Source organism: Apus apus, chromosome 20 (genome assembly GCF_020740795.1).
Source record: "Apus apus isolate bApuApu2 chromosome 20, bApuApu2.pri.cur, whole genome shotgun sequence".
In the NCBI taxonomy this organism is placed as follows: Eukaryota; Metazoa; Chordata; class Aves; order Apodiformes; family Apodidae; genus Apus; species Apus apus.
Window position 1 is genome coordinate 5,878,672 of NC_067301.1, and position 209,591 is coordinate 6,088,262.

A 209,591-nucleotide genomic window follows, 5' to 3' on the forward strand; every position below is an offset into this window, starting at 1 on the left:
GGAATTTCTCAGCCACGGGAGGAGGACTGAGCCAAAAAGTCACCTTGGGATTTGCTGGTAACCAAAATGGCAAAGGGGAGATGGGCTTGGCTGGGGGCAACATTCATCTGTTGGCTGAGGTTGCAAGGTCTGCCTGTGCAAGGTGTTAAGTAACAAAATAAGTAATAAAGGGGATTAAAAAAAAGAAAAAGAAGTTCAGCAGCAGCTTGCACGGGCCCCCCCCGAGTTTTTTGGTGGGTGGGGAAATGTCCCCACGTGTGTCACCTGCTGGCAAGGAGCCACCGTGGCCAGCTGGGAGCTGTGTTGTGCTGCCGGTTGCTTGGAAAAAGGAGAAGGGGGAAAGCAAAAAACAAACCCCGCCGCAAAAACAAAGAGAAATCCACAGCCAGGAGGGCAGCAGCAGGCTCTGGTGGTTTCCTAGGGGATCAGCAGGCTGGCAGGGACAGAGCAGCTCGGGGTGGGGGGGATTCTGTGCCATTCCTGGTGCAGAACGTCGCTCGGGAATTTCTTGGCTCGGTTGCATCTGTTGGACGGGGGGATTATTCAAGGAATATCTGGGTGGTTGGTTGGTTGTTTCACTGCAAGCCCCGCGGGTGAGGGGGGATGAGAGCGTTTCTGAAGAGCCCGGGGGGGTGTTTCCAGCTGAAGCCCCGCACAGTGATCGGCAGGCACGGAGGGTGCGACGTGGTCCTGCAGGTAGGGGGGCTGAGGTGGGTGGTGGGGAGGAGATGTTGGGGGTCCCCTCATGCCAAGTGTCAGGGCCGGCGAGGAGAGGGGGGGCTGGGCAGAGCAGTAGCCAAACCTGGGGGCTTTGGGGCAGGTTGCCCAGTTCTCCCAGTTTGCCCAGTTTGCCCGGTGATGCCCGTTCCAGTCCGCAGGGGCAGCAGAGCGACACGCAGCCCTGGAGTTCAGCCCCTCCGACGGCTGCTGCGTCCTTCAGGACTTCGGGTCCCTCCAGGGCACCTTTGTCAACGGCTGCCAGGTCCAGAACGCGGCTGTCGGGGTGAGCCCGGGTGACATCCTGCGCTTCGGAGCTGGGGGAGCGGCGTTCCAGCTGCTGGTGGATGGGGCTGCCCGGGTAAGGGGGCTGCTCCCCTGGGAAGGGTGGATGGGGATGCCCGGGGAAGGGTGGGAATGCCCAGGGAAGGAGGGATTGGGATGCCCGGGGAAGGGGGGGGCTGCTCCCCTGGGAAGGGTGGATGGGAATGCCCGGGGAAGGGGGACTGCTCCTCAGGGAAGGGTGGATGGGAATGCCCAGGGAAGGGTGGATGGGGATGCCGAGGGAAGGGTGGATGGGAATGCCCAGGGAAGGACGGATGGGGATGCCCAGGGAAGGAGGGGCTGCTCCTCAGGGAAGGATGGATGGGGATGCCCAGGGAAGGGTGGATGGGAATGCCCAGCGAAGGGTGGATAGGAATGCCCAGGGAAGGATGGGACCGCCCAGGGAAGGGTGGGAATGTCCAGGAAAAGAGGGATGGGGATGCCCAGGGAAGGGTGGATAGGGATGCCCAGAGGAGGTGGGGGCTGCTCCTCAGGGAAGGGTGGATGGGAATGCCCAGGGAAGGGGGGGGCTGCTCCCCTGGGAAGGGTGGATGGGACCACCCAGGGAAGGGTGGGAATGCCCAGGGAAGGAGGGATGGGGATGCCCGGGGAAGGGGGGGCTGCTCCCCTGGGAAGGGTGGATGGGAATGGCCGGGGAAGGGGGACTGCTCCTCAGGGGAGGGTGGATGGGAATGCCCAGGGAAGGGTGGATGGGGATGCTCAGGGAAGGACGGATGAGGATGCCCAGGGAAGGGGGGGGCTGCTCCTCAGGGAACGATGGATGGGGATGCCCAGGGAAGGGTGGATGGGAATGCCCAGGGAAGGATGGGACCGCCCAGGGAAGGGTGGGAATGTCCAGGAAAAGAGGGATGGGGATGCCCAGGGAAGGGTGGATGGGAATGCCCAGAGGAGGTGGGGGCTGCTCCTCAGGGAAGGGTGGATGGGAATGCCCAGGGAATGGGGGGCTGCTCCTCAGGGAAGGATGGATGGGAATGCCCAGGGAAGGATGGATGGGACCTCCCAGGGACGGGTGGGAATGCCCAGGAAAGGGTGGATGGGAATGCCCAGGGGACGGGGGGCTGCTCCCCTGGGAAGGGTGGATGGGGATGCCCGGGGAAGAATGGATGGGAATGCCCAAGGAAGGGGGGGCTGCTCCTCAGGGAAGGATGGATGGGGATGCCCAGGGAAGGGGGGCTGCTCCTCAGGGAAGGTTGGATGGGAATGCCCAGGGAAGAGTGCCTAGGGAAGGGTGGGCGCTGCTTGGCAGGAAAAGGCGCCCAGGGATGGGCAGGTAAGGGTGAGTGCTGGTGCCCACGTTCGGTCCCGGGAGCGGCTGAATCCCGGGAAAGGCTTTGGGAAGGGAAGGGGAAGCTGGAGCTCCCTCTGCTGCAGAAATTCGGGCAGGTCAATAGGGAAAAGGCAGCCCGGGACGGGTTCCCAGCAGCGAGTTGGACGTGAGCAAAAGTAGGTCTGGAAAAATGTCCTTTTTTTCTCCCCCTTCTCTTTGCATTTGATGTCTCCTCAAAAGCCCCTCACTGAGTGCTCGGGGGTTGGGATCCAAGCTAGAGCCACCTGCAGGGTGCAGCCCTGGTGGGTGCTCTGCTTGAAAGCAGCTTTTGTGGCTGGAGGAACTGGGGAGTTGTCCAGACCAGTTGTGAACTGGGGAAGAAGGTGGTTGAACAGAGTTTCAATCTCCTTTGGCTGGGGGGAAATAATCCCAAACCTGTGTAGGGCTGTTTGTGGAGGCCACTGAGATGTAGAGGTGTTTTAGGCTTAAGGATTGATAAGATCTGGTGTTATTTGGAGTGTTTTGGTTCTTGAGGAATCCTAGAAAGTAGATCCTGAGACAAAGTCCTGGAAATGTGTGGATTGTGTGCCTGGGAGTGGGAGTCACTGAGCCTGGGCTCCTGCAGCAGAGCCTGGGCACAAGGAAAGCCTACCTGGAGTCTCAAGCCAGTTCATGCACCCAGGACCTGGCTCTGGAGGTCTCACCAAGGCTCCTGGTGTAGGAATCTAACTGACCTTCTGAATCCAAGCTTGGGTTCCAGATTTTTTAAAAGGGCTCAGTGTCAGTATGAAGAGGGAGCAGTTGGGTCCCCGTGCTGCTTGGGGACAGCCAGTTCCTGCTGGAGCAGAGAGTGTTGGACTGTCCCAAAGTGCCTGTGAAGGAGGATGCAGACAGAAACCAGAAGGAAGAGCTCAAAAAGCCACAAGCCCAAATCATTTGTTTGGATTCCAGCAAATCTTTGGGGCTTCCTGGCTTCAATCGGATAACTTGGCCAAGGGGAAAGGACTCCAGTTGTGCTTTTCCACTCAGATTGGTGCCAGAGCTGTGTAATAATAATGTAAAAATAGTGTATGTGTATCAGGGGCTAAAAAAGAACCCAACCCCTAAACACCTCTCTGAGCTTCTGGTCTTTTCCCACCACAGGTGCCTTGTCCCCCCGGGAAACGTTGCTCCACGTGGACGGGGCAGCTCCAGGAGGTTGCAGAGCCCAAACCTTCAGCTCCTGCCTCTCCTCCCCACCTGCCCAAGCTGCAGTGGCAGCTTTTCCCTGGCTCTCCTGGCACCCGTGCTCCTGGAGCCACCAGCCACCTGCCCCGTCCGCCGCTGCCGAAGCCGCCCGGGAGCGCTGGGGTCACCCCCGTCCCACCAGCCACCTGCAGCAGGACCTCTGCAGGGAGGGCAGGTGCTCCCCAGTGCCCAGCTGGGGGTTGGTAACCTCCTGTGTCCCCTCTGGGCAACCAGGTGTTGAACAGAGTTGGTTGCAGCAGAGGGAGGTTGGAGGAGTGAGGAGCAGTGGGCGAGGTTCTCATCCAGAGGGGCTGATCAGAGCTCCTTGGGGGGCTTTGGTGGCCTGTAGGACAGCAGAATCACAGGGTCAAGGACTGGTTTGGGTTGGAAGGGACCTTCAAGATCATCTAGATCCAACCCCCTGCACGGGCAGGGACACCTCCCACCAGCCCAGGCTGCTCCAAGCCCCATCCAACCTGCCCTTCAACACTGCCAGGGATGGGGCAGCCACAGCTTCCCTGGGCAACCTGGGCCAGGCTCTCACCACCCTCACAGGAAAGAATTTCCTCCTCATGTCCAACCTCAATCTCCCCTCTCCCAGTTTCAATCCCTTCCCCCTCATCCCATCCCTCCCTGCCCTTGTCCCAAGCCCCTCCCCAACTTTCCTGGAGCCCCTTCAGGCACTGGAAGCTGCTCTAAGGTCTCCCTGGAGCCTTCTCTTCTCCAGGCTGAACACCCCAGCTCTCCCAGCCTGGCTCCAGAGCAGAGCTGCTCCAGCCCTCCCATCATCTCTGTGGCCTCCTCTGGAGCAATGGGCTGTGACACAGGGAATGCCATTGCCCTGGCAGCTGAGTGTGACATTTCCTCTTCCTTTTCCCCCTGTGCCATTGGGAAGGGCAAGGACTGATTTATCTGCAGACGTGACTCCTGGACCTGATCTCTCTCCTTCTGGGAGACTTTTTTTTTCCTCCTTTGAAGTGCAGTCACTGGCTGCCTCGAGTGCAGGGCCTGTGCTCTAGGTTCACAGCTGAGCTGAAGCTGAGAGCAAAGCTTGCAGGAGGAGCAGAGGTGAGGCTGGGGGGGAGCAGCACAGCTGGAGAACCAGGCTTTGCCAGGAATGGAGCTTGTCGTGGCCTGACACACCAGCTGGAGGTCTGAGCAGCCCTGAGCAGTGCAGAGCAAACAGCCCCAAAGTGCAGCTGGTGAAGAGCAGAGGCAGCATCACCCAGGAACCTCTGGATGGGCAGAACTGAGATGGCAGGGAAGGAACAGGGAGGGGAGCACCTACTCATCTGATTTTTGGGCAACAGAGCTGAGAGGTCCCCTTGCACTAATCACAGTGAAGGTGGCTCTTCAGATCTGCTATAAAGTAGCTTTCTGCAGGGCTGGGCAGTCAGAGGAGCCTTTGTCTGCTGGGCCTGCTGCCCTTCAGGCTTTTCTGGGTCCTGGAGGTGGGTTATTCCTCTGCTGTGCAGGCTGGTTGTGCTGGGAAGGGTCTTCTTAGTGCCAAAGAGTTGGTTTCTCTCCTGGTTGTGAACCAAGCTCCTGTAAAGTAGTTGCTGCTTTGGGATGGTCCTGAGAGAGCAGGAGGGACCCTGCCTGCCACCACTTCTCATGCTGGCATTTGCTGCTGTGGTCTTTGCTTTCTTCTAGTCCCAACCAGTGCCTCGGGTGGTGCAAGTGGTGTGGAGACCCCTCCCCTGGGGACAAACCCTGCCCTGGAGACCCATGACATGGAGTTCCTCCCACAGAAGGTGATGCTGGGGCTGGGGATCCCTGTTCTGGTCTGAGCAGCCAAACCCTGGCTGTGTGTCCAACCAGGTGTCCCAGCAGGGTGTCACCAGGCTCCCACGGATGGGCACTGCTGGGGGACAGAGGACACAGGCATGGGGGGAGGTGGGGAGCCAGGGCAAGCAGATTCATGGGGGCTGATGGCCACAAGTTGGAGCAGACAGCCCCATGTCTCTGTAGCCAGAGAATGACAAACAGCACCAGTGATCTGCCCACAGGGTGAAAAGCTGCTGCAGATGGAGAAGGAAATGGAAAGAGAATCCAAGCAGAAAGATGCAGTGGTCCAGGCTCTGCAGGAGGAGGTTGCAGCCATGGCCAAGACACTGGCTCAGGTGGCAGCAAGGAATGAGGTGGAGCTGACCCAGAAGCTGCTCAGCTTCAACAGAGAGCTGGGAGCCAAACAGGAGGAGATCAGGGCCTTGAGGAAACAGGTATGGAACACTTGGAGAGGCACCAAGCAGGGAAAACACCTCTGAGACAGGTGGTTGTCAGGCTAAGACCCAGGTTATAGGAGGAGCTGGTCACACGTCTGAAACCCAGGGAAATGAGGGAGGGTTTGAGGGAGCTGGGGGTGTCCAGCCTGGAGACAAGGAGGTGAGGGGAGACCTGCTGGCTCTGCAGCTGCCTGAGAGGAGGTTGGAGCCAGGGGGGTCGGGCTCTGCTCCCCAGGAACAAGGGATGGGACAAGAGGAAACGGCCTCAAGTTGTGCCAGGGGAGGTTGAGGTTGGATCTGGGGAACAATTCCTTCCTGGCAAGGGTTGTCAGGCCCTGGCCCAGGCTGCCCAGGGCACGGGGGGGAGTCCCCATCCCTGGAGGGGTTTCAAAGCCCTGGAGATGGTGCTGAGGGACATGGGTTAGTGGTGGCCTTGGCAGGGCTGGGCTAAGGGCTGGACTCAGTGATGGCCCAGTTAGCAGCTTCATCCAGCCCAGCTGCAGAGCCCAGGCATGGCAGAGAGGGCTTCTCCCAGCCTCTTCTGTTGGGATTTGAGCATGAATGGCCCAAACAACTTGAAGAAGTTCCCATCTGGAACAAAGACCTGCTGAGAGTCAAGGACTCTGAAGAGTGCCCTGGGAGAGCTCAGGTTCCCTCTCCAAAGGGGCTTTTGTGCAGCTCTTCCCTGGTGTCCTAGGACCATGGGGGGGGGTTTCTGATTTGCAGATCAGCCACCTGCAGGAGGGCTCAAGCCAGATCTTCAGCCATCCCCTCTACAAAAAAGACCTGGAAATTGGGAGGCTGCAGAAGGAAAGTGAGGAGCTGAGGAGGGATCAGGTTGTGGCTGCAGGTATTTGTGTCCCTGGAGCTCCGTGTTGGGGCATGAAGCAGTTTGGGGCTGGTTCTTGATAAAGACTGAGCTTTGCCAAACCTGGCCAGGCACCAGAGGATTTGTAGCAGCACGTAGACATTGTCCTGCCTCTGGTTCTGTGTCCCAAAGCTCTGTGGGAGCTGCAGGCAGAGTGTGACGTGACGAGTGCCCCTGGGGTGGGGACAGTGTGGGGACTGAAGGCAGAGAGGGGTGGGAGGGGGAAGTTTCTTAGGAAAAAAGCCTCAAGCACCAGTTCCAGGGCAGGCTCTGAGCTGCTGCACAAGTTACCACGGGGGGGACCTGCCATTCAAAGGCCACCTCTGACCACAAACCTCTTCCAGTGGCCTTTACCAGGCCTGGGAATGCAGCTTGTACCCAAAACACTGGCCTTTGTCACACATTTGGGGCAGCAAAAATGTTCTGCTTGACTTCATTGCCCCAGGTAAGGGAGCAGGTGCTGGGCAGGGAGGAAGCACCAGGGCCCTGACCTGGCAAGGCAGCAAAACTGGATCTGGAGGAGCTGCTCATCTCCAAGGATCCTGGGCTGTAGATCCTGAGGAACTTGTTAGTCATGCTGGCAAGAAGTGTCCAGCACAGCATGTTCAAAGCTGGACCTGCTCACCAAGGGTGATGGGTGTCCAAGAGGGAGGATGGGCTGGAGCAGGGATGCCCGTGGGCAGCCCCTCACCCCAGGTGTTTGTCTCAGGGCTGGTGAGCAGCCTGCAAAGGGAGGTTGCCAGCAAGGGGCAGAAGATCCAGCAACTCAAGCAGGATGTTGAAAAAATGAAGAAGGAAACCAGAGAAAAGGATGACCAGCTGGTGATGGTGTCTGCCAAGGTTAATGGTCTGGATGAGGGGCTCAGGAACTTATGGTCTCATGCAGGGATTAAGGTGGGAGATGAGGATGAGAAGGGCCATGTTCCTTTGCTGAGGATGGCAGCAGCTGTTGGTGTGGCTGGTTCTCTGGGAAGCTGTAACCCAAGGGTCCTGGCTGCACCCAGAGGCTGCAGAGCTGTGCTGGAGCTGCCATCGTGTCCAGGTGCCATGAGCTGCCTGTGACACCACGTCCCTGTCCCCAGCCCAGTCCCCATCCCTGTCCTGCATTCAAGGCCTGGCTGCCCTGGATGTCCAGCAGCACAACTGCTGAGTGTCAAGATCCTCCTGAGGAGCCATGGAAGCCCTCTCTGTCCCCAGCTCCCTGCAGCCCTGCCAGGTTTCTGCCTTCCCTTGCAGCAGGTTGTTCCTCTGGAATTGCAGCTCCCTCCTGGGTGGGCAGGTCACCATCCCTGGATGTGTTTCAAAAATGTAATAGATGTGGTGCTTTGGGATATGGTTTGTTGGGGTGAACCTGTACAGTGTGGTCTTGGTGGTCTTGGAGGTCTTTTCCAACCTAAATGATTCTATGGACTCAACGTTGGGCTTCACGGCAGGATTGTGGTGAAGGTGCCAGGGCTGGAGCAGCTCTGCTCTGGAGACAGGTTGAGAAAGTTGGGGTTGCTCAGCCTGGAGAAGAGCAGGCTCCATGATTGATGAGTTTTGTGTTCCTGTGCCCCTCTCTGCTGCAGCTGGAGTCCTTCAAAGCCCAAGTGATGGGAGCCTGTGGTCCAGCAGCAGCCGGAGGTGCTGGGAAGGTTGTGAAGGAGCAGGAGGTGAGTCTGGACAGCAGCTCTTGGAGAAGCTCAGTGCCTCCAAAGCCCAGACGAGCTGGTGTTGGGTGCTGCAGAATGGCCATGGCACCCTGCACGGAGGAAGCTTGGAGACTTGCAGCACCCAAGCTTCTCCAAGTCATAATCTGGCAGCCACCCCAGGGTGATGACTCTGCTCCGTGAGGTGTCGCAGACACGATTCTCCTTGTCCCTCAGAGTTTGGATGGAGTCAATGACCTGCAACAAGGAGGAGTCCAACATGCCTACCAGCTTCAAGTCCCAACCCTTGCTTGCTGAGACAACCTGTGGTCCCCCAGCAGAGAAAAGGTGTTAACCTAATACTTTTGTTTCTCCTTCATGTGCTTTGGCCAGGTGATAGAGAAGGTCAAGCAGGTCTTTGAGGAAAACCAGCAAAGCAATGAGAGAGAGAAGTATCTGCAGGAGGAACTGAGCTCCAGGCTCTCCAAGGAACAGGAAGTGTCTGCAAGTGTTGAGGTGTTGGAGAAATCCCTGCGGGAGCTCCAGGTCAGTCCCTTAAACACAGAGTTTGAGCCAGTGTTGCCCCGTGGCAGGAGATGAGGGCATTGCTTTGGTCTGAGGGTGGGTCAGACAAAAGATGCTCCTGTGCACCCAGACAAGCAAGAGTGTGGCTCCCCAGCTCAGCCAGGGGGGAGTGTAGCCCCCCAAAGTACAACTGATGGAGGTTGGGAAGAAATGGGATGTGTCCCAGAGGTGTCCTCCCCTGGGCCTACCTAAAATACTGGTGCATGCAGTGAAGGGTTCTACCAAAGTGCTGCTGGGGTTGAACCCAGGACTGTCTCAGAGATGTGGGGTTGTGTGCCAAGCCCCACCAGCCCACTGCCCGTGGGAAGCAGCGTGTTGACTGGCTGTGTCTTCTCCAGGTGTTCCTGAGCAGCTCCTGCAGCAGCACCAGCCTGCGAGGGGCCCTGGGGAGGCTGGAGGCAGTGAGCCTGGACCCCTCCATCTCAGCCATCAGGGACGTGGTGGTGGAAGTGGCAGATGTTCCCCTGGCCTGGCTGGAGGGCTTGGAGAAGCTCCTGGCCAGTGCTGGGAGGGACCCACACGCCTCTGGCAAAGGTTCGTGTCCCTCTGGGTGTCCCCGAGAACAAACCTGCTCCAGGCAGGATGTCCCAGCATAGAGGAGAAAGCCCAGCATGGAGGCACTGCCTGGGGACATCAGGGCCCCACGTTGGTGCAAATTTGGGGCAGTTTGGGCAACTAAGGAGCCTTAGAGGAGAGAGAACCTCCAGGAGCCAGGCTTGCACGTCACAGCCCCTGCCCAGACTAAACACAGCAGGCAAGGAGCAAGAGGTCCTTGGTGTGGGACCCCTCTCTGGGCTGGGCTGGGCTGGTCCCTCCTCCTCCCTGCTGCCTGTGGAGGAACATGGACCATCACCACCAGGGGAGGGGGGTGGGGGGGCCAGGGATCCAATTCCCAAACTCAGTCTTGCCAGAAGGCCAGAGGAACATCTAAGGATGCTCCGGGGGTATCCTGAGCATCCTGTAGAGCAGAAGCCTGTTGGCTTTTCAGGGATGTTGGCTTCTCTGGGGACCTTGTTGGAAGACAATCAGGAAACCACTCAGAGGAATCAGATGTTGCAGGTACAGGGGTGGGTGGGTGTGAACTGGGAATGTTTCAACTGGAAAACACCACGGGGGAGCTGGTGTGGGACCTGGTCAGGGAACATGCACAGGATGTTTGTGTCTTGCTCCTTTAACCCCTCAGCAGCTTCTGTGTCCCCGTAGGACCAATTGCAGAGGGTCCAGGAGTCTCAGGAGGCTTTGCTGCAGGAGCAGATGAGGGAGCTGGAAGCAAAACACGAGCGAGACCTGCGGGTGAAACTCCAGGAAATTGTCTTGGAAAAGGACAAGGAGCACAAAGAGGTGTGGTGGTGTGGTTGCTCTTAGGGAAAGTGACAATCCCCTGTCAGTCCCCTCCTTCCCTGGGGTGTCTGCCAAGGTCTTCTCCCCAGCAGTCCCCCTCCCAGGTGTTCTCCTCACTGGAGCCCAGCTCCTCTGCCAAATGCTTTGGTTTTGTCTGCACGGAAACTCTGGGCTGTCAATTCCCAGGTTCTGGAGAGCACTGTTGCCAAGGAGAAGGACAAGTGCAAGCAGTCCCTGGAGGAGGAACAAAAGAAGGTCCAAGACCTGGAGAGCCACCTGAGAAGCATGACTGAGGTCGGTGGCCTGCACGGGAGGTGAAGCAGAGCAACTCACACTTGGAATAATTAAATCTGGCAGCTCTGGAGATGGATTCTCCCTCAGAAGGGTTGTCAGGCCCTGGCCCAGGCTGCCCAGGGCAGTGGTGGAGTCCCCATCCCAGGAGGGAATTCAAAGCCACGTAGATGTGGTGCTGAGGGACACGGTTTAATGGAGGCCTTGGCAGGGCTGGGTTAATGGTTGGACTTTGTGATCTCAGAGGTCTTTTCCAACCAAAGCACTTCTCTGGTGGCCCATTTGGCCCGGGGCTGTCAGGGGACCATGGGTGGGCTTGTCCCCCACCCCCCCCCCAGCAAACACACAGAGTTGCCTCCCTGCAAAGAGAAAGGTGGGTTGTTGGAAGCTTGGTCGCTTCTCAGGTACTGCTGGGTTCCTTCTGTAGGTGGTGGAAAGGAAGTCAAAGGAGCAGGAGGCTGCAGACTGGAAGCTGGAAGAAGCCCTGCACAAGCTGGAAGAAGCCACCAGGCGAGAGGTAGCTCCAACAACCCCCTCGTGCCTGCAGGGAATATGGTGTAGATGTGGTTTTGGTGAAAAAGGCTTCCCAGGTCCCTGCTGAGGAGGGGTCAGAACTGTGGCCTCCTCTAGAACATTCCCCTGCCCTCCATCCTTCTGTCTTCAAGCCAGGAGAGATGATGCTGGTCATGATCCCCCAGGAAAACACCTGCATCCAGCTGGGAGCACACGTCTTGTTTCCTAGATCACCTTAGAGCAGAAGGTTCTTGTGGGACAGGAGCAGCTCAAGACCATCCAGGAGCAGAAAGAGCTACAGAGGCAGGAGCTGCAGGAAGAAATAGTGGGATACAAGGAGCAAAGCAAGCAGCATTCTCTGACAATTGTGGCTTTAGAGGACAAGCTGCTGGAGGCCAAGCAGCAGCTGAAGGTGCTGGAGGAGGAAAAGGCAGAGCTGGTGGAGAAAATGGAAGGTAGTTATGGGTTATGTGGGGTGAGTCTGGGTGGGAACCTCCCTGGTCAACGTGACATTTCTGCTGAGCTGGAGTAGTGTCCTTGCTGCCATGGGAAGCACTGTGCCAAGTGTGAGTCTGGGGTTTTCCTGGATGCAGGATGAGCTCTGTGGGTCCCTGGAGAAGGCATTTCATGGGCAGCTGCTCTAGATTGTTTGGTGGCTTTGGGGCCATGGTCATAGGCAGGGCTGGCCCGTTGGTGAAGGGCTCGTTGCCCTCTAAGAGCAGGAGGGGCTGCACCTGGGGTAAGAGGTGCTGAGCAAAGGAGGATGCAAGGAACTCCCTGAACACTTGGAACTGAAGACATGGGTTTCCAGAAAAGATGGTCCTCAGGTGTCATGAAGGACAGGAGATATGTAGCAGAAGGAAGTAGGCCCAATGTGGATCATAGAATCATAGAATGGTTTGGGTGGGAAGGCACCTTAAAGATCATCTAGTCCCAACCCCTGCATGGGCAGGGACACCTCCCACCAGCCCAGGCTGCTCCAAGCCCCATCCAACCTGCCCTTCAACACTGCCAGGGATGGGGCAGCCACAGCTTCCCTGGGCAACCTGGGCCAGGCTCTCCCCACCCTCACAGCCAAGAATTTCCTCCTCATGTTTTAACCCGTTCCCCCTTGTCCTCACACCCCCTTCCCAAGCCCCTCCCCAGCTTTTCTGGAGCCCCTTCAGGCACTGGAAGGTGCTCTAAGGTCTCCCTGGAGCCTTCTCTTCTCCAGGCTGAACACCCCAACTGTCTCAGCCTGTCTCCAGAGCAGAGCTGCTCCAGCCCTCCCATCATCTCCGTGGCCTCCTCTGGACTCTCTCTTTGAACTCTTTCTTTGGACTTTGCATGACAATCTGCCCACGTTGTTGTGTCCTCTAGGTTTTGGGGATGATGCCATCAAGTCAACATCAGGAACTCAGCTGGAGGATTGTCCTGTCACAGAGTCACACAGTTGTCTGAGGTGAGCAGCACTGGCTGGTGGTCTTGGTCAGAGGGGCTGGGAGAAGGGCAGTGATCCCTTGGAGAGCTTAAGGGAGACCAAAGGGCTGATGGCAACTTGTCCTGAGATTAGTTTTGTCTGTGATGGTGAGAAGAGGCCTTTGGCTTGGCTGAGATGGTGTGAGGGGCATGTGGTGCCCAAGGGATGCCAAACAGTGTGTGAGTGATCTGCTGCCCCATCTGGATGGCTCCAGGTAGGAGACAGCAAAGTGATAAGTCCCAAAGCCACAGGCATGAACCTAGGGGATGGAAAAGCAGTGACAAACATGACCATGGGTAGGAACGGTGAGATGCAGCTCCAGAAGGTGCTGGCTCCATGCAAAGGCTCTTCCAAAGGAGCTGTGAGATTTGCTGTTATCCCTCTCAGGGAATTCCAGGAGGAGCTGGCAGCAGCACAGAACATGCTCCTGTCCAAGGAGGCCATCATTGCTGCAATGACCAGGGAGCTCATGGAAACCAGAGCCAGGATGTCAGACATGAGAGGTGGGTGAAGGGTCCCCTGTGGTGTCCATCTCTCTTCCCAGCAGTAGCCAGAGGAGATGGTGGTGGGCCCAGGCAGGCAGGGGGAAATAGATGTCACCATCCTGGAGCAGCGGGGTTGTCCTGCTCAGGGCAAAGCCAGGGATCCCTTCCCTTTGGGTAGGGGAATTTCTCCCTGTTCTGGGCTAAGGTGGGAGATTCCCATCCCAGGATTGCTGGGATGGGGGGTGAGGGTAACCAGATGTCCCAGGGGACCTCAGGTGGACAAAACTGAGCCCAGATCTCTCAGAATTCCACTGGTGGGCTCCTCTGGGCAGGTGTCTGAAGCTGCTGTCAAGGGCAGGACCAGGGTCTGGGGGAAAAACTGGTTTTGGTGACAATCCCTGGTAGGGTGTGGTGGGAAAAGGGGATGTATCCCTGAAGATGGTGTCACTGAGAGCTGGAGGTCCCCCCAGGGCTGGGTGATGAGACATCTGGACACCCATGGAGGTGTTTTGTGCCCAGGGGAGCTGAGTGAGGAGCAGAAGGTGGAACTGGAGAGGAGCCAGAGGCAGGTGAAATGCCAGGAGCAGGAACTGAACCTGCTGAGGGGGAAGCTGGCCCAGATGTCCAGCCTGGTGGAGAAGAAGGATGGAGCCCTGCAAGCAGCAGCAGAAGAGTTGAGGTACCACCGTGACCTGATGGTTTGCATCAGGTGCTGTAGATGCCCAGCAGCATGTAGGGATCTCCCTGGGAGCCAAAGTCGTGGGTGAGAGCACCAGAACCCACTGCCATGGTTGTCTCCATGGAACTGGAAGCGGGGGTGTGGTGGAGCTCATGCCAGTAGCTAAGTCACTTGTATCTAAGTGAATGTTCCCACCCACGCCGTGACAGTCATGGGCAGGTGCCCGGGGTGCTGCTCCCCACAAGCTGTTGGGTGGCCTCCATCCATCAGGGTGTCCCTCAATGCTCTTGTCTCTTGGCACAGGCAGGCCCAAGCCCGCTGCCAGGCGCTGAAGGATGCTGCCCAGGAGAGGGTGGAGAAGCCAGAAGATGTTCCTGGGATGCTGGTGCAGGAGGGTGAAGTCTCTGAGAGGGTGAGTCTGCAGGGAGGCCACCAAGACCTGGGTGTGCTCAGTGCTGATCGTGCTCGTGGTGTTTCTCAGCATCGTGGTGGGACCCCAAAAGGCAGGAGTGTGGGGTCACTGGCTGCCCTGTCCCTGGCAGAGGGACCTGGGATGGCCGTGCTGGAAGTGCTCCTGAGCTGGTGCTGTACAGCACTGGGGAACCACGAAAGGATGGGGGGGGGGGGGGTGCTAATGGCTGTGATAATTGCCAATTAGAGGGGACAGGAGTGGCAAGAGGGACAAGCCTGCCTTCCTCTGCCCTGCCTTGCCAGCTCTGATGGTGCCACAAAAGCAGTTCCAGGTTTCAGTGTGCAGGGCAGGGGTAGCTTGTTGTGACCTGCAGGGCCAGGGAGGGGATTCTCCCCTTCCACTCTGCCCTGTGAGACCCCCTGCAGGGCTGGGGCCACTTCTGGAGTTCCCAAAGCAAGAAGGACAAGGAGCTGAGGCCAGAGGAGGCCACGGAGATGATGGGAGGGCTGGAGCAGCTCTGCTCTGGAGACAGGCTGGGACAGTTGGGGTGTTCAGCCTGGAGAAGAGAAGGCTCCAGGGAGACCTGAGAGCAGCTTCCAGTGCCTGAAGGGGCTCCAGGAAAGCTGGGGAGGGACTTGGGACAAGGGCAGGGAGGGATGGGATGAGGGGGATGGATGAAAACTGGAAGAGGGGAGATTTAGGTTGGACATGAGGAGGAAATTCTTTGCTGTGAGGGTGGTGAGAGCCTGGCCCAGGTTGCCCAGGGAAGCTGTGGCTGCCCCATCCCTGGCAGTGTTGAAGGGCAGGTTGGATGGGGCTTGGAGCAACCTGGGCTGGTGGGAGGTGTCCCTGCCCATGCAGGGGGGTTGGAACGAGATGGTCCCTTCCAACCCAAACCAGTCCGTGACAGGAAGGTTGTTTTTCCTCCTGTACCAAAGCCCCTGCCGGTGTCCCTGGCGCCAGCCACGGGAAGAGCTGGCAGGTGGCTGCGGCAGCAGATGGAGGGAGGGTGGAGATGGAACCTCCTGTGCCAGGAGGTGGCAGGGAACGGGGGGATGTGAGGGGCCGGGAGGAGGGTCCGTCCTCCCTGCTCAGGGCAGGGGACACGGGGAGATGCAGCCCAGCCAAAGCCACCACCCAGGAGCAGAGCGTGTCCCCCCGCGGGCGTTTTGCAGCCCCCGTTTGTGCGCGGGGTGGTGAGGCTGGGCTGGCTCTGCCCCAGGTCTGGGGACACGTGTCCTGATGCAGCAAAGCTGGCTGGGGCTGGGGCAAGGCAAGACACGTGTCTGTGTGCAGGGCTGCAAGGGAAGGGTTGATGAGCTGGTGCAGGAATTCATACCCCACGTGCAGCAGAATTCTTGGGGAGAAAGGAGTGGACGTTCTGCAGGAGCACAAAGTGCCAGAGAAAAGGGCTGACGTGGCTGTCCAGGGCCAGGCTCTGTCCCTCTGCCAGCTCTCAGGAGCATGTTTCCTCACCTCAGCACAGCTGGTGGAGCGTGAAGGTGGCCTCTGGTGCTGCTTTTCCACCCCAGAAATGCATGGAGAGGGTGCAGGGTGAGACACACCGTGGGCCTTGCTCTCGGTGTCTTCCAGCAAGGCCGTGCTTCAGGCAGGTTGTTTAGGCTGAGCTGGTGTGAAGTCTGGGTGAGAACCAGCTGGGCTGCTTCTTCCAGGAGCCAGAGTTGGGGTTGGCCAAGCTCGGGGCCAAGTGCCGGGGGCTCAGGCATGAGGAAACCATCCAGCACCAGAGAGAAGGTCTGGCCGAGCTCCGGGAGAGAGTCAAGGTGCTGGAGAAGAGGCAGTGCTCAGGTGAGGGTGGTTGTGCTCCACAGCCTGTCTGTGTGTCTCCATCCATGGTCTCCCTGAGGGGGGGGGAAACCTGGTGAGCCTCAAGGTGGCTGGGGTAGGAAGCCCGGGCGTGTGGTTTGGGGTGTGGAATGATCTGTGTTTGCCTCCAGCTGCTGTGAAGAAGGGTTCAGAGCCCCTGGTGCTCCTGGTGAAAGGCTTAGCAGAGAAAACAGGCCAGGAAACAGGTCTTGGGAAGGAGCCTGCACCCGTGTTGGGAGCAGAACTGAAGGCTGGCAAGGTGAGACATCAGGCAGTGGGGTGGTTGGTGCCTTCAGTGAAATTATTCCCTGGAATGGGGAGAAATAGGTTTTCAGATAGAATAATATCTGAGGGGAGAGAGAGGGAGGGGTGAAACCTGGCCAGAGTGGTTACCCATGCAGCAGGAGGCTGGAGGCAGCTCATCCCACAGCCAGGAGATCTGTGGGCTTCGTTGGTCCATCCTTATCTGTGCAGGTCTCTGGACACGTTCCTGATGGGGGCTCACACTGGACAGGGAGCTCAGAGGTGGCTGGTGGGCTGGACCCTGGTGAGAAGATGGTAGGTCAGTGCCAGATGTGTTGAGGTGGTACCCAGCACTTCTAGAATCACAGAAGGGTTTGGGTGGGAAGGGGAATGGAAGCAGAAGGCTGGGATGTGGCAGAGGACTTGGCAGGCCTGGTAAATAATTCATCTCCTCCTCTTCCTGCAGTACCTTGACATCCTTGGTGCTCTGGGAAGGCTGATGGAGGTGAAGGAGCTGTCAGGGATGCAGTCTCTGAAGCAGCTGCCTCAGGAGGAGAGGGAAAAAGTGGGGCTGCAGAGATGGAAGGACCTGGAGTTGCTGTACGAGAAGATCAGGAACCTCAAGAGTCGCCTGGAGAGAAAAGAAGCAATGCTGGAGGGTCACAAGGCCAGGGTGGAGCAGCTCAGGTACCCAGAGCCCAAGTGGCTGTGACTGGCCAGGGCTCCCAGCGGGGCCAACTCCTGGGGTGCCAAGTGGTGGGGAACACGGGGAGAAGACCCTCAGCAGCTGGTGTTTCTGTCTGGGACCTGTCAGGTTTTGGCCAAGGTGTACAAACTGTGAAGAGAAACAGGGAAACGTCCTCTCGGTTCTCTGCACAAATGCAGAAGTTGTGGGGGTTGTTTTTTTTTTGCCCACAGCACAGGAAAAAGCCACGGAGGAAGAGATTTCTGGGCTGGTGTAAAGATGTCACCATCTTCAAAGTAAGGAAGAGGTTTGATGGTGACCTCCAAGCCAGCAGTGCTGCCACAGGCACCCCCAGAGTCCCCCTCCAGGCTGGTGTGCTGAGCAGAGGAGGTGGCACCATCACCGTGTGTGAAGGAGATGCCTCCACGAGGTGGCACTTCAGTCTTGGCAAGGGCAGGATGAGAGGGTTTGTTGTTTTTTTTTCCATGGGGTAAGGAATTGGAGAAGGAAAAATGCTTGTTGGAACATGTGCAGGTCCTCACGGGGTGTTAGGCACTCTGATGTCCTTTTGTGTCACCCCGTGGTGTAAAGAGTCCTAGGAGGGACACAAGGGTGTTCCTCACAAGCCACCTCTCCCAGGCTGAGCTTAGCTGGGGGGTTGATGAGGTGACAGACCCCCCCTCCTGTTCCACACAGGCTGAGCCAAGAGTCCCTGCGAAGGTGCCAGGAGGAGATGTCCAGACTTGAAGATGAAGCCTACAGGGAGGCAGAAGAGAAGGCTCTGCTGAAGGAGGCCCTGGAGAGGACACAGCTCCAGCTGAGGCAGGAGAAGAGGCTGCTGAAAGCGGCCAGAATGCACAAGGTGAGGACGTGGGAGCTCATGAGGAGCCTCAGGAGCCAGATGTCCCTGTGCCTGAGTGTTCAAAGGCAGGTCATGGTGGTCAGCAGGTACCTCCAAGTTCAGGGAGGTGTTTCAAGCTGTGTCCACCCCAATGACATGGGAAGGCACAGGAGAGGTGGTGCACAGCCTGTGTTAAGATGCTGAAGGCAAGTCCTGCAAGTAGAAGGAAGATGACTCCAGGTGTTACCCAGAGCCTTGCAGAGGACAAGGTGAAGGTTCTCTGGCTCTTGGGTACCATGAGTGCTTGTGCCCTTCTGCACGTGGGGCAGATGCCAGGCCAAGTGCTGGAGCTCCATGCCATTCCCAGCTCCTGGACTTCACACAGCAGGCAGGTCCATCCATCATGGACATGGGATGGTGTGGTCTGTCTGACCCTCCCAAGAGGCTGAGCATCCCCAGGGTCCTGCTGCTCAGCTGGGCTCAGCTGCACAGCAGCATCCCTGCTGCCAAAATGGGGTGGCAATAGGTGTGTAGAGAGCTGAATGGGTTGGCTTGAGCCTTGTGGTGAAGGAGAAGGGAAGGTCCCACATGTCCCACAGGCAAGGTGAAGCCCATGGTGAGCTCTCACAGGTGAACATGGTGTTTGATCTCTCTGTTTTGCAGCCTGGAGCCAAGAAGCCTTTCTGCTCGGGGAAGCTGAAGACCAAGGAGTGCCCAGCAGAAGCTGCCAAGATGGGAAGCATGTAGGAGAAGCTCCACCAGGGCCTTCAGTAGGCCATGGTAGGAACACCACATCTCCCTGTGGACTCTGTAATGTTGAATGGGGTACAAGGTGTGGGTAGGTTTTGAGGAGCCCCTCTTGGCATCCTGTCACTCCTGGTGTGACTGTGGGGTGTGCAGGACCTTGTTTTCCTGCAGCACGTGTCCCATACTGCACGGTGGGGTTGGTGGCACGAGGAGAGGTCGTGTGGGTACAGCTCAGTGTCTCCAGAGATGTACAGAGACAGATTTGTGTGTGAATACAGCCCAGTGTGTCCAGTCAAGATGTGACGTCAGTGGTGTGGGGACTGTCCTGTCCTTGTCCTCAAGCTCATGAAGGCTGCTGGGGTTGAACTGTCCCTTGCAACTCCCGTGTCCTTCCAGTCCCCGTGGTGTCCTGGGGGAGCTGGAGCAGCAGGCAGGGATGCAGGGTGCAAAACGTGGCAGCCCAGGAATGCTGGGGCACGGTGAGCTGCCATGGGGTCATGGGAAGGGAAGAAGAGGATCCATCCTGGCCATGCTGGGATGTTGGAGAAGCAGCGTGAGAACCAGCCCAGGAGACCAACGTCCTGGTTGGCAGAGATGGGGCAATGACATGGGCTTGGCCTCTGTTGCCATCAGATGCTCTCCTGCTGCCACTGCTCCTGTTAGCCAGGGAGGGAGCAGAGCCTGGGGGGTGGCAGCAGTGACATTTTGGGGAGGGGGGGTCTCTGTGGGGCAGGGACAGCTCCAGCACACGTTGCCCCTGCAGCCACTCTGCACCAGGCTGGGCTGAGTCCTCTGCAGGTCAGCTGGGATGTTTTGTGGGGGCTCTTTCACATGATCTTTGAGGTCCCTTCCAACCCAAACCGTTCTGCTGGATCTCTCTTGGGCCAAGGCATGACCTCGTGTGCCTGTGTGGGTTGCACGTGCTGAGGTCAGCCTGTCCCCCCGTGCTGTGGGCATCTTCTGAGGGCTCACCTGGTGATCCCAGGCTGGTCTGTGGAATGTTGAGGCTGCCCCATCCCTGGCAGTGTTGAAGGGCAGGTTGGATGGGGCTTGGAGCAACCTGGGCTGGTGGGACGTGTCCCTGCCCATGCAGGGGGGTTGGATCTAGATGATCCTTAAGGTCCCTTCCACCCCAACCAGGCTGGGACTCGATGTGATGTTCATCCACCCCCACCCAAGCCCCGGTAGCTGCTGGATGGAGCTGGAAGGGCAGTGCAGGTGTCCGGGGGTTGATCCAGAATCCCCTTCCCATCCCTTCCTCCTCAGGAATAACACCTGCATCCCGGGAGGGGGGGGCGGGGAGAGATCCCACCAGCCGCTGACCTCGGGGAGGGGCTGATGGGGGGGGGGGCTGCACCAGAACCCCCCCCCCTGTGCCCCGCAGCCCCCTGGGGGGGGTGGGTGGGCGCATGGGGGGCGGCTCTGGGGTGGCACCAAACCCCCCCCGTGCCCCGCAGCCCCCTCGGGGGGTGGGTGGGCACATGGGGGGCAGCTCTGGGGTCGCACCAAACCCCCACCTTGCCCCGCAGCCCCCTCGGGGGGTGGGTGGGCACACGGGGGGCGGCTCTGGGGTGGCACCAGAACCCCCCCGTGCCCTGCAGCCCCCTCGGGGCTGGGGCGGGTGGGCACATGGGGGACGGCTCTGGGGTGGCACCAAACCCCCCCCCCCCACACCCGGTGCCCTGCAGCCCCCTCGGGGGGTGGGTGGGCACATGGGGGGTGGCTCTGGGGTGGCACCAAACCCCCCCACACACACCCCGTGCCCCGCAGCCCCCTCGGGGAGTGGGTGGGCACATGGGGGGCGGCTCTGGGGTGGCACCAAACCCCCCCCGTGCCCCGCAGCCCCCTCGGGGGGTGGGTGGGCACACGGGGGGCGTCTCTGGGGTGGCACCAAACCCCCCCACACACACCCCGTGCCCCGCAGCCCCCTCGGGGCTGGGGCGGGTGGGCACATCGGGGGCGGCTCCGGGCGGTCCCGGGGCAGGGCCAGCCCGGTCGGGGGGCTTCGTGCCGCCCACCCCCCGGCTCCCGCGGCTGCGGGGCGGAGCGGAGCGGGGCGGAGCGGCCATCCGGGCGCCATGGCGGCTGCGGAGGAGCTGGCGGGGCGGCGGGGCCGGGGGGCTGAGCCGGGACCGGCACCGGGCAGCCCGGCGGGGGTCCGGGCTGGGCTGGAAGGTTCTCCCGGAGGTGGTCGCCGCGTCTTTAGCCCCGCCGGGGAGTTCCGCGAGTTTTCTCGCCGACAGCTCCGCGATATGGAAAGGCTCTTCCGACAGTGAGTGACGGAGGGGAGAGGGGTTTGGGGATGGGGGGGAAACCTGGGGGGGATCGTCGGGGCCCGGCTGGGGGAACCCGCCGGCATCGCCGCTGTTGCTGGGGTCCGCTCCGGTCCCTGTGCCCCCGGGTTGGCAGGAGGGACCCCCGGCTTCTTCCAGGAGGGACCCCCGGCTCCTTGCAGGAGGGACCCCCGGCTTCTTCCAGGAGGGACCCCCAGCTCCTTGCAGTTGGGACCCTCAGGACCCCCGGCTTCTTGCAGGAAAGACCCCCAGGACCTCCTTGCAGGAGGTTTTCCCTCTCTCCACCCCCAGCTCTTTCCAGGAGGGATGGCTGGGACGTCTCCCCTGCCCCTTGCAGGAGGGATCCCAGGGACTCCCCACCCCCCGTCTCCCCAGCACCTCGCAGGAGGGATGCCAAGGACCCCTTCCCCCTGCTCCTTCCGCACCCCCAAACCCTTGCGGAAGGGACCCCGTGTCCCCCCTCCCCTGGGAAGGAAGGACCGCGGCACCTTGTGCGGAGGCCGGGGAAGGGGGGGGGGGGGTGGAAGGTACCGCAAGGGACCCCTGCGTTCCCCCTGCCGCAGCACCCAGGGACCCCCGCTCCTCTGCCAGCGTGGGCAGGCAGCGTGTCCCCAGCATCCCTGGCCACGCTGCGTGTCCCCAGCATCCCTGGCCACCCTGCGTGTCCCCAGCATCCCTGGCCACCCTGCGTGTCCCCAGCATCCCTGGCCACCCTGCGTGCCACCACAGGCGGTGGAGCGTGACTCTGGGAGTTCAGCCCCCGGCCCTGGGGATGAGATGGGGGGGGGAAGAAGGCTGGCAGCGAGCCCCGAGCCCTGGAAATTTCCAGGGGGAGACAGAAATCAGGATGATTCCGACCGTGGTCACGCCAGGATGCGCGTGAGTAGCCGGGGGGCGAGTGGGATGGCCCGGAGCGTCCCCGCAGAGCCCGCTGCGGGCTGGGCGTTTTGTGCAGGAAGGGCTGGAGGTGGCAAAGGCAGGGCTGGGGGGCCGGGGTGGCCCCTCGGCACGGCCGGGGGGCCGGGATGGTCCCTGGGCACAGCCAGCTCCGGAGGGGAATCATCTGCGTCACGGGGCTGTGTGGTCCCTCTTGGGTATGGCTCAAATAGAAGGGGATGGAGGCAGCAAGCCCTGAAGTGCAGGTTGAGGGGGGCTGTTTGTGGTGCAGGTATTCCCTCCTGGTACCCCCGGCAGTGCCAGGAGCCCCCCACTGTTCCGTGTGTGTTCCCCAAGGACTGTCGCTCCATCCTCCTGGACTGCAGTAGAAGGGAGCTGCAGCGGGGGGGGGGGGGGGGCTATTCTTGGGGTCCCCAGGGGAAGAACTGCAGCTGGAGGATCATGATGGGCACCCAGGGGTGCTCCAGGGATGGTGGTGGCAGGGGGGTGGCCGTGGTGGGTGAAGCAGATGGGTTGGCTGTGCCACCTGCAGTGTCTGGAGCTGCAGCAAAAGGAGCAGTGATGGGGCTGCTGGGCAGCCCTGGGGGGCTGGGAGCTGTTGGGGGGGGGTCTCCCGAGGGTTGGGTGCTGTCACACCAAGCCCTGCCACTGCTGATGTCCTCGTGATGTGACAACACGTCTGCAGAGGGGAAAGCAAGGGGGGGAAGGGGTTTTGCTCTGGAGGATGTTGCCTTTTGGGAGCAGAGGGAGGGCAGCGTCCCTGGCCGTCAGAGGGGAGCTGGGGGGTGGCTCACACAGGATGAGGTTGCAGGGACGTGCTAGGAAACGTGCCACCTCACTGAGAAACCCTTGGAGTGATGCTCCAGGGTGGGTCTTGGAGGCAGAAAGTGTGGTGGGGTCTGCTCCTCCAGCCCCTGCTCCTGGTGCAGCAGCAGGCAGGGGGGAGCAGGGCCAGCCCTGCCTTGGGGTTTGGGGGCCAGCCCTGCTTTGGGGCCCCCAGCAGCACAGAAGAGCAGGAAGGCACCTCTTGTGACACAGGCAGAGCAGACCACAGCAGAGAGAGGAACCAGTGAGTCATGGACCTGCAGCACAGTGCTGGGGAGCGTGGGGCTCTGCAGGGCTGCAGCCGCTCAGGCAGGCCAGGGAAGAGATGCAAACTGGGTCTGGGGGGGTTGCACTGGGTCTGGGGGGGTTGCACTGGGTCTGGGGGGTTGCAGCTGGGTCTGGGGGGTTGCACTGGGTCTGGGGGGTTGCAGCTGGATCTGGGGGGTTGCAGCTGGGTCTGGGGGGTTGCACTGGGTCTCACCTACATCTGCTCTGCTCCGGGACATGTCACAGAGGCTGCTTCTTGCTCCCACAGCCATGGCTGGGAAGGGTGAGGTGGGAGCAGGGAACCATGCAGGGATCATAGATGGGTTTGGGTGGAAGGGACCTTAAAGATCATCTAGATCCAACCCCCTGCACGGGCAGGGACACCTCCCACCAGCCCAGGCTGCTCCAAGCCCCATCCAACCTGCCCTTCAACACTGCCAGGGATGGGGCAGCCACAGCTTCCCTGGGCAACCTGGGCCAGGGTCTCACCAGGGATGTGCCCACATCTCTTGGCCAAGCCCAGGTGTCTGGCCAGGGCTGGAGCTTGGACACCGAGGGGCTCTGGACAGGTGGGATCTGTCACCTTGGGGTGACACGGGGGGAGGTGGCTGCACCAGGTGGGCTCTTGATCACCACGGTCAAATGGGTGAGGGCTACTAGGAGCACCTGTGTGGTTGCCAAAGCCCTGGGAGCTGGATGAGGTGCTGGCTCTGCCAAGAGAAAGATGGTTGTGGCCAAGAGGTGCTGGAGGGAGCAGCACCTGGTGGGCTCTGCACCTTGGTCCCGTGTAGCAGCCGAGGGCAGCGTGTGCCCAGGCTCCTGGCACAGGGAGCCAGCAGCAGGGTTGGCAGCTCCTGGGGCTTCTGCTGCCAAGTGCTGTAGGAAGCAGAAGTGATCCAGGATGATGCTCTGGGGGCTGTTAGTGGTTCACCAGCAGCTTCCCGTGGTCTGGCAAGTGGCCCGAGATGGTTGGTGATGATCCTTGTCATTCCCTCCTCCCTCCACCAGCCTGCGTGGGCACAGGGTGGGGGGCTCACAGAGGGGCTGGTGTGGGGGTCCGTGCCCTCTGTGCCCCACGAGGATGTGACAGGATTATCCCTCCATCCCTCAGGTACGACGCAGGAAAGGATGGTTTCATTGACCTGATGGAGCTGAAGCTGATGATGGAGAAGCTGGGGGCACCACAGACACACCTGGGCCTGAAGAACATGATCAAGGAAGTGGATGAAGACCTGGACAGCAAGCTCAGCTTTCGGGAGGTGAGGAGATAGGTGGGTCCTTGGTGGCAGCAGGGGGTGATGGCAGCAGCACGGTCCTGCTGTGTCACCCTGGGCTGGAGTTAAGAAGGTCGGGAGGGAGCCATGGTGGCTTTGAGGTCCCAGAGGAGCTGATGCCAATGTCTGTCCTCACAGTTCCTGCTGATTTTCCGGAAGGCAGCAGCAGGTGAGCTGCAGGAGGACAGTGGGCTGCACGCCCTGGCCCGGCTCTCCGAGATTGATGTCTCCACGGAGGGGGTGAAAGGTGCCAAGAACTTCTTTGAGGCCAAGGTGAGCCAAGTGCTAGGACAGGAGAGGTCCCAACGCAGGACAGTGATGCAAGGAGGGTGGCTTGGTGGGGACGATGGGTGGGCAGGAGGTGGAGATGGGGTGGGCAGGAGATGTTGGGGTGGGCAAGAGATGTTGGGTTGGGGAAGAGATGTTGGGGTGGGCAGGAGGTGGAGATGGGGTGGGCAGGAGGTGGAGATGGGGTGGGCAGGAGGTGGAGATGGGGTGGGCAGGAGGTGGAGATGGGGTGGGCAGGAGATGTTGGGGTGGGCAGGAGGTGGAGATGGGGTGGGCAGGAGATGTTGGGGTGGGGAAGAGATGTTGGGGTGGGGAAGAGATGTTGGGGTGGGCAGGAGGTGGAGATGGGGTGGGCAGGAGATGTTGGGGTGGGCAGGAGGTGGAGATGGGGTGGGCAGGAGATGTTGGGGTGGGGAAGAGATGTTGGGGTGGGCAGGAGGTGGAGATGGGGTGGGCAGGAGGTGGTGGGGTGGGCAGGAGGTGGAGATGGGGTGGGGAGGAGATGTTGGGGTGGGGAGGAGATGTTGGGGTGGGGAAGAGATGTTGGGGTGGGCAGGAGGTGGAGATGGGGTGGGCAGGAGGTGGTGGGGTGGGGAAGAGATGTTGTGGTGGGGAAGAGATGTTGGGGTGGGCAGAAGGTGGAGATGGGGTGGGCAGGAGGTGGAGATGTTGGGGTGGGCAGGAGGTGGAGGTGTTGGAGTGGGCAGCAGGGCTTGGTGGAGGTCTCGGGGGGCCCAGCCAGCCGTGCCACCACCCGCAGGCTCAGGCCATCCACGAATCCAGCCGCTTTGAGGAGGAGATCAAGGCAGAGCAGGAGGAGAAGAAGAAGCAGGCTGAGGAGCTGAAGCAGAGGAAGGCAGCCTTCAAGGAGCTGCAATCCACCTTCAAGCAGTGACCGGGCTGGGCAGGACTGGAACGTGGTGCCCGGGGGCCGGGAATACCGGGAATGCTGTGTGTGCCGGGTGGTGTGGGAGCACTGCCCGGGGCTCCCCGAAGAGGAGAGGGCTCCGGGCACAGCCTGGTCAGCCCCAGCTCCCCCCCCTGCTCTGCTGTCTGTAGGTGTTATTCGTGCCCCCCCCCCAGCATCTCCCCACCCTTCCCCGAGGGGCAGCAGCGCCCTGACCCCTGCCCACGGCTGCCCCGGGGGTTGTTGCCACCAAGGGGGCCATGCCTGGATGACTGTCCCCCGCCCCGGGACAGCTGTTCCCCAGGATGACTGTTCCCCAGGATGACTGTTCCCCAGGATGACTGTCCCCACGTCGCTGCCAGGGTTGCAGGGCAGGGGGTGGCCCGGGTGGGGGTCAGGGTGGCCGTGGTGCCTGTGGGTGCTGCCACCTGTGGCTGATTCACACCTCGAGGCTCATGCCAAAAAAACCTGTGTGTGTGTCTGTGTGTGTGTCTGTGTGTGTGCAGGGGGTACAACCCCCCCAGCCCCCCCTTACCTGCATCTATTTTGGTCCAAGAGGCAGGGACAGGCTCCCCAAGTCATTCCATGGTTTGGCAGTGGGTGGAGGCTCCCGTGGCTGTGGGTGCTGTAAGAGGTGTCTCTGTCCTGCCCCCCAACACCGTGTCCCACCCCCCCCCTTGTGGTTCCCAGGGATTGTGGTTTGGTTTTGGTGGTTCGTTTGGTTTTTTTAATTTGGATCCCAAATAAATATTATCTTTCGTAAGGGTGCTGGGTGCCTGGGGGGGGCTGAGGTGGGGAAGGGGCTTGGGTGGGGGGGAGGGAGCCTGCTGGGGGTCAGGGTCTGGCTGGGGGTAGCTGGATGTGGCTGCTGGAGCTGGAATTTTCCAGGTAGGTGGTGGGGAAGAGGGAGGAGCTGCAGCTGGGACAGCAGCATGGGAGGTGACAGGGCTGGGTCCAGGTGTGTTATCACAGGGCTTGGAAGGGACCTTAAAGATCATCTAGATCCAACCCCTCTGCCATAGGCAGGGACACCTCCCACCAGCCCAGGCTGCTCCAAGCCCCATCCAACCTGCCCTTCAACACTGCCAGGGATGGGGCAGCCACAGCTTCCCTGGGCAACCTGGGCCAGGGTCTCACCACCCTCACAGCCAAGAATTTCCTCCTCATGTCCAACCTCCATCTCCCCTCTCCCAGTTTTAATCCATCCCCCTCATCCCATCCCTCCCTGCCCTTGTCCAAACTCCCTCCCCAGCTTATCAGAGGTGTTTGTCATCCTGCTGGCACCTGCCAAGGGGCTGGCACCTCTGGCCCCTGGTCACCTGAAGGGTTTTGGCCGGGACTTGGCCACTTGGAACTTGAGATAAGGGGACCTTGGCCCTGTGGGGGTGGGGGTCTGGGGAGGGGGCACATCCTGGGGGGCCCAGCGCTGGAGGTTGAGGTGCAGTGGGGCTGCTGAGCATCCTATGTAGAGGAGCTGCCCACCAGCTGCCTCAAGAAGGACCCTTCCTGTCCCCCAAGAGGGACCCTTCCTGCCCCGCAGTGTCCCCACCGTGTCACATCACGGTGCCAACACCTGAGGGGCAGATGTGACCGTTCCCAGGCAGGATGGGTGAGGTTTCCCCCCCCACCCCAGACCCCCCAGCGTGGGACGATCACCAGGTGCTGGTGGCAGAAGAGGTGCCACCAAGGTCCCCCTGATGGCGATGGGTGCTATAAGAAGGGGGTGACAGCCTCACCACAGCACCCCGAGACTGCCAACCATGCTGGGAGCTGTGTGTCTTGCCCTGCTGCTGGGCTACGGTGGGTTGAGGGGAGGGGACTGGGGGGGGGACAGGAGGGGACCCCAGCTCCTGCAGTGTCCCCAGGCACTGGCAAGTGGCTGATGTCCCTTTGCCTGGTGTCCCACAGCCTACGGATGCGGCCAGCCGGCCGTGCCACCACAGTTGGACACCCGGGTGGTGGGTGGTGAAGATGCCAAGCCCCACAGCTGGCCGTGGCAGGTAATGAGGGGCTGGGGGGTGGGACAGGGAGGGGGGCAGGGAACACCCCTGCTGTGACACTGTGTGTGTCCCCCCCCACCCCGGGCAGATCTCCCTGCAGTACAGCCGCTCCGGGGAATGGCGCCACACCTGCGGGGGGACCCTCATTGCCCCCCAGTGGGTGCTGACAGCTGCCCACTGCATCAGGTGGGTGCTGGGGGGTCTGGGGTGGGGAGGTGGGGGGAGAAGGAGTTCCTGGGGGCTGATATCCCTGCTCTTCCCCCCCCCCCACCCCGGCAGCTCTGGCAGGACGTACCGCGTGATGCTGGGCAAGCAGGACCTGTCGGTGGAGGACGAGCCCGGCTCGCTGGCCGTGGGCGTGGAGAAGACCATCGTGCATGAGAAGTGGAACTCCCTGCTGGTCATGTAAGGGGTGGGAAGGTGGCAGGGGTGGGCAGGAGGGCATCATGGCTCTGGGTCCTCCGTCCCCGTAGATCCAGGTGGGCGTCCCCCCCCTCCCCATGGCTCAGGGTCTCTGGGATCCTCCATCCCCACGGCTCAAGGTTCTCTGTCCTCACAGCTTGAGGTCTCCCATCCCCACAGCTCGGGATCCTCAGAGCCCATGGCTCGAGGTCCCCTGTCCCCACGACTTGGGATCACCTGTCCTCACAGACCAAGGTCTCCCATCCCCATGACTTGGGATGGGATCCTCAGTCCCAAAGGCTGGAGGTCCCCCATTCCCATGACCCGTGGTTCTCACTGCCCACAGCTTGAGATCCCCCATCCCCATAGCTCCAAGTCCCCCATGCCCATGGCTTGGAGGACTCCTGTCCCCATGGCTTGGAGGTCCCCCATCCCCATGACTTGAAGTCCCCATGGCTCCAAGTCCCCCAGCCCCATGGCTTGGAGGTCCCCCATCCCCATGACTTGAAGTCCCCCATCCCCATGGCTTGAAGGACCATGGCTCCAAGTCCCCCAGCCCCATGGCTTGGATGTCCCCCATCCCCATGGCTCGAAGGACCCCTATCCCCACGGCTCCAAGTCTCCCATTCCCATGTCTTGGAGGACCCCTGTCCCATGGCTTGGAGGAACCCTGTCCCCATGGTTTCAAGTCCCCCACTCCCATGGCTTGTAGGACCCCCATTCCCATGGCTTGGATATGCCCCATCCCTGTGGCTCCAAGTCCTCCATCCCCATGGCTTGGAAGTCCCCCATTCCCATGTCTTGGAAGACCCCTGTCCCATGGCTTGGAGGAACCCTGTCCCCATGGCTCCAAGTCCCCCACTCCCATGGCTCGTAGGACCCCCATCCCCATGGCTTGGAAGTCCCCCATCCCCATGGCTCCAAGTCCCCCATCCCCATGGCTTGGAGGACCCCCATCCCCATGGCTCCAAGTCCCCTATCCCCATGGCTTGGAGGACCCCCATCCCCATGGCTCCAAGTCCCCCACTCCCATGTCTTGGAGGACCCCTGTCCCCATGACTTGGAGGAACCTTGTCCCATGGCTTGGAAGTCCCCCATCCCCGTGGCTCCAATCCCCCACTCCCATGGCTCCACTCTCCCCACAGCAACGACATCGCCCTGATCAAGCTGGAGGAGGAGGTGGAAGAGACTGAGACCATCCAGGCCGCCTGCCTGCCCCCCGCGGGGCTGATCCTGGAGAACGACTATCCCTGCTACGTCACCGGCTGGGGACGCCTCAAGAGTGAGCAGGAGCTCCCCAGGGGAGTCCCCGGGGTGGGGGGGTTGCTGTGGGCACGGGGAGTGAGGTGTGTCTGTCTTTGCAGCCAACGGGCCCCTGCCCGACGTCCTGCAGCAGGCTCTGCTGCCCGTGGTGGACCATGAGACCTGCACCCAGCGCGACTGGTGGGGCAGCCTGGTGAGGGCCACCATGGTGTGTGCTGGGGGCGACGGCGTCCGCTCCGGCTGCAACGTGAGTGCTGGGGCAGGGGCTGGGGAGGGGTGGGTTAGACTCACAGAATCGTGGAGTGGTTTGGCTTGGAAGGGTCCTTAAAGATCACCTAGATCCAACCCCCTGCATGAGCAGGGACACCTCCCACCAGCCCAGGTTGCTCCAAGCCCCATCCAACCTGCCCTTCAACACTGCCAGGGATGGGGCAGCCACAGCTTCCCTGGGCAACCTGGGCCAGGGTCTCACCACCCTCACAGCCAAGACCTTCCTCCTCATGTCCAACCTAAGCCTCCCCTCTCCCAGTTTCAATCCATTCCCCCTCATCCCCCTGCCCTTGTCCCAAGCCCCTCCCCAGCTTTCCTGGAGCCCCTTCAGGCACTGGAAGCTGCTCTAAGGTCTCCCTGGAGCCTTCTCTTCTCCAGGCTGAACACCCCAACTCTCCCAGCCTGGCTCCAGAGCAGAGCTGCTCCAGCCCTCCCATCATCTCTGTGGCTTCCCCTGGATTTGCTCCCAGCTTTGGCAGGGGTGGGCAGTGCGGGGCTGAGGGAAGGGCAGGAGGAATAGGAGCTGGAGCCAGGCTGGTGGGGGGCAGGGCAGTGGGGTGGCCAGGAGCAGGTGTTGAGCTGGGCAGGGGGAATTGATTTGGTGTGTCTGGGCAGGGGGACTCGGGTGGCCCCCTGAACTGCCAGCGGGAGGGGCTCTGGGAGGTCAACGGCATCGTCAGCTTCGGCTCCGGCTGGAGCTGCAACATGGCCAAGAAACCAACCGTCTTCACCCGGGTGTCTGCCTACATCGACTGGATCAACGAGGTGAGAACCCACTCCTTTCCCTTCCCGTGGAGGGGCTGGCCATGTTGTCCCCTTGTGTCCCCCTCCCAAGCCCCACCGTGTCTTCTTCTTGGCAGAAAATGAGCGAGAACTGAGGAGACGGCAACACGTCCTGAGGGTGATAAAGGCTGAAGTGCTGAGCTGGTCTCTGTGTCCTGCTGGTTATTTGGGGGGGATCTGGGGGCAGAATTGTGGGGAGGAAATGCCTGGGGCTGTGTCTGGGGATGTTCAGCCCTTGTGCTTGGGAAAGAAGCTCAAGTTGTGGTGTGGGAGTGGTTGGGGTCCCAGGGAGGTGGAGGTGGAACCATCCCCCCCCCCCATGTGCCCCCACTTGTGGGAAGGGAGAGGTGGGAGCCAGGTCTGTGGCACCAGGGGGCTGGAGGTTTGGCTGGGGTTCAGCTTGGGGGGGTGGTCCTGGCTGGTCCCTGGGGGGCTGTTAAGGAAGCTGGTTGAACCTGGGTAGGTCTCAGGATGCTTCTTTAGGTGGACTTGGCTGGTTCTGGGATGTCTCAAGGGATCGTGCTGGTACTTGAGGCTTCTTAAGGACAACCAGTTTGGTTAACTGGGGGGGCTTGAGAGGGGGTTGCTTGGTCCTGGGGGGCTTGAGAGAGCCTGGTTGGAGCTGGGGTGCTCAGGAACTGCACAGGGTTGCCAGCCCCAGCACCTGCACTGCAGCCCAGAACCCAAATGTCTCACCATGGATCTTCCACCATCCCTGAGGGGGGTTCAGTGGCTGCAGGTCCCTGGGATGGGGGTGATGGGGGGAGATGTGGGGTTTATCAGGGAAAGGGGTGGCCATGATGATGGGAGGGAGAGGTGAAGAGGCTGCCTTGGAGTTGCAGAGCAGCCCACCCTGGTTGTTCTGTGGTGGCTGCTGGAGGATGATGAGCAGAGATGGACAGTGATGGATGGAGACACCTCGAGCTCAACAGGGGACATGACAGAGGGTGAAGCTGCCACCAGCCCCAGCAGGGACTCCAGCACCAGACCATGGAGCCACATCAGCACCAGGCCTGGGGAGGCCACCAGGAGCACCTGAATCCCAGCTTGATTAGCTCTGTCACCTGCCTCAGTGTCACCCATGGCAGTGACACGCCCCTCCCAAGAGATGAAGGGTTAGAGGCAGGTGACACTGGTGCAGTTAAAACAAGATGTCTCCTGACAGAAGGTCATCTCCTTGAGAGAGGGAGTGGCCCGAGGTGTCAGGGCCTGTGCAGATGACAGGGGAGCACCTCAAGGCCAGCAGGACAGTGACAGGTCCTGAGGATCATCCCTGCAGCTTTAGCACCTGATCAATGTCACTGACTGGCTTAGAGAGAGACCTGTAGCTTCTTTGAAACTCACCCAAGCAGGTTCAACCCAACTGATCACCCAAACCTTACACCTGGTACCCTGTGTTGTCAAGAAAAAGTTGTTAATTCCTAATACATTTGGGTTAAAAACTAGTATTGATGTTTGGTAACTCCTACCTGCAAGTTTTTAGACACAACCTCCTTTGACTGAGCTCTGAGTGTCACCAGGACACAAGTTTCTTGTCACCTTTAACAACTGCAAGGACCTGCAGCAGGAACAGTGAGAATGTCACTTCCAAGCTGTGTCCCACTCCAACCAACCACACCCCCAAAGTGCCCCCCCAGCCCTGACCTGCCCCCCCTGTCCCAAGCCCTCAGAATTCCTGACCCAAACCCATCACCACAGCAGCTGAGCAGGGCAAGTGCTTTAACTCAGCTCTGATATTCCAAGGAATTCTCCCAGTTTCCTGCTGTAAATCCTTGTTTCCAGGCTGGGTGCTCAGCCAGTGGTGGAGCATTCCCAAGGTTAGGAATGCTACCAGGGACAGCAGGGAGCTAAAACATGACTGAAGCAAGACTTTCCCTGCTCTTCCCACCTGAGAGAAGCCTTCAGGAGGCAAGGGCAGGCACCAGAGGAACACACAAGGAAACCCAACAAAGAAGATCATCTTTTCTTTCTTCTTCTTTTTTTTCATGGCATTTTATTGAAAAAGAGAAAGAATCAATTGCAAAAATCCTTCTGTTCCATTTAAAGGCCAGAACTGGATTCCACCAATAGGTTATCCCAGCACTAAAGGACACAAACATCACCAACATGGTCACTGGAGGTTGAGCACAGTGTGTCCTGGCAACCTGAAGGTGCTTCTTCCAGGAGCACAGTGGATCTGGGCCAGCAAAGGAGCTTCCTGAACCATCCCTGCTCCACCCCAACCCTTCCCTGGGGACACAGCACCAACCTCCATCTCCTCTTGCTTTCACACATCACATTTCTCAAGGCAGAACATCTCACCAAGACAGACAAAGGCCACCAGGAGCATCAAGGCCGAGTCGTGATGGGCGCTGGTGCCACCCAGACGTGATTGTCCCACCTGGTGGGACCTGGGAACCCAGGGTCATTTACACCTGAAGAAGAACTTTTTCCGGAGGAAGTTGAAACATCCTGGGATCTGCTTGTACTTGCCCTTGGCAGAGACAGCATGTGCCACCTGAGAAGAGAGGGAGAGCAAGTGAAGAGCTTTTCCAGGGCACAGCTTCTTGTGGGAAGCAAGGCAGGAGAGGGAACATGGGATGGAAGAGCTGGGAGGTCTCCTAAAAGGAGACCTTTTTCCCAGCAAAACCAAAGGGGACTTGAGGGGCCTTTCAAGAAACTCTATGGATACCACTGCTGCTTCCAGCAGGTACTTCTCAGAGTGAGCCACAAACTCCCTCTTTCCCTTTGGGTGTTTATTTGGAAGCAAATTCCCTTTCCACCCGTTTTCCTCCAGATACACCCCTCATTTCTCCAGGATCATACCCTCAGTAACATGTTCAGCAGGTCCTCTGAAGGGGCATACTGCTCCAGCACACTGTCCAGAGTTTCCACATACCACGAGCCACTTGAGGCCTCCCTCCAGGAGACAAAACCTTCAGAGAAAGGATGAGAATGTCACTGCTGAAGGTTCTCACCTCACCACGTAACTGCCACCCCTAGGCTGACATCTCCAAAGGAGCCTGCTGTCCCTCGCTGCCCCACCCTTTGGCTGTGAAGCTCCCAAGTTTTTTGATCATTGCCCTGTACCCAGGAAAGGATTGGCATGGGTTGTCTCACCTGGAAAAGTTGAGTAGGAGACCAAGATGTCACTGGGTGTGGGCAAACTGGCTACAGCATCAGGCTCGTCCACGTTACCTGCTGGAGGCTGAAAAGGAGTCGCGTCCGACTCCGAAGAACCTCCAGGAGCTTCATCTCCAGGGGGATCAGAGTCCACCACAAAGCCTCGATCCCTTTGTTCTGCAAAAAAGCAGGAAGAAACAGGCCCTGAAATCCACCTTTCCCGTGTCCCCAGCACCTCTCAACACCCTCCAGAAAGAACAGATGGAAAAAGTAACGTCAAATAAAAACCAGACCAAGATTTTCGGCCCTTTCAGCTGCGCTGCTGGAGGTGGAGCCTTGGTCTGTGCTTCCCCACCAACCTTGTGGCTGAAGGCCTGGAGCAGCCAGTTGGTGTGCTGGTAATTCTCTCCTTTTCCCACATCCCTACCAAGCAGAAGGACCATTCCAGCAGACCCAAATCACTCCAAGATGTGGCCAAGAGTAAGAGAAGATAGATGGAGAAACAGGCAATGAACAAACAAAAGAACCAAATCCCAAGCTAAACCATCTCCAAAGCCTCCTGAGACCCACTGGCTGATCTGCTTTGGGAGCTAAAACAAAGAGTCACCTCCACCACAGGCCTGGATGAAGAAGAGTTTGGGTTTTCCTCTCAAACTCGGGCAATGGGACCCAGTGAAATAGTTCACAATCTTTTCGATTGGAATGGGTTTTCCATCCGTTCCGAAAACGCCTCCAGGAAACTGAATATGGCTGGTCTGCAAGAGGAAAATCCAGGAGCTAGTGATGTGGCAGGAGAGACCAGCTCCAAGGAAGCCTTCTTCTGCCCAGGTCCTCTCCCTTCTGCCTCTTTGTGACCTGAAGTCACCAGAACAAATCTGACTTTGCCGTGTCTGTGCGGATGCACACGCTGGGCCAGGGGACACCCAGGAGAGATTTCCAACACTGAACCCCAACAATCCAACTCTTCCTGTTGCCCAACTCCTGTCTCACCTCTTCCAGCAACTGGGTTCTTCATCCTTTGGGACAACAGGCACACAACACACACCCTTTCCCTGCTAACCATAGAATTATGGAATGGGTTGGGTTGGAAGGGACCTTAAAGATCATCTAGATCCAACCCCCTGCATGGGCAGGGACACCTCCCACCAGCCCAGGCTGCTCCAAGCCCCATCCAACCTGCCCTTCAACACTGCCAGGGATGGGGCAGCCACAGCTTCCCTGGGCAACCTGGGCCAGGCTCTCACCACCCTCACAGGGAAGAATTTCCTCCTCATGTCCAACCTAAATCTCCCCTCTCCCAGTTTTAATCCCTTCCCCCTCATCCCATCCCTCCACACGCTGGTAAAGAGCTTTCCTGGAGCCCCTTCAGGTGCTCTAAGGTCTCCTTGGAGCCTTCTCTTCTCCAGGCTCTCCTCTCTTCATCCTTTGAGTCCTCTGACTTGGACAGAGGTTTTACAGCTCTCACAAGCACTGACACTACCTCTCCTCAGAAGACTTGTCCAATAGCAGCACTGGATGGGACCACATGGGAGCAGCTCCCACCTCCTTGAAGACTGCAACTCTCTGCAGAGGGCACAGCCAGCAGGTCCATCAGGACCCTGTTCTAGCAGGGGGCGCTTGGACTAGATGATCTTCAGAGGTCCCTTCCAACCCTGACCACCTTTGACTGTGACAGACCCCTGCCCTCCCAGAATGAGCCCCCTCCCTCAGGGGCAGCCCAGCTAAGGAGCCAAGGGAGCAGCAGGAGGAACCCACCTGGCACCCATGGGACAGAATGACCACGATGCAGCAGTCCAAGGTGGAGTGGTCCTGCCGTGCCAGCTTCTGCAGCTCTGAAACCATTTCCTGGGTGGAAAACCTCTGGGTCAGAGTCTTTCAAATCTACCTGGGTCACACAGCAGTGCTGGGCCCTGCTCTTGTCACTCTGTCACAGCTCAGAAGGATCCCAGCCATCCCTCTGCTGCTTCCTGCTTTCCCTCTGCACAGTAACACCCACCCCACCTCCAGCCAGGAAAAGCCACCAGCAGAGAGTGACTATTTCTGTGGTCCTGCCCTTATTTAACACTGATTGTGTTAATTACACAGGTCACAGAATCCTTCTGATTGGAAAAAGACCTTTCAGATCATCAAGTCCAACCATTAACCCAACTCTACCAAGTTCAGTGCTAACCCATGACCCTCAGCACCACATCTACAAGGCTTTGAAACACCTCCAGGAATGGGATCCAACCACCTCCCTGGGCAGTTCCAGTATTTAATTACCCTCTCAGTGAAGAAGTTTCTCCTAATATCTAATCTAAACCTGCCCTGGTGCAACTTGAGGCCATTTTCTCTTGTAGCTTGTTCCTTAATTTCTCTCCTGGCTGCCTTCTTTACCACACAGCAAAACATCTGGCACATCCCAGCCCTGGCTGTACCCAACCCACCAGAGAGCCACCAGAGAGCCACCAGAGAGCCACCAGAGAGCTACAGCCCCAGCCCTTTCCCTACAAATCACCACCAGGAATCAAAGTTCTGGTAAAAGGGTAAAAATGAGCAAGGGCCTTTCTGCTTCTGCAGTTGTGGCATGGAGATAAAATCATAAACAATCATTGAAACCCAGACTGGTTTGGGTTGGAAGGGACCTTAAAGACCATCCAGATCCAACCCCCCTGCATGGGCAGGGACACCTCCCACCAGCCCAGGTTGCTCCAAGCCCCATCCAACCTGCCCTTCAACACTGCCAGGGATGGGGCAGCCACAGCTTCCCTGGGCAACCTGGGCCAGGGTCTCACCACCCTCACAGGGAAGAATTTCTTCCCAATGTCCAACCTCAATCTCCCCTCTCCCAGTCTGAAGCCATCACCCCTTGTCCTCTCACAACAAGCCCATGTCCCAAGCCCCTCCCTTTATAAGAACCTGATTGCCTCTTCACTTCCAGCGTGCTGCTGCCATGGGGAGGAGCAACCACGGCCTCCAGAGGTTCACCTCCCACCTCTCCCAGCAGCTGGGTGTGGCTGGTCTCACCTCAGCTGTCAGGTCCCTCCGAGGCAGGAGGTGGAAGCCCAAGGACTTGAAGCGCTTCTCCAGCTTCTGGGCGTCCAGGTCGGAGCCGTCGCGCCTGGAGAGCCCCGAGGCCCTGCTGAAGGTGACGTTGTTGAGGATCAGGCAGTAGCCACAGGGGTTGGCTCGAAGCTGGTACACCTGGCAGGGACACAGCCCAGTTAAACACCCTCTTCTCTAAGAGATCTTCCACTGCCCCAGGTGTAGGGAGGGGGAGGAGGACCCGTCCTCCACACAGGCTGGTAGCAGCAGGCGAGGAACACCAAACCTCCTCCCTGGAGGACTTTACCTGCAGTGGTTGGTGGCAACTGGAAGATTCCAGGAGGTTTCCTGGGCTCTCCCCATGAGAACCCAGACAAGGAACCAGGAGAATGGGCAGACAAACCTTCCAGAAACTCAGCCCCACAGGAATTCTTACAAGGGCTTCCCAAACACCCGCAGGACGGGCCACCAGCCTCACACCTACGTGGCCAAACAGGCCACGTCCCACCCATGGGCTGCAGCTACCACAGGGCACCTCCAGACATATCCACAACATTCCCCCTTCCCTGTGCCTTTCCCAACATGCCCAACCTTCCAGTGCCTGAAGGGGCTCCAGGAAAGCTGGGGAGGGACTTTGGGAGTGATGGGATGAGGGGGAACAGATTGAAACTGGAAGAGGGGAGGTTGGACATGGGGAGGAAATTCTTTGCTGTGAGGGTGGTGAGAGCCTGGCCCAGGTTGCCCAGGGAAGCTGTGGCTGCCCCATCCCTGGCAGTGTTGAAGGGCAGGTTGGATGGGGCTTGGAGCAACCTGGGCTGGTGGGAGGTGTCCCTGCCCATGCAGGGGGTTGGATCTGGGTGATCTTTAAGGTCCCTTCCAACCCCAACCAGTCTGGGATTCCATGATTATCATTTTCCTGGTGTCTGTACCAGCTGCTTTTGCTGGGTAGGGAAAACATCTGGTCTAACCCAATACTGACCAGATCCTGGTTCCTCTTGTCAACAGCCAGACCTACAACACAGAAAGAGATGTGGTATTTAACTCTCCACACTCCACAAGACTTTATACACCTTCCTCCTAGGATTCATGTCACCCCTGATGTGTCAGTGACACGTGTGAATTCCCCCTTCCCACCCCACCACCCACATTCCATCCCTCTGGAAGAGCCTGCTCCATGGCTTACCCTGGGTCTTGGGAGGCCTGTCACTCTCAGCTTGGACAGGGATGGACAAAGGTTCAGGGAAGTTCCCACCTGTCACAACATGGGAAAGTCAGATCCCACCTTCTCCCCACTCCAATTTCACACTCTGTCCCAGTGACCCTGCTGCCCAGGGCATGACACAAAACTGTGTATCTTTGCCCCTTCCTGGAGGTTGGCAGAGTAAAAGTTTCTCCTCATGGCCACACCAGCTGGATCTGCACAGACTCAGCAGAGCACCAGATGCTGAGGACAAAGTCACTTCTCACCAAGGGACCACTGAGGTTGTCTGCAAAAATAGGGAGAATGAAGCTCCCAACACCCCAGAGCTGGAGCTTCCACCTCCCACTACTGGGAAGAAGGACATGGTCCCAGCAGCTCTTTACAGCCACCTCCACAAGCCACATTCCAGGATAATAAAAATCAGGATTTCACTGACTAGTATCCATGGCCAGAATCATAATCACAGGATCCCAGACTGGTTTGGATTGGAGGGACCTTCAAGATGATCTAGATCCAACCCCCTGCATGGACAGGGACACCTCCCACCAGCCCAGGCTGCTCCAAGCCCCATCCAACCTGCCCTTCAACACTTCCAGGGATGGAGCTGCCACAAATTTCCCCCTCTCCCAGCTGCTGTGTGCCCAGAAAACATCCATCCCCCCTCCCAACACTCACTTTCATTGTGCTTTTCTCCAGGCAGGTCCAGCGGGACAGGCTGCAGGTCCCGCAGCTGTGGTGGCACCAGAGGGAGCTCACCCTCCCCCAGCAGCAGGTCTGCCAGCTCTCCCTGCCCCGTGTCCCGCAGGATCGAGAGGAAGATGGGAAAAGCCTGTTTCCCTCGGGTCTCCAGGTCGATGAGCAGCTGCCGGGCCTGCTCTCCTCGGCTGCCGGCGCTCTGCAGGGCAGGGACACCCAGGACAAAACGTGTTCACCCCCTGCCGAGGGGTACGACCCTTCCAACCACTGCCCAGGAAGGGGAAACACGGGGATCCCCAGCCTGACCCCCCCTCCAGCCATGAGGCCCCACTGAGACAGGCAGACGTGGCCCAGCATGGGGCTGGAGGGAGGAGGGCCCCTGTCCCTAGGGGAGCACCAGGCAGCCCCCCAGCCTGTCCCCTGAGCGGGGGGCAAGGTAAGAAAGGGGTGACACCCCCGGGCCTGTCAGCAGGACACGGGGGCTCCTTCAGCCTGGCACCAGCGCGGGATGGGGACCCGAGCAGAAACCCTGGAGCCGGCTGGGGGTCGGGGACAAGAAGGGACAAGGTGAGGAGGGGGGATCTTCCACCTCGTCCCTGCGGGGGCCGAGGGCCGCTCCTGGGCCTGTCGCTGAGGGGACACCGGGGCCACCCCCCCGCGCCAGCCACCGCGGCGAGGGAACACGGGTCGGTCCCTCAGGCCGGGACACAGGGACCCTCCCCCAGGCCCCTCAGAGAGGCCACCAGGGCCGCCCCCCAGCAGGGCTGAGCAGGCCCGGGGCCTCCCTCGGGCCTATCCCCGCGACGGAGGGAAACCCGGGGCCGGCGGGTTCCCGGGCCTCACCTGGATGTCCTCGATCATGGTGCGGGTGAAGACCCCCCTGTCCCGCAGCAGGTCCCAGAGCGGCTCCACCCGCAGCGCCGCCACCAGCCGCGCCCGGCCCCGCCGCAGCGCCCGCCGCCGCCGCTCCTCCATGGCGCCGCTCTAGCCCCGCCTCGCCTCTCCCCGGCCGCCTAAAGGCAGGGCCCGTTTCCACGGCGACCGTGCCGCTCTAGCCTGCTTCGTCTCGCCGTGCCGGAAGGGAAGCCCGTCTCCATGGTGACGGCGGGGCGGGCGCGCCGGAAGCGGCGGGTGGGTGAGGGGAGGGCGGCCCGTCCGTCCGTCCGCGGCCCCGGCCGGTCCCCGCTCCCCGCTGCCGGGCCATGGAGCCGGGCCGGGCCGGGCTGGGCTGGGCCGCCGCTCTGCTGCTGCTGCTGCTGGCGGCGCTGGGAGCGCAGGCGGCGGCGGGAGACTTCGACCCGTACCGCGTCCTGGGGGTGGGCCGGAGCTGCCGCCAGGCCGACATCAAGAAGGCCTACAAGCGTCTGGCCCGGGAGTGGTAGGTGCCTGCCCGCCGCGCCGGGCTCTCGGCGTCCCGCCGGCACCGGGGGGGGGGGGGTCGGACAGGGCGGCGCGGGGACACAGGGACACGGGGGAGGACGCAGGGACGGTGTGGATCGGCCTCCCTTGGGGTGTCACTGCGCTCTGAGCAGCGGTGCCGCTGCTGGGTGGTGGCATCGGCCGCCTTACCTGGCTGTCCCTGCCAGAGCCACCTCGTCTGGCAGCCGGAGCCGAGCACTGGGTCTTCTCCTGGCCCAGGACACCCAGCAGGCACCTTCACGCCGGCGATCCAGGTGATAAAACCCTCGGGGCGGGGGGGTGGGGGGGGTGAAGTTCTCCCTGACTCGACCGGGAACATTTCATGCCTCAGCATCCAGGTCTCAGGTTGCTACAGGGGTGTCTGAGGGCAACCCAGGCCCTGTGCTGAAGGGAAAGGTGTTGGATCCATGAGTGTTGTGCTGGGGAGCCTCAGAAAACAGCCTCAGGCAGAGCTGCTGGAACCTGAGACACCCCCCAGGGGCTGTGCTGGGAGGGAGGGCAGGAGGGATGCAGCATGTAGGGGAGATGCACATCCCCTGACCCCATGCTTGGGCTGTTGGCAGTTGGGTCAGATGGGATCAGGTGGAGGGACAGAGTCTTCTCAGGGGTGTCCAGGGACAGGACAAGGGGCAATGGGCACAAACTGGAGCACAGGAGGTTTAACCTGAATGTAAGGAAATACTTCTGGACTCTGAGGGTCCCAGAGCCCTGGGACAGGCTGCCCAGGGAGGCTGTGGAGTCTCCATCCCTGGAGACATTCCAACCCCACCTGGATGTGTTCCTGTGGGATCTGCTCTAGGGGATCCTGCTCTAGCAGGGGGTTGGACTGGTTGATCTCCAGAGGTTCCATCCAACCCCACCACTCTGGGATCCTGTGACAGGTCTGCAGGGGCATTGGCACATCTCCTGGGCTTTTGGGATGGGGTTTGGGCAGGGAGAGCACGTGCCAGGAGTAAAATCTTATCTCAGCCCGAGGGAGTGTGGCTGCAGGACTTTCCCCATCCCTCTGGGATCTGCAGGGAGGGCGACAGCTTGCCTGTCACCTCCCCCTCCCCCAACCCCCTTTTTCCTGGTGGAAAAGATGGGATTGTTCAGCCTGGAGAAGGGAAGGATCCGGGGAGACCTTAGAGCACCTTCCAGTGCCTGAAGGGGCTCCAGGAAAGCTGAGGAGGGACTTTGGGAGTGATGGGATGAGGGGGAATGGATTGAAACTGGAAGAGGGGAGATTTAGGTTGGACATGAGGAGGAAGGTCTTGGCTGTGAGGGTGGTGAGAGCCTGGCCCAGGGTGCCCAGGGAAGCTGTGGCTGCCCCATCCCTGGCAGTGTTGAAGGGCAGGTTGGATGGGGCTTGGAGCAGCCTGGGCTGGTGGGAGGTGTCCCTGCCCATGCAGGGGGTTGGATCTAGATGATCTTGAAGGTCCCTCCAACCCAAACCATTCCATAATTCCACGATTCCTCCTGTTCTGCCTCACAGGCACCCTGACAAAAACAAGGACCCAGGAGCAGAGGACAAATTCATCCAGATCAGCAAGGCCTACGAGGTAACGTGCTCTTCTTCCTAAATTCCTGCTGTCACTGGGAGTCAAGTGACCTTATTTCTCCAGACTGGATGACACCAGCTTGGCCTTGGCCACAAATATTTTCCTCCAGGTTTACCCTTTTCACCCTAAAATGCCTCAAAAGGAAGGGGATGCAGGGGGGGGGGTGTTGCCTGAGCCCCACATAACTGGGTGCCATTTAAGGGGGTGACAGAAGCAGCATTAATCACCACAGGGTGATTAGTCACTTCTAATTATTCTTCCCAGAAGTCGTTCTTTCCACATGGCTCCTCCTCTTGGAATCAGCTGCCCCAGTTTGCAGCAGCTGACCCAAAACTTCCCTAAAGGAGCTGAAATCAAGCAAATCCTCATCTCCCAGCTGGAAAAACACAGTCCCCCTGTGGGGATCTGGCTGCTGGGTAAAAATTTTGGAGCTGGGAAAACCCTGGATGCTCCAAAGCTGCTCTAGGAATTGATGTTCAGGCTGAGTAAGCTTGGAAGCAACGTGATAGTTCCCTTTTCCAGAGGATTTATCCCTCTCAATGTGATAGTTCCTTTTTCCAGAGGGTTTATCCCTCCCAACATGCTGTTGGTTCCCTCTTCCAGAGGGTTTATCCCTCCCAACATGCTGATGGTTCCCTTTTCCAGAGGATTTATCCCTCCCAACGTGCTGATGGTTCCCTTTCCCAGAGGATTTATCCCTCCCAACGTGCTGATGGTTCCCTTTTCCAGAGGATTTATCCCTCCCAACGTGCTGTTGGTTCCCTTTTCCAGAGGATTTATCCCTCCCAATGTGATAGTTCCTTTTCCCAGAGGGTTTATCCCTCCCAACGTGCTGATGGTTCCCTTTTCCAGAGGGTTTATCCCTCACAACATGCTGATGGTTCCCTTTTCCAGAGGATTTATCCCTCTCACACAGTGTTGGGAGGGATAAATCCTCTGGAAAAGGGAACCATCACTTTGTGTTCCCCCCTCACCCACCCCTGTGCAGCTGCACTTAATTCCTCAGGGATTCTTCTCAGGGCACTTCCCCTCCACAGCTTCAGGCAGTGATTCCTCTCTCATCCCTTTCCCAGATTCTCTCCAACGAGGAAAAAAGGGCCAACTTTGACCGTTATGGAGCTGCTGGGGAAGGTCAAGGCTACTCCCAGCAACGCCAGTTCCACCACTTCCATGAAGGCTTCTACTTTGATGAGTCCTTCTTCCATTTCCCTTTCAATTCCGAGAGGCGGGACACGTCCGACGAGAAGTATTTGCTCCATTATTCCCACTACATCCATGAAATCGTGCCAGACAGTTTCAAGAAGCCTTACCTGATTAAAATCACCTCTGACTGGTGTTTCAGCTGCATCCACATCGAGCCAGTGTGGAAGGAAGTGGCTCAGGAGTTGGAGGTGCTGGGTAAGGATGGGATTGTTCAGCCTGGAGAGGAGAAAGCTCCAGGGAGAGCTTAGAGCACCTTCCAGTGCCTGAAGGGGCTCCAGGAAAGCTGGGGAGGGGCTTGGGACAAGGGCAGGGAGGGAGAGGACAAGGGGGGAGGGATTAAAACTGGCAGAGGGGAGATTGAGTTTGGACATGAGGAGGAAATTCTTGGCTGTGAGGGTGGTGAGACCCTGGCCCAGGTTGCCCAGGGAAGCTGTGGCTGCCCCATCCCTGGGGGTGTTGAAGGGCAGGTTTAGGTTGGACATGAGGAGGAAATTCTTCCCTGTGAGGGTGGTGAGACCCTGGCCCAGGTTGCCCAGGGAAGCTGTGGCTGCCCCATCCCTGGCAGTGTTGAAGGGCAGGTTGGATGGGGCTTGGAGCAACCTGGGCTGGTGGGAGGTGTCCCTGCCCGTGCAGGGGGGTTGGATGATCTTTAAGCTTCCTTCCAACCCAAACTATTCCATGAAGCTGAGCAAGGGAACAACTCTGCAGCCTCCTTTATTTCCCCCGAGGTCTTTTGGGGTGCTGGGATGTCCCCCCTGAGCCCTCTCTCCCTCCTGCAGGGGTGGGGATCGGGGTGGTGCACGCAGGCTACGAGAGGCGCCTGGCCCATCACCTGGGGGCTCACAGCACCCCCTCCCTGCTGGGGCTCATCAATGGGAAAATCACCTTCTTCCACAACGCTGTCCTTCGGGAAAACCTGCGGCAGTTTGTGGAGAACCTTCTGCCAGGGAATCTCGTGGAGAAGGTAGGATCGGGTGCTCCTGCTGGTGGCTGGGCCGGGTACTGCTCCCTCCTCAGAGCTTTTGTGGCTCATCTCTTTCATTCAGCCCATGAGCTGAGCTGATGGAGCAAGGCATTTGGAGCTGTCATCACAGCTCCAAACCCTGGAGTTGGGGGAAACCATCACCCAGCAGCTCCAGAATTCTTCTCCTTCCACAAGGTGCTACTATACCATGACACCAGCTCTGTGCTGGCTGCTCTCCCTGCTCTAACACCCCAGGGCTGCCAGCACTGCAGGAAACCTGCCCCTGGGTTAGGAACCTGTCATCATCATGCCCTGCCTGCTGCTGGATTTCACTTCCCTTCTCCTTTCTTGGACCTTCACTTAAGGACCTTCACTTAAGAACCTTCACTTCAGGCCCACTCACTAATTTCAGTCTAAAACTCACTGCCACAGAGACCCCCTGTTGTTTCTTTTCCTCCAGTTTTCATTCTGACCTTTGAAACTGGAGCTGGCAGCTTTGAGTCCTTTCAAAGTCAGAGGTAAAACCTCCTGCCAGATACAAAAAAAATCCTGCCTTGGAGCCTCTCTGGGTTGTTTTTGGCAGAGCCCTTGCAGGGCCCTGTGGCTGGGCCACCCCTACCTGCCTGTCCTCTCCCTGGAGCCTTGCTCACCTCACCTGGTTTTCCCTTGGGGTCTTCAGCGAGGACAGAAGACCTTGTTCCCTTCCAACAGCCCCTTTGACTTGCTGCCCTCCAGGTATTTGTGTTCTCACCCCAAAAGCAGGGTCTCCTGGCCCTTGCCAGGGCTCAAGCAGCCATTTTGCTTCCTGCAGAGGTTCCTCACAGAGTTCAGTCTGTTCCCCTCCCCGGGGGCTCCTAAAGGGGCTGTCAACTCCCTTTTATCTCCTTCCTTAGGTCAAAGAGATAGTGAAGCTGACCCAGGGCAGGTATGATGGGGCTCCCAGAAGCCTGAGAACTCCTGGCTTACACTGTAGATAAAGCAAATGGCCCCAGTGAACAGTGATGAGAAGGAAAATGACCTCAACGTTGGCTTGAAACAAGCCAGCAAGCAGAGGGTGCAGTAACTAGAGGGGCTGGTGGGGGTTAAGCCTGATGGTTTCAGCTCATCTCCTGCATCAGAGAAGCCCAGCTCAGGCACAGCTGTTGGAGGAGAAACCCACAGGCTGCTCTCTAATGCCCAGACAGCTTTTCCAGGCTCTGTTGTCCACTCAGACATCTCATCCTGCAGCACATGTGTCTAATGGCTCTGAGGTTCAACTGCCTGTGCTGCTCCTGTTCACAGGTCACAGATAAAAACTACATCCAGTTTCTCTCCAACTGGAAGAAGGAAAACAAGCCCCACGTCCTTCTGTTTGACCACATGCCAGTTGTGCCACTGTTATATAAGGTAAGGAGATTCTACCCCTGTGTTGTTGACTAGAAACCCAGCTGTTCCAGCTGAAAGGTGGTATCATGGAATCATAATGGAATCCTGGAATGGTTTGGAGGGACTTTAAAGATCATCTAAATCCAACCCCCCTGCATGGGCAGGGACACCTCCCACTAGGCCAGGTTGCTCCAAGCCCCATCCTGCATCTGCTGTGAAGTCCTGCATCTGGGGGGGAACAAACCCATGGATCAGCAGAGGCTGGGGGCTGTCCTGCTGGAGGGCAGCTCTGGGGAGAAGGACCTGAGGGTCCTGGTGGACAACTGGCTGCCCACAAGCCAGCAGTGTGCCCTTGTGGCCAAGAAGGCCAATGGCCTCCAGGGGTGCATTAAGAAGAGCGTGGCCAGCAGGTTGAAGGAGGTTCTCCTGCTCCTCTACTCTGCCCTCTGGAGAACTGGGTCCAGTTCTGAGCTCCCCAGCTCATGAGGACAAGGAACTACTGGAATGAGTCCAGCACAGGGCACTGAGATGCTGAGGGGGCTGGAGCATCTGCCTGTGAGGAAAGGCTGGGAGAGCTGGGGCTGCTCAGCTGGAGAGGAGGAGCCTGAGGGGGGATCTCATCAACGCTTATAAATATCTCCAGGAGGGTGTCAGGAGGATGGGGCCAGACTCTTCTCAGGGGTGCCCAGTGACAGGACAAGGGGCACTGGGGGGAGAACATGTTTGCTGTCTCCTGTCAGCCCACCCTGGTGCTCCCTCCCCCAGCTGACTGCCTTTGCCTACCGCGATTACCTGTCCTTCGGTTACGTCTACGTGGGACTCCGAGGCACTGAGGAGCTGTCCCGGCAGTACAACATCAACGTCTACACTCCCACCATGATGATCTTCAAGGAGCACATCGACAGGCCTGCTGACGTGGTGCAGGTATTGCAGAACCTCTCTGGGAGCTTCTGTGGCCACGTTGAGGGCTTTCTGACCGAGCTCGTGCTGAGGGGTTGGTCAGCAGCGCGTTTCAGAGTAACCAGCGTTTGTGCTCAGCAGAAACCAGGGCTTCAGCAGAGGCAGAGAGGTACTCTTAGGAGGGAGGGAGCTCAGTAGGCTTCAGCTATGGCATCTGACCATTTGAGAAGGTTGGCTGCGTGTATCTTCTTGGTCTCAGGGCCTCAAAATATCTCAGATGATTTCACCGAGGACTGTGGTGGCTGGCAACCTTCCCAGGCCCCAGACAAGAATGTCACAGCAGCTCTACTCTCCTCATCCTGCTTAGTTCTCTGCTTTCTTTTTCTTCACCAGGCACGAGACATGAAGAAGCAGCTCATTGATGACTTCCTTTCCCAGAATAAGTTCCTCATGGTGGCCAGGCTCACCAACCAGAGGCTGTTCCAGGAGCTGTGTCCTGTGAAGAAGTCACACCGCCAGCGCAAGTAAGGCTCCATGGGTGACACATCCCCATGTTTTGTTCCCTCAGGCTCTGGGGCTGCTCCTAAAGCCACCCTGTCTAGTTCTGAGGGAGAAGGGAAACATTGGATCACACTGAGTATCCACACTGTTTGATGAGCTTCTGGCTCTTGGGGATCATCCTGGCTTGTGGAAGGGGATGATTGTTTTCCTTTCATGTCCAGAAATGGCTCCTTATCCCCCATCTCGTTGTGTTGCCCAGGCACTGTGTGGTCTTGCTTACTGGAGAAGGTGACAAGTTTGCTGAGGCATACGAGGCGTTTTTGAGTTTTGCTGTGGCCAACACCAAAGACACCCTGAGGTTTGTGCACATCTACAGCGACCGGCAGCCGGAGTTTGCAGACACCTTGTTGATGGACGAGGAGAAGTATCGGGGAAAACCAGCCGTGAGGGTTTCCCTTTGGTTTTTCTGTCCCCCTTCTTTTCACCTGTCATCCTAACTGGCACCACTTTCTCTAGGGTGTTGTGCCTTGACCTGACCCCAAATTCTGGGCAGTGATTTGAAGTGTAATGTCTGTCTAGTACAAAGAACCTCTCTGACATCTTGCCCAGGTGGTCATCTTGGAGAGACGCAACGATGCCGGGAAGGTCGCCTATAAAACCTTGGAGGAGGCCTGGCAAGGCAGCAATGAGGACAACTTCATCCTCCTGGATCTCGTGGACCAGCTGAGGACAGACCCTGGCCTGCTCTCTGCAGAGACTGTCCTGGCAGACCTGAATGATGAGCTGGCTCCTGTAAGTGCACGGCCCTTCCAGCTGCCCAACAGCTGCCTTAGCTTTTGGGACATTATGGTTGCTCATGAGCATGAGGTGTATTTTAAAAGACCAAGACAAGATTCTCAAAGGGTTTCTCACTCATGGAAGGAAGCTCATGGCATGCTTCAAAGCTGATTTGGCCCAAGGTTCTGTTTCAGGGGTGGGAGTCCTACCAGGGCTCTGAAGAGGGGGTTTCTCATTTGCTTTTGTTTCTTTTTAAACAGATGTTCCTTATCCGATGGCTCTACTCCACCCTGGAATATATCACAGACTGCTGGGACAGTTTGTTTCACAGCAACTGGTATGGCTTGGGTGTTAACTGGTCTGGGGAGGGAGGAGGATTTGCTGTCACCTTGTTCAGATGCACAGCAGAACCAGGTTCTTATTACCAGGAACCCAGAACATATCCTAGCACACTGGTGCCTGGACTCCCTGGAGGTTTAACTGAAGCATGCTGACACAGAGGTGTTAGCTTCTGCCTCCAGTACCTTGAGGCTGAGGGTGGACACTGAGCTCCTGAAAACAACGATCAGTTGTTTTTCAGCACTTCCTTCTTGCCTTATTTTCAAATTGGTTTTCTTCCCCTCCTTGTGGTGGGAGCAGGACAATGCTCAAAGTCTCGATCGCCTTTTAAGACCCCAGAAAAGGAGCTGAGTTTCTGGGGACACTTCACTGGTGTTCCCTGAGGTGGAGAGGAACTGGAATTTGAGTGGGAACTGCACGACTCAGGGACCTAATTGGTGTTTGCAAATGTCCCCTCAGGCGAGAAATGATGCCACTGCTGTCCCTGCTCTTCTCTGCCCTCTTCATTCTCTTTGGCACTGTTATTGTCCAGGCTTTCAGGTGAGTGCCAGGACCTCCAAGAAGATCTTATGGCCCAACCAATGCACCTCAGGCCAATCTGGCACCTTAACCACACACAAAACAATCTTCCCTTGCAGTGATTCGAGTGACACGAGGGACTCTCTTCCTTCTGAGAAAGAAGAAACTGCCACAAAGACTGAGAAGAATGACACGAGCTTCAGCAAAGAGAGTAACAGGTTCCTCCTCCAGTTTCTCCAGAAATGTCTTCTGCTGAATGACTGCTCAGGGAGCATCTGTGCAGTGAGAGCACAGAGAGAAGTGTCTGAGCTGGGCCCAGCCAGAACAGGGGTGGTCAAACTTCATTATTGATTCCCACTGTCTGTCCCAGACAAAATCCTCAGGGAAAGGTCAAAAGGTCTGAGTTGTTGAGGAAGAGCCAAGTCTGGCTGTTACACTGATTAACCTGCCTTTAGCTCCAGGGCAGAGGGACAGTTTGGTGTGAGGGGACAGGGAATGAGCTCAAGGTTTCTCCATCTTCAGCTGCTCCTGTTCCCTCCATCCCTTCTCACTCTCTCACTGTTCTTGTTGCAGCAGGATTCCCAAGAAGGGCTTTGTTGAGGTGACTGAGCTCACAGACATCAACTACAACAGTAACTTGGTGCGCCTGAGGCCGGGTCACATGAACGTGGTCTTGATCCTGTCCAACTCCACCAAAACTGCCCTCCTCCAGAAGTTTGCCCTGGAAGTCTACACCTTCACAGGGTAGGCAGGGGCCCTCTCCTGGGTTTCTGTTACTGGTTGCACAACTTGGGTAACGCTGCTGTGGTGACAAGTTAGGAGGGGACACTTCTGGTGAGCCTCCACGCTCATTAGTGGCAACCAGTGGCCTTTCAAAGCCCTGCTTGATGAAGGTCTGGCACTGTGGCCACTTTGGCTGGACCCACATTCCAGCAGCACTGCACATGAGGTCATTGTCACCTGTGCTGAACTGGGAGCTGTGGTGACACAGCACCGTGCCTGCCCTTGTCTGTAAACGTGTACCTGTCTGGTGGGAATCGGGCCTGACATAGGAGATCTTCTAACCCTGCTTCTCTGCTCTTCCCCCAGGAGCAGCTCTCTCCATTTCTCCTTCCTCAGCCTGGACAAGCACCGAGGATGGCTGGAGTACCTGTTGGAGTTTGCCCAGGATGCAGCCCCCATCCCAAACCAGTACGACAAGCATTTCCTCGAGCGCGACTACACGGGCTACGTCCTGGCTCTGAACGGCCACAAGAAATACTTCTGCCTCTTCAAGCCCCACAGATCAGGGGATGAGGGGGGGACCCTGGGATCAGGTGAGGATTATGATTCCTCACTACACACAGAAGCCAGAGGGAAATCCTCCTGCAGCCCGGGATCTAGATCCATTAAAAACAAATTACACAAATTGTCCTTCTGGATGGAACGGCTCCTGGAGGGCTCCTTACAGAGGTTCTATATCCCCTCGTGGCCCACACTAGACTGAGGGATCTTAAAGAGATTCTAACAGACAAACTTTTTATGAAGATGACAAGGGCCAGCCCTTTCCAGGAACACACACACTGAAGTGTGACAAATGGACCTTAGGTTTTAGATGAACTCTCCTCGGGCCAGCAACTAGAAAATATCTCCCCGTGTCCGGAGCCCGGGAGCGCAACCGAGCGTGCCGGAATTCCCTCCACCAACTCCTTTGTGCATTTGGACATCCTACTACTGAAGAGCCAAGAAGTCTGGTTTTCCCTTCTTGTCCTGCCACATCTGCTTCCTGAGTCACCCCCATGTTCCATCTCGTTTTGCCTCAGTTGAAGAACAACCTGTGACTTCTCTGCCGCGGTGACTCGGCCTGGGACGAACGCGGCCGGTGATGCAGGTCGGGTCGTGGTTCTCTCTCCCCTTCCCCATCTGCTTGGCCTATGGTGCATGGTGCAAGACCCTGCAGACCCTCCCAGGCCCTGCCCTCCCCAGAGGGCCTCCTCCCACCAGGCAGTCCTGCTCTGTCAGCGTTCCCCATGGTAAGTGATTTAGAGTTGGGAGCTTCTCCCTCGTAGCAAACCTGTAGCTGGGACTCACCCGTGGTGTGGGCTCGTAGGTGATCTGCATGGTTCATGCTCCTCCTGTTCCACATGCAGCTTCACCAGCCAGATCATAACCAGGGAGGGAAGGGCTTTTGCACGGCCATAACTACTGTAAAGGTGTTGAGCCATTTAAATGTCACATTGGTTTTTTCAGATGCCTTTCTGCTTCTGTCGAGTTTAGATGATGTCTCCTAGAGCCATAACTTTGTGTCCTCAGATTGTAGGTGTGAGCTGCTATGAGCCAGTAGATGTGTAAAAACCAAACCTCTACCTAGATGCTAGGAGGCTCAGTCTGGGCTCCTTTCCAACACCCTGACATTTGTAGTACAAACCAACCTTTCTTTGTATCAAGGAACCCAATTCTTTGTCACTTGTATTCTTAAAACGTTGCCCCAGCAGGGCTGTTGCCATCCAACCATCGCTTCCCTGTGGGTGAGACATGGGGCTCAGACACTTGGTTTCAGCCTCTCACTTGTCCCCTTCTTGCCACAAGACTTGGTTTCTCAACACAGAGGTTGCTGCTGCCTTGTGTTTTTCTTTGTTGCAGTTGAGGGTTGTGGGGTTTTTTTCCCCTTTTTTAGAAGTCTGTGTGAAGCTAGCAGAGCCTTCAGGCCCAGGGTTTGGTTCCTCCTCTGCTCTAGCAGTGCTCCCAGCTCTGAGCCTGCTGCCCATCCCCTACAAAATCCAGGAATGCTCAAGTCATGTTACTGCCTACATCAGGTAGCTGCTCACAAACCCTTGGCTTGCTGCATTCCCCCTGCCCTGGGAGCAGATGGGCACGATGCCACCACCACCACAACTCTCCGTGTAAATGTACTTCCAAATAAAGGCTGCCATGCTTCCACCCCGCCCTACCTGAGGTTGCTTCCTTTGAGCTCAGCAGCTTGCACGAATGAGGCACTGAAGCAGAGGGAAGGAAGACAAGGTCTTTTCCTTGCCCAGGAGCTCTGAGGTGCATCTGTACTGCTGAAATAGAGCAGTAGGGGGAATGAAAGCCCAGCCTGGTGCTGCTAGATTTCATTTTCATTGGGCCGTCGCACTCTTGTGCTTCCCCCCTCGTGCAGGACATGGTTAGAATAAGGTTGTAGCCCTGTGGAAGGCTCCACATCACTTTTTTTTTAAATGCTTGCAGAAGCAAAAAATAATACTCTCTGGGTCTCTGATGTCTCTTCAGCCAGTCAGTAACCAGAAGAACAACCCTTGACAAGTTGGAAGAAGTGCCTAGCTGTGCTACAGCCCTGCCCCAAGTAGGAAGATAGGGCCTTCAAAATACACTTGTGTGCTGCACAACTGCTGCAATCCTTGTTTAAATTTTCTTTTTAGCACAGATGACCTCCCCTGTTAGCCTGAACCTTGTTTAAGGAGTGCTTGGAGCAGTCCACCCTGGCCAGCAGTAGTTGAGATGGTTCCTGTTGAGCTTTAACTCTGCCCTTCCCCTCCTTTAACCAGGTCAGACTCAGCTTGTGTCGCTCTTTTATGGAAAAAACTTCTCTCATGGGCTGAAGCAGCTGTTGTCACCCCCTCATTCAGCTACCTTTGGTGTCCCTCATGGAGCACTGGGTGCTCACCTCCTTGTAGGAGAGCCCAAAGTCCATCTGTCCTCTCCCAGCAGTCACCATTCCCCAATAATCCCCTACCCTGCCACCTCCAGCGGTCCCGCACCACGGCCCGCCTGACCCTTCTGCTGCTTTGCATCCCAAGACTGAGGCAATCCAGCCCCAGTGCACTGTTCCAGTGAGATCCCAGCACTCACACACCAATCCCAAGCTGATCCAGGCCCTCACTGAAGGGTTGTACCAAAACTTCTCCCTGCAGCCAGCGTGCAGGGGCTGCCTCCCCTCTGCAGAGCACCCAGAGAGCCAGGGCACCAACAGCCTGAGAAGCAGGACTGCAAACTAGGTACATATTTTGCACTTTTGATACTGGGGAGGGGAAATTAACTTATTTGGCAAACATGTCTTTTTTTCTTTTAATTTCGGGTGTGTTTTTTTGGTCTCTTTTTCTTTTTTTGATTTGTATCTGTGAACAGGCACTGATGTCATTTTGTTTTAAGACAACTACAGATTCGCAACCAAAATAAACTATTTTAATGTGGGGAGGAGGTGGCTCTGTTTTTTCCATGGACCCTCAGCTTGGGAATTCCAGGAGTATAACCAAACCACTCCTGTCACAGGAGATGCCTGGTTATCCCCAGCAGGAAATACCTGATCTCCCCCTACTCTCTGTATCAGGAAATACCTGATATCCCCCTACTCTCTCTGTATCAGGAAATGTCTGATATTCCCCTACTCTCCCAACAAGCCCCAGGCCACCCTGGGCTGCCCCTCCTTCATTGTCCTCCTGCTGGAGGACAAAACCTTTTCCCCATGACAGTTTTGCCCCAAGTCCCTGTGAGCCAGGCTAGTGATTCCAGCTGTGGAAGCAAAGCACCCTCAGCCTCATCTTTTCCTTTCCCAGGAAAACTCAAAAGCCACAGACACTGGATAAATGAGCTTTCTAAACTCATCTGCTACCCACAGTTTAGCAGCTTCAAATTACTTCTTCTAGGGGTAAATGGCCTTTATTCCTTACTGCAAAGCTTGTGGTTGCTCCAACTGCTCAAGGGGAAGAGGAGAGGGAAAGCCTGGGCTGGGGTGGGAGGTGCCCTCACATTGTCTTCACTCCAGGGAGGACACACAGCATCTCAAACAGCAGGTTTGCCCCCAGGAGGGCTGTGTTACCTAAGAAAAGGCAAAAAGGTGGGGGGAAAAAGAAACAAGCCATGGTTGCCCAACAGCCTTCACCCCCTGGCACTCAGCTGGCACACCAGGGACACGTCCTGCTCTCAACTGCCTTTAGACTCACCAGAGACATCGTACATTGGTGCCACTTCTACCAGGTCACACCCCACTATGTTCAGTCCTTGGCAGCCACGGATAATCTCCAAGCCCTAGGGAAGAAAAGAGCAGGTTTGGGATGGAGGAATGCATCTGATGGAGGAATGCATCTGATGGAGGAATGCATCTGATGGAGGAATGGCCAGACCTAGTGGACTGGTCAGGGCTCTGCTTTCCCCTTGTGCAGCCAAGGAAAGCCAGCCTAGACGGCCCAGATCACATCAGTTCAATGTTTCCCTTCCTCATTATCACCACGAAATGCTCCCTAACCCCTAAGCTGGTGGCACGAACTCTTAACAGGAGCAAAAACATGCCTTTCCCACTGGGACAAGAAGCTGTGTCCCCCCTCACCTGTGCAGGTGTCAGCCCGGCGACCTCTGGCGTCCCGGTGCCCGGCGCGTATGCGGGGTCCAGGCCGTCAATATCAAAGGAGATGTAGACGGGCTTGTCACCCATCTGCCTCCTCACCTCCTCCATCAGGGGCACCAGGGACTTCCCCCAGCACTCTTCAGCTGGGACCACCCGGAAACCCTGCAGCACAGAGAGACGGAGGAGGAGGGAAAGGTGGGCAAAACCAAGAGAACAGTAATCACGGAACGGTTTGGGTTGGAAGGGACATTAAAGACCACCTAGTCTCACCCCCCCTGCATGGGCAGGGGCACCTCCCACCAGCCCAGGTTGCTCCAAGCCCCATCCAACCTGCCCTTCAACACTGCCAGGGATGGGGCAGTGGAGTGTTAATGGCAGGGACAGCCAGCAGTGCTGGGCACAGGCCTGGGGCTGTGGGTACCTGTTCCCGGCTGTACTGGTACGGGTCGGGGTCGTAGGAGGAGCCTCGGAGGCCAACCTGGAGCACCCTGCTGCAGTCCAGCAGCCCCTCCTCCACGCAGCGCCGGAAGGGGGTCCCGTGGTAGATCTTCTCCCCCAGGGCTGTGTCTCCAGTGTCAGTGTGAGCATCCACATGCACCAGTCCCACGGGACCGTGCCTAGTCGAGACAGGGCGGCTTTCGTTAGTTCCTACCTAACCCTGTGGGCAACAAACCAGGCTCTTTCCCAGGTCTTTTACTCCACATCTTCAGCTCAGAAACTTACTTTCCAGCCATGGCCTGGAGGATGGGGTATGTTATGGTGTGATCTCCACCTACAACAGGACAGGGAAGGGGGTGTAACACACTGCAAGAAGAGCTCAGCACTCATCAAGTCGTGCCCAGGTGAATTTTACCCCCCCTTCCACCTTGCATTTATCCTGTGCTTGTTTATACACCCCAGGGCTTCCCTCCCCCAGGAAAACCTGAGGCTCCTGGGTGCAGGTTGCTTCCTCTCTCCCCTCTGCAGGAAAAATGGGAGGACAAGAGATACATGATTCTGCTGACAAGGGCAGCTCACGGAGCAGAAGCCTTGCCCAGGGTTATAAACAGGTGCTCAAGTCACTTCTGAGGTGGCTGTACCTGGTAATTTGCCCCTTGTTACTCTATGCACTCTCCTCATCTAGTGATGCCAAGCTGTGACAGCTGTGAGACTGGAACACATGCCCAAATCACCCAACCTCCATGCAAAGCAGCACCCTGCTGGGTGCTCACTCAAGCTCCAGGCTTTTCAGAGGGGCACAAACTGCTCTTCCTTCAGGTCCTGCTCAACAGGACACCCAAAGCACCATCCCCACGGGATCTGCACTTGAGCTTCAGGCCGTGCACCGGAACAGCCTCTCGGCTGCCCCGTTCTCCCCACTTCTGACACAAAAGGCATCACTGACAGCAGGAACCTCAGCAGACAGGGTGTAAATTTACCCATTCAGCCCACCAACTAGCACAACACCCCACAAATTCATCGCTCACCTTCCACTGAGGTGGGGCAGAGCAGGGGCAGGAGGAGAGGGGGGATCTGGAGGAGCAGGGGGACGCGGTGGCACGGCTGGGAGTGTTGGGGCCCTTACCCAGGGTGAGGGGCACACAGCCAGAGGCCAGGATCTGCTGGTAGGCCTGTCGGATGAGGCGGCAGCTGTCGGGGAGGTTGTAGAGGTTGACATTGACATCCCCCAGGTCAGCCACCCGCAGGGAGTCGAAGGGCGCGGCGCCACTGCTGCCGTTGTACCTCCTGAGCATCGCCGACTCCGCGCGCAGCTGGCGCGGGCCAAACCTGGGCAGAGGAGCAGCCAGGCAGAATTCCTGATGCCAGCAATTGCACACCCAGGGCTGGGGGGGGGGGGAAGAAGGGCCACGGAGTGGAGGGCTGGTTTCCCCAGCTAGTCCTCACCTGGCTCCTGGCCGGTTGGACGTGCCCGTGTCCAAGGGGACGCCGATGAAAGCCGCGTCCAGCCCCTCCGCGGATGCCTGGATGGGCAGTTTCATCATGGAGCAGATCCCTGCTGGCCGGGCCACCATGAGGGCACTGGGGGGCACGTTGAGCTGGGAGGCCCAGCGTTGAGGGGCTGGGGAACCAAGGAGCCCCACAGACACACTGGGCGAGGAGCCAGAGGCAGGCAGAAGAGCTGGGGACCACGGGCTGCGATGTGCGGTGGTCACGGCAGAGATCCTGGGAGCACGGATCCCGGCTCCCCGGGGCAGCAGCCAGCTGCAGCCAGCCCAGAACAGGCTCCTCATCCTGCCCCACAGGCTCCAAGCCTCTGCCCCACACAGAGGGGTGTCCCTGCTCGGCTGGGAAGCTGCAGCTGGGCAGAGAGCCAGACACCACCATGCTTCTCTCCACCCCCTCCAGGGTTCAAAGTGCAGCCAGACAAGGCTCTGCTCTGGGAAGGGCAGGGATTTGGCTCCAGCCTCACCTTCCCAGCTGCCTCCTCTCCCCAGAGCACAGTCTGCTTCCTGGCAAACATCAGGAACAAACACAGCAGCACGAGGCTTGAGGGTCTCCAAGAGCCTGCCAAGGGACGAGCGCGACAGGGACGGGCGCTGGGAAACGCTCCAGTTTTGTTTCCCTGGGGCATTTGCAGAAAACAAGGCAGCACTGGAGGCATTCACAGCAACTGCTTTTAACCTGCACTTTGCAAAAGCAAAGCACCCAGAATGCTGCAGAATCAGAAAAAGTCTCATTAATGAAAGGCAGGCAGGGAAAGAAAAGAAACCAGAAGCCTAACCTCAGCAGAACTGCAGGCTGACAAAATGCAAGCCAACAAGAATCAATAATAGGGATTTAAGAACCAGAGGCTGTGCTGCAGGACAAGCATTTCAGGCCATTTTTGAGGCCAGAGATGAAACAAGATGATTTTCCAGAGGAAGCAAGTTTCCAGTGTCTGGAGTTAACCAGCACAGATCAAACCCTGGTTGGCCTAATAATAACACGCTTGAAATCCCATGCCTCTGGCTCCTAATTCTGGTTCCTACTTGTGTAGTGATTGGACCTGGGAGGGAAATCAAGGGGAAAAAAAGAAGAGAGGATGTACAGAGCAGAAATCCTGCTCCACTCAGCTGGTCTGGATATGGAATATGAGTGTATTCCACACACAGGACTGATGGGACAAGGAAAGACTCGGCATGTCCTGCAGCTCGCTGAGCTAACCAGCTCTTGCTGGCTTGGAGACACAGCAGGACAACAGAGGGAGAGGTCAGAGCAGAGCAAACCAACAGTGTTTACTCTTCAAAAAGCTTCAGAGCCAGTGCCTGGGGCTCACTGCCGGACAAGAGGGCACAGAGCTCCAGGAGAGCACCCACAGACTCAAGGCAGCCACCCCAACACACCCTGCAAGAGCTCAGGATCCAAGACAGAGCAGCAGCAGCTTCGGTTAGGGCCAGACCAAGACTAAGACCATCTTCTTCTACAACTTTTTGCCCAAAGAGCTCATTTTCTGTCATTTCCCAGGCTCAGTACTCTTTGCCTTCAGTACTCTGAAGCCTTCTTCACAGCCCTACAGGCAGAAGCAGCAGGGCTGTTCCACAGTTGGCAGTTTTTTGCACTGCTGCTGAACCAGACACTGTCTCAGTGTGTGGGACCTCAGGGTCAGCGAGGGATCATTTGCTCTGGGACATCAGCCACTTGGCACATGATGTCCTCGACCTGGAAATTACAGGAGCAGCCAGTGACTTACTGGTCAGAAGAGTATGAAAGGGCCACATGCACAAGGCAAAGCCCATTCCTCTTCAGGAAACTCCACTTGGTGGAATAAAAATAACATGTTCCAGAAGCTGCACTGGAAAGAGCATCTTTGAAGCCACCACTTAAGCAGGGCCCCCTTGCCCCCGAGGCCCCCACGACCTAAAACCTGGATCCCAAGAATGGAGATGAACCAGATGAACCCACTCAGCAGCAGAGCTTCATTGTCAATTTATTGTGCAATGAGTGTAAGTAACATTGTCCCCAGGTTCCTCTGAACACAATTACAGACATGAAATCCAATGATGCTTTCATAAAAGAGACTATTATTGCTCTAACACTGACGTCTCCTGTCCTGACCAAAGGATATGACCTCATTGTTCAACAGAAAACACAGGCAGGTAAAAAGAGAAGAGCAGGCACTGCTGCTCAGCCCCCTTTTCTTTGCAGTGTTACCCCTCCCTGGACACAGCCTGACTCAGCCTTGGACCCTGCAGCACTCACTGCACAAATACAACAGCCAAGAAACAAACGTAAGTGGGTTTGGGGTTGGCTGCTTTTGCATACAGCTAACTAGGTATGTAGTGGTGCATTACTGGAAGAAGAGAGCAGCTCCTGACACCCACCTTAGCAGTCAGCACCTCACTAAGAGGCTTTTAGGCTTTTAATTTGATAGCAAGATGTGGCTCCCACCTTCCTATCAGCTGAAGACCCCCACCAGTCTCCCCAAGAAAGACTGAACGTCCCTTGGTCAGCTCAGCTTTCTCAGTGTGTTGTTTCACTCTGTGATGCTGCCATGTGAAAAGCAGCTAGACAGTGCCTCCTCCCCTTCTGAACAGGAACTGGCTTCACTCAACACACAACTTCAAAGTCAATAATGAACTCCCCAATGGGAATCAACCAACCACCTACCTCAGGACACCTGCAAGGTCCACAACAACCCTCAACCAAAAGGGTAACGAAACGAGGGCATTTCCTCTAGGAGGGGGGAGAAAAGCAGGGTGTGCTAACACTTGCTAGAGAGAAACTCAACCCCTTCAACACGGGCCTGCAGTTTTGTTCCCTAAAGCACTACAGAAAAGACAGATTCCTACGTGCCTTTAGAAAATGCATTTATCTGTTGCACAATCCAGAGCCAGGTGCTTCTCTTCACTCAGCCCGGCTTCTCCAGGCCAGCAACAGCGACATTGCTGCCCACAGGTCTTCATACTCCAGGTTTGCCAAAAAGCACATCTTCATTTTGGTTTCTACCCGGCTTTTATCCACCAGTCCATCCATGAGCAAAGCAGCTGCAGACTGGCAGAGGAGCCAGGCAACCATCTGGTCGGGTTGCAAGGCCCTGGATGCCAGAACCCCCTCGCCCCAGAGGCTGAGGTGAAGCACGTTGGCAGCAACTCGAGCAGACAACCTCTGCAGAAGGAAGGAGAAGGAAGATGAGCTGATCCTGCTGCAGCCCTGGCACGCTGCTAGCACGGAGCATCTACACTGCCACAAGTCCCCCAGGCCTCCCCTCTCCAAGGTACCATCAAGTCTGTCTGAATCAAAAAGCTTTTTGTGACAATTAATTGCACGCAACCCTTTCCCCCCCGCCCCACTTCAAGGTCCAGTCCCAGACAGAAACATCCACTGACATTCCTGAAACTGTTCAGTGGTCACACTGTACTTCAGCAAAGACCTTCTGTTTGTCTTTGATCATTACCTTGGCCAAAAGGATACCAGGATTACAGTCCCGAGCCCTCCAGAGTGAAACCACCTACAAAAATCACTGCCAAAAGCTGGTTAGACGATTTCTTCAAGCCAACAGCTTCTTACCTTGTTGGGATCCCTCTGAAGCAGCATCTTTATCACTTGCTTCACCTCCAGGGGCACGTGGTGGGGCAGGCTGGGCAGCTGGTCTTCAGAGTAACTTCTGCTTTCCAGACTGGAGTCCCCATGGCCATAGAAAGGATTGGCCAGGCCAAGGATTTCGTAGGCAATCGCTCCCACAGCCCAGGCATCAGCTTTGCTGTAGTTGATCACCCTGCCCGGGCCAGGGGAGGCTGTGATCACCTGCCAGCAAGATGGGGAAGTTCAAACAACCAGCTCTAGGGTGGACTCTGTGCCAAAACTCATGTCCAAGGGTCAAGGTAGGCCTTCAGCTGTAATGAACTGAGAGAATGAAACCCAAGCTCGGTTTCCTCTAAATCCCTGGTGGGAATATTCCCCCCTTTGGCACTGCTCAGCCCACCAGGACCTTGGGAGGAGGCACAGGTCATTGTTCCTCAGCTCTAGTCATTGCCCCAGACCAGTATTCAGAGGCCTGAAGGCTGTTTCTGGGATTTTAGGTAGAGAGAAGAGGTACAGGTGACCAACACCTAGTGCACCAGCACCTGAGCCACGCAAGGCAAGGTGCTGCAGGTCAAGCAGGCAGCTAAAGGTGACTTTGCTTTTACTACAGTCACCACCAGAGAAAACAAAAGGAACTCTGAGTAACTTCACAACTCTGTCCAAAACCTACTGTTGCAGCACAAGGACTGGCTGCATAAACTTTTGTAACAGCTACCTAGAAAGGAACCTAAAAAAAGACTGAAGAGCAAACTTCTTTGTGGGGAAAGTCAGTTCTGTCTCCAACCACCGACTGATGATGTTCCACCTTTGGGCACTCGAGGTGTCTGGTCAACAACAGCTCAGCATAGGCCCAAAGAGGACTTTGTTAAATTAACACAGAGATGTTTAATAAGCATAACTGGAGTCAGGACAGGGATCTGCCATGTCACTTTGCAGGACAGGGCTCTCCATGACAGGGTGCAGGGTGAAACGAGGCATGCAGCAGCCAGCTACAGGTACTGTCTTGTGTGACTGGGTGGGCTGGGTTTGTCTGGAACAGAGTTCCTGCATTTTTCAAGTTCCTGCAGCACAGCTGGGGCTGAAACTTGGTAGTCTTGCCAGCAGGACAAGCAGCAAGACAAAGGGATAGGAGAGGGGGACTCACCTCGGGTGCCATGAGGCAGCCGTTGCCGCCCCGATCCACGTAGATGCTGGGGAAGGGCAACCTGAGGTTCTCATCTGCCAAACAGCACCCGAAGTCAGTGATCACCAGCCAGGGGCAGCCAGCTGTAACAACAGGGGCCAGCAGGGTTGGTGTCCCCTTCAGGAGGGCCTGGCTGTGGTACACACCAAACCACAGGGACACCTCTCCTACAAACATAGGCTAAGAGCGGGTGGTGTTCAGCCTGGAGAAGAGAAGGCTCCAGGGAGACCTTAGAGCAGCTTCCAGTGCCTGAAGGGGCTCCAGGAAAGCTGGGGAGGGACTTGGGACAAGGGCAGGGAGGGGTGGGATGAGGGGGAAGGGATTAAAACTGGAAGAGGAGAGATTTAGATTGGACATGAGGAGGAAATTCTTGGCTGTGAGGGTGGTGAGACCCTGGCCCAGGTTGCCCAGGGAAGCTGTGGCTGCCCCATCCCTGGCAGTGTTGAAGGGCAGGTTGGATGGGGCTTGGAGCAGCCTGGGCTGGTGGGAGGTGTCCCTGCCCACACAGGGGGGTTGGATCTAGATGATCTTTATGGTGCCTTCCAACCCAAACCACTCCATGCTTCTATGACACCAGAGGTAGGAGCAGTCTCAAACTCCCCAGGACTCAGCACGAGCACACTCTGTTTTCCCACCTCTCTTCCATTTCCTCTTCAGAGGATATTACTGCTCCCTGGGGAACATGCATCTCCCACAACATCACAGATACCATAAAATGGAAGACACACAAGCTCAGATACTCATCCACAATGGAGGAATGTATTCATTTCTTCCCTCTGGTTTTACCTACAGCAAAAGCTACTGACCCACAGACCCATACTCAGCTACAGCAAAAGGCTGGAGAAACTTTGCATGAGTTATTAGCTCTTGTCCTGATGACAATTCAAACACTGCAAAACACAATCATTATTTCTCCAGACTCCAATATGGAAGAACCAATGCTTGAGATCATTCCTAACCAACATAGCTCCAGGGCAGCTTTTCCTTCAAGAAGGATGACATTAGTATCACTAAAAACCTTCCATGGCTGCTGCACCAAAACCTTTAATTACCCAGATCTGGCTGCCTGTTACTGTGTCCTGTGTATTTGAATCTCAATCAGGTTGAAAAAGAGCTCAGGTAATTAAAACCTCAGCTAGAGAGGCTGACAGGAGAGCAAGGAGATGAAGATGCTGCTTTTGGCTCTGACACTGCCTGTTCCCTTGCCTTCCAACTAACATTCCATCCCCCCAGGGTTGCAGCACAACTAACCTGAGCAAGAGGTGGGGTTTGAAGAGAGGACAGAGCCAAGAGCCTGAAGCCAAGGCACCTCCAGCACCTCCAGTGGGACATCACTACATGTTCATCTGGCCCAGGCAACACCTGCTGTGCTTGTGCCACACATCACCTTTGCAATGCTCTGCACCTGATTACAGCACAACTTTCAAGCCTGCTGCCATGATGCAGAGCCTGAGGTGCAGGCAGGACAAATGACTTCCCCAGTGACAGCAACCTGAAAACTACACCTGAGATTCTCCCAAGGCTTTGATGCTCTTTTTCCACATCCCCCCCCTCAAAAAAAAACCCCACACACCTGGGTAGGACTTCCCCAAATACCAACACGACTTCATCACTCCTGGGTGTGAATGAATTGGCACTTGTGTGAATGAGCTACTGACCAGAATCCAATTCAACCAGGATGTTGTCAGACTTGAGGTCTCTGTGGGCTATTCCATGTCGGACAAGATGATCCACTCCTTCCAACAGCTGCAAAATCATCATCGTGGAGAGACGAAGGTCTGGGCTGCTCCCCCTCAGGTACTGGCGCAGGGTGCAGGGGTAACTGGTCAGAACAAGGGCAAACTCAGAATTAGAACCTGGGAGCTTCTGGTTCAACCTCCGTGCTGGCTGGCTGGGGACACTGGACACTTCACAGAATCATTCTGGTGGGAAAAGACCTTTCAGATCATCCAATCCAACTATTAACCCAACTCTACCAAGTCTGGTGCTAAAAACCGTGTCCCTCAGCACATCTACAGGGCTTTGAAACACCTCCAGGGGTGGTGGTGACTCAGCCACCTCCTGAGCAGCCTGTCCCAGTGTCTGATAGACTTTTCAGTGAAGAAGTTTCTCCTCAAATCTAATCTGAACCTCTCCCGGCACAACTCGAGACCATTTCCTCTTGTCTTTTAGATGTGCCAAACTCTTCCTGACCTCCCTGATGCCTTCCCACCTCCCAGCCTCACCCTGGCACCCCTCTCTGCTGTTCTCAAATCCTCTGCTCTGCAGCAACACCCACCACCAAACCCTCAGTGCCCAAGTTTGACAGCTGTGAATCAAATAACCAGCATGGTGAGGGGGCTGCAGGTACACAAGGGTCCCTCTCCCAGGTTCTTCTGTCCTGGGGTTATATTTTACAGGAAAGAGGAGGCAGATGGATAATGTGGATTGTACCAGCTAAATGAGATCAGGAAAAAGAACATATTCTTGAATACAGAGAGGGCAGAGCAGAACAAGAGTGGGAGGCAGGAGGTGCTTTTACGTCAGTGCCACAGCCACACGCGTTGGAAACAAAGCCCAGCTGAGACAGCCAGAGGTGCTGAGCACTAATCAATCTCATTAAGGATTCAACTCCATCTCTAGCAGCGTGTTCAGACTAGGGGTGAAGTTCAAGCTTTGAAGAGCAGCCAAACAGGACCAAGCTCCACATTTCTTCCTGCAATGTGAGGTGACTCTTGAAAAAGAATGGCTTGTCTTTGTCTCCAAACAAGAGTTAACATCTCAAGGACTTGGATGGGCTCCTAGGAGGCATTTCCTGGAGCCTGCTCTGCTTTGGTTTTTTTTTGGCAGCAGCTGAGGCCAAGGAGCTGTGCAGCAGCAGAGCACACAGCCCTGCTGGGCAGTGCCAGAAGGAGCCCAAACCCCAGAAGAACCTTCTCTTTACCTACTTCTTCATCACCAAGAAGAGCGTGCGGCTGTGGCCGATCCCCCTGGGGTTCAGGTTTAGTGGAAGAACATCTGGATACTCTGTGAAGGCTCCAGGCAGCAAAGGGACAGAGGATGTGAAGGCTCTGATCACCTGGATTATATTCGGGTGAGGTTGCAACTTCTTCCTCCCAAGGACAGGTTTTCTGTGCAAAAGATGATAGGAACGTCCTGGTCAGTTCTGATTTATCACAGACACGTCTCTGTTATTTCTGAAATGACTTTTCCTTAGCACAGCCTGTCCTCTCCACCACAAAGTTCCAAAGCACTGTGCAAACATGTTTATTCTGCAGGGAAGACCTTCTTAGAGAGAGCACTAAGGCTGCCCCCAGGAAAGATTACAGGGCTGCCCATTAAGCAAGTATTCCAAAATTCACATCCTGGAAGCCACTGGGTTGGAAAGACCACAGACAGCAACCTCCAGGTCCTCATGGGTGATTGCTCAAGCAGCACTTCAGCCCAGAGCTTCCCACCCTGGTGCTGAGCACCCACAGCCTGAGCAGATCCACCACAGCAGTCCCAGCACTTTCTCTGGAGTTCAAATTATCTACCCTGGTGCTTCTCACAGGGAAAGGAGGGGATTCTCCCCCTTTACTCAGCTCTCTTGAGACCCCACCTGGAGCACTGTGTCCAGTTCTGGAGCCCCCAACATAAGAATTACATGGAGCTCCTGGAGAGAGTCCAGAGGAGGCCACAAAGATGCTCCAAGGGCTGGAGCAGCTCTGCTCTGGAGACAGGCTGGGAGAGTTGGGGTGTTCAGCCTGGAGAAGAGAAGGCTCCAGGGAGACCTGAGAGCAGCTTCCAGTGCCTGAAGGGGCTCCAGGAAAGCTGGGGAGGGGCTTGGGACAAGGGCAGGGAGGGAGAGGACAAGGGGGATGGATTAAAACTGGAAGAGGGGAGACTGAGGTTGGACATGAGGAGGAAATTCTTGGCTGTGAGGGTGGTGAGACCCTGGCCCAGGTTGCCCAGAGAAGCTGTGGCTGCCCCATCCCTGGCAGTGTTGAAGGGCAGGTTGGATGGGGCTTGGAGCAGCCTGGGCTGGTGGGAGGTGTCCCTGCCCATGCAAGGGGGTTGGATCTAGATGATCTTTAAGGTCCCTTCCAACCCAAACCAGTCTATGATCCTATGATCCTCCAGGCAGTGCTGTCTGCAGGGGGTACACAGACCACCACTTGGCTGTCCACAGGACTCTGCTGTCACTGGATCTGCCTGTGTCCAACAGGCAGCAGGAAACACTGGTGCTTCCCCAGCAAAAGCAGCTTTGCTGGAAACTCTCACACTTAACACACAGCCTTTCATTTCATTCAAACCCTCCGAGCCCTTCCATGCTGCTAACAAAGGCAGAGCTAATCACAGGCTGCTCCTCAGCTCAACAAGAACTACAACAGAGGGAACAAACAACCCAAACACAATTACTTTACTAGACATAAAATAAAGGTCAGCTTCCCACCAGGCATATCAATTTAGACCCTCTACCTTGCAGCACAGGGGAGAAGCACTCCCTACAAAGGCAGGGTACCTCTCTGGGTCTGCAAAACACATCTCTCCCCCCCTCTCCTCCCCTGAATGCCAGACACCCCTTCAGCTGCAACACTGCAGCACACAGCATCCATTATTCATTTCTAGCAGCTGCTGGGATGGAGCTGAAATTTACATCAGACAATCTGGGCTGCAGACTCCAGTCAAACAAAAAGAGGCATTTTTCAACCAAAAAAAAGAGCTCACTCAAGGTAATTTTAACATTTCTGGGCAGCTTCCCACCTTCAGGCTGTTTGCTCACTCCTTACCTGGGTGAAAGTGGAGGAACTGAGTCATTTTCCATCTTCTTTCTCACTGGTTTCCCTGCACTACAACAGTTTCCACCTCCCTGCCCAGCACCCATTCTGCACCCAAACAGCTCTGAAATAGTACAGTCAGATTCTACTACAGTCAAATTGTTTAACACAGTCAAACTTACTGATTGTAGGTGTCTGTTTCCCTAATTAAAAAGCAGCATGATGCACAAGTAGATGATGTTTAACAGAAGCAGCTCCTCCCAGCCTTTAGCTCTGAAGTTATCAATGCATTTTACAAGTGGGGAAACTGAGGCAAGGGACACAGACATGCCTGGCCACAGCCAAGACCTTGATTGGTCCCCAATTATTGGTGTACCCCTCCAACACCCTTCTGGGCAGCCAAACAGCCTGTCCCTGCATGGTGCCTGAGGTGTGAAGACACTGTGGTTTTGACAGGACACACACACACACCTCCTGAGCCAGGAGGAAACCCAGGGCTTTGTTTTCTCTGCCTTCAGGAACTGCTACAGAAAGCTCAGGCCACCTTCTTGACCATTCAGATGTGCTGTGCATCAAGGGATGGGTGAAATGATCTCATCACCAGTGGAGAACCACCACCACTCCCACTGGGGCTGTACCTGCAGGCAGGGATGGCTCCGTACTCTCCGGATAAAGCAACTCGCGTGGCTGGAACCAGCTCCCGGCCCATGGCATCCAGGATGGCTTCACTTGAGGAACCAGCCTGCAACAGCAACCACACACCAGGATGCTTTAGGCTCCAGAATCACCTGCCTTGTACAGACTGAAAGCAGCAGATCATAGAATCATAGAGTGGTTTGGGTTGCAGGGACCTTCAAGATCACCTAGATCCAACCCCCCTGTGTGGGCAGGGACACCTCCCACCAGCCCAGGCTGCTCCAAGCCCCATCCAACCTGCCCTTCAACACTGCCAGGGATGGGGCAGCCACAGCTTCCCTGGGCAACCTGGGCCAGGGTCTCACTACCCTCACACCCAAGAATTTCCTCCTCATGTTTTAACCCGTTCCCCCTTGTCCTCACACCCCCTGCCCTTTTCCCAAGTCCCTCCCCAGCTTTCCTGGAGCCCCTTCAGGCCCTGGAAGGTGCTCTCAGGTCTCCCTGGAGCCTTCTCTTCTCCAGGCTGAACACCCCAACTCTCCCAGCCTGTCTCCAGAGCAGAGCTGCTCCAGCCCTTGGATCATCTCTGTGGCCTCCTCTGGACTCTCTCCAACAGCTCCATGTCCTTCTCTCCAACAGCTCCACATCCTTCCTGTGTTGGGGACCCCAGAACTGGACCCAGCCCTGCAAGGGGATCTCACCAGAGCAGAGGGGACAATCCCCTCCCTGTCCCTGCTGGTCACACTGCTGGAGATGCAGCCCAGGTCATGGTTGGTGTCTGGGCTGCCAGCACACACTGGGGACTCCTGGTGAGCTTCTCCTCACCCAGCAACACTGCCATTGCTCTGGAGTTACATAGCTGAGACTAGACCAAAGGGACTCCCTTCTCTACTTTGAATACTGGGGAAGGCAATTAACTACTTAACGAATTTACCACTGACTCACAGCTTGGCTGCACTTCAAGAAGAAAGCCTTGTTCCACCCTGGCAGGGACACAGACACCCAGTCCCACAGCCCTGCCAGCACCAGCCTTCCCGGCCTTACACCCGGCTTGACAAAAACCTTCTCTCCCAGAACCATCACTTCCATGACCACCAGATCCACCCCCAGCAGGTCTCAGTGCTGATTCTGGAGGACTGATGAACACTAATTACCTTGCTCTGGGCCAACTCGTTTAAGCAACTGACAAGCCTCCAGTGTGACACATCAACAGCTTTGACACCCTCACCGAGCGCAGACGCAACGTGCTGAACGTTCCAGCCAGACCTTCCAAGAAGAAGAGGGGGGAACTGGCTCCTTACCGAAATGTTCCACATCATTTTGATAGCTAATGGAAAAGCTGCTTTGGGCTGGTGATTCTCTCGGGCCGAGCCACCAGGCGGCTGCAGGGCTGGCTCCTCCCCCGCGCTGCTTTCCACCTGCCCCCGGGCTGGAGAGGGAGGAATCGCTGCTTCGTAGACAGCAGCGCTGCAGCCCTTCCCGATGGGCTGGCCGATGAGATACTCCTCCAGCTTGAAGCCCTGCCAACGACAGGAGCTCAGGGGATCCTTCTGAGGCTTGTTCTTTCCAACAAACACCGTCTGGAGGGAAGGAGGAAAGAGGAGGATTAAAACAAACGCTCCACTCGGTTGTTCAAGACGTTCCGAGGAAGAACTTCGGTGCTGTTCAAGGGGTTTGATGTGTCCCTTGGGTTGGACCAACCTGAAAGGCACCAGCAGGGCTGGCTCAAAGGAAGGGGTGGCAGGAAAGGTGGGGAGGGACCTGGGACAAGGGTGTGTAGTGAGAGGACGAGGGGGAACGGTTTTAAACTGGGAGAGGGGAGATTGAGGTTGGACACGAGGAGGAAATTCTTGGGTGTGAGGGTGGTGAGACCCTGGCCCAGGCTGCCCAGGGAAGCTGTGGCTGCCCCATCCCTGGCAGTGTTGAAGGGCAGGTTGGATGGGGCTTGGAGCAGCCTGGGCTGGTGGGAGGTGTCCCTGCCCATGCAGGAAAGGTGGAACTAGATGATCTTTAAGGTCCCTTCCAACCCAAACCGGTGTGAGATTCAATTAAATCACTGTACAACAGGGAAAATAATTTGCAGACCATGCATTTTTGTCTGAGACAAGTTACCCCTAAAACACTCTGTACTAAAGGTGACCTCCCTGAAGGTGCTGTGGATGAGGAATGGGGAGGGAGAGTCTGTTACTAAGCTAGAAGTATGTTTTTTAAAGACAAGGGTAACTAAATATTTCTAAAAAGAGCTGCACTATGACACTCTTCTCCCCCCCCTCCCCAAATAAATCAGGCAAATAGCATTTTAAAGAAAATCCAGTTAAAAGCAACAACAGATGAAAAAAAAAACAATGCCCTGAGCTTTTGTGGCAGCAGAGTAGGAGGGTTGGGTAGTTTGAGGAAGAGTAAATGAGTGATGGGAGAGAGCTGGGGGAGGAAATGGAGAGGAAATGAAGGACAGGAGAGCTGGCATGGTGTGTAACCACAGGGATCCTGAAAGCTCCTGGAAAGGCAGAACGTCGGGGGGAATGTGTTTGCTTGCTGGTTGGTGGGACAGGTGACAGCTGGCTGGGAACACCCAAGGTCTATTTTTATCCCTGAAACATGGTCAGCACCATCCATCCCTCATGCCCTGCCAGCACAGCCCGGACCCGCCACACAGGTCCCCTGTGCTTTGGGGAGAGGGGACAGACCTTGGGGGTCCACGCCAGCCTAGACCTCCATCACCAGGGCCTCAGCCCCCTCCCACTGTGGGGGGTACAGGAGGGAGGGGCTCCCCACTGGGAGGACCCCCCCCAGTACCTGCTTTTGGGTGGTGAGGAGCTGCTGACCAAGAGCCCTGCCCAGTATCCTATTTTTGGGGAGGAGAAGGTGTCTGTGGGGCTGCCCACAGCAGTTCCCCCTTCAGAGGTGCCTGAGGGTTGTTCATAGCACCCCCACACCTTCTTTAGGGGGGGGAAGGCTCGGGAGGTGGCCCCGAGGGGCTCCCCACAACAAGGACACCTCCTCCCCTTCACAGAATGTCTGAGGAGATGACACCCCTGAGGGGCTCCCCACAACAAGGACCCCCCTCCAGTCCCCTTCATGAGGGGTGTCTGAGGGGCTCCCCACAACAAGGACCCCCCTCCAGTCCCCTTCCTGGGGGGTCTCTGAGGGGCTCCCCACAGCAAGGACACCCCTGAGGGGCTCCTCACAGCAAGGACCCCCCTCCAGTCCCCCTCCTGAGGGATGTCTGAGGGGGCTCCCCACTGCAGAGACCCCACATCTCTTCCTGGGGGGTGCCTGAGGGGGCTCCCCACAACAAGGACATCCCTCCCCTTCACAGAGTGTCTGAGGAGATGACACCCCTGAGGGGCTCCCCACAGCAAGGACCCCCCTCCAGTCCCCTTCCTGGGGGGTCTCTGAGGGGCTCCCCACAGCAAGGACACCCCTGAGGGGCTCCCCACTGCAGAGACCCCACATCTCTTCCTGGGGGGTCTCTGAGGGGCTCCCCACAACAAGGACACCCCTCCCCTTCACAGAATGTCTGAGGAGATGACACCCCTGAGGGGCTCTCCACAACAAGGACCCCCCTCCAGTCCCCTTCATGAGGGGTCTCTGAGGGGCTCCCCACAGCAAGGACACCCCTGAGGGGCTCCCCACAACAAGGACCCCCCTCCAGTCCCCTTCATGAGGGGTGTCTGAGGGGCTCCCCACAACAAGGACCCCCCTCCAGTCCCCTTCATGAGGGGTGTCTGAGGGGCTCCCCACAACAAGGACCCCCCTCCAGTCCCCTTCCTGGGGGGTCTCTGAGGGGCTCCCCACAGCAAGGACACCCCTGAGGGGCTCCCCACACCCAGGCCCCCCCCCCAGTGCCCTTCCCGCGGGGTGCCTGAGGGGCTCCCCACACCCAGCCTCCCCTCCCGGACGCGCAGGCCGGCAGGCTCCCCCAGCAGCCCCCCCGCACCTGGATGTGCCGACAGGCGGCCTGTGCCCGGCGCTGCTCCTCCAGGCGCGGCTCCAGCAGCCCCAGCGCCAGCCCCAGCGCCAGGCAGGCCCCGCCGCCCCGCCGCCCCGGGGCCGGCCCGCGCACCAGGAGGCGGCGAGCGGCCGGCAGCCACCACAGCCACGGGCGCCACGGGCTGGGCGGCGGGGCGGGCCGGGGGTCGAGCCGGGGCCCGGGATCGGGGCGGGGAACGCGGGGGAAGCGGCAGCGAGGGAAGAAGCGCAGGGCCCGGGCCAGGAGCAGCCGGAGCGCCATGGCGGCCTGGGGGGCGGGGCCTGGGGGGCGGGGCTGCACCGCTGGGGGGCGGGGCCTGGGCGTTGGGGGGCGGGGCTTCACCGCTGGGCGCCTATGCCAGGGGGGCGGGGCCTGTGCCAAGGGGGCGGGGCTGCATCGCTGGGGGGCGGGGCCTGGGCGCTGGGGGGCGGGGCTTCACCGATGTGCGCCTATGCCAAGGGGGCGGAGCCTGTGCTAAGGGGGCGGGGCGTCACCACTGGGGGCCTCTGCTAAGGGGGCGGGGCCTGGGCGCTGGGGGGCGGGGCTGGGAGCCTGTGTCAAGGGGGCGGGGCCTGTGTCAAGGGGCGCGGCCTGTAATCAAGGGGGCGGGGCTTAACCGCGGGGGGGCTGTATAAAGGGGGCGGGGCCTGTATCGGGGGCGGGGCTTCACCGCTGGGGGCTGTGCTAAGGGGCGGGGCCTGTGCCCGGGGGGGCGGGGCTGCACCGCTGGGGGGGCCTGTATTAAGGAGGCGGGGCCTGTGACAAAAGGGCGGGGTCTGTGCGAAGGGGCGGGGATTCACCGCTAAGGGCGGAGCTTCATAACTGGGGGGGGGGTGTGTGTGTCACTGTTGGGGGCGGGGCTTCACCGCTGGGGGTGTGGCCTGTGTCATGGAGGCGGGGCTTCACCGCTGGGGGCGGGGCCTGAGCGCCGCCGGGAGCCGGGCCGTGCCGGGCCATGGTGATAGTCCTTGGATACTTGTTAGTAAATTCAGTAGAAATATCGCCAAATAAAAAATGTACTAAGGGTTATTTTGACAACGATGTGCTTTGCGAAGCTGTCGGTCAGTGATGCCAAGCGTCCTGCAGGTTGTGATGACATCGAGGCTTCTACGAACCTGTGGTGCCTGCAGACAAACTCATGTGGATTCTGACTCACCTGGGGAGACTGGAGACAGGACCAGGAGGGGAGACAGGACCAGGAGGGGAGACAGGACCAGGAGAGACAGGACCAGGAGGAGAGACAGGACCAGGAGGGGAGACAGGGCCAGGACAGAGACAGGACCAGGAGGGGAGACAGGACGAGGAGAGACAGGACCAGGACAGAGACAGGACCAGGACAGAGACAGGACCAGGAGGGGAGACAGGACGAGGAGAGACAGGACCAGGACAGAGACAGGACCAGGACAGAGACAGGACCAGGAGGGGAGACAGGGCCAGGAGGGGAGACAGGACCAGGAGGGGAGACAGGGCCAGGACAGAGACAGGACCAGGAGAGACAGGGCCAGGAGGAGAGACAGGACAAAGACAAAAAAGGACTAGAATCAACGAAGACCCCCCCAGGAGACCCTTGAGCAGGCATCATTACAAAGCCAATTCCAGGAAATACAATGACTATGTACAAGAATTCTGGGAACTCATTGATATGGAACTGAATATGCATGGTTTTGGTGTCTATTAGTTGGGGTGTTTCACTAACTGGTGGGAGCATTCATGGTGGAGAATCCCCAGGGCTGCAGTAAAGAATCCCTGCTCAATAACAGCTTGTTTATTGGGTCTTGATCTGGGAATCCTCACCCAGCCCCACCCAGCCTCCCACTTGGGTGAGGAGTGTTAGAAAGCAAGGGGGTTTGGAAGCTCTGAAATTTTTGTTTCAATGGAGAGGGGCATGGAACAGGGCATGGAGAGGGGCATGGAATGGGGCATGGAGAGGGGCATGGAGAGGGGCATGGAGAGGGGCATGGAATGGGGCATGGAAGGGGCATGGAGAGGGGCATGGAATGGGGCATGGAATGGGGCATGGAGAGGGGCATGGAGAGGGGCATGGAAGGGGGCCAGCCCGGTGCAGTGCAGGACATACCCTGGGACAGGGCTGGGCATGGCCTGGCGCCTGGCACAGAGTGATTTGTGCATAGCAGGGCACAGAGCAGGGTACAACTGGTGTATGCAGGGCACAGGTGGCATGTTTTGTGCCCAGCCTGGTGCAGTGCAGGACATGGAGCAGGGGACAGCTCAGTCAGGTGAGGGCATGGGTTAGGATTCAGCCTGGGCACGGCTCAATGCAGGGCAGGGTGTATCTCGTGGATGGCCACGGCTCAGTGCACAGCAGGGTATGGAGCAGAGTGCAGCCTTGTGCAATGCTGGGAACAGCCCTGGGCATGGCATGGGCACAACCCAGGGCACAGAGCAGAGAACAGCCCGGGGAACAGCTGGGCATGGCCCTCATGGTGTCCTGGTGGTGTCTTGGGCACAAGGCTGGGCACAGAGCAGGAAACAGCCCAAGATACAGCTGGGCATGGCTGCCATGGTGTCCTGGTCATGTCCTGCCCACACAACCAGCTCCTTCTTGGCCTGCCTGGCAGCCCCAGGGCACCTCCTTTTGTGATTCAACATTAGCTGGAAGTGCAGAAGATAAAGCAGGATTGCTTTTATTTCAGCTGGGCAGAGGTGGTAATTCCCAGCCCAGCACCAGTTGGGAAAGGCAACGTGTTCATTTTTCATAGTACAATCAACAAACAGCATTTCTCTGGAGACAGAAAACCCTCCAGAAGCCCCCAAAAGCTCCTCTCCCCTCTTCATCCTCACAAATGGGGGGGGGGGGGGGGGGGAAAAAAAGCAGAGAAAAAGAAACTGGAGAGAAACAAGCAAAGGACACACTCGGCGTGATAACCATCCAGCTCCAGCAAATCACCTCGTCTGAACTGGCTGATTACTTAATGCTGGAGTGCATGGAGATTTTCCTTTTCCCTTCTCATTTCCAGCTGAAGAATTCAATATTTTCCCAAGCAACAATTCTGCAGGATTCAGGAGTGATTTCTGTACCAACAAGCCTGAGCTTCAGCCTTGCATCAAACCCTTCTCCAGTTGTGAACATCCCCCTGGACAACAGCAGTATCTGGCCACTTTCCCCCCCCCAATAACAAGGAATTCCTAATATTTACTTTCTCCATTTACCCAGGTGTGAGTCAGGGCTGGCATCTGTGAAATCAACACTGAATCAGAAGATAAATGAGGGGAAGGGTTCCTTGAAGTCTACAAACACATTTCCCATTGCATTGTCCCCAAAAAAGCCACTTACACGCCGGGGAAATTGGGGAAAACTGTCCTCCCCTGCTGCTGAAGGGCAAAGGTGGGTGGTGGCCAAGCTGCTCACACCTTTTTCAGGTCTTCAGGGCCAAAAGAAAGTGGTAGCAGCTCTTCCAGCCTCTTGACAATGTAGGTGCCATCTGCTTTGGTCAGGTAGACATCCCAGTCCGTGCCAAACTGGAGGAGAAGAGGAGGAAGAAGTGCCTGATGCAAAACCTGTGTTTCTTCCTCAAATTACTCAATGAATCCTTTGTGTTATTAATATTGGTTTTTAGGAGCATCACTGTTGTGTGTATTTTGGGGTGGCTTTCCAGCACCACCTGCCTCAGGGGTTATTTTGGGCTTAGATCCTGTGGTTTTGTCCCCAAACGTGACAAATCTGGCCTGAGCCCCACAGCCTGTTAAATATTAACCACCCAAAAATGGTGCTGGGATATGCATGGGATGGGCTTCATGGGGAGCTCAGCTTTTGTGGGATAACCCCCATTTTCAGGCCAGGGTGACAGCTCCAGGGACAAACTCTGCACCTGGCAACTCTTGGGAGGAATAAAACCCCCTGGGGAGGGTGAGTTAATGAATTACCACCAGGCACTGGCTTCTGGGAGACAGGGAGGAATGCCCCTTTCCCAGTGGATCTGGCAATGTCAGGAGCCAAGAGCTGGCCCTGGGGCTGCAGACAGGGGGCTGCAAACCCCCTCTGTGCACCTCTGGGTGTTTAGGAGGGGGATGCTTGGGGTCAGGGGAAATGCGTGGGGTCAGGAGGATATGTCTGGGATCAGGAGGAGATGCCTGGGGTCAGGAGAAAAGTCTAGGGTCAGGGAGGAGATGCCTGGGGTCAGGTGGAGATGCCTGGGGTCAGGAGGAGATGCCTGGGGTCAGGAGAAAAGTCTAGGGTCAGGGAGGAGATGCCTGGGGTCAGGGGGCAGATGCCTTGGGTCGGAAGGTGATATTGGGGTTGGGGGGTGATGTTGGGGTCAGAGGGTGATGCCTGAGGTCAGGGGGGAGATGTCTGGGGCTGGGGAGAGATGCTTGGGTCAGGGGGGAGATGCCTGGGGTCAGGGGGGAGATGTTGGGGTTGGGGGAAGATGCCTGGGGTCAGGGGATGGGGGGGCCTGTCACCTCTCTCATCACTTGTCTGCAGGCGCCACAGGGTGTGATGAAGTCCCCCATGTCACTGCCAAAGGAGAAGGGCACAGAGCTCAGTCTCAGGTCAGAGGAGAGGAACACCAGCAGAACACCTTCACCCCCCAATAAACCCACAGCCCCAGCCCATTCCCTCCCCCCTCACTCCTCCAAAAATCCACACAACAACCCACCTCCCCGCCCCAAAACACCTGCGGCTGCAGCGACAGACGCTGCCCTGTGGGCACACAGGGGGGGTTCCCACTGTCCCCCTGCCCTCTCCCTCTCTGTGCCAGCTCCTCACCTGGCAATGGCCATGGCCCTGAAGCTGGTGTGGCCCTCCGAGATGGCTTTCTGGATGGCAGTACGCTCGGCACACACCCCCAGGCTGTAGCAGGCGTTCTCCACGTTGCACCCTGTGGAGAAGCCCCCAGCACCTCCTCAGCATCACCCACACCCCACCAATTTTTTCTGGGGGTGGGGGGGATGACGACAGAATTTGCAAAGAAAGGCCCTTTCCCACAAGCACCCCCCCCCCCCCCAATCCCAGTCTCTCACCAACACATCCCCTTATTTATTCCCCATATCTCCCTCCCCCCCCCAGCCCGGCGCGATCTTTGGCTTGTTCTGGGACAGCGGCTGCCAAGAGACAGGGGGAGGTGGGGGTGGACCCCGAACCAACCTCACTGCACCCCTGTACATGCAAAGAGTTATGGGGGGGACCCCAAAACCCCAAGGGGGGGGGTCATACAGCCCCAAGCTTACCAGAGAAGATCTCCCCTCCAGCGGTGAGCAGCGCGGCTCCCACCGGGAAGCGGCTGTAGGGGCAATAGGCACATTTTTTGGCTTCCCGGCTGCAGTGCAGCAAGAGCTGCAGGGGTTCCCCCTGGGGCTGGCCCTGGGGGGGCACAGGGGGGGTTGTCCTCTGCCTGTCACCCTCCATGCCTGCACCAGCCTGTCCTGCCTGGTGACGCCGCGGTTAAATATTTCCTCACTTGGAAAAACAGGCTGGCCAGCCCTGGGATAACGCCCCGGAGTGTGGCCAAGCTTTGGGATGCATCCCTAGGGGCCACACTGGCCACCAAATCATCAGCCCACCCCCCCCCCCCCCCACCACCACTCTACCCCTCCCCAATTTCCTCCTGTACCTCATTTTTTCCAGCTTCTTCTTCTTTTTGTTTTACCTCTTTTCTCTGCCCCGCTGGAGGGTTTTTCTGCCGCCGCCTCAGCGGTTTGTTTTCTTTTCCTCTTCAGTTGGAAACTGGTTGTGCAGCTCCATGGGAAAATGGCATGAAATCACTCCCGGGTTGGGGAGGACGGGGGGGGGACAACAGCTCCTGATGGGTGAGATCAAAAGAAGGACATGAATTTGGTTGAAAACAGAGAAGGAAAAAAAAAAATACATAGATCACGTTTTCCTAGGACTTTCAACTGCTGGCTGAGGGCAGAGGGGATAAAAGCCCATTTTAGGAGGTTCTTGTGCTGCTCCGTGGGGTAAAAGGCTTCCAGGATGCTGAGCTGATCAACAAATTGCTCTTTAATTAAAAATATTCCCTTATTTTCCCTTGCTGGAAGAGCTTAATGCCCCATTTTCTGGCTGCAAGGGTGGGCATCGCAGCCCCCGTTGATTCATCACTGGGTTTTTTTGTCAGCTTTATGGGGTTTGGGGAGGATTTTTACTTTATCCACCAGTTTTGTTGGCAGATCTTGGAGTTGGGGCATTGCTGACAAACCACAACAGGCTGGGATGTGGTGCCTGGGGCTGGTGCAGGTGTTTGTTCACCCTGGAACCTACTGACTCACAAGGGCAGTCAATAGAAGGGAGGGACTGGCAGCCCTGAAGCAGCTCAGAACCCTTTTTTCCAGCTTTTTGAAGTGCAAATTCTGGTTGTTTCCCCACTTAAAAGGATGCTCCTGTGCTCCCCACCCCGTTTGGTGGAAGAATCCACACAAAACCTGGGAGAGAAAAGGAAATCCAGCCCCAGAGCAGCTGGTGGGAGGCACTGCAGGCTGGAACAGGGGGACCCCCCACTCTTAAATCATGTGGGAGCTACAAATAAATGAGCTTTTGGGGTTTTGGGGGGAGGGTCTAAACCTTGAAGACTAAAGAATTAAATAAGGAGTCCTCCCCTCTGGGCAAGAACAGAAATACCAAGAGGTAAAGTGGATGGGAACCTTCCTCATTTGCACTGATTAACTAATTGCCACCTCTCTGAAACCACCCTGGCATGGGGAGCAACCTGCACAGTCCAAGCTGCAGCTGAGTAGCCAAAACCCACACAAATTCACCCAGTTTTCTATTATTTTTTGGCTGCAAAACCCTAGGAGGTCAGGCCAGTGCTGCCTGCCTGTGTGAAAGAGCTATTTTAAGGTTGCAGTTTCATCCTTCAAACCATAGAAAAGCTGGGAAGCTGCTGGGAAATGGCTTCCACCTCCCTCTAACACCCCCCCAAATGGACTAAAAGTGGGGGCAAACACTGTTATTTTACCCCTTTCTCCTGCCCATTTTTGAAACCTGAGGCAGCCAGAGCATCTCTGGGGGGACCCTGAGACTGGGGGGGGGGGGTCTCCCCGTTGGACCCACCAGATGGATTTGAAGTGGAAATGAGGGATTGAGCTGAAGGAGCTGAATCCTGAGCAGCTTCAGACTCCACTGCAGGGTTAAAACCCCACAGGGCTCCCCAAAAATCCACCCCAAAGTCCCGCCCCCCCCCCCAGGGCTGCACCACAGGGAAACATTTCGTTTTTTCCAGGAGAAAGAGCCATCCCAGGGGCTTGGCTGGACTTGCAAGCAACAGGTTAAAAGCCAAAAGCTCCTGAGTGAGGGGCAAAAACGGGGTTTCTGGGACCAAAAAAAACAATGACAAGAAAAGGTGAAGGGGTCTGCAAAGCCCGGTGCACCCCCCGTGCCACGCTGGGGTTTTGGGGGTGGGGGGAAACCCAACCCAACCCTCTTTTCTCATGCCAGGGTGGGGAGATGGTGCCAAAAATCACACCCCCCCCCCCGGGATCTTGCCCACGCGGGTGGGTTTCGGTGCTGGGAGGTGGGTTTGGGGGGGGGGGGTCGGGATGCTGATTTTGGGGAGGCATTTTCCCAGCATCTCTATCTCCCTTCCCCGAGCTGCGGGGAGGGGGGGAGCGAGCGCGCAGCCGGCGGCGTGCACGGAGGTGGAGCAGCCCCCGGGATCCGCCGCCGTTCCCGCAGCAAAACCGCAAGCGGCAGCTCCGGAGAGCGGCGGATCCTCGGCGGAAATAATCCCCGCGTCCGTCCCATCCATCCCCGCATCCGTCCCATCCATCCCCGCATCCATCCCATCCATCCCCGCGTCCACCCCCATCCCCGCGTCCATCCCATCCCCGCGTCCATCCCATCCATCCCCGCGTCCATCCCATCCCCGCATTCACCCCCATCCCCGCATCCACCCCCATCCCCGCATCCATCCCGTCCCCGCGTCCACCCCCATCCCCGCATCCACCCCCGTCCCCGCATCCACCCCCGTCCCCGCATCCATCCCCGTCCCCGCATCCATCCCGTCCCCGCATCCACCCCCATCCCCGCATCCCCCCCCATCCCCGCATCCCCCCCCATCCCCGCATCCCCCCCATCCCCGCATCCATCCCCGCATCCCCCCCCATCCCCGCATCCCCCCCCATCCCCGCATCCCCCCCCATCCCCGCGCCGGGCTCCCGGCAGCTGCATCCCGGGGTAGGAGCATCTCCCGCTCCCCGCCCTGGGTGGGGTTGGGGTTGGGGGGGGATAAACCCCCATCCCCCGCTTTCAGCCGGCTTTTTTTTTTTGGGGGGGGGGGTTGGGTTGGGTTGGGGGGGGATGTTGCCCTGGCGGCGGAGCAAGTTTGTGCTGGTGGAAAAGGATGGGAAGTGTCAAGGGAAGAAGAGCCTGGGGTTGAGCTACGCGGCGTTCCTGGCCGGGTTCCTGCGCTCCTGCCCGGCTCTCCTCCCCGCCTGTCCCCTGGAACGCTTGGGGAGCGTTTTCCGAGGCAAAAGGCAAAAAGTGGAAGTGACGAAGGAAGCCCCGAGCTACACGGTGAGGTACCTGGGCAACGCCGTCACCCTGCGGGCCAAGGGAGAGGGCTGCACGGAGGAGGCGGTGGGGAAGATCTGGGCCAAGAGCGACGGCGGGGCCGGCGGGGCCAAGATGAAGCTGACTCTGGGACCCCAAGGCATCCGTATGACCCCCTGCGAGAAGGGGGCCCGCCGGCCCGGCCATGCCTACCTCCTGCACCGCATCACCTACTGCGCCGCCGACCGTCGGCACCCCAAGATCTTCAGCTGGGTCTACAGGCACCAGGTGAAGAACAAGGCGGTGGTGCTGCGCTGCCACGCCGTCCTGCTCTCCAGAGCCGACAAGGCCCGGGCCATGGCTCTGCTGCTGTACCAGACCTCGGCCTCTGCTTTCGACGAGTTCAAACGCCTCAAGAGACAGAGCGATTCCCGTCACGTCCAGCAGCAGCTCCTGGGGGAGGCCGCCGTGCCCCTCGAGCCCCTGCGCCGCCTGCTCAACGCCCCGCGGCCCTACCGCCCGCCCGCCGAGAGGGCCCGCGCGGCCCCCCGCCTCAGCTCCATCCTGGAGGAGGAGGAGGAGGACGAGGAGGAAGAAGACGAGGCCTTCCACACCACCAGCTCCCCCCAGGAGGACGGGGGGGCCCAGCGTGCTGAGGCTGGCCAGGGAGATGGGGGGGTGCAGCCTGCGTGGCCCCCCGCTTGCCCACCGCCCCCCGGGCGCCCGCCTTGCACCCCGAGTTGGGAGCCTCCCGGGGGACAAAGCTGGATGAGGCCGGCACCCCTGGAAGGGGGTGGGTTGGCACCCCCACGGACCCACCTGCACCCCCCCCAAAACCCTGCTGCCCCCCACAAACCTGCTCTCTGTAATAAAGTGAATCGGTGTTTTCGGCGCCTGTGTCTCACCCGGGCAAACGGGAGAGGAGGAGTTAAGGGAGGCAGTTTTGGGAAGGGTGGGGGGGGTTTCATAGCAAATTTACCCTTGGTAAGGTTGGGGGGGGGGCGCTGCAGGGGTCCCCAGAGCTTTCCACACCCTCTCTGCAGCACCAAGGGCTGGGGAAGAGCTGCGAAGGGTAGTCATGGAAACGGTGATTCTTAAATATAGAGCTGGGGTGCTGGGGGGGGGAAACTGGGGGGGCTGGGCTGGGGGTTTCAGCCCCTGGGATCCCTGGCGGAGAGCAAGGCTGGCCTGCAGCCCCCTCCTCCACCCCAAAAGCAGCTTCGAGGCCCTGAACATCAATAATTTACCCAAAACTACTATTTTTGTCTTCTCCTCGTGCCGCTTTCCCGGAATATGTGATGGCAAGAGGGAGGGGGTGGGGGGGGAGCAGGGTCTTGTTTTCCTCTCCCCCCCCCCCCCGCTAAGCACAGCCCTGAATAGGGTGGGGGAGTAGGACCCTAAAAAATGGGGCTGGGGGCTGCATCCCCACAGCCCTGTGCTGTGTCCTCGCAGTGTGGGGGGGGGGCACCTCGGGGCTGTGGGGTGCAGCTGCCCCACACCCCGCTGAGGGGGTGTCAATGTGCACACCCCCCCCCCCCCAGTTCTACAGGGCTGGGGTTTGGGCAGAAGCCCCCCACCGTCCAGCCCAGGGGGGAGAGGATTTGACCTGACACCCCCTGAAGCTTCACAGCAGGCAGAGACTGAAGCAGCTCCATCCACCCAAAGCCCTGCGGGGGGGGGGGGGGGTTTGCCCCCCTCCCCAGGGCCCTGAAGCCGTTGGGATTTAGACCCCAACACCAAACTCCCGAGGAATGGCAAGGATCTGGAGCAATCCCCCTCACCACCGGGGCCTTACGAGGCCGGGCTTTAAACCCCCCCAACAAGACCCTGGGGGTGTGGGGGCGAGGTTTACTCCCCAAAAGGCTCTAGGGTGGGGAGGGCTGAGATCAGACCTGCCCCTCTCAGGCCCCAGGGCTGGAATTTACCCTCCCCTGTAGGCCCCGTGGGGCCGCCATCTGCCCCTCCTTCCCTTTTCTTCCCCTTTCTTCTCCTTTCTTCCCCCTCCTTCTCCCTCCTTCCCCCTTCCCAGACCCGCCGGGGCCGAGATTCTGCCTCTCCCGACCCCCCAACAAGGATTTGCTCAGCTCAGGGGCCTTCTTTCCCTCCTCCCCCTCCCTCCCATCCTTCCACCCCCTCCAGCAATGGCGGCCACGGCGCCCCCCGTTTCCATGGTGACGGCGGCAGCGGCCGGCGCGCCGCGGGTTGCGTCATCACCGTGCGCCGGTTGCCGCGGTAACGGCGGCCATGGAGGGCGGCGGGCGGCCCTCGGTGGCCCAGGCCGCGCTGCTGGCGGCCAGCACGGCCCTCACCGCCCTGCTCTACTCCTTCTACCGCCAGAATGCCCGAGTCGCCCGCGGGCTGGCGGTGGGTACCAGAGGCCCCCGGGGCAGCGCGCACGGGCCCGGGCCTGGCCCCGCGGCCTAGTTCCGGCGGCTGAGCCGTTTCCTTTCCCGTAGGGCGCCAGGAGGATCCAGCTGGATGAGGATCTGCGGGCGGTGCTGCTGGAGGCGCCGGGGAGATGCGTTCCCTACGCCGTGATCGAAGGTAGGGAGGTGTGTGGGGGGGTGGTCCTGGCTGGGTGGGTTTCAGCCCCGGCCTGCTCCCAGCACGGGGTGGTTGGGTTGGAAGGGATCAGGGTCAGGGCCTGTTCTCTCCCAATGTCTTTCCCAGTTGTCGAGGGTTTCCTCAGTCGGTTTGCTGATGCCACCAAGTTGGGCAGGAGGGTTGATCTGCCTGAGGGTGGGAAGGCTCTGCTGAGGGACCTGGACGGGCTTGTTCCAGGGGTGGAGGATAAATGGATGAAGTTCTTCATCATGGCCACGTGTCAGATCCTGCACAGGTTGTCACAACAACCCCGAGCAGTGCTCCAGGCTTGGGGAACAGTGGCTGGAAAGCTGCCCCTGGTGAAGCCATGTTGGCTGCCACCAGGCACCCCAGGATGCCACATGGTGGGCTTGTCCACCAGGACTTGAAGGTTCTTTTCCACAGAGCTGCTCTCCAGTGGGTCAGCTCCTAACCTGTCCTGGTTCCTAAGGTTGTTCCTCCCCAGGTGCAGGACCCAGGTCTCCCTGGACAGCAGCACAGCTGGTGGATCCCACTCCTTCCAGTTGGGAATCATCAGCAAACCTGCTGAGAGGACACACTGTCCCTTCATCCAGGTCATTGTGTTGCTGATTCAAGGGCAGGTTGGACAGAGTTTGGAGCAACCTGGGCTGGTGGGAGGTGTCCCTGCCCACGCAGAGGGGTTGGATCAAGGTGATTCCATCCAACCCAAACCATTCCATGAATCTATGATCACAACCCTCTGCCCTTTGGACACTTCTTAACCCCTCACTGCCCCTTCACCCCAGCCACGTTTCCCTGTGAGGATGTTATGGGAGATGGTGTCCAAAGCCTCTCTGAAAGGGGGGTAGACACCATCCACTGCCCTGCCCAGCCCAGCTCCCCCTGTGCCCACCAGGACAGCTCAAAACACTCACTCAGGCTCTTCAGCCCTGTGTGATGAAAATGAACCAGCAGAAGGTTAATGAGCACCTCTCACCTGCTTTGGGTTTGTCTCCCAGGTGTGGTGAGGTCTGTGAAGGAGACCCTGAGCAGCCAGTTTGTGGAGAACTGCAAGGGAGTCGTTCAGAGGTTGACTCTGCAGGAGCACAAGATGGTGTGGAACAGAACCACCCACCTCTGGTACGTGCCTGGCACCCACCAACATCCAACCCTCAGACCCCCGAGTGGGGGGACAGGCTGGAATGGCCCAACCAGAGCCCCTCAGGTGCCCCAGACCCCACACTGGTCCCATTGCAGCTGTCAAAATGGGGCACATTTGGGTTTTTAGAGTCCATGTAAGGGCTGTAGCTGAGGAGCACATAGAGTGGGCAGAGCATTTCTGAGCAGCCCGAGGCTGTTGTTGCAGAGCTGGCCACAGGATGGTGTTTCCCCAGCAAAATGACACCTTTAAAGCAGGAATTCGGTTGGTTTGGGGTGATGAGGGGGGGTTAGAGGGGACAAAGAGCTCTCCTGGTGATGGTGGAAGCCCATGCTGCTTCCACAGGGAGTGGGGAAGTGTTGAGGTGAAGGCAGAGGGCCTGGAGCACACCTGGACAGCACCACGAGGGGAGAAGTGCTGCTTTCCAGTGAGTCCCATCCAAATGAACTTCCCTGAGGGCAGGTGACAGCTGGAAGCCCCCCAAAAAAAGCAGGTCAGCCCACGTGGCCTTTCCCTGCCAGCCCTTGGGGAGATGTTCCCCCTGGGATTTGCTTCATCCCCTTCCATAGCAGTGCCTGGAAGGGCTCCAGGAAAGCTGGGGAGGGGCTTTTCACCAGAGAGGGCAGTGATAGGACCAGGGGTGATGGTTTTAAACCGAAAGAGGGGAGATTTAGGTTGGACATGAGGAGGAAATTCTTCCCTGTGAGGGTGGTGAGAGCCTGGCTCAGGTTGCCCAGGAAAGCTGTGGCTGCCCCATCCCTGGCAGTGTTGAAGGGCAGGTTGGATGGGGCTTGGAGCAGCCTGGGCTGGTGGGAGGTGTCCCTGCCCATGCAGGGGGGTTGGAACTAGATGATCTTGAAGGTCCCTTCCAACCCAAACCATCCCATGGTTCCCCAGGAATGACTATGAGAAGATCATCCACCAGAGAACCAACACCACCCCCTTCGAGCTGGGGCCCCCCGAGGACGGCGCCGGCGTCGCCGTCAGGGTGATGAAACCTCTGGAGGCCTCTGAGCTCAGCCTGGAGACTGTCCACGAGAAATTCCACCCTTCTGTCCAATCCTTCACCGACGTCCTGGGCCACTACATCAGTGGGGAGAGACCCAAGGGCATCCAGGAGACCGAGCAGATGCTGAAGGTGGGCACAGCCCTGACGGGGGTTGGAGAGCTGGTCCTGGACAACACCACCATCAAGCTGCAGCCCCCCAAGCAGGGCATGCCCTACTACCTGAGTGGGGCTGATTTCTCTTCCCTGCTGGAAAAACAAGAAGCCAATGCCCGTTTCTGGAAAATCCTCACTGTCCTGTTTGGTTGTGCCACCTGTGCCATCCTCCTCTTCCTCCTCCGGAAGCAGTACCGACACCGCCGGGCAAAGAAGCACCTCAGGCAGATGCAGGAGGAATTCCGACAGGCCCAGGAACGTCTGATGAGGGAAATGAACCCCCAGGGTGGAGAGAGCCTCAAAAATTCCTGTGTCATCTGCTTGAGCAGCACCAAATCCTGTGTTTTCCTGGAATGTGGCCACGTCTGCTCCTGCCACCCGTGTTACCACAGCCTTCCCGAACCCAAGAGGTGCCCGATCTGTCGCCAGGTCATCTCCAGGGTGGTCCCCTTGTACAACAGTTGAACGTTGGTGGTCACCTTGGGGATGGGGGGTTGAGGGGGAAGGGGCAGGGAGAAGCTTTTTGGCATTAAAGCTGCAAAGGTGTTGTTGTTTTTTTTTCTGGCCTGGCTGCTTGGGTGGTTGGTTTTGGGGCAGGGGAGGGAGCAGGGGGGGCTTGAGATGGGGTGCAGAGCTGGTTCTTCAAAGGTTGATCCAGGCTTTTCAAAGGCTGATCCAGCTGATCCAGGCTCTTCAAAGGCTGATCCAACTGATCCAGGCTCTTCAAAGGCTGATCAGGCTCTTCAAAGGCTGATCCAGCTGATCCAGGCTCCTCAAAGGCTGATCCAACTGATCCAGGCTCCTCAAAGGCTGATCCAGCTGATCCAGGCTCCTCAAAGGCTGATCCAACTGATCCAGGCTCCTCAAAGGCTGATCCAGCTGATCCAGGCTCCTCAAAGGCTGATCCAGCTGATCCAGGCTCCTCAAAGGCTGATCCAGGGTCTTCAAAGGCTGATCCAGCTGATCCAGGCTCCTCAAAGGCTGATCCAGGCTCTTCAAAGGCTGATCCAGCTGATCCAGGCTCTTCAAAGGCTGATCCAGCTGATCCAGGCTCATATCCCACCCTGGAAGTTTTTTTGGGGAGAGATGAGGAGTTTCTCTCAGAGCTGCAGTTTCAAGCTCTTTGTGGTAGAGTTGGACTCTCAAGGTTTGTGTTGGGGGTTATTGACATTCCCAGCTTATAAATACATTGTGGGGAAGAAAAAAATCCATGGATTGTGGCTTCTGTGGAGTTCTGGTGATGCTACCACCTGGCTCAGAGACTCACAGAGCAGGGGGGTGGGATTTGAGGGAGCTCATGTTGCCAACAGGGGTCATTTTGTGACCATCCAGGACATCAGGTTGTTGTGACCAGATCACAACAGGGAGGGGAAAACACAGGGGCTGATTCCTGCCCTTGGCTGGAGCTGGGATAGAAAAATGGGATGTGAAGGAATAAAATGGGATGGAAAGTGTGTTTGATTTGGGTCTTTAACTGGAGGGGAAACCCAGTCTGGAGCAGGGATGGAGGTTGGGATGAGGGGGGTGGATCAAGTCCCTCTGTGCTAAACCTGTGCCCAACCCCTTGTCCATAACGGTGCCAGAGCTCCCAAATTCCACACAGAAAAGGAAAATTCCCTTCCCTGACTCCCCCATTTTGCCAAAACTCTGCTCCTGAGAGGGCTTAATGATCCCCAAGTGACACTTCAAGGAACATTTGCTGTGGAGGGTTCAATGTCACCACAGGGCTGGTCGGGGGAGCTCCTGTTTTGGGAGCCTGGAGGAAGAAGAGTCAAAATTCCTGGGACTGAAGCATCCCCTGGGATTTGAGGGAAGACCCAGCGTGTTCCCCTTCCCTGGAGCTCCCCAGCACTCTGAAAGGGAAGAGTTTTCCCTCGACTGCTTGGAAAACCAGTAGATTAAACACAGAAGTGGGTTATTTCCTTGTTAAACATTAACAGGCCCGGCTGGGCAGTGTCCAAAGGCCACTTGTGCTCCGTGGCACGTTCCCAGCAGCTTCATTTCCCAATGGAAATTCTCCAAGGAGCAAAACCTTGGTGCTGGGAATGGCCAGGCAGGGCCTCATCCAGCCTAGCTGCTGGCTGTAGATGGCAGTGGCTGCCCAACAAAACCCTGCCTGCAACAGGAAAGCTGGAATCCCACTGGGAAAAGCTTGAATCCCAGCAGAAAAAAGCCCAGATCCAAGGGGGAAAAACCAGACTCCCAGCTCTCTGAGGAGACATCCCTTGCTCTTCCCACAGCTCTCACCCTGCCTTGCCCTCCACACCCTTCTGCTGCTGCTGCCAGGAAATGAAATCTCCTTTGATCAGCAGCTCAAAGTGCATCGAGGGAATAAAAACAACAAACAAGGAACTCCCAAGACGTTCCCAGAGGGAAAATTCTCCCTGATCACACACAGAACACCACCCTCCTCCTGATCCAGGCCCAGCTGAGACCCGACTCCTTTACATAAAAGCCATTTTCTCCTTTAACATTCACATTTTGAGGCTTTTTTCCATATTTGACCAAACCTGGATGGCTCCACCTGTCCCCATCAATAGTCACAGGCCTGTCAAGCCCCTGGTTCCCCCCCCTACACCCCACCCTTTTTTGAGGGGCTTCTTGATAACCCCTTGCCACAGCTCATGAGGGGCTGGAGCCTTTCCCACCCCCCCTTCCTTGTGCCATATCAAGGTTTTGTCTCCTTGGCTGCACTTCCCTGGGGACCAGCCACCCCAAAAAGCCTCCTGCCCTCCCTGGGGATAGTGGGGTGGTGGTCACCCCCACCAAAGCAGAGGGGTGCAGGATGCAGCCCCAAGCCTGGGCTTTTTCCCTGGGGAACAGGCCATCATGTGAAGTCTAAAAATACCCTATTTATATATATATTTATTTCTTTTTTTGGTGGTGGTGGGGGGTCTGTGCTTTCCCCACCACCTTCCACCTCCTGTTCCCAAGCTTTCCCCCGCACCCTTATGTAAGGAGCTGACAGCTTGGGAGTGTGTGGGGGTGCTGGGGGGGCTCCTGCAGCTGAGGATTGCAGCAAACCAGGGATGTGGAGATGGGAACAGCCCCCCCCGGGCACCAATGATAGGCACCCCCTATCATTGCAGGGTGCCCTGTGTCCCCCATCCCCATAACAAGCTCCTGCTTCCCAGAGAAATCCTCCCTAACCCCTCCTTTCCAATGGATTTTTTTGTGCTGCTGCCCCCGCTGTCCCACCCCCCAGCTTGGCAGGGGATGCACCAGGGGTGTCTGAAAACCCCCCCACACACCCCCACCCCCCACATTTTCGGTGGGCTTCCCCAAAACCATTCCCCTCTCCCTCCCCCCCCCCCCCTTCCTGAGCCGGGTTTGCTTTGCCGGGCAATGATCCCGGTGGCTGAACTGGGAAACAAAACCCAGTGGGAAGTTGGCAGGGACCCCAAAGCCCTCCCGCAGCCCCCCAGGAAAGGCTGGTGCAGGGACACGTCCTGGGAACCGACAGCAGAGAGCACCCAGGCCACACCCCCACCCCCCCACACACACACTTTGCAGCCCCCCATGAAGTGCCAGAGGCTCTGCCGGGCAGATGTGGGGCTGAGCTGCAGATGTGGGGTGGAGCTGCTGCTCCCTGGGGACAGGCACGGGCTCCCCAAGGGTGCTGTGGGGCAGCCCTGGGGATCTGCAGGGTGGTGGGACAGCTCCGGGGTCCCTAAGGATGCTGTGGGGCAGCTCCAGTGACCCTCTGGGCTCCTGGGGATTCCGCTGGGCATCTCCGGGCTCCCCAGATGTGGCTATGGGGCAGCTTAGGCTTCCCAAGGGGTGCTGTGGGGCACCCCAGGGATTGGAGATGCTCTAGGGCAGCCCCGGGGATCCCCAAGAGGCTGCTGCGGGGCAGCTCAGGGCTCCCTGGGGATGCTCTGGGTAGACTGGGGCTCCCCAGATGTGGCTGTGGGGCAGCTCTGGCCTCCCTAGGGATGCTATGGGGCAGCTCTGAGCTCCCCAGATGTGGCTGTGGGGCAGCTTTGACCTCCCTAGGGATGCTATGGGGCAGCTCCCGGCTCCCTAGGGATGCTATGGGGCAGCTCCCGGCTCCCTAGGGATGCTGTGGGGCAGCTTTGAGCTCCCTAGGGATGCTGTGGGGCAGCTCTGAGCTCCGCGGGGGTCCGATGCGGGGCGGGCCGGGTGGGGCAGCCCGAGAGGCGGGGGGGGGGGAGGGGGGATCCCCGGGGCTCTGGGGCAGCCCACGGGGGGCGGTGCCGCTCCCGCCCCATCCTTCCCGGTCCCGCCTCCCGCTCCTCTATCGCCGGAGCCACCGGAGCCGCCACCGCAGCCGCGGGAGCCGCCAGCAGAGCCGGGCCGGGCCGGGATGATGTGACGGGGCGGTCGCGCCCCCCCCCCCCGCCTCCCCCGCTGCCCCGGGCCCGCGGGCCCCGCGCCCCGGGAGGCTGTCGGGGGGCGGCGGTGGCGGCGGGTCCCCCCCCGCCGCCCCCATGTCGGAGGGGCCGCCCTACGGCGAGGGGCAGCTGGCGGGGGACGCGGCCGTGGGGCAACTGCCCTTCCCCGTGCGGCTCCGCGGCCCCGACGGGCTCCTGGCCGGGGGGCAGGGCAAGCGGCCCCCCAAGCTGGGGCAGATCGGGCGCAGCAAGAGAGGTGGGTCCCGGCGGGGAGACGGGGGAGGGGGGGGCAGCGGGATCTTCCCTAGGGAAGAGGGAAGCGGGATATAAAGGGAACGGGAGCGGCCCCCCCGGGGGATGGGGAGGGAGGATGCGGGAGCGCCCCGGCGGACAGGGCGCCGGGCAGGGGGGCTTCCCTGCCTGTCGTGTCCCAGAGGGGTCTTCCCGGGATACGGGGCAGTGGGAAAAACATCCCCGGGGGCAGGGTAGGGTGAGCCGGGCATCCCTAAGGAATGTCGGGGCACCTTATCCCGCAGACGGGGCGGCCGGGAAACGTGCTCAGGGACGGGGCGCGGTGCAGCGGGCTCCCCGCGGGATGTCGGGCATCACATCCCAGGGACCTTCCTCGGGGATGAAGGACGCCCGGTACCTTCCCGGAGTGTAGGGACCGTCCTCGGGGACAGGACACGGTGCGCCAGGCTTCTTGTGGGATGTCTGGCAACGTATCCCAGGGACCTTCCCAAGGGAGAGGACACCGGGGACCTTCCCAGGAGGCAGGGAGCATCCCCAGGGACAGGGCACTGTGCACCGGGATCCCTGTGGGATATCGGGCATCGCACCCCAGAGAGACCTTCCCTTGGGTGTTGGGCTGCAGGGACCTTCCCTGGGGACATCGTGCTCCCGGGGACCTCCCCAAGGGTAGAGAGGTGAAGGGACCTTCCTTGGGGACACGGCACCAGGATCCAGGCAATTTGCCAGGGTGTCAGCACCCTCCCCCGGGACAGGGCACGGAGCACCTGGTATCCCACGGGATGTAGCCAGGATGAGCAGGTTCCCCCTGGGGCATCACACCAGCTGCACCAGGGATGCAGGACTCCCCTCCCCACACACCCCTAAAGTCACCACAGAGTGCCCAGCACCCTGGGGTGACCTTGGCCGAGGGGAGCCCAGCAAGCAGCCTGCTCCTCACGGTTCTTTTTCTGCTTTCCAGTGGTGATTGAAGATGATAGGATTGATGACGTGCTGCAGAATCTCACAGAAAAGGCCCCTCCCGATGTTTAAAGCCTCCCTGGGGACGCTGGGCTGAAGCTGGAGGGGCCTGGGGAAGAGGGGAAGTGGCAGGGGGGGAGGGGGGGGAGGGTCAGTTTACAAGGGTGCAAGTTATTGGCAAAAAAAACCCCAAACAAACCCCAAACCGTTAAGAAAATAAACGCAAACCCCACGAGATCCCAGCGAGGGAGCAGCAGGAGAACCACGACCCCGGCGACGCGCGTCCTGCCCTCCCGAGAGGCGGGTGGGAAAGGAGGGCAGGCAGCCAGGCCAGCCCCGGCTCAGCAACAAATACAACCAGACGAATCCATCAGGATTGCCAAGAGAGAGAAAAATCGTCATGGAGGGGGGGGGGAAAATCATCATCACCCACTCCAAAAAACAACCCCCCCCCTCCATCACCCCGGCGAGGGACGGACCGAGACGTCGCGGCGCTGAATTCCTGGGGTGGATGGAACTTGTGCCACGCTAGAAAGGGGGGGGGTAAGAGGGATTGGGGGCAGGGAAAAAGAAGACCCCCCCCCCGGGTCTCCCCAACCAGGGCCATTCCCAGCGGGCACCTTGTTTACATTTACCTTGCAAAAATGAACCTGTGCACTTGGATGTCCCACGCGATCCCCCTTCCTTCTGATTCGTTTTTTTTTAACGTGGGTGTCTTTGGGTGTTGGGAAAGGATATAAAATAATAATATATATCTATATATTTCAATTTTAGTCGTGTTTTAAGGTTCTCCGGGGTGGGGGGGGGGGAGGGGGGGGGGGGGGGGGGGGGGGGGGGGGGGGGGGGGGGGGGGGGAGGGGGAAGAAAACAACCCGCAATTTTTATAAAGGAAGGGCCTAGAGGAAGAATTGCTGGTTTATTTTTTAAAGCTTGTACTTGGCTGCTGTGAGCAAAGGGACAGATTTTCTATGTGTGGGGAGGGTGGGGATGCTTGGCTTTTCTAACTACCATGCAGTCTGTAGTGTGAGTGTTCTTGTTTGGGGTTTGGTTTTTTTTTTTCCTTTTTATCTTATATTGTGGCAGTTTCCTCTCTTGAATAGACTGTATTAAATATATATATATATAATGATCTAATGTAATCACACGAGTGCCAAACACTTGGAGATGCCGGAGGGCAGCGAATTCCCTCCCCGAGTCAAGCAACACTTGGGGTTTTCTGCTCTTTCGAGGGGCCCGGTTGATCTCTCGTGGGGTCTTTGACTTCTCTTTTCTAATCTTTCTTTTTAACTCTTTTTTTTCCCCCTTTTTTTGCATGACGTGAGGGGAAAAAAACCCCCCCACAAACCCCACAAACCAGGCACCTTCGTGCGCGAGGGCTCCGGGTTCCGCGTGCGACTCCGACTGGCGGAGGTGGCGTTTGGTGGTTTGGTTTGGTTTTCTTCCCTCCTTTTCTTAAATATCGTGTGTGTTGCACTTTTCTCCACTACACAGGGCTACTTCTGCGATGTCCAAATAAAAAGGAAAATGAAACAAAAATGGGAAAAAAGAAATCATGCTATCTATAACAATGATTGCAGGTCTGCTGTGTTCTCCCCCGCGCGCTCGAGCATCCTTCTCTGTCCACCTCAATAACACCAAAACCACCCCAGGAAAACCTCACCACTCCCCAGCACAGATCCCCCATGACCAGGGTCATGCTGCGTCCTGAATAATTCATGTTAATTAATATTTATTACGGGATAATTTATTTTTTTTTAAATTTATTTTGATGGGAAAACGTCTCCGGGGCTTCGGTTTCATGGAGAAGTTCAGTGCCAAAGTGGTTGCTGGGGGTGGGGAACCCAAAAGGTGTTTGTCCCTTCCCTGCTTGGAAAAGCCTGTGGAAAAGTGGGGTTTTCATCCCCACCAAAATCCAACTCCCAGGAGCTGGGTGAATAGGAGCAGTGTAGGGGAATGAAAAGATAATCACACCAGGGGAAACGGGTCCTGGGGTTTGGGGGTTTCTTGCAAAAAGAATCAAAAAGAAGAAGATACTGGAGAAAAAGCAGCACCCTGCCCAGCAGGGCTGGGGTGGTTTGTGCCATGATGGTCTGAGGAGGCTAAGTAATCAATTTGGGGTGGGACAGGGTGTTGCCCAACAGCCCCATTTTCAGGGTGCCCAGAACTTCCCCTCCCCAGCACCTTGGTTGTTTGTTTCTCTGGTTTTAACCCACCCAGCCTCTCTGGGGTGCAAGGTGGGGTGGGGAGACGGGCTAAAGTTCTCCCTGTGAAAAATAATCCCTAGTTATTTTCATTTTTTCCCCAGTGGGTTCAGCTCCACAGCCACGGGCTCAGTGGATGCCCTTTTGCTCTAGGATTTTCTGTTCTGGGTGACCCCACAAACCTGCAAAGCACAAGATTGGGCCCACGGGAGGGTGGGTTTCCTCCACCTCACCCCCAATCTCATGGGTTTTGCTCCAACCGGTACCCAGGGTTCTGGGAAGAGCAGATGCAGCCCATGGATGGGCAGAGCATCCCTCACGGGGCTGCTCACAAGACACATCCCCACGGGCTGGATGTGGCCACCTGGTTACATGAATTAAGTTGACCAAAAAGCCCCTGTTTCACCTGAAAACCTGACCTATGGGTCTGCCAGACCCATTCCCCCCCTTTCACCCATACAGCAACAACAACAAAACCCCAAGCACCCCTAAAACCCAGATGGCTCCAGGCCGGGTCCACACACACATCCCTCCAAAAACCCCCCTGGATGCCCAGAAAAAAAATCCAGGGATGAACCAGAGAACTGCTTGAAGCCCGTGAAGAAAGGGAAGCTGAAAGGAGAGGAGATTCTGCTGAATTAGAAACCACTCTTTTCGATGCATCTTTCATGCACAGCCCATCAATTATGGAGCAGGAGAACCCGGCGCGGCGGCTCCCGGGGAGGATGCAGGGATGGGGAGGGATGTAAAGGGGGGGGGGAAAGAAGTTGTGGGATGGATGGTGGGGAAAAGATGTCCCCAAGACGGGGAACCCCCGGCAGGGTTTTGGAGATGATATTCTGAAGGAGGATTTAAGGATTAAAGCGGCCGCCGGGCAGGAGTTTATTGCATCTATTATTGAACAGATGGCCCCGCGCAGGCGGGCGGTGCCCGTGGTCTCCCCCGGTGACCTTGACCGGGAGATACCGGGGTTGGGCAGGGATCCTGGTACCATCACCCGGCTCTGGTGACAGGGAGCGAAGGGTAAAACTCATCCCCTGGGAGCCAGCACCGGTGCCAGAGACCGAAAGGAAAAGAAAAAGCATCCCCTGGGATCCGGCACCCAACAGCTCCAGCGCCAAATCCCCATGGAAACCGCATAAAAAAACCTTTCCCCCCCCCCACACCCACCCCTGGCTGATTGTTTTGGCAGCGGTGGGAGAAGCAGGAGTGGGGAAAAGGGGAGGGGAAGGAAGGAAAAGAGCAATTCGCAGGAATAATTGCCCCAAGGGAACTCGAAGCGGCGGGATGCCCGAGGCGCAGAGGTCCCGGTGGCACCCGAAGCCCTTGCAAAATCCCACATCCCCTTTTCCCAAGGATTTTTGGCAAGGTGGGAAGGCGTTCCAGCAGTTTTCTCCCCCCCTCCCCCCCCCCAGCCAAACCAGCCCCTTCCACCCCAGGAGCTGGGGAAGAACGTTCGTGTCCATCTCTAAAGCCCCTCACTTGGTGCAGGCTTTAAAAAACCCAACTGTGGCACCAGCCCCTTTGCACCCCCCCAAAAACCCCCCCCCCCCCCAAAGATGACACTAGACCCGGGACAGCAAACACCAGGTTTGGGGGCTGCATAACTGCTACATTTCCAGAGCAATTTGCAATAACCCACCTAAAAACCACCCCCCAAAAAAAAAATCAAGGGCAGAGGAGCTGGGAGCAAAGCAAAGCAGAACCCCAAAAAGCTCATCCTTTCCCCCCCCCCCCCAAAAAAAAAAGGACACCCATGTAGCAACTGCCCAAAATAAATATCCGATTTTAATATTTATTTTTTTCCCTTCCCACCAAAACTAGGGCACAGGAAACTAGGCCAGTTCTCCCCTGCAAAGTGATTTATTTATCATTGGGGGGGGGGGGGGGAAGCAAGGAGGGACAACATGGGACAGGGAGGGGGGGGGCTGCAGGGCAGGGGTGCTCCATCCCCCCCCAAACCACTGCAGTTTTGGGGAAGAAAAATGAGAAAATGGGGTCAGTTGGGTTCCCCCCCCCCTCTTTTCTGGTTAAAAGAAGCCAAATGGCTCAGAAAGGGGCAGTTTTAGTGCCCTTGGTGGGGGGGGGGGGAGACACAAAACTGCTCATTTGAACAGGATCAAAACCTGGCAGAGAGCAACTGCTGTTTTCAACCATGTGGGGCTGGTGTTGTAGGTTGCAGCAGCAAACAGGCTTGAGGGGAAACGGATGGAAACGGGAAGGAAAAGTCACCCAGCAGAAAAACTCCCCGTTTCCCCCTCCTTGTTTTAACACAGGGATGAGGAAAATCCAGCAGTTGCCTGAGATCCTGGGCAATGGGGCTGGCTTGGGGGGGGATGTGGGGTGCACATCCTCCTGCTGGGTGCTCCCCCATTAAACCTGGCTGTGGGGGTTGATTTTTGGGGTGGTTTTATCCTCCTTTATTTCCCTACATGCGTTTTACTTGGGGGGGGGGAAGGGGAAGGGTTTCTCGTGGCCCAAGCTGTTGCCTGGTTGGGGGGGATTTTTTGGGGAGATGAGGGTCCCCAAGTCCCTAGGCTCTTTGTCCCACAGCCACTAGGGGCCACCGAGGCTCTGTGATCCCACCTGATTTGTTTGCTTGGGACATTTGGACACGAAAGGGAAAACTGGGGGGGGGGGGGAGGGAAGAACAACATCCTGCACGGAGGCAGCAAAATGGAAGGTGAAGGGCTCATTCCCAAGCTCCATGTATTATTCCCAGGGCATCCCTGTCCCAGCATGACATGGAAAACACTTCCCTCACCCCAGTCTGGTTAAGCCACACATGCCCAGGCCCATGGTGAGCTCTAGCAGGTTTTTGGGGCATTCCCCCCCCCCACCCCCAAGCTAAACATCTGCAGAGGATGGGAAAACACTGCCCCACGTGTGGCTTTCCCAGTGCTGGGAGGAGCTGGGCCCACCAGGAATTTTTTCTTTGGAGGAGTCAAGCAGCCATTTCCCAGCTTGGGAGCATCCTAAAAAATACACCCCCACCTAAACCAACCCCAAATCCTTCCTGCAGCCTGAGGGCAGAGCTGCCTGCCTCCCCAGACTGCTGCTTTTCCTTGGTTTTGTGGTTTTTCTGCCTGGGATTTAAATTCCCAGGCCATTCTAAACAGCTGCTCCCCCTAATGAGGACTAAGCCAAACATCAGACATCTTAATTGATCCATTGCTCAAGGTGTCAAACTGTTACAACAACGAGTGGGAGACACCTCAGCAAAAAAAAATACAACCACAGGAGAAGTTTGACTTGGAGCTAAATGCAGGAGCAGATGCTCAAATCAAAACCCAAGCTCAAGCAGAGCACCAGGCTCTGCAACTCTGCCAATGCTTTCCCAGTTCAATATTTAAGGCTCAATAGAATGTTTAAGGGGGATTGATTTTATCTGGGGGGGTAGGGATCTCTGCACAGCCTCCCAATTGTGCAACCAGAAGGGTTTTTACACCCTGAGCAAGGATCACTGCTGGGTAACTGTCCCAGTTCCCAGCCTCTTGGCCTCAGCAAGAAGAATTCCTGCTGGAGATTTTCCACACCAGTTTGTCCCCTGGGTTGACACACCAGGTGAAGGGAAGGCTGGAGGGGAGTTGCCCAGCACTGTGAGCAGGATCAGGCCCTCAGCATCCTCAACCTGTTTCCATAGCAACGGGTCCAGCCAGAAATTGGCCACGGGTGCAGAGACCTGGAAAGGGCTTGGAAAACCCAGCCCAGGAGCACGGGAATCACTTCCCATCCCGGGGCAGCAGGAGCAGGTGTGGGGGGGGGGGGGCTGAGGCTGCTAACCCCCCATCACAGCCCCATCAAGGGGGGGTTTGGGGGTGTCCCCCCATCCCATCCAACCCCTCTCAGCACAGATCCCCACCAGCCCACTGGAGCTGGGTCAGCCTTCCTCTGGAATTCCCAGGCTGGCTGGGAAGTCCCGGAGCTCTTCTACAGCCCTTCCCAGGTCCAGGCAGAAACAAACAGCCGCAGGATGCTAAAGGATTCATCCCACAGCCCTGCAAACACATCCCGGGATGGTGCGGGCAGGATGGAGAGGCTGGGAAGGTGCAGGGATGTTCCTGATGTCTGGAATCCTCTGGGCACTGCTGCCCTCCCCCCCCCCCCCGCGACAGTCACACGAGGCACCAGCACCTGCACAGCCCATCCAGAGCTGTCCCACATACCAGCCTGGTTTGGGTTGGAAGGGACCTTCAAGATCATCCAGCCCCAACCCCCCACATGGGCAGGGACACCTCCCACCAGCCCAGGCTGCTCCAAGCCCCATCCAACCTGCCCTTCAACACTGCCAGGGATGGGGCAGCCACAGCTTCCCTGGGCAACCTGGGCCAGGCTCTCACCACCCTCACAGCCAAGAATTTCCTCCTCATGTCCAACCTCAATCTCCTTCTTCCAGTTTTCATCCATCTCCCTCATCCCATCCCTCTCTGCCCTTGTCCCAAGCCCCTCCCCAGCTTTCCTGGAGCCCCTTCAGGCACTGGAAGCTGCTCTAAGGTCTCCCTGGAGCCTTCTCTTCTCCAGGCTGAGCACCCCAACTCTCCCAGCCTGGCTCCAGAGCAGAGCTGCTCCAGCCCTCCCATCATCTCTGTGGCCTCCTCTGGCCTCTCTCCACGAGCTCTGTGTCCTGTTTGTGTTGGGGACCCCAGAACTGGATCCCGGGGGGGGGCTGTGCCCCCCTCAAATCACCACACTGGGGCCAACACGTGGGTTTGCCCCAACACTTTCCCCACCCTGCACACCCACATACACTTCTCGAGACTTGTGCACAGAAAGGGTTAAAAACCACCACCAAAAAAGCCCCTCATTTAACAAGCAAGGAGGGAAGGGAAGCTCACACATCTCTCACTTAGCTCTGGCAACATCTGCAATATCCTATCAGTGTGTTGGGGAGATTTAATGATTTTAATAACTCAAGAAACCTCCCGAGAAGCTGCACAGGGAGGGGACAAACTCACAGGGCTCAGACACGCACCCCAACCTGGTGCAGCCCAACCTGGCTAAGGTGACTTCACGGGTGGCACCAAAAAAACAAGAGAGAAAACCCACAAGAGGCCATTGCAAGGAGGGGCCAGATTCTCCTGATTGAAACACAAACCTCCCCCCCTCAATCAACATCCCTAGAGCCAAAAAAAACCCCCCACTTACCAGTGACATCTGGGGAGTGGGGGACAAATTCTCATCCTCTTTCCTTGCACAGGTTGGGGACTGGTACCACAGGGACAGCAGCCACCCCAAAAGCAGGGTCCTGGGACAGGGACAACTGCACCTCACTGGGAAGGTCAGGTTTTCCCCCTCTCCCCCAACCTCACTCCCTTTTATTGCCTTCAGGAGAAATGAATCCCCCAAAAAAAAACACCTCAGCACAGCTGTGAGCAGAGGGGGGAGGGAAAAAAAACCACCCTACAACCCAAAAGGACCCAAACCCCAGGTGCTTCGAGACCTCCCAGCCCCAAAGGTGAGGCTGATTACCCCTAAAAACCACCCTGATCCAGGTGATGTTGAGCCAAGTGCATGTGTGGGGCCTCCCAAACCCTCTTGTTCTCCAGCCAAGAGGCTCTGGGGGAGGCAGTGAGGGTGGTGTGAGAAGGGGGGGGGTGGCTGGCAGCTATTTCTGCTCTGTGTCAGCACCCACTGACAGCAGTTTGCTGCTGCCATGGCAAGGCTACAGGCATATTTTTATCCAGGAAATCCACGTGTGCAGATCTTGAGGTGGGTTTTGACATCCTGGGCAGGAGGAGAAGGCAGGGAGCTGGCTGATTTGGGGTGCAAAGCTTCAACCTTGAAGGGACAAAAGGAGCTACTGGGGTTCCAGCAACACCCACCCCGTGGGGTCTGCGTTGAGGGGCTCCCAGGATTTCTTCTTGGAAAGGGGAAAAACTCCCTTCTCCTTCCTCATGCGTGGGGTCACTCATTTTCCCCCTTCATTTCTAGGACTTGGAGGTAAAGCCAAGCAAATGCAACTGATTGTGTAACATTTTGCTCAAAAAGCTTCTTAAAACAGCCACATATTGGATCTCCTTGCCCCTCGCTGCTGATTCCTGGAGTATTTATGTATAAATAGAAGCTGTCTTCCCCCTAATCTGCTTCTTTCTCCTAATTAACTCGGGGCTGCTCTTCTTGGGCTGCTCAGCCCTTGAGTTTTGGGGGTGAATCCAAACCTGCCACATTTCCTGGGGTGGCTGAAATGGCTTCACCCCTTTCTTGTTGCGACCATTTCACTCCAGCACCTGGAGGCTTAGGAAGGAAAAAAAACCCCAACACCACAACCAACAAACCCCGTGTCCAAACCTGAAGTGCTCCACAGCAGCCTGAACCTCCTCCCCATCCACCCAACCCCATGCTCAGGGGGGGAAGCACTGGAGCCCAGTTTCTCCCTCACACCTTCCTCCCTCCTCGCAAACCTTTCCCCTCATTGAGGGAACGTCTCCATCCCTTCATTATTTGCATCATTATTACTCATCTCCCCCCCCCCCCCAAATTTCATCCCGTCAATCACTTTAATAGCTGTTTACAACCTATCATCAAAGCTTGCATAACACCCACGTGGCTTTGCTCAGATGACACCCCAAATCTGCCCCTCGGCTCCTATTTCAGGACCCCCCCAAAACCCACAGCACCAACAGGCCCTGATCCCCCAGGGATGGGGAAAAACACCGGGAAAAACACCCCCCCCTCAGCAAAATAAGTTGGTGGGGAACATAAGATGACCCCTCCTCAGCCTGGGTTTTAGGGGGCGAGAGGTGTTTTGGGGTGTTTTTTTTTGGGGGGGGAAGTGCTGCCCCCTCTCCCCAGCATCACGGGTGGGTGTCGGGAGAGATGGGGAGCACTTGGATGGCTTTGGGGATGCTTTTTGGGGTGCAGCAAAGCCTCTGCCCCCAGCAATCCTTGGCAGCCACGGGACACAGAGAGAGAGAGAGAGAGAGAGAGACAGAAATTCAGCCAGAAAGCTCATTTTCTGTGGGTGGGTGGGGGCAAAGGCGTGATGGGTGCTGGAGCGGCTGCCGGCGCCTTGCCAGCCCTTTTCAGCAGGCAATGGCTGGGTTGGGGGGGTTTGACACACATGACAGCTCTTTTTTAAGCTCTTCCATCCTCCCCCCTTCTCCCACAGGTTTCGTAACCCTTCAAAGCAAGGAAAAAAACTCTGGTGCTTGCTGGTTAACAAGCTCCCCCCCCACACACCCCACCGCGAGCAGGAGCTCGTGGTCCCGGTGGGAAGAGACGTTTGGAGCAAAATCTCCTCCATCCTGGCACACGTTGGAGCAAGGGGAGGGTGTGGAGGGGTCTCCGCAGGGTCCCACCATCACCATAACCCCCCTGGCACCCCCAGGAGCAGCCCCAGGGGTGCAGTTTGGCACCAGTTTGGCTGGTTCTCTCCTAACTTCCCTGGTTCTTTCCCAGCTTGGCCGATTCTCTCCCGGTTTGGCCTTTTCTCTCCCCAAAAGGCTCCCCCCCAGCACCCATCATGACACGATGGGCTGGGAAACCTCTCCCTGTGTGTAAATATTTATTTACACAGTGCAAAAGGGGCTTGTTTGTTAAGCTGAAGCTGACAACTGCATCCCAATTAATTTCTCTTCATCAGGCCCTTGCGGTCACCCTGGCAACAGCATCAGAGCACCCTTGGTGAGGGCAATGACTTAACGGGGTGGAAATCCCTTGGGATGCAGAGGGGGATGCTGAGAGGGACCTTCTGGAGGTGGGGGAGACCTGCTTCACCCCTGGAGAAGACAGCAGTTCCCAGCAGCCAGCCCCAGTCTCATGAGGAGCCCAATTAGCTGAAGGACAAGCTCATAAATCAGCTGCATGGCCAGGCAGGTTTGGGGTCCATGGTGGGTTCCTCAGCTCAGTTTGGGGTGAGGTGGTGGGGACAGCAGCCTTCTCCATCCACGTGGCTTTGCTAAGGTGGGGAAATTGGGGAAGGGGAAGAGGATTAAGAAAGGAATCACCAACCTTGGTCCTTCCCCAGCAGGTGCAAGACAAGGGGCTGGCAGAGGTGGAGGGATGAGATGGAAACTGCTGGTCCCTCTGCTCTGGTCTAGAGGGGGGAAACTGGGCCATAACTGCCTATTTTTAAATAGATATTATTTAATATGCGTATTTTTAGATGTATTTATTTAAAAAATACATAGGTCACCCAAAGCAGGAGGGCATCAGGGTGGGCCCTTCCTTGCCCAGAGGAAAAGAAGGGGTGACATGTCTCCAGCTTTGGGCTGGACAACGTGATGGCTGCTCTGTTAATACCTCAATTAATGCCTAATTAAGGGAGGTATAGAGGGATTTTGGCCTCATTCCAATGGCTGGAGTGGACTGCTGAAAGCCCTGGTACTAGAGATCAACCTGGGCTGGTGGGAGGTGTCCCTGCCCATGCAGGGGGGGGGTGGATTTAGATGATCTTGAAGGTGCCTTCCAAACCATTCATTCCACGAGAGAGATGGTGCCAGGGCTTCTCTGCTTCTCAACTCTTGTCTCACGGAAGAACCAAACCAGATTGTCCCTGGCTTTTAAAACCAGCTCACAAAGCCCTGTGCAATTTGGGGTCTGCAAAACACAGCTCCCCAGGACCTGGAGGAAGCTCCTGCCCCTCCAAAACCCAAACCATAGACTCATAGAAATTGCCTCGTGGGCTAAACTAGGAGGAGGTTTTTCTTTGGGGGGGAGGGAGGGGATTTTTTGGGACAGCCACAAGATGCTTCACCCAGCTGGGATGTCCCCCAGGGGAAGAGGGCAGGACACAGCCCCGGGAAAAAATAAAAACCACAACAAACCCCCAAAAATCCCAAGGACTGGTGCTGGGCAGTGGAACAGGCTGTGGTTTTACTGGGACAACAACAGAGAACAGAGAACACGACAGCACCGAGGGCACCCGGGGGACAAACCTGCAGTGTCCCCAAGCATCACCAGGCTGGGGACCCTGGGGAGGTGACACTGAGAGCAGGGATTGGCTGGATGCTCATAGTTCCCAGCACCAGATTTCCTCCCATTTCCCCCCCCTCCCAGTTACACAGACACCAGAGAAACCTGTGGGAAGCCAGCGAGGCTGCTACACGCCCAGGGAGGGAGTAGAAGGCAACAGGTTTGATGGGCTCCACGGGCATTGCAGTGATTCCCTCTGCAGGCACTTGATCCCTGGAGCTGCTGCCAGCTGGATCTTGCTGGGAAGTCCATCCTGCAGCTGGGAAGGGAGCTCGGTGCCTCCCCAGGCAGCAGAGAGAGAATCAGGAGGCCTGGGAGCGAGGGATGGTTGTGGGAGTGGTGGTGCTGAGCATCCCCACGGCTGCCAGGGTTCCTGGTGGCAGGTTTCAGGAGACTCAGCCCCTTTGTGTCCTGGGATGGGATGTTCTGGAGCCTCTTCCAACTCCAAGCTGGCAGAGGGCAAGGAGCTGGTTGGGGCTGGAGAGGCAGGAGCAGGGGTGAGAGCAGCACCAGGGCATCTCGGAGCTCCAAGATGGGGACACTGGCCCAGGTTGCCCAGGGAAGCTGTGGCTGCCCCATCCCTGGAGGTGTTGAAGGGCAGGTTGGATGGGGCTTGGAGCAACCTGGTGCCCTTGGTCTGCTATAAATTAGGGCAGGGAACGAAGCTCCCAGCAATTGCTGGGTTGGGCTGGGGCTGGGGAAGGGACTTGGCTGCACGATGGTGAAATCTGCCCACCATGGAGAACAACTTGGCCAGGCTTCCATGGAATAGTGGTCACATCTGGCCACCTTTGAGCTTTAAGCAGCAAGAAGCAGAGATGGGGCCAGTGATGGTTCCAGGTGTCCCAGGGTTTGGGAGGGTTCTTCCCTCTCTTCCTTTCAAGAGGGTTGTGGCAAGGACAGGTCTTGGCCATGGCTCCTGGGCTAGATGCTGCAGGAGCCCCTGGTACAAACCCACCAGCTTGGAGGGTGGGTTAGAAGGTCCATAAAGGAGCAAGACTCCAAGCCATTGGTCTCAAAGGCTGTGGTCCAGAACCAACAGAGGAGTCTCCTGTGGAGGAGGAAGGATCTAGCTTTTCAGCAGGGAATAAAATTAATTATGCTGGAGATCTCTGTTGGGTGTCAAGTGCAAGGAACGTGTCCTTCAGCCCATCCTGCCCCTGTCCTGCCTGTGGGGCTCCCCAGGGATGCTGCAAGCTGCCAGGGACCATGCTGACACCCTCTGGGACCCACACAGGCACCTTGGGGATGGGATGGGGCTGGAGCCCCAGTTTGGGACCTGAAGGAAGGTTGGAGCAAGGTGGGGTTGGTCTCTTCTCCCCAGTCACAAGGGATGGGACAAGAGGAAACGGCCTCAAGTTGCACCAGGGGAGGCTGAGGTTGGATCTGGGGAACAATTTCTTCCTGGCAAGGGTTGTCAGGTCCTGGCTGCCCAGGGCAGGGGGGGGAGTCCCCACCCCTGGAGGGGTTTCCAAGCCCTGGAGATGGTGCTGAGGGACATGCTAGTGGTGGCTTTGGCAACTCTGAGATGGCTGCAGCCAGGCAGGAGCTGCAGAAGAGCAGCAGCTCAGGGCTGGGCAGGGGCAGCCAAACCAGGACGGGGGTCCTGCTCTGGGAACAGGGCCTGGAACCAGAAGAAACTGGGATCAGTGGGAACTGCTGCAGCTGGAGGTGCTGCTCCAGTTAAAAGCAGAGGGCATCCTGCTGCCCGGGGGGGCCACACCAAGTGCTGAGCAGGGGGTCTGCCCAGCCTGCTGCCCCTTGCTCTCACCCCCCCGACCCCCCCAGCAGCACAGGAGCTGGGCTCCTTGGAGGTGGCTCCTTGAGGACACGGCTCCCTGCTCCTGCACCCCAGGGGAGCTGCTGGAGCCTCTCCCCCTCACCCTCCCTACACGCTGCTGGGGTTGTAGCAGAGCAGGTTGAACTCCAGGGTCTCATCCCAGTGGCGGAGCAGGACAAAGAGCTGCTGGGCTGCAGCTTTCACAGCGGCCAGGCTGGATCCCGCTGGGAATTCCTGCTGGCTCAGCCACAGGTTGGCTTTGGCAGCCACCAGCTCCCACTCGATGAAGTAGGAAGCTGAGCTGTGCTCCAGCCAGGCCAGGGCCACCGCCGTGGCCCACAGCATCCCCTCGGGCTCCGTCTGCTGCTGCAGCTCCACGTCCAGGAGCAGCTCTTGGACCTCAGGTTCATCCAGCTCCAAGCTGCTGCTGCTTTGCCACCGGGCAGAGGCTGGCGTGCTCTCCGGGCTGGAGAAGCGACGGATGGTGATGGATGGTGGGGATGGTTCCTTCTCAGCTTTCAGGGCTCTGGAGAGGTTCTCCACCGCGCTGCCCGAGGCGTGGCGGAGGCGCCCGGTGGCCTCCAGCTGGCTGCTGGTTCCTTCCAGCACCACTCCCAGAGGGACCTCTCTGGTGGTGGGACTCTTCCCATGGCCATCAGGAGCCAGGAGCTGCTGGTTGGAGCTGAGGCTTTTCTGCTCCCCGGAGGGGCCGGTCTTCTTGGTGCTGGAGGGGCTGAGGGCCAGGCGGTGGCAGGCGAAGGGAGATGTCCACTTCAGCTTCTCCATGGGGATGTTGACAGCGTGGCAGAAGGCTGAGTTCATCAGGAAGGCACCACAGGCCAGCTGCAGAGATGCCTGCAAGGAACAGTGGGCAAGGAAGCTCTGAGACACCACCCAGTTCTGGGAAGTTGAGGAAAAAAGCCTGAGTGAGTGGAGCAGCTCTCCAGCTCCACTGGAGATGGTTGTCAAAGACAGTGAGAGGCAGGATCCAGGGGGTTCCTCCTGCCCTCTGCCCCCCTGCAGTGACCAGGCAACCTGGGCAGGAGCTGCTCACCAGGGGAAGGTAGTCAATGTTCTCGTTGTCGCCCTCAGAGCTGGATTCACTCCCTCTGCTTGGAGATTTACTCATGAAGCCCTTGGCAGCTCGGGTCAGCAGCCGGGTTTTATTGAAGGTCAGCCTGCAGGAAGGACAACCAGGTGGTCATCGCCTCCTCAAAACCCACCCTCCCCTCCAAACACCAGTCCACAGGCAGTGGCATCAGGCTGGGTCCCAGCTCTGGCTGCTGACCCTGGGGTGTCCCTCCTCTCCCCCCAGTCGGTGCTGGTGTCCAACCCATGGAGGTGCAAGACACCTGCCGAGGTCAGAGGAAGGTGGTGCCCGTACCTGGCAGCAAAGAGGCTCTCGATGGACTTCTGGGCTTGTGCAGAGGAAGCAGACAGGCTCTGTGGCAGCCCTGGGAGGGAACACAAAGCTGGGGTAACACCAGGGGCTCCAGGAGAGCAAAAGGGAACATGCAGGGACATGGGGTGGCTTGTTCTGCTGCTGAGTTTTGGCAAAATCCTTCCTCTCGCCTCACTTTTCCTACATGGGGGATGAAATTCCCTCACCACAAACGACCAGGGGACAACTTAAACCAAAGACCCCACCAGGCTCTGTCCTTCCAACCCAGGAGGAGTCAGGCCTTGTGCTCACAGGTCTAATTTCAAGCCATTAGGCTTCATTAAAAGCCCCCCAAAACTCAGCGGAAGCATTTGGAGAAGAGCCCAAAGCCCCGGACTCGAGGCACCTGCACCCCAAGTCCCAGCAGCTCTTTGTCCTACCTGGGGTGGGACTGGAGGAGGAAGGGGTGCTGCAGGGTGCCAGGCAGCTCTCCTCTGCACCTGCAACAGAGGAACCCACATCAGCCACCCTGCCCAAGCCCAGCCCTCCCTCAGCCCCACGTCAGGAGAGATCTGAGTTCAGCTGCAGAGCTGCCCACGCCAGACAAGGTCCAATCCAGCCCATCTTCACCAGCAGAGGATTTGGTGCCAAGCAAGTGCCTGACAGGCCTCTAATCACACCCAGCTTCATCCCTGGTGTTACCCACCTTGCAGCTGCCAATTCACTGCCAAGCACCCTCAGCAGCTGCTGCTGCAGGTTTGGGAGTTTCAGGGGAAATTGCAGCTTCTTCCCCCTTTGAGGAGATGGGCTCCAGCCAGACACGGGTCTGGTGAGCACCACGGCCCGAGAGGGGAGCAGAAGAAAGTAAGAGCAGAGATTCTGTTCCTTCGTAGACCACTGGGCTCTGTGATAGCAAGGAGGAGGAAAAAAAACCAACCCAGGGAATCTTACTCGTGCTGTGAAATCCAGCATCTCCATTCTGGCCACCAGCTGAGTGGGGACGTCCAGGGGAGAAGCCACGATGTCTTCTGCTGCCTGAGCTGAGGCTCCTCTGGCTCCCTGCCCTGGGTGCTGCCCCTTGGCAGGAGAGAGGGAATCGCCAGCGTTAGAGGGACAGAAACACACGTGATGGCAACAAGACCCACAGACTGGAGAGCTTGGCCACCTCTGGGCACCCAGACCTAAGAGGAGACCTTTTGGCCATGGGGAAGGGGTTCTTGCCACCAAGAGCAGCAGGCACACCTGGGGCGTGCAGCTCTGGGGCCAAACTGAGCCCTGGATTCACAGGGTTTGCCCTGAATGAGGTTTCTGAGGTGACTCCCTCCCTGCCAGGAGCAGGTTCCACCCCTGGGTGCCCCAGGGTACCTGTGTGGGGGTACTCCACCACTGTGGGCAGGTAGGTGTTGGTGCTCAGGTCCACGGGCAGGAAGGCTGTGTACTTGCTGATGACACTGCAGGCCTTGCTGGTGTGGACAGCGTTGAGCTGGTACCTCCTCCCAGACCCTGGCACAGCAGAGACACCAGGGCTGGAGTCCATGGCCCCCCGTGGGTTCCACCAGCCCCTCAGACCCAGCTCCCAGACCCACCCCCAAGACTCTCTCCCTCTAAACTCTGCCTGCTGCTCCTTCTGCTCTGGTTTTGCATGCACAGATGCACTTGGCATCTGTTTGACAAGACCCAGGGGCAGGTGCAGCCCAGAGCAGTGACGTGTGGCTGCTGTTGGACCCTCTGAGTCTGATGCCACCTCGCAGCCCCAGGTGGCTGACTCCTCAAAAATAGAATAAAGGGATTGTTTGGGTTGGAAAAGACCTTTAAGGTCATCCAGTCCAACCATTAACCCACCACTAACCCATGTCCCTCAGCACCATCTCCAGGGCTTTTAAACCCCTCCAGGGATGGGGACTCCCCCCCTGCCCTGGGCAGCCTGGGCCTGACAACCCTTGCCAGGAAGGAATTGTTCCCCAGATCCAACCCCAACCTCCCCTGGCACAACTTGAGGCCGTTTCCTCTTGTCCCATCCCTTGTTCCTGGGGAGCAGAGCCCGACCCCCCTGGCTCCAACCTCCTCTCAGGCAGTTGCAGAGAAACTCTCCAGCCCCTCAATGTCCTTCTTGCCATGAAACTGACCCCAGGACTCAAGGGGTGGCCTCACATGTGCCGAGCACGGGGGAAATAACAACTGTCCCCCAACACAGGGAGCAGAGGAACACAAAGGAGCTTGAGTGGGTTCATGTGCACAGAGGCTGAGAAGCAGGAGAAAAGCCCAAGGCATCTGGAGGGGACTGTCATTTGAGAACTGTGTGAGATGGAAATTCTTCCCTGTGAGGGAGGTGAGAGCCTGGCCCAGGTTGCCCAGGGAAGCTGTGGCTGCCCCATCCCTGGCAGTGTTGAAGGGCAGGTTGGATGGGGCTTGGAGCAGCCTGGGCTGGTGGGAGGTGTCCCTGCCCATGCAGGGGGTTGGGACTACATGATCTTTAAGATCCCTCCCAACTCAAACCATTCCATGATTCTATATTTCCCCACTGCCTGGCCTGGAATGGAGGCTGCTGAAGCTACTGAGAAGCCCCGTGTGAGGCAGGGCAGGGGCTGCTCCAGGCTGCCCAGGAGCTGCACGTTACCATGCTCGATCTCACTCTCCTTCTCGGCGAGCTGCTCGAAGTCCCTGATGACAGACCTGGCTGCCAGGTGGTGGAAGGTCTCGTTCCACAGGTCTGTGTCATCCTCCACCAGGCTCTCCCGCTCTTGGAAGAGCGGGTGGATATCGAAGGTGACCTCCCACTGCACGGGCTCGTTGCTTCTCAGCCCCTTCACCACCACCTTGCAGAGGGCCCTGGGGGAGCACGGGGAGCCGTGGGAAGTGCTGAAGTCCAAGTCCTGCTGCTCCCAGTCTGAGGAGGTCTCTGTTTCAAATGTGAAGGAAGGATGCTGGGCAGACTCTGCAGAGGGGAGAGGGAAGTAATTAATCACATCCATGGGAGCTGAATTCCCCACTGTCCCCATGAAACCATAACCAGAAGACTATGGAGGGACCTTAGAGCACCTTCCAGTGCCTGAAAGGGCTCCAGGAAAGCTGGGGAGGGACTTGGGGCAAGGGCAGGGAGGGATGGGATGAGGGGGATGGATGAAAAGTGGGAGAGGGGAGATTTAGGTTGGACATGAGGAGGAAATTCTGGGCTGTGAGGGTGGTGAGACCCTGGCCCAGGTTGCCCAGGGAAGCTGTGGCTGCCCCATCCCTGGCAGTGTTGAAGGGCAGGTTGGATGGGGCTTGGAGCAACCTGGGCTGGTGGGAGGTGTCCCTGCCCATGCAGGGGGTTGGGACTGGAAGAGCATTAAAGTCCCTCCAACCCAAACCACTCTGGGATTCTCTGCTAACACCTCCCAGTTTTCACAGGGTGGCACCAAACATGACACAACACCCCCAAAACCCCACCACGGCTGGAGAGCCTGGTGCTGCCTCCCTCTTTGCTCAGTTACCCATGTCCCCAGGGCTCCTGCTGTCTGACGAAGACCTCAGGCCACCTCTGGCCTCCAGAGCTCCCAAGCCCCTTCCTGGGACCACTTGCTGCAGCCCCTCGGGGGCTGGGGGGGACTCAGCCTCGTGGCAGAAGGACAAGAGGTTCCTCTGGAGCAGGGACGGCCGCCGGGCACCAGCACCTCGGGTCCTCGTGGCAGAGACTGTGAAGGGCTGAGGGCAGAGCAGAGGTCAGGGCTGGAGCTCACATGGACCTGCTCCATCCCTCCTGCTCCCATCTGCTCCCTGCTCCATCCCTCCTGCTCCCATCTGCTCCCTGCCCCATCCCAGGGTGAGGTTCAACCCTGCCCCAACATGGGTCCCTCCTTACTCAGCCCCAGCAGAGCCCTCCATCAGACCTGCTGGGTGTCCCCAAGGGACCCTGGCCCCAGGGGCTCCTTCCCCAGACAGGCAGAAGGTGAAAGATGAGGTTCATCCCTCCAGACACTTTAATGACTTCACTTGGGAATCAAAGGAAAGAAGAGAGACAGGAAGATCAAGAACCAGTTGCTTAGTAACAGAAGGAGAGAGGCACAGGGGATGGGGAGGAGGGAATTTTTATCTTTTCTTTTCTTTTTTCATAACAAGACTGTTTCTCCACTTTCAGGAGACATGATTTCCCCCTCCACCATCTCTGGTGCCACATCCTGCGTGGATGTCCCTCTCTGTGGCTGGCAGAGACCCTGAGCTCCAGCTGTGTCTCTCCCCATCCCCAGGGCTGTGGGAAGGTGCCCCTAAATCCAAGGGTCTCTCTGTCTTCCTAGCACGACATTAGTGAGGGACAGAGGTGGTAGAAAGTCCCAGTGATGGATGGACAGGTGCTTTCTCTGGGTGGCAGGTGAGAACGTGGCCCCCATCACCCCTGAATCTTTATGTTTTCTGAAACCAGCAGCAAAAATGGGAGGCAGGCAGCTCCAGGAGTTACTTACCAGGCTAGGATTGAGATATCTAAAAGCAAACTGGTCACAGAAGCCCTTGCCAGACCTTTCCCATTCCAAACTTCTTCCTTCTCCTATCCCAGCCCTCCTCCCAGCCTGAGGAATCCAGCCAGGAACGGAGCTGGGGCTTTGAGCTGCCCATCGTGAGCTCTAACCTTTCCTGCCCAGCACGGTGCATGTGAAGATGAGCTGAGGGCTCATGTTCACACCCTCGAAAATGTCAAGCCCTGGCAGGAAGCCTGGGAGCTGGGAGAGGAGCTGGGAGAGCTGCTGGGAGAGTTACTGGGAGCTGGGAGAGTTGCTGGGAGAGCTGCTGGGAGCTGGGGGAGCTGCTGGGAGAGTTGCTGGGAGCTGGGAGAGGAGCTGGGAGAGCTGCTGGGAGCTGGGGGAGCTGAGGGAGCTGCTGGGAGCTGGGAGAGGAGCTGGGAGAGCTGCTGGGAGCTGGGAGAGGAGCTGGGAGAGCTGCTGGGAGCTGGGAGAGGAGCTGGGAGAGCTGCTGGGAGCTGGGGGAGCTGAGGGAGCTGCTGGGAGCCCTCGCAGCACCGGGGAGAGCAAAGCCAGGCTGCGATGGTTGCTGCGCTCCCTCAGCTGCTCCCTCCCTCCCTCAGCTGCTCCCTGCCCTCCGGAGGGAGCCGTTTTCCTCCTCTGCCTCGGTGCCGAGCGCCCCAGGGGCGGGAGGGTGCTGTGTGGGCACTGGCAGTGCAGTCGGGGTCAAAAGACCCCTGAAACCTGCCCCTGGCTGCCCCTCCCCAGGCGATGCTGCTCAGCACCCTGGCTGCTGCAGCCGGAGGGTCCAGCTCTCACCCTGCCTTGGAGCTCCAGTTCTCCTTCCCCTGCAGCCCCTTTTCCCCTCCAGCCCCCCCCCCCCCTTCCCCCAACCCAGCTCTAACCCGCAGCAGAGGAGAAACCAAAGCCCCAGACATCATCCCTGCTCCCAGTTTCCATGGGAACCGAAGTGCTGCTGGTCCTCCCAGCCCTGCAGATGCTGCTTTCAGAGCAGAGCGTCCAGGCGAGGCTGAGGATGGGAGGAAACCATCCCCACCCTTCTACAGAGCAGCTGAAAAACCTTCCCAAATTTCACCTGCTACCTGCTGCAGGCAGGGGACAACCCACTTCTTGGCAGATGTGTCATCACACAGCTCTGTGTCTCAGGTGCACGTGAGCTGTGGGTTCTAGCTGGAGCAGCTGGGATGGACGTGAGCCCAGGTGGCCTGGGAGGCCACCAGCATCCTGGCTTGTGTCAGCACTGGAGTGGGCAGCAGGAGCAGGGCAGGGATTGTCTCTCTGTGCTGGGCACTGGGGAGGGGACACCTCAAAACCTGGGGTCAGGTCTGGGCCCCTCAGGACAAGGAGATGGAGGGGCTGGAGCGTGTCCAGGGAAGGGCAAGGGAGCTGGGGAAGGGGCTGGAGCACAAGTGTGAGGAGGAGCAGCTGAGGGAGCTGGGGGTGTCCAGCCTGGAGACAAGGAGGTGAGGGGAGACCTGCTGGCTCTGCAGCTGCCTGAGAGGAGGTTGGAGCCAGGGGGGTCGGGCTCTGCTCCCCAGGAACAAGCGACAGGACAAGAGGGAACGGCCTCAAGTTGTGCCAGGGGAGGTTTAGGTTGGATCTGGGGAACAATTCCTTCCTGGCAAGGGTTGTCAGGGCCTGGCCCAGGCTGCCCAGGGCAGGGGGGGGGTTTCAAAGCTGTGTAGACGTGATGCTGTGACATGTTAGTGATGGGGATGATCAAAAAGGTCTTTTCCAACCAAAACAATCCCACGATTCTATGATCCTGTATCTATCAGGACCAGTGTGAACCAGGCTTTTTTCCCTTGTGCAGCTGAGATTTTCCTGCTGCTGGACACTGGGCTCAGCCTGCAGGCAAAGCCTCTCTGGGGGTCACCTACCTGGAAATCCACCTGCCAGGGCTCAGGGCTGACCTGCTGCAGGTCCTGCAGGTGGGTCTTGCGAAGGGGGTTTCTCACCAGGTCAGTGCCAGGATCACTGCCCGTGGGCACCTTCTTGCAGGGCTCGTGGTCAGCAATCTGTGTGGTGCTGTAGGCCCTTCTCCTGGAGGAAGCCTTCCCATCCATCCCTGTACGGTGGGAGAAAGGATCAGCTCCACTCTGGAGCAGGACCATCCAGCACCACCCACCCTTGGCTCCCAGTGGGTCCTCCTGGGGCAGGAGGGGCCACACTCAGCCCTGCTTGGTTTTAAGCAAAGCAACTAAACCACAAAAGGAACAAAAACCCACCCACAACAAAACCCACACTCAAAACTCCTGGGGCCGTCAGGAGAGCAGACTGGGGAGGTTTTGTCTGAGCAGTTTTCAGCCAGAAAAAAGCCTGACTGCATTTCCCTCCACCTCCCTGGAGAAGACAAAGGGGTTTACTAATTAAATTCCATGAGCTCAGACATTCTCCTGTCAGAGAGAGTGTCAGGTTTCATTCCGGCAGGCAAGAGCTTCACGTTGCTTTTGACAAGGGTGACGGGAGGTGCAGGATCTCTGAGAAGAAGAGCAGAACATCCCGTGGCTTGCAGAGGGGTTGCCTTGCAAGCACGGAGATGCCACCAGCTCGGGGCTGCAAGCAGCGGGGCCGTGCTGGGTGTTGCTGTCACCAACACCCAGCTGAGCTGCCGTGGCCGGGGGTGACACCTCGGGGACAGGGTTTTGGAGCTATTTCCCCCCCCCTCTTGGTCTCAAAGTGCAATTGTCAGGGCTTAAGTGACTGCTTTGCAGGCCCAGGGACAAGACCACCTCACCCTTTTCTCCACACACCAGCTTGGGAAGTTTGTAAATCATTACGTGGGCAAAGCTAGAGGTGCTTTGGGAACAGAAATCTCCAGGGAAGGAACTTCTTCAGGGCTCCCTCCATCTCCTCGACACTTTTGGATAAAGCCTTTCAAGCCAACAGCTTTGCTGGAGCCTCCAGAGACGGCTCATCCCTCCCACAACCCCCTCCAGGTCTTTGCGAGGGGACGAAGAGGTCAGAGAAGCAAACGAGCCCTTGAGCTTCACGAGAAAAGACCAGAGCATCGAACCCCAGGCGTGTGCCGAGGGAAATCTGACCGGTGTGGGTGTCGGGGTCCCCCCCGGGGTCCCTGCCCCCCTGCTCGGCGGGGCAGCCGCTCTCCCCGGCTCCGCGCTGGGTCCAGCTCTCCCCGCTCCCTCCCTCCTCCTGGGAGTGAAAGAAAACGGAGCTGCCCGACTCCTGGGACCTCATGGTGCTGTAACGGCGCCTCTTGTCCTGGGGAGGGGGTGGGGGGAAGCAGAGAGAGAGAAAGAGAGAGAGGGGGGCCAGGTCCTACCGCTGCCCCCCGCGCCCTGCCCCGCCAGCTCCTGCTGCGCCCCGAGGTCTCACCCAGCATCTCCCTCCAGGGTGAGGGAGCAAGAGGCACCTCCTGCCCCAGGCACAAAGGAGCTTGTTCCCTGCCCCTGGGGCAGCCCCAGCAGCCAGAGGGTGGTGGTGGTGGTGGGGGGGGGGATGGACTCACGGCTCGGGGGTGGGAGAGGTACGGGGAGGTGTCACAGATGACGCCGTAGCCCACCAGGTGGTCGCCCGGGAAGAGGCAGCTGGAGCTGACGGGGGAAACCAGGACCTCGGTGCTCTCCGGGAACACCCACTCCACCGACACGTCGCTCAGGGCCGGCGCCATCGCCTTCTTCAGAGACCTGATCATCTGAGGCAGGGAGCAGAGGGGAGAGCTCCGTGGGTTTCCCCACCAGCTGATTCCTGCCCTCAGGAATCAGGCAGGAGCCTGTTCCCCCTTAGACACCCGTCCCAGCCACCCCAGCCCCTGGGCACTGCTATGCCAAGGGCAGCAGAGCAGGTATCATAGAATCATTTAGGTTGGAAAGGACCTTTAAGATCATAGAACCATCGAATCACAGACTGGTTTGGGTTGGAGGGCCTTCAAGATCATCCAGTCCCAACCCCCTGCACGGGCAGGGACACCTCCCACCAGCCCAGGCTGCTCCAAGCCCCATCCAACCTGCCCTTCAACACTGCCAGGGATGGGGCAGCCACAGCTTCCCTGGGCAACCTGGGCCAGGCTCTCACCACCCTCACAGGGAAGAATTTCCTATCTCACACAGTTCCCAAATTACAGCCCCCTCCATCTGCCTCGGGCTTTTCTCCTGCTTCTGCAGCCTCCCAAGTCCTCCTCCTCAGGGCTGCCCTCAATCCATTCTGTGCCCAGCCTGGATTTCTGCTTGGGATTGCCCCAACCCACGTGCAGGACCTGCATACGGGGCTTACAAGGGCCCATCTCCAGCCTGACAAGATCATCAAGTCCAACCATAAACCCACCAAAGCACAGGGCTGACCTCACCCCATGCATTACCATGGAGCAAGGTGGGGACTTGTGGCCAGAGGTACCTTGCTCTGGTGTGAGGCAGCAACCCCTGATCCCCCCCAGCACCCAGGAAAAGCTGTTGAACTTCTCTTGTTCGAGCTCCAAACCCTGACACTCACACACCAGCCAACAGCTCTGCTGGTTTTGCCCCAGGTCCTCACTGCCACAAGCAGGAGATCAGCAATGCTCTGCGTGGAGAAGACCAATATCCATGAAGATCTCATGGACAAACCTACCAGGGAGCCATCTACAAGAACTTCCCTGGAAAAGAACACCAGATCCAGAACAGCTCATACCCTCTCTGTTGATCCCTGCTTTTTCCCAGGCTCAGGAAGACTCACCAGGCTGTGTTTTATAAGGCCAATAATTGATGCCTCAGACTGCAGAAGGAGCTGCACAGCCTGCAAAGCTCTTTATTAATAGCTCTCTATATTAACAAAACCAAACCCAACAAACCTCTCTTTGCTGTCTTTGCTTTTAATTTACATCAGAAATGCTGATGCTGTTCTGTCTCAGAGAGGTTTCTGTGTGCTCCAGGTTCCTGCAGAGGGGGGTTAGTGCTGAACTCCCCCTGAGATCAAGCAGCCAGCTTTTGAGAGGTATTTAGGAGCTAAAGACCCAATTCTCCCTGGGTTTTGTCACCCAGCAGGTGACAGGCTGGCCACAGTGCTCTCAGGGGGGACAGAGCTGTTCCTGTGCCACGTCTGGAGCAGGCGAGTGTCCTCAGCCTTTCATGGGGAGGGTGGGAATGAAGAGGCTCCCTCCTTCCCTTTCAAGTTGCCTTCAACAGCCAAAGCTTTGGCAGCTTTTTTTTTTCCCCCCCTCTCCCTCAAACCCCGGGCACTTCTCGCCCAGGCTGAGCCCGACTTCAAAACTAATTGGCAGCTTTGATGCTGGCTCCTCTGCCCTGGCTGGTGTGGGAGGCAGCAGCTCCCTTTGAAGCCTGAGCCATCACTTCCCCCTGTCCCCACTCGGAGGGGGGATGCAGCCTCCCACCCCCCCAGCAGCCTGAGAGGAAGGTGCTCTGTCATCCCACCCGCTGCAGAGTGGAGAAGCAGCAGCTGGGATGGGGAAGAAGGAGCTTTAGGGAGCCCTGGCTTCCCCCTCGCTGAACTGGAGCACCCCTAGGGCCTCCCACTGGGGTCCCCCCAAGGGTGGGGGTCCTACCTTGGGCTGCAGCCTCTCACCCTCTGCCAGGAACTCAGCAGTGCCCCCCGACACAGCAGCCAGGCCCCCAACCAGCCTCCTGCAGGCGTTTGGTCCGATGCCGAAGCTGTAGCACCTGCAAAGGGACAGGGGGTTGTCAAGAGCCAGGGGACAAAGCCACCCCAACCTCACCCTGCAGGTGGAAGGAACCCACCCCTTGCTTTATCCCACTGCTGGGAGGTTCTCCAGCATGGGCAGAGGAAAAGAAACTAGCTCCTCTTTGGGGGTGGCTAGCAGGGAGGTTGGGAATGGGCTGGGAAGAGAAATAGATGGACAATTGACCTTATTGTTGTGCAGCCTGGAGAAGAGAAGGCTCCAGGGAGACCTTAGAGCACCTGCCAGGGCCTGAAGGGGCTCCAGGAAAGCTGGGGAGGGGCTTGGGACAAGGGCAGGGAGGGATGGGACTAGAGGTGATGGTTTTAAACTGAAAGAGGGGAGATTGAGGTTGGACATGAGGAGGAAGGTCTTGGCTGTGAGGGTGGTGAGACCCTGGCCCAGGCTGCCCAGGGAAGCTGTGGCTGCCCCATCCCTGGCAGTGTTGAAGGGCAGGTTGGATGGGGCTTGGAGCAGCCTGGGCTGGTGGGAGGTGTCCCTGCCCATGCAGGGGGGATGGATCTAGATGGTCTTTAAGGTCCCTCCAACCCAACCCAGTCTGTGTGACTCTGTGACCCCCTCCACTCAGCTGACCTCCAGTCCCTTTCCTGAAGAGCAACCTTCAGTGGGGAGGCTCAGGGCCTTCCCAGCAGGACCCCTGCCCCTGTGTCCTCTGCAAACACAAACAAGCTCCTTCACTGCCACTTCAGCTCCTTTCCCTGCTGAGTGGCTGTGGTCAAGAGCACCAAGCACCCCATAATTATCTCTGCTCACGATTAAAATACAGCTTTTCTGAAGGAAAAGAGTAACCCCTGAAGCCTGAGGGATGGAAGAGGAACAAGGCTTTCTTACATTTTCTTTCTGTTTCATGCCCCTTCAAGAGGCAGAGGAGAAATGAGAGCAGGCTGTCCTCAGGCTGGGAGCTGGATGCACAAATCAGCTGCTTTTTGCATTGCTCTCTTTCAGCACATTCAATTCTGCACAGCCCCATCCTGGAAGCAGCTGGGGCTGGACCCAGATGTACTTTAAAAAAAACAACAACCCCCCAAACCAGCAAGGAGGATTGTTCATGTGTCAATGTCTCCTAGCAGGAAGCATCAGCCGAGAGCCTGTGAAGCTGTCAGCCCAATTATCCTGCTTTTGATTGTTTCAAAAAGCATCTGAACTTCTGGGATCTGTTCCAAACCCTTTGAGGTTTTCCCCATGGCTCATCCCAACCATCTCTCAGTGCCTCAGTGGGGACATCTGTGAGATGGAGCTGTGCTCCAGGAGAAGAACGTCCCCCAGGCTTTCCACCCCTCTACCTGGTGGAGCAGGAATGGCTTCTCAGCAGCTCCAGGACCTTCCCAGTGTTGCTGATGGTCCCATCAGTCAGCAGGAAGAGCAGGCGGGGGTGTCCCCTGTGGGTGGGTTGTTGGATCACCCACTTCAGTGGCGACAAGATGTTGGTGCCACCCATATCAGCCTGGAGCCTCTTGATGCTCTGGCAGGCGACGGCCAAGCTCTCCTGCCCAGAGGAGGAGCAGGGGGGTCAGTCTCCACACCAGGACCCTCCCAGCACCCAAGGAACGTGGCTGCACCTTCACCCACCTCACAGTAAGTCTGGCTGGAAGGAAAGAGGGTCTTGAAGGTGGATCCAAACCCCACGATGTTGAAGAGACACGCTGGCATCAGGCTCTTGAGAATGACCAACAGAGCATCCTGGGGGGTGGAAAGCAAGGAGAGAAACATCAGCCAGGCCAGGTCCCTCACCAGTTACCCGAATAAAAGCTCTTCCCAGCCCCATCTCTACCACTACACCTCCTCCCACCTGCATTTGATAATCAAACTCCTTCTTCCACCTGATTTCCCTCACCCAGAAACCTTGTCCCTCTGCTCTTCCCAAAACCCCTTCGTGACATTTGGGTCCCAGGGCAGGGAGGAAAAACGGGGAACCTTCCAAAAAAAAAACCAAAACACCCCACAAAACCCAAACCAAACAACAAACACTGAAGAAATCTTTCTGTTTGTTTTAAAGTGATTCAGTTTTTTGTGCTTGCAACAGGGAACTGCAGCCCTGGAGCTGGTGGGTGAGAAGCAGAGTGTGAAACGGAGAAGTGTGACACGCAACACATTTCAATGTCCAAACCTGCAGAAAATAAACAAACAGCTTCGAGTTACACAGAAGGAGAAGCCTCCCCCACCCCCAGTTCTCTTGTATTCATAGCTGGCACCAATTAAAATAACTGGGAGAGACAGTTTTCAGCTATTTTCTTTACCAGAGGTGGTTATCTAACTTGTCTATTCCTGGTCTTTACATAAGGGCAGAGCAATTTAAATCGTCTCAGGAGCAGAATCAGAGATTCATGGAATGGTTTGGGTTGCAGAGACCTTCAAGATCATCTAGATCCAAGCCCCTGCTGTGAGCAGGGACACCTCCCACCAGCCCAGGCTGCTCCAAGCCCCATCCAACCTGCCCTTCAACACTGCCAGGGATGGGGCAGCCACAGCTTCCCTGGGCAACCTGGGCCAGGGTCTCACCACCCTCACAGCCAAGACCTTCCTCCTCATGTCCAACCTAAATCTCCCTCTTCCAGTTTTCATCCCTCCCCCTCATCCCATCCCTCCCTGCCCTTGTCCCAAGCCCCTCCCCAGCTTTCCTGGAGCCCCTTCAGGCACTGGAAGCTGCTCTAAGGTCTCCCTGGAGCCTTCTCTTCTCCAGGCTGAACACCCCAACTCTCCCAGCCTGGCTCCAGAGCAGAGCTGCTCCAGCCCTCCCATCATCTCCGTGGTCTTGTGGACAACTCCAGGATGGAGCTTGCCTTAACAGCAACTGGGCTACCTAAGGGGCATGGGCTCCTTGCCAGGGCAGCAGGAGCAAGAAGGGTGACAGGAAAGGGAGGCCAAGTGCTGGCAGTGCTCAGGAGTGACTTGGTTCTTTCTCAAGAATTCATTTGGTGCTTTCTCAGGAGGGACTCGGTTCTTTCTGCTTGCCTGCTGATCAAGGCATCCTGCTGCCAACCTGCCTAGGGCAGCAGAAACCCTAGAGCCAGCCCTGAGAGAGGAGCTGCCAAGGTCAAGGGTGCAGGAGCTGCCTCCTTGCTTTGTCACACGCTGTGGCAAAGAACCAAGTCAATGCAGAGAACTGGCCTGGGATCGATGGGGTCCAGGAGCTCAGCCTGCTTCCCCACCCCTGTCAGACCCAGCAGCAAGAGCCAAAAAAAAAAACCCCACAACAGCTCTGCAGATCAGCAGAGTCGTGTAGAAGAACAGGGCTGCCCTTTGTCAGGCTCCAGGGTGCTGCAAACCAAGCTGTCAGCTCAAACCTACGAGAGGATATTTATACCCCTGCTCCCCAGATGGCTCCTGGGATGGTGGCTCTTCCAGATCTCAGAGCTGACATCCCATCTCTGAGCTGACTACAAGGGGGGGGGAGGGGGGTGGGGGGGAGGAAAAAGGGACAGATTTCCAAATATTTCTGTTCAAGCAATTCCCAAAGTGGGCAGCCCGTGCTGTTCCAGCCAGCAGGCAGATTTATTGCTTCTCGTGGTAAATATTGATCTGGAGCCTGCTGCACTCAATATCTGCCCAAGCAGCTCCAAAAGGGGAGACCTTTGCTTCCAGAGAAGACAATTCCCAGTTATTAGCCTTGTTTTGCCAGCAAATGTGGTCACCCTCACAGGCCTGGTTCTTCTCTCACATCTCTCCACTGAAATCTTCAATATCATAGAATCACAGGATGGTTTGGGTTGGAAGGGACCTTAAAGATCATCCAGGTATCTCCTTCTGAAGTTGTTTTCCAGAAGGAGGAGAGACTTTTCCCTGTTTTACCAGGGAGTCCCAGTTCAGGAGCTGTCCCTGCAGGGAGGGTCTCCAGCCCCACGGGATAAACCAGCCCCTTTGGAGGCTGCAGAGCTGCCAAACCCAGCAAAGCAAACATCTGGCCTGGGACAGGGAGGTTTCCTGATTCCCAGGCTCCAAAATGTGCTGAGGGAATGGGAATTCTCCAGGAATCAGAGATAATCCCAGCCATTTGGTGGATGCAGGAACAGGGGACAGCCTCCCTGTCCATGGGGACCCATTGCAGCCCTTCTCAGGCTCCCTGCATCCTGATCCCTGCTGCTGGAGGTGACCATCCTCCTCATCCCAATCCCTGCTGCTGGAGGTGACCATCCTCCTCATCCCAGTTCCTGCTGCTGGAGGTGACCATCCTCCTCATCCCAGTTCCTGCTGCTGGAGGTCACCATCCTCCTCATCCCAGTTCTAGCTGCTGGAGGTGACCATCCTCCTCATCCCAATCCCTGCTGCTGGAGGTGACTGTCCTTCAGCAGTTTCCATGGAAACTGGAGAGAACTGGATGAGGAGATGGGCTGGAAGATGCTCCCAGCTGCTCACCCTGGGTGCTGAATCCTGCAGAAGGGGGTCCAGTCGTTCCCAGGGGAGCATTTGGGTCCAACTTGTGCCAGGAAAAAGTGTGAGCAGGACACCTGGGGACACACCTGCTCAGTGAATCTCTCCAGCACCCAAATGCTCCCCCCAGGTGGAGCCCAGCTCTGCAGTTCCCTCTGTCCTCAGGGAAGATGCACAGGGCAGGACAGATCTGCAACCTCCTCCCAGGAGACAGAGCTGCCTCCAAAGCACATGAAGCAGGAAAAATGCTCATTAGTTACTGGAGTGATTTCCCCTTTGAAGGACAGAGTGGTCCCCAGGCACGGGGGGACATGAGCTCAGGGCAGGAACCTCTCCAGATCCTTCAGGCAGTGGCTCAAAGCCAAGCCTGGCTCTCCTGGGGCAACCTGCAGCTGGGTGAGGGTCATACCTGACCAGGGAACTTCAGTCCCACAAAATATCCTGACAAGGCCTTTCCAGAACCCTATTTTCTTTACTGAGAGGTCTCAGCACACCTCTCAGAATCCTCCACCAGGTGCATTTGTGTTTGAAAAAGGGATGCACCGTGTTCCAAAGGTTTCTGTGGGTGCACAGAGGTGCCCATCAGCAAAATGTCTCCTCATTCATGGTCAGCACATGGTCCTGAAGTGTTCCTCCGAGATCCCTGGAGGTTTCCCACCAGGCAGCAACTTCCCCAAGCCCTCCTGGAGGCAGGGAGAACTGGAGAAGGGAGGCAGAAGACAAGCAAGCCAGGAAAGAGGGGGAAAGAAAACACCTTTGCACTTGATGTGCTGCTGGGAAGAAGAGGAGCAGAATGGGGGGGAGTCAGCTTCTCTGCAGGTACCTAACAAGCCCCACGGTTGAGAAGACAAAAGCTGCAGCACATAATTACCCCCCATCCCCTCCTAATGAGCACTCATCAGCACTCAGCAACCCCCACTGCTCTGATACTCATCCCTGGTTGGCAGGAGGACCGTGTGGTACCTTGACACGGTTGATGTTCACACCACTCATGCTCCTGCTGCGGTCCACCAGGAAGATAAACTCCCCTTGGGCTTTCTGGAGGTCTGGCTGGCTGGTCCTCAAGTCAGGGCAGAAGTTGAGCATGATGACAGGGTGGTGGGGGATGTCCTTGTTCAGCCGCTTCCTGATGATTTCTGTCTGCAAAGACAAGGAGGGAGCTCGAGAGGTTGATTGTTCTGCCCCTTCTCACTTGGAGGGGAATCAGAGCAGGAATCTGAGCAGGGCTGTGAGCCCAAAGATCATAGAATCATGGAATGGGTTGGGTTGGAAGGGACCTTCAAGATCATCCAGTTCCAACCCCCCTGCATGGGCAGGGACACCTCCCACCAGCCCAGGCTGCTCCAAGCCCCATCCAACCTGCCCTTCAACACTGCCAGGGATGGGGCAGCCACAGCTTCCCTGGGCAACCTGGGCCAGGGTCTCACCACCCTCACAGCCAAGACCTTCCTCCTCATGCCCAACCTCAATCTCCCCTCTTAAAGATTCAAGATGTACACGTGGAGTCTTCTGTGAGCTTGTTCTGGCCTTAGTGGTGACAACACTTCACAACAAACCTTTACTCAGCGCTTGTGAGACCCCACCTGGAGAACTGTGTCCAGTTCTGGAGCCCCCAACACAAGGACATGGAGCTGTTGGAGTCCAGAGGAGCCCACAGAGATGACCAGAGAGCTGGAGCAGCTCTGCTCTGGAGCCAGGCTGGGAGAGTTGGGGTGTTCAGCCTGGAGAGGAGAAGGCTCCAGGGAGACCTGAGAGCACCTTCCAGTGCCTGAAGGGGCTTGATGATCTTTAAGGTCCCTTCCAACCCAAACCATTCCACGATCCTATCAACACCCAAGCTCAGGCTGGGCCACAGGTGGTTCTGTCCATCCCCCTGTGGAGATGCTCCACGAGGGAACAGGATTCCTGCCTCCTCCCAGCCACCCTCACGCTGTGCCTGGGGGACAAAGGCTGGCAGGAAACCCAAACCAGAGATCTCCACAGGCACAGATGGGAGCTTGGAGAAGAAACGAAAACATCTGGCCCTACCTTGCAAAACTGATCCTACCAACACTTCCTTCCATCCCTCCCCAGAACCCTGGCTCATTAGCACAGTTTAGCACCACACAGGAGGTTTTGTCCACAGTGGCTCAATAATGAAGTGCCAGGCACAGCCCTCAGCTTGTTGCATTCACAGCTTGGATTCATTCCTGCCACCTCTGCTTTGCTGGTTTTCTCTGCCCGTTTCTTTCAACATGTATTGGGTTTGGTGGGGGTTTTTTTTTGGTCCAGATTGAAGTGATTTGCAAAGCCAGACAGGTGGCTCAGGCCACGGTTGGATGGGAACCTGAGGGATAAATGTCTCTGCCCTGCACTTGGCTCTGAGGGCTCTCTCTGTGTCCTGCCTTGCTCTGTTTCAAGTATCCATCTTCATTTGAAACAGGGTGAAACTGAACTGGGAAGAACCCTCTTGTGGTGGGTGTATAAAACAGTCCCAGGGTCATGGTCACAGCTGCCTGGAGGGAGCACAGCCAGGGTTTTCCATCCCAGGGGCTGCAGCAGGAAAACATCCACCCCAAAAAAGCACCTGGATCCTGGGGGGGGGGGTTGCTTTGCCTTTCCACCCCCCCCCCCTCTCTCAAGCTGTTTCTTGCTGGTTTCATCAGGAGTAAAGCAGAGCCCAGATGTCCAGGTTTGCTTCCTCCAGCTGTGAGTCAGGTTCCTTGATCTGTGAGTGAAGGGCTGGCCAGAACTGCACTTACCTGGCTCAACTCAGGTGTCCCCAGGGACCAACACACACGGGGGCTTCACTCGGGGCTGGGCTGCCCAAGTGCTGCTGCCCTGCCCCCTGCAACAGGGCAGTTCCCATCCTCAGGAACAAGCCCCTTGCTGGCAGCCCAAGCTCTCCCTCCCCCTCGTGCTTCTGAGTAGAAATTCATCCATCCCTGGGAACTCCAACGGGTTCTTTCCATCCTCATTTTCCTCCAGCCACGTGACATTCATTTGGTTATCACGGCATCCTTGCTGCCTCTGTCCAAGGACCAGATCACGGCCCTGGACCTACCAGCAGAACCCCTTGGGGACCCATAAAACCCCCAGATGATGGGGAGGAGCCCACAGCATGGAATTCCCACTGCCTTCAGAGGGAATGCCACAGGCAACCCTACAACAAACAGCCTGGGAGCTGCTGCTGCAGGTCAGCCAGGAAACCAACATCTCACCCACCTCTTCTCTTCTCCCTTCACCTATTATCCAATTACACTAAATTAATCACATCTTCTCCACCAGGAGTTGATTCCAGGCTACGTTTGTCCCCTCCACCCTGTGAGCATCCCAGGCTTTTGCCTAACAAACTGAGGGATGAGAATTAATTACCATTTACTGCTGAAATCTCTGGGCTAATTCGTTTTGCCCAGCATTGTCCTCTGAGCAGCAGCACTTTTAGCCCAGCCTGGATATTCAGGGCATTGTCCCTTCTTCTCCCTTCTCCCTGCAGTCGTTTCTCAGTCCTCCTGGGGCACTGAGGTGGATTTCCTGCAGGGAAATGTCTCTGGAATGATCATCCCTCCTCACCCCCTCAGATAATTTGACGTGCTAAAGACACAGAAATAATTAGCCATCTGAGCTGTAGTGTGGGAGTTTCATTTTGTTCCACCTGCTGCAGGCTGAGCACAAAGGAAGGAGATGTCTGCAGTGCCAGCAAGCTCAGTCCTGGTCCCAACAAGGGAAAGCCAAGGGCAAAAGGCAGGAGAAGAGGGCTCAGTGTGTCCCTGGTGAAGGCAGACATGGTGGCAGCACAGGGAGGCACCTTGGCAGCAGGTTTGGGATGGCTGCCAAGCAGGGGAGCAGGCTCAGCCACGTGGAGAAGGAGTTGAAGGAGGAAGGAGCATCCTCAGCCAAGAAGGAGACCAGGGGTGAATGTATAAAGAGGGAGTGGACACGGTGAGCCTGGGGCTGGGGTGCCACGAGTGCCACGTGGAGCCACAAGTGCCTTGGGTGGAGACACCCTGGGCATTTGGAGGGTCTGGCCAGTCCACTCCTCTTCCCAATCCCAGCTCTGAAGTTCTGGGCTGCCACTCCTTGCCCCCACATCACTGCCAGACAAGGCACAAAGCCCCGAGCAGATATTTTTTTTTCCCTTTGCTGATCAGGAGAACAAAGAGAAGTTTCTCCTGCCTCGTCTTCAGCTCATTATGCCAAGTAAAAATCCCTTCTTTCTCTGACAGCCACCCAGAAACAGTAAACATTTACTGAGCAATTAAGAGAATATTTTATCCTATGTCACTGCAATAATTCTAATACCCTTTGTTGCTGTAACAATGTACCTATTTAATTATGCTCTGCTAGACTAGCACTAATTATACACACAGCAGCCACCTCAGAGCTGCTTCCACACTCAGTTGAGCAGGATTTTCCCCTCTTCCTCTACAAAAACCCCTGTCCCCGGGGAGGAGGAGGAGGAAGTGCAATGGTTGGCCCTGCAGGAGAGCAAGGAAGGTTGTGCTGCCATTCAGAGAGACTTAGACAGGCTGGAGAGTTGGGCGGGGAGAAACATGATGAAGTTCAACAAGGGGAAGTGTAGAGTTTTGCATTTGGGGAAGAACAACATGATGTCCCAGTATAGGTTGGGGGGTCCCAGTATAGGTTGGGGGCTGAGCTGCTGGAGAGCAGTGTAGGTGAAAGAGACCTGGGGGTCCTGGTGGACAGGAGGATGAGCCAGCAATGTGCCCTTGTAGCCAAGAAGGCCAATGGCATCCTGGGATGGGTTAGAAAGGGGGTGGTTAGTAAGTCAAGAGAGGTTCTCCTCCCCCTCCATTCTGCCTTGGTGAGGCCACATCTGGAATATTGTGTCCAGTTCTGGGCCCCTCAGTTCCAGAAGGACAGGGAACTGCTGGAAAGAGTCCAGGGCAGAGCTACAAAGATGATTAAGGGAGTGGAACATCTCCCTGATGAGGAAAGGCTGAGGGAGCTGGGTCTCTTTAGCTTGGAGAAGAGGAGGCTGAGGGGTGACCTCATCAATGTTTACAAATATGTAAGGGGTGAGTGTCAGGGAGATGGAGTTGGGCTCTTCTCAGTGATGACCAGTGATAGGACAAGGGGTAATGGGTGGAAATTGGAGCATAGGAGGTTCAAGGTGAATATCTGAAAAATTTTTTTACTGTAAGAGTGACAGAGCCCTGGGCCAGGCTGCCCAGGGAGGTTGTGGAGTCTCCTTCTCTGGAGACATTCAAAACCCACCTGGACGAGTTCCTATGTGATGTACTCTGGGTGACCCTGCTCTGGCAGGGGGGGTTGGACTAGATGATCTTTCCAGGTCCCTTCCAACCCCTAGGATTCTGTGATTCTATGATTCTGTGTGAATCCCTGCACATCTCCAGCCCTCAGCTCCCACCTGCAGCTTTTGCTTCCTCACCTTTTTCTCAGCACTCGGGTCCTTCTTGGTGCCTTTAATGAAATCGTTCTTCCCCTTCAGGTGCCGTTCGTACTCTGCAGGTGTCATGTCACCTCCTTCCATCAAGACATGAGGCATGTGGGGCTCTGGGGAAGCAGAGGATTGGGTGAAAAAACACCAGCCTTGGCTAAACTTTGGGCTTGCAAGAGATGCAGGAGGTGAAAACAGAGCTTTGAGCCCCACGGGTGACAACCGAACTATAGGTGTAAAATCAGAGCTGATCCAACCCTTTCCAGCCCCAAAGAGGAAGGTGCCAGGAAGGGGTAGAGAAGAAGCAGAGCCCACCTACCACTTGGGTGGATCAGGATCTCCACGGGCCTGTCAAAGGTGTGTTTGTTGGCCAGGCTGATGACGATGCTCCTGGCAGAGCGGGCGGAGGGGTCGGCGTCCGCTCGGATCTCGTGCGTGGGGCTCTCGACACCTGCCCAGGGAAACCGAGGCCCAGTTAGAGGCTGAGGGGGTGGGAGACCCCAGAAGAGAGGTAAGATGGCAGAGGACCCATCGTCCCCCAGGGAAACGTCAGCGTGGCACCAGTAAATCCACCCCAGCACAGTGAACTGGCCGAAAGAGACTCCACAGAAAGGGGACAGAGGAGGAAGAGTGTGGACGTGGCCTTGAGGTCATGGAGACATGGAAACATTCAGGTTGGAAAAGAGCTTTAAGATCATCCAGTCCGACCATTAACTCACCACTGCCAAGGCCACCCCTGCCCCATGTCCCTCAGCACCACATTTATGTGTCTTTTAAACCCCTCCAGGGATGGGGACTCCCCCCCTGCCCTGGGCAGCCTGGGCCAGGGCCTGACAACCCTTGCCAGGAAGGAATTGTTCCCCAGATCCAACCTCAACCTCCCCTGGCACAACTTGAGGCCATTCCCTCTTGTCCCATCCCTTGTTCCTGGGGAGCAGAGCCCGACCCCCCTGGCTCCAACCTCCTCTCAGGCAGCTGCAGAGCCAGCAGGTCTCCCCTCACCTCCTGGTCTCCAGGCTGGACACCCCCAGCTCCCTCAGCTGCTCCTGCTCAGACTTGTGCTCCAGCCCCTTCCCCAGCTCCCTTGCCCTTCCCTGGACACGCTCCAGCCCCTCCATGTCCTCCTTGTCCTGAGGGGCCCAGACCTGCCCCCAGGATTTGAGGTGTCCCCTCCCCAGTGCCCAGCACAGGGTGGATGATCATTGCCCTGCTCCTGCTGCCCACCCCAGCCCGGAGCAGCAGGACAGCCCCAGAGCTCCTACCTGCCAGCAAGCATGGTCCCCGGATCTCCAGGTGGAAGCTGAACTCGTACTCGAAGGGGTTGGTGGCCTCTCTCTCCAGCAGATGAGCCAGGCAGAACCTGCTCCCTTGCTCCAGACTCCCCCACCCACAGCAGTGCTTGTCCCTGCAGGTGAGATGAACCCCCATCAAGCCTGTGCACGTGTTGTATCCCCCCAGGAGCTGCAGATCTGCTGAAGGCAGAGCCTGCAGAAGCTCTCCAGCCTCCCACACCAACAACTTCTGCTCTGCTAGTCCTGCAGCCCCCCCCCCAGCCCCAACCAGTCCCAGGGGCTTTTCATACGTTGGGAGCTGGTGGCTGGAAAGGCTGGTGACATTGTCCAGGCTGGGCTGGGGGACCCTGGGGACACACACAGATGGCAGAAGGACCCTCACGGCCCCGCTGGGCAGTGTCTGCAGCTCAGAGGAGGTGCTGATAAAGATGGAGACGCTTTCCAGGGGAGGAATGATGCCCAGGTTTGCCACAAAAACTGTCCTCTCCGAGTCCTCGTCCATCGTGATCCTTCCTGCACGGAGAGAGGACCAGGCCAGGGAGATGTGGTGTCACAGCCATGGAAAATGCTCCTCCCCAGGCCCCCTGCAACTCCCCCAGCCCTGGCCCAAACCAGCCCTCCCTGCACACACCAGCATTTCTCTGGAGACCCCCAGCCCACTGCACCACCACCCTTTGGGGCATCAAGGAGAAACAGTGCTTTCCAAAAGGGATGAGATGACTACTTTGGCAGGGACAGGAGCACAACCCAAGGCTCAGCCTTTCACAGGAGCCTCCTTGATGCCACCACGTGTGACAGCCGCCCACCCCCTGCCACCTCCCCGTCTTTCTTCCCCTGGTTTCCTTCCCCACGAGCACTAAAATCACCCCTGGCCCCCTCACCACTTCCATCCCGAGCTCTTCCACCAGGGAGGCTGCAGCCATGGGGAGTCATGTCTTCTATCTTGGCTTTGTCCTTGATTTGCACCGTGACAGCACGTCGGGACACGGCCGCCTCGAACCCCACCACGGTGGTGCCCTCATCCAAGGGGTAGACAAAGAGACCTGCTGGACAGAGGGGTTTTAGCAACACCAGGGACTTGCCTGGGCCCACCAGCCAGGAGCACCGAGGTCAGCTCCCTCTTGGTGCTTCCATGTGTCCTCCTGGGATATTTCACACCTCAAAAATGGTATCTCTGGATCACTGAGGATACAAGGACACAATAGAGTGATCGAATCCCAGCCTGGTTTGGGTTGGAAGGGACCTTCAAGATCATCTAGATCCAACCCCCTGCATGGGCAGGGACACCTCCCACCAGCCCAGGCTGCTCCAAGCCCCATCCAACCTGCCCTTCAACACTGCCAGGGATGGGGCAGCCACAGCTTCCCTGGGCAGCCTGGGCCAGGGTCTCACCACCCTCATGGTGAAGAATTTCCTCCTCATGTCCAACCTCAATCTCCCCTCTCCCAGTTTTAATCCCTTCCCCCTTGCCCTATTGCTCCTCTGCCCTTCCAAGAAGTCCCTCAGCCACTCTTCCAGCCAGCACCTACAGGCTGAAGGCAGCTCTGTGAGACACCCCTGGCTCTAGAACTCCTGTGGCACCTTCACCCCCCAGAACTTGCCTTCCAGAGGCTGTGCCCGTGGGTTGCAGTAGGTGAGCAGGGCTGTCATCCCCAGGGCGTAGCCGCTGACACAGGACGTCACCTCCGAGGCCGTGAGGGGCAGTGGGGACAGGGTGGCCTGGTCCATCAGCCCTGGCATCCTCCCGGGGGTCTGTTGGTGATGGGGGGGTTCAGCCACAGCCAGCTGGAGAGAGGTGGACAGGGCCAGAACGGAGGAGGAGCACCCAAAACATCTACCTGCACCTCATCCGGGCTTCTGCAGCCCTGAGGGTGGAAAGGTGATGGAGCTGGGGATCAGAGCTGGGCTTGACAGCTCCACTGGTGGGGATGGGGACATGAGCCTGGTGGGAAGACTGGAGGCAAACACGTGCTGGAGCAGTGGAGGGGGCTCAGATGAAACCTGAGTGCCTGGTGGGTCAACCCTGCAGGGGTGGATCACACACCTCCCAGGTTCCCTCGCCCTTCAGCTGGGGCAGAACAGGTGAACACCCTTTTTTTTCCCCCTCCTGCTTCTCATTATCCCCCAAAACTGCCAAGTTTCTCCAGGATAAGACCGAGACCATCGAAAGGCAGAGCTGGCAGGCAGAGCCCCCTCCCTCCCTGCCCTCCCACACCCTGGTCCTCATCCTGGCTGCTTCTGGCTCTGCTGCCCCACACCTCCAGTTCCCTTCTGCACAGGCTGCCTCAGCCCTCCCTTTGCTCAGCCCAGACCTTCAGGTGCACAGCAGCTACTTCTGCCCATTTCAACCCTTTTTTCCACCCTTGCCACCCCCAGCAGTTTCTCCTCACTCCCAGCTCGTCTCTCCCAAGACCCGGGGTTTCAAGGAGACCTTTCAGGTAGCTCTGGGGGCAGATCCAGCTCCCTGGGGGGACTGGGAGGAGTTGCTAGGCAGCAGTTCTCCCTGGCTGGCTCTACAGTGCTTCATGCAACGACTGGCAAGGCCCAGGAGGAGCCAAGAGCAGTGAAATGCATCAGTTCCTCATTTCCTAGCAGCCCTGAGTTATTAAAACCACCTCTATATGCAAATGCTGTGGAAGTTGAGACCAGAGGCCACCAAGGCCACCAAGCTCGACGAGGAAAACAGCATGAGGGGAGGAAAAAGGGAGAGCAAAGGAGGGTGAGCAGGGCTGAGCAGGGTGGGGGAGCAGCCAGGGCACCAAGCAAATAAGATATTAGGAGAAGATGGAGAGCAGGAAGGAGGGCAGTATCCCAAGGCACACTCTTGATTCCCAGCCAACAAGCTTGGCTGGTTCTGATTGAATCCTCCTCTCCTTCCAGCAGGAGCTGCCCATGGAGGTGGGGGGCTATTTCCAGGAGGCTGCATGGTCAGGAGATGCAGGAGTGTGTCCTGCTTGGCTGCTCTGGAGCAGGAATGCAGCAGGAGCCCGGGGAGGCTGCCACACACCAGGATGCTCCAGGCCATGCTCCCAAGGGCTTGTGAAGTCAGAAGCTGGCAAGAGTCCACCTGCTACAGGGACAGATAATGAAGGTCCTCTGGCTGCTGAGACATGGCAGAGGACATCCAGATATTGGGAAGTGATGAAATGCCAGGTGGGGGAGGAGGGAGGGGAGATTTTGCCTGAGGGAAGAAGACAAGCAAGAAATAACAAGGGGAAGATGCTCCCTACCAGCTTGGAGCAACAGGAATTCATGACAGGGTTGCCAGAGAGATGAATTCAAGCCCCAGCGTGAGACTTCAGCCCAGCAGCTCTCTTGGCTGCAGAGACCTATGGCTGAGGTTCCCTCACCTCTCCTGCACGGAGGCTTAGGAGCTGCCTCCCATGGGAGCTGCTCTGTCAGCAGGTGTTCCATGGAATCACAGAAGCCCAGCCTGGTTTGGGTTGGAAAGGACCTTAAAGACCATCTAGTCCCAACCCCCTGCACGGGCAGGGACACCTCCCACCAGCCCAGGCTGCTCCAAGCCCCATCCAACCTGCCCTTCAACACTGCCAGGGATGGGGCAGCCACAGCTTCCCTGGGCACCCTGGGCCAGGGTCTCCCCACCCTGGATGATTTTGGTGCCACCCAGGCCAGGAAAAGCATCGAGGGAGCCTCGCTGAGCTGCAGAGCTGCAGGAAATCCCGGCGGGAGAGCTGCACCTCCCCGGCAGCTCCAGCCCTGCTGCCAAAAAACTGCCCCAGAGGGGCAGGGGAGGGCTCGGGGGGGGGCTTTTCCCAGCTGCTTCCCCTTGGGACAGGGCTGGGAGGCAGGGGCTGGTGCCAGCACAGCCATGGGGAGATCGTATCCCCAACACCACCCAGGGACAGCAGCCCGGGCAGGGGAGAGCTGGCATCTCCTCCCTGTGCCCCCCCAGGGAGCTCCCTGCCAGCCCTCCCTCTGCTCCCCGTCCTGTCTTTGCTGCTCCGGGACCTGCCCTTGGCTCTCCATCCAGGTTTTGGGGCTGGACCCTCAGGATGGGAAGCTGGCAAGACCCTGCCTTCCCCAAAATCCCCCCCAGCGCCGCTGCTGCTGCAGCACAGGGCGTCCCTGCGTCTGCCCCCCTCTCTGCCACCAAACCTGCCCTGCCAGGGGCCACAGGCTGGGGCTGCCATCCCGGGGGGCAGAAGGGGAAACTGCTGGAGAATCCCTCCCGTTTGCTGGGTCACCAGAAATCATAGAATCCTAGAATCCTAGGGGTTGGAAGGGACCTCGAAAGATCATCTAGTCCAACCCCCCCCTGCCAGAGCAGGGTCAAATCCCACACATCCCTAACCCCAAGGAGCAGCTGGGGACAGGAGTGACCAGGACCTGGCACAGCAGGATGCCAGAGTGCTCTTCTTTTGGGTTTGGTTTTTTTCCCCTTGCTTTGGAAACGCCTTTTTCTTGACCAACTGCTCCTCTTGGTGGAGGAGGGAGTGATGCTGGTCCCCCCTCTCCTGGGCAATTTTGATGGTGAAGGCACCAAAGCTGCACCAGTGTCTGGGGACAGTCCCCGTGGCACAGGGCTCTGCTGTGGAGGCTCTGGGAGGCACAGGCTGGCCCAGAGATCACACCAGCCCCGGGCTGAGGTTGGAAAGGGGGTTTCTGTGCCTGAAAAAGGGGGTGTGACACCCAGAGCCCCCTCTAAGCACTGGATGGGCCCTCAGAAAATATGGGGGTTGTAGTAAAGGCAGAATAATGCTCTTCTAAGCTGTGTTTCCACGGGTTGAGCAGAAGAATAGAGCACATGGTGGCTGGGGTAGACGTGGGCATTCAGCCTGGCTTCTGCACAGCTCCTCAAAACAGGTTGGGGTCCCAGCTGTGCCACCACCAGCTCCATGGAACCCACAACAGGTCAGTAAGACCTAAACTGGCACTTGGCAGCCGGGATAAAACAATGTGCTGCCTGCTGCACATCCCCACCTGGCCCTGGTGTCCAAAAATCAGGTGCCCAGGAGCATCCCTAGCTGCTTCTGCCCTCCAAGACACAAAGGCAGCTGGTGAAGCCCAGCCCGGGTGTCACCTGTGGCACTGGAGGCATTTCTGAGCTGATGAATCCTTCCACTGCCCTGCTGCAACCTCTTCCCAGCCCCTTGGATATCCCACCTCCAGGTCCCAGCCAGACCTGGGTCTCATCCAGGCTGCTCGGCAGGGTGACTGTTTTTCTGCAGCTGGGTGTAAAATTCCTTCTGCTTCATCTGTATCAATCAACACTGACATCCAGTGGCTTGTCAGGATGGTTACAGCCTTGTGGAGATGGACAGACAGATGGACAGCCCTGGATGGGCCACTAACCCTTCCTCAGCATCTCTGGAAGCTGCTGGGCAGCCTCCCAGGGGAAACAAACTCCCACCTGCTGATCAAACCGAGGCAGGAGAAGCTCTGCCTGTCCCAGACTCTGCTCTCCAGCACAGCCACACTTCAGGATTTCCCCCTGGGAAGCAGCCAGGACCGTGCTGCTGGGGGACCCCTGACTGCAGCTGCCTGACCCCCCCCAGTCACTGAGACTCCTCCAGCCCCCCTCTCTCAAAGCTGGGGGTTCACACCTCGCCAGGGGACTGGGATCAACCCCTCCCAGAAGATTTCTAGGAAGCAAGAGGAGCAAGAGGAGCTGACACGGTGCATGTAGCACTCTCCTGTCCAAGCTGGCTTTTCCTGAGCCCCTGCACAGGGTAGGGAGAGGCTTTGCTGGCTGATGGATGCAGATCCACCATGGAGAGCTGTGGGCAGCTCCCAGGATAAGCTACTGGAGCCATTCTCCTGCCTCCAGCCTCCCCTCATCCCAAAACACAAGCAGGGGGGGTCCCATCTGCTGGGAAAAACAGCAGGACAGCCACTGGGCTTCAGCCCAGAGCCACTGCTGGCAGGGGGTGACAGTGTGGGACCCCACTGCCAAGGGGGTGACAGTGACACCAGAGGTGTGCATCCCTTTGGGATCCCAAGGGAGACCCCGAGGCCTCAGAGATGGGGACCAAGGGAGCACAATGCTGAGGGGCACCTAGGGAATGGGACCAGGCTCCCCCTTCCCAGGGGATGCAGAGCCAGGCTGGGACTGACTGACCACCCCAGCAGGTCCCTCAGGTCATCAGTCTTGGCCCAGAGCTGGGTCTCAGGGATGTTGGTTCCTGTCCCAAGCCTGGTTTCCAGAGCCCTCCATCATATCCCTGCACAGAGAGGAGCATTTGGGATGCTGGGCTAGGTTAACCCCTGCCTTGCTGGGCTTGCTGCGGCCCCAGTGCTTGGAAGATCTCGGGGCTGAGCCAGAGAGGGAGGTTTTAGCCCAGCTGAAGGGTGTCTGGGCTTAAACCTCCCTCTCTGGCTCAGCCCAGAGATCTTTGTCTGGGCTAAAACCTCCAGGCACCCAGCCCCACGCCTGGGATGCATCAGGAGCCCAGGATGCATCAGCACAGCCCATCTCCATCCACCTCTGCCCTGCTCCAGCCAAGCCTGGCAGATACAAGCAGTGTCCTTGGGGCTTCAACCCTTCCCAGGGGGATCAGAATCCCCTCTCACCCTGCCAAGGTCAGTCCTCCCTCCTTCAAAACCACTGTGGCTGGGATATCCCACCTGGCTGCAAAAGCCCATCACCCCCAGCACCATCATATCCCCCCCCCTCAAAAAAAAATAAATCCATCCTCCTTTGCTTTCCCTGCAGGGAGATGAGGACACTCTGGATGTCTGTACAATTTTGGGGGGTGGGTGCTCAGGAGGGGCTCACACCATCCAGCTGGGAAAAGGGGGGGGGGGGGGAAGAGAAGCAAGGCAGGGAAAGCAGCAGCTTGCAAAGTGTGGGCTTGTGCCTGCAGAAATATTATGACAGGTTCTCTCTTCACAGAGCGGGTTGTGCACAGCCTGGGGAAGGAACAGCCCGTGCGCAGAGCACACACAGCCCAGCCTGCTTAAAAAAAAAGGTGCAACTGGAGAGTAGCCACTGCTTTTCTTACCTTTCCTGGCAGAAGAGAGAGGAGGAGGAAGAGGAGGAGGAGGAGGAGGAGGAGGAGGAAGGGGATGGGGGGGTTGGAGCAACTTCACTCACTCCTGCCAGCCCCTGCAACTGGGGTTTGGGGGGCAGGAAGGGCTGAAGAAATCCCGAAGGCGACAGGCACGGCTTCAGGCTGCTTTTGTCTCTGAAAGACACGGAGAGAAGGAGAGAAGGAGAGAGAAGGAGTGTGGGGGGTTAGAAAAAAGGGAGGGAGAGAGGGGAGAGAGAGCAAGCGCCAGGGCTCGGGGTGGGGGCAGCAACCTGTGGCTTTTCCTTCCCCCCCTTCCTCCGGGACCCTCGCTTTAGGGATGCTGTGGGGTGGTCCCTTGGGGGTCTGGGATGGGGCAGGGGGCTTACCCAGGCGGCTGCAGCAACACGTGCCGCTGTGGTGGAGCTCGGGAGGTGTTCCTGGCTCTCCGGCCCCGGCAGCCCTGCTTCCCCCCGAAGGAGCGCAGCTTTCCCCGAGCTCTTCGGGTGACCATCGTTAAGCGGAGCCATTTGTTTTTGTCAGGGAGGTAACCATGACAATTCACCCTGCACACACAGCGCTGGCTTCTCCTCTCCTCCCTCCCCTCCTGCTCCCCGGGGGCTGCAGGGGAAGGGACGAAGCCCACCCGGGCTGAGGAGATGCCCTGGAGATGGTCAAGTCGGCAGAGAAAAGGGGGATGCAAACTCGTCTAATACACATCACCACGACTTGTCTCCCCCCCCGGGGTGGGGGTGGGGGGGGGAGATTTTCTGCAGCAGCTGGTGGGAGAGGAAGGGCCCCCCCTTTGCCCCATCACCTTTCACTTCTGCCCTCCCCTTGGTTTGTAAAACGAAACCAGGAAAGCATCCTAAAAGCCCCTCAGGTCAGGTTTTCTGCATCCCTAGGCCAGATCTCCTCTCTGCCCCCCCCCCCCCAGCCTTTCTTCTCTGCTCCCCCACTTTTTCCTCCCCAGGCACATCCCCAGCCCCTCACCAAACAGCTGTGGGGGCTGCGGGGGGGTCTTTGCCAAGCTCCCCATGGACAAAGGGTCCTGGTACAGAGGGATGTGCTGGGGCTGGATTCAGTCCCTGCCCCGAGCAGCTTTAGAGCAGGAAAACCAACCTGGAGATGAAAGGGGCAACTGAGGCAGCAGGAAGGGCTGGGCTCAGTCACTGTCCCAAGGCAGGGCTGGACACTGAGCCTGTAGGATGCAGATGGCTAAAGCTCCTCCTTGGTTCTACCTGAATTTGGTGATAAGGGGCAGCTGGCTGGTGTTGGAGACAGCATCTTCCTCCAGAAGGAAAAGCTCTCCAAAGAGGAGGGACCTGCTGGAGGACGGAGGTTTTCCACCCTGCCTCATCCCACACAGAGACACAGATCCACCTGCAAATCTGTCTGGTTTGAGTGTCCCACCACAGACCTGTCCCCGGGTCAGGAAACCCACCACCATGGGCAGCCTGAACCCCCAGACTCACCCACCAGGCTCCTGCACTACATCTCCTCCCTCTGACCCCCACCTTCCCCTTTCCATCTGCACCCAGGTGAACCCAGAGCATTTTCTTCCTCAAAGCATCCACCTCTGCCCTAGGAGGACCAGGGTGACCAGACCAATGGTGAAACCATCAAACCACCCTGCAGTCACCAAGAAGGACACTCTTTAAGAGAAATGGCAAGGAACTCTGCAAGAAGCTCCACGAGAAGAGAGTCTTTTCCTCAAGCACAATCCCCAGGGGCTGACCTGAGCCCTGAAGCTTGAGAATTGATGGTTCTGGTTAGAGAAATCAAGTCAGTCACAGGGGAACCCACGTCCCATGTTGCCAGTGCCTGATTAAAGTGTTTGCTTACTATGGCTTTTGGCTCCTCTGAAGAAAATAACATATGCCAGGAAAAATCCTGGGATGAGTCCCAACAGATCTGGTAGCTGCAGCATATTTATTTATAAAACAGAGCAGGAGCTGACACGGAGGCTGAGGTAGATGTGAGACCTCAGAAGAACAGCAACAGAGTGAGTTTAGGGGGCAATTAATATTTAGCATCAACGTGGGGTTGAAAAGTGCTGCCACGGGGGCCTCAGACCAGTGTTGGTTCTTCTTTGTCCCCTCCACGTTGGGGCTTTTCTCTGAGGTGCCCAGTGGCAGGACAAGTGGCAGGGGACAAAGTTGAGCATAAGAAGTTCCAGCTGAACAAAATGAGGAGGAACTTTACTGTGAGGGTGGCAGAGCATTGGAACAGGCTGCCCAGGGAGGCTGTGGAGGCTCCACTTCTGGAGCCATTCAAACCCCCTTGGACACCATCCTGTGTGAACCTGCTCTGGGTGACCCTGCTCTGCCAGGTGGGTTGCACTAGGTGATCTCCAGAGGTCCCTTCCAGTCCCTAACACTGATTCTGTGGTTGGCCATGCCACTGTTGGGAAGGGTCACATCCTCCCAGGGAGAGGCAGCTGAGAAATCAGATGGGCTTGCAGCGGGGGTGTAAATGAGACAAAACTGAGGGGTGGACAAGCTAAGAAGAGAACCTGAGCTCCCCAGAAGTCCCATCTCTCAGCTTGTGGCTTCCCCAACCTGGGTTAGATAAGAGCTGGTGGAAGGCAGGATCTCTGGACACCACAGGGACACAGAGGGGAACTTCCATGCCTGGGACCAGCCCAGGTGAGTGGTGGGACCATCTCAGGGACATCCAGCAAGGCAGTGGCCAAGGACAGGGCAGGTTTCCCCAGCTCCTGGACCATCTCAGGGACATCCAGCAAGGCAGTGGCCAAGGACAGGGCAGGTTTCCCCAGCTCCTGGACCTCTTGGTAGGCAGCTCACCCGTGCTGCAGTGTCACACCAGGCCAGAACTGCAGCTCTCTCAGGTTTGGACACTCCAAACACCACCTGTGTCAATGGGCTGGGAGGTTTGAGCATGGAAAATGAAAGGGAACTGAAAAAAAACCACCCTAAACTAAACCAAATCTCCTGCTAGATGGAGAACAACTGAGCACTTCTCAATCTCTCTATGCCTTGCTCTCTATGGAAATGGAGTTTTCCTCATCCTGGAATGCTCTGAAGAGAAAAGAAATCATCTTGTTGGTAGGTGGTGATGATAGAAAGGGATGACCAAGGGTCTGCCTCCTCCTCTGAGGAGGTGTGTGCATGGACAAGGAGCCTCTGACTTGTTTGGTGGGTAAGGACCACAGGTAATTGCAGTTAAATTCCATGATGCAACATCTGGAGCCCTCATCACAGGGTAGACATGGAGCTCCTGGAGAGAGTCCAGAGGAGGCCACAGAGATGATCCAAGGGCTGGAGCAGCTCTGCTCTGGAGACAGGCTGCCAGGAAAATGCTGTGATGTCACCTCTACACAAAAACCAGCCAGGAAAATGCTGTGATGTCACCTCTACACAAAAAAACAGCCAGAAAAATGCTGTGATGTCACCTCTACACAAAAACCAGCCAGAAAAATGCTGTGATGTCACCTCTACACAAACAACAGCCAGAAAAATGCTGTGATGTCACCTCTACACAAAAAAACAGCCAGGAAAAAATGCTGTGATGTCACCTCTACACAAAAAACACTGCCAGAAAAATGCTGTGATGTTAAGTCTACACAAACAACAGCCAGAAAAATGCTGTGATGTCACCTCTACACAAAAAAACAGCCAGAAAAATGCTGTGATGTCACCTCTACACAAAAACCAGCCAGGAAAAAATGCTGTGATGTCACCTCTACACAAAAACCAGTCAGGAAAATGCTGTGATGTCACCTCTACACAAAAAACACTGCCAGAAAAATGCTGTGATGTCACCTCTACACAAACAACAGTCAGAAAAATGCTGTGATGTCACCTCTACACAAAAAAACAGCCAGGAAAAAATGCTGTGATGTCACCTCTACACAAAAAAACAGTCAGGAAAATGCTGTGATGTCACCTCTACACAAAAAAACAGCCAGAAAAATGCTGTGATGTCACCTCTACACAAACAACAGCCAGAAAAATGCTGTGATGTCACCTCTACACAAAAAAACAGCCAGAAAAATGCTGTGATGTCACCTCTACACAAAAACCAGCCAGGAAAAAATGCTGTGATGTCACCTCTACACAAAAACCAGCCAGAAAAATGCTGTGATGTCACCTCTACACAAACAACAGCCAGAAAAATGCTGTGATGTCACCTCTACACAAAAAAACAGCCAGGAAAAAATGCTGTGATGTCACCTCTACACAAAAAACACTGCCAGAAAAATGCTGTGATGTTAAGTCTACACAAACAACAGCCAGAAAAATGCTGTGATGTCACCTCTACACAAAAAAACAGCCAGAAAAATGCTGTGATGTCACCTCTACACAAAAACCAGCCAGGAAAAAATGCTGTGATGTCACCTCTACACAAAAACCAGTCAGGAAAATGCTGTGATGTCACCTCTACACAAAAAACACTGCCAGAAAAATGCTGTGATGTCACCTCTACACAAACAACAGTCAGAAAAATGCTGTGATGTCACCTCTACACAAAAAAACAGCCAGGAAAAAATGCTGTGATGTCACCTCTACACAAAAAAACAGTCAGGAAAATGCTGTGATGTCACCTCTACACAAAAAAACAGCCAGAAAAATGCTGTGATGTCACCTCTACACAAAAAAAACAGCCAGAAAAATGCTGTGATGTCACCTCTACACAAAAACCAGCCAGGAAAAAATGCTGTGATGTCACCTCTACACAAAAACCAGCCAGAAAAATGCTGTGATGTCACCTCTACACAAACAACAGTCAGAAAAATGCTGTGATGTCACCTCTACACAAAAAAACAGCCAGGAAAAAATGCTGTGATGTCACCTCTACACAAAAACCAGCCAGAAAAATGCTGTGATGTCACCTCTACCTAAAAAACAGTCAGGAAAATGCTGTGATGTCACCTCTACACAAACAACAGCCAGGAAAATGCTGTGATGTCACCTCTACACAAACAACAGCCAGGAGAATGCTGTGATGTCACCCATCCGTGTGAAGAGGAATGGGATGGACGTGGGGAAGGCATCAGGGAACAATACTTGGTAATCGTGGGGTCTCAGCTGGAAGGGAAACCAGAAGATGCAAGGGGTGTTTTGCAGAGAGACAGTGAAGGGGCTGGTCCTGCAGGGGGTGTGGGCAAGATTCCTCACGCCCAGCAAGAAGGAACAGCCCAGAGGGGAAGTCTCAGGCTGTGGGAACAAAGGAGGGGGGCTCAGTGTCTTGGTTAAAAGGGTGAAGGAAGTTCCCACTGTCCTGGTGTTAGAAATGAAATGCAGGGATGCTTTGTGCACTCTAGTGTTAGAAACGTCGTGTCGGGTTTGTTGGGTTTGATATATCTGTCCTAGTGTTAGGAATGTAAGAGTTTGATTGAGAGAAGTGAGATCTCTGCACATGCCAAGGACACCAGGAGTGGTTTAAGGCCCAAGAAGCTGAGGGAGTGAATTGGGCTCCAGCTGGGGAAGGAGGATTTACGGCCCAAGATCAGACCCAACGAAGCCACTTCTACCTTGCTCCTCAGGGCAGGGTGACACCAGCAGATTTGTTAATGGGGAAGGCAGCCAAGGGGGCAGGAAAGGTGAACATTTTACCTGAAAAGGTACAAAGTAACCTGCTAGAATGGGATGTGTGAACAAGGGTGGGAAACTGACGGGATCTTTAGAAGCGTGGGATGGGCTGTAAACCCTGGAGTGCCCAGCCAGGGGGGAAACGGGAGGGGACTTTGGGAATAGAAGCTATTCTTCCCCCAACTCTGGGTGTGCCTGCTTGTTTAGGGCACCCGTTCTTGCCAGAGTGTCAATAACCTGTGCTTGGCTGCAGGACCCGTGTGGGCCTGTCCCTTGGCAGACAACGTGGAGAAGACAGAGGATGAGGAGAAGGGTAAGTGCCTCCTTGAGAAATGCTGGCAATAAATTCATTTTATCCGGGCTTGCAGTAAGTCTGCCCTGTCTCCCAGGATGGATGATCTTGTATCCCCCCCAAGGACTTGATTGCAAGACGTGGCCTTCCTCCATAATGCTTTTAAAGCCATGGAGTCCTGTAATAACTTGGGAGGCTTCCTGGATTAGAGTGGAATCAGGGGACAGGGCTGGACACAGCAGCAGTTGGATAACCTGGAGCTGGAGCTGCTGTAGCAACCAACAGGTTTTCATTCGGAAGTGGCTGTTGAGAGGCAATGGCTCCAAATCCTTCCTCAGGTGCCTTTAGAAACAGATTTCTTGGCAAAACCCCAAAGGGCAGCAGTTTCTCCCACTGGGAAGGTCTGGGCCCTGGTTTGCAGGCTGAGCCAGGGGTGCAGCCCCTCCTGCCCTGCTGCACCAGCTCCCGGCAGCGGGAAGGGCAGAATCCCACCGGGAATCCCACCGGGAATCCCACCGGGAATCCCACCGGGAATCCCGCCGTCCTCACCCCCGGCCCAGGGGCTCTGGGGGGCAGGTTTGTGGTGGAGGCTCCTCCAGCTCCTGCCCTGCAGCCAGAGCCGGGACACGGGGACCTTCCCCAGCTCCGGCCACTTCTCAGCCCCCCGACCCCAGCCCCACAGCACGGGGGTGCAGACCCCAGCCCCACAAACAGCCACAGCCCCACACCGACCCCAGCCCCACAAACAGTCCCAGCCCCACACCATGAGGGTGCAGACCCCAGCCCCACACAGGGTTCCAGCCCCACACCAGGGGGGTGCAGACCCCAGCCCCACAAACAGTCCCAGCCCCACAGCACGGGGGTGCAGACCCCAGCCCCACACAGACCCCAGCCCCACAAACAGTCCCAGCCCCACACCATGAGGGTGCAGCCCCCAGCCCCACACAGCCCCCAGCCTCACACAGCCCCAGCCCCACAGACCCCAGCCCCACACAGACCCCAGCCCCACATAGACCCCAGCCCCACAGCCCCCAGCCCCACACCATGAGGGTGCAGCCCCCAACCCCACACAGCCCCCAGCCTCACACAGCCCCAGCCCCATGGACCCCAGCCCCACACAGACCCCAGCCCCACATAGACCCCAGCCCCACAGATCCCAGCCCCACACCATGAGGGTGCAGCCCCCAGCCCCACAGCCCCAGCCCCACAGACCACAGACCCCAGCCCCACACAGACCCCAGCCCCACAGCCCCAGCCCCACACAGACCCAGCCCCACACAGACCCCAGCCCCACAGCCCCACACAGCCCCCAGCCCCACACAGTCCCAGCCCCACACCATGAGGGAGCAGACCCCAGCCCCACAGACCCCAGCCCCACACAGCTCCAGCCCCACAGCCCCCAGCCTCACACAGCCCCAGTCCCATGGACCCCAGCCCCACATAGACCCCAGCCCCACAGACCCCAGCCCCACACAGACCCCAGCCCCACAGCCCCAGCCCCACAGCCCCACACAGCCCCAGCCCCACAGACCCCAGCCCCACACAGACCCCAGCCCCACAGCCCCAGCCCCACAGCCCCACACAGACCCCAGCCCCACACAGACCCCAGCCTCACACAGCCCCAGCCCCACAGACCCCAGCCCCACACAGACCCCAGCCCCACAGCCCCAGCCCCACAGCCCCACACAGCCCCCAGCCCCACACAAACCCCAGCCTCACACAAACCCCAGCCTCACACAAACCCCAGCCTCACACAGCCCCAGCCCCACAGCCCCAGCCCCACAGACCCCAGCCCCACAGACCCCAGCCCCACACAGCCCCAGCCCCACAGACCCCAGCCCCACACAGACCCCAGCCTCACACAGACCCCAGCCTCACACAGCCCCAGCCCCACAGCCCCAGCCCCCCAGCCCCCAGCCCCACAGCCCCAGCCCCGCACCATGGGGGTGCAGCCCCCGCCCCCCGGAACCCCCCGCTCCCGGAACGGAGGCGCCGCGGCCGCAGGAGCCGCGGGCCGGGAGCGGCGGCGCGCGGGGCAGGGCCGCGCCGGCGCCATTGCGGCTGCAGCGGGGCTGGGGCCGGCCCGGCAGCCGGACATGGCCACCGACTCCTGGGCCCTGGCCGTGGACGAGCAGGAGGCGGCGGCGGAGTCGGTGAGCGGGGAGCGGGGGGGCCTCGGGGTGCGGGGCCTCGGGGTGCGGGGCCTTGATGTGCGGGGCCTCGGGGTGCGGGGCCTCGGGGGGCCTTGGGGTGCGCGGCCGTGAGGTGGGGGGTCGTGAGGTGCGAGGCCTCGGGGTGCGGGGTTTTGAGGTTGGGGGGGTCGTGAGGTGCGGGGCCTTGATGTGCGGGACTTCGGGGTGCGGGGCCCTGAGGTGGGGGGTCGTGAGGGGGGGGCCGTGAGGTGCGGGGCTTTGGGGTGCGGGGCCCCGGGGCTGCGCTGCCTCCTCCTCCTCCTCAGAAGAACCCGCAGCGCTGGGAACCCCTTTTCTCCCCCGCTCCCTTCCCGGGGCTGGGGAAGCCGCTGCCCGGCCCCTCGCCGGGCCCTGCCGGCAGCGCGGCCTCCGCGCCCGCGGCCCTTCCTGAGGCGCCAGAAACAGCCTTTTCTTTCCCTCCCCCCCGTTACAAAAATCCCTTTTCCTCTTGTGTCAGAGGGGCGGGGAGGCCCCCGCTCTCCTCCCTCATCCTCCATCCACACGCGGCCCTGCCAGGGGGGTCGCTGAGCCTCTGGTTCCTCACCCACAGCCCCCCAAAAAGCCCACGTTGTCTTCTGTTTTTTATGACAAGCACCCAACTCGTGTGGGTGCTTGACTTTTCTGAGGATGGAGGGCATCACCACAGCCCCTGGACGTGCAGGAAGAGCCTCAGGGCTCCTCTCCCCCTCCTATTCCTGGTGGTCGAACAAACTCTTGGCAAGAGAGACTCATCCCAGAACAGTTTGTCTTGAGTTTCCATCCTGGAATGTCAGTTTTCTCTCATTTGCCATCAGAAGGACTATCAGGGAGCAGAGATAAGAACCAAACCCTTTCTTCCCATCATCCTTACAGCTATAGAAAAAAGTGCAATTTGTCTTAAAACTCTGAAATTCCAAAACTCAGTGTTTGCCTTCAAGCCTGGTTTTCACTACACAATAATTTTAGCTGGTGGTAGATCCAGAAGCCTTGATAAAGCTCAGGTTTATATCCTAGGAAAACACAGGGATGGTCACCTCTGAATTACTCTGATTTTGTGTTTTTCCTCACTTGTAGTTGAGCAGTTTACACCTGAAGGAGGAAAAAACCAAACCAGATGCCAACGGTGAGTTGCAGCCCCTCAAGTGGCCTTAGACATGTTTTTTTTTTCCCTTGGGTTTGGAGCTCTGCTGCCAAAGTAAATTCTGAGATTAAGTCAAGATATTGCAGAAAAGGGAAACATGAAGCTAAGATTAAGCTGCAAGGGTAAGACTAAATGTTTGGCTTGTTCTGTGAGGCTGACCCTGTGGAACCTTGTATTCAAGGAGCAAAATCTCTTGGGGTGGGTGATTAAACTTGACTGGCCTTGCAGAGCAAGGCATGATTTGGGGTTCTCTAAATCATGGAGATTTGGAGCAGGGCTCTGAGCAGGAAAATGGGCTGGTTTATCACCTTCCCAGAACCTGAAATGTGGCCAGTCCAGGCTGCCTGGGACCTCACACCTGCCCCCAAAACTGTTTTAATTCAGGTGCTGTTGTCAAGGCTGATGACAACGTGGAGAAGACAGAGGATGAGGAGAAGGGTAAGTGCCTCCTTGAGAAATGCTGGCAATAAATTCATTTTATCTGGGCTTGCAGTAAGTCTGCCCTGTCTCCCAGGATGGATGATCTTGTATCCCCCCCAAGGACTTGATTGCAAGACGTGGCCTTCCTCCATAATGCTTTTAAAGCCATGGAGTCCTGTAATAACTTGGGAGACTTCCTGGATTAGAGTGGAATCAGGGGACAGCAGTATCCTGAAAGGCAGGGCTGGACACAGCAGCAGTTGGATAACCTGGAGCTGGAGTTGCTGTAGCAACCAACAGGTTTTCATTCGGAAGTGGCTGTTGAGAGGCAATGGCTCCAAATCCTTCCTCAGGTGCCTTTAGAAACAGATTTCTTGGCAAAACCCCCAAAGGGCAGCAGTTTAACCTTCTGTGTTGATCTCACTTATCCTCAACCCTTGCTGCATTTCAGCCCTGGAAGCTTTCAAAGTGCTGTCTGTCCTCAAAACTTCCCTTAAAAAGAAAATAAATCAAATCAAAAGTGTCTGCCCACGTGTCAGGGAACGAGGAGGCTCTAAGAGGCTTTTAACCCACCCTCCAGCTAAATATCTGCAAGAAGGAGAGCTCTGTCTCTGTGAAGGCCCCTTGAAACAGTGCTCACTTGGCTTTGTCTTCCTGGATCTGAAATGGGAATCTCTGGGATGTCTCAGGGAGTTTGGAATTTCAGAATTCAGCTGCATCTTGCCCTGTTTCCCTGGCTCCGGGAACGACACCTGGGAATGGGCTGGGATTGATTTGTTGTTTTCCCACCTCCTTTTTTTGGACAGAGGACAGAGCTGCCCAGTCCCTGTTGAACAAGCTGATCCGGAGCAACCTGGTGGACACAACAAACCAAGTGGAGGTGCTGCAGAGGGATCCCACCTCACCCCTCTACTCCGTCAAGTCTTTTGAGGAGCTGCGGCTGTAAGTGCCTGGGGGCTTCAAAGCTGCTGGGAATGTTGGGATGAGCCAGAGGGTTCTCTGCTTTCAGCTGTTGGAGCCTGGGAACAGGAATATTAAACAGGCTCTGTTATGGATGTCTTTTTCAGAGTCGTGTTTGGCCCCCTCAGTTGGAGGAAGGCCTTGTTCCTGAAGTCGGGAAGAGGCATGTTGGATCAGTTTTGGTGCTTGGTCACCTAGTTGGAACCTCCCTGTGTGTCCTCATGGGTTCCCTGGCTGCATAAGAGCACATCAAAGCTCATGGGTTTCCATTTCAAATGACTGCAAATCTGTCATTAATAAATTAGCATGTCATTGTATGATTTAAATGCAAGGACAATGACTGGGCTTGGTGCTTGTGAAGGGATCCAGCTCACTTCAATTCCTGTTCACTAACCTGAATTTTCCTGGGTGTTTTTTTGGGCTTCAAATGCAGATTGTTGTGAGAAGCTGGAGGAGTGACCTGAGGAGGAAGGACTGTCCTTCCACCTCAGTTGCAAAGTGAGGCCTTTTCTGTCTCAGAGGGAGGGTTATTAGCAGCAGCAAAGGCAGGGAGGCTGGGAGCAGGTGTTCCAGCAGCCCAGCAGTGTTTTGAAAAGCACAAGGTTTGTTTTATTGGCAGAAGGAATGAAAACAACCAGCTTCTGTTCCTGTTCTCTGAGGGTTGTTTGTGAAGGTCCAGGAGGAGCAAGGAAGAGTACAAAGGGAAAAGCTTATCTTTTCTCTGCCAGGGATACTGGATTTATGCACTGGAGACACTACGAGCTTCAGTATTTTCTTACCCTTCTTATTGAGTACCTTTACCAGTGGAGCTTTCAAGCCACATTTGAGGCATGATAGATTTATACATTGTTTTAATGTGCTGAAGAGGCTGTCCTGGTGGGATTGTTGTTGGCTACAGTGATGATCTCAGCCTGGAGAAGAGAAGTGTTTGGGGAGACCTTAGTGCACCTTCCAATACCTAAAAGGGGCTTACAGGAATGAGGGGAAGAGACTTTTCACCAGAGAGGGCAGTGATAGGACAGGGGTAATGGTTTTAAGCTGAAAAAGAGGAGATTTAGGTTGGACATCAGGAGGAAATTCTTCCCCATGAGGGTAGGAAGGTGCTGGAACAGGTTGCCCAGGGAAGCTGTGGCTGCCCCATCCCTGCAGGTGTTCAAGGCCAGGTTGGATGGGGCTTGTGCAGGCTGGTCTGGTGGGAGGTGTCCCTGCTAATAGCAGGGAGGTTGGATCCTCATGATCTTTAAGGTCCTTTCCAATCCAAACCAAGGGATTGTTGCTCTTTTGGAAGCTCCAGGGGGAAATGGGAACCGATGCGGCTTCTCACCGTGAAATGTCAGGATGTGGTTTCACTTTGCTCCTGTTAGTGGCTGCAAAACAAAAAGCTGAGGTCCTGTAGTGCCCCTTAGACTAATTCCCATCTTTCAAAAGCCAAACAATCCGAGGGAGATAATGATGGGGGCAGCCAGATTAACTGAGTCTTCATTTCTTTATGACTTGGTGTATCCTTGGCAACTGTTGCGGGGTTGGGCTTTGGACGTCCTTGCTTCTGAGCAGCACAAGGTTATGTTTTCAAAGAGCTTTTGTTCCAGCTGTTGTCTGAAAGTAATACAGGGTTTTATAACAAGCATGTTGTGCTGAATAGGAAGTCCTTAACGGTGGGAAATGGTGGGCAGGGAACCTGTGACCTGCCTTGAGAGGAAAGCCCTTACTCCTGAGCACCTCCAACACCACTCCAGTAGGTACTTGGAGGTCACCAGCCAAGAGCTGGGCAGCACCATCACCTGAATGTTGGGTTGTTCTTGGATCTCTTCTCTGCACAAGTGTCTGCTGAGACTAGAAAGCTGCCTTGAGGACACTTCAGTTTGAGTGCTGGGATATAACGAGGTGTAGTCACAGTGCACTAAGAGAGGTGGTTCTCCCTTTTATTCATCTCTTGTGAGACCCCACCTGGAGAACTGTGTCCAGTTCTGGAGCCCCCAGCATAAGAGGGACATGGAGCTCCTGGAGAGAGTCCAGAGGAGGCCACAGAGATGATGGGAGGGCTGGAGCAGCTCTGCTCTGGAGCCAGGCTGGGAGAGTTGGGGTGTTCAGCCTGGAGAAGAGAAGGCTCCAGGGAGAGCTTAGAGCAGCTTCCAGTGCCTGAAGGGGCTCCAGGAAAGCTGGGGAGGGGCTTTTCATCAGGGAAGATAGTGATGGGACAAGGGGTAATGGTTTTAAACTGAGAGAGGGGAAGATTAAGGTTAGGTATGAGGAAGAAATTCTTCACCACAAGGGTGGTGAGGAACTGGAATGGGTTGCCCAGCAGGTTGTTGATGCCTCGTCCCTGGAGGTTTTTAAGGCCAGGTTGGATAAGGTTTGTGCAGCCTGGTCTGGTGATGGGGTTCCCTGCTTATGGCAGGGGGGTTGGAACTGGATGATCTTTGAGGTCCCTTCCAACCTTAATGACTCTATGATACTGAGGTCACTCTGTCCCCTCCTTGCCTTCAAGGAGTAATTTTGGCACCGAGATGAGACGTGGCTGAGGAAAAGGGACTGGCTCAAAGGACAGGATTAATGCTCTGGGATTCCTGGGATTGCCTGCAAAGCTGCTTTAGAACAAGCAGCCCAGGACTGTGCACATGGTTTCCCTGTAGCTGTGACAGGCAGGCATGCAGGGGGTTTTGCAAAGCTGCTTTTCCAGACTTGCTGCTGCCACTTGTTGCACTTCCAGGCCCTAGTGGCAGTCCCCACACCCGAGGGATTGGAGGGGGTGCACAGAGAGGGGCAGCTCTAGGTCTGGTAGCAAGGGGTTTTTTCCCCTCACCTTTTCGTACACCAATGAAAACCCAATGTAATTCTAATAGGTCAGGGTATTAAAACTCCTCTGTTTTCAGGAAACCACAGCTGCTGCAAGGAGTCTATGCCATGGGCTTCAACAGACCATCTAAGATCCAGGAGAATGCCCTGCCCATGATGCTTGCTGAACCGTATGTACACGTACCTTCTACTCCCTTCAGTATAGGAAGGATTTGAAGGATTTTGTGAGGTATCCCTGAGCTTTGGAGGGGAGGATGGTGATGAGGGAGCTGTCTGAAAGGATTCCCATGCCACGGTGTTTCTGTGACCCCAAGCTGTGTGGGAACAGCCCTGGATTTGCCCTTTTCCTAGGGCTGGAGCTGAACATGCAGTGTTTGGCTGGGGTCAGTCTGATTTTTCCTAGTCAGCCCAAGGGGAGAAGTTCTCAGGCTGCTGTGGATCTGAGCAACCTGGTCTAGTGGGAGGTGTCTGTGCAGGGGGGTTGGATCGAGATGATCTTTAAGGTCCCTTCCAACCCAAACCATTCCATGAGTCTATGATCATAGCTCCACAAATCCTGGGCGGGTGGGTGGGAGCAGCTGAGATGCTGTGTTGCCTGCGTGGCTGGTTTTCCTCTCCTCGCCTCTGAGATGAAGAGTGGAGCCACTAGAGGGAGATGTTCAGGATGGAAAAGTACTGACAGATAACTGCAGTTTTCCTTCCGAATCTCCTTTAATCAAGAGGTGCTGAAAGAGAGGTGGTAGAGGGCAGAAACTAATTCCTGCCCCGTGGAGCATAGCTGGTCAAGTCCAGAGAAGTGGTAAATCTAAAGGGTATTAAAAAGCCACTGGTGTTTTCCTCATAGTTCAGCCCCATGAGAACACTGTGCAGGTGGTTTGATCTGGTTGAGCTCATGTCTGTTCTTGTCCTGCAGCCCTCAGAACCTGATTGCACAGTCTCAGTCTGGGACTGGCAAGACAGCTGCCTTTGTCCTGGCCATGCTCAGTCGTGTGGAACCTGGGAACAAGTACCCACAGGTGAAGTTCCTGGGAGGTGACTGTTCCGGGTGGTTTCCTGGTGGTGCAGTGCCACCTAGTGAAGAAGAGGCTTCTTTTGAGAGCTTTGATTGTAAATTCCTGGCTTGATAAACTCAGCTCTGATGCCCTTTCTCTAAAGTGCTCAGCAGGGGCTGGGGACTTGGGGATCTATCCAGATGCCTTTAATGGAAAAGATGTGGATTTTGCTCACAACTTGTTCCCTTCAGCCCCATCCTCACTTGGGATGCTCTGTGAGGAGTTAAACTAGGGGGACATCATTCTGGGAGAAGTTAAATCAGGGAAGTATTCTGGGCTGAAGGGGGTTAAGTAAGTGGAGTTTGGGATGGAAGAGAAGATACCTGTGACAAGAGAGCAGAAATGCCAAGAAAGGGGCTTTTAACCCCAAATTTCTTTATGAGATAGTTGAGCAGTGACTTCAAGGCTAGAATTCTTCCCTTGAAAAATGCTGATCTTTTAGTTGGGATCCTTGTCACTGCCCTGGTGTGTCCCCTAGCAGAATATCAAGCCTGAGGAGCAGAGTTGAACACAGAAAGGCAGTAGCTCCTGTGTCCTATCAACTCCTTCCCCTAGTTCCAGGATGTGGAACTGATGGGCTTTCAGAAACCATCCAGCTGCTCCTGTGTTCATCTTCAGGAAAACCTCAATAGGAGGGATTTTTAAAAGCAAGTGTGATGGTGTTGGTCATCTCAAACATGTTCTCCTTCTGTCCCTCCAGTGTTTGTGCCTTTCCCCAACATATGAGCTGGCACTTCAAACAGGAAAAGTGATTGAACAGATGGGAAAGTTTTATCCAGAGCTGAAACTTGCATATGCTGTCCGAGGCAATAAATGTGAGTAGGGTGAAATGGGCTGGGAATGGGAAAAGGATGGTCCTGGGGTGAAGCAGAGATCTTTCAGAGAGGGGCAGAACATCTCACTATCTGCCCAGCCACCTTATGGAAGCTTTCCTCTGTGTCTTGGCAGTGGAGAGAGGTCAGAAGATCTCTGAGCAGATTGTCATTGGCACCCCTGGCACCGTGCTGGACTGGTGTTCCAAACTGAAATTCATAGATCCCAAGAAAATCAAAGTGTTTGTCTTGGATGAGGCTGATGTGATGATAGCAACCCAGGGCCACCAGGACCAGAGCATCCGCATTCAGAGGTAAGGACTGGGCACACTTGATTTTTCCTTCTTTCAGTTTTAGTTACCCAAAGACAGCAGGGTTAGATTCTTGCCTGGGGTCTTCCCTGATAAAGCCACGAGATTAAAATGATATTTTTAGCTCCACTCCAGGTGATTAGGAGAGGCAGAACATCAGGGGCTGACAAGCAGTTTCATTTCCTCACAGAATAAAAAGCCTGTCTCTGGAGTGGGGTTTATTCATTGTTAAGAAAGTGAGTCTGGATTCCACTGGTCCATGAGGGAACAATCAGGTGTGGGTAAGATTAGCACTAGTCTTTCCAGCCACTGAAAGAAACTGGTTCTGAGGTTTTTTCCTGCTTTACCTGTAGCTTTAATCCCATCAGGATATTGGGGGGGCGGGGGGGGTGTGACAGTGTTAAGTGAGAGCCCTGCCCATTTTGCTCTCTCTTGCAGGATGCTCCCTAAGGACTGCCAGATGCTTCTGTTTTCAGCCACTTTTGAAGATTCTGTGTGGAAATTTGCTCAGAAAGTTGTTCCTGACCCAAACATCATCAAACTGAAGAGAGAGGAGGAGACACTGGACACTATTAAGCAGTATTATGTTCTGTGCAATAACAGAGATGAGAAGTTCCAGGCTCTCTGTAACATCTATGGTGCTATCACCATTGCCCAGGCCATGATCTTCTGCCATGTGAGTCCTTCCAGCGAATGAATGTCCCAATGACCTCCTTAATGTCTACTAGTGCTAAAAACCCAGCCAGGAACACTTTTCAGCAAGAAACAGAACAAATTGCCTTTTTCTTTGCTTTCTCTGGCTCCCTCTTTAAATGCAATCTTGAACAAGCTGTGACAGCACTAACTGGTTTCTCTGGATTTGTCCATCCAGAACATTTTTATCCTGGAAATCCTCTGAAGCAAAAAAGCAGAGTAATGCATGGTTTTCCAAACCAAAATATTCCTTAGAACTACTGGAAAAAAAACCTCTGAGGTTGAGAAAGGAATGAAAATAGGGGAGAATGAGGGATGGGGAAGTGTTGTAGTTCTGTGGCTGACATGTAGTTTTTCCTGGGACTTCCATTTCCCTCATGGAATTGGGAATATACTTCTGGGGTCTCCCTGTGAATCAAGCAGAGACTTTTTTCTTTTCTCTGGCAGCACCACAGTATCTCTTAGGAAAAAAAAAAAACCAGTGCAGAACAGGCACATCAAGCTAGCTCAGACAGGATAAACCCTGTGTCTGGAGCCCTCTGAAGATCATCAAGTCCAACCCTCAACCCAACACCACCATGTCCCAAAGTGCCACATCTACATGTTTTTTGAACACCTCCAGAGAGGTTTATTCCTGCTTTACAACATTAAACCTTCCAAGACTTCCAAAACCTTCCTGGCTTTGTGTTTCAGACTCGGAAGACAGCTGGCTGGCTGGCAGCAGAGCTCTCCAAGGAAGGCCATCAGGTGGCACTGCTCAGTGGGGAGATGATGGTGGAGCAGAGAGCTGCTGTGATCGAGCGGTTCCGAGAGGGCAAAGAAAAGGTGCTGGTGACCACAAACGTCTGTGCCAGAGGTAGGGCATGGCAGAGCTGGGCCAGGGAGGGCAGGAGCAGCAGTTCCTAAGATAGGACACTACTGGCTGGCTTAGGGGAAGAGTGCACATCCTCAGGTGTTCCAGTCTGGAGAAATAGAATCATGGACTGGTTTGGGTTGGAAGGACCTTAAAGACCACCCAGCCCCAGCCCCCCTGCATGGGCAGGGACACCTCCCACCAGCCCAGGCTGCTCCAAGCCCCATCCAACCTGCCCTTCAACACTGCCAGGGATGGGGCAGCCACAGCTTCCCTGGACAACCTGGGCCAGGCTCTCCCCACCCTCACAGTGAACAATTTCTTCCTAATGTCCAACCTAAATCTCCCCTCTCCCAGTTTTAGTCCTTTCCTCCTTGTCCTCTCACCCCCTTCCCTTGTCCCAAGTTCCTCCCCAGCTTTCCTGGAGCCCCTTCAGGCACTGGAAGGTGCTCTAAGCTCTCCCTGGAGCCTTCTCTTCTCCAGGCTGAACACTTGTCCTTCTTATGTTGGGGTCTCCAGAACTGGACACAGTTCTCCAGATGTGGCCTCACAAGAGCCAAATAAAAGGGGAGAATCCCCTCCCTTAACCTGCTGGCCACACTTCTTTTGATGCAGGCTAGGAATTGCTGAAGGATTCCTTGTAGCCTTCCTGCAGCTTGAGATGAAAAAGTCCATCCTGTGGGAATGTTCTGCTTCTGGCACCAAGCCTGGCTCATCCTGCTGCCCCTCCGTGTTTCAAATAAACATGTTCTGGAATACAGGAAGCTGAAAAGTAGTGAATTCCAGTAGGAATTTGTGTTGCAATTGGACATCCTAGAACAGTTAAGACAACCTAGTCCTTGGAAAAAACAAGAGGCCTTCTTAGCTTTGGAAAGGAGAGAGTTTCCAAAATGTGTTAAGTGCTGGTTAAAGCATCTCTGACTGCTTTTCCCTTGGCTGTTTAGTGGGATTATCTGGTGTAGCCAACTAGATAGAGTTTATTTCCAAGTACCCTGTGAGGATGTTGTGGTGAAGGTCCATGGCAGAGCTGGAAGCTGCTTTTACCTCCTCCCTTCACTTGGCTGCAGCGGCCAAACCACACGCGGGTCAGAGGAGGCTGTTCCTGCTGCCAAGTGGTTTCCATATGGCTGTGTCACCTGGTGCTTTCTTTTTCTCAGGGATTGATGTAGAGCAGGTCTCTGTGGTCATCAACTTTGACCTACCTGTGGATAAAGATGGAAATCCAGACAATGAGACTTACCTGCACCGCATCGGGCGCACGGGTCGCTTTGGCAAGAGAGGACTGGCCATTAACATGGTGGACAGCAAGCACAGCATGAATATCCTCAACAGGATCCAGGAGCATTTCAGTATGTACCTTGAGGCTCTCCCTGCCTTCTCTGAAAGTAGCTGGTGTTTCTGCAGAATGTTGCCTGGCTGGAGACTGAGCAGAGATGGTCACGGGGCCTTCAGCTGGGTTGAGAGAAGGGCACATCAGCTGTGTGATGTCAGTGTGGATTGTGAGCTGCTGCATGGGATGGGAGGAGAAATAAGGGAGGTTTTGTGTTTGCTGGCTACCTGGATAGTCATAGGATTGTAGAATAGTTTGGGTTGGAAGGGACCTTAATGATGATTTAGATCCAACCCTCTATACCAGGATGCTCCAAGCCCCTTCCAACCTGCCCTTGGACACTGCCAGGGATGGGGCAGCCACAGCTTCCCTGGGCAACCTGGGCCAGGCTCTCACCACCCTCACAGCAAAGAATTTCCTCCTCATGTCCAACCTTAATCTCCTGATTTAGGTTAAACCTGCCTAGATAAACCTGAGCTCCTCCAGAGCAGCTAAAGCAAGCAGCTTGCCCTTCTCTGTCTTAGGAAATCTGACTTATTTCTCCTCTTTCCCAGACAAAAAGATAAACAAATTGGATACTGACGACTTGGATGAAATTGAGAAGATAGCTAACTGAAGAACAGCTGCTGGAACTGGTGTGTACCCTGCTGTGGAAGCTCTCCCACTACAATTGGATCAGTGTTCAGATTGGCAAGCTTCTCAGCTACTCCCAAAAAGAACTCTCTTCAGATACGAGTACACAAAATTACCTCATTTTACAAATTGCAGTTGGACTTCAAAATTGTGCAACTATGGGGAGGAAGAGGAAATGTTTACAGAAGCTTTTAACATTTTCTTAGTTTAGCCTTAAAATGGGAAGATTTTTTTGGAATTCTGAGAATTACACTTGCCAAAAAACGGGCAATAGGTAATTATGTCAAACAAATTGAAAATGAAGAAGGAGGGGAAAAAAACCAACCCTTTCTTGCCTTTAATTGGTTTAAAAATTCAGCATTCACTCGATCAGTTAAAATTCAACAGTCAAGTATATAATGGACATAAGTAAAGAAAGAAACAAAAGAACAAGGCAGCTGGTTTTTGGCTAAAAACTCCACTTGTACAAAGTAGGATGTCATTCACTTTGGCGCTCCCCTGAGCTCTTTAAGACTCATTTCTGGCTTCCTGATGGATTTGCCCTGCTTTTCCTTACCTAAGTTGTCCTGAGGATGTCTCCAGTAGCTCCTACTTGCAAACACAGGTGCTGTGTTGCTTTTGCTGGGCAGTAGTTCCTTTTCTTTTGTCCTTGATTTGTTAGAACGGCCACGATCCGTGAAGCGGTGGCGCCAGCGCTTGACCACGTGCTCTAGAGGTTCATCTGAAGTGTTGAACCTGGCCAAGGTGGGTGGGGAGGGAGGGGCAGTATGAAGGGAACTGTACTCATTCGTTTGTCTGAATAAATTCATCAAATGCTGACGACTGTTGGAGTAGGGGTTGGTCACCTTTAGGCAGGTGCTGCCAGTTCTGAGATGCTGCTGTGAAGCTCGGCGTGAATCGGGTGCAAAACAAGCTGAGCTTCACTCATCAGTGATAGGAATAAAAGACTAAAGAAATCATGACAGCTTGTGTTGACCAAAAAAAATAATGCCTTTAGATCACCCAATTCCCCTCTCACAGTTATGTTTCAGTACCAGAGTTTGGAGTTAAAAGTGCTCAGCCAAATGAAGCTCACCACTTCTGTTGTGCTGGTGGTGCAGAACAGGTCACCAGGCCCTCGCCCCAGGGTGATGGTTGGAATGATTCTGGAGAAGGAATGATTTGCAACTTCTGTGCTTGGGCTTTTCCTTGGGTTGGGACCACTCTGGTACACACAGCTGAAAGCCTGGGGGTTGTTCCCTCAGCCTGGTTTCCAGGAGAAAGAACTTAGGGTGCACAGCTCTTTTTTTTCTTGGGGGGGGGGGGAAATGGGCCTGCTACTCGGTGCAGGAATCACTTCCAACCAAATGTACAAACTGTAAATTTAACTAGGGATTTTTCTTTGCAATTTTGGCCATCATCATTCTGTTCAAAGACAGGAACATGGATCCTTTTACCAAGTAAAAAAAAAATACCAAACCAACAGCAACAACAAAAGGCTCATTTAAAGCGTACCTAAAATTTTAGGAACTCGTGCACCCTTTTATCAATTTGTATAAAGGCTTTAGTGAAGAAAAAAGGAAAAAAAGAAAAAAAATAACCAACACAAACCTGTTAAACTTTTTGTATTCTGGGGTGTATCTATTTTTATTCTGTTGGAAACCTATTTAAAGTGGCAGGTGAGTGAGTGCTTGCGTGTCGAGTGGAAGACTTTGTTTCAATCACCTTCTTTCCTAGTACAGCTGAATGACCTGGTGACAGCAGAGTATTGGGTTGGGTTTGTCAGAAAAGCTGCTGCTGGTCCTGTGTGCTGTTTCTAATGTACTTTTAATTGGAATAAAGAACATGTACTGAAGGGTGGTTCTGCTCGTTTCTTCTCTCAATCTTTTTTTGGGGTTTCAAAGTCGTAGGTTTCCAGCCAGGAGTCCTGAGGAGTTTTCTGTTCTATCACCTCAAAGCAGCTGGTGACTGAACTTCACCTGATTTAATGCTGAAATTCTTGCAGGCTTCTTTGTGGGCAGCTTTTGAAATGATGCTTTTTTTGGATGATTTTGAAATGAGGTCAGATAAATACTGTTCTTCCCCCCCTAGTGCTTCTCATAGTGGACTTGGCAATCATGAAGACTTCTCCTGCATCCCCACCAGGCTTCTGAAGGAAACAGGAGAACTTCTTGTTCAGCCTGGAGAAGAGAAGGCTCCAGGGAGAGCTTAGAGCAGCTTCCAGTGCCTGAAGGGGCTCCAGGAAAGCTGGGGAGGGACTTGGGACAAGGGAAGGGAGGGATGGGATGAGGGGGATGGATGAAAACTGGCAGAGGGGAGATTGAGGTTGGACATGAGGAGGAAATTCTTGGGTGTGAGGGTGGTGAGAGCCTGGCCCAGGCTGCCCAGGGAAGCTGTGGTTGCCCCATCCCTGGCAGTGTTGAAGGGCAGGTTGGATGGGGCTTGGAGCAGCCTGGGCTGGTGGGAGGTGTCCCTGCCCATGCAGGGGGGTTGGATCTAGATGATCTTGAAGGTCCCTCCAATCCATATCATTCTATGAGTTTGTGAGAATTGGGGAAGAAAAGAGGTGTCCCTGCATGGTGCTGGCCTAGGTTGTCATGTTTTTTACAAAAGGAAATCAAAATGGACATTTCTGGAGAGGCCCAAACTCGTTCTGCTTTCTCAGCTTTTATCATTTTAAGTTCAAGTTTCAGCCTAAAAGGTTTTATTGATTGTATCACCACACAGGAGGAAAAGACTGAAAGGCAGAAGTAACAGTACACACAAAACCAGAAGGGAATGAAGCACTGAAAGAAAAATAAAACTGTTCCTGAAACTTAAGTGAAATACTTTGCTCCCCACTGAGCTGTGGTTAAAAGCACCCTTGTCTTTCCTTATCCTGCTCTCCCTGAAGCCACAGGGATGGATGCTGAGCAATTCCTGTCACCCACAGCTGGAGATAACACTGTTTATAAAGCCATCAGACCCTGAACACTTGCTTGAGAATGAGACTCTTGGTCAACACATCCTGCTGCTGGTTTGGGTTGGTTGGTGGTAACACTGAGGTTAAAAATAACCTTGGGTTTACCTCAAAATACCAAAACCAGCTCAGCTGTGGGGCAAATGGTCCCTTTTTTGAGTAGACTGAATTGTTCCCTTTGAACCATGAGGATTTCCATTGCAAACCTGGACTTTCTTTTAGCACAAGCACATTGTATTTACCTAAAACTGCCACGTTACTCAGCCAGGCTTTTTTAATCATGGTTTAGTAAAACAAGTCCTACAACCTGAGCCAACCCCTCCATCAAATCCAATTAGTATCTTTTTTAAAACTCTCCAAGCAGCATTTGCTTTTTTGGACTGACTCATTTTGGTGTTAAATGGAAGTGGTTTGTAACATCCCATCTGAGCTCTCCATCTGTTCTTGCTTCTGGATCCCACGAGGGGAATGAGAGAAGGCAAACCAAGTAGAAACCAAGTAGAACCAAGCAGAAAATCCTGCTGCTCCCCAGTGCAGCCAAAATAATGATTTGTTCTTAAAAAGATGATACAGACACACTCTTTAAAAGCTGCACTGAGGTTCTCCAGAAAGACCTGAGCCCTCACAGGGGGATTTCCATCAGTCTTGCATTGTAGTACTTCTCAATAATCCATTATTACTGGTATTTCCATATGGTTTCCTGGGTTTGATCTCTCTTTCAGTCACTCTCAAGATGTTTAGGATGGTGCTACTGAAGATGATTCTCCAGAGTAAACCAATTGCTGCCTTCCCAAACAGGTGCCTCTGCATCTACATGCCCTCTGGGAAGTGGTACCTTCCTGGAATATGGAAAAGGATAAGGGGAGAGGTTCTGGAAACTTCAGTCTTCAAAGAAGAACACGAGCAGTTTCCAAAAGGTCGAAGGTTGGTGGTGCTCAGGGAGCAATTTGGGGTGGCACGTGTAAAAAAAATGATGCTATTTCAGCACTTACACACAAGTCTGCTTCAAGAACTTTGGGAAAATAGCAAGATGGAGAAGTCTGGCCAGGAAACATCAGAATTTCAGAGGATGTAACACATCCCACCTGCAGAACAGCCCGGAGCAGCGTGGCAGCCTCTCGGTGCACCTAAAGGTCTGTGTTGTGCTGCTCCTGCCGGATGCACAGCAAGGACTTGTGGAGAATCCCACATTCCTGGAGGGACCTGGTGAGGTCAGAGAAGCTCCTTCGAGGCACCTCCATCGTTTCAATGCTGCAGCCTTGGTACTGGGCTGACATTTTCTGTTCTGCCATGGCAAGGACCGTCTGGAGGCTGTCGGTGGGCTTGAAATGGTGCTCAAACCTCTGCCCAGAGGGAGCCCGCACAGCCAGGAGCACACATGGCTTTTCCTTGGGTGGCTCTTCCAAACTTAAAGTTGACATCCAAGGGCTCTCTTGCCTCATTTTCCTTCTCTGCTTCTCCAGAGGACACTGAGCACACGAGCCTTCTTCACTGGGGACGTCGCTCTCTGACAATACGCTGGTAGATCCTTGTTCTCCAAGAAGAGTTGGGATTTTGGGAACATCCTCCTGCTCCCTGCTCAGCCTCAGCCAGTTGGCCTGTTCAGCCAGAGCTTCCACAGCCCTGCTCCCTGTGCCCTGCTTCCCAATGGAGGGGAGCACCTTGTACCTGGTCAGGGAAGAGGAGGTCCTCAGAGGCACGTGCTGCAGGAGCTCCGGGATCTCCTCAGGAGACACCTGGCTGGATGGGAATGGTGGTTTGGTAGATGATGATCTCCGGCTGCTCCCCAGTTCCTGGAGAGGTGCTGGTGGTGGGGAAGGTGGCACTTGGCAAGGACAGGCTGCCACACTCTGCAGGTGGCTGCAGCTCGGCCTGGTGCGTCCCTTGGCAGATTTTGGCCTGGTGACATGCATGGTGGTGGTGTCTGGGCCCCAGGAAGGGGCTGCTGTGCCTGGGGGGAAGGAGCCGTGAGCTAAGGTCAGCAGAGCTGCTGTGGCCATTGCTTCTCAAGGTACCTGGTGGAGGGGGAGCAGAGGGAGAAGTTACAGGAACTGGCCAGGAAGCTTCTAGAGAGCTCCAGCTCCCCACAGCTCCCGCTGCTGTGCTGCTCCTCAGCCAGTAACAGCACCAGAGGTGGTGTGTCCCTGTCTGGGCAGGCAGATCCTGCTGCTCCCTAACAGCTGAGTCATGGAATGCTGCTCCTGTGTTTCTAGAGACTGGCTTTGTCAGGAGCTGTCTAAAGCTGCCCCAGAGCACTGGGAAGTTGTGCCCTTCCCAACTGACAGGAAGTTTTTTGATGGCAAGAACAGAAACCTTGTTTTTTGAAGCTAGAAACTGAGTGAAAGCGGGAGGTGAGTGAACTTTAAAGCACAGATCTGGCCTTTTTGCTGGTCCTGCAGTGAAAGACTCAGTTCCCATCACTTTTGGGTAAGACTGTCTGCACTTGGCTTTTTCAAAAGACCTTTGAGACTGATTCAAAACAGAGAAACCCCTTCTGACTTCTCCTCTGGCCAAAGGCTGCTTAACAGAGACTGGTATTAAGCTCCATTCAAGGTGAAGCCACGTTCTGCTGCGTGTTCCCCAGTGAAGCTGCTCTCAGACCCCTCATGATTTACCAGAAGAAAGCCCAAGAGCCTGGACAACCAGGTCACAACCTGACAGCAACATTTTGGAGAAGCACAAAGGGTCGTGCACTCCCCCTTCTTTTTCTGTGGTTTGTGTAGCCAGATTTGTCAAGGGGGGAAAAAAACCACATCAGCTTTGATCACTTGGCCTCCTCCAGGTGAAGTCAGACTCACCTGCTGCTCCTCACCCCAAAACAAACACAGAGAAGGGAACAGCCACTGGGGTTGTTCCACAACTTTTTTGCCAGCAATTTGGTATCGGATGCTTGGCTTCTTCTCCACCACTGTGAAATGGGAATGCTCAGCAAGGCCAAGAGTCCCAGCAGAGGCACACCCTGCCCAGAGCCAGCAGGAAGCTACTTGGAGATGGGGAGATCTTTCCCCTGTGTGAGCCTGGACACCAAGTGACTCAGCAGAGTTTCTTAGGAGCCTGAGGGAGGGAGGGAAGGGAAAGGGGGCTGTGCCTTTCATGTACTGCCTCTAACAAACAACCTCCAAGGCAACGAGCTGAGGTTCAGCATCCCCTGAAGAGCAACTCCTGAGTTTACAAGTGAGTAAAAGAATAAGAAGAATAAAATCCCCAGAAGTCCTGGTGGGACCCTCCCGAGCCAGGGTCTGCATGGTATGAATTAGAGCTTTGCTGGGAGGAGCTGGTTTCAGTGCAGCATGTTTTGTGTTCAGGTGCCTGGGTGAGGGGTCGGGATAAAGAACCACAGTCAGGACAGGCTGTGCCCACAGGTGCCCCCAAACACGGAGACCCCCAAGAGCAGCCAGCCCCAAGCCCCAGGCCCTACAGCACAGCTCCATCCCCACAGCAGGGTCCTCAGTGCCACAGGCTGGCCTCAGCCCCACAGCTAAGCCTAGTCCTGGCCTCACAGCCAGGCCCCGGCCCCTATAACTCACCTCCACAGCCAGAGCCCAGCCCCACAGCTAGGCCCCGGCCCCACAACCAGGCCTGGCCCCTATAACTCACCACCACAGCCCCTCAGCCATCCCTGAGCCCCACAGCCCAGTCCTGACCCTATAACTCACCTCTACAGCCAGAGCCCAGCCCCACAACCAGGCCCCGGCCCCACAGCCAGGGCCCCAGCCCCACAGCCAGTCCCCAGACCCTATAACTCACTGCCACAGCCCCTCAGCCATCCCTGAGCCCCACAGGCTGGTCCCGACCCTGTAACTCACCTCCACAGCCAGAGCCCAGCCCCACAGCCAGGGCCCAGCCCCACAACCAGGCCCCAGACCCACAACCAGGCCGCAGACCCTTATAACTCACTGCCACAGCCCCTCTGCTGGCCCTGAGCCCCACAGCCCAGTCCTGACCCTGTAACTCACCTCCACAGCCAGGGCCCAGCCCCACAGCTAGGCCCCGGCCCCATAGCCAGGGCCCGGCCCCACAGCCAGGCCCCGGCCCCATAGCCAGGCCCCAAACCCACAGCCAGTCCCCAGACCCACAGCCAATCCCCGGCCCCACAACCAGGCCGCAGACCCTTATAACTCACCACCACAGCCCCTCTGCTGGCCCTGAGCCCCACAGCCCAGTCCTGACCCTGTAACTCACCCCCAGAACCAGCCCCGGCCCCACAGACTGATCCCAACCCTGTAACTCACCCCCAGAACCAGCCCCGGCCCCGCAGACTGATCCCAACCCTGTCACTCACCCCCAGAGCCAGCCCCGGCCCCACAGACTGATCCCAACCCTGTCACTCACCCCCAGAGCCAGCCCCGGCCCCACAGACTGATCCCAACCCTGTCACTCACCCCCAGAGCCAGCCCCGGCCCCACAGACTGATCCCAACCCTGTCACTCACCCCCAGAGCCAGCCCCGGCCCCGCAGACTGATCCCAACCCTGTCACTCACCCCCAGAGCCAGCCCCGGCCCCGCAGCCAGGCCCGGCCGGTGCCGCCGCCGGGACAGACGCAGACGCGTTGCCAAGGCGACCGACCCACTTCCGGCCCCGCAGCCAGGCCCGCTGGGGCTGCAGCCGGTGAGTTAAGTCCCATTTGGGGGGGGGAAAAAATCCCATTCTGGGGAAAGAAACCCGCATAAAGGAGGACGTAAGGGCCAGGCAGGACAAAAGCAGGGCTTGGACACCAGGGACACAGCAGGATTCGGGCAAAACCAGATCCCAACGAGAGGAAAAAAACCACATCCCGAGTGGTCCAGAGGGATGAGGCAAGAAGGAGGAAAAGGGGGGACAGGGATTCTGCCCCCAGCTTGTCTCGGATACAGCCTGGAGCACCGGGTGGAAGAGCACCGAGTCATTGGATTCACTGTATGAACACGATTATATTCATGAGCTGTTAGAAGGCAACAGCAGCCACCCGCAGGCCAGAGGGGTCCCTCCTGGCAAAAAGCCCCTTATTCTTGGGCTTGGATACCAAAAGCCTCGTTTTTCCTTAAAAACAGGGTTCCAAGACCCTCTGCTGAGGAAAAGCAGCAGGATGGGAACAACAGGACTCGGGACTGACTGCCCCATGGCAAGGGATTGAACAGCTTCACCTGAGCCGTTGCTGAATAAATCTGAGTAAATAAACACTGGGCTCATGATGAAAATGCCTTTAAAAACTTACCCCCTGCCACCATTTCCATCTCGATCCCATTGATCCCTTTTTAAACCCTGTGTCTGGTTAACCAGCTGCTTCTCGGCGTCTCACAGGAGCCACCCCTGAGGTCCCTCCCCTGCCACCAAACCATCTCCACACCAAACCAGCACAGTCCCAACTGGTCCCAGCTGGTGAGGGGTGGGCGTCTCCACAGCCACCCCCCGGGGCCTTTGAGATGGGATTGACCATGAAGAGGTGGTCGCTGCTTCCAGAGTCACAAGGGCAGCTGGAGCCCTTATGTGGGACAGGGAGATGTGACCTGGGACCTACAGGGGCTTTTCTGGAGCAGGAGAGGGTGGACAGGCACAGAATGCTGCTGACCATTGAATACCTCATCAAAGTCCCCAGAATAGGCCCAAGTCTGTTCCTTCAATGTCAGAGTCCAGCAAATGGCAGGGTCATTAAGGTCCTCTGTGACACACAGGCTTCTACACTCAGAGATATATTTAAGGTGCTTAGAAAATTCCATGCCCACTTCCTCACCCTATGGGTTCCTTATCTCCCACCACCACGTCACCCTTACTGGTGCCTCTCTTCTGGCTTGAGTGACCCTGGCAGGGTGTTGAACACCTTGAAGAAGAACTAGCGAGAGGATCCTTTAGACCCTGGAAAACCTGGGCGGGTCGGAGCGGGGAGGGGTCGATATTCCCCCACTTCTTGCCACACTCTCAAAGCAGGAGAACCTGAAGCTCAGCCCCTTCCTTCCTGGGCCTCCTCCCCTGCTGTCGCTGCTCAGAGATTGGGTTCCTCATGTGCTCTCCAGAATCCAACTCCACCTGGTGCTGCCAGGAGCCCTGGACCCCTCTCCTGAAGCAGCCTTGCTGCAAGGGACCCTCACCCACCCATTCCTGCCAGCAGCGAGAGGGGGTTTGTATGTGTTTGTGTATCAGTGGAGAGGTCTGTCCTCCCCACGACCTGTTCCTCCCTTCCCAGTGTTAGAGTGAATTCCTCCCTGTTTCTATTTCCAACCCTTCAGCCTCTCTACCTTATTCCCCTTCTATCTTCCCTTGGGAGGGTGGAGGGGGGGTGGTAATAGGGAGTAATTCTGCCTTCTGTGGTTCACCCTGGCTGTTTAAACCAGCACACCAGGTAGGAATTTATCCAATACTCAGGATGTCAGGCTCAGCATATGAACTTGGGGGTCTCTCGGGGAAGGGGAGTTGTTGTTCCGAAGAGTCACGTGCCCAGCGTCCCGGGTGGCGAGCAGGTGCCTTGTGCAGCACTGTCTTCTCTTTTATTAGTATCACTGGTCTTGCTGTCTCTTCAGGCCTTCTCTTGTCGAGGGAGGTGACTTAGAACTTCTCTTGTGGAGGGAGGTGACTCTCCCCCTCCGCTCTGCTGTGGGAAGATGCTCCCCGCAGTGCTGCGTTCAGTTCTGGGGTGCCCAAGACCAGGAGGGCACGGAGCTCCTGGAGAGAGTCCAGAGAGACTCAAGACCTGCCTTTCCGACTGCTCTGCCCTAGTCTTTTTGCTCCTGCTCTGGCAGGGAGGGTTGGACTCAATCAGGGGTGCTGCCTGGCCCCGCGGAAGCAGAGGAAAGCCCTGCCCAGAGCCCAGAGCACCCTCCAGAAGAAGGAGGGTCGGCGCTGCCGGGACGGGGCCTGCGGGAGCGTGGCCGTGGCTGCAGGTTCCTCCTGCTCTGCTGCTGCTGCTGTGTCCAGCAGAGCCAGATCATCATCTGAGATGATCTGCAAGACAATGTCCAGGACAGCCCGGTCATCATCTGAGATGTTCTGCAGGACGATGTTCAGCAGGGCCAGGTCATGATCTGAGATGCTCTTCTGGGCAGGTTCCTTGTGCTTTTCTGCTGCTGCTGTGTCCTGCTGGCTGGGTCCCTGGGTCACAACCACAGCCTCTCCTGTCACCTCATCCACAGGGACCTGGTGGGTGTCCAGCACAGCCAGATTCTCTGAGGGGCTCTGCAGAGCAGGTTCCTCCTGCTCTTCTGCTCTTGTGTCCAGCACAGCCAGGTGATCATCTGAGGGGCTCTGCAGAGCAGGTTCCTCCTGCTCTGCTGCTGCTGCTGTGTCCAGCAGAGCCAGATCATCATCTGAGATGATCTGAAACACAATGTCCAGCAGAGCCCGGTCATCATCTGAGATGTTCTGCAGGATGATGTTCAGCAGGGCCAGGTCATGATCTGAGATGCTCTTCTGGGCAGGTTCCTTGTGCTTTTCTGCTGCTGCTGTGTCCTGCTGGCTGGGTCCCTGGGTCACAACCACAGCCTCTCCTGTCACCTCATCCACAGGGACCTGGTGGGTGTCCAGCACAGCCAGATGATCATCTGAGGGGCTGTGCAGGGCAGGCACCTTGTGCTTTTCTGCTGCTGCTGTGTCCTGCTCATTGAATACAGGAGATGGCTTGTCCGTGGGCTCTGGCAGGACTCTCCTCCCTGCTGCCTCCACCTGATGTTTCCCGGGTCCATGGGCTTCCAGCCACTCTGGGTCGTGCTTGCCCACAGCAGCCTTTGGGATTTGCCAGCCTCCTGCCCCCGCCTCCCTGCCCGGGGCAGCTCTTGTGGCCCGAGGAGCACGGGGGGCAGCGGGCAGGGGCCCAGCCCCAGGGGCCCAGCCCCCCTCGGCTGCCCTGGCCGAGCTGCCCGCCCGGTCCCGCGGTGCCACCGGCTGCTGGACGGGTCCCCAGCGCCCGCTGACAACCCTGCCAATGGCCTCCTGGACCAGGGCCCGGGCTGTGTCCTGCCCGGCTGGGGCAGAGGCTGCAGGGCTGGACAGGACAGGTCTCCAGCTCTGGGCCCTGGGGCGTCTGCCCCGCTCAGCCCAGATGCCCCCGGCAGACGGGACGGGCTGTCGGTCGCTGCTGGACGTGCCCCTGGCAGGGGGGGCAGGGGGGGCAGGGGGTGCAGGGGGGGCAGGGGGGGCAGGGGGCAGAGGGGGCAGCCTGGGGCAGGGGCCGGCAGCGCTCGGGCGCTGAGCTGCAGGAGCCTGCCCAGGGGCTGCTGCCTGGCTGAGCAGCGGTGGCAGGGATGGCCGACGGGCTATGGCCTCCTGCAGGGCCAGCCTGCGCGCCAGGCTGTGTGACTCCAGGAGGAGCTGGCAAGAGAGGCTGTCTGAGCGGGACCTCTGTGCCCGCATCTCCTGTGTCCCCTCTGGGACGGCTCCTGTGCCTGACCCTCCTCTCCTCTCCTCTCCTTCTGCCCCATCCCTCTTCTGCTGCCTCTGCTGCAGGCCTGGCAGCTCCTTCTCCTCCTTCTCCATGGACATCTTGGCTGTCCTCTGCTGGAGACGTGCCACGGGTGCCCAGGGGAGCTGCTGCCTCCTGAGGGAGATGCTCTCCTGGGAGTGGGCACCCCAGGGCTTGGCTTCCTTATATACCCCATGGTCACCATGGAGACCCATCACAGCGGTGTCCGGGCAACAGGCCCCGCATCACAAAGGGGTGGCTGTGGAGATGCCCACCCCTCACCAGTTGGGACTGTGCTGGTTTGGTCTGGTGGCAGGGGAGGGGCCCCAGGGGTGGCTCCTGTAAGACACTGAGAAGCTTCCTGGACTCCATGTGGCCACAGCTCTGGCCAAGGCTGAGACCTCCGGGATGATGCATGTGCCTCTGGGATTCAGGTTTGGAAGAAGGGAAGGGGGAGAGCAGAGGGGAGAGCAGTCCTGAACAGAGACATCAAGGTCAAGGAGCAGGAGGAGGTGCCCAAGCAGAGCTTCCTGTGGCGATTTGTCAGGATAACTTACATCAATCCTTTCTTCTTGGGAGACTTTAATTCCAAGGGGTTTCTGGGCAGAATTCACCTCGCTCGGAGGATCGAGGAGCTTCGGGGCCGAGTTCTGGAGTGGATCAGTAAGGCCTGTCCCTCCCCACGCCCGCGGTTTATTGTAGGGAAGTGAACAAATTGAGGGGACGGGAGCTCAGGAAAGGCCAAAGGGAAGTAGCTACGGAATATATGGATCAGTGTATACACCAAAATCCCCCCCCAGGAAATGCGTGCAACAATTATTATCCACCCAGCCAGTATCAGTGTAGGGATGTGGAATTAAGGAAGGGAGGAGAGGAAGAGAGAACAATACAGGGAGGACAATGCCCGACGCTGGAGCCCCTCAGAAGGGCTGCGGTGTGAGTGCAGGATCACGGGGAAGGGACACAGGCTGTAGCACCTCACTCTTGATCTGAGAAGGTCTGGACCCAACTGCAGGGCTGCTAGGTTCCCGGGCAGCAGCAGCTCAGTGGTCGTCACCACCAGGAGCAGCTCCCTTTTCCTGCACACAGCCATCTCCCTGCCCTTGGGGCAGTAAATCCACAAGTGGAGAAGGGCTGCTGGGCAGCAAGCAGCTCCTCCTCTTCCCAGCAAGCAGTAATCCAGCTGAATTAGACTTCGGGCTTAAACTGGCCAAACCTAGATGGTGCTGAGTAGCAGAATCTGTTCCTGTTGGTCAGAGGTGTTGTGTGTCTCCCTGAGAGCCCCAGCAGGAGGATTCACTGGGTGCACCAGCCAGCCTGCCAGAAGGAGGAACAACATGACCCAGCCCAGTGAAGAAGACCACGAGCCTTCCTCCCAGAGAGCCCTGCCCACGGCCAGCGAGAGGCAGCGGGCATGCGGGAGCGGGCGTAGCTTGATGTGTGATCCTGCCTGTTCTTTTGTTAGGCCATGCATATGTATATTTTAAGTGAATAAATATGTGCTGTTGTTGTCTGTTGGTGTGTGTGTTTGGAGCAGCGATCCCTGCGCACCCAGGGCTGCAATAAGGAACCTGCTTTAGAGCTTTACGGGGCGATCGAGTCTTTTCTTCCCTCAGGCCACCAGCTGCTCTGCACTGAGACTGAACAGGGGGTTTGGGGCCCTACACAAGGCTCAGAGGTTCCTGAGGCATCCAAGCCTGGTGATGCTCTTGGTGGTGCTTGAAGGCCTCATCACACTTGCAGGGACACCCGAGGTGGTGAGCAGGGGGCAGACACATGGAGCCAGGTGGCAGCCGGGCCCTGGGGTGATGGGTGTCTTGGCCTGGGCTGGGGGTCAGAATGTGGGGTGACAGCTCCAGTCACCCTCCTGGCTACGGAGGAGGAGGAGCCCTCCAGGCACAGAGGGTTACCCCTCCACCTGCCCCTTCAGGCCGGTGGGGAAAGGGGGTGGCTGAGCAGGGACACCGCTCTCCTGCTCTCCCTTCCCTTCCTCCCGCTCCTCCCACACCCCCAGCAGTGGCCACTGCCGCCCAGGAGATGCTGCAGTGACTCCACAGGCAGGAGGCTGGTGCTCAGCCCTCGTGGGCATTTGTGCCAAGCTGCTCTTTCAGCCCCTCACCAGAAAGACATTGTGTGTTTCCCACAGGCAGGAGCAACTGCTCCTGCTGCTGGACCTCACGGAGACCCTGCCCCATGCCAGCTCTGACAGCAGGAGGACAGCCCTGCTGGTCTACAGGAAGGTGCTGGCTGTTACAGACACGTTTCAGACCAGCCCCGTGGCTCTGCAGCTGGCAGAGAAGCTCCTGCCCCTCTTGGATGAGGTCAAGCTGCCCCAGCAGCGGGCACTCTGCAGGGACGGTGCCCTAGGGTGGCCCTGCCAGCAGCACCCGGGCAGGGCTGCTCCCTTCCTGGCCTCTCATGGGACCTTCCAGGGGCCCAGGGCTGTTCAGCCCTGGCTGCAGATCTGGCCACAGCTCCTGTGTTCAGGGTCCCACCCCAGAGCATCTCCCCTCACATCAGCCACGCTCGTGGTCCTGCTCCTCCTGGGCAGGGAGGGGCTGTTGCTCAAGTCCCCCCGTCCTCCTCCCCGCCAGGGGTGCAGCCAGGTGAGGAGCTCTCCATCAGCCTCTCCCAGCCCTGATGAAGACTGCGGCAGAGAGACAAGAAGAAGATGAAGAAGACAGTGCAGAGGGTCCTGCTGCTCCCACTGCTGCTCCACGTTTATGAGCAGGTGAGGAGCGTGGCCAAGGTGCAGTGACAAGCGATGGGGAAGGGGGTGGTGGCACCAGGGGGTGGCCTGGGCAGAAGGGGCAAGGGCTGCTGGCCCTTGGACTCCGGGCATGTGTCACCTCAGGGTCCCATGCTCCCCTCCTTCCCTGCCCCTCTCCCACCACTGCCTTCCTCCTTCCCCCCTGGTGCAGAGCTGGGCAGGGGTAACTTTGCAACTGCCAATGTCAGATGCCAGGTGGAGGGAGACCTGGAGAAGGCTTGGAAGCCAAGCTGACCTGTCCTGGAAGGTGAGGCTGTAGGGTGACAATCACATGCAGCACTTGCCCGGTGGCTGGTCCCAGGCAAATGGTGCTGGAGCCCCTTTGGTCCTGCTGAGGCAGGGGCAAAAAGGGCTGCTCCAAGCAGGGGAAGAGGGAAAACGAGATGCTTTGAGGAGGACAGCAACAAGATGAAGTGCCCCAAGAGAGGCAGGAGCAAGGCCAGCCAGGCAGATGTGGGCAGGGGACAAAAGAGCCACCTGAGCAAAGCAGGAGAAAATCCAGGTGCCCTGTGTAGAGAAGGGGAAAAATGAGGCTGGAGAGGGGAAAAAGCAGCAGTCCCCAGGGGGCCATGATGGAAAAAAAGCCCCCCAAGCAAGGCTGTGGCTAAACGGGATGTCCCAAGCAGAGGGGAAAAAGCAGAAAGGCTCCCTGAGTGGAGCAGGGGGGAGCAAAACTAACTGCCCTGAGCTGAGCAGCACAACGGGCTGTCCCGAGCAGGAGTGGGGAGAAGCAGATTATCCATGTGGGGCAGGGGCCCAACTGGCCAGTTCCAGGGGGGTGGAAATAACAACCAGCAGCCTCCTTGGGGCAGGGGCAATACTTGCTGCACTCTCAGAGGGCCCAAGGGTTCAACCAAATGCTGACAAGCCTCCCAGAAGTGTTTTTCAGAGCTCCAGGGTTAGAGGGCAGCTGGGAGGTAGGGCCTGGCAGCCAGTCAAGGTCAACCCAGCTGTGAAGGCATCTTTGGAAGGGCTGGTTTGGAATCAGCCTGTGTCTCGGGGGGCAGGTCACATCTCTTGGAAAGGAAGCTGCAAGAGCCCAGGCACTCAGCTCCACGCTCCCTGGGCAGAGTGGAGCAGCAGCCCTGGTGCAGCTGTGTGTGGCAGCCCAGGCCCCTTGGCAGGGTTTGGTCCATCTGGCTGTGCAGCTCCTGGCAGAGGCAGGAGCTCTGCAGGACCACCAGCCCTTCCCTGTGGCAGGGTGGGCTGGAGGGGACACGTTGCTAGGCAAGCCACAAGTGATGTCACAAAGGGGCACCTGGCCAGGGCTTGGGAGCAGCCAAAGCAAGGCGGTCTGAGTTGGCCTTTGGGTGAACTTGGCTCCTTCCTTTGCTGCTTGTGCACCTGCTTTGTTCTGACCATGGATCGTTTCCAGCCCACTTCCCCATTTCCCTCTTCATCCCAAGGTAATTTTGATTGGACTTCCAGGACAGATTATAGAATAGGTTGATCTGGAATAAAAGTATAGGCTGGACTAAACCTTCCAAGTTCTAGGCTGAGCTTGAAACCTTTTGTAGGCTGGCCAGAGAGGGACTAGGGGTGGAGCCCCTCTTGGCTAATTCTTCTTTCCTGGCCATATCCAGGCTGAGTAGGTGGGGGGAGGCAGTGCAGTGTCAGGTGTTGAGGTCAGCCCAGAGTGACAAGAAGCCCACCCTAACCAATGCAGGAGGGAAGGGAGGCAGGGAACTCGACTTGGAAATTCTGCTGGTTTGCAGCCAAATCGTCTCATCTCTCACCAAATGTCACTTCCCTGCAGTCACTGCCGAGGGAATGACTGCACCACAAAGTGTCCTCTTTCCCCTAGAGGAGATTTGCATGGATTGGCAGCAGAAACAGGGAGCTGGAGCAGGACTCCACAACCTGGGCAACACCTCCTTCCTGAACGCTGTCCTGCAGTGCCTGACATACACCCCACCTCTGGCCAACTACTTGCTCTCTGGGGAGCACAGCCAGTCCTGTGAGTGCCTGTGGGAACATTCCCTAGTGCCCAGCTTGTTGCCAGCTTGGGAGGAGTGGAGCCTGTTCTTAGAACTTCAAGGCCTCCGTTAGGTTTCCCGTTGCTGTGGCTGTGTGGCTGAGCTGAGAAGCTTCCCTCCCTGCCTCTTCAGGTGCCCGGCAAGACTTCTGCATGATGTGCCTCATGGAAGCGCATGTGAAGAAGGTCCTGCGTTCTTCAGGCAGTGCCATTGAGCCTTGGGAAGTCACCAGTGTTCTCCCACGTAAGTAATTTCAGGTGCTTTGAGATGTTTTCTCCCATTCTTGTAGGAGAAAACAACTCACTCCTTCTTCCTTAGGCATAGGAGACAGTTTCAGGCTGGGCAGGGAGGGAGACGCCCGTGAGTTCTTGCACTGCACTGTCACTGCCATGCAGAGAGCTTGTCTGAGTAGAAGCACCAAGTAGGCACAAGCAAATGTCCCTTTCCATGTTCCACAGCCCTTTGGACTCCTTGATGTGCTCCTGTTGGGGAAATCCTGTGCCCAGGGCTTTCAGACACAATATTTCCAGCTTTTCTTTCCAGCTTGGACGTCTCTTCTGAAGCAACTACCATCATCCATCAAATATTTGGGGGCTTCCTGAGAACCAGAGGTACTTTTCCAGAACTGTTGCTTTCCATGGAGTTGTCTGTGCCCTCCTGCTGGCCTGTGATAAGCAGCTGATGGTGTGGCTGGCATAGGAGGTATGAGGAGCAGCAACCAGCAGAGGCAACTTCCCCTGAGCATTTTGATTTGCCTTCCAGTCACGTGCTTGAACTGCAACGTGTTTTCCGATGACCACAAGCCCTTCCTGGAGGTCCCTCTGGATATACAAGTAAGAGGGTTTGTCACTGTACTTCAGGACATCCCAGGGCCCCTGTAGCTTTCCAGAAAAAATGCAGTTGTCTTTAAAACATATCCTGGGAGCACAAGAGAGCTCAGTGGTGGGTGGGAAGTGGCCTGTGTCCTGCTATGCCATGGCAGGGATCTCCCTGCAGGTGCTGCTTTGAGCTGGACAAGCACACTTGACCCTCTCTGCACCCTTGGTGTCCTCCCATCCTTCTTCCCTTTGCTCTCCCTCAGCACCCCTCTGGCTCTCAGGCTGGTGGGTTTTGCTGGTTTCATTCTTGGTGACCCTGCCCAGCGCCGGGAGCTGAACTGAGTGGTGCCACAGGGAGGGAGCTCTTGATAGTCCCAGGAATCCCTGGGAAAGGAGGGAAACATTTGGCACAATGTCCTCTCCTGGAAACTGCTTGTGGGGTCATGGTGGGTCTGCTCAGTCTCAGCTAGCTGGGTGGTCTGCTCAGCTGCTGGGCAGTGGTTGGGTGAGAGCATTTCCCTCAGCTCAGCCCTCTCCTCTCTCCCTCTTCCAGGCAGTCACATCAGTCACTGAAGCCCTGCAGAACTTCGTGAAGGCCAAGCAGCTGGATGGCAAAAACTGCCTGAAGTGCAGCCAGTAAGATGAACCCTGAGGATGTGTTCACACTAGCTAGAGCTGCTTCAAGGTTCTGCAGGTCATCAAGCAGAGCTGAGCTCTTCCCATGGGTTTCACACACGAGACTGAGGCACAGCTTTCTTTTAAGGCAGCCTCATGCATCTGAGTAGTCTTAAAATAACCTCAGGATGTGCGGGACACGAAAGCTTGCCTGGATTGCTGGGGGGGGAAAAAAGGGGGCATCTCAAGGGTCCATTTCAGCAGCTGGCTCTGTGCTTGGTTTCCAGCTGTGACAAGATGGTTGCTGCCTCCAAGAGGTTCACCGTCCATCACCTGCCCAGGGTTCTCACCTTGTGTCTCAAGAGGTTCGGAGATTTCCACGGTGGGAAGATCAGCAAGGTGTGTACACAGCTGGAGTGCAGCTGTCCCTTCCTGGAGCAGATTTCCCAAAGCAGAATGCCCTCTCATAAGCTGCTCGTGTTGAGTTGTTGCTGTTCCCTTCTGGGGAGAGGAGACCTCCCATGAAAGGACAAGCGTGGACTCTGCTTGGACAGAGCTGCTTGGGCTGAGAAGGGTGTCCTGCCACCCAAACTGGGACTTGTTGCTTTAGGGAAAACCAAAGGTTCATGAAGCCCAAAGATGTATTTCTACACTTCTGGGCCTTGCTCTTGGCAGGCTGTTGCATGTGGCATTCCAGAATAATTTCTGAGCCCTCTTGGTCTCTCCACAGGTTGTGGAGTATCCTGAGTACCTGGATCTTTGGCCTTACATTTCTCAAACAGCTGGAGAACCCCACCTCTACTCCCTGTATGCTGTGCTGGTGCACAGGGGGAAGAGTGGTGATGCAGGGCACTACTTCTGCTACGTCAAGGTAAAGAACAACTTCTCCTCTAAGAAGGGAAAACTGTATCATGGGAAGACAAACTTTCCCGATGCTGTTCCTGGCAGCCAAGGTTTGGGTGGAGAAGATCTCCTGAGGGGCTGGATTTGTTTTGGTGTCCTCTCGGTTCAGGAATGTTCTGCCTGTGTTTTGTGGACAAACCGTGCAGTTGATCTCCCAGGATGGCTGCTTCTCTTTGCAGGCCAGCAATGGGCTGTGGCACAAGATGGATGATTGGTCAGTGACACCTTGTGGCCTCGAGGCTGTGCTCGGGCAGCAGGCCTATTTGCTCTTTTATGTCAGGTGAGAATCAGTATTAACATGTATTGAATGTATTTAATACACTTACAGGTATTAAAATCCATGAAAAGGTTTTCCCTTTATGGTCGCAACAGTTCCACCCCAGGCCAGGTACTTTTCTCCTTTCATGGTCTGCCATCTCCAACAGTTTCTGACTCTCTGAAGGGATGAGTTGCACCTTGAGCCAGGTTGATGAAGATAAAAGTGCATGAGAGCTTCTGTAAGCCGTGAGAGCAGACACACCATCAAAAAACACCTGCCCACCTCAGGGGTCTCAAGAAATCTCTAAAAGCACAAATAAGGAGCATCTTAGAAGCTGCTCCGATTGGTTGGGCTTGGTTAGGATCCCAGTGAGATCCATGGGTTCAGAGAAGACCTTTTGAACAAGTCCTCAAGTTGTCTTAGGCTGTAGGTGAGGGCTTTGGTGGAAGATGTGAAGGCAGTGCAGGGATAAGAGAGGATTTCTTTTGTGCTTCCTATTCTGACAGTGACAGGCCCTGTGAGAGTCCCTTTGGTGGGCACAAACACCTTTTGCTTCCTGGTGCTGGGAGATTGTCTGAGTGGGGGGAATGGTCATAACTGTGAGATACCAGAAACTGGAGAGATGTGAGGAGAGCACTGGATGGAGGGGGAGCAGCAGGGGTCTCCCAGGGAGGTCCTGGGGCCGTGCCAGGGCATGTAAACACAAGGCTGTGGGACAAGCTGGAGGGTACAGGATGGCCTTGAGGGGATGTAAGGGCAGGTGAGGCCCCGGGGCAGCTGAAGAGGCATTTACCTTCAGCTGTCCCTCCCTCTCTCCACACTTTCCTCCCCTCTGCAGGACGGCAATGAAATGCCCCAGGCTGGCCTGGCAGGAGGTGGAGGATCCCCAGGGGAGCAGCTCTCCTCTGGAGCCCTCGGAGGTGACCTTGGTCCAGCCCCTGCAGATCAGTGAGTGAGGGACCCCTGGGGCTGGGGAGGGGCCAGGCCAGTGAGCAGGACCAGCTGGGTGCCAGGGTCCCATCTCCTCAGCCAGCACACTGGCTGCAGGGGTCCCACGTGAGGGGCACGGCAGGGCCTGAGTGCCAGGGCTGCCTGGGGCTGGGATCCCCAGCACAGCCTCCCTCCTCAGCCCTGCCAGCTGAGCACTCTTGCACCCTTTGGGAACCTTGTGGGCGAAGGTGCCGTGTCCTGCTCCCCCTTCTGTGTGTCCCTCCGTGCAGGTGTGACGGAGCCCAAGGAGGATCCAGAGCATCCAGAGCTCCAGCTGGGATGGGGTTCCAAGGGCAGGGGGTGTCTCAGCAGCAGCGACACAGACCTGGTATGGAGGAGCCGTGCGGGGTGGGGGGTCCTGCAGGCTCTGCCAGTCTCTCACTGCTGCCTTTGTGTCCTCTGCAGGCCCACCAGGACCCTGAGAAATTCTTGAGCGACCTGCAGCTCTTCCAGCAACACCTGCAACACTCCTCCCACAGGATGGACGTGCCAACGCTCAGAAACCTGGTGACTCTGTCACAAGAGCCACGGATGGTGAGCAAGGCACCTGGGGCAGCCTGGGGCTGGGGCAGCAGGTGACACGGTGGCTTGGGGCTGGCTGGGAGGAAGGAGGGGGGTGTCACCAAAGGGGGTGGCTGAACGGGGGCCATGGAACCTTTGCTCTCCTGCCCTGCTCCCCCTTGTCCCCATCCATCCCACGGGCAGGAGGGGCGGCAGCGATGGCAGCACCACCAGCAGCTGGCTGGGAGGCTGGTGCTCAGGAGCACAGCAGTTGTGCCAGGCTGGGCTGAGCCTGCTGCAGCACCAGAGGAGTTCTCTCTGCTTCATCCAGGCCAGAAGAATGCGGTACAGGTCCTTTCTGGATGACGTCCTGCTGGGCCTGAAGGACCCTTGCACAGACTGCAGGCGGGAAGCCCTGCGCTTCTTCACAAACCTGTTGAGTCACCTGACGAAGAAGGAGACCAGCCCCATTGCTCTGCTGCTGGTGGAGGAGCTCCCAGTCATCTTTGGGGACGTAAGGCTGATGTGGGAGCTTGAGCCCCGCAGAGGGGCACGGCGCAAGGGCAGCTGCCCTGCAGCCCAGCCCTGGGGGCAGCTCTTGGGCAGGGCTGCTCTCCTCCTCGTGCCCCTGAGCTCTGGTGGGAGGGCTTCTGGGCTCTGCAGCCCATCAGGGCTTCTCCTGGGCAAACAGAGGCTTCCGGGCACCCCAAGCCCAGCCCCCTGGGAGCATCTCCCCTCACCTTGACCGTGCTCACACCCTTGGTCCCTGTGGGCAGGGAGAGGCTGTCATTGAGCCTGTCTTCCTTCCTGCCAGGAGTCCAGCGAGGTGCGGGAGGTCTCCATCAACCTCTTCAGGAAGATGGTCGAGGCCGTGCTGTGGAGAGACAAGGCAGAGTTGGAGGAGACAATCCAGAGGGCCCTGGTCCCCCTCTTGTTCCATATGTATGACCAGGCTGAGAATGTGGCTAAGGTACAGATGTCAGAACCAAACAGTGACACAGAGAAGGGAGAGCTGATGCCCCACTGGTGGTCTGGGCGCCAGGGGCAAGGGCTGCTGGCAGCTGGACTCTGGGAATGTGTGTCACCTTGGGGTCCCACTGACTAAGCTGCTGATGACAAGGAGGAGCTTCCCTCCTTCCCTGCACCGGTCCCAGCACTGCCTTCTTCCTCCCCCCTGCTGCAGAGGTGTCAGGCTGCTGGGGCCACCTCCCAGCCCCGCTTCCACCACCCAGCTTCCCCCCAGCACAGCCCAGAGGAAGGGTCCCTGCAGACACAGCACCAGCAGGGCTGGAGAAGCTGGCTCAGCCATTTCCCAGACCTGCCCTGCCTGGTCCAGCAGAGCTCAGCAGCAGCCCATGGCCACCAAGCACACAAGTCCCTGCAGGCAACCCAGCCGTCCCTGCAGGTGTGAGAGGCCAGGGCTTTGTGCCCCCATCCCTGTCCCCCAGGACTGTGCCTACGAGACCCCCAGATGTCTGGGCCAGGGGCTGTCCCAGCTCCCCGAGAGCAGGATAGTCCCAGGAGCAAAGCCCTCTCCATGGGTCCCTCTGCACTGGGCCACTGAACTTGGTCTGCACCCAGAACTGCAGCCCTCACGAGGGGTGGAGATCCAGGAGGTGGTGGTGGCCCGTGTCCCTGCCTTGGACACTGAAGCCAGTTCCACCTCTGTCCCCAGTTGCTTCTTCCCATGCGGGGCTGGGGACAGCTCACAGCCTGGCCAGGAGGAGGAGGATGACAGACCTCCTTGTCCAAGCTGTGGTGCCATCTCCCAGCTTACGCTGCTTTGCAGGCCTGTGGTGAAGCCCTCCTCGTCTGTGCAGACCTCCTGAAGAGTCAGAAGTTCAAGCAACTGGTCCAGAGGAAGGAGACAGAGAAGATTGGAAAGACCTTGGTGAGGACAACCGCCAGTGCCAGGGCCCAGGCTGGCCAAGGGATGCCCCAGGGGCCTTGGTTGGGGATGTGTGGCTGCTCCACTGCCCCTGGAGCCGTGTCCCCCTTCCCTCAGCAAGCAGCCCCTGGGGCTCTTCTGCAGCGCCTTGTCCATCTCAGCCCAGGCTGCTGAAGGAGACCCTGGCCCACCTGGGCCCTGGCAGCAGGACAGAGGGGGCTCAGCACCCCCAGACCCCTCTGCCTGCGGCTCTCGCTGCACCTCAGCCCCACAGGGCTCCTGGCCGGGAGAAGGGAATGGCCGGGGGAGGAAGGGGTGGGATGGGAAGAGGGGCTGGTCTGGCCAGCTCTGTGCCAGCCCCGTGACCCTGTGCTCTCTGCAGCTGCAGCAGGACAGGAGGAGGTTGGGAGAATACCTGTATTACAGCCTGAAGAACCTGAAGAGCTCTCAGGCCCCTGTGAGAGTGGCGGCCGTCAGGCTGATCGGTGAGCTCAGCCCCCGGGGACCCTCTGAGGCAGCCTGGCCCCGGGCAGGGGGAGCAGCCCTGTGGCTGCCAGAGCCCCGGGCAGAGCCCTGGCCTCCCTCTGCCCCCCTGCCCATGCTGGGAGCCCCGGTGGCTGTGCTGGGGAGGGGGAGTCTGACAGGAGCTCCGTGCACAGGTCTTGCTGCACAGCACCTGCAGGAGCAACAGGAGAAGGAGAAGCTGCAGAAACTGTGCATCGGTGAGTAGGGGCAGAGCTGGGCTGGGGGGGCAGGGACAGAGCCTGGGCAGGGGGCTGCTGTGCCTGGCCCTGCTCCGGGGAAAGGCTGCACCGGCAGAAGAGCGTGTCATGGGCACCTGGGGAATTGCTGGTGTTGGTCCCAGCTTCTCCTCCTGGGAGCAGAGGGTGGAGCTGGCATGGGAGGGTCTCTGCAGCCAGTGGGGTCTCAGCACTGCTCTGTTCCTGCCTGCCACAGCCCTCCAGCACTTGGAGAAGGACCCTTGCCCCTCGGTCCGTTCCACGGCAACTCAGACCTTGACAGTCCTGAGCCCTCCACGGAAGAAGCAAAGATGTGGATGGTTCCTGCGTTGCTGTCGCTGAAGAGATGGGGAGGGGTGAAACGCCCCCGGGGAAAAGGGCTGCAGGTGAGTAAAGCTGGAAGAACCATCCCAGACCCATAGGCTGCCCCAGGGGTCTCAGCACTCCCCCACCATTGCTCACAACGCTCCAGCTAAAGGCTTAGCAAGAATTCCCACCTCGAGCAGACTGAAAAATAGACAGGAGAAGTTAACAGGGCTGGGTTTAGACACCCCTCAGCCTGAGAGTCAGGGACCAGCACAAGAGGTTCCATTCTGGGGAGTCTGGTGGGTTCAAGGAGCAGCCTCCATTCCTCCTGACACCATAAACCAGATGGAGCAGGGACAGTACCCCTGCAGCCTGGCAGAGGTACAGCAGGTCCTTGGAGCAACAGGGCACTGGCACAAACACATCCCTGGCTTCTCCATGGGTGCTTGTCCCTTGGCTCAGTTGCTCGGGGAGGGCAAGGCTTGGGAAGGGACAGAACAGCCTGTGAAGGTGTGAGAATTGTGAAGAACAGAGGGAGGCAGTTCCAGCAGCTGGGTCCCACACACCCAACAGACCTTGTCCACATAGAAGGGGGGTCACTGAGCATGGCTCCCATTGGAATCTAAGGCAAAGGGCCAGAGAGACCCTTGGAATCCAGCTCCCACTCTTGACTGACACCAAGACAAGGTCCTTGGATCTCAAAAAGTGTTTGCTGTCTGGAAGTGGAGCATTAGAGGGGGAAGGGTAAGACAGGCTAAAAAGAGAATCATTCACAGACCTTTAAAAAATCCAAGGCATGGTCCCTAAGGACACAGAGCAGCAGCTGCACTGCCCAGAACCCAGCAGCCTGCACAGAGTGGGCAGCCCTGGGGGGCATTAATGACATCCCACCTGTCCTAGATGGCAACATCCAAGTCCCTCCGTTGCAGGAAGATCTGGGCAGCAGTTTGTTGTTCCAAGCCCCCCCCCAAATAAACTGTCTCCAGCTCAGGAAGCACCTCCACTGTAGGAGGACAGGGACCTCCAGGGAGCGTGGGTCTCTGATGCATTGTCCTCTGGGCAGAAAAATGAGTGGAAAAGGCCTCAGATCAGAACAGCAGCATCAACAGCTCCAAAGCATCTGTGCTTGGGGAGGAAAGACAGTTCCAGGCAAATCCCTGGAATCAATATGAGATGGATAATGCTCAGCTTTGAACTCAAAACCTGGGGTTGAACAACTACTGAGCATTTTCCTTTGTTTCTGTTTCCACAGGTATCCCAGGTGCTGGTGAACTGCATCTGGGATCAAGGACTCTCAGATGTTGAGCTGGAGTGCCCCCAAGGAGTGTTCACTTTCCTGGCTGCTGTTCTCCTAGTTTCAGACTTAGGATTGGGTGGCAACCGAAGTTGTAGACAGTGTTCTTACTTCTCTGTGCTTACTGACCCTGAGTGCTTCACATACAGTGTCCCAGCAGTTGCTGCCTGCTGCAGCAAGTTGCCCTCTCAGGGCAGGTCTGCATGTGGCCCCCACTCCAACCCCCTCTCCTGCAGATGGACCATTTCTGATTCTTGGAGGCACTTGAAAGGCTGGGTGAACAGAGCCCAACATCCCCACCTCCCACCTATGGGATGGTACCAGTCGGATCAATTGCTCCAGCACTGATAGTCATCCATGGCTGTGGCCTCAGGTGTTTGTCACACTCTAAGAAGCATCTGCCCCAGGTCCCAAAGAAATTTTGGGCTGTGCACAGGAAGAGCCTCCCAGTCTCATGGGCTGGTGAACCCTGCCTGCAGCTGTAGGATCCCTAGAGACAATCGTTGGAGTGGTCACCAGACGTGCCAGGTCATGGTGACCAGCTCATGTGGCACCTCAAGGTTACCTGCACCACCTGACACTGGGTGTGTTCTCATGGGGAATCACGGATCACATCCAACCTTCTGGGGACAGGATGGGGGGGGACGAGGGATGCCAGGTGGCCTCCTCCAGACTGGCTCCAACAGCTCCATGTCCTTCTTGTGTTGGGGACCCCAGAACCGGACACAGCACTGCAGGGGGGGGCTCAGCAGAGCTGAGTAGAGGGGGACAGTCCCCTCCCTCAGCCATGCTGCTGGTGGTGACTGTATCACGGGACACGGTTGGTTTCTGGGCTGCCAGCTCACATGGGCAGGTCATGTTGAGCTTCTTGGGGCTGTTATTGATCCATTCTTCACCCAGCCTGGATGTGTGCTTGGGATTGCCCTGACCTGTGTGCAGGACCTTGCACTTGGCCTGGCTGAACTTCATGAGGTTGGCATGGGCTCACCTCTCCAGCCTGTCCAGGACCCTCTGGATGGCCTCCCTTCCTGCCAGCATGTCACCACACAGCTTGGTGTGATGTCAGCAAACTTGCTGAGGGTGCATCAATCAGAGAATCACAGAATTTTAGGGGCTGGAAGGCACCTCTGGAGATCATCGAGTCCAGCCCCACTCCCAGAATCTAGGGCAGGTCACTCAGAAAGGCATCCAGATGAATGTTGGAAGTCTCCAGAGGAGACTCCACAGCCTCTCTGGGCAGCCTGGCCCAGGGCTCTGTCACCCTCACAGCAAAGAAGTTCCAGCCTGGGCAGCCCCAGGTTTCTCAGCCTTTCCTCATCAGACAGGTGCTCCAGTCCCCTCGCCACCCTCATGGCCCATCAGCACCAAGGCTGTGATCTAGAGGCTGCCTCCCCCTGTCTGAAGAAGGCCTTATCCACACTTTCCTGGGTTGCTGGTCCAGAGTGGACACCCCCAACAGTTCCACCCACATTTGTGTGTCCCTTAACTCTCACCCACCAGCTTCCAACACGTTCTTCCTCCCCCCCCGGGCAGAGCTCAAGACATCCCGGTTGCTCCCGCACACAAAGAGCAGCTCCAGCCCCTCGCCTGGTTGATGTGTCTTTCCTGAAAAGGACGTGGCCATCCATGACGACGTTCCAGCCACGGGAGCTGTCCCACCGTGGCTCAGCGGCCCCGCGACCTCAGGCACGTCTCCAGCTCCTCCTGCTGCCTCCCCATCCTGCCTGCCTTGCGTGTGAGGGTTTCGGAGGGGCAGGCGAGCCCCGGGTGTCCCTCCAGGGGCTGCTCAACCTTCTGCTCTTCAGGAATGCTGCGGGCACGCTGCCCCACCGCTGCTGGGCTGCAGCACCCAGGGCCCCAAGCTGCCTACGGAGCCCTCGGACCCAACCCTCCCCCTCTCAAGCCCCTCGCCAAGACCTCCCTGCCCCCCCGACAAGCGTCTCCGACCCCTCCCAGCGCCCCCAGACCCGCTCAGGATGCCCCCATCCTCCCCCAGGGACCTCTCAGACCCACCCCCCCCCAAGACCTTGCCCCACTCCCCGCTGGGCAGGATGTAGCAGCCGTGAGGGGCAGTGAGCCCCGGGGCACAGCGGAGGGAGGAGCAGCCCGGGGCCGGGGGGCTGAGGGTCTCTCTCGGCTGCAGGGCGGGCGGGACAGACCATGTGGCGCCCGGTGCTGGCGGAGGCGCCTCCGTCCTGGCGGCAGCGCGGACCCCCCCGCAGGTTCCCCCGCTCCCGCAGCGTCTGCAGCTCCCGCAGCGCCTCCTGCTCCCGCAGCGTCTGCAGCTCCCGCAGCCTCCCCCGCTCCCGCAGCGCCTCCTGCTCCCGCAGCGCCTCCAGCTCCCGCAGCTCCTCCCGCTCCCGCAGCGTCTGCAGCTCCCGCAGCCTCCCCCGCTCCCGCAGCGCCTCCTGCTCCCGCAGCGCCTCCAGCTCCCGCAGCTCCTCCCGCTCCCGCAGCGTCTGCAGCTCCCGCAGCCTCCCCCGCTCCCGCAGCGCCTCCTGCTCCCGCAGCTCCTCCCGCAGCCTCCCCTGCTCCCGCGGCGTCTCCAGCTCCCGCAGCTCCTCCAGCTCCCGCAGCGTCTCCAGTTCCCGCAGCATCCCCTGCTCCGGCAGCTCCTCCAGCTCCCGCAGCTCCTCCCGCTCCCGCAGCGGCTCTTCCCGCCGCTGGGTCGCGGGGACCAGCGTCCCCCCTGCCCCCCCGGCAGCTGCAGCGTCTGCCAAGGGCTGGGGGCGCGGGGGACGCCCGGGCTGGGGCTCTTGGGGCAATTCTGGGGGTCTCAGGGGGTCCTGGGGGGATCCCAGGGGTCTCGGACGGTGTCACCGTTTGACTCAGGTGCAACAACAAGGCTCTTGATCCCCTCCCACCCAGGCAGGGAAGGAGAGAGAGACAAAGAGACTGGGCTGGATTGAGAACTGAACTGCACAGCTGGAATTAAACACTCCTGATATAAGAAAACAGACACAATTATATACAGATGTGTTCAGGTATCTGCAAGAGCCTCTCGCCTCCCCCCACCCCCAGCAACTCCCCCAGCATCTCCTGAGCTGGAACAGTCCCAAAAAGTCCCGGAGCTGCTGGAGAAAGTGGAGAGTGATGAGGGTCAGGAGAGCTGGAGCCTGGGGCTGCACGGGGAGGGAGGGACGGAGCCCTGCCCGGACGCCGGCCAAGGGTGGAGGAGAAGGGGAGAAGAAGCAGCAAGGAAGTTGTCTTGTGTGATCTCTGTGCTTCCCCTGAGCTCACGTAGCTCTCTGGAATGGAAGATCTCTGGCCAGTTTTGCTGTCTGTCTCACTCAGCCTCCTCCGGGGGGGTCACAGACCTCCCCGTAGTGTCTGAGCAGCAGAGTGAAGGTGCCACCTTGAAGCCCCAGCAGGGAGAGACACATCCCACCAGTCTTAGTTGGAACACTCTGCTACTAGTGAAAAAAGGGTGTCCCCGGGGGGGATCTCGGTGGCCTCAGGTGGGTTCCATAGGTACATTATTTCTCTGCAGAAACAAAATAAGCCAACAGGTGTTGGGTACCAGATCAAGGGCCTTAGATGAGCCAGTTCATCGTTTGTTACCCGGTGATGATGCGTAAGTTAAGACCTTTCCAGGCTCACTGCTGGAACCAAAGTGGGAAGGTCCTTCCCAGGTGAAGCAGAAGTGATGGGCCATGGGATACTTGGGCCAATGGCTGTGGCTAGTCTAAGTGGTGCTGGGGTTATGGCTTTCCAAGAACTTCTCCTTCATATCACATTCACGTGTATAAACCAGTATGGGGAGCTGGGCTGTGGTGTTATGGTCATGAAATGTGGGGAATAGTTAAGAGAGGAGATTGGTGCTGTTCTAGATTCAGTTCATGGAGCAATCATTTTATTTCCAAATTTAGGATCATGGTTTATTGATGGGGTCCATCTGTGTTTTGAAATTATAAGGGAGTAACTCTGGGTCCTACCTGTATGGTAGCAGGCAGCTTGAGACTTTGAAACAACTTGTACAGAAACCAGGGATGTCAGCCAAGTAAATCTAGATGATGCCTGGACAAATAATATACTTGTGTCCCTAATGAAATCTTTTCCTAAAAATCTAAATTTCAGTGCATGTAGGACCCATGTAACCTTGCCAGAGACAGTAAATCAAGGATTTCAGTGAGTAGGAATTCCAATTCCCAAACCAGTAAATTGGTAAAGATATTGGTACCATGCCACCTTTTCTGATCATTATGAAGAACAAGCCTGGGAGATAAAACTGTTGAGTTTTTGGAGATTGTTCATAGGTTCACTGGGTGCAAAGATGTTATCCTCCCAGTGGTGACAATCGGTGATGGTGTAGGTGTCCTTCTTTTGTGGGAAACTGGGCAAAGGGTCAGGACATGACCTCAATCCCTTCAGGATTGTGTCTGAGCTGGCAAACACCTGAAGATTTTGGAGTATCCTGGTTATGTGGTGAGAAGTTGCCTTTCAACTGGGGAGGGATTTGTACCTTAGGGCTGTTGTCTTCTGGTTTAGAAATTCACCCGGACATGATGTGGCACAGGACCTGTTGCTTCCCACCCAGAGAGCATTGAATCTGCTAATGGAAAGACCAACAGGATTTCATTCATTTACGTGTTGGTTTATCCCAGCCTGAGGAGAAAGTGGATTAGAAAAAGCAACTTTAAGTGTCTTGGGAGAAAGGGAAAAACCAGCAAATTCTACAGCTGATGGATTCCTCTGCAAGAAGAGAGAACTGAGCTGTCAGAAATGACTATCCAAAATAAAATAGCATTGGATATGATTTTAGCCTCACAAGGTGGAGTTTGCACAGTTTTAAATGTTAGTTTGATCTGGGAAATTAGTAATTGATGCCCATAAAACTCAGGAAGTTACTTGGACCGTGTAGCAGCTTCAGAAGGACGATGCATCTCGGGGTTTTGCTGCTTCCAGCTCCTGGCTGACAGCTTGGCTTCTGAATTTATCAACCTGGCTGAAAAAAATTAACTGTTATTGGATTAAAAGGCGTCATGGTGATGGTTGGTGTGACTGGTTTGTGTCAGGGTTGTGTAAGTGGTAGCTCTTTTATGGTGCAGGAATTAGAAACGTGGAGTAAAATCACATCTCAGGAGTGCGATGAAGTAAAAAGCAAAAGGAGGGAATTGTAAAGGAAATGAGGCCTTTTTGAGAATTGAAGGATAGCTAAGGATTAGAAAACAAGATGTTGAATGTATGATTAATGGCATGCAGATGTTGTAGAATAATGTTAGATTTGGAAGCTGCTTTTGGTTGCCTTTTGTGTAGCCCTTGCCATGGCTGGCTTAAAAGCCAGTCCAGCTGAATCAACAGAAAATGAATCTCATGTCCTAATCTTAAAACATGATAATAAATATGAAACAAGTGATTAACTTAGAACAGACATTTGTTAAAGGTTAAGGCTAGACACAGGTTAACAGAATAACTGGAGTTCTTCCAATTTCAGAGGTGAGCGATGAAGAAGTGATTTGATGACCAGAGCATGCCCTGGTGGACTCGTGCACCAGTAGAGTGTCACAAGACCATGATAAAGAACAACTGAATCTCTGTGGCCTCTTGAAAAGTGATGAAGAATTAAGGAACTGAGGGTTCATGGAAAAACTCCAAGAGCTCTTTAGAAGAAATCCAATTCCATCACGTATAACAGGAGTATATATAGTAGCATAAAAATGTGAGTCTTTTGCCCCTCTGAGGTGTCAATAAAGCAAACCTAGAGTTACCCACTGACTGTGGAAGTCCTTTAATCCCTGCAGGCTTTAATCCCATGGGGCTTGGCCAGCCCTGCCAGGCAGGAGCTCCACTCCTTGAGTGTGTCCAGGGGAGGCCACGAAGATGATCAGAGGGCTGGAGCAGCTCCCCCGTGAAGACAGGCTGAGGAAGTTGGGGTTGTTCAGCCTGGAGAAGAGGAGGCTCCGTGGTGACCTTAGAGCAACTTCCCAATATCTGAAGGGCCCTACAAGAAAGCTGGTGGGGCTTTTGACACGGGTGTGGAGTGAGAGGACAAGGGGCAATGGTTTGAAGCTTAAAGAGGGGAGATTGAGGTTGGACATTAGGAAAAAGTTCTTCCCTGTGAGGGTGGTGAGACCCTGGCCCAGGTTGCCCAGGGAAGCTGTGGCTGCCCCATCCCTGGCAGTGTTGAAGGGCAGGTTTTATGGGCCTTGAGCAAATTGGTCTAGTGGGACGTGTCCCCACCCATGCAGGGGTTGGAACTAGGTGATCTTTAAGGTCCCTTCCAGCCTAAACCATTCCATGATTCTGTGACATCATGTTCCTTTTCTACAGAACATCACTATCCAACACAGGGTGAGGTTTGTCATCAGCTCCTCCCTGGCTCCCTTCCTGTGACATGCCAGGAGTTCCAGCCACCCACCACTCCCCAGTGCAGCCCTCCTGTGCCTGCTGCTCCCCCTGCCAGCCCCAGCCTCTCTCTTAGCCCTCCCACCAGTCACTCTCCCACTTCTGCATCCCCTGGGTGCCCATGGCAGGCTTCTACATCATGCCGAGGCAGCTGGCCTGGCTCCCCCTCAAGGGTGAGCAGCAGCCCCTGTACCTGCCCCCCCAGCCCCAGCTGCCCTTCCAGCCAATGCAGGCAGGAGCCCCCCCCCCCACCAGCACAGCTCCAGCTCCAGCTCCCACCAGTGGTCCAGTGCTCCCACTCTCCCTACTTCCAACAGGTAAATCAGTACCACTGAGGGTCTCAGGCATGGGTCAGGAGGGAGACAGCGTGGCCTCAGGGCCTCCTCATGACCTCCACCATCGGGGAGCCGAGGAATTCAAGGCAAGATCAGAAGCAAAACCTGCCTGTTTCCTCCCAGACAGGTCATGGAGGCTTCTGTCATGGAGCTGGAGCAGGAGCTGCTTCCTCTGCACAGCCCCATTGGACTTGGCTGGGTCCTGGGGTGCCAAGTGCTCAGCCTCAGCACCTGCACGGGGAGCATTCCATGATGCTGGTCTTCCACCCCGGGGACCCCCAGCCCCATCCCTGGGCTACCCCTGGCTCTGTCGCTGCCGTCGGGAATGCAGGCGCATGGCGTGAGGTAAGAGCTTGGAAGCAGATGTGTCTTCCACCAGGGCCACTGATGGGTCGGGCTGGGGCATCAGACAAGGAGAAGGCATCTTCTCTCATCCACCCTCCAGAGCTGAGGCTGTGGGGGCAGGTGGGGCCAGCAGAGAAAACGGCCCCTTCCCTCCTCAAGTGCTGGGCGGCTGGCGCTGGCGGGTTACAAAGCAAAGGCTTTGGGGCATGTTTTCAGCTTCTAATTTGTTTCCATCTCTGCCAGCAGCCACAGCCCTCCAGGAGCCAGGATTCCCCTGCCTTGGGCCAGGGCAGCAGCGTGTCCCCCTGGGGCTGGGGGCAGCTGGTGGTGGGGACGAGGACACCAGCCCCCCGCGCCGCCCTCCCGCCTCCTGCCGCAGGTTGGTGCCTCCGGTTGCAGCTCCTGCACAGGGAGGCACGTGGAGGCCACGAGAAGGCACAGGCAACCCAGCACACGGGCATCCCCTCCACCAGCGTGGTGGGACACCAGCCTGGCCTGGAGAGCTCAGCTGGGGCAGTGATGCTGCCACAGGGCAACACGCGGCGGCACGGGGAGCCGAGTCGGGCTGATCCACCCTGGTCGTGCTCAGGTTTTTGGATCAAGCTCAGTCCTTCAGGATGAAACGTGCTGGTGGTGGGAATCCAGGATGTCATGGTTTGTGTTCTAGGCTTGAACTTCGACACAACCCCCCTGCCTTTTTATGCTTCGCTAGGTACTGCCGCCCTGGTTCCTGCAGGGAGTAAAACCTCCAGCGTTTCCAGGCTGACTTCTGCCAGGAGAAGGGCTGCAGCCCAGGGGAAGGCAGGTGCTCCTCATGCCCTGCAGCAGCCACTTCAGGTGAGGAAGCATTTGTCATGGTTTTCCATTCTATTCCAAAGCTTTCCACCCGGAGAGTAAGTGAATCTCTCAGCATTCCCCTCAGCTTTATCAAAAAGGAAGGAAGAGTTAATTGCCAGAAAAGTTTTTTTCCCACTTTGGATGTGCAGGGAACTTCTAAAGATGATGCAAAATCAAGTGATTCCCACCAAAAAGAATGAAACTTCTGGGTGGTGGTGGGGGGGGACATTGTTGTTCCTCCTCTTTAAGAGAATCAATGACTTACTGTTGATCTCATGGGATGTCAGGACTGTTGGTGTAAATTTCTGGAAGAGCAAACTGGTAGAGTTCTATTTTTTATGCAAAAATGCATCTTAGACGTGGGCATTTGGAGCTGAGCAGCCAGGAAGCCACCTGCAGGCTCCTTCCCCACAGTGTCTTGGCAGGCAGTTTCTCACCCCGTGTTTTGGTGATTCATTGTTGTTTGGTAAAATCCCTCCGGGGTTCTAAATACAGTGGGGTTTTGTTTTTTTTTGGTTCTTTGGCAGACTAAGTGTGGCAAGACCAGGAATCACCCCCTGAAGAACCAGGCTGCTGGATTATCACACCCTGTGCCCTCAGTCCCTGAGCCAAGCCAGCAGCTGGTGAGCTTGCAGCAACGACTGCAGGGCTGTATATTATATATAAATATCAATATACTCTAAATTCACCCACAGCTGTTTTGTCCAAGGGAGAAGAAGCCTTCCCCTGTACTTAAAATCCCTTTCTCTTCCTGCCCTTTGCCCCAGTTCTGCACCAATGGGATCCATTTCCCTGCTGCCTGCAGCAGTTGCTCCTGCATCTCAGCTCCCCCCAAAGCCAGGATCAGTTCTCCCCAGCACGGTCTCAGCCCGGCTGCTGGTGTGGGTGACACCCGCCACCCCCTCTCACCCATCTCCTTTCTCCTCCCAGCAGGATAACCCCAAGCTGGGGCTGAAGAAAGGCCCCACGCTCCAGCCCAGCAAGGAATCTTGGTGAGTGCACGGGGGGGTTTGAGAAGCCATCAGAGAACACTTTGCCGCTGCGGCGCCACTCGCTCCCGGGCTGTGTCCCCTTGGCCCTCCTGCCACGCGACGCTGGAATCAGGGAATTCCTGTGTCCAACCCCACTCCAGCACTTCTCCCTCTCCTCCTTCCTCCCAGGTTCCTGGAGCAGCTGCACAAACACCAGGAAGCAGTGCTGCACCCCGACACCAGGACGCCGTTCCGCTCCTGGGAGGACGCCGTGCAGCGGCTCCTGCCCTACCACCTCTTCCAGGAGATGCTGCCCTCTGACCAAGACCTCAGGAAGGGTCAGTCCTCCCAGGGGCTGGCACGCTGCTCAGAGCAGAGGACAGTGGACTGAGAGGAGTTTTCAGGACTGGAAAGAAAACAAAAAAGAGAAACTCGGGATGCCTTCACTCTAGAGTGACAGAAACTCCCGAGACAAGACGTTAGAAGTTTTCCAGGGTTTCTGACGGTTCAAAGCTACATCCCACTTTTGCCACAGTCTCTGTGTATTTTGAGCAACCACTAAAACAGACCGTAGCAGATTCTTAGCCATCACAGCAATGGCAAACTGTGGCACAAATGTCCTTTTCTCCTCCTCCCGGCAGCGGACGAGCAGTTTGAAGAGGTTTCCACGCGGCTGCTAAAGCACACAGAGGCCCTGAAGAACAAGCACCGCCTGCTGCTCTTGGAGGAGCCTCAGGTGAGCAGGGTGTCCAGCCTTCTCCCCCTGCCACTGGGGCTGGAAACGCAACCATTTCTCCTGCACGGGCTGCTGGGCTCTGTCCATGAGGAAGGATAATGAAGGGAATGTGTTGCAGTCATGATGTGTAACCACAGTCACTCTTCCTCTCTCCTCATCCTCTCCTCTCCTCATCCTCTCCTCATCCTCTCCTCTCCTCTCCTCCCTCTCCTCTCCTCTCTCCTCTCCTCTCCTCTCCTCTCCTCTCCTCTCCTCTCCTCTCCTCTCCTCCTTCTGTTCCTTGTCTGCAGAGAGTCCTTCCTACTGCAGAAGCAGTGATGATGGAGCTCCTGTTCCTAGAGGAACAAAATGCCACCTTAGCACTCAACAGGCGACTGGCAGGGGAGAAACCAGGTGGGAGACTAATGATTCCTGTCATTTGCCCACCTTTTGCAGCCCTCTGCTTCTTTTTTGAGGCTTGCCCCCTCTTCAGAGGCTAGGCAGGAGGTCTCCATCCCCTGCGATGCTCAGGGCAGGGCAGTGTCAGCTCCTTCCCCCGGGGCCAGGGGGGATTTTCAGCTGCTGACAAGAACAGCGAGTGTGACCTGCTGCTGCCTGTGCTCTTCCCCACTCACTCCTCTCTGGCAGGAATCTTGGTGGCCAAAGTCTTATTTTAGGCACAGCCCGTGGAGTGTTCAGGCTCCTGGGATACTGGTGTTTTCCCTGCCAGCTCTGGAGATGCTTTTTTAGAGGCTTGTGTTCGGTGTCTTTCCCTGAGTGACACAGTGAGGGATGGACTCTGTTAAAAAGGGTAAAGTCTCCAAGAGAAGAGGGGAAAAAAATACGTCCCAGCACAAACAGGCAAAATTGTAACACCCCCCCCCCATCCCCAGCTCTTTTGCAATAATATTATTATAAGAAGAATACTTTTTATTATGTAAAATAAATTAATGCGTGGATAGTGCTTCATGCTCACGCTAATGCCTGACATGGGGGTTCTGTTCCAGGTGAGTCCACACCCTGGTCCCCCTCTCAGAGCCCCTCTGCTCACACCGGCCTGCAGCAGGAGGCAGGACTCCTCAGGGTGGTCCACAGCCCTCGGACCCCCATGCACCAGCCCCCCCCGAGCAGGGCTGGGGCTCTGAAGGCACCAGGGAGGTGCTGCTGCCCCCGGCCAAGCTGCAGAAGGCCAAGTCCTTCTAGGAGGACAGTGCCAGCTCCCAAGCAGGGCAGCAGGGCCACCCCGCGCAGAGGGTCTGGGCTGGTGGCCCCTTCCCCTCCCCAGGCCCCGCTCCAGAAGCCCAGCACGGGCTCCCCTGCAGCACGGCAGGACCTGGGGCCGGGGCTGCTGCTGGTGTCTGTGCTGGTGTCTCTGTGACTCTATGCAGGTGTTGTTTGTGTGTCTGTGTGTGTGTGTTTGTGTCTCTGTGTGTGTTTGTGCCTCTGTGTGTGTGTGTTTGTGTCTCTGTTTGTGTCTCTGTATGTGTGTGTCTGTGTGTGTGTGTTTGTGTCTCTGTGTTTGTGTCTCTGTGTGTGTTTGTCTGTGTTGTGTCTGTGTGTGTGTATTTGTGTCTCTGTGTGTCTGTGTGTGTGTGTTTGTGTCTCTGTGTTTGTGTCTCTGTGTGTGTTTGTGTCTCTGTGTGTGTGTCTGTGTGTGTATTTGTGTCTCTGTGTGTTTGTGTCTCTATGTGTTTGTGTCTCTGTGTGTGTTTTTTTGTGTCTCTGTGTCTGTGTGTGTGTGTGTGTCTGTGTGTGTTTGTGTCTGTGTGTTTGTGTCTCTGTGTCTGTTTGTGTCTCTGTGTGTGTGTGTCTGTGTTTGTGTGTGTGTCTGTGTTTGTGTCTCTGTGTTTGTGTGTGTCTGTGTGTGTTTGTGTCTGTGTCTGTGTGTTTGTGTCTCTGTGTGTGTGTGTTTGTGTCTGTGTGTTTGTGTCTCTGTGTCTCTGTCTGTGTGTTTGTGTCTGTGTGTGTGTTTTTCAAATACAGTTACCTGAACCATTCTGGCTGCTTCTGCTTTGCAACAAGTGCATTTTGGCAGGGCCCAAAGCTAGGGACTATGCTGTAGAACAAAGCTGGCTTCCCAGCCCTTTCAGGTGAGCTGTGGGGCAAGTTCTCCCCAGGCCTGTGTGCAGCGAGGGGGGAGCATCCTTGGCCCATCACAGCCCCCGGGGTGCCAGCCTGGCCACGCTGGCGTTTCGGGGGCGCAGCAGCTCATCCATCCCTGCTGGCTGCTGCTTCCCCAGGCCAGGAGAGGGGGGATGCCCCACCTTCCAGTGGGAGCTGCTGGGCCCTGCCTGGTGCCACGGCAGGGGAGCAGGGAGCCCCTCCAGCTGGGGTGTTGTGCCCGGGTCTGGGGTCCCCAGCTCCGGAGGGACAGGACTTGGGAGAGCCCAGCGGCGATTGAAGAGGCCTGGGTGGTGAAGGGGTTTATACTATCAGGGAACTTATTGATTAAGGGATTTTTTTTTAATATTAAGCATCTGTGGATTAAGGGTGAACGTTGTCTGTTGATTAACAGTTGGCATTTGTGTGTCTGTGTGTGTGTGTGTGTGTCTGTGTGTGTGTTTGTGTCTGTGTGTGTGTTTGTGCCTCTGTGTGTGTTTGTGTCTCTGTGTGTGTCTGTGTCTGTGTGTGTGTCTGTGTCTCTGTGTCTGTGTGTGTCTCTGTGTCTGTGTGTGTCTCTGTGTGTGAGTTTTTGTGTCTCTGTGGATTAAGGGTGAACATTGTTGATTAACAGTTAGCATTTGTGTGTCTGTGTGTGTGTGTTTGTGTCTGTGCGTGTGTTTGTGTCTGTGTGTGTGTCTGTGTCTCTGTGTGTCTGTGTGTCTGTGTCTGTGTGTGTCTCTGTGTGTGTTTTTGTCTCTCTGTGTGTGAGTTTTTGTGTCTCTGTGGATTAAGGGTGAACATTGTTGATTAACAGTTAGCATTTGTGTGTCTGTGTGTGTGTGTTTGTGTCTGTGTGTGTGTCTGTGTCTCTGTGTGTGTGTTTGTGTCTGTGTCTCTGTGTGTGTCTCTGTGTGTTTTTGTGTCTCTCTGTGTGTGAGTTTTTGTGTCTCTGTGGATTAAGGGTGAACACTGTCTGTCGATTAACAGTTAGCATGTGAAGATCAGTATCATTTCAGAGAGCAGAATCTACTCGTGTTGATGTTTAACAGAGACATCGTGCAGGAGTCGGATGCGAGAGCCCACGGAACAGGATCCAGGTGAGGCTGTGCCTGCCCATGCCCAGCCCTGCCTGCTTCATATTCCACAGAGATGGACTCAGCTTGCCAGAGGGATGGACGATATGGCCTGAGGTGAAAACAGCGAGGAAGACTCTGAGCCTTCCTCCAGGAGAGCCCTGCTCACACCCACCGAGGGGCCCTGCACACGTGGCAATGGCTGCTGCTTTACCTCGATGACTTCAGGGACATTATTTAAATATTATAATGAATTTTCGGAACCAAGTTGTTCAGCCCTGCCCGTTTCTTTGTGAGGTAATGCCTGTGTGTGTTTTAAATGAGTATGTGGCCTTGGTCTGTTGGTGGGTGTGTCTGGAGGAGCGAGCCCCGCACGCCCAGTGCTGCCGTGAGGAACCTGCTTCAGAGCTTGATGGGGATGTGGAGTCTGTTTCTTCACTTCAAGGGAGGCCACGAGGATGAGGAAGGGGCTGGAGCACCTGCCTGGTGAGGAGAGGCTGAGAGACCTGGGGCTGTTCAGTCTGGAGAGGAGAAGCCTGAGGGGGGATCTAATGAATGTCTATCAATCCATGAGGGCAGCAAAAGGCAGGACAAGCTCTTGTCACTTGTGCCCTGGGACAGGAAACGGGGCAATGGGTTCAAAAACTGGAGCCAGGAAGTTCCACCTCATGATGAGGAAGAACTTCTTTGCGGGTGGGTTGAAGAGCCCTGGGACAGGCTGCCCAGAGAGGCTGTGGAGTCTCCTTCTCTGGAGACTTTCCAGACCTGTCTGGATGCCTGAGTGACCTGCCCTAGTTTTGGTCCTGCTCTGGCAGGGGGGTTGGACTTGGTGATCTTTTAAAGCCCCTTTCCCCCTACCCCTTCCTCCTTCCTCCTGCCCCTTCCCCTTCCCCTTTCCCCTTCCCCTTCCTCCTGCCTCTTCCCCCTTCCCCTTCCTCCTTCCCCTTGCCCCTTCCCTTCCCCCTGCCCCTTCCCCTTCCTCCGTCCCCTTCCTCCTGCCCTTTGCCCTTCCCCTTCCTCCTGCCCCTTTCCCTTCCCCCTTACCTTTCCCCTTTCCCCCTTGCCTTTTCACCCCTTCCCCTTCCTCCTGCCCCTGCCCCTTCCCCTCCTCCTGCCCCTTCCCCCTGCCCCTTCCTCCTGCCCCTTCCCCTGCCCCCTGCCCCTTCCCCTGCCCCTGCCCCTTCCCTTGCCCCTGCCCCTTCCCCTTGCCCCTTCCCCTTCCCCGTGCCCCTTCCTCCTGCCCCTTCCCCCTTACCTTTCCCCTTTCCCCCCACCCCTTCCCCCCTTGCCTTTCCCTTCCTCCTGCCCCTTCCCCTTCTCCCTGCCCTGCTTCCACTCCTTCCCTTTCCCCCTTGCCTTTCCCCCTTCCTCCTGCCCCTGCCCCTTCCTCCTGCCCCTTCCCCTTCCCTTCCCCCTGCCCCTGCCTCCTTCCCCTTCCTCCTGCCCCTGCCCCTTCCCCCTTTCCTTTCCCCTTTCCCCTTTCCCCCGTCCTTTCCCCCTTCCCCTTCCTCCTGCCCCTGCCCCTTCCCCTTCCTCCTGCCCCTTCCCCTGCCCCTTCCCCTGCCCCCTGCCCCTTCCCTTCCTCCTGCCCCTTCCCCTTCCTCCTGCCCCTTCCTCCTTCCCCTTGCCCCTTCCCTTCTCCTGCCCCTTCCCTTCCTCCTGGCCCTTTCCCCTTCCTCCTGCCCTTGCCCCTGCCCCTGCCCCCTGCCCCTGCCCCTTCCTCCTGCCCCTTCCTCCTGCCCCTGCCCCTTCCTCCTGCCCCTTCCTCCTGCCTCTGCCCCTTCCCCTTCCTCTCCCCCCTCCCGCCAGGCGCTTCCGCTTCCGGGTGGCCGCGGCCGCCATGGCGGTTTGCTGGCTGCCAACCCCAACAACCCCGTGGTCCTTCTTCGATGTCAGCATCGGCGGGCAGGTGGGCCCGGGGGGCCCGGGGCTCTGCTGGGGGGGCTCGGGGGTCTTGGGGGGGGCTCTGGGCTCTGTTGCGGGAGCTCAGGGCTGTGTTGGGGGGGCTCAGGGCTGTGTTGGGGGGGGTTCAGGGTCTGTTCTAGGGGTTCAGGGGTGTGTTGGGGGGGTTCAGGGGTCTTGGGGGGGTTCGGGGGCCTGTTGTGGGGGTTCAGGGTCTGTTGCAGGGGGTTCGGGGGTCTGTTGTGGGGGTTCAGGGGTGTGTTGGGGTTCAGGGGCCTGTTGGGGGAGCTCAGGGGTCTGTTGCGGGGGCTCAGGACTCTGTTCTGGGGGCTCAGGACTCTGTTCTGGGGGTTCAGGGGTGTGTTGGGGTTCAGGGCTCTGTTGGGGGGGTTCAGGGTCTGTTGCAGGGGGCTCAGGGGTCTTTTGGGGGAGTTCAGGGGTGTGGGGGGGGGGGTTCAGGGTCTGTTATGGGGGTTCAGGTGTATGTTGGGGTTCAGGGCTCTGTTGTGGGGGTTCAGGTGTATGTTGGGGTTCAGGGTCTGTTGCAGGGAGTTCACGGTCTGTTGCAGGGGGTTCAGGGGTCCTGTTGTGGGGGTTCAGGATCTCTTGGGGGGGTTGGGGGCTCTGCTGGGGGCCTTGCAGGGGTGGGGCTGGGCGGGGGGAGGGCCAGGGCGGGAGGGAGGTGCAGGGGAGCCCCGGGGGGGCTGGGGGTGCCGCGGGGGGGGCTGGCAGCAGGGCAGGGGGGCTGGCAGCAGGGCAGGGGGGCTGGCAGGAACGGGGAGCGCGGCGGGAGGGCGGGTCGGGGGGGCTGGGGGGTTCCCGGGGGGCTGGGGGGTTCCCGGGGGGCGGGTCCCGGGGGCTGAGCCGCCCACCCGCCCCTCCCCAGGAGGTCGGCCGCATGAAGATCGAGCTGTTCGCTGATGTGGTGCCCAAGACGGCGGAGAACTTCAGGTGAGGAGCAGAGGGCGCCCCTGCAGCTCGGCTGAGCCTGGGGCTGCAGGAGCCTGGGGGTGTAGAAGTGTTCCTGGTGGCGGGGGGACCCCTGCTCCCCCAACACTGCTGCCCCCTGCTTTGCTCTGCTCCCCAGACAGATGAAATAAACACCCCCTGTTCTCTTTTAAACACTGGGCCTGCTCCATGTTCAGCTGTTCAATGTCCCACCTCCTCAGCTGCAGGAGGTGCAGAAGAAGCCTGTTTTGAGAGGGAAGTGGGGGGCAGCTCCTGCCTGTTCCCACCTCACTGGGGAGACACCCCCAGAGTGGGAGGGCGAGTCCAGCACAGCAGGGTTGGGTGGGCTGGGTGCAGCCCCTGCTGTCCTGGGAGCTCAGAGGTGGCTCAGGCTCTGCTCTTCTTTGTTTTCCAGGCAGTTCTGCACGGGGGAGTTCAGGTAAGTGAATATAGCCTCACAGGCAGCCAGCTCAGAGGAACAGGGCTGGGTAAGTAGAGAGGAGGCTCACTGGGAGGTGTTTCTTGCTCTGTTCAAAATGGGTGGTCATGGAGAGGACGCAGCTTTCCCTTTTGGGCACAACTGTGTTGTGCTCAGGCTGCTCTGAAACACCCCTCCTTCAAATGCCACCTGCTCTGGCTGCAGGCTGCAGTGGGATCCCCTTCAGGTGGTGGGATGGATGTTGTGGGGAGGAGTGGCATTGCCTGTGCAGAGCAGCAGCCAAGAGCCAGGCCCAGCAGGTGGGGTGGCTGGTTGTAAGGCAAGGCAGCTGCTAAGGTATGGGGCAGCCCTTTGGGACTCTGAATTCCTGGGAGGGTTTTGTGTTGGGCTGTCCAGTAGGTTGCAATGGTTTTCCTTTTTATTTCCTTGTAGGAAAGATGGTGTCCCTATAGGTTATAAAGGGAGCACTTTCCACAGGTAATGAATTTGCTTTTTGTGTAAGCACTGCAATAGCAGCCTGAGGGAGAGGTGGTTTTGGGATCTGCCTCAAGGCATTCTTGGCCTGGGAGGCATTTGTAGGCTGTGACTGATACCATCCTCCTGTAGCTCTGGGGGATTTGGGGGTGCTGTTTGATGTGTCTGCTGGGATCCCCTATTCCTGGTGTGCCAGGTCAGAGAGAATTTCCTGGCATCTCTCACCTCATGGCTCTCCTGGGTCCAACAGCAGTGACCTGAGAGCAACCAGCTGTGAATCTCTGTTGGAGATGTTTGGCTGTAGCATTCCCAGACCCAGGGAACTGTTGTTGTGCTGTGGGGCAGAGTTTCTTTTTTACCACATAGGAAGCTTCTGGAGGCATTTGTCTACTGAGACCTGTTGTTTTACTTTTTCAGGGTAATAAAGGATTTCATGATCCAAGGAGGTGACTTTGTCAATGTAGGTACCTTCTATATTCCTTCTGTACTTTTCCTATGGGGTGTAATAGTGTTTCCAGCTCAGTGTGCTGATCCCTGGGGACAATGGGCTGTCTTTTGAGGAACCTGGGAGTAACTGGAGGTTTCCTCATGGCATTGCTGCCATCTCTAACTGTGACAGACTTGAAGGGACTTGAAAACAAATCCGGAGTCTTTGGTGAATGTAGCTTCTTCTTCCCAAAACATTTCCTCCCTTAAGAAGGCCTGGCAGCACAATTAGAGGCTTTTCTAATTTGCAAAGATTGGGGTTTTTCCCCACTGTTGTCCTTCCTCCTTCTGCCCCCCCCAAACAAGAAACCCTGAGAATTTTTATGAGCTTTGTGGCAAGAGAGCCTAAGTGCAGAACCAGTGCAAGAGACACTTTAAATCAAAAGTAACTTTTTCTTAGTGTGATTCTTTTAAAATAGAGAAGACTTTGTGCTCGTGGTGTTGGTCATGCTGACACACACCTGGGGATAAGCAGAGTCTGAAGGGAAGGCTGGATGATCACAGAGTCTCTTCACTGTCCTAGGACCCAGCAAAATAATTTCATTTCTGGAAGTGTGTCCAAATCTGAGGGGAGCAATAAAGCTTTTTGAATAAAATTATAAAATTTGGTTGCATGCAAGTAACTGAGAATACTGACTGCCCAGCAGGTGGCTCAGCCACAGCAGGCTTTTAGGTAGTCACTGACTGTGATGCTGCTCAAATGTCCCAGTGGACTGTGTTACTTCCACTGAAGTTCAAAAAGCATTACAGATTGCACCAGAATTTATAATTGATAAATTACACTTATTACAAAGCCACTTGTGGACCAAGAATAGTCCCACTGACCACTAAGGTGGGGTGTATGTTCCCACCTCAGAGCCAGCAGCTGAAGTGAACCACAGAGAATAGGGGGGAAAGAAGGAAGGGCAAGGCCAGCAGAGCAAAGGATGTGGAACTGCATGTGGTCTCTTACTGGCATCTGATTTTCCTCTTGACCTAGTAAGGAACCTGAATGTTAAGCAGAAAGGCAAGGAAAGGAGACAAGTTGCAGCAAGGCAGAATAAATGGGTCTGAAGCAACACAGAAGTCAACACAGAAGGGGAAGTTACTGTCAGAATAGTGCACTGAGCTGACTGTAGCAGACATACCTGTTGGCATGACTGCTCTAGCTTTCCCTGAAGGGCTCCTCACTGCAGGAGGTGTCTGGTGTGAAGCATGCATCAGGCTTCTGCAAGGCTGGAACCTTGGGAGCAGTCAGAGCTGGCAATCTGCAGCTGTCAGGGGTGGTGCTGCTTGCATTTACAAGCATCTTGAGGACCTGAGTGCTAGGGCTTGTAAAGTACAAGGTGTTTTGACTTGGGAAAGTACAACAGAAACTAGAAACTCTGTACTTTAGAAGCTGTCCTTGCTGGACAGGCTCACCTGCCTGGTTCTGGTCCACATTTTCACAGGAAGTCAGGTGAAATGAGTAAGCCTGCCATCAGCTGGCTCTTTCCACACAACCATGTCTGCTTTCCTTGTCACAGCAGTCCACACTTGCAGAACCCCTCCATTTTCCCTGCCAAGTCCTGGGTCTGTACCAAGCAACCTGTAGCCTCCATCTCACTTGGGGAGACTGGGACTTGATCCTTCCCACCTCTGGGTTTCTGTCAACATTTGGGTGGCAAATGATGTGTAGTTAGAAACCAGTCACTGCTCCTCTTCAGAAATGCACCATTGAACGGGGTCACTGCTGCTCTGTAGAAGTGGCAGCACAGCATCTATTTTGGGCTTTAACCCTCTCCTTTTGCTCAGGGATTTTAAATTTGGCAACTGCTGCAGAACAAGTGCTGAGCTGACTGGGCACCTCTCTCACAGGGGGATGGCACTGGAGTAGCCAGTATATACAGGGGCCCTTTTGCAGATGAAAACTTCAAGCTGAAACACTCTGCTCCTGGGCTGCTCTCTATGGTGAGTATAAACAGTGACATTACAGGACTGAAAAACTTGTGGTACTTTCTCTGTCCCTTTTTCCTAAGTGTATAAATTAGTTGCCAGACAACAGAAATCTCCAGCATTGGATACAAGGTCTGAGAGACCTGCTGTGCAACTACTGGTTGGCTTCTTGTGGGTTAATTTGTTGAGTAACACTCAAGTCCTGATCCTTCAGCACTTTTGCAGCTGTTTGGAGTGCTGGTGTTTGATCAGCTTTCAGAACAGCTTGATTCTTACAGGTTTGGGGCAGTAGCAAGTGGTGGTGTCCTTTCTTCCCCAATACTGTTACCAAACACTGACCTCAGCAAGGATGAGACAAAGAGATTTGGGAGTTTCAAAGCCATAGCAGCATCACCATGGTATCTTTTATAACAACTTCCTGTTCAACATTGTAGGGAAAACTGCAACCATTGCAGGTTGTCTGGTAGGAACAATACACTGACTTTTGCAGTAGAATGCAAGTGGAGTCAGTGCTTCAGTGTCCCTATCCACAACTGCTTCTTCACCAGCTCTGTTCAGCTGCCACTTGCTTTGGGCATTTGTCATTGGGAGTAGTTCTTCAGAATGTGGCCCCAAAAGAGATGTCAGGTCACAGCTAAGCAATCTGTGTCCTGTAGTGTGGGAGAAGGGATCCCACTCTGCAATTACCAACATTATGTCAAAGTGGCCTGGCCCTGGAGTCATTCTGCTGGGTCAAACCATGGTCCATCTCAGCTGGATCCTTCCAAGCTGGCTAGCAAGGAGTAAAAGCTCCAACGTGGCCTTTTCCCCTGCAGTTCTGCAGCTGCAACACTTGCCCAGGTCACTTGTCAGCCCAGAAACATGATCTAGTACCTCCTGCTTGTCACAGGAGCTCAAAGTGTGGCAGAGATGTGTGAATTAAATTTTAATTCTGCATGACACTGTTCCTGTGAACCCTGTACCAATGTGATTTACCTTATTAACCTGCTCATCAGAAGAGAAACCTTTTTTTTAATTCTATATTATTTTATGCTCTATTATTCTATATTAATTTTAATATACATTATTTATAACTTTCCAAAGAGCAGAAATCAGTGGTTTGGGTTGGTAGTGGGGGAGGGGGTCCCTGTCCTTGTCTTGATTCACAAGCTTTTAGTTGGACTTTGTTCTCCCTGGCCCACAGCAGGAGGGAGTGGTAACTCAGCAGATGCCTGGTTCTTACCAGCTGGCCCTAAACTGCAACAACCAGCTTCTTTTTTTCTGTCCTGGTTCCTGGCTAGAGGGTTTCCCCTGGACAAAACCATCAGTAAGGACTCCTCACTGAAAATGTGATCCTGATTTTCAGCAGCTTGAGCTAGAGCCCAGATCCCAGCTCAGTCTGGTGCTGAACGTGCACAGACTGGCATGGCCAGACTAGGTGGCACAGAGGACTCTTCTGTGGATCTTGCTTCTTTTGGTTTGTGGAGCAATAAGCTAATAAGCCAGGCTAGGTGACCTGCATCTGTATTGGGAAGTCCTCACTGGTACCATTTCCTCTTTGGTCATTCTCAACCCCAGGCAAACAGTGGCCCCAGCACCAATGGCTGCCAGTTCTTCATTACGTGCTCCAAGTGTGACTGGTTGGATGGAAAACATGTTGTGTTTGGTGAGTACCTGCAGCAGAGGCTGGCCTGCCAGCTCGGGGATATTAACAGAATCACAGAATCTTGGGGGTTGGAAGGGACTTCAAAAGATCATCCAGTCCAGCCCTCCTGTCAGAGCAGGGTCACCTGGAGCACATCCCACAGGAACGTGTCCAGGTGGGTTTTGAATGTCTCCAGAGAAGGAGACTCCACAGCCTCTCTGGGCAGCCTGTCCCAGGGCTCTGTCACCCTCACATTAAAGAGGTTTTGCCTCACATTTACATGGAACCACCTTGCTCCAGTTTGCACCCGTTGCCCCTTGTCCTATCACTGGACATCACTGAGAAGACCCTGGCTCCATCCTCCTGACACTCACCTTTAATGTATTTATAAACATTGATGAGGTCACCCCTTAGTCTCCTCCAGGCTAAAGAGACCCAGCTCCCTCAGCCTTTCCTCATCAGGGAGATGTTCCATTCCCTTCATCATCTCTGTGGCTCTGCCCTGGACTCTTTCCAGCAGTTCCCTGTCCTTCTGGAACTGAGGGGCCCAGAACTGGACACAATACTCCAGATGTGGCCTCACCAATGCAGAATAGAGGGGGAGGAGAACCTCCCTTGACCTACTAACCACCCCCTTTCTAACCCATCCCAGGATGCCATTGGCCTTCTTGGCTACAAGGGCACATTGCTGGCTCATGGTCACCCTCCCGTCCACCAGGACCCCCAGGTCCCTTTCTCCTACCCTGCTCTCCAGCAGCTCAGCCCCCAACCTGTACTGGTGCATGGGGTTGTTCTTTCCTAGATGCAAGACTCTGCACTTGCCCCTGTTGGATTTCATCAAGTTCCTCCCCACCCAACTCCCCAGCCTGTCCAGGCCTACATGGGTGTGGCACAGCTGCTACACCAAACAGCTGCAGCCTGCTTGTTCTCCCCCCTGGCTTGTGCCAGCAGAGGTGTCTGTGCAGCCAGCCACTGTTGATCACTGCTGAAGCTTGTTTTCCACAGGTTAGCTTTAATCTAGAGCATTTCCTTGATCAGTGAGTCACACAGAAACCCTTGTGCAGGTGCAGAAGGGACAGAGGAGTGAAGGGATAACTTTCTCCTCCACTGTCAGACAGTAGGACTGAGCTTTCAGCAGAGTTTTTAGACAGTAATTCTCTAAACCCACATCTGCTAACTTGGGTACTGCCACTTGAGCTGTAGGATCACAGGGCCAGCTTTTAAGCTGGTGTTCTACTTCCTACCTCTGATTTCTGGGTAATGCTGATGTCCATTGACCTTCTAGCATCATTACAAAGGTTGTGTTGGTGGACAGTTCATGCTGTATTTTAGCACAGGTGGTGGTGGCAGGTCTCAGAAGCTCACATGTCACCCCTGCAGTGGGAAAATGCACCTCCTCTGTTCTGAGTGTGGACAGTGTTTTCAGAACCCATTGTTTCTTTTATCACTGTAGAGATCAGGAACAAGTGCCCAGGAGCTGTACACTGCACGAGGCTTTTCAGGAGGAACAAAAATGAGTGTACCTGTGATGAGTGGGGGTGAGGAAGGTGGTGACCAACCATACTGAAGAAGATTCATTTTCTCATTCTAGGTAAAATTGTCGATGGGCTGTTGGTGATGAGAAAAATTGAAGTAAGTTGAATTTGCCTGTTTATCCGTGAATGTCCACGTTGGAAAGTCATGTAGAGGGTTAACAAGGGTTGTTTTGTTCTCTGCCACTGTCTGTTTTCAGGATACCAGGGAATACCAGGGTTGATATTATTGGTTGTCATCATTATGAAATAGCTGGAAATCTGTTGAGGCAAAGGCTGTCATAGAAAGTGACTTTGGAAATGCTGTGCTTTCGTTAGTCTGTGAGCATGGATTGTGTTCTTGTGGCTTTATTTGCAATGCTTTGCCTTTGTTCAGGAAGCTGAATTGAAAGCTGTTCCATCAGCAGCTCAGACAGGAGTGTAGGGCAGATCACTTCTGTGCCATTGCCTGGGATTATTCCGTGGATGCTCAATCATCAGTTCTGCTGATCCATGATCAGCATGTTTCAGAAGAAAAATTCAACAAACCTTCTCCGTGGCTTCCAGGAGCTCAGGGGTGGTGGTTGCTACCAGTGATGTGACTGGGTGTCATGGCAGGATAGTTGATAGTTGTAACAAACACTAGGGTGTTCTTTGAGGCAGACGATGCTCATGGGCCCACGTGCACCAGGGCCTCTGCCATCAGGGATCTGAAAAGAGGGGAGCAAACAGACCTGGCAACTGTTGTGTATTGAGAGATGGTGGGATGCCAGGAACTGCAGCATGAGAGAAGCCATGTGTTGCCAGCCCTCTTCACCAGAAGCACAGCTGGAAGGCAGGGGTGTGCCAGCTTTGTGCCTCACTGCAGCCAGGGGCGAGGGAAAGGAAATGAGAGACTGATGAAAATCAGCTGAGTCCAGCAGAATGAGAGGTTCAGAGCAAGGGCTGCTTTGTGACTGCCTCCCATTTGGATTCTCCTTCTGTACAAATCCAAGTTTGCTTTGCTGGTTGCAGCTGTAATGAGTAACTTGAAAGATTCAAGCCAGAGCAGCCTCACGTGACGTGATGCCTGGTGTGTCTCATGAGGAGCTCTCCAATTTTTGCTCTGTTTCTACCCTCCCATTCAAAGGACCAGAGTCTGGTCTGTATCCCAAACCTCTGTGCACAGGGAGACCTCACTGACTTACAGTCTGGTCCATGGCCAGAATGCATGACAGTGCTTCTCTGTGAGAGCTGTGTCTAGATTTCCCTGTTCCTGATGCTGCACAAACACTCTTATCCAGTCTTCAGGTACTTGTCACTCACTGGGTTTGCTGTGCTTTTGCTGTTCTTTTACAAGGTTTACCATTATATATTTGTTTGTCCCCAGAATGTGCCTACAGGTCCAAATAACAAACCCAAGCTGCCAGTTGTCATCTCTCAGTGTGGGGAAATGTAGAGCAATCAAAGAGATCTGGTAAGTCTCAGTCTTCACAGGCACCCAGTGCAATTGAGCTGTGGGCTGCTCTGCTCCTCACTTTTCTCTCATTTTCACATTCAAGTCTGCAGAGACTTGACTCAGCTCAGTGAAACACCAGGAAGTGCCTCTCTTAACAGTGTTAGTTTTCTGCCAGCTCAACTCCCTGAACTGCCTTCTCTCTGAGCCACACGAGGCCCAAAGGCAGCACTGGAGGGACAAGTTCTTGCAGCTGCAGTCAAGGGGATGATGGGGCTGTGGGACCTCTCCTTTGGGTGGGGTTAGGCTGCCTTGAAGCCTTGGCTTGAGAAGCCAGTGGATGAAAGGGGACTGTGGCAGGAATTCAGCTGGGATTACCCAGGCAGGCTGGGAGTAGGGGCTTTGCTTTGACCTGCAGGTTGGTGAACTCTCTGATTGCCAGAGAAAGCAGAACATCCGTGTGTTGGGCAAGCAGGGATGAAGCAAACAAGAGGAGAAAGAGAGGACCTGGGTCTCCTTGCTCAGTACAGCCATAAGATTGCTACCACTGAAGGACCATGGAGTTCTCATGTTACATAGTTTTACCTTTGCTGAAAAAAAATTACCACTGTCCTCATCTCAAGGGAGATGTTTTCAGCATTTACGTGCTGAAGCTTTAGAAATGAAGCTTGAGAAAGGTTGATGTTGGTTGAACAACCAAGGCTCAAGACAGAGCTCAGGCTAACCTACAATACTCTGTTTCCATTGGTCTGCCCCCTTCACTATGAAACCACAAGCATTTCAACAGATCTCTAGATTGCATTGTGTCAGGCTGCAGCTTGTAAAAAATCTGCTGTATTAGCCTTTTGGTTGCTGATTTTTCAAATGCTGGCAGGCAGGCACTCACAAAAGGAAAATCCCCACCAGTTTTGGCCTTCCAGTCCATGATTTCCATAGACATCTGGAATTGCCCATGCAGATGTGTCCCTGCTTCCTTAATAAAGTCTTTCAGATCTGCAGTACTTTGGACTCTTGGGAGCTCCTCCTGCTTGAAGTGACAACGTGGAGTGTCATCTTTCATTTCCCTGCTACTCCTGGTGGCTTTTATGGGCTTTTGAAGAAAGGGACAACTTCGTTGTTAGGCAGAGGGGAAGACCTGTACTGATGGGTTGAGTCCCCTTTAGGGGTTGTCTTCAGGCCCAGACTTGTTGATCTTTTCTATTTGAAGGGCATGATATCTGGCCAACATCCAACTTGAGACTTTCCATTTCTAGGTACCAGGCTGGTGCCATCTTGAGACCAGCCAGGTCTTAGGAACTACCTTTATACTCCCAGCTGCCTGTAGACAAGACATTTGCCTTGCCCACCTTCAGACAGCTAAATCAGTGAGTTACTTGTCAAGATCCTTTAAATCTGCCTGGAGACACAGGCAGTGTTAGCTTCAAGTGCAGAGGTGGGTGCAGATGCCCAGCATGGAGGGCCAGGAGGACTCCCAGATTCTCTCGCTCAGGGTTTAGCAAACCTGAAATGGCTGCAGCAGCACCCAGTGTCAGCGTGCACTGCTGCTGTGGCTGTTCAGCTCTTCAGACCTGTTTCTTCCTTGTTTCAGTGCTTCTTCACCTGTGGTTCAGCCTGCTCTGGCTCCATGCATCTGCAGCTCCAGCCAGTTCCCCCTGCTGCCCCCGTCCTCTCCAGCCCCGCGCTCCCCACATTCTTCTGAAAGGATTTAATGATTGGCATCTTTTTTGTTCATGTTTTGAAATGTAAATAAAGAATTTTGTTAAAATACGTGTGCAGTGCACGTCAGCTAACGTGCTTGGGAGCAGATGACTCAAGTGAGGAGGGCTGTAGCATCTTTAGCAAGGTGTGTAATCCCCAGCTGATTCAGTGGGGAACATGTAGTGCCTGTGCTATTGAGGGGTGTTGCTGCTGGGCATTTGCAAAGGGGGAAGGAAGGAGTGAAAGGAGCATAGCAGAGAACAGAGGGCTTTTTCCCTTTGAGAGGAAGGTTGAAAATTCCCAATGTGGAAGAGAAAACTGGGCCCAAATGACAGCTGTGATAGAAAGGTGATGGAAAAGAGAAACTCGGCGGCCTCTCCTGCTCAGGAAGCGTGTGCAGATCCCCATGCCCTGTGGGGCTGAGGCAGGAGCTTGGCTCCAGAGCACTCCAGGGAGCTCAGCCTGCCCACTGCAATGCTGAGGTTTATACATCTGGCTGCAGGCACCCAAATTCACCCTGGTTTTCACGAGGCAAAGCAGCTTACTCCTGGGTCGAGGCTCAGCAGCCCTTTCTCAGCCCGATGTATTTACATTATGGTGTATTTACATTAGATACTGTGATCAGCTGGTTGCTCCTCCTGCAGGGCAGAGCTGCCCAAAATGAACACTGGCAAATCCATTACAACCTCTTGGAAAGCTGTTCCAGTGGCTAATTATGTCCCATTGTGGTTCTCTTAGAAGCTGCATGTATAGAGTTTCAGCTTTCCAGTTTGTGTATCTTGCTGTTCCTCAGCTGCTGGCTGAAAGTCTTCTCAAAGACCACATTTTTGGGTTTAATTCCCCCATGTTGTCCCCCTTCACTTCTGTTGTATAGCCATTCTTTCTCTTAGCTCCAGTGTTTCCACCAGCTGTGGTTGCTGCAACTGGAGACAGCTTTTATGATTGTTTCTCTGAGGAGCAGATGAGCCTCTGGGCCCTGCAGTGTTGCCCCCCCAAAGAGCTGTTGGGTGGCCCACATTTTCTTCTGTAGGTGGATGGCCTTGACATCCTCACAAGCTTCAGCACTGAAATGTGTTTTCTCCTGAGTTTTCTCCCTCTTGCATCGTGGATTCCCTCTTGGACTTTGTATTTTAAGACTTGTTTTTCAATAGACTTTACTGAGCATCACCCAGTTTTGATCCTGTGGTTTCAAGGTGACGATCCTGATGGAGGTCCCTTGCAGAATTGTGTTGTTGTTTTAAAGCTCCTTGTTAGCTGAGTTGGAGAGCTCATGGAAAAGATGCCAAGACAGCTTATCAAGACCTATCTCCACAAACCCACAGTGGTTGTTGTGGAGGGTTGACCTTGGTCCCATCTGAGCCCCTCACCTGGCTATGGTGTCATGTGGGAAGAGTTTCTGGCTTCTACTTTTCACACTAGGATGTGGGAAATCAACAGTAATTTATGGGTGATGCTGTAAGCACTGATCCCAGGGGGACACGTGGTGGTCACAAAGGTGGTGGGAGTGGTGGGTCAGCTCTCAGAGAGTGTGGTGGTTGCTGGTGACTTTTCCCTCCTCTTACGTGGGAGGAATCACATCACCAAGAACTATCCACATTTTTCAAGTGGCCAAGGAAGTCACTTGGTGGACAAGAAGGCTGGGTTTCCCTGGACCTTCCCTCTGGGGTGTCCAGCAGAGATCTTGGATCTCTCTGAGTTGCTCTAATGTGAAGACATAGGGGATAGAGGCAAAGAGATGAGAGGTGGTCATGAAAGGCTCCATCAACATAAAGAACCCAGGGGTCACGTTTTCCCAAGTGTCTGGGTGAGGAGGAGGGCTCAGGGGAAGGAAAGCTGTCCTCCACACCGTTCCCCCCCCACCTCAAGCAGAGAACATCCACGGGGAAGGGAAGGATGGGATGCTCATTCAGGCTAATTGAAGACAAGCCTTTGAAGAGCCCTCTCAGCCCGGCTCTTAAATGGCTCAAGTCAGACGCCCTTGATCTTGGGTAACTGCCCAGGCAGGTGCAACGGCCAGAGGAGCCTGGAGGAGCGAGGCAAAGACAAGCAGAGCATCTGCAGCAGGGGGGCTTCGAGGGGCGCCTTGGCGGGCTCCGAAACGCCCGTAGCTCTCCCCTCTGCCCCAGGAGGGCTGGCGCTGCCTGCACCCGGGTCTGACCGCCCCCCCGGGGGTCAATCGGGTCCGCCAACCGTGGCACCGGGACCCGTCCGTCCCCGGCTGGTTCCGATGCGTTCCCTGCCCGGAACGGCCCGTTGCGAGCAGCTCCAGCTCTGGCAGCTCCACCCAGTAACGCTGGCGGGCTCCAGGGAAGCGGCAGGGCTGCGGCTGCCCTGGCGAGGGGCCGGGGCCGGGGCCGCCCCCGCGCTCGCCCCGCGGGTCGGTCGGGCCAGGTGCCGGTCCCGGCGCGGGGCGTGAGCGGGTCTCGAACTCGCGGCTGCACCGGCCGGAGCCGCCACATGGTCGCGGGCGCTTCCCGGGCGGGGCCGCTGGGGGCGGCGGCGGCCAATCAGAGCGCGGGGGCGGGGACTGCGGGCGGGCCGGTAAGGCGAAACGAGCCTGGCAGCCGCGTCCGGAGCAGCCAATGGGCGCGCGAGCCCGTGGAAAGGCAGGCGGCTCCACCAATAGGCGTTCAGCGGGAGGCGGGGCCTGAGTGGGGATGAGCCAATGAGCGCTCCGTCCGGTTAACGGGCGGGAGGAACGGCCAATCGCGCGTCGCGCGGGCGGGGCGCGCAGGGTGGCTAGCCGGTGCGGGCCGCCATTGTGGCCAGTTCGATCGGTATCGGGAGCGGAGAGCGGAGCTCAGCGAGCCCGGAGCAGGGAGCAGCCCCCCCCCCCCCCCCCACGGCCGGCCTCAGTCACCATCTACACCGCGGGAGGCGGCGCAAACAGCCCAGTCACCACCACCGTCCGCAAACCGAACAGCCGCCGCCATGAGCAGCGAGGCCGAGACCCAGCCGCCCGCCGCCCCCGTCCCCGCGGCGGCCCCCGCCGCCGCCCCCGCCGACTCTAAACCCAACGGCGGGACCGGGAACGGAGGCAGCGGCCTGGCCTCGGCGGCACCTCCCGCCGGCGGGGACAAGAAGGTCATCGGTGAGGGCCGGGGGGGGGGGTCGGGCGGTTGGGGCGGCCCGGGCAGCGCCGCGATCCCCTTCCCCCTTCCCCCTTCCCGCGCCATCGCTGAGGGGCGGCGCGCGCCCCCGCGGCCGTTGGGCGCGCGCCCCCCCCCCTCCAACCCCCAACCCCCCCCCCCTTTTTTTCCCCCTCCCGCGCGCGCCGCGGGGCCCCGCGTGCCGGCGGGTGGGGGCGGGGCGGCTCAAGATGTCGGCCACGCGCGGCCTTTGTGCGGCGCCGCCACGTGCCCCTGACGCCGCCTTCCTCCCCCCTTCCCCCCCTTCTTCTTCTTCTTCTTCTCCCCGCTTCTCTTCTCCCCCTTCCCCAGCAACGAAGGTTCTGGGCACAGTGAAATGGTTCAACGTGCGGAACGGTTACGGCTTCATCAACAGGTGAGCCCCGCGGGTGGGGTGTGGGGGGGGGGGGGGGGGCTCGGCAGCGCCTTCCTGCCGGCGGGAAGGTGGGGAGGGGGTTTTGGTGGGTTGTTTAGGGTTTTTTTTTTGGGGGAGGGGGGGGGTGCTGTGCAGCGCCTGGAGCCCACGCGGGGTCGGTGTCAGCCGGGGCGGGGGGGGGGTTTGGAAAGGAGCCGGAGATGGGCAGGGAGAGGGAGCGACGTGGAGTGTCTCGAGGGGTCTGGAGAAACAAGCGTCCGGGGAGCTCTTTTTCTGACGGTAGTTGATTATAAAGGGAAAGTTGAGCACCTGGGCAGCTGTTTAAGTGTGTGAAATTGAAGGCGTCCAGTAGGAGAGGAGTCCTGGGCAGTCTCAGTGTGCTGGTTCCCTTATTTATCCCTTTGTTTAGGTCTGGTTTAAGCTTTGGGGTTTGCTTGTTTGTTTTTTTTTTTAAGTGTCTCTTCCCTTAAGACCCGATCCAAATGGTTTGCTCAGCTCCTGAGCTGATTTTGTGTCTGTAGCCTTAAAAACTTGACTCCGAGCCTGCCCTGTGTGCGTTCTTCGTGGAGGTTCTGGTGTTGACCCTCCTGCAGCCGTTGGTGCGGTAGCTTCGGGGTCTCTGGCTGTTGTGAACGTGGACGAAGTCACAGGCCTCAAACTCTCCCTCCAGGGAAGGCTTTTTTCCTGCTTCCCTCGGGGGTGGAAGTGCTGGGGGATGTGAGTCAAGCACGGAAGCAGCAGCGGCTGGTTAAGAGCCCGCGTGGCTTCCCTGGTCGTTCACTTGGCAGCTGTTGAATCCCTGAGGCTGCCGTTTGTAATGAGAAACCCAGCCTGATTTCATGTTATCAAGAGGTTGGAGCCTCAGACCCCAACCGGGGGACAGACATTTCCTCAGCTCTGGAATCTCTCTGGCTCACACAAGGGAAACTATGGGAGTTGCTGCTGTCCTTGCTTGCCTTTGCTTCAGCTGGGTCTGCTTGCAGCTAAATTTAGCTTTGGAACTAAAATGTGGCTTTGCTGTAGGTGCACATTCACTTCCAAGTATTCCCTGTGTTCTTGAAATGTTCAAAGTCCATTTCTGTTCTGAAATAACTGGTTTTAAAGCTGAGTATCTGTCAGCTGTTTCTCACAGTTATCAAATTAAGAAATGGATGTGCAGGCCACTGACTTAGTCCTTTTACTAAGGAGCAGCACATAGATAGCTGGCTTTGTATTTAGTGCTTTGCTGGACTTAACAGTGGTGGTTTCTTTCTTCATCTGTCTCCTTGTTTGATTTGTTTTTTATTTAGGTGTTAAAGGTATTGAGGGGAGAATAATTTAGTGCAAAGATAAGCTAAAGGGCTTGCTGGGCCCTCAGAATGGGGGGTTTCTCGTTTCAGGTTTAGAGAAAGTAATCAATATTCCTGTTACACCATCCAGTAGGTTTGCTGCTTCTAGATGTGCTTGCTTGAAAACACCATCAAGAATCACGTGGCAGACACTGAACTTCAAAATTTACTGGAATATTTTTTAACCATGTGTAGACCTTGAGCTGTATCTGTGTAATTGAGTCGTTTGTTGATCTCAAACTCCAGTGTGCTCTGAAATGGAAGCTGGGTTTTTCTGAAGGCCTTTAAAAACTAAAACATCTGGTGGGGTCCAAACATCAAACTTAAGCAAGAGCATAGAGAATCCATTCTTGCAGAGCACAGATGAGAGCACTTCTGCCACCCTTCAGAGTGAAGGAAAGTGCTGAGCACGTTTTTTACTGCAAACCTGTTACTGGGCTTTTCTTGAAGGATTTCAGGTTTTGAAGCATCTAATAAGAGAACTTGCATTGCAAAGAAGTATTTGGGCTCAGGACTTGTAAGGGCTTCTGGATGCTGCATTGTGTGGCCTTGGAGATAAACTGCCTCATCAGACTGGCTCTGCTTTGTTGCATTTTGACTGGCTTCTTCCAGTAGCCTTTGAAACCTGTAGGCAACAATTCCATGAGGAAACAGGGTGACTTCTTTTTCCTGGTGCTTTCTGACAGAATAGCCACAGCTTGGATTGAATTTTTGGAAAGGTCTTAGTTGTCATCCTTGTGTTTTAAAGCCAGTTGTGAGGTACACCTGGCTTTACCTTAGGAAAAAAAATAAAAAGAGACACACAAATTCCGTGATTCTGTCAGCAGAACCTGTAAGCTCTCCAGTTCTGAGTACATTTGTGCATAAGTTTGTTTTGTCTTTAATCAGTGATGTCACTCTAGGAAATAAGAGCCACTTTGCTATTGATCCAAACCATTCCACAGACTGATGCACTAATTCTGCAGCGGAGCTCGGGGGGTGTGATGCAAGCCTTGATGTGTGGCCCTAAGTTTGTCAGGAGTGGTGGAGATGACACCTACAGCTCTCAGACCAGCCTGGAGGCTGTTTTTGGCTGTGCCACTTAATCACAGAGAAGAAACTTTACTGCTGTCCCTTGGTATCGTGTTGTGCTTGTCCAGCTGCAAGGTGGTGATTTTGGAAAGGTGTCATGATCATGCTGAAGGATGCTTTTGGATTCTTCTAGGTACAGACTTGAGCTGTTTTGTGTTTCTTGTGAGGGGAGAAGCCCAAGCTCTCCTGCTCTGTGCTCAAAAATGCAGCTTGACTAACTTAACCCTCCTGCGTTCAGTGGTCAGCTAGTGTGTTGCTCCTTAAATGAAGGAGACATTGAGGCTGAGAGGATGTAGCTTTCTGGAGGGAGAGGGGTGATGCCATAGCAGTTACAAAGATTGCCCCAGCCCATTTGTACAGAACACTACCAGAAATGATTGACTGGTCACTGTCAGTTGCTCTTTCTTCTTCAGACATCTGGATTGGTGGGATACAAAGTACAGAGGGGTGTGCAGGAGGGAGGAAGAATGCTTTCACAAGCAACCTACTGCTGGACTTCAGCCTGTGCTCTGAACCTTGTGCAGGCTACCTGACAATCTCTACTTCAAGCAGCAGGCAGTAGGGGGCTAGTTGAGAGCAGGTTGAGATGCAAAGCTGATGCTGCAGGCTAGTTGTCTTGGCAGTTTCCTGTTTTGACCCCACCCCAAACTGACTTTTGAGACTGGACTAATTTACATTTCATACACAAATTCCAATTTTCTGTTGTCTTGCAGGAATGACACCAAGGAAGATGTGTTTGTCCATCAGGTAAGATTTCCTTGAAAGAGAAATGTGTTGCCTCTCTGAAACTTGCTAGGCATGACCTCTGTAAGCAGGATTGAAATTGTGGAAGGGCCTCAGGTTTCACAAGAACTGTAACTTGAACACAGTTGTTCTCTAACTAATGGCTCATAAGTAGAGCTTGCCTGCTTTTGGGGGTTTGCATATCCTGGGACTTGAGAATAACTGACTGAGGTCCAGTTAAGTTGCCTTGTGCATTAATATAGTTGCTGGCATCTGAAATGAAGTTAAATTACTAGCTTGCAGGAGGGAGAGAAATTAATTGGCCTATAATAAGGCTGAAGTGCCAGTGAAGACTTTTGTCTTCAGGCAAAAATTTTATGGAATTTATGGTTCCAGGCTTCTGATAAAAGCCTGAAAACTTTTTAATAGATACTTGTTCAGTTAAACAGAGATGTATACTTTATTTGTGGGGAAAATTGTCCAGAATGAGACTGCACACCACACCTGTGCTTTATTTCACAGAGCAGGTTGGCCTTTAGTCCTTGGTGTCTGACTTGTAAGTCTGTGATCGGCTCTTGTGTTTTTACCCTTCCTGTCTTAGGATGTCTTGTGAAGCAACCCCCAAAGAGTTCTTAGTGCAGTATGGTTTACTTCTGGCATTTCAGAGTCCATGGATTGTTCTTTTGTTTCAAGTTGGGGATATACTGCTGGTTTTGTAAACAAAGGGAAGATAAAGTAACCCCTGGGAAGTGTCTTGACTTGAGCTTTCAGCTTCTTCCTTGTGCTGTCTCTGAATCACTTGCTAATATGTGGAGGCATTTATTTATTAAAGGCTGTTCTCTAATGGGCAGTGTAGAGAGGCCAAGTGACTCTGCTGTGTTTCTGTGTATGGAGACAGGAATATAGACCCTGAAGGAAAGCTTTCAGACTTTATTACTCAATTTGCAAGTAGGGTAACTTGTAAGTGACCTTGACTTAATGTCTGATTTCCAGACTTGCTATGTAAGTACTGACTGTTTCTAAAAGCACAGTTTGGCAGTTATTTGTTTTAATTTAATAACTTTCACAGTAAGCCAGTTTGGCAGGACTCATCTGAAAGAAATTCCCTTGTTTCAGGAGTTAAGAGCTGGGGATGTATTTTCCCACCCCCATTATCAAGCCTGGGTCTCATGAAGTTCTACTGTTGCAATAAGGTTTCCTGTCTTTCCCTAAAATCACTGCTTTATAGGCTAAAATGGGGATGTTCTCCAATAGCTTTTGCTCCATTTAGGGAAAAAAATCTAGTTGACTTCTATTGCTGGTATTTTTCATAAAGTTGTTACTCTTGTATTACTGTTCAGTTAAAGTGTTTGATAAGCAGAATGTGACTGAGTGGTACGTGTTGAGTATTATCTGTCAAAAATCCATTGCTGAAAGGCACAGATAATGGGGTGGTTTCTAGTAATGTCATTTAATGGATAGATACTGACACAAAGGCTTGTCTGGTGCTGATGCCTTGGAAGGGCTAATCCTCGGTGTATAGTAAAGAGGTGGAGTAGATTTGTGATTAATTGGTAAACTTTGTGGCTGAAGTGATGGTATTAAAGGTCTTGGAGAAAGAAATCCCTTAATATCTGGCCACTGATGTGTTTACACTGCTTGGGACTGTCTCATGTGCATGTAGGCTCCTGCAGGCTGTGGTGCTGTGCCCATGGCAGAGGACTGGAGATCCCAGTGTGTGATGGGAAGGGCTCATACCTTGGTGCTTGTACTTCAGAGGGGTGTTGAATGCTAAACCCTGGTGAGGAACACCAGGCCCAATGTGTATGGGGGGGGGGGCAGTCTGTTTGGTTGTTTTCAAACTGCTTTTTCAGCTGGCAGGCAGCCTGTTGACAGATGTTTCTAGCCATGTGTAACACGTTTCAGATGAGCCAGAACTATAATCATAGAGGTAAATTTTACGGCTTCCTTGATTTTTCACCGTGTTTTAATTGCTTTTCAGGAGCACAGGTCTTCCTCCTAAGGTAGCAGATAATCAAAATCCTTAATGTCAAAAGTCTTCAGGTACATTTAGTAGTATTTTCACGCTGTGCCTGTAGATGTAATTCTGTGTTATGTTGTTAGACTGCCATAAAGAAGAATAACCCCAGGAAGTACCTCCGCAGCGTAGGAGATGGAGAGACCGTGGAGTTTGATGTGGTTGAGGGAGAAAAGGTAAGTTGGTCTCCTGGGTGTCAGTGTGCACAGAGAACTCGGTCTGTAGACTTTGGTGTGGTGCGCGTGGTTTGAGTCGGTGCCTGATGACATCCAAGGAGATGAATGGGTTTCCATTGTTTTACAGCGTGGATGTAAATTGTAGCTCGGCAGTAAATTATATTATGCCACGACTGATTTGATGCTGCTGTTACCTACCTCACGCTGTCTTCTTGCTCTTCAGGGTGCTGAGGCAGCTAATGTCACAGGTCCTGGTGGAGTTCCAGTGCAAGGCAGTAAATACGCAGCAGACCGTAACCATTACAGGCGGTATCCGCGTCGCAGGGGTCCTCCACGCAACTACCAGCAAAACTACCAGAACAGTGAGAGTGGGGAAAAGAACGAAGGAGCAGAGAACATCCCAGAAGGCCAAGCCCAGCAGCGCCGTCCCTACCGCAGGCGGCGGTACCCACCTTACTATATGCGTAGGCCCTATGGGCGTCGACCACAATATTCCAACCCTCCCGTGCAGGGAGAGATCGTGGAGGTAAGGTTGGCTGAGAGCGTGGTGCTCAGCTGGCTGGGTTCCTTTGGGGCAGGGTGAATTGTGTTCGCTTCCCATGTGAACTGGAAGAAACCAGAATTCTAACACTGTGTGCTCTTGTGCCCTAGGACTGCTGCCCACCTTGTAGGTCTCGTGCTTCACCTGGCAGCCCCTCGTGGTGCTAACAGGCTTTTCCAGGTGGCTAAGATGGTTTGTTGCCTAATGTCTTCCAGGGTGCTGACAACCAGGGTGCAGGAGATCAAGGCAGACCAGTCAGGCAGAACATGTATCGAGGTTACAGACCACGATTTCGCAGGTATGCTGCAGGCCAATTTGTATCTCTGTTTTTCTAACCTTGCCTTTTGGCAACAGAGACAGAACATGGCGGTGGTCAGATGCTGCAATGTTAAAGCCCAGCTTGACTTTCAGGGGTCCTCCTCGTCAAAGACAGCCTAGAGAGGACGGGAACGAAGAAGATAAAGAGAACCAAGGGGATGAGACCCAAAGTCAGCAGCCACCTCAACGTCGGTACCGTCGTAACTTCAACTACCGACGCAGACGCCCCGAGAACCCTAAACCACAAGATGGCAAAGAGACGAAGGCAGCCGAACCACCAGCTGAGAACGCGTCCGCTCCCGAGGCCGAGCAGGGCGGGGCTGAGTAAACACCGGCTTACCATCTCTACCATCATCCGGGTGGGTGTGCCTGCTGGGGGCACTGGGAGGGGGGTGGGTCCTGAGGGTCACCACCAGAGCGTCTTGAGGGACTGCAGAAAGGGTCCTGATGACTTATTTCCTTTTGATGCTTTCCTTGAATTGTTTTGCCTGGCAAGGTTTGGATTGTTCTTGCTGGTATTTGCTGTAACCAAACTGGCTGCACTGGTTAGTGGCAGCAAATCCAAACTGAGATTTGGCTGCACAAACGCTGGTTGATCAGGAGGACCTTGACAGGCTTTAATTGTCATTGCTGGAGTCACTGCCTAGAATACTGTTGGTCTTAATCTTGGCTGTGCTCAGTTGATCAGGCTCACCCCAGTGTTCACTGTAATGCACAGTAATCCCAGCAGTGCTGGTGTAGTGTCTTGGGAGAAGCAGGTGCTGGGATTTCCTTGACTCTGGAAGTGTCTGAGCTTTTCTTGCTTTGTCCCAAAGGAGAACTGAATAGCACTGAGACCTCCCAGCAGTGATTTCTAGAAAGCTGACACAGAATTTGCCAGAGCATCTCAGTAAAATCTTTCTTTCTAAACAAATAAGTGCTGGAAAACTGGTAGAGAAAGAAGGTCCTTTTTATGGAGCATCCAGGGTGGTCAGAGTGCAGTGGTGCTGGGGGGGCTGGCTACTTAGGAGGATTGTGTAAAGGCTGGTGTTGGAACGTGTTCATTGCAAGGTAGACTGGCTGTGTGCTGTCTTGATGGACAGTTGTGCTCATTTGGGAATGTTTTCATTGCTAAGACTTGTCCTGTTTTTTGGCCAACACCTTTTTTTTTCCTGTTCCTCCTCTCTCTTTCCCTGTATTTCTTCTCTCCAGTGTTCATGTCCTGTTCCTGTTGTCTCTCACTGCCTGGAGGGCAGGCAAGTGGAAAGATGTAGTTAGGCTGTAGTGGGAGTGGTAATGAGTGGTCACATTAATGGGATGAGCTGGGAGTGCAGGAATTGGGCATGCA

At 56.2% G+C, this 209,591-nt stretch overlaps 16 protein-coding genes across 35 annotated transcripts; 10 read left to right on the top strand and 6 right to left on the bottom strand.

Annotated features, from left to right (window-relative positions):
• Positions 1–230: 230 nt before the first annotated feature.
• Positions 231–18,676, top strand: FHAD1 (forkhead associated phosphopeptide binding domain 1). Of its 11 annotated transcripts, none has more exons than XM_051637096.1 (25): positions 559–696; positions 872–1,078; positions 3,473–3,755; positions 5,210–5,310; positions 5,566–5,778; positions 6,508–6,631; positions 7,359–7,489; positions 8,218–8,301; positions 8,671–8,823; positions 9,201–9,396; positions 9,851–9,921; positions 10,066–10,203; positions 10,390–10,497; positions 10,922–11,011; positions 11,237–11,462; positions 12,367–12,448; positions 12,854–12,969; positions 13,471–13,630; positions 13,934–14,042; positions 15,716–15,851; positions 16,001–16,128; positions 16,344–16,427; positions 16,579–16,799; positions 17,494–17,659; positions 18,302–18,676. In XM_051637096.1, the coding sequence occupies exons 1-25, from the start codon at positions 604–606 to the stop codon at positions 18,383–18,385; spliced, it is 3,504 nt and encodes a 1,167-aa protein (XP_051493056.1). In that variant the 5' UTR covers positions 559–603; the 3' UTR covers positions 18,386–18,676. The 11 variants fall into 11 exon arrangements, with proteins under 11 accessions (XP_051493057.1, XP_051493056.1, XP_051493058.1 ...); XM_051637098.1 differs by having other exon boundaries at positions 872–1,003; XM_051637097.1 differs by lacking the exon at positions 3,473–3,755 and having other exon boundaries at positions 231–696; positions 872–1,003.
• A 1,776-nt stretch (positions 18,677–20,452) lies between these two features.
• Positions 20,453–25,900, top strand: EFHD2 (EF-hand domain family member D2). Of its 3 annotated transcripts, none has more exons than XM_051637132.1 (4): positions 20,453–20,657; positions 23,780–23,927; positions 24,081–24,215; positions 24,991–25,900. In XM_051637132.1, exons 1-4 carry the CDS (start codon positions 20,464–20,466, stop codon positions 25,123–25,125), a joined length of 612 nt encoding a protein of 203 aa, XP_051493092.1. In that variant the 5' UTR covers positions 20,453–20,463; the 3' UTR covers positions 25,126–25,900. The 3 variants fall into 3 exon arrangements, with proteins under 3 accessions (XP_051493092.1, XP_051493093.1, XP_051493091.1); XM_051637133.1 differs by lacking the exon at positions 20,453–20,657 and adding an exon at positions 21,512–21,558; XM_051637131.1 differs by lacking the exon at positions 20,453–20,657 and adding an exon at positions 22,390–22,645.
• A 669-nt stretch (positions 25,901–26,569) lies between these two features.
• Positions 26,570–29,990, top strand: LOC127392780 (chymotrypsin-C-like). The gene is made up of 8 exons (XM_051637126.1): positions 26,570–26,937; positions 27,046–27,137; positions 27,226–27,323; positions 27,417–27,542; positions 28,685–28,821; positions 28,904–29,049; positions 29,688–29,837; positions 29,933–29,990. Exons 1-8 carry the CDS (start codon positions 26,898–26,900, stop codon positions 29,948–29,950), a joined length of 807 nt encoding a protein of 268 aa, XP_051493086.1. The 5' UTR covers positions 26,570–26,897; the 3' UTR covers positions 29,951–29,990.
• A 1,838-nt stretch (positions 29,991–31,828) lies between these two features.
• Positions 31,829–38,867, bottom strand: CASP9 (caspase 9). Of its 3 annotated transcripts, XM_051637117.1 has the most exons (10): positions 38,722–38,867; positions 37,858–38,077; positions 37,165–37,233; positions 36,961–36,992; positions 35,964–36,140; positions 34,713–34,802; positions 33,565–33,712; positions 32,955–33,134; positions 32,661–32,770; positions 31,829–32,352 (listed from the first exon to the last, which is right to left on the bottom strand). In XM_051637117.1, the coding sequence occupies exons 1-10, from the start codon at positions 38,851–38,853 to the stop codon at positions 32,260–32,262; spliced, it is 1,251 nt and encodes a 416-aa protein (XP_051493077.1). In that variant the 5' UTR covers positions 38,854–38,867; the 3' UTR covers positions 31,829–32,259. The 3 variants fall into 3 exon arrangements, with proteins under 3 accessions (XP_051493077.1, XP_051493078.1, XP_051493079.1); XM_051637118.1 differs by lacking the exon at positions 35,964–36,140; XM_051637119.1 differs by lacking the exons at positions 36,961–36,992; positions 37,165–37,233; positions 37,858–38,077; positions 38,722–38,867 and adding an exon at positions 36,289–36,674.
• A 156-nt stretch (positions 38,868–39,023) lies between these two features.
• On the top strand, positions 39,024–51,579 carry DNAJC16 (DnaJ heat shock protein family (Hsp40) member C16). Its single transcript, XM_051637109.1, has 14 exons — positions 39,024–39,256; positions 40,772–40,838; positions 41,912–42,236; positions 42,821–43,005; positions 44,287–44,391; positions 45,136–45,294; positions 45,664–45,794; positions 46,031–46,214; positions 46,381–46,563; positions 46,809–46,885; positions 47,347–47,427; positions 47,526–47,624; positions 47,980–48,150; positions 48,496–51,579. Exons 1-14 carry the CDS (start codon positions 39,081–39,083, stop codon positions 48,890–48,892), a joined length of 2,340 nt encoding a protein of 779 aa, XP_051493069.1. The 5' UTR covers positions 39,024–39,080; the 3' UTR covers positions 48,893–51,579.
• On the bottom strand, positions 51,546–55,034 carry AGMAT (agmatinase). The gene is made up of 7 exons (XM_051637120.1): positions 54,611–55,034; positions 54,291–54,493; positions 53,450–53,498; positions 53,205–53,343; positions 52,709–52,888; positions 52,326–52,410; positions 51,546–52,201 (listed from the first exon to the last, which is right to left on the bottom strand). Exons 1-7 carry the CDS (start codon positions 54,955–54,957, stop codon positions 52,128–52,130), a joined length of 1,077 nt encoding a protein of 358 aa, XP_051493080.1. The 5' UTR covers positions 54,958–55,034; the 3' UTR covers positions 51,546–52,127.
• A 1,582-nt stretch (positions 55,035–56,616) lies between these two features.
• PINK1 (PTEN induced kinase 1) lies at positions 56,617–69,038 on the bottom strand. The gene is made up of 8 exons (XM_051637110.1): positions 68,727–69,038; positions 66,088–66,366; positions 64,789–64,892; positions 62,339–62,521; positions 61,070–61,233; positions 59,373–59,494; positions 58,214–58,450; positions 56,617–57,811 (listed from the first exon to the last, which is right to left on the bottom strand). Exons 1-8 carry the CDS (start codon positions 69,018–69,020, stop codon positions 57,551–57,553), a joined length of 1,644 nt encoding a protein of 547 aa, XP_051493070.1. The 5' UTR covers positions 69,021–69,038; the 3' UTR covers positions 56,617–57,550.
• Positions 69,039–71,571: 2,533 nt separating this feature from the next.
• On the bottom strand, positions 71,572–74,156 carry CDA (cytidine deaminase). The gene is made up of 4 exons (XM_051637138.1): positions 73,950–74,156; positions 73,489–73,600; positions 73,182–73,236; positions 71,572–72,239 (listed from the first exon to the last, which is right to left on the bottom strand). The coding sequence occupies exons 1-4, from the start codon at positions 74,125–74,127 to the stop codon at positions 72,126–72,128; spliced, it is 459 nt and encodes a 152-aa protein (XP_051493098.1). The 5' UTR covers positions 74,128–74,156; the 3' UTR covers positions 71,572–72,125.
• Positions 74,157–77,005: 2,849 nt separating this feature from the next.
• On the top strand, positions 77,006–78,018 carry FAM43B (family with sequence similarity 43 member B). The gene is given in 2 exon segments (XM_051637124.1): positions 77,006–77,843; positions 77,845–78,018. Coding segments are annotated over 2 exon segments (963 nt in total). The 5' UTR covers positions 77,006–77,013; the 3' UTR covers positions 77,978–78,018.
• A 1,413-nt stretch (positions 78,019–79,431) lies between these two features.
• On the top strand, positions 79,432–83,524 carry MUL1 (mitochondrial E3 ubiquitin protein ligase 1). Its single transcript, XM_051637121.1, has 4 exons — positions 79,432–79,569; positions 79,662–79,749; positions 80,769–80,889; positions 81,806–83,524. Exons 1-4 carry the CDS (start codon positions 79,450–79,452, stop codon positions 82,533–82,535), a joined length of 1,059 nt encoding a protein of 352 aa, XP_051493081.1. The 5' UTR covers positions 79,432–79,449; the 3' UTR covers positions 82,536–83,524.
• Positions 83,525–86,345: 2,821 nt separating this feature from the next.
• Positions 86,346–87,788, top strand: CAMK2N1 (calcium/calmodulin dependent protein kinase II inhibitor 1). Its single transcript, XM_051637139.1, has 2 exons — positions 86,346–86,681; positions 87,636–87,788. The coding sequence occupies exons 1-2, from the start codon at positions 86,522–86,524 to the stop codon at positions 87,704–87,706; spliced, it is 231 nt and encodes a 76-aa protein (XP_051493099.1). The 5' UTR covers positions 86,346–86,521; the 3' UTR covers positions 87,707–87,788.
• Positions 87,789–100,575: 12,787 nt separating this feature from the next.
• On the bottom strand, positions 100,576–130,153 carry VWA5B1 (von Willebrand factor A domain containing 5B1). The gene is made up of 22 exons (XM_051637140.1): positions 130,040–130,153; positions 124,676–124,859; positions 123,956–124,117; positions 123,365–123,587; positions 123,045–123,187; positions 122,102–122,233; positions 121,774–121,898; positions 117,345–117,521; positions 113,583–113,693; positions 113,297–113,499; positions 111,861–111,975; positions 109,833–110,018; positions 109,408–109,585; positions 108,244–108,431; positions 105,383–105,593; positions 104,527–104,844; positions 103,275–103,412; positions 102,861–102,986; positions 102,350–102,409; positions 101,913–101,982; positions 101,583–101,706; positions 100,576–101,383 (listed from the first exon to the last, which is right to left on the bottom strand). The coding sequence occupies exons 2-22, from the start codon at positions 124,812–124,814 to the stop codon at positions 100,637–100,639; spliced, it is 3,876 nt and encodes a 1,291-aa protein (XP_051493100.1). The 5' UTR covers positions 124,815–124,859; positions 130,040–130,153; the 3' UTR covers positions 100,576–100,636.
• Positions 130,154–135,885: 5,732 nt separating this feature from the next.
• Positions 135,886–150,898, top strand: LOC127392772 (ATP-dependent RNA helicase DDX19A). Of its 2 annotated transcripts, XM_051637114.1 has the most exons (12): positions 137,921–138,045; positions 139,138–139,186; positions 139,589–139,642; positions 140,431–140,566; positions 143,458–143,550; positions 144,294–144,396; positions 145,133–145,247; positions 145,381–145,558; positions 145,994–146,231; positions 146,942–147,104; positions 148,259–148,450; positions 148,986–150,898. In XM_051637114.1, exons 1-12 carry the CDS (start codon positions 137,989–137,991, stop codon positions 149,045–149,047), a joined length of 1,440 nt encoding a protein of 479 aa, XP_051493074.1. In that variant the 5' UTR covers positions 137,921–137,988; the 3' UTR covers positions 149,048–150,898. The 2 variants fall into 2 exon arrangements, with proteins under 2 accessions (XP_051493075.1, XP_051493074.1); XM_051637115.1 differs by lacking the exons at positions 137,921–138,045; positions 139,138–139,186; positions 139,589–139,642 and adding an exon at positions 135,886–135,913.
• A 2,207-nt stretch (positions 150,899–153,105) lies between these two features.
• UBXN10 (UBX domain protein 10) lies at positions 153,106–156,522 on the bottom strand. The gene is made up of 2 exons (XM_051637125.1): positions 156,485–156,522; positions 153,106–154,017 (listed from the first exon to the last, which is right to left on the bottom strand). Exon 2 carries the CDS (start codon positions 154,000–154,002, stop codon positions 153,130–153,132), a length of 873 nt encoding a protein of 290 aa, XP_051493085.1. The 5' UTR covers positions 154,003–154,017; positions 156,485–156,522; the 3' UTR covers positions 153,106–153,129.
• Positions 156,523–187,971: 31,449 nt separating this feature from the next.
• PPIH (peptidylprolyl isomerase H) lies at positions 187,972–198,655 on the top strand. 4 transcript variants are annotated; one of them, XM_051637134.1, is made up of 10 exons: positions 187,972–188,064; positions 188,944–189,008; positions 189,421–189,444; positions 189,877–189,921; positions 190,336–190,378; positions 192,241–192,333; positions 193,876–193,963; positions 195,534–195,574; positions 196,823–196,909; positions 198,477–198,655. In XM_051637134.1, the coding sequence occupies exons 1-9, from the start codon at positions 187,996–187,998 to the stop codon at positions 196,889–196,891; spliced, it is 537 nt and encodes a 178-aa protein (XP_051493094.1). In that variant the 5' UTR covers positions 187,972–187,995; the 3' UTR covers positions 196,892–196,909; positions 198,477–198,655. The 4 variants fall into 4 exon arrangements, with proteins under 4 accessions (XP_051493094.1, XP_051493096.1, XP_051493095.1 ...); XM_051637136.1 differs by lacking the exon at positions 198,477–198,655 and adding an exon at positions 198,142–198,470; XM_051637135.1 differs by lacking the exon at positions 198,477–198,655 and adding an exon at positions 197,763–198,135.
• A 2,679-nt stretch (positions 198,656–201,334) lies between these two features.
• On the top strand, positions 201,335–208,629 carry YBX1 (Y-box binding protein 1). Of its 2 annotated transcripts, none has more exons than XM_051637122.1 (7): positions 201,335–201,677; positions 202,027–202,090; positions 205,203–205,236; positions 207,316–207,405; positions 207,629–207,931; positions 208,162–208,244; positions 208,346–208,629. In XM_051637122.1, exons 1-7 carry the CDS (start codon positions 201,518–201,520, stop codon positions 208,590–208,592), a joined length of 981 nt encoding a protein of 326 aa, XP_051493082.1. In that variant the 5' UTR covers positions 201,335–201,517; the 3' UTR covers positions 208,593–208,629. The 2 variants fall into 2 exon arrangements, with proteins under 2 accessions (XP_051493082.1, XP_051493083.1); XM_051637123.1 differs by having other exon boundaries at positions 208,358–208,629.
• The last annotated feature ends 962 nt before the right edge of the window (positions 208,630–209,591 follow it).

Excerpts from the sequence above, each read along its gene's own strand:
- FHAD1 (XM_051637097.1), top strand. The coding sequence starts at position 246 with ATGTCCCCACGTGTGTCACCTGCTGGCAAGGAGCCACCGTGGCCAGCT. Across the intron at positions 697-871 it reads GGTGCGACGTGGTCCTGCAG|TCCGCAGGGGCAGCAGAGCG; the intron begins GTAGGGGGGCTG and ends TGCCCGTTCCAG. Across the intron at positions 15,852-16,000 it reads GGAGAAGAGGCAGTGCTCAG|CTGCTGTGAAGAAGGGTTCA; the intron begins GTGAGGGTGGTT and ends GTTTGCCTCCAG.
- EFHD2 (XM_051637131.1), top strand. The coding sequence starts at position 22,434 with ATGCTCCAGGGTGGGTCTTGGAGGCAGAAAGTGTGGTGGGGTCTGCTC. Across the intron at positions 22,646-23,779 it reads CACAGCAGAGAGAGGAACCA|GTACGACGCAGGAAAGGATG; the intron begins GTGAGTCATGGA and ends TCCATCCCTCAG. Across the intron at positions 24,216-24,990 it reads AGAACTTCTTTGAGGCCAAG|GCTCAGGCCATCCACGAATC; the intron begins GTGAGCCAAGTG and ends CACCACCCGCAG.
- LOC127392780 (XM_051637126.1), top strand. The coding sequence starts at position 26,898 with ATGCTGGGAGCTGTGTGTCTTGCCCTGCTGCTGGGCTACG. Across the intron at positions 26,938-27,045 it reads TGCCCTGCTGCTGGGCTACG|CCTACGGATGCGGCCAGCCG; the intron begins GTGGGTTGAGGG and ends GGTGTCCCACAG. Across the intron at positions 29,050-29,687 it reads GCGTCCGCTCCGGCTGCAAC|GGGGACTCGGGTGGCCCCCT; the intron begins GTGAGTGCTGGG and ends GTGTCTGGGCAG.
- CASP9 (XM_051637117.1), bottom strand. The coding sequence starts at position 38,853 with ATGGAGGAGCGGCGGCGGCGGGCGCTGCGGCGGGGCCGGGCGCGGCTG. Across the intron at positions 36,993-37,164 it reads CAGGCCTCCCAAGACCCAGG|GTCTGGCTGTTGACAAGAGG; the intron begins GTAAGCCATGGA and ends TCTGTGTTGTAG. Across the intron at positions 32,353-32,660 it reads TGCTGAACATGTTACTGAGG|GTGGCACATGCTGTCTCTGC; the intron begins GTATGATCCTGG and ends CTCTCTTCTCAG.
- DNAJC16 (XM_051637109.1), top strand. The coding sequence starts at position 39,081 with ATGGAGCCGGGCCGGGCCGGGCTGGGCTGGGCCGCCGCTCTGCTGCTG. Across the intron at positions 42,237-42,820 it reads TCAGGAGTTGGAGGTGCTGG|GGGTGGGGATCGGGGTGGTG; the intron begins GTAAGGATGGGA and ends TCCCTCCTGCAG. Across the intron at positions 46,564-46,808 it reads TGAATGATGAGCTGGCTCCT|ATGTTCCTTATCCGATGGCT; the intron begins GTAAGTGCACGG and ends CTTTTTAAACAG.
- AGMAT (XM_051637120.1), bottom strand. The coding sequence starts at position 54,957 with ATGAGGAGCCTGTTCTGGGCTGGCTGCAGCTGGCTGCTGCCCCGGGGA. Across the intron at positions 53,344-53,449 it reads CTCCAGGCCATGGCTGGAAA|GCACGGTCCCGTGGGACTGG; the intron begins GTAAGTTTCTGA and ends TGTCTCGACTAG. Across the intron at positions 52,889-53,204 it reads ACTGCAGCAGGGTGCTCCAG|GGTTTCCGGGTGGTCCCAGC; the intron begins GTTGGCCTCCGA and ends TCTGTGCTGCAG.
- PINK1 (XM_051637110.1), bottom strand. The coding sequence starts at position 69,020 with ATGGCGCTCCGGCTGCTCCTGGCCCGGGCCCTGCGCTTCTTCCCTCGC. Across the intron at positions 62,522-64,788 it reads GGAGCCATCCCTGCCTGCAG|AAAACCTGTCCTTGGGAGGA; the intron begins GTACAGCCCCAG and ends TCTTTTGCACAG. Across the intron at positions 57,812-58,213 it reads TTCAGAGGGATCCCAACAAG|AGGTTGTCTGCTCGAGTTGC; the intron begins GTAAGAAGCTGT and ends TTCCTTCTGCAG.
- CDA (XM_051637138.1), bottom strand. The coding sequence starts at position 74,127 with ATGGAGGGTGACAGGCAGAGGACAACCCCCCCTGTGCCCCCCCAGGGC. Across the intron at positions 73,601-73,949 it reads TGGAGGGGAGATCTTCTCTG|GGTGCAACGTGGAGAACGCC; the intron begins GTAAGCTTGGGG and ends GCTTCTCCACAG. Across the intron at positions 73,237-73,488 it reads AGGGCCATGGCCATTGCCAG|TGACATGGGGGACTTCATCA; the intron begins GTGAGGAGCTGG and ends CTCCTTTGGCAG.
- MUL1 (XM_051637121.1), top strand. The coding sequence starts at position 79,450 with ATGGAGGGCGGCGGGCGGCCCTCGGTGGCCCAGGCCGCGCTGCTGGCG. Across the intron at positions 79,570-79,661 it reads GAGTCGCCCGCGGGCTGGCG|GGCGCCAGGAGGATCCAGCT; the intron begins GTGGGTACCAGA and ends CCTTTCCCGTAG. Across the intron at positions 79,750-80,768 it reads TCCCTACGCCGTGATCGAAG|GTGTGGTGAGGTCTGTGAAG; the intron begins GTAGGGAGGTGT and ends TTTGTCTCCCAG.
- CAMK2N1 (XM_051637139.1), top strand. The coding sequence starts at position 86,522 with ATGTCGGAGGGGCCGCCCTACGGCGAGGGGCAGCTGGCGGGGGACGCG. Across the intron at positions 86,682-87,635 it reads GATCGGGCGCAGCAAGAGAG|TGGTGATTGAAGATGATAGG; the intron begins GTGGGTCCCGGC and ends TCTGCTTTCCAG.
- VWA5B1 (XM_051637140.1), bottom strand. The coding sequence starts at position 124,814 with ATGCCAGGGCTGATGGACCAGGCCACCCTGTCCCCACTGCCCCTCACG. Across the intron at positions 113,500-113,582 it reads CCAGCCAGACTTACTGTGAG|GAGAGCTTGGCCGTCGCCTG; the intron begins GTGGGTGAAGGT and ends TCCTCTGGGCAG. Across the intron at positions 111,976-113,296 it reads AGCCATTCCTGCTCCACCAG|GTGCTACAGCTTCGGCATCG; the intron begins GTAGAGGGGTGG and ends GTCCCTTTGCAG.
- LOC127392772 (XM_051637114.1), top strand. The coding sequence starts at position 137,989 with ATGGCCACCGACTCCTGGGCCCTGGCCGTGGACGAGCAGGAGGCGGCG. Across the intron at positions 139,643-140,430 it reads GACAGAGGATGAGGAGAAGG|AGGACAGAGCTGCCCAGTCC; the intron begins GTAAGTGCCTCC and ends TTTTTTGGACAG. Across the intron at positions 148,451-148,985 it reads CAGGATCCAGGAGCATTTCA|ACAAAAAGATAAACAAATTG; the intron begins GTATGTACCTTG and ends CCTCTTTCCCAG.
- UBXN10 (XM_051637125.1), bottom strand. The coding sequence starts at position 154,002 with ATGGCCACAGCAGCTCTGCTGACCTTAGCTCACGGCTCCTTCCCCCCA.
- PPIH (XM_051637134.1), top strand. The coding sequence starts at position 187,996 with ATGGCGGTTTGCTGGCTGCCAACCCCAACAACCCCGTGGTCCTTCTTC. Across the intron at positions 188,065-188,943 it reads ATGTCAGCATCGGCGGGCAG|GAGGTCGGCCGCATGAAGAT; the intron begins GTGGGCCCGGGG and ends GCCCCTCCCCAG. Across the intron at positions 189,922-190,335 it reads AAAGGGAGCACTTTCCACAG|GGTAATAAAGGATTTCATGA; the intron begins GTAATGAATTTG and ends TTACTTTTTCAG.
- YBX1 (XM_051637122.1), top strand. The coding sequence starts at position 201,518 with ATGAGCAGCGAGGCCGAGACCCAGCCGCCCGCCGCCCCCGTCCCCGCG. Across the intron at positions 202,091-205,202 it reads GGTTACGGCTTCATCAACAG|GAATGACACCAAGGAAGATG; the intron begins GTGAGCCCCGCG and ends GTTGTCTTGCAG. Across the intron at positions 205,237-207,315 it reads AAGATGTGTTTGTCCATCAG|ACTGCCATAAAGAAGAATAA; the intron begins GTAAGATTTCCT and ends TTATGTTGTTAG.